The 247,585-nt window shown below is 36.7% G+C and overlaps 4 protein-coding genes across 9 annotated transcripts; 1 reads left to right on the forward strand and 3 right to left on the reverse strand.

The window, feature by feature from the left end:
• Positions 1–8,580: 8,580 nt before the first annotated feature.
• On the reverse strand, positions 8,581–127,450 carry PARG (poly(ADP-ribose) glycohydrolase). The gene is made up of 18 exons (XM_074233141.1): positions 127,121–127,450; positions 126,098–126,161; positions 122,511–123,494; positions 119,820–120,003; positions 118,655–118,777; positions 118,418–118,501; positions 106,734–106,808; positions 83,176–83,268; positions 79,319–79,476; positions 64,435–64,514; positions 58,739–58,799; positions 52,561–52,636; positions 45,667–45,814; positions 35,700–35,778; positions 34,062–34,170; positions 25,050–25,155; positions 14,017–14,145; positions 8,581–13,075 (listed from the first exon to the last, which is right to left on the reverse strand). Exons 1-18 carry the CDS (start codon positions 127,326–127,328, stop codon positions 12,909–12,911), a joined length of 2,928 nt encoding a protein of 975 aa, XP_074089242.1. The 5' UTR covers positions 127,329–127,450; the 3' UTR covers positions 8,581–12,908.
• A 262-nt stretch (positions 127,451–127,712) lies between these two features.
• Positions 127,713–150,930, forward strand: LOC141521041 (mitochondrial import inner membrane translocase subunit Tim23). The gene is made up of 7 exons (XM_074233147.1): positions 127,713–127,941; positions 130,059–130,117; positions 132,935–133,028; positions 133,280–133,364; positions 134,724–134,782; positions 136,079–136,189; positions 149,533–150,930. Exons 1-7 carry the CDS (start codon positions 127,830–127,832, stop codon positions 149,646–149,648), a joined length of 636 nt encoding a protein of 211 aa, XP_074089248.1. The 5' UTR covers positions 127,713–127,829; the 3' UTR covers positions 149,649–150,930.
• NCOA4 (nuclear receptor coactivator 4) lies at positions 150,351–171,317 on the reverse strand. 5 transcript variants are annotated; one of them, XM_074233142.1, is made up of 11 exons: positions 171,234–171,317; positions 164,793–164,846; positions 159,421–159,563; positions 158,306–158,446; positions 157,872–157,960; positions 157,481–157,589; positions 156,245–156,334; positions 155,112–155,255; positions 153,634–154,635; positions 152,916–153,056; positions 150,351–151,857 (listed from the first exon to the last, which is right to left on the reverse strand). In XM_074233142.1, the coding sequence occupies exons 3-11, from the start codon at positions 159,547–159,549 to the stop codon at positions 151,852–151,854; spliced, it is 1,851 nt and encodes a 616-aa protein (XP_074089243.1). In that variant the 5' UTR covers positions 159,550–159,563; positions 164,793–164,846; positions 171,234–171,317; the 3' UTR covers positions 150,351–151,851. The 5 variants fall into 5 exon arrangements, with proteins under 5 accessions (XP_074089243.1, XP_074089246.1, XP_074089244.1 ...); XM_074233145.1 differs by lacking the exon at positions 171,234–171,317 and adding an exon at positions 171,211–171,233; XM_074233143.1 differs by lacking the exon at positions 171,234–171,317 and adding an exon at positions 165,188–165,286.
• Positions 171,318–172,844: 1,527 nt separating this feature from the next.
• On the reverse strand, positions 172,845–219,147 carry GPRIN2 (G protein regulated inducer of neurite outgrowth 2). 2 transcript variants are annotated; one of them, XM_074233150.1, is made up of 3 exons: positions 219,086–219,147; positions 202,046–202,184; positions 172,845–200,849 (listed from the first exon to the last, which is right to left on the reverse strand). In XM_074233150.1, exon 3 carries the CDS (start codon positions 200,830–200,832, stop codon positions 199,195–199,197), a length of 1,638 nt encoding a protein of 545 aa, XP_074089251.1. In that variant the 5' UTR covers positions 200,833–200,849; positions 202,046–202,184; positions 219,086–219,147; the 3' UTR covers positions 172,845–199,194. The 2 variants fall into 2 exon arrangements, with proteins under 2 accessions (XP_074089251.1, XP_074089249.1); XM_074233148.1 differs by having other exon boundaries at positions 172,845–200,879.
• Positions 219,148–247,585: the final 28,438 nt, after the last annotated feature.

A 247,585-nucleotide genomic window follows, 5' to 3' on the forward strand; every position in this document is an offset into this window, starting at 1 on the left:
GCCAATATAGAAATATTTTGCATTATCTTCACATATAAAATTCATATCAATTTACTTCTCAAGCAGCAGATGGAAGAAAAAGAATTTAGAACTCAAATGTTTTTAGTCATTCAAAAATTTACATGGTATTGAGAAAAAAATAAAAGAGAAAAAAAGTGTTGCACAGCCCAAGGACAAGCACAGATCCCTGGAGTTCTCTGGAGAAGCAGTTTGCTGAAGCTAGTTAGTATCAGTTTGTGAGAGCCTTTTGTGAGATTTTCTGTGTTAGTATTTATACCTCCAAAATTGTCAAATACTACAAATCTAGATTTGATTAATGGTTCTGTTGATTGTCTAGATTTAAGAAAGTAACCCAAAACAAAATAAAATTGTTTAAAAAGTTCTATGCATACTTTTTTTTTCTTTCAAAGAGCTGGTTGTTAACTACCCAACAGCATGCTCACACCTTAAGACCTCCTACCACGATGACATTGAATTTTTTTTTAGGTTTTTTTTTGCAAGGCAAACGTGGTTAAGTGGCTTGCCCAAGGCCACACAGCTAGGTAATTATTAAGTGTCTGAGACCGGATTTGAACCCAGATACTCCTGACTCCAAGGCCGGTGCTTTATCCACTATGCCACCTAGCCACCCCCATGATGACATTGAATTTTTAACAATTATTCTTTAAGTCTGACCATCAAATCAATTCTAAATCTATCTAGTTACAATATCAGGCAGTTTTACATCTCTTCTCCAAAAGAACAATGAGATACTTTATCAAATATTTTGCTCAAATCTAGGCAGCCCTTATTCAAAGCATTCAACCTCATAAGTAGTTCACTATTCCTGTCAAAAAAGGGAATGAATTTGGTCTGGTATGACCTATTGATGATGAAGCCCTGCTGAAGTCATCACCATCCTTCATAAATATTCATTATTCAACTCTTTAATCATCCATTCTAAAATGTTCCCAAGAATCAAAGTCAAGCTTCTTGCATGAGTTTGCAGACTGTACTTTCCTTTCTTGAAAATTGGGACTTTGAGATCCCTCTCTGGTTACACACTATATCCCCTGTTTTTTAGGATCTTTGAAATATCACTGACAGTAACCCAGCCATAGCACCTAAGAATGGGTTCACCTGTGCTAGGAGGCTTGCCATCAACAAGATGGCTAGATGCCTTCTTACTTATCTCCTAACTTGTCTTGGGAATCAATTCAATGTTAATAATTTCTGCAAACATCATCCTCCTTGGCAAAGAGAAGCAAAATAAAAATTGAGCAGCACTACTTTCTTTCAATGATTCTCATAACCTCTAACCATCCCAATAAAAAGTACTATCCCTTCTTTGATCTTTTGAGCCTAAACCAATCCCTTTCTTTTGTCTTCAAATCCCTTAAGCATCCTCAGATTATTCTGAATTTTAGCACTGCTGAAACTGTTGACAGGACAATACCATGTTCTTAAATTCATCCTATTACCTGACCTTGCTTCTATCTTCAGTGTCTTAAAATAAGTTTGTTGGTGAAATGATAATAATAGCAGCAATGGCAATAATAATAGCAAATGTTTATATGGTTCTTATAGTTTGAAAAGTACTTTTTTATATGTGAGCTGCTTTGACTGCTATACCTGTAAGGTAGGTACTATTATTCCACTTTTACAATTGAGGAAATTGAGAGTGAGAAAGATTAAGTGACTTTCCCAGGATCACAAAGCTAATAAATAAATGTCTGAAGCCAAATTGAATTCAGGTCTTCCTGTGACTCCAAGTCCAACACTCAATTTCTAATTTTCCATCATAAAAATTAGATCCTTTTGTGTCTTCAGAAGTCATTCTTGAGCATTTCCTATGCTTCTTAGGTATTTTTTTCTTTCTAGGACTTCAGACCATGGTATCCAAGTTTTGAAATCTGCTTTCTCAAAATCTAGATGGTCTCTAAGGTTCCATGGGGTCCTAAGCAAGAAATTAATAAATAGATGTTTTTGAAATGCTTTGACTGATCTTAGAACTAATTTATAGAACTGCAAATGGTACTATTTGTAGAAATTAAATAATGTAGGTGTATGCCATAGAATATTTAATTTTTATAATTTCAATATTATCAAATCAAATATTTACTGAGTTATGTTCAACAAAACAATGGTAAGGTCTGATAAAGGATACAAAGAAATATAGGTTTCGGCATTTATACTCAAGAACCTTAAAATCTAGTTGTGATAATCCAAAGGGTTCAAACACTTATTTATTTTTAAATTTTCTGAAACCTTGGGGTAGTTAGGTGGTACAATGGAGAGAACACTAGTCCTGAAGTCAGGATGGACCTGATTTTAAATCCAGACTCCAACATCCACTAATTGTGTGACCCGGAGCAAATTACTTAACCTCTACTGCTTTAAAAAAAAGAACTGAGTTTCAAATTATCTCCCTCCCTTAAGGAGACTTAAGGCAAGCAATTTGATATAGATTTATATGAGCAGTTTCACAAAATATTCCCATATTAGCTATGTTGCAAAAGAAAACCCAGACCAAAAGAAAAGTATGCTTTGAACTTCACTTAGCCCTCAGAGATCAAGACCTTTGGAAACAGATAGAGAACGCTTAACCCGAGATCGAAGGGATAATAGGTATTATAACTGGAATTTGAACTCAGATCCTCTAACTCCATGTGCTTTCACACGTTTGGTCAGGGTGGTCTTCCAAACATCTCCCAAACAAGTCATGTTTATTTGACCACCTGGTACTATTTTCATGTTCCTTCTTATCCCAAAGATCCTTCCCTCAGCCTATCTAACCATTCCCTTCCACTTTCTACTTTTTTTGGTGATGGTGGAGGCAATTGAGGCTAAGAGACTTGCTCAGGTTTGCACAACTAAGTGACTGAGGCTGGGTTTAAATTAAGCTTTTCCCATGCCACTGTGCCACCTAGCTACTCCTTCCCATATATATTATATATATATACATACATATACATATACATACATACATATATATATTCAAGACTCAACTTGAATTCGATTTTCTCCAAAGATTTTCCTGACTGCTCTGGCATTTACTGACCTCTCACCCCTTTGAATGCTTACAGAATATCATCTACATCACATCAGTCAGCTCAGTTTTGTGTCAGTGCAAGCTTCCTATCACAGGTTTTCTAGGCAATTGTTGTGGGGTTTTGTTTTGTTCTATTTGACAGAACCTATGATTTCATTGTCATAGGGAACTGTGGTAGAGGAGGGAATTGTTTTTGCAATTTGGACTGACAATGGCTCAGCAATTTACAGTAAAAGTTGCTTGGAGACCCTGAGACTTACTGAGGTCATACAGCCAGTTTGTGGCAGAGTTTGGACTTAAAATCAAATCTTTATGTCTCCAAGTCGAGCAAAGAGGATGGCTCACTCTCTTCTCTGTACTAAGAGGCTAGTACACAGTAGGTATTCCATAAATTCTTACCGGCTGATTTTCCACTATCTTTGGACAGCTGCTGACTGAAGGTTTGTGTTCCCAGAATCCCTATAAGAATCTCAAAATCACCTGTTTCTTCCTTACCTAAAATAAACTGTTATGCTTTTCTGCCTTCCCCAGAGACTTTTCCTTTTCCTCACTTAAGACAGCAGCTGGGGCAAACATGTGTCATTTGCCAACTTTAGCTTTCAATGGAAGAACCGGTCCCAGGCAGCACTCTTAATGAAAAATTAATGAAAGGGTGAGCTCTTATACTGGCTACTGTAGTCTCTGAACCATAACATTTCATTCTTCAACAAAGGTCACTCCGATGCAAGGAGGCCACCAGCCTGTCTTCCACTGATCTCAACCAACTGCCTTTGGAGCTGTCCCCGGGTAGCAGCTGTTAAAGATTCTTTTGATGTAGGCTGCACTGGAGAAAAAGAAGGGTGCTTTTAAGGTGTTACACAAACACTAAATATGCAAAGCAGGAAGCTTACACTAGTAATGTTTCCTAAGAAATTTTACACCATTATTTTATCAATCAAAATTTTGGGAGAGGAAGCAAAGTTTTCTTTTGCATTACAAAAACATAAACCTTAGGATTTGCAGAATTAATAATAACAAAGAGGAGTCCTAGCATGTGGAGAGATTAAAAGGTCATGGAGTTCCATTAAATTCAATAAAGTTTAAGCACCTGCTACTTGCCAGTCCCTGCGGTAGGTCTATGAGGTATACAAAGACCAAAAATGAAAGTGCCTGCCTTCAGAGAGTTTGTTTTCTGCTAGAGGGTAACCACTTGAATATTAATATATACACATTATATGTATGTATAATATACACAAAATAAATTCAAAGATTTTTCTGAAACCATCTTGTCATTTCTTATAACACAATAGCATTCCATCACAATCACTACAATTCCCATTGATGAACATCCCATCAATTGCCAATTCTTTGCCACCACAAATAGCTGCTTACAAATATTTTTGTACTTGTACATCCTTTTCCTTTTTCTTTGATCTCCTTGTGATAAAGACCTACGAGTAGTATTATTAGGGTCAAAGGGAGGCAGTTTAATCCCCTTTGGGGCACAGTTCCAAATTGTTCCCCAGAAGGGATCAGTTCACAATACCATTACCAATGCATTAGTGTCCCAATTTTTCCACTTCCTCTTCAATATTTATCATTTTCCTTTTCTGCCATATTAGCTAATCTGATAAGTGTGAGGTAATACTTCAGAGTTGCTTTAATTTCCATTCCTCTAATTCAATAGTATTTTTCATATGACTAGATATATTTGACAATTTTTATCAATGACTGGTGAAGACATGGTTAGTAAACATCTAATTTACAGGGACACCACACCAACCTGGGAGGGATAAGACATCCAAAACATCCAACACAATCCGACAGCATCCAAAACAATCAACATTGGGCTGAATCTAATAAGATGAATTTTAATGGTGACCAATTAAGAAATTATTGTATTAGTCCAGATAAGAAATGATAAAAGACCTGATGAGATGGTAGTCACAGAATTAGAAAGATGGGATGCAAAAGATGATTTAAGTGTAAAATCAACAAAAGAGCATTTTGATTCAAATACCACTTATTACCTCTATAGGCCTTTGGCCCATTATCTTGGGCAAGTTATTTAACTTTTCTGGTCCTAGGTTTTCTCATTTGTAAAATATGAGAGTAAGAGTAAATGGCTTCAGGGCGGCCCTGGAGTCAGGAGTACCTGGGTTCAAATCCAGTCTCAGACACTTAATAATTACCTAGCTGTGTGGCCTTGGGCAAGCCACTTTAACCCCATTGCCTTGCAAAAACAAAAAAAAACAAAAACAAGAGTAAATGGCTTCTAAGGATCCTTCCAATTCTACATCTAGGATCCTATGAAGCTCTGACAACTGATTAGATATAGAAGGTGAGGGAGTTGAGAGAGACTCCCAATTGTGAACCTGGATAACTCAGGATGTTATTCTATTTTGTGCATGTTGAGTTTGAGGCCTGTGGAGCAACCAGGTGATGTCCAGCAGATAGTTGTAAATGTCAGACTGAGATTCAGAAGTCAGCTGGACATGTACATTTGGATGTAACCTCCATGGAAATAACTGAACCTTCTGGAGATGAGAAATCAAGTATCCAGGCAAGAGAGATAGTCATATAGGTAAGAAAATAACCAGAAGACAATATTGTGACAAAAATTTGAGGAGAGATTAATCAGGAGAAATAAGTAGCAGGCAGTGTTGTCAGATACTCCAGAGTGGTCGAGGATAAGGACTCAGAAGGAAGTCACTGGATTTAACATTGAGAAATCACTGACAACCCAGAGAGCAATTTTCTTTTTTCTTTTTGAAAGGGAAGGGGGTTAAATGACTTGCCCAAAGTCACACAACTAGGTAATTATTTAAATGTCTAAAGCCAGATTTGAACTTGGGTCCTCCTGATGCCAGGGCCAGTGCTCTATCCACTGCATTGCCTATCTGACCCCCAGGGAGCAATTTTAATTAAATGGGTTGATCAGAAGAAGCCTGATTGCATACAGGGTAAAGAAATGAGTGAGGTGAATGAGGAGGGCGGAGCCAAGATGGCGACAAGAAGGGATCAAGTCTTAGGCACTCTCTGATAAAACTTCGAAACTAAGGACCCTAACTAAACTTTTGAGACAGAACCCATAAAGGGACCCAGTGAGGCAGTTCTCCTACTCAAGGTAACCTGGAAAAGAGCAGAAAGGCTCTGCTCCCCAGGGTCAGAGGGGTGGCCCACAAGAGCAAAAGAACTTCAGCCTCCTGGAGGCAGCCCCAGGGCAGTGGGAGCCGAAGTGGGGGAGTCTCCTGAGCTGCACCCCGGGGAGCACCAGGCACAAAGTTGGGGAACAGTGGGGGACCTCTGCCAGAGCAAGCACGTGGAGCCCAGCCCTCAGGGCACACAGGGAGCAGCTTGGTCTTTCGGCAGCCCAGATCAGGAACAGAAGCAAGCTGAGCCCGTAAGCAGGAGCCTCCAGGGCATGAGCCCATTGAGCTGAGGGGAATGAAGAGAGACTGCAGAGCTCTGTCCTCTGCCTCTGGAACAGGACTCTGGGGCTCTGACCACATTCAGATCCTGATCGCACCCCACAGAACAACAGGGCCCCCCCCACCTCAGCCCCGTGGCAGAGACGGGGGTGCATATGGTCATTCACAGACCAGGAGGGAGGACAGAGCCTCACACACTGAGACCCTTGTGGGAGTGCCCAAAAGCTCAGGAAGCACTCCCAAACCAGGCCCAGGATGGGAAAATGAGCAAGCAGAGAAACAAGAGGAAGACCATTGAGAAATATTTTGCATATGAGCCCAAGAAGGATCAAAACACTCAGTCTGAAGATGAAGAAGCACAAGCTCCTGCATCTAAAGACTCCAAGAAAAACAGAAATTGGGCTCAGGCTATGACAGAGCTCAAAAAAGACTTTGAAAATCAAATGAGGGAGTTGGAAGAAAAACTTGGAAAAGAAAGGAGAGAGATGCAGGAAAAATATGAAAATGAAGTCAGCAGCTTAGTCAAGGAAATCCAAAAAAATGCTGAAGAAAATAGCATGCTAAAAACCAGCTTAGGTGGAATGGATACAACAGTTCAAAAAGTTATTGAGGAGAAGAATGCTTTAAAAAGTAAAATTGGCCAGATGGAAAAAGAGATAAGAAAACTCTCTGAGGAGAACAAATCCTTCAGACAAAGAATAGAATTCAGGGAGATTGATGAATTTACCAGAAATCAGGAATCAATACTTCAAAACCAAAAGAATGAAAAATTAGAAGAAAATGTGAAATATCTCATTGAAAAAGAAATGAGTGAAGTCAAGGCCAATCTTTTCTAGAAGTTTGGCTATGAAGGAAATAAAGGAAAATAGAGATGAGGATGTCTAGTGCTGTTTGTGGGTGGCAGGGAAACAGCGATTGAAGATTAGAGAGTGGATGAATGTGGTGACTTCCTCTCCCCACCCCCCCACCCCAGATGGGATTAAGGGTACAAATAGGAGACAAGACCCTGTACTGAGATGGAGTGTTTTTCAGGTGTGGGGAACAGTAGTCAGTGGAAAGATGGGAAATAGAGACCTTGCATGAGGAATATTAAGGTCAATTTAAGTGGACATAAAGAGTAGTAAGAAGACTAATGTATAATAAGGATAGAATGGTCAGATTATGGGGGAGAATTTGTTTAGTTCTTTGGTATTTAGCCTGAAGATAAAAGGAACCAGTGGAATTTGAGTAACATGATCAGACCTGCACTTGAAGGAAATCTCTTAGGAGGATGGATTAAAGAGATGAAGCAGGGAGGTCAAAAAAGAAGCTACTTGAATAGTTATCAAGTGAGATGTGATGAAGGCTAGAATTCGGGTAAAAGCCACAGGCAGAAAAGGACTTTCTTGAAACTGTTGTGAGGGTAAAAAAGAGGACTGGACAACTGATTAGCTGTGTAGGGAGAGTATGAAGTTGAACCACAGGATACTAAATTATTACACTCAAGAGTAGTAGCAGCTGTCTTCCAGGACTCAATTTGGAGCTGATGTCAATCAAGCAGAAAAAGTGGTAGAAGGTTTGTTCCTGTGCTAGGCTTAGTTCCCTGGCAAAGGAGCAATAATGGGGGAAGCAAAGGGCATAGCTCTTAGGAGGAGAAATTGGACAAGTTGGGCATACACAATAAGTCATCACCAAAATACTGAGCAGTAGGTTCCATGGGTTGCCACACAATATTGCAACACACCAGCTGAGAACTCTGAAATAAGATAAGGTAAAAATCATAAATCTTATATGCGCAAGGACAGAGCAAAAATAATTTTCTGGATATCAAAAGCAAATCTACAATTAATTTTATACAAATGTCTCAATAAAATGTCTCAGAACATAAGACATCTGAATCTTATAAGTCCTAGCCTAGGAAACTGAAAAAAGGGAATTCCTATCTTAACTATTAACATGAGTTTCAACTATATCTGAACTATAGAATTAGACATGTTACAGGATTGAAGTCTTCTATGGTCCATTCTTTATGTCAGGTGATTTAGTCTTCAAAATCAATGGCCAAATAAATATAAGAGACATTTTCAGTTTTAAGATCAAACATACAAAAATGGCTTCAATAAGCCTAACCTGAAAAGTTAATAGTTACCCCAAGCTATTTTATTCATAAATATTTCTACTTAGGCCCTTTGGCTGAGGTCTACAGACAGCTTGTCTGAATTGTTTTATTTTTTAAATCCTTCTTCCCTCAAATCCTCTTCTATGACTAGTGGATGAAGCTCAGGAAAATCAAAGAGTGAAAGCATTCCCACAGACAAATGTTGGAATTTAAATGACACCTTTCCAATTCAAGAAATATACAGGACTTCAATTCAACCTTTTTTTTTAAGTCTCTTAATTTGACAGGTAATTTTTTTCTTTTGATGTTTCTTCAGTGATCAAGCAGAGCATTCTTACACAATATCTGATGATAAACCCCATACAACCTATATATCCAGATTTCTGCCCTCCCACACCCACAACTTCAAACTTTAATCAAAAAATTAAGTAGTAAAAATGAGATCAGAATGTCTTTATTGTCTTCCTATAAAAATCATGTAAACATTAGCATTAGACACTTCCCATTCTCAAAACAAAAATGATTATGATGCTTTAAGCAGGAATTTAGAAAAAATTTCCAGAAAAAAATGATTTGTCAAATGGATACAAATATAGATCTAGCTGTTATTGTTGGTAAACTGTTAGTCTTTATGGCTTGACAAATACTGAAATAAAGAGTGGGAGAACCAAGAAAACTGGCACTTAGAATAGATGATGCCAAAAGTTTCTGTGCAATTTTAAGCTATGAATTCTATTCATCGCTTCCTGTGACAATTAAGTACAACATAAAGTAATTCATCTTGCTAGCATAGTGCCTGGCCATGGCAGGCACTTCCTTAATGGTTGTTTACTATTGGCTAAATTCCTGCCTTCCAGACTAGTTCTTTTTCCTTCCACTTAGCTGAAAGGTGAAAAATGCATAAATATCTTTGATATGGGAGAAAATTCTGATTCCTTACATTACGAAGATTTGAGGTGGCTGGAGGCCTGTGAGCTGGCCAATACTAACCAGCAGCTGGGAGGGGCGAGGGGGAGGGCCTGGAGGGCTGTACCCACAGCTTGCTCTCAAGTCAATCTCCTTTATTTCCCCCATTGGCTTTCTTAGGTCTGGTCTGTAACATTTGCCACTTTCCAAGGTGTAAATGCACACACTGAACATTTAACAAACAGCTCTGGCACATTCCTCCCTACATAAGGCTACAGAGAGTGCTAGAGAGAAGGGAGGAAAAGATGGGAATTAAGTGCATGTTAATTTTCTCCAAAAAGTAAAATTGGTGAGAAATGGATGAGTCAGAAAGAATTCCTGTCAAGGTTCTTTTCTTTTCCAAACCACTAATCTGGCGTTGTGCTGCTGAAATCATCTCAATGATGAAGGCTTATTCCCTTTAAGATGTCTGAACTAATCCTATCCATGCTCATTCATGAATAATAATCAGTCAGGCACTTAGTGAAGAACGTGAATATTATTTTTGCACTTTGATTCAAATTTAGTTTTCCTTCTCCCTCTTGCCATCCCCTCATATCAGAAATATATTTGTGATATACTACAGAATTCTGAATGGTTATAAAGTAAGACACCTCTTTATTCTCATACAGAAAAAAAAACAGCAGACACCATTAAATGACAATGAAAACCATTAGCTTTAGTTTAAGTAAATAAAAGGACAATAAATATCTCACAGTTGAGACAGCAATTTTTCCTCCTCTGATTATTGAATACTCCAGTGAAAAGAGAAAACATTATTAGCTCAGGTACTATTCTGGATGAAGAATAACAAAGGTCTCAGTATCTCAATCTGGTCTGAATAGCCTAGAGGCCATTAAGGAAAAAACTGATCTAATGATGATGGCTCTCTCTTTCCCATGCTATCTAAATGTACTATTCTTATTACACTTGAGAAAAAGGAACTAACTTGGAAGGAAGAGATGACACTACTATTTCCCTAGCTCAGCACCAAGAAATAGTGAAATGAGGGCTCATTTGGAAGACCATCAAATCCAGGAACATTCAGTTGGGTTTGTGAACTTCTATACTGTATTATGTACTGAAGTCCCCTTTGATTTGAAGACAAGTCTACTTGTCATTGATATAGAGATAAGAAAAAAAATTTAACTATGATTACTAGGCCAAGGTCCTAAGTGGGCTGGAAATGAAGGTGGAAGATTCTAACAACTTAGCCCTAGGCTAAGTTAAAGTTAAAATGAACAGTATCTCAGGCTGTTGTGATAAAAGCTACAGCCAAACATATGTGTACCAACAAATGCAAAATATCATCATACTGATGGCTAATGTTAAATTGGCTCCATGAAAATACTCCTCCAGATGAAAGATTACATAGGGGCAGAGTTCAAGAAAACCGAACTACCCAGCCAGGAAATAGACCTAGAGTTGCTTCAGTGAGGAATCTATTGATATAATGGCAATAATTTGAAACCTTATGAGGAGGACTGGTTAAAATAATAGATTATTACTCAAAAAATAAAATTAGTTATTATGTGGGGTAGATATATAAAAATAAATCCAGGCTTTAGCTAATGAGCCAACTATTTTTAACCACATTTTTGGTCCATATTTGTGATTTCATCAGCATGGGAAACTCCTGGTATGAAAATCTCCTTTACTGATGCAGATTAGGAACTCATCTGTAAATCTTACAGTCTTAGAGACTTGCCTGGGGATCCTAATAGGGGAAATGGTACAATATCAGCACAACAAAAATCTAGTAGAACAGCAGTCCTAATGAAATAGTCAAAGAAGGGAGAGTCACAGACTGAGATAAGTATATATGGGCCTGTCCTGAGCTCTGCCACTACTTTGCTAAGTGATTTTCAGCAAAATACAGAACTTCAACAAGCCTTGTCTTGTCTCTCCAGCTCTAAAGTGAATGTTTAACTAAATCAGATCTAAGTTCTTTCAGGTTCTAACATTTGCGGTCCATAAATGCTTTCAAATATCACTTGACCTTGACAACACTTCCTACTAATTGACCACAAACCAGTTTTTACAGTCTGGTTATGTTCCAGAACTTCCTTGAAAACCTGGTCACATATTTTTCAGCTTAAATTGTGGATGTTATAACAAGTCACTAATATAATTCTTCTCTCCAATTTCCTGAAGAGTAGTAGCTTTTCACAGGTAGTTTCCAGTTGTATGTCATCTACCTATAGCTAAGAAAAAGAAGACAGTCCCTGATAAAACCCAAGCCTAGTAATTTTCTGTCACTCCAGTTTCATTTACCTTTTGTGGACACAAAATAAGCATACTGGAGTCTATGAAGAAAATAAAGCTATGAGAGAGAGAATAGCTTCTATATGATATGTCACTGATAATCTATTAACAATACATTCCCAAAATACCAGAGTGATTTCAATAAAGATAAATTAGCTTGAAGTCCTAGTTCCCACTTCTTGCTATATACACTTCTTCACCCACCACTAACTGCATATATTGATCCTAGTTTTTTAAAAGCTTCAATGCATTCAAATCTATATTTGTTTTACACAGACCTCTTTTGTATTTTCCTCCATCTTTGTAGGATTTCAAAAATATTATAAAGTAAAATGTATTTTTAAAAGGACATGAAATATATTTAAAAATAAAATTTAGAAAAGGACAGACAAGTTGATGTAGGTGGTACTTTACATCAAAATGTTTAAAAATAATGATTTTTATATTGAAGACATTTAAACTCAGGACATTTTTACTGTGCTACATGTGTGAAAATGTATACATGTATATTTGTGTCAATATCCATATATGTGTGTGTGCATACACACATATACAAATATGTATATACACATATATAAAAATGTTGAGGTGTAGGGGTGTGTGTGCGCACGCGTGTGTAAAATTAGAATGATACTCTTTATTTTCAAAAACTCAAATAATGCAACCACATTAACTTTGAGTTTGAGATGAAAAGAGAAAGTAGTATTTGTGAGCATGGTCAATAAAAAACAACTACAAGGCTTTTAAACAGAACACCTGGATACTCACTTAGCTACAGAGGCAATTTGTGTGATTTATAGGCATCAGACAAGAAAACTGAAGAATTAAGAATAACCTTTTACAGGTTTCTGGCAAGAAATTTGATGAACTGTGGAGACTATAGAATATGGATTGAAATATGCTGATGAATAAGAACAATAAAATAAAATTATACTTAACAATACTGATTCTAAATCAAGATGGAAGTGGTTTAAACAGACAACCTGAAAAATCTTCTCTCTCCAAAATGAGACAGCATACTGGATTACAAATGCAAGATTATATACACAATTACATTAAGTTAAGCCAGTTCATATATTACACCCAGCAATTCAAACAGCATACTGGAAGAACAGGGAAGATGGGGAAGAAAGGATCCACAATGACTGAGGAGTTCCATTTATTCCAATCCACGGAATCCTGTCCTTTTCCCATTGTGGTCGGTGGTATCTGCATAGGAGTCAATGATACTGTAAATGAAAGGATAAAGCTTAACATCTGGTCCTGAGCTTGAACAGCTTTTGCATTCTTCATTGTAATACCGGAGCAGCAGCTTATAAACTTGCCCTAGAAAATAAAGAGTCAGACTATTTAACATAAAAAACCTACAAAAGTACCCCTACAGTCTTATGAAAATCAAAACATAACATTCTACAATTTGGTTCTAAGAAATACATCTTTTCCACATGCTTGCAAAATAATCTTACATAAAATAAAATGTTTTAAAAACTCTTTTGTCTTTACCTCATAACCTCAAGTGTTCAGGTACAAAATAATGGAAACATAGCAAGTGTGATAATGTTTTGTCCTTCATTCTCAAAGAAGACTACAACATCAGGGAGGAGATGCCATGACAAGCACATGAATGGGAGTACAGTGAGGAGGGGCTGTGCTAAGTCAGCAGCCTCACTTTCTCCTCTAGAGCCATCTGGATCCAGTAGCCACATGTGGGTCAGGATGACTAGAGATGGCCCTGGATGTGAGGCAGTCAGGGTGAAGTGACTTGCCCAAGGTCACACAGCTAGTAAGTATCAATTACCAAGGTGGGATTCGAACTCCCATCCTCCTGATTCCAAGGCCAGTGTTTTATTCACTGTGCCACCTAGCTGTGTGATATCCCTGTGTGAAAACCACCTAACCATCTGTAAACAATGAACGTTTTGCTATACCTAATAAACAGGACTCAGAGGATATCTACCTATCTACATTTAGCTAAACTGTTCCCTTTTTCTATTAGTTTTAACAAACATAAACGAGGGAATGAATAGTGCCATCAAATTCAAGGCATTTTAACAAGAATTAGTCATACTATGTTTATTCAATGTCTTAAGTTGTAGAGACAGTTATACTGGCAAACTGAAACACTGCAACCAAAACCAGAAATTTCATACTTACTCTTGCTTTTGACTTTCTTTCCCAAATAAATTCTTTCCCTTCCTACCTGTGACATTCAACTAGGTTTAGTGAACATTTCTTCTAAAGAAGAGATGAGATTACCATGTACTTACCAACTGTCTGTCCTCTTTCAGTAAGAAAGGTGTGCATGCTATAAATATCTCTCATCAATTCTGAATCCCCAAAGGTGAAATAAGCCACATCTCGCTCAGCTGCAGCTGCTGCCAGTATCTGTATTAAGGCTTAATAAGCAAAGAGGAAACGATACCAATCACAAATCCACAGTATGTTAATACATACCAATGTATCTCTCACTTTTTAAAACCAGTTATATTACATATAGCTAGTAAGCAACAATACTAGCTTAAAGTCTTACTGCACAAATCATTTGAAATTATGAATTGTGCTGAGTGAAAAAAAATTTCTCAATGCTGTAATTGTTCACATATATTTTTTTTTTAAGAACACAAAAATAATGTAGTGATCATTGAACCCAGAATCAGGCAATACCTAAGCCTGAAGCCTGTTTCCTATATTTCTCAGCTATGTGACCCTGGGCAAGTCATTTAAACCGAGCCTCAGTTTCCTAATCTGTAAAATGAGGATAGTCAATTCACTATAAAAATGTATTTACAGGGTGGCTAGGTGGCATAGTGGATAAAGCACCGGCCTTGGAGTCAGGAGAAGCTGGGTTCAAATCTGGCCTCAGACACTTAATAATTACCTAGCTGTGTGGCCTTGGGCAAGCCACTTAACCCAATTTGCCTTGCAAAAAAAAAAACCCTAAAAAAATGTATTTACCTTCTAGGGCTAATGGGAAGATCAAGCAAGCAAATATTCAATGCTATGGAAATGTCTTACTATCATTCATTATTAAGAATATGTCATGGTAAGAAGCAACAACAAAAAATAAAAGGGTGCACTTCATTACACAATCCAGAAGCTAAAACAACTGTCGTATTGCCTGAATTACGTTATTCTCAAAGACAGATGACATTTTACATTAAACTTAGCCACTGGTCTTTCAATGACAATAAAACTGGATTTTCCTAGCTAATGGATTTAGTGAAGAGGTACTGATAAAACTCAATAGACAAGTAAATCAATGAAACTTGTATTCCCATTTTTAAAAATTAAAAAACTTTATTGATAATTTTTTTATATTGCAAATATTTTCCATCTGCTCCCTCAAGATTAAACCCTCTTGTGCCAAAGAAACCAATTAATCAAAAAATATCCAATAAAGGAACATGTCCGACAATATCTAGACTGGTTTTCTACTGTGAAGGAGGTAGCATATTTCACTATCTATTCTTTAGGCGCTTCTTTGTTTTTTTTTTTTTCATTACTCACATTTCAACTTTCATTACTCACATTTCAACATTTCATTACTCACATTCAAACTTTCAACTCACATTTTAGTCAACTCTTCGTTTAACTTGCCATAAATATTGTGAATATTGTTCTCTTGGTCCCACTTAATTTTTACTCTGTATCATGCTAACTTTTCTAGAACCAAGATCCTTTACAAAGCTAAACTCAAAAAAGACTAATTAAAAACCCTCTTGCACTTTATTGAAAGTAGAAGTGATTCAAGGGGTATCTGAAGACTGTGCCAAAAGAACACAAGTTCTGACTGTAGAAGGACTGTGAGCCTCAACCAGCCAAGAATTTGCTTAGATAATTTCAAAGAAGTTTCATTATCAACAAACTGACAGGAAGGGGAAGAGCTTTTTCAGCTGTAGCAATTCACCAAGACATTAGCTAAGATCAATAGAGGAAGCATGTCCACCAATAAAACCACTGATTCCTCAAATAACAAAGTCACTTAAAAACATTGAACATGTTCACATTACAGGTTGTCATGCTAGACACATCTTTGTCCTCAGGAAAGGGAAAAGAAATTTATATAACAAATAGGTTAAATAAGAGTTAAAACAGTTTTAAAAACATCTAAGAGACAGAATCCAATTCAATATACCCTAGGTCAAGCAAGAACCTGACATTTCATCATGATTACAGTTCTAAATACTATCGAAGGATATAGTCAATTTCATCAATTAACATTTCTCAAGTATCTGTGCCGGGTGCCATAACTGGAATTCATTAATCTCCTAAGTGTTGGAGTAATTTATCTCAAGAGAGATGATGTTTTAATTAAAACTACTTAACCAACTTACCTATTAAAGCTTCAGTAAACCCATTTTTAAAGGTGCCAAATTAAGCTATTCTACATATTAAAACTGAAGTTAATGAATCTCTAGTGCTTGCAAACATGGCATATTATTTATTACCTTTAAGTGAGAATGTGAAAACTTGACTATATATGTCATTAATAAATAAAAGACCTTTATAGATTCAGCTATCCAAGTTAGAAACAATTTTGAATTTCCAATTTTATAAGAGTATAGATTTAGAGCTTGGAATGAGAAATCATCATGCCTTTTTTCCCCTTTTTAAACATATGAGGAAATTGAAATTACAGAGAGAAGGGACTTGCACAAGGTAACACAGGTAGGAAGTGACAAAGCTGGAACTGAACTCAGACCTTCAAAATTATGATCTTTTCTACTGTGTATTTCATGTTGATTCTCAATGTGTAATTCAGGAAAATAAGGAACTATCAAGAATATAAACAGGTTAAGACTAACTGTTGTTCATTTCTATCCAGGTATAGCTCTAAAAATAATTTATAATAATTTATACAGCACCCTCATCTATGACAAAATGATTATATACATCATCTCATTTGACCTTTACAACAACCCTATGAGGAAGTGAAATAAAGTGCTGGACTTGGAGGCAGAAAGACTTTAATTCAAATCTTAACTTAACCCTGGAAAGTAATTTCTCTCAGTTTCAGTTTCCTCATCTGTAAAATGAGGACAATACTAGTATATACTTCATAGAGTCGTGTGATCAAATGAGATATGTAAAATACTCTATGTCTTCAAAGTGCTGTAAAAATGTCAGCTAAAGTTAATCCAAGTATCATTCTCACTTGACAGGAAAAAAAAATGAGGTTTATACTAACAATTTCTATTTATATATTACTTTAAGGTTTACAAAGAACTTGTCTCACAGTGTCTGAGATATCTGCTGCAAGTATTATCTGTATTTTTGTTCTACAGATGAGGAAAGTGAGGCTCAGAGAGATTATATGCTACAGCTAATATTTGGACTACGGTATTCTAATGTTAAACCTACTACCATCCTCCACCAAGAGACCTTAACAGGATAGTTCTGCACTGTGGGTCCTTATAGAAACCCAACTTAAGGGAACCTGAAGTGGCTGGGGTTCTAAGAACTAATTGAATTTTAGAAGAAAATGACAAGGATAAGGCTAAATAAAAAAATAAAAAAATAAACACACACAAACACACACACAAAAATATAAAATGCTAACCCACTCATGTGGGTACTAAACTGGAAATTTAAATCAAACATATTAAAACTCTCCCATCAATCATTTTCAAGCTTTAAAACAACTTTACTCCCCTGAATATATAAAAAAGGTAAAAATATGAAAATGACATGAGATTTTCAGAAAGAAAATTGTTCCAAAAGTTTAATTATAATAACTTAATAATAATAGTTTAAAGAGTACTTTAAAATACAATAATGTCCCTCAGGCTTTCAATATCTAAAAAAAATAAAATAAAATAAAGTAAAAATTCTCCACAGCTCTCAAGAATTCTGTCTGGACATTTAAATGATCTCTTTTGCTTCTCTGGTTGGAAAAGAAAATGAATCTTCAATATAGCAAAGGGCTTGTGGTGTGTGGACTGGGTCCAAGAAACAATATAAAAGCATCAGATTCTAACTTCAAGCATGTCTAAATGCCAAAGGAATTATTTAATTCAAACTACAGGGAGTTGGGTTTTAATTTTCTTCTTGGCAGAAATTTTGATCTGTAAAAAAAAAAACAAACAAACAAGTATACATGACTAATTAAAAACCACTTAGTCTCTTTTTTGCAATGAATGCACTTAAAGATGAATGAAACAATAAAGGGAAGCAGATCAAAACAAGTCTCTGCTTTAGGAATATCAACATTTAGTCATTGATACAGAAAGTTAACTATATCATACACTAATTTTATAATGGTATGATTATTTAAATGATCCATATGCATACACCAGGGATATAAAAAAAATGCCCTTGAAAGTTCTCAAAGATTGATTTTTAGTTTAGTCTTTTCTCATATCTCACTTTCTGTGACCTCTCTAACCTTTTTAGGATTGATGTGGATGGATAAATAGGAGAATGGATGGATGGAGACAGACAGACACACAGACACAGACAAAGACACACACACGGATATAGGCATATACATAAACAACATACCTGAATATATATATATTTTAAATACATATATATGAAAAATAATTTTTCCTCTGTTCCACTTTAATCTCTTACCTTTTTGACTAGTGCTTTTTTAATTCTACTTTTATTCCTCCCTCAATTATTTTCTGATGCTCTCAAGGTTCAGTCAGTCCTTAATTCTCTACACATTTCTTTGTACATTCACTTCCCTGCACATAGTATTCTCTCTTATAGCATCCAACTCCCTTCTCTATGAAGGCAACTCCCAAATCTAGACCCTAAGATCCCATACAAAAAATAGATTACATACCTCTAACCGTAGAATGGGCATTCTATAATTTCTATAAACTTAACATGTTTAAAATTAAACTCAATTTCTCTGATCAGACAAATGTCACTACCCCATGAACATGTAATGCTTACTTCTCACAAATGTGATTTGGCTTACAATGTTCTCTTGAGCCCACCTAGCTTGCTCTCTAACAGTTATTACCATATGTAATACATACCTACCCCCCGCCTGAGATTAAGCTAGTTGTGCGCAAGGCTCATGTCTTGCTATGATTTTTGACTCCTGGTGTCACTTTACTCCAGCTGTAGTCCTTTTTGTATGATAGGCCAAGAATACTTATAAATGTTTTTCTTATTTGAATAAAATGAACAAAAATATGACAATATTTGGAAGGACTACACAAACATGATTGCTCTACCTATAGAGTGAAAAGAGGCTGTGTTTAGAATCAGGGCTCTAAATTTTAATCTGGTCTCTGCAACTATAATTTGTATGACGTTGGGTAAGCCCTTTAATCATTCAGGGTCTCAGGTTACTCATCTATAAATTAAGAGGGTAGGCCTAAATAGTCTCTAAGATTCAAGTTCTAAATCCTAAAATAAGGAATTGTCAGTTACTTCTGAATCCCAGGCTATCCTCCGGAACAACTTCTAGTCAAAATTTGGGGCTCTCTGCAATAGAGAATACCATCTGTATCCAGAGAAAGAACTGTGGAGTTTGAACAAAGACCAAGGACAATTACCTTAAATTTAGAAAAAAAAACTGATATCTTACTTTCTGATCTTGCTATCTCTTATATATGTTTCTTCCTTAAGGATATGATTTCTCTCTCATCACATTCAGTTTGGAACAATGTATACCATGGAAACAATGTAAAGACTGACAAATTGCCTTGGGGGGGCGGGGGGAGGGAAGTAAGATCAGGGGAAAAATAGTGAAATTCAAATAAAATCTTTAAAAAAAAAAACAACTTCTAGTCAAGAGCTTCTCCTACCAGTTCTAAAAGTCTATAATAAAATATGTGAAAATATGACTGAAAATACACCAAAAACTTTTGGTGCTACTTCATGGTGGGAATTAGCTCTGCCACAGGTTGTCTCACAAGACAAAGGCACCATAACTCTCAAAGAAAATCCAGAATATATCAAGCTTAGAGAATACATTCTTCTCTACTTTCTGGTTTCCCTGGCCATGTAATCGTTACCACATACTAATCTGGGATCACAGATAAGGGAGAGGAGTAAAACGAACTTTTAAAATATTCAATTTTTGGCATTCATTTATGGTTCTTCAACAAACAGTTGAAAGTTGTTTTTTTTAACTCAAATAATTTTTATTCTCTCTCTACCTGCTTACTTATATTTCATTTGTTTTCAAAAAAGGGATTCTGTAACACCTGAGTCTACAATTTCCTAGGCTGCTAGGAGGATACTCAATGTGATAGAATCAAACCTGGGTTATATATTTTCCTCTTCAGTATGTAATTTACTATTAGTTTTAGTGTGATCGAGTCCAAAAGAACAATATGCCACCTTTCTCAGTAATCAAACTCTCCTGTATCTTGACACATTATTTGAGAAGAATGATTGAAATTGGAGGAGCTACTTTTGGTTGCTATGTGTTTCTTTTTAAAATTGTTTTGTGTTCTACCATAAAAAAAATTTATATTATAATAAACTTCCAACCTTCTTCCTGTCCCTCCAATCCAAAAGTAAACTTTTTAAAGACTCCAATAATATCACATCCCCAAAACCTAATTTTCCCATTAATTTTCACCAATATCAGTCAGAATAAATATTTGTTACTGTAAATGCATCCCTTGTACAAAAAGATATAGATATGTTTTAACTATATTAATATGCAAAATACCAAACTGCCACCAAGAGGTACTAAAATAAAACAGCTCAGTTCTAGAGATCCCTTGATACTGAAGAATCTGATTTCTTTAATTTAATTATCTCAAGACAAGTGGTTTCCATAGGTCAGAACAATACTGATTATAAATAACACGTTTTTAAAGGTAACATGTGAATGATTTTCACAAATATCCATGAACTCATAACCTTTAGGGAATATAAGTAGTCCAAATACAATCAGCTGCTGACTACTGAAAGTAGGATCAAATGAACAGTAATCAATTCACATTTAAAAGAATATTCTAACTTATCAAACTATGATTCTAAATAAATCCTTATTATCCTAATCAGCAGTTTTCTTACGGTTTAAAAAAAAATCCAAGAAATTGATTCTTCAGTAGATTTCAAGATATGCTCTCCTAAAATGGGTATAACTGTCTAGAAGTAATAAACTGTGGCTAATTATGGTCCCCTGGGATAAAGTTACCTGAATGCTTCTAAACAGATTATTGAAACCCAATTTTTTCAATATAAATGTGTCAAAATCTGATTAAAGGAAGGTTCAGGTGTATGTATATGTGTATATCTACACACACACACACACACACAGCTTCTTCACTGTGAAGTGGTAGGAGAGCCATGTCACTTAGAGTGAACTTCTTTAATATATCTAAAGATCTACAATTTTATCAGTGTGAGTACTCTTTTACAATACTTGCTGCTGCTTGATAATCTTTATTTCCAAAAAGCTTTATAAGATAGTATGGCCTAAAAATAGCATCTGTCAGTGGCCAGTTTTATGGTGAAGAACTTCTCCAAAGACAGGTAGATACGAGGTGTCATTTGATGAGCCCATGTTCAAAGCCTATCCTGGACATGCCAACACTTATCTGCCACCAATTTGTCCTTCAAGGGCCCAAAGCAACATCCACTCTAGGACAAGGTACTAGAGAAGGACATGAGTGAAGGACTTTGTGGAATGATGTGACCAATGGCAGAAAGGAGAGAAATTGTAAAAGCAAAATATGTCAATCTATGAATAAATATTTATTGGGGACTTAGTACCATACTAGGTATTGTGGCAAATTAAAAGAAAAACAAATATAAAACATAATTCCTACTGAAGGGGAGAGAACATTAACATCCACATGGGAAAAATAACACAAAATTCTATTAATGTTCTGAATCATGTGGTACAGACTCTAAATCCATTAAGAATTCATAGACAGGAAAGACCAACAAGGACTGGAAGTTGAGTTAAGGTTCATGGAGGAGGAAAAACCTCAGGTTGCCTTGGAGAGCAGATAAAATATAGATAGGCACAGGAAATAGCCGAGGGCATGCCAGGCAAGGGGAACATAACAGAAGATATATAGTCAGGAATAAGCATGGAACATTTATGGGACAGTGAGTCCCATATACTATGGAACAAGGTATGTACTACAGAGAGAGAGAGAGAGAGAGAGAGAGAGAGAGGACGAGGACATGAGGGTAAGGATTAAAAATTAAGACCAAAGAGGTTAAATTAGACAGACAAATAGTAGGTAGCACATTGTTTGCAAAGAATTTTCCATAAAAAGGAGCATTGGCCCTGGAGATAGGAGGTTCTGAGTTCAAATTCAGCCTCAGACAATAATTACCTAGTTATGTGATCTAGGGCAAGTCACTTGCCTTGCAAAAAAAGATGAAAGAAGTATTAAGGAAAATCAATCTGACTCTACCAAAGGAGAACTTAGGGGGACAAAAGACAACTAAAAGCTTATTTACTACACTGATAAAAGTCTTAATTAGTATCGTAGAAGGAAAGAAGAGGAAAGGATGGGTATAAGGAACACTGAGAAAGCAATTAGCTAGTGATGAATGGCTACATATAAAAGATTAAGGAGATGAATATGTGAAAAGTTTCAATCTGATTTATAAGGTAGTTATGATAACAAAATTTAGTTCTGAATTGAGACATTAACTGATTTTTTTGAAGGTTATATACAGTGGAGAATAGCAATTAAGAATGAGATCTTATGCAGACATATAAAAAATTCTTGAGGTGACAATCAAATATGGCCAGGAGCGTGCAGATCTGGATTTGGGGATTGATGACATAAGCCTGGTCATCCATTTTACTTAGTGCAAAACAGGAAAAAAGTGGGTGTCATAAAATCAATAAGCTCAGAGTAGAAAATAGACTCCCTAAAATAATCTCAGAAGATAAAGAATGAATCAGATAGACTGAAAATCAGGAACTGCATTTTTCACTTTCAAAAGATAAACAAAATTACTATATGTTTTTAAAATATTGTTGAATTTTAAAAATTATCTGTTAATACAAAAATACAATTAAACTTGGCAGGATCCCAGAATTTGAAGATGACACCAAAATGACTAAAGGATACACAGATCATTCAAACAGTTTGTGGTCAAAATAAACAAAGGTAAATCTCACTATAATCAATAAAACAAATGACTAAATAATAACACTATTCCCACTTCCTGGCAGATAGTCCACATTGCAATGATTTTTTTCTAACAAATAGCCTACTTCAAAAAATACTTTCACTACTGTTCATCCTTTGAAGGATAACTTAAAAAGGTATCCAAGTTACTAAGATTTTTCACCCCTTCTGTTTCCCATATATATAATCAAACAGTTTCTCACAGAATCTCAAAGTCTAGCACTTAAAAGGGGTCTGGCCTCAAAAGCTAGCCTGTCCATCACAAGCTTAAACAAATTCATTTTACATTACACCTGGGAAGATATCACCCAGCTTTGAACATCTGGGTAGGGGAAATCCCCCTCCCTTTCCCAGCAGCCCAATCTACTTTGGGACAACTGAAACTATCAGAAGTTGCTTCTGACATCAAGTTGAAATGTGCAACCTCCACATGTGCTCCTAGTTCTGCAGTCAGAGGGATTCAGAACAAATGCAATGCTGCTGCAATGCATCCTCAAGAGAGTGAGCAGGAAAAAAAAATGGAAATGTTTAACCTGGAGAAGAGAAAGCTTAGTGTGCCAAGGGAACAGATAAGTCTTCTAAGCAAAAATGGCCTTTATCAACATGGTGAGGAGACCACTGAGAAAGGGCTGCCTTCTTCTCATATGACCATGAGAATAAGATGTATTAAAGGATTAGGTAAGACAATTTTCATCTTATCTGGGATCACAAATAGCTTGGATAACTCCAATGATGAAGTAGGGAGGCAAGGAGGACCAGAATGAATGAAGGTCTGGAAAGAACAAAGTTACAAGGTGTAACTTTGGTATAGGAGAGAGCTCTGTATTTGAAATCAGGAAGACTTGAGTCAAGATGGCAGGGCGAGGGCAGGAATTCCCAAAAAAGCTGTGAAGTCAGGAAGACTTGATTCAAGATAGATGTGACCATAGACTAGTCACTTAGGCTCTTCTCAGCCTAAGTTTCCTTATTCAGTATCTGAAAAGGTTGTAATGAAATTGAAACGGATTATATGTATATTATAATGAATACATAATATATTAATAAGCTATTGTATATAGCCCCCTGTCAACTTTAAAATGTTATATAACAGCTATTGTTGTTATTATTATTTTGTCATGTGAAGTATACAAAGATATGGAAGAACTAAAAGGTTCAGATCAAATAAAGGAATCTCAGAATTCTGGGTCTTCTAGTCCAGAACATTCTGAATGATGATATGTGTAACAATTCTAAGATATGGATGAAAGGGGGGGGGGGTGAGTAAAAGTCAGGAACTTAGCTTGGTGTACAGAACCATTCTGGTTTGTTAAAGGGTAACTGACTAATCAGGTGAATAGGGTTCTATCTGTATAACAAAAATCTGGTCACCTGAAGGATTATATAATAAAAGAAATTATTCTTGCACTACCAAAGAATTGACTATTTAAAAGATTATGCTAAAGGACAGAGCTAACATACACATGTATGTAATGCAATACTCCTACTCAACAGCTTACTTTTCTCAGTCTTTCTGTCTTAATGAAGGCCAGTAGAGAAATACAAATATCAAAGTCTGACTCACTGTACTTTCTTGAGCAAGTCATATTTTCTTACTCAGTTGGTTTTGTGTACCATAAACCTGTGAATAATCCAATTTTCTTTAAAAGAAGAGATACTCTATGATTTCTAAAGACTTCAAAATTCTAACAAAGTAGTAATCAATAATGATTTTAAAAGACTGAGTCTAAGTATACCTCACACATTTCTTGGCAAGAAAGTGACAGAATAGAAGTACAGAATGAAACACACACTTTTATACATGGTCAATGTATTGACTTGCTTTGCTTTGACTATACTTATTTGCCACAGAGAAAGCTTCTAGATACATTTTTGGATTTTTTTTAGGTGATGAATTAATGGGTAATGATGGAAATATAAAATAAAAAGGGGGAGGGGGTGATCACCATTAAAGATTAAAAAACACTCAGAAGAAAAACAAAATGAAATTACAACAGGGTACAAAAAGGAAATTTTGTTATTAATGTTAAAGTTACTATAGATTATTTTTAAAAACTTTAGAATGTTTTTTCATATAAAATCTTTGTATTTTGAAGTATTCTTTGATAATATCTAAATTCATAATTAAAAAAGGAGATATTGTAGGAATGAATTAACTTCTGACCCAAACAACATATACATATACACACATATATATATTATATCATTCTTTTCTTTTCACTCACCTTTTAATCTAGCATCACCCCCAAAAGCACCACACCCCCAGTTTCCTGTAGCTACTGCTGAAAGATTCTCAGAAGAAACTCCAGGTCGGAAGAAACCACAGTAAGCCTATAAGAAAACAAGAATTATGCAATATGTGAGTACAAGTATTCTGATATAATGCTTTTGTAATGCTAAAGCCATGCTTCTGGGGTTTTTTAACTTATTCCTTTTCTGAGAAAGTTAGAAAATATAGTTCAAAGTAGAAATTCACTGAAATACACTAAGAATAAAAATACAAGCTTATTCTTAGTTATACTTAGTTATACTTCAGATTCTGTCACCAACTTGCCTTCATAAAAAGCAAAGCAAATCCTTGAATCATTAAGAACTAAATTTCTTATGCTGAAACAAAAAAAATAGAAATGATTTGTAAATTCTACCAGTTATTATAAATAATTGTAATTGTAATTATAAATTCTACCAGTAAGAGTTAATAAGATAGATCTATAAAATGTCTTAAGCATCTAGATACTGAAGAATACAGTGTGCTGGGCCTTAAATGAAGAAGCTTCATCAGGTCACCTAATTCTGTCTGCTTCAGTTTCCTCACTTGTAAAATGAGCTACAGAAGTAAATGGCAAACCACTCCAATATTTTTGCCAAGAAAACCCTAAATGGGGTCACAAAGAGTCAGATAGGACTGAAACGACTGTATAAAATATAAATTACCTTTACTTATTAGAAAGATACTTGCTAGAAATCCTTTAAGAGGTCCGTGTTTCTCAAAGATGAGGCTCACTACTATACCTCTCCACAGGAGTTAAGCACCCAGTCAAATATGAAGGTGTGTGTTTAAGAAATGCACAATCTGAAATGCTTTAAATCACATTTGATTAGAGAAATTCAAATTAAACAACTCTGAAGTACCACTTCACATCTATCAAATTGGCTAATATCACAAAAAAAGGAAAATGATTAGTGTTGGAAAAGATGTGGGAAAACTGGGACACTAATACATAGTTAGTAGAGTTGTGAACTGATCCAACCAATCTGTAAGAACAATTTGAAACTATGCTCAAATGGCAACCAAACAGTGCATACCCTTTGATTCAGCAATATCACTATTGGATCTATATCCCAAAGAGACCATTAAAAAGGGAAAAGAACCCACATGTGCAAAAATATTTATAGCAGCTCTTCTTGTGGTGGCAAAATATTGGAAATTGATAGGATGTCCATCAATTGAGGAATGGTTGAACAAGATATGAATGTAATGAAGTACTATTGGGCAATAAGAAATAATGAACAGGCAGATATCAGAAAAACCTGGAAAGACCTGTAGGAACTGATGTGAAGTGAAATGAGCAGAATCAGAAAACACTGTATACAGGATCCGAAACAATATGTAATGATCATTTACGAATGATTCAGTTCATCTCAGCCACACGATGATTAAAGAAAGGTAAAAAGGACTCACAAAGCAAAATGTTAACTATGTTTAGATAAAGAACTGATGGACTCAATGCAGATTAAAGTATATCTTTTTTTACTTTATTCTCTTTCTTAAATTTTTCCTTTTTATCTGGTGGTTCTTTTGCAACTGTGATTAACATGGAAATATGTGTTAATGATAACACATTTATAACCTATATCAAACTGCCTACCATTTTCAGAGGTGGGGAGAGGAGGAAGAAGAGAGAAAAAACTTGGAACCAAACATCTTGTAAAAATAAATAATAAAAATTGTTTTTACATGTAATGAGGAAAAAATAAAATTCTATTAAAAAAGAGAAATATACACTCTGAGTGGTTTATTAAAAAATTCTGATTAACAACAATAATAACTTGCATTCAAATAGTGCTTTTAGTTTTACAAAGAGCTTTCCTCACAATAGCCTAGCAAGTTAGATGGTATAATTATTACTCCCATTTTATAGGTTAAATATTGAGGTTAAATAATTGCTACATCCTGGATTCAATTCCCCTGGAGCTCCCTGAATCTGGCATTGTTCTGAGAGAGAAGATTGATAATTTTCCATGAGGTATATTAACATGGACAGTATTATTGAAATGGAATTACCTTTTAAGGTACCTTCTGATGTTATATATCAATGTTAATGTAATAACATTAGGAAAGAATAATATAAACTGTAAATGCTTGCTAAGCATTAACAGTATTATATTAGCAGAGTACAGTGGAGTTATCTGTTAGGCCTCAGAATTTTCAATTTCTACATCTTTATTCTCAGAATAGTTGAATTTTCTGCCTCCTGGCATAAGTACTTTCTAATACCATCAGACAATATTGAAAGGCTTAATGTTATAGTCAAGGAAATCTGCTCTAGGTTCTCTCCAAAGCCAAATAAAGTCTAAAATATAGGCTTCTGTACAACAGTAAATGAAGGAAGGAAAATGATCTGTGACAAATGTTCACAAGGAAAAATCAAGGATAAAGAAAGATGCTTCTACAAAATCCACATATAGAAAAGTAGTAAATCATTCAGTGAAGTTTTTGCAAAGGTATAAAAATTTATTTAACACATTGTCTGGAGTGGATTAATAAAACTGTTCTTTCTACCCCCTTCTGGGCTATAAATTTTGGCAGATATTAATTATAATTTGGTGTGACACCATTATTCAATGCTTGCAGTACAGAGCTTACACAAGAGTCCACAAATTACCTGCTCCATCAGATGTATGGGGATTCAGAAAATCTCTCTCAGATAACAAATATCAGAAAGCTCAATGTTAAACAGGTTGCTGAGAAATAACAACCCCTGCCATTATGCCAAAAGGATGAACAGCAAACTTTTCCCACAAAGCAATAAGCAGTTTTCTGTCAAGTCACAGATAAGACACTCAGTCTTCACTCTTTTCAATTTTCTTTTCATATATATATATATATATATATATTTGATGAGTGTTTTTAAAAATGTTTAGCCTTTTTAAGTCTTTCCCTATCTTAAATGGGTTCTCTAAACCGTCTAAATATCTTACTGGACCTGTGTTTAAAAACGATTGTGTGAAACCAAGCATAAAAATGAAGAACGTATATATCAAATCTGGCCTCAGACACTTATTACCTAGCTGTGTGACCTTGGACAAGTCATTTAACACCACTGCCTTGCCAAAAAAAAAAAAACCCTAAAACCTCTCCCAAAAAATTGAGAGTGTATAAAACTTTAATTATTTAGGCATAATTAAATTTATTAAAGTCACAACACCAAACTATTACTGAAAATATTTAAGTTGTAACAATCTACAAAGACTGAACTAATAAACAGAATTTAGAGTTATAAGCAAGTAAAAATTCCAAAATGAATCAGGCATGATTCAGCTGTATATGGAATCCTTACTGTATTTCACATTAATCAGTCATCAGGCATGCAGATCATGTAAATTGACTATTTGTAACAAAACTTTTATAGTCAAATAAAATCTGTCTCAATGAATTGAGAAAAAACCTTTAGACTTATAGCTCATGGGGTCCCATAACTCTTTTCCCCAGCATTGATGGCTGAAACATTCTTGGAATCACTGGCTGAAGTAATCCAAACCAGGTCAATATGCACATGGAGATCCCCAATCACACTAAGCTTAGGGAAGATAAGTATCTTTTCTCTGTAACAATAATCACTTCTCCTCAGTGAAAAATGAAGACTAAACAGTCTCCAGAAAAGAAACAGCAAACAGAGCTGTGACTAACTTCTATGTATAGCAAAGAAGGAAGCTAATAGGGAAAGCCCTCCTAGGGTCAGGATCACATACTTTCCTTCTCACTTGTCCACAAAGGGGGGATTAAACTGAGTGGTATGACTTAAGTCAATTATTTATTCAAGCTAGTAAGTCAATACCCAAAGATAGTTAACCTAACCTTTCTTAACCAGAATAGTGAATGCCTTTTTAGTTATCATTTAACATCTACTTGAGTTACACTAGAGAATTGAATTTTGATAGCATGAGGAAAGCATGAGGATAAGGCACTATCCAGTAGATCAGGGAGCAGAGTCAGGGGACTTTAGATATCCACAGAGCATTTACTTGAGCTGACCAAACAGGGGGTCACAAGTCCTAAAAAAAAGCAAAAAAACAAAGGTAGGAAGAGGAAAAGTGACACAGAAAAGGAAAAGAAAGCAACATATAAAGTCAAGTTCAAATCTGAAGTAGAAATAAGATAAAAAGAGACAGGAAAAAAAGAAAAGTTACAAAAGGAAAGAGAAAAAGAAAGTGAACATGGAGAACAGAACGTAAGGTATAAAAAAAGCTAAAAAAACTGAGGTATTAAACTGTACAGACTCCAGGATTATGCTCCACAGAAGACATGTGGAAGAATATATTTTATGTCAGATTTAGCCTTCAAAGTCCATACTTTAGCAAAAGTTTTGGTCTTTCCAACCACTTCAGGAGCTTATATAGTTATCTTTAGATAAAAAAAATTTTCTTAAAAAAAATCTTCTAAATTTTTGGTAACAATTGCATTAATGCCATAAACAGTAGTAACATTTGATTTCCTTTTTAGTATTACCTAATACAATTTCCTTGTTGAATTTAAATTAACAAATAATATTAACTATCTAATTACAATATATGCTAATTAACATTAGTATTAACACTAATTTCTTCAGGTTTTAACATCTTTTGAATTTTTGGTACAGGACACTTAGATAAGGAGACTACTCTAGCAAAGCTGGTTAGCCATCTTTTCTGCAATTTACTGTCACAGAATTTCCTTGAACAGTGGTGTCAAACACAAATAGAAAGGGATCACTTAAAACATACAGAAGGATCCCTGTGGCAGTACACTGACTCAAAAAAACAACATATCAATAATTATCTTTGCTTCATCGTATTTTTATTTTTTAATATTTATTAATGTTAAATATTTATTTAACTATTTCACAATTTCATGTTTTCATTGGTATCAGGTTGTACTCAATAGTGTAACAGTAGCTTGTGGGTCATATGTTTAGCCTAGACTCCTGAGAGGTTAAATGACTGGTCAAGGGTCATATGATCAAAATTTGTTGGAGGTAAGATTTGAACCTGGTGACCAGCTCTCTGTACACTATGCAATCTTGAAATAAAAATTACAAGGTTTTTTTTTAAAATTGACTGTATTTGGGAATAAAAAATTTCTATAACTGATGTCTTGACCTAATACTTCTGAAAACGAAAGAGACAAAAATATTGAAGACCATTATCAGGGATTAAACTTTAGGTTCTTTAGAAGAACCAGCAGCCAGTTTTGAACTGTTTGTGTTCAAATACTGTCTCAATACCAATTTCTTTCCATGTTGTATACTGGCTAAATCTACCAACTCCACAAATAACAGAAAATGATGGGGGATTCTTATGGTGATCAAGTGGATGGTCCCCTCTACATGAGCTAATTGACAGAAGGTTATGGGGATGATCACAAGTGAACATTTGTTAAGCTCAATGAACCACTGACTGGTTCATTCTTCATAGAGACAGCAGTTTACAGTTTTGCATGGTATAGTTATATATCATTCTAATCACAATACTCTTAGATTTCTATACCACCGACCAATGACAGTATTAAGTACTATTTAAAGGTTTTAGTTCAACAAAAAGCGATATTCCCCCTTTCAACTAGCAAATCAAAATGTGGTTCCAATAGGACAGAAGAAACCTGGATAGAAATACGACTCTGTTAGGAAATAACAAAGCACTTCACCACATTTACCTTTCAATTATTTCTCACTGAGTAATTGAGAATAGCAAAAAGATACCCAGAGTCCCACAACTCATATTATGATTTTGTAAAAACTGATTTTAAACCAGTCTATCATAAATGCAGCTCTCCCATTCATATTAAGTTAATTTTCTTCTGTTTAAAAGAACTAAAATTGTACAAAAGTCATCTCTGAAATGATTGAGTACAGATTTCTCCTTTAAAGTTATATTTGCATAATTTAATGATATGTGAAATCTATTCAATTCAGAATTGTCTTCATATGTGCTCAGCTGGATCATATAAACCTCCTGGATACTATCAATGAGCAATAGAAAATTCATCCACCTATCTTAATTTTAAAGAAATGCAGTTTTTATAGATGACAGACTACTTTGGGCTAATCCAAGAAGCACAAAGGTATATGGTTTGGTTTTCTAGTTAATCTGTCACTGAAATTTAATAAATAAGTTCACTGCCTCTTTTTTTTTTTACCATCAGTGATAAAATGCAAAGGAATGCTCCTTTGGTAAAAAAATTTTAGGTTAAATTGGGGTTGGTAAGATCTATAGCATTTGTGCAAAAAAAAAAAAAAAAGACTTAAAATGGTATTTCTTTTCCTCATAAGAACACAATTCCTCATATTCAAAAAACTGTAAATTGCTTTCTGTGGGGGTTGGGGAGGGGAAATAAGATGGGGGGGCATAAACCTCAAAATAAATAAATAAATAATGGAAAGTGTAAAAAAAAAAAAACCTGTGTAATTCTTTCAAAGATTCCAAACTGCTCCCGAATACACACAAAAACATCTTTTTAACATCAACACATGCCTGGTTGCTATTCAAAGACTGTGATTCCAAATAGAAATGGAAATGCGTGTATCTGGTCTGCAATTTATTATCAGTGATGATTTGTCTGTCAAAGACATTAACAAGGAAATGTATAATTGAAAAAGGATTTAAGTTAGAAGGGTAACAAGAGTGAAGAAGAGTATATAACCTGTGTGCTTCATTCACAAAATGTTAAGAGACCAAAAGGAGGATTCCAGCTGCTAAATATAAATAGATCTTCTATGGAGATTTTTGGGAAGACATGGACAAAAATGTAAGAGTATGAGAAACTTGGAATGCGCAGCAGTAGAAGGAGTAGTTATCTCAGAGAGAGTACAGATTTACTTAAGTATATGAAAATATAACCAATGGGTCAAGAATACAGTTAAATTTTCTTTAGCAAGTGTGTCACAAGTCCAAAATTCATAAACTAGTCTAGATAAATAAAATTTATTTTATACCCATAAACAAAGAAGATTCAGGAATATTTTAAAGATGTAATCATAGTTATACCAATTTTATATCTATTTTCCCTTTAAAATACTTTCCCTCCAAGTGCACCTTTTCCACAAAAAAACTAGTCTTTATGATTATGTGCCTTTCAAATCTGAGCATTTAATAAACAGTGCTTAGTTATAATTTAAAATATGTGTCCCTTATCTGTACTTCTGGACTGACTACAAATTGTTACTTAGAAGCTGCTCAAGACAAAGACTGTCTTAAACTAAAAAGAATTCTTCCCACTATATAATTAAAATTATATTTATGGTCCATGGTTATTATGCTGAATTCATGATTACACTGATATTTCTGGCTGATGGCTGTATTAGCATCTATTAAGCAAATTCTAGAAACATAATAAGTGGATACTTTATACTGTTCAAAGATAGAATTATTTGGACAATAAAAAGTAAAGAAAAGATTCACATGATTAATTCTCAGGAATTTCTTACATGTTAAGACTGACATCTGTCTAACAGGCTCAGGTTTAAAAGGAAGAGAACCAGGAAATATATGATGCTATATAAAAAAATTATAGAATTTAACCTATGTTGTACTATTTTCAGTGAGGAATTTTTGCAGGAGTGAAAGCTATCTAGCCTTTTAACTTTGAAAACAAAAACAAGTATGCATATTCATTTTCAATATTTTTGGACAGAAGGATGTTTTGAGAGTTAGTCCTTTTGAAAATTCTAAACATTAAAAAGAAAGTAAAACTTTAATAGGTATGGAAGTTTTGTAGTTTAGAATAAAAGGAGTTTTATATATATATAGTATAGACTCAGGACTAAGTTCTAGATTAATGTGGATAATCTAGCCAATATCTCCAAATCCCTTCAACATTGTAAATGGATTAAAAGTCTTCTTGATTTTTTAAAAATCAATTTGGCAGCTAATGTTATTGGAGCCAGTGTCTACTCAGTACAAGCTCAGATAAAATGTTCTTGAGATAAAAGCCAGAGAGGAGAGGATGTTGATATATCTTCTCTTGAATATATCCTCCAAGATGAATTTGTGACATCCTTTCAGAGAAATAGATTAGCCTGGTCATAGTCACAAAAGTTGGCCTGGAGAAACTAATCATATTAGTAGCCAAGCTAAATAAAGCTTCATGTCTTGGTATCTTATTCATTTTATGTAACAATATTTATCTACTAAGAAGAAAAAAAATAGCTTGTAAAATTGGGTCAAACTGTGGGTACCAAACAAACTTATCTCTAAGAAGCCAGTACAATACAGAGAAAAAGAGAACAGGTGCTTGGTAATATCAGAAATCGGGTGGTACTTGGTATCTTAGTTTACAATGAAAAGTGTGAAAATGGGTGGCTAGGTGGCGCAGTGGATAGAGCACCGGCTCTGGAATCAGGAGTATCTGGGTTCAAATCCAGCCTCAGACACTTAATAATTACCTAGCTGTGTGGCCTTGGGCAAGCCACTTAACCCCATTTGCCTTACAAAAATCTGAAAAAAAAAAAAAAAAAGTGTGAAAATTTCTGATACATTTCATGCTTATGTCAACAACAAAAAAATGACTATAGGGGCAGGATAAGTTGTAGTAAAACATCATGTTTACTAAAATGCCAACTTATAGAAACATTAAATAACCTATCTAATCTATCATACAATAATACTGGCTTTATTTTTCCTTTTAAAAATACACATTTTAGAGAAAATGTCAAAGAAGGTTTGGAATAACCATTCAGGGGCAGATTAATTTATTTCAATGTGAATTAAAAACTGCCTGACTTTCCACATATATACACACAGACATGGGCATAATACCAAGCAAAAGCCTATCTGGCAAGTTCCAATTTTAATCACACAATTACAAAATGGAAAGTACATTCTGTACTTCTGTACAAGCTGACACCACCATTAAATCAGGAGGTCTGTTGGCAGGCTTGTTGACATTGCAAGAATTCCCGGAAAGCATTAACTGCAGCATTAATAAAAGAGCACTAAGTAGATGGCGCCTCCCTGGTGATTTAAGAAATAAGGTTACTGGCCTTGTTCAGCTCCCGCTTGATTTTCTCAGGCACAAACTGATCGAGGTAGCGTCTGAAATGAAGCGCATCAATAGCCACAATCTCCGTGCAGCGCCTCTGCCAGTCATCCCTAGAGTGAGGAGAAAAAGAAACAGAGACAACACACATCATGATTTAGGCTGCACAGGACGGAGACAGGATTTTTCTTCAAATGTACAAGCAATTATTTTTTCTCCCTCTCACAACTCCCCCTTTAAAAAATTAAAACCCTGGTAACAGACAAGCAGAATAAAGTAAAACAAACTTGACCATTGGTCAGTAAAGACTCGGTCATTATTAACTCTTCTCTTATACTAAGTTAATTCTTAGGGTTCTTTGTAGTAGCCTTTCAGTTACTGGATTTGTAATATTACCACCTATTGCAAAGAAGATTACTCTAAGAATACAAGTATTATATAAATCCAAATGATTCAGTATATTTTATCTCATGCATTTATTTACCATATTGATAATAAAAAACAATTTTCTAAACAGATGGTAGCAATACAGATACCAATATTGTACATATCAAGACAAGAAGGAACTAGTTAAGAAATTATTGTTACAATCTAATAGATATATATTTTACATATCATATACATTAGATATATATTTAGCCATGACAAAGGAGCTGAATTTGGAATCAGAAGAACAGGGTTTAAATCCCTTTCAGGTCTATTGCAAATATATGACCACAGGCAAATCACATAATCCTTTGGGATCTTACTACCTAGCTGTGTAAAGCAAATGGGATTAAATGGCATCTAAGATCCTTTCTAGTTTCAAGCCCTATGACTCTATTTCTCATACTGGATGTAAGTTCCTTGGTTTGTAATTACATCACAATGTAATTATGTAAATGATAATACAATTTTATAAAACTACATATAATAAAATTGAGGTGGTACAAATGTATATACAAGGACCCAACTCAAGACACTATATCATGAATAAGTCCAAGGCTCACCTGGGCAATATTTGATTTAATTATCAATGCTACCACACTGATATTTCTTTCACAAATAAAAAAAATGATGCAGGCAATTCCATCAATTATACATAAAATCTAACTCCAATAAAATGGCATAAAGTATCCAATTTTTCAACACTGATTTTGAGAGAGAATGAATAAAAACAAGTCCACTGGGACTTGATTATCAAATGGTATGTGATCTGGGGCAAATAATTCTCAGTATTCTCCATATAGAAATATGAACTGAGAAATAGTTTCACAAGAGAGTTATGATGTTTAACAAGCTGGCAAAGCAACTTGATTTTAAAGAACATCTCTTCAACAGTTTTAGGAATCTGAGAGTGACAGGACAGGTATTTAATTATACTCAGATATTTATATTTCTTCTGTTCCAATAAGAATAATAAGAATTACTCAAGATCTTTGTTTAATTTATTATCTTTTCAGTTTTTCCTTTCCTTCATTGGAGGATGAGACATTATGTTTTTATATCCAAGCTGAAATATGAAAGATTAAAACATTTGGATATACAATTAAAGCAGCCTAAGAGGCTGGGAATGCCATAGGAAAAGTTTCATATTTATTTCCTTCATATTCCATCAACAATACAACCACACACAGAGCAAGAAATGTAGAGTAAAACTTACATTTCACTTTTATCATCATGGCTTCGGGCCCAACGGTATGTTTCTGCATAGCCTATGTATTCACTGTACTGTTCAGTACCTGAAATGATTAATTTGTTATTATACTTCCACATGATTTTCTAACACCTGCTCTTCCTATTCTTAAGGAAATTTGGTTACTAAACTTCCTTCTTCCTGAATATTTTTAGTAAAAGCAAATTTTAAGAGAAAACCCCTTTTTATAGACACTCCTCTTTACCCTTAAAGACAAATATAAAGAAAAAAACAAAAACACCAAAACATTTCTGCTTATATGACTTATATAAAGGGTACAAATTACATTACTATTCAACTAAGATAAAAACTCACTGTCTTTCAACTCCTTCCTTTTGAGAAAAAATTTCAAGACATTCTTTTAAGTAGGTATATTTCTGCTACTCTACTAATTGTAAACCTGTAGACTTGAAAAATAAGAAATTTTATACAAATACGTACTTTGCTAAGAAAAGCTAAATAATTGATTCTGGGAGTTGTCTTATCAGTAGGCAAAGTACTTTAAGAAGCTTTTGAAAGGCTAAGAATTCAACACATGAGGAAAGAGGATTGGAAAAACACATGAGAGTACAAATTAACATTCACTGAATTAGAACTATCCTAAACCTCCCTACAATAATATATTGATAAATAACTAACTTGGATTGGAGATGGAGCCACAAATATATTTCTATTTAACAAAAAAAAAAAAATTATATTGCTTGTCATAGTGCCTCTGGGGAAGACAAAAAATCACTAAAATTTTCAGGATAAAAATTAGAATGTACTATAGTCAACACCTGAGAAAAACTGAAAACTCAAAGCAAGAGAGTCATTTTGACAAAGTATTTTCCTATGCTTTATATTTCTTTTTTAAAATAGAAAAGAAATAAAGGCAACAATTAAGAAGGGTAAAGATATTTGAGCCCAACTGGCTTGATCTTATGCCCACATACATACCAGTTAAAAAAGAGTAAATCTCCCACATGCCAGGATACTTTTATTAAATTATTGCTCACATGAACCTAAAAAGCTGAAAGAGGTCCCTTTTCATTTGGAGAATCAAGGTGCAATAAGAAGAAATATTTATGGTGAAGACATTTTTTAAAGACGTAATAATCATTTTATTCAACAGGAACCAAAAAAAGGAACAAATTAAAAAAGAAAGAACTAAAAAAGATAATTCTGACATGTTAATAATCACTGGTTCCAAGATAAAGACCAGGTTAACTCAACATTTGTTTGATTAGAATTCATTGATATGCCTTTCAAAATATAGGGTAACTAAGGGTAAGTTAATAGAATGGTTGCTGTAATAATCAAGGTCACAGAACCAAATCTGAACTTGTTATCTCAGAGTTCTCAGTCAGTAAAGAACACTGCTTCATAGAGAACTTGTATTTTAGGTCATGCAAAGAGAGCATGACAAATCCTCATGCTCCTGATCAAAAAAAAAAAAAGACCTGGACTTCCAGCCAAGATGGTGGAGAGAAGACAGGCACTGCATTAAGAGCACCCTGTGTCCCCTCAAAAATAACATGAAAGAAACCTCTTAACAGAAACTCAATCAACAAAACAGAAAAAGAAGCTAGGAGAAGAACACCTACAATAAGGTCAGTCTCAGGGGACCATGGGTGAACTGGGAGAGGAGACCAGAGGATCAGTGCAGGGACAGCAATGGGGTGGTGGTGGGGGAACACCAATGTTAGCCTCAGAGACTTTGGTAAGAGATGTTATCCTTAGAGATTTTGGTGAGAGGCAGGTTGAGAATCAAGTTTACAACTTTAGCTGGGAGTCTTTGACCAGGGGGAGGGGAGGTCTGCAGCCTGGAAATCTTTCAGCTCCATGGGGGACCCGAACTCCATACTTTTGGAGCATTCTTCCAGTAACAAACAGTAGCCACCTCAACCCCCCCCCCATTCCCCTCAAGCACAGGTGTGGACTAAGGAGTCCACTCAGCTGAAAGGGAGATTGGCTTCCAGCCCATTGTTCAAGGTCAACTCAGACCCTGCTGCCCCTCCTCCCTCCCTCCAGGAATGGGAGAGGGCTCCAATCACTCCAGAGAAAGCAACCATTGTCCACTACTGGCTGGCCATTGGAATTACTAAGCCAAGTGAACAAAGCCTCTAGGATCTTCAAAAGCAAACTTCTGAGAGCCAGCCAACACAAGATCCTAGAAAAATGAAGAAAAACCAGTGAAAAAGTAGACCCAATTGAGAAATACTTACAAGAACCTGATTTTAACCCAGAAAGATCTAGCACTTCTGAGGAGAATATGAATTGATCTCCAGCCCAGAAACACTTCCTTGAAGAAATCAGGAAGGAGTTTAAAAAAATCAATTGGAAAAATTGGTAAAAGAAACCGAAGAGAAAATTAACATTTTGCAACAAGAAAACAAAACATTAGAAAATACAATTAGACAAATACAAAAAAGAAAATAATTCTCTCAAATCCTCAATTGGGCAAATGCAAAAAGAAAATAATTCTCTCAAATCATCAATTGGGCAAATGGAAAACTCCTTCAGAAATAGAATTGACTGATTGGAAAAGGAGTTGCAAAAGGTAAATGAAGAAAATTTTTCACTAAAAAAAAAAGAATAGAATCTGTGGAAACTAATGACTTCATGAGACAACAAGATTCTGTTTAACAAAACAAAAAGATTGAAAAAATAGAAGAAAATATAAAATACCTCATCAGCAAAATCAATGACCTTGAGAACGGATCCAGAAAGGGACAACCTGAGAATTACAGGACTTCCTGAAAACGTTGAAGAGAAAAAAGCCTGGACTTAATATTACAGGATTTAGTAATGGAAAACTGCCCTGATATCATGGAACCAGAGGGCAAAACAGTTACTGAAAGAATACATCGATTCCCTCCAGAAAGAGATCCTAAAATGAAAACACCAAGAAATGTTGTGGCACAATTCCAGAACTATCAGATAAAAGAAAAAATCCTGCAAGTGGCCAATAAGAAACAATTTAAATACCAAGGAGTCACAGTAAGGATTACGAAGGACCTGACTGCATCAACATAGGGATTGAAGGGCTTGGAATGAGATATTCTGAAGAGTAAGGGGGCTTGGAATGCAGCCAAGAATCTACTATCTGGCAAAGCCAAGCCTTCTGTGGAGGGGAAAATATGGACATTTAATGAACTGGGAGACTTCCAACATTTCCTGATGAAAAGACCAGAGCTAAATAAAAAATTTGAACATCAAACAGGAGGCTCAAGAAACACATGAAAAGGTTAAAAAAAAAGTTAACGAGGAAAAAAAACTGTTATCTGGTAAGATGAAACAAACAAGCTAAATCCCTACCTTAGAGAAAGACTCTAATAACTCTCAAGAATTGTAACTCTATTAGAGAGAATATACTTAGCCAGAAGTGATGGACACTCACAGCTTTTCTGTAACTCAGAATGATTTAAAAACAATACCTCCTTTAAAGGGGGGACAGTAAGGAGATGGCAGGATGCAGGAGAATGAATGGGGTTAATCTCATTACATCAAAGAGGTACAGAGGTGACTATGTGGCGCAGTGGATAGAGCACCGGCCCTGGAGTCAGGAGTATCTAAGTTCAAATCTGGCTTCAGACATTTAATAATTACTTAGCTGTATGGCCTCAAACAAGTCACTTAACCCTATTGCCTTGCAGCCTTGCAAAAACCTAAAAAATTAAAATTAAAAAAAAAAGAGGTACAAAAGACCTATTGTAATAGAGAGGAAGAAAGGAGGAAGTGAGAACCTCCTGAATCTTTATCTCATCAGACTTGGCTTAAAGTTAACTTACATCCAGTTAAGTTAAGAAACTTATCTTACCTTTCAAGTATTAAAAGGAGAGGGGAGGGGAGGAATGGGAAGGGGAGAAAAAGGGGAACTAACAGAAGGAAGGGAAGGAGCAAGGGGAAAGGGGGAAAGAAAGGAGGGGGTTGATATAGGAGGGCAAACACAGTGAAGATGTCAGTATTCAGAAACAAAATACTGGGGAATATGGATAAAAGGAAAAAAGGGGAAAAATACAAACAGGGAAGATAACATGGAGGACAATAAAGAGTTAGGAATTATAGTTAATTATTATATATTATATAATATATAATTATAGTTAGTAATTATAACTTTGAATGTGCAAATAGCAAATAAGCAAATAGCAGAGAAGATTAAAAACCAGAATTCTACAATATGCTTCTTACAAGAAACTTATTTGAATCAGAGAGAAACAGAATAAAAGTAAAAGGTTGGAGCAAAATATATTTTGCTTCAGCTGAAGTGAAAAAAGCAGGGGGGAGCAATCCTTATCTCAGACAAAGCAGCTGCAAAAATAGATGCCATTAAAAGAGATAAGGAAGGACTCTAAATTGTCCTAAAAGGTACCATAGACAATAAAGTAATTTCAATACTAAATTTACACATCCAATGGTATAGCATCCAAAATCTTAAGAGAAGTTGAAAGAGCTACAGGAAGACATAGAATGCAAAACTCTACTAGTGGAAATGGCTTAACAAACTATGGTATATGCATGTCATGGAACACTATTGTTCTATTTGAAACCAGGAGAGATGGTTATTTAGGGAAGCATGGAAGGATTTGCATGAACTGATGCTGAGGGAGATGAGCAGAACCAGAAGAACATTGTATACCCTCACAGCAACATGGGAGTGATGATCAACCTTGATGGACTTGCTCATTCCATCAGTGCAACAATCAGGTACAATTTTGGGCTGTCTGCAATGGAGAATACCATCTGTATCCAGAGAAAGAATTGTGGAGCTTAAACAAAGACCAATATTACCTTTAATTTAGGGAAAAAACCCATTATCTTCTTATATAATTTTGCTATCTCTTACACTTTATTTTTCTTCCTTAAGGATAAGATTTCTCTCTCATACCATGGAAACAATGCAAAGACTAACAGACTTCATTCTGTGAGGAGTGGGGGGGGGGGAGAAGCAAGAATGTGGGGGAAAATTGTAAAACTCAAAATAAATGCTTGTTGGATTGGAAAAAAAAGAGATACATTAGAAGAGACTTAAGAGTCAAAAAGAGTTAAAGGAACTGTACCATGGAGAAAAGAAGATGTAAGATTTTTAAGATTTTTTTTCTGAATTAACAGCATTATTTAAAATAAAATTCACTCTGCACTCTTCTGTGCTTCCAATTTCTCCAAATTTATTAGTAAAAAGTTTAAGCAGCAGAAGGTATTTGTCTTTATGTGGTTCTGAAAAATAAATTTCATTGTCCAATTAAGAATCAGGAACCAAAGGTGAAAAAAATTCTGGGACATTGTTCCATATTTTAAATCAATACTGTTGCCTGCAATGGAAAACACTTTCTAGTCAGAATTTCAGTGAAAATTGATACTTGCCAAATTCTTAAATATTAAAAATATGGTGTAAATCTAAAGCACTACAAATGATTGTTTCTGTTGTCTCATGTTAGGATCTAATTTCATTTTTTTCTTATTGAGGGAAACAATGTTAGATTTATTTCCCAGTGATGTGAGAAATCAAAATATGAACACATTAATTTTTTCTAAATAAATTAAATTCTTTAACTCCCTAAATTAAGCACCTTTAAATTATGTATATTGTCCACTGCATACTAGATGCTCTGAAGGTGCTTAAAATTCAAATTAATTGATGTTTAGTAAAGTAGGCTAAAAATGTGTGAGTCAAAGCCAAGGCAAGAAAGAGGTTTGAATGACCTTGCTCACTCTGTTTTCTCTAAGGCTTGCTTAAATAAGGAAGAAACATTGCAGCTAACAAAACAAGCTTTTTTTCCCCTATGAATCTTAGAAATAAGGAATTATATACCATGAGTAATTTATTTCCATGGAGTGCACAGGAATTCTTAAACTTTAAGGAATAAGTATTCTCATTTCCTATTATGACAGAGAATAGAACTTTTAAATAAAATCAGAAGAAAAAATAATGTACTAAGAAATGCAAAAAAATCCAAAAATACACTTCCTTCTTTGATAAAATATTTTATGTGAAAACTACTAATTTTTAAGAGTTGAGAATAATGATGAAATTCATGTTGGTAATAAAGATTGTTCTCTTGATTTTAAATCAGGATTTTAAGATAAGGTTAGAAAATACTGCCCCAAAATCATAAGAAAATTGAGGGATTTGGGCCTCAAAACTTTTGGTTTGTTCTGACTTAATCAACTGGCTATTTGACTACTTAGTTTTGACTTAGATCAATTGGCTATTTGACATTGCCAATATTTTGGAAATAAGCTGATATAAAAGAAACATTATACAAATGTTCATGGAACAACAAAGTGAAATATTTTCAAATGAACAAAGTTCCACTTTGATTATTATTAAAATCATCATATTTTTGTATGTAAGTGTGGGGTTCTGAGAGAGAAAGGGGAGGAGAAAGTGAAAAGAAAAGGAAGAGAGAAGGAGGGAGAAAAGAAAAGGGAGGAAGAAGAGAAAGAAAAACCCTTTTGTTATTAATTTAATAAAAAGAATGTGTGTAGAAGTAATAATATTAATGACATTCAGAAAAGCAGTAAGTACTTCTATATTCAGGCAGTTTCTCTGGCAGTTTTATTGAAATAGTATGGAATTTTGTGCTTTCTGGGGCAGTCTAAGGTACCAGCCTGCAATCAGTCCCTTAAGTGATCCGTACCTATTGCTCCCCCTACTCCTCATCACAGAAAAATGTTAAGTTTTACCCATTTTCCCTAAATCAATGTTTTCTTAACCCTTATTTCTCATAACTATCCTGAGAAGAAAACACAGCAAATAATAATTCCTAAATCAGTGTTTTCTTAACCCTTATTTCTCGTAAGTATCCTGAGAAGAAAACACAGCAAAAAAAAGAGAAACATACAGACACTATAAAAAAAAAATCCTTAGTATCTCTGAACATTCACCTCACCTCTTTGTAAAAGGATAATATTATCTGGATGAAAGCACGTGCCTGTTTGCATGACCTGTTTCATATTCATTAAAAAGCCTGATGCTAACCAGATGCTCCACAACCATGTCAAATTTAATTTATTTCCAATTTCTCAGACTCTTCCACAAATTCAAGCAGCATAGTCACAGCCATTAGCCCATTGAGTCAAGATACATCATTGAAGGAATGTAATTGATCAGGCAGATAGATTATGGCACATGGCTAAAACTCCCCTAAGCAGCGAGGTGGCAGAAAGCCAGGGATCAAATACAGATGATGAAATGGCCATTTCCATTAAGGGAACATCACATCACAGATATTAATTAGGCGGCACTATAATAAAGTAAAGTGGATTTAAAAAAATGTGCTGCATAAAAAAGTCACCCTGGCATGTCCTTAGCTAACAATGCCAACATCTCAGAAGCTAAGCATGTTAGCAGTTCTACAAACTTTACTCCTCGTTTGTTAAATCCACAAGTAAAACATAATACTCCCCAGATAGCACTTTCAGTATAAAGAAGGGTGGTCAAGTTCAACTCATCTTCAAAATGTGGGAAAATTTTTAATTATTTCTTACCCTTGACAAAATTATTACTGGAAGATACTCTCTGTCATTCTAAGATTTTTGTTACATACCTATGTCAAATGAAATGATAAAGAAAAATTTAAGCTATATGTCTGCACATAAATAGTTAACATTTTGCTAACAAACTCATTAATGTGCAAATATACCCTTTTGTTCCTCTACAGAAATCTTTTCTTCTAATGCCTCAGTTATGGCCTGGAGGTAATGCTATATTTTAACAGTTTGCAGGCTCTGATAGTCCTACAAAACTAGGGATCTGAAGATGTACTATAAGCCTAAGCATTCAAGCCACTTTTAGAGAGACATCAACAAAAGGCTGGCTGCAAGGTAATGAACTTTTCAGCTATAGCCATTCACAAAAACTATCTAAGGGGTAAAAGGGGCTTCAAGTGAGTGACAAGAACAAAAATCATAGATTCTTAAAAAGATAGATTCAACTTCCACAGTAATTAAAACCTGAAAAACTTTGGTCTACAATTAAAATCCCTGAATAATGAAAGGCCATAATAACGCAAACATCCATGAAATGAAAAGATTAATATACCCTACTTCTTTTTAAAAATAATTGACACAAAAAAGTTTTCTACTCGCTAAAGGTTTCAGGTAGGCAGATCTTTACATTTCTTGTAACAGAATGTACTAGAAATTTAAAGTATTTAGTCATTCAATGAATAAACATCAACTTCTTGATTTTCTAATTTTCTCTTCCTTCACACTTTCCTCCTTCTTTACAATTTACAGAAAGATAGATGTCCATATTATTCCAAGAAAATGGCCACTAAGCCTAGTGGGCAGCCCAAATATGGATAAGAAGTGGATGACAAAGTTTATTAAACCTAAGTAAACTTTCATCCTCCTCACCTCTTTAATCCCAAACAAAAAACTTTGATAAAGCTATTTCAAGACATTATCTGTTACAAGACAAGACCTTACCAAAGTAGAAATAATCACTAGAGAAGAAAGAGGTCCAGGAAAAACAATGCAATTTCTAAGAACAGAATACCCTGAAGTTGGCCCCACTGACATTTCTGTCCAGTCTTAGGAAAATCACTTCATTTCTCTTTGCTTTCCATGCTATAGGGTACAATAGTGATCTACTAAAAAGATTTCACAGGAAGAAATCATTTAAGAAATTATTTTGCTGTGGTTATCAAAATGATTTGGGGTACCTAAGGGCAAAATCCTTTGGACAACAGGTGATTTTTAGGTGACAAAAAAAGAAAAAATTTAGAGAAGGACAAACTAACTCCCCTGAGGGTTAACACATGATCTAAGGTACAATATGATTTTGGGAGAACCAACTGTCAATATAAAATGTCCAAAGCCAGTCCTCTAAAGAGTACAGGATTGGCTTTGCTATAGTCCTTGTTTCATCTTTGGAAACAGCTCCATTCATGCTCACTGAAATTCTCCAGGGAATGGGCTGTCTCTGTTGTGTTTAATGGAAGTAACAATATTTTTTCCCTCAGACAATTGCTAAATCTAATCTGATAAAATGGGATGGATTCCAGAAGAAATTGGAAAACTGCTTTTGTAGAAAATAAAAGTATCAACTAATGATGACTGATTATGGCTTTTTACTTGAAGACTGTTTTTTTACAATATTCTTCAGTAAAAGGCTTAAAATAGCTAGGGTGGATAGTTAGATGTCTCTTAGGGAACTCTAATAAATGACTTATAGGTCTTGTCAGCTAGCAGTTGCTCACTTTTTAGCTGATAATTCACTCCCCCCCCAATTCTATGATATATTGACCATCTCCTTTGAAAAGGGGTTTAAATGGATAATAAATTATTACAAATCACAGTATTAGATCATTTTTAACCTCTGACCTAAAAACATAAACCTAGCAAAATGTTTTAGACTCCATAATTAAACAAATACAAACTATATTATTATGCTTTTTTTCTTTAAGAAAAGATAAATACCTGAGTTTGGCAATGAGAGGAAAAAAACCAAAAATATAACTGACCTATTACTTGTGTCTCTTGATATACCATATAAAATTGTTTGAATTTTTTTTAAATGTTATAATTTTTACACATCATCTTTTAATATCACTTTGGATTAGTTACAAAATTAACATTCACAGACTGGACTGTCAAACCTCTAAATATGTTACCCATTTCTTACAAGTGCATCAGACAATTTATAAATAGCTTATTACTAATTCTCAAATCCAAAATCCACAAATGTAAACTATGTTATACCACATATATGGAAAAGTTCAGAAAACAGTTAACTGAAATAATTTATTCAAACTCTGAAGTAAAGATCATAACAATTTTCAGAGTTCAAAAGTCTGAGGCTATGAATAAAGGATAGATAAGCCTCATGTCAATGTCAGAGAGCAGTTACAACCTTGACTTTTATCTCTATTGTTTGTAACAGGTCTTCATGAAAACGGAAAAACATAACATAAAGACTTTGCAGAGTATGTGTATGAGCACTAACCTGTGATGATAAGACATTCATTGTGATCCAGCACCTCTGTGATGAGTCGTGATACAATCAATTCAGGGTTGATTAAAAATCTGATTTCTTCCTGTACCAGCCCTGCACTGGTTACACCCCCTCCAACAAATCGATTAGCAAAATCCACCTATTAGGAATAATGCAGCTAGTTTTATATGCATTTAAAGGCCTCAAAATTCACATCAATAAAACAAACTGCTTCTAAGGACCAATCCTCATCCTCCCTAAAAAATAAAAAATTTTCAAACCATAAACTTAACCATGGAGGAAATATTGCAAAAAGTAACAAATGAGGAAGGTTTTTCTGAAGATTTAAATAAGAATATTCTTTTTCACTGTGATTAGCTAACTTACTTGTTCAGTTTTCAGGATACCTAATCATTATAGAGCAGAAAACTAAGTTAAAATTTGTCTGTAATACAGGCTCTATTATAAGTCTCTATTTGGGCACCAGGAACACTATACAGAGTGGTATTTTAATTGCAAAATTTTATTTCTGTAGGAAGTAAATATAGGTATTTGTAATTTTATCTCCATATTTTCCTCAATATTCATATATATATATGTATGTATTTTACATGATTTTCACAAATTATAGCTTTTTGTATCAAACACAGCAATCAAATGTCTCATTGTCTTACAGCACTTTTAACTTAGTGACTGTTCTTCATTCTGTACAAAAATCTTATAAGAATTTTTGCCTTGCTTAAAGTTAACTTAAGATACCAAGGTTTGAATGAATATTACAAACCCTTAACTACCTCCGACCTAGAAAGAACCAAGAAGTCATTTATTGTCAAAACAAAAACCAAATGCATTATTTTTTAAGGTAGTTCATGGCTAGGGGCGGCTAGGTGGCACAACAGATAAAGCACCAGCTCTGGAGTAAGCAGTACCTGGGTTCAAATCCAGTCTCAGACACTTAATAATTACCTAGCTGTGTGGCCTTGGGCAAGCCACTTAACTCCATTTGCCTTGCAAAAAAAAAAACCCTAAAAAAAAAAGGTAGTTCATGACTCTTTTATGGGAATAATGCTCAAAAACCATAAACAAGCTTGAATTATGTCCTATTTCAAATTAAATAAAAAAATCCTAGTTGTTAATAGTATCCATATGATAATAATAGCTGGTATTTATACAGTGCTTTAAAGTTCACAAAGGGCTATATAAGTATCTCATTTTATCCTCCCAACAACCCTAGGAGGAAGGTATTATCATCATCATCATCATTGCTGCCATCATCATTATTATCTTCATCATCATTTCAACCTAACTTCAGATATAAGGTATAATTTATTTTTGCTTTTTCTATTCTAATGAGCAATTTAAAATAAAATTAGAATTTTAAGGTTTTTAAAAAATAACTACAAATCTATTTTCAGTAGAAAAAAGGTTGTGAAGGAACAAACCAATGGGGCAACTGAGGAATGGTAAAACCACAGCCTTCTACGCTAAAGGGAGCATTAGAAAAGGGAATACTGAAAAATAACCACATCCTAAACTCTTGAAATTAGACATTCTAATTTCCTAACACACACATACACACACACACACACACACACACACACAATTCATGGATTCATATTAGAATTTTTCCTCTAATGCTTTATATCAAGTCAATGCTGAAAGGAAGATAAGTATTTTGCATTTATTGAATCTCCTCTTAAATATAAATTTGTAACAATCAACAAATGTTTATGGTTCAATTATAAGATGTATAAGATGCCAGCTTTTCTCTACATGGTTAATAGTCTATGACAATGATTATCTGGTGGGGATTAAATTTTGCTTTAAATAGAATAAGGTACAGGACTGTCAGAAAAAGAAGTTTGCAACCAGTTGAATATATTTTGGTACAAATTGATGAAAAAAATTTATGATATGCACAGATCTTTTTTTGAATAAAAAGACAATCCAATTTTGCATAGAAATCACCACACTCAACACAAGAGGTCCGATTTTTTTCTTGAAATAATTTTTAAGATACTTTCAACTACTTATAAAAGCTATTTTAATAAATTTGAGACTCCTCTAATTCAAAAATATGTACAGCACAAGAAAACAATATGAATACTTCCATATGGTTAAGTGAACTATTTTCCAAGTCACTCTTGTCACTTTTCAGATGGCTAATTACAACTTAAGAAACAGAAAGGAGTGACAATTGTGCTAAGAGAGTTTGCTGTTATTGTCATTCAACTAAATGAAATTTATACAATATACAAGATTTGCACCACTGTTTTCCTCCAATGTGGTAAGGAGAGCTGTAGTAGAAGCAATTAGGCCAATCTTTTAATCTACCTTCATTTCATCTCAGGGTCACACATGAGCTCCAAAGACTCATTCATCTTTAATAAATTCCAAGGAAAATGGAAAAATCCCAACCCCCAAATGTTAAATAATTCCTCTTTGAATTGTATTGCAATAAAAGGTCAGCATACCTGGGGTGCTAGTTTGCAGTTGCTTCATTTATTTCAAGTGGCATGCCTACCAAAGGAACCTCATATCATGAATATAATCTAATTCTTTTCTTTCATCTCTTTATTACCACTCAGATCAGGACCTCTCCAGGTCATACACAAAGATCTGTTCTGATCTATTTATCAGAATCTTGACCCTCTAATTGAACATCTCCAACTTTTGAATCTCTTGCCTCACTGCCCTACAGCAACTCATTCCTTTCCAAACTCCTTCTGGACTTTCCCTTTATCAAGGTTGTCACTTCTCTCATGCTGTATTAACCATAGATAGAGGAAGTTGCTGCTCTCTGCTGCCCAAGTCCACTACACAGTAATGCTATCCAACCTCACCTCCATCTTCACCATTACCCATTAATGCTTCTTCCCTCCCCAAATGACTTGCTTTTGCTTCTCACAGCATTTATTTCAAACTTAGCTCTTCATGACACCTATATTACCCTTTCAGCAGAAGACATCATCTCAGCTTTACTGAAGAAAACTGAAGCTTGTCTTCTCCTAGAAGTCACAGTTCTAAGCACCCCAGTATCCTCCTCCTCGTCTTCTTTGTTCCAGTCTCAGATGAGGGAGCCCTAGCCCTTGCCAGTGCCAACTTCTCTACTTATGACTTTGATCTCATCCTAAGAATATATACTTTAATCATACCCTCTTTAATTTTCATCCTCTCTATATCCATTGGTTCCTTTCCTGTTGCCTTTAAATGTCCAGATCTCCCCATCCTTAAAATACTTTCCCTAGTCCTTCAAAAGCGATCATACAACAACTTCCTTTCAGAGTATCAGCTATTTATACTTACTGCATTCACTCTCACCTTCCACTCACTCCCCAACTTAATGAAATCTAGCTTCCAACCTCACCACTTCACAGAAACTGCTCTAAAATAACCATTATTCTCTTTACTGCTACATTAAATGATCCTTTCTTTGTCTGCATCCTTCTTGACTTGTCTGAAGCATTTAACATTACTGACCATTCTCTCCTCTAAATTCTCTTCCCTGGGATTTCATGACTCTGTTTTGTTGTGGTTCTCTTTCAATCTGTCAGAAAAATTCTTCTCAGTCTCCTTTACAAGCTCATGATCCATGTTCCACACCTGATGTGAGATGGCTCTTTAGGGCTCCATCCTGGGTTCTCCTCTTAGACAATCTTGGAAATCTTATCAGTTCCTGTGGATCCAATTGTCAGCTCTTTGCAGTAGCCTAAAAATCAATAAAACTAGTCCTCCTCCTAAGCTCCAGTTCTACACTCCCAACTACCTACTGCATATTTTACCTGCATATCCCAAAAGTATCTCAAACTCAAAAAACAAAAACAAATTAAAAAATAACTGAATTCACTATTATCAACCTCAATTAATTTTTTCTTCCTAATTTTTCTGTTTAGGGGCACTATCAATCTTCCACTCACTCAAGATTTGTAAATCCTAAATTAACTAAGAGGCAACACAATGCAGTGGATTGTCATGGAGAACACAAGACAAGTCCGAAAGATCTAGGTTCAAATCCCATCTCAGACCTGTGTCAAATCACTTGATCACTCTGTGTCCGTTTTCTCATCTGTAAAGTGAAAGAGTTGAACTTGAGAGTCTAAGGTCGCTTCCAGTTCTACATCTATGATCCTGTGATCCTCAACTCTTGTCTCGCTAACCCCCTTCTCCATATGCAATTCATCACCTCACCTGGTTCAGCCTAACTGGTAAGTATCTCTCATATCATTCCCCTTCCTCTTGCTCCTGTCACAACCATTCCCCACTCAATTCCTTATCACTTCTCTCCTCAGGTTCTCAGTTTTTCCCTTCTCTAATGCCAATCTCTACCCAGTTACAGATGGATATTCCAAAGCACAGATCTAATCATGTTACTCTCCTACTCAAGATTTGATGGCTCCTCACAACTTTTAGGATTGAACAAAAAGCTCCTCTACACAACCCTAAAAGTTCTTCGCGATCTGGCTTCAGCTTACCTTTCCAAAGGTGCTCACATATGAATGCTACCCATCCCCCCCATTCTATGCGCCTATCACACTGGCCTCCTAGCTGCTTCCCAACACTCCATTCTATCTCCTTGCTGTGCCCCAAGCTTGGAATTTAATTGTGGATCCAATTGTCACCTATTTCATTACCCTCTATATCCATTGGTTTCTCCCCTGTTGCCTTTAAATGTCTCCAGATCTCCCTTATCCTTAAAATATCTACCCTTTCAAAAGCAATCGTATTATAGCTTCTTCCTTTCAGCTACCTCTGCTTATTGCATTCACTCCCACCTTCTACTCACTCCCCAACTTAATGAAATCTGGCTTCCAACCTTACCACTTGACAGAAACTCAGCTCCACCAATTATAATCCTTTGCTCCAGGCAAGATGTCTTTCTTGACTCCCCCACTGTTGGTCCATCTTTCCCAATCACTCTGGATTTCATTTGTATATATTTTTAGATCTTATCTGGGAACATGGAGAATGCAGCCTTTGATATCATGCAAGCTCCTTGAGGAAATGGACCATCTGGGGAAGCTAGGTGACTCAGTGGATAGAGCACCTGCCCTGGAGTCAGGAGTATCTGAGTTCAAAGCCAACCTGAAATATTTAATAATTACCTAGCTGTATGGCCTTGGGCAAGTCACTTAACCCCATTGCCTTGCCAGAAAAAAAAAGACAGGAGGGGAGGGGAGGGGAGGGGAGGGGAGGGGAGGGGAGAGGAGAGGAGAGGAGGGGAGAGGAGAGGAGAGGAGGGGAGGGGAGAGGAGAGGGGAGGGGAGGGGAGGAGAGGAGAAAAGAAAGGAAAAGAAAATGAACCATCTCCTGTTTATTTTGGAATGCCCAGCACAAGTATAGTGCCTAACACTCGGCAGGCCCTTCATAAAAGCTTGCCAGTTCATTACAACTTGAAAAAAAGGATAGAAAAGGTTGATGTTGTGGACAAGTAATGATGAGCACCAGCTTAGCATCAATAATTAAAGCTGGCATGTCAAGAAAAGAAGATGAGATATGTGGTCAAACATATTTAAAAAAGAATTCTCAAATAATAGTTCAGATAGCTAGGTGTTACAATGCTTAGAGCATTGAACCTATAATCAGGGAAGAGCTGAGTTAAAATTCAGACAAGTCACTTCCTAGCTTTGTGACAGTGTGGGACCCTGGTGGCTTCCTTTTCTTCATTGGTAAAATGGGATAAGAAAAGTACCTCACTATCATGACTGGTGAAAATCAAATGAATCATACCTGTAAAGTGTTTAGCACAAAGTAAGTCTATGATGATAATGATTATTAACTGCTGGTTGAGCAAAATACAAAGAAAAAGTGATTAAAAAGTGAACATGTTTTCCCTCCTTATAGTATATTAATTTTAATTAATTCTAAAAGGCCATTTTTAAATAACCAGTCTCATCATATTAACTAGAAAAAGAACACAAAAGGGGACCTTTAATAAAGCCATTAAATTATGCTCAAATATCAACCTCCATTAGTCCTTTACATTAGTCTGACAGAAGATCACTGTAAAGCTGTGCTCACTCCCTAGTTTCTTTCCTAAAACCAAGCACTCACCAAGTATCTAAGAGCATGGATTCTTGCTTGAGTAGGATTTGAACTAACAGGCCTCTGAAGGCCTTTTTAATTTGGAGATTCTGTGATGATGTGATTGTACATTCTACGGATGTGGAGAATAGAAGCCAAAATACACACTCATCTCTCAACTGTGAGACTGTAAAAATGAAAAGTTCGCTGATATCATAAAAATGATAACCTACATGGAGCATTTTGAATTGCAATTTTCCTTTCCCAAAGTTAAGACAATAATACAGAGGAAAGGAATATGAATAATTACCATGAAATAAAACTAAATCAATGTCTTTAAAAAAAAAGAAAAAAGACAACAACAAGAAAAGTATGCTCCCTGTTCAAAATAAAACAACTGCTAGATATGGGAGAGGTCCCCCTTATCAATCTGTTTTAGTTGACTGGCTCTCAGACCAAAACAAAGCCGTCCTCAGATGAGGAGCATCTCAATCTGGACAACAGCTGAGGCAGAACAACTATGGAGAAAAACGAAGAAGAGCTTGGTGACAACTTGTCAAGATTATACCCTTGAAACATGGTCCCCTGCTGTCAGTCTACACTCATCGTCTGTCTGCACTGAGAGGCAGAGGCTACCCAGATCTCAGGCTTTCTGTCAAAGGCTTTTCTGAATAGGCACTGAGGAGAAACACAGAGGGTGATCTGGCCAGTATCAGCATTACAAAGGCTGTCAAAATGACTCATTTTGTTGTTTTATTCAGTCATTATGCTTCACAAACTGAAAATCAACTCAGGGTATACAAAAAAGAGGGCAAAATTCCTTCATTCGCTGTAGATCGCCAAAAGATAGGAACCAAAATTCCGTTTCTGTTATTATTCACCTACCTGTAGCATGCCTTGTCCATTTCCTTCTATGGTACCTTCATAAGTTACGTGTAACCGAGTTAATTTTTTTTCACACCTACAATTAAAAAGATTTTTCCTTTAAATCTGTAGAAGAATTTTTCACTATATGCAAAGGCTCTACTACCATGTTTTTGTCTTTTTTTTCTCCTTTTTAAAACAAGTCAAATGGTATGTGTGGAGAGATTCAATAAAGCCCACATGATTTTCTCAGTGGTTCAATTTTCATTTGTTTGCTAATTATATTTTTCTTTTTGTTGAAAATGTAGGCCACAGAAATACTGATCTACTTTATTCCTTTATTCATAAGGTTGCTAAATTGACTTACTGCCTTTAAGTCATCCAGAAAACATAATCATTCTCCCCTTTCATAAAGAACAGTCACTGACATGTTTACCTAGGCTGTATTTAAATTAAAACCAAAGAACGTTTGAATTCTGTCACATGCTAATATTATTTTCTTTTTTCCATTTCTTCGGGAAACTATATGAATTATGTTAAAAAGAAGTAGACTATCTTAGCATAGGATATTAAGAAAACCAATGTAGTGAAATGATTAAGGAAGGCATGGTATAGTAAAAAGAGTACAAGAATCCCAGATCTAGAGCTGTACGGACCTTAGACACTATCTAGTCCACTTGCCCAAAGTCACACAAGTAGTGAGCATCAGAAACAGGACTTGAGTTCATTTGCCCCGGTTCCAGAGCCATGCCCTCTCCAATATATCTTGCTACCTCACAGGAGTCAGAAAACACAAACCCATATCTCTACTATACTACTTACTACATATAGAATCTTTACCTCTTGAGACTCTGATTTTCTCATCTACAAAATGAGAAGATTAAACTAAATTATCTCTAAGTATCTCTCCAGTTTTAAATCTTTTCAGTCCTACCTATCATTCAAAGTTCAATTGAAATGCTAAGACCTCCACAAAGGTTCTCCCAATTCAAGTAATGACTTGACCCTCACCCCAGGCTGTGTTGATATTTAACAATCAGCTCTCCCCAAATTAAGAAAAAAAAATTGCATAAATAATACTTTTAAGATGAATATGCATTAACATTCTCTATTACTTTATCTGTCTATACAATCAACAAAACAATAAATCAAGCTAATATGTAACATTTGTCGATTTCTGAGGTGTAAATGTTCACACTGAAATTTTTTTTTAGTTTTTTTGCAATGCAATGGGGTTAAGTGACTTGCCCAAGGTCACACAGCTAGGCAAATATTAAGTGTCTAAGGCCAGATTTGAGCTCAGGTCCTCCTGACTCCAGGGCCAGTGCTCTATCCACTGCACCACCTAGCTGCCCCACACTGAAAATTTAACAAGATACTCTTATGAGCTGGGATGAGCTGGTTCTGGTACACGTCTAATTACCTAACTTTTTTCCTGGCCTCATTTATGTACTTACCAAGTATTATTTTATACTACAGCTTTATATATCATAGTCCCAAACTACACTGTAAGCTCCATCCATAATGATAGAATCTATCTTAACTAAGCCTCAAATTTGTCTCAGACTCAAACAATGTCTGGCATAGCAAGTCCATGAGAAAGTCCATACCTGATGATTTGACTCGCTGAATGAAGTTCTTTATTTCTTTTTTTTTTAAGGTTTTTGCAAGGCAAATGGGGTTAAGTGGCTTGCCCAAGGCCACACAGCTAGGTAATTATTAAGTGTCTGAGACTGGATTTGAACCCAGGTACTCCTGACTCCAAGGCCAGTGCTTTATCCAATACACCACCTAGCCGCCCCTGAAGTTCTTTATTTCTTGAAAAATGTTGAAAATGACTGCATTTTCAAAGTCATGGAGAAAACTATAGGAGCAGAGCAGACAAACATTACTGTTTCATCTTTGGTTTCAATGAGTATCAAATATATTACAAAACAGCCTCCATTCAGTCGCCCAACCCCTTATAATACACAATGGGCACACAAGGCGAAGAAATATCATGAGGTCATATTCTTCAACTTCATCCTTTATCACTCTATTTTTCCAACCATTTTCTGCTAAGAAAGCTGTCACTGAAGAGATCAGACAGCATGATCCAGAAAAATTAACTCCAGTTTTAAAGTCAGATATCTTGGAATATTAATTTCAGTTGGATTACCAATTTTCAAAAGCTGGGGTTAATAAACCTCCAAACTGTGATGTTGATGAATATAATATGGGATAGTGGAAAGAGTTGGATTTGGAGTCTGAGAATCTAGATTGAAATTCTAGCTCTTACATTTCACCACCCATTCTCCTAAAATTTCAAGGCTTCAGTTTTTTCACCTATAAAATAAGAGGGCTGGATCGGAGAATTCCCAGGTTTCCTTGGGAATTCCAAACCCATAATCCTAAATTTGTTTGGGGGCCCTGACAATCTAGCAGCACCTCTCTCCTCACTTGATCCTGTCAATCTTGATTCAGCATACTGAGAAGTCTTTTAATCTCTCTATGTCTTATTATAAATTGGATACAGTTACCAAAAAAAAAGTTTGCATATCAAGTTTTAAGGGGAAGTTAGGTGACACAGTGGATAGAGTGCCTACCCTGGAGCCAGAAGGACCTAAGTTCAAATCCAGCCTCAGGCACTTAATACTTACCTAGCTGTGTGACTTTGGGAAAGTCACTTAACCTCCCCAAAGTCTTGCAAAAAAACAAATACATACATATATACATGTGTGTATATATGTATGTATGTATGTATGTATGTATGTATGTATACCAAGTTAAAATCTACTATTATGAAGTGCAGAGAGAGTCTATTAGTCCAGAAGGAAATCATACAAGATTTGTCCACTGGCAACTGAGTGAACATGCTCTCATAGGAAAAGTTTCTAGTGTTGGCATCAGAATTATGTGAGCTAGTCTAACTGGCATGTCTTTCTCTCCTCTCCTCTCCTACCACAAGGTAGTGAGAAGAGGAGACAGTGGACTGGTTGGGCCTCTTCATATTTCAGTATTAACTGGGTGACAGGACAGTCAAATTACTTAATAGCAGCAGGAGCTATCCCTTGTCCCTAATTAGTCTGTGCTAATTTATTATTTCTTAATAAGTCTCTAGCTTTATACTAAGCAAAAATATTATCTAACAAACATTTAATTTCAAAAAAGTCTTATTTTTCTTTAAGCTATCCTCAGCTGAGGATGAGGAATAGAATAATTTAGACATATAAATAAAAATTATATCTATCTACCTTTATTAATTTATACACATGTATATAAATATGAATGATGTACAATATTCACTGATTTATGTAATCTTTACAATGAGTAATAAAAAATCATCACCATGACTTGATATCTGAGACTTCACCTCAAACCAAAATGTCAAACATTTATCGAGCATTGAGACCTTGTAAAGTTCACAGAACTATCAGTGATATAATAGTTCTCACACTTCAACTCTACAATTCTCTTTAACCTAGTTTTGGAAATGAAATGCATAGACATTTCAAAAAACAAATGGATACTCATGCCATGTCATTTCAATTACACTAGTACTATACAGGAAACAGTCTACTGCACCTACAATTAGCTATTTTAATAGCTTAGCACAGTGCCTGGCACTTCCCACATGTTTGCTGACAGACTTATTGACTATTTTCCTTATCTGAGAGATGAAAATCCAGGTTCCCATGATCAGAGAAGCACAAGCAGACTTGAAGGAATCTCAGAAGTCACTTAGTTCAATCCCTTCATTTTCCAAATGAAAAAAATTGAGATTCAAAGGAAGTTAAAGGACACTTTCATCATCTCAATGATGAAGCATGAGCCAGCACAAAGATTTGAACTTGGATCCTCGGAGTTCTGCCTCAGGCTCTCTGTACCACACCCCAACCACTCTTAAAAAATAACTCCACTGTAACCTATAATAGTAGCGATCTCACTTCTGTAAATGACACTTTAGATATGTCCCTGATAAATACTGAATATCAGAGAAAGTGAAGGTTCTCAGACAGCTGCATCACCTCAGGATGTCTAGTCAGAGAAAGCTGGGGTTTGAGCCCAGAGCTGTCATCAACCCTGCAAAGACCCTTACACAGACAAACAGTCCATATTATATAGAACCCAGGGAGAAAGGTACTATTATCTCTAGTTTGTAGATGAAGAAACGCTACCTTTTTTTTTTCTCCATGTCTTTATGGTTACAATTATATCAGTTAAAAAATCTGTTTCTTTTCTCTTATTATGTTATCATGTGCCTAGAGACACAAAGTCAATGTGCTGGACTGACTTCCAAGTCCATCTCTCCTAACATAGTGGGTTGGGATTGCCCAGTGTTCCAGGTACATGCAGCTCCTAGAGCCGCACAAAGCCTCTGAGAGGACTGCATAAAAAGAGACTCCTAACCCCTAGTTCTTCAGGTGCCCCCTTCTAATGCAGGTGGTCTCAAGCAACTGCCATGAGAAGTAATCCCCTTTCACCATACAATTCCAAGCAATATTAATGAGGGTAATTCCAGTCAATGTTGAAGAGCTAATTTTACAATTACCTCAATTAATATCAAGAAGTAGAAATGAATATATAAACCAAAAGCATTAGCACAGACATAATAGTGATAGCTATAACCCGATAATACTTTTGAGTTTAATGTCTACAGAATTTTACAAACTACAGACATTAAGTTAGCAACAGTTAGGGATGATCTTTAGCATTAATGAAATTTTTTTTTAAATTTGGTTTAGTCAAAGCTCCATGTGTTTGTGTATGTACATATGTGTATATAGAATAACACTATATTTTGAAGTATTTCTTATTTTAAATGATTCTACTCTCCATTGAACCTTAGCACTTATGCAGCACAGCCCCTTAATCACCCTTAACATCATTCAGAATTTTAAGTACAAATTTGTTCCCAAAAAAGGACTAAAATTTAACAAGTGGGAGATGTCACAGGGTATTATTTGCTGGTCAAAAGAAAAAAAAAGAATTATTACTCTCCAACAATGGAATATATTGTTTAATGAGAAAAGGAGCTCAGTGTGTTTGAGGTATTCAAATATAGGCATGATAGTTACAAAGTCAAAATAAGTTCTTTCTCTTCCTCTCCATCCTCCCATCCCAAGATTGTAAGCTCCTTAAAGGAAGTGATGACTTTTTAACTGTTTTTATATTCTGAGTATCTAAAGATGCTCAATAAATGCTTCTTAAATTGAAATCTTAAAAAATAGTGGGTGTAAGACTAAAGTGATAAACTTCCAAATGTAAGATTCCTTAACTGAATTAACACATTATTCTACTAGGCAATTTGGGACGATCAAATGAGTCAGACTGATCACTACGTTTAGGGATCTTACAATCTAGTTCTGGAAACAACATTATATATTTGTAAATATATATAAAGCAAAGCTAAATGACCTAAATACAAGATAGCACCAAAGAGTTATAAATACTTAGAGGAAGATATCACTTCTAATTAGAGAATTATGGAAAACTTCAGAAGAAAGTACCTAAGCCAGACCTTAAAGAAAAGAGGTAGGAATCTGAAGAGAAGGAAGGAAGAGTTTATATTCCAATTGGAGATAATCACATGAGCAAAGTTAGAAAAATATTAAATTATAAGGTATTTTCAGGAATGGTGAACAATCTAGATTAGCTGTATATAAAGAAGAATTTTAAGAGAAGTTGAGAAAGGAAAGTTAGGACCAGACAATGGAAGATCTTGAATACAAGACCGAATAATCAAATGCTGTTCTATAGGACTATATCTACCTATCCATAGATAGATATAGATATATATATACACATATATAATACTCACACACATACACATATGCATACACAGAATGTACTATATTCTATAGGAAATGGCAAGTCAAGCTACTTTAGCAAGGAAATGATATGATCAAAGTTCTGCTTTAGGAAGAAAGATCTGAGAATAGTGTCGGGGATAGAATAGTAGGTAGAAACAGCAATATCAGGACATGATTGCAATAGTTCAGGAAAGAGGCAATAAGGTATAAATTTGAGTAGTGGCAATAGAAATTGTTAGGAGGCAAATGATTCCTCCACTGTCAGAAACCGAAATACAAATATGGATGGGGAGGAGTGGTGGTAAAACGATGTTGTAGCTATAAAACTATACAATTCTATGACAAGAAATTTTTTAGTTCATGTGCTAAATGGTGATGCTATTGAAAAACATAGGTAATATCTTTACCTTTCCCAATCTGGAAAATCTTGAAGACTCTGTCTTGTAAATGTCACCAAGCCAGTAGGTTCTACAAAAACAACAGAAGAAAAGGTACACATATAAACATACTACAAGATTCAACTTTAAAAAGTTTGTTCTTCAGATCATGAGTAGGTACAAAAATGAATATGGATATGACTAGGGAAGCCAAAAACATATATAAATATATAGAAAAATAACACTTGCTCTTCCCTTTAAAATATTCTCATTTTTTTGATGACTGCAAATTTTTTTTAAATTTTCATGCATTTTTACATACACATTTCCAAGTTACAAAATTTCCCTCCACCCTTCCTTCCATCACCCCCCCCCAGTAGGGAACAGTAAGGTTAGCAAAATATTCTCATTTTGAAACCCTTGTTTTCTACAAATATCTACAAAAATAATATATAAAATAATTGACCTATCCATAAAATAAAACAAAGAAATCCTTACAATGGGGTCTGGTAACTAATGTTATCCATATTTTTAAATTAAATTGTTACAGTTTTTAAAAGAATGCTTTTGAGGTCAAGGAAGATAAATCAAAGGTTAAAATATATTCAGTCCTAATAGTTGAATAGGAATGATAGATAATACATATCAAGAGGTTTGTTAGAACAAAGAAAAAGGATATATCCTTAGGGATCCAACAACTTCACAGGGAAGGAAAAAAGAAACATTACTAATTCAATAAATGCTATTTTACAGTGATGGTCCTTTTGGTTTTAAGAAGTCATTTCTGAAAAAAAAAATCAAGTGACAACCACACATATATAATCTCTAAAGGTAATTAAGTTGATTCAAAGAGTAGAATGAATAAGTACAACCATTTCTAGTTATTTTCCACTTAATTTTTTTTAAAAAAACTTTTATACAAGTAAACATATCAGAAACGATTAACTACAATAGAGGAAAAGTTCTCAATAAATTAGGCTTGCTAATTATTTCATTCCTTGGAAGCTTTTTCATTTTAAAAATTCTCAATCATAAGCAACAATATCTCAATAATCACACATTGAAGTTGTGTTGGAAAATAAGAGACTATAAAAATGTATCTTTAGAAACAAACACTGTCATTCCTTTTTTGAATGAATGGATAAACTTTAAATATTTATATATACAAAGAGGAAAGTAGGTAATCAAATTGTTCAATTCCTTGGATAAACTGCCTTTTTAGATACTAAATTTCTTCCCTGTCATTTAAAGGACAGATAAAAAATAATGAGTTGTAAAGACAAAGAGGAAAGAGACAAAGAGAAACTCACAGTTGCATATAAACTGGCAGAAAAGACAAGTAGGACCAAAGAAAGTTAGGAAGAATGGGTCTTTGAACAAAGTCACTGATGAAAGAACCAATAGAGACCATGTAGTATCAAGCTCATACAAAACACACAATTTTCTTTAAGGAATATAATATTTCATTTTTTCAATTATTCCAATTAAAAAAATTACTAGATTATAAATTTGTAAATCTTACACAACATTAGAACTACAATGAAAAAATAATCTTTGATATTTAGAAGGTACTTCTGGATCTTTTCATATCTTAGGTTCATCAGTGAAAGACAATAAACATTCAGTGTGTACAGTAGCGAATTTTAATTCTACTCTGCCAACTACTGACTATGGGACCTTAAAAAAGTTACAATCTTTTTGAACTCAACTTTCTTTTTTTTTTTTAAGGTTTTTGCAAGGCAAATGGGGTTAAATGGCTTGCCCAAGGCCACACAGCTAGGCAATTATTAAGTGTTTGAGACTGGATTTGAACCTAGGTACTCCTGACTCCAGGGCCAGTGCTTTATGCGCCACCTAGCTAACCCTGAACTCAACTTTCTTATTTGTAAAATAGGCACAGCATCAGCTCTACCTTCCCAAGGTAGCTTATGTGAGGATCAAATAAAATACTTATGAAAAAAACAATTACCATGTTTTTATTTTTCAACTATTTCAGTCAAGTCCAATTCTTTATGAACCTATTTGGATTTTTCTTGGCAAAAACACTGGAATGGTTTGCCATTTCCTTCTCCAGCTCATTTTACAGATGAGGAACTGAGGCAAACAGGGTTAATGTGACTTGTTAAGGATCACACAACTCAGTATCCGAGCCTGATTTGAACTCACAAAGATGCAACTTCCTGCCTTCACTGCACCACCTAGCTATCCTTCAAATACTATAAATGCTATAAAAATGTAGGAAAACATTATGTATGTAGCTATCCAAATTACCTTTAACAAAGAACTCTACTTGAGAGGAAAAAAATGTAAAAGTGTTGATTTAAAAAGTATTAATATTGTTGCCTGATTAGTAGATTACAATACAAAATTTTGTTCCAAACTGCTCTATATACTATATACTCTTCCTACTCTCATCACCTTGCTTTCTGCTTATGGCTACGTGTCATTAAGAACAGTGTTTCAGACTACAGTTTCAAGATGTAACAAATGGAGAATAAAAGTTCTAAGAATTAAACATCTAATTCTGAAATCTATAAATTTCTAAGGATGAAATTAGTTCCATGATAAATTTTGAATAGTAGAAACAAGCTAGCTGGTGGAATTCATTTTTAAAAGATTTTACATTTGATTGTCCCAGAAAAAAATTTTAGTGCTTTCCCAAATTAATCGAAATGTTAAAAATGTTACCTTTTAAAAAGACCATAATTTACTCCATTTCCCTAAATTTAGAATTGTTTAGTTATAGGAACAGGGTTTATTTTACTCAGATTTAGAAAAGCAGAAAAAATTACCCATTTTCTCAAACAAATGAAAGAAAGGACTGAATCTTTGCAGTGATATGGAGGATCCCCAGGAGAAGAAGCTGTCTCTACTAAGGCAGGTCAGTACCTTCCCTGCAATTTACAGTCTCAGATTCCTAGAACACTTGACTAGTTAAAAGAATTCATCTGGGGTCACACAACCAGTCTGTGGTCAGAGATGGGATTTTTTTTAAAATTCAATATTTTATTTTCAGGTGTTAATTTCTCTTTTTTTACCTGCCCCTTTCAAATGAGAAAACAAGAAAAACAAAACCTATTACAAAAATTTCTAGTCAAATAAATCATGCCTCTATTAGCCATGTCCAAAACAAAAATGAAACACAAGCCCCAATTTGCACTCAGTACATCATTATTTGGATGTGGGTAACATGTTTTATCATAAGTCCTCTCGAATTGTGGTTGATCACTATGTTGCTCAGAATTTCTGAGTCTTTTGGAGTTGAATGCTGTTTTGTTATTGTATAAACTGTTCTCTTGATTTTGCTCACTTCCCTTTGTATCAGTTCATACAGATCTTCCCAGATTTTCCTGAAGCCATCCAATTCATAATTTATTACAGGACAATGGTATTACATTAAATTCATAATACAATAATTTTTTCAGCCATTAGTCAATTGATGGGTACTCTCTTGGTTTCCAATTCTTTGCTAATACAAAAAAGAAAGTTGATATGAATATTTTTGTACTTATGAATTCTTAACCTCATTCATAACGGAAAAGACTTTTCTAATACAAGGATTAAAATTTTACTTAATTCTGTCATCTATCACAGTCAGATATCTCTTACTATTGATTTCATTCATTGACAATGACAAATCCAAAAATACCTGTCAAAGTAGCTTACAGATTTCAGTGCAATCATATAGATGCTATCATTAATTCCTTCAGGAAACAAGTGAATAATCTGTCTTGGCAGTATATGCAAGGCATTAAATATAAAACACCCACAACAAGACTACTACAAACTAAAAGAAGGATAATTTAACAATGTGGCTTCAAAATGACCCAATGAAATGATAAACCTATGCACAGGCCTTATGTAGCATATCCATAATGAAACGCTTTACTTTTCTCAATCAGCCAGGTTACCCTTAAGAGAAACCTGATGACCAACAGTTAAGCAGTCAACCTCAAAATTTCTCATAAGAAATCACCACAATTGATTTTATCACCAATCTCTAGTTATCATTATGAAAATCTAGAAAATTACCACTTTAAGTGGTCCAACTATGGGTTCACACACTCCTAAAGTGATCTTTTTTGAAAGCAAAAAGACATCAACAAAGTGTACATTAAAAAATTATACCAAAATACCATATTAACCACATGCCCAAAGACAACAAAAATTGACCAATTTGGGGGGAAACTTATTTTTCCTAAAAGTAAATAAATAATATCTTGCCATCCTAAAATGTAAGCACCAGGACTATAAGGCAGTAGAGAAGTCAAACTTGGAAACAGAAGAAAGAAGGGAAATCTATTAAAAATCCAAAACATTTAAATTTCTCAGTGTCTTAATATCAATCCTAAATAGTCAAAAAACTATACCATTAACACTAATTCTCCAAAATCAGCAATTTTCTAGAATACTCTCTTCACATCTAGTCTCACAGACCTTTTATGAGACAAGAACACTTTTCAGTCATTACCCCACAATGCCTATTTTCTGGACTTACCCTCATATCTTCAGACACCTCTATCCCAGGAAGGACCCATCCATATTAAGTGTAATTTCTGTGTTACATCACTGATAGGGAGACGCTACTAATGTGCATTAGGAAAAACCTTGCCACCTCTCTCTTCTTCTCTTGTCTGCCCTTACAAGTGTTTGTAGTCAAACAGAAGATATTTCCTCACTTTCCTTTAGGGCCCTTGATGTCCTAGAATTGTTCTCATCCTTATTCTCATCTAGTTGGCATTTATATCACGGATCTTGTAAGCACATTAGCCCTGCAAATAGGTGTTTATGTTCACCTACTCTTCCCTCATTACTCTCCTTCCCTCGCCTAAGTTTGGGTTAGATTCAGTTTGTTTGAGGACTCTAAGCTAGAAGGGCTAACTTTCTCCTATAATCAGACCAATGAAAAATCTCCTCATCTTTATCCTATTTGGGTAACTGACAATATTTAGAATTTTAGAATTTTTGCAGCTATGAAAGAGACTTAGTAAAGATATTCTTTCCATAACCATTATCCTTCTCTTGCTCTAAGTCTGGCCACATTGCCAAGTCTGGAAAGTCCATGACACAGTTAAGTTACCAAAAGTCATGCAAAAATTTCAATCTATGACAATGAATTCTCAAGACCTAGGGAGGCAGCTTCCAGGACCAGTTCTTGAAGCATCTCCCTACAAATGAAAGACCCAAAGAGCAAGACAAAGGCCAAGATCTTTAAGCAGGAGAACCCTAAGAATAACTCCTAATATTCTCCAATTAAATCCTTCCTTTTGCCAATTTGGGGACTTGGAAAGGGAAAAGTTTTGAGAATTGCAGATCTAGGTCTGAAATGCAGTCAATTGTTGAAAATTTGAAAGCAGAATTGGGAATTTGAAAGAATTTACTTTATCTTGCAGTCTTAGATCAGACGTCTATATGCATAGGCTCTTCCATCTGGTGTGGGGGCCAATGAGGAAAACAAGTGAGATTTAAACTGCCATTATATACCATACTGTGATCTTAGATAAGTCAGAGATGGGGGAAAGAATAGCATATATTCAGAGCAAAATGGATTATGAACAAATAAAAACCCACAAAGGTAAAAACAAAATTATTGTTTCAATTAAAGTTGGAATTTTTTACTTTTGTTTTTTTCTTTTTATATTAAAATATCCTCAAAAGTCAGTTCTCCACCTGAATTCACTAATCCCTTTCACTGAAAAGGCCATGCAAGAACAAAATGGATTTACTTTTCTCTGTGACTTTTCTAAAATAGCAGAAGAGGGTTTTAAGCTTCTCAGGCTTCCTCGTTGATCTTCCTTCAAACAATCTGAAAGATAACAAAAAGAACCCTAGATTAAAATTACTTGAATGGTGAAGGCAATACTAAATTTATCATCTAAATAACTGATAAGAGAAAAACCTTCACATGGACCTCTTTACCCTCTTCTAGAGCAAAATTTGCAAACTACTTTGTTCCAAGTAGTAACTAGAAAATCTGGACATCAACTACAACCTGAGTATATGGAAAAAATGGTTAGGTTACAAAGTAGTTTCTCTCAATTGTTTATCTCAAAGGCAACATGCTTTAAATAAAACTTCACACGTACCTCCCCAGAGTCAATTAAGGGCACTAGATATCATCATGAATGACAATTTTTTCCAACTACTGACCTATAAAAGGCAAGCTATGTTTATATTTCTTAATACCATGAGTCTTTCAAACTGATCGGAACAAATGGTCTCTCCATACTTTGCAATTAAATTGTCTTGAGCCAAAATGTTCACATCTGGATTTTTTTTTAATGTGACAAGTTAATAGTGTCTTGAACTACATTGCTTTTGTTAATTAAGCAAACACATTTTTTTATGTGGTAACCAAAACATATCGTAGCATCCAGCTTCCATCAACCTGGACTTGTACTACTTAATTTGGTTTCCTTCAAAATGACATGGCATTGTTACTGCTAATACATAATGCAATTTGTCCAGAGGAAATAACAGCGGGAGCTTTTGGAAGCAATATGCCCTGAGTATACAGTTCACTAAGTGATGTCTAATACAGGAATGGCCTTTTGGGCTTAAGACCATGGTTTTCAAAAACATTTTTAAAATATCCTAGAATCACTGGTAATAAAACTGATGTAATGGCATCCATTTGCTTCCATATTGGGCATCCTGGATTAAAATCAGAAATGCTCCAGGTAAAGTCTATTTTCTAGGGCTGAAATAAGTTATTTTTCATGGTTAAAAAAGTAGACTTATATAATTTCAAAAGAAATAAGACAATTAAATAAAGAAATCCTATTGAGCCAACAGAATGAATTAGGACAGGGGAAAAGAAAGAGGAAGAAGGGAAGAGAATGATGAAGCTTTCCTACATAATTGTATGGCCAATTGTAAAACTGAGAAAATAGTTCATGTGAATATCTAACTAAACATTAATCAAGAAAAATATAACAAATTTAGTGAATAAAGTCTTATTTTTAAAATTCAGAGATTAAGCCATCTTGGATGTCCTTTTTATTTAAAGAATTTAACTTTTTCAAAAAGGCATTCTGTGGTAATTTAACTGACTTAAAACAATTAATTCTTCTAAAATTCTCAACTGTTTTATCTATTTTGAGAAAATGGTTGATGTTTAAAGAGGTTATTTTAATTCATGAATTTGAATTTGATTTCTCAGCCCATAACATTTTTTTATTTTGCAAGGCAATGGGTTAAGTGTCTTGCCCAAGGCCACACAGCTAGGTAATTATTAAGTGTCTGGGGCCAAATTTGAACTCAGGTACTACTGATTCCAGAGCCGGTGCTCTATCCACTGTGCCACCTAGCTGCCCCTAACTCATAACATTTTAATAGATGACAAAAAAGTAAAGGAACAGCATAATAGTTTAACTGAATATCTACAAAGTGAATAGTAATAAATTGAATGGTTATATCAGGACTTATTCTATAATCCCTTTTTCCTATACAGCAGGATAAAACAGGTCAATTTAATTTTTCCTCACCAAAGGAATTGAGGATACAATCAGAGAGGGAAAAACAGCTATGAAACAGAATAAACCACTACCCTCCAAAACTTTCAAATTTTTCTTCAAAACAGTCAATTCAGGGGTGGCTAGATGGCACAGTGGATAGAGCACCGGCTCTGGAGTCAGGAGGACCTGAGTTCAAATCCAACCTCAGACACTTAATTATTACCTAGCTGTGTGGCCTTGGGCAAGTCACTTAACCACATTGCCTTGCAAAAACAAAAAAAATAAATAAAAATAAAAAATAAGTCAATTCATAAGTATTAATTTTTTTAAAAAAACCCATGTTCTCCAAATGGGCTTAGTATTTTCTATGTTCACAAAAACAAATTAAGTATTTCAGGAGGCTCTAAGGTAATAAATGCATCACAGTGGTGATAAAGAATCGACTGGCAGTTACTTTCATCTTTTGCAAATTATGGGCACTATTTGTTTTGCAAATCTACTCCTGATTGATATGTTAGAGTTTTCAATTTATCTGCTTCTTGGTTTTCCTAAGTCTAATTTCAAGCTGAGACCTAACTTATTCTTCATTTTCTTCTCTTCCTGACTGGCCAATAACATTTCCTCTGCCCATCTATCCATAGGAAGAATTGTAGAATCATAATTTTAGAGGTGGAAGCAATCTTAGATGCCATCAATTCCAATTCCTTCATTTAAAAGATGAGGAAAGTGAGGCAGGAAGGGGTTAAGAGACTTGCTCAGGATGCCAGAGCTATTAAGCATCTGAAGTAGAATTTGAACTCAGATCGTCATAACTTCAAGTCCAGTACTGATTGAAAAATTCAGTTTATTTTATTTATGGTCCTTCATTTTCAAAGAAGACCACAACATCAGGGAGATGATGCCATGACAAACATGTGAGCTGGCTTTGAATGAGGGGGGTTGTGGTAAGTAACCAACCTCACTTTCTCCTCCAGGGTCATCTGGGTCCAGTGGCTAGATATTAATCCTATATGTGAGGCAATCAGGGTGAACTGACTTGCCCAAGGTCACACAGTAAAAGTCAAGTATCTGAGGCTAGATTCAAACTCCAGTCCTGATTCTAAGGCCAGTGCTCTATCCACTGCACAACTTAGTTGCAAATTGTAGAATGTTGCTGTGGAATATATCCTGCTTATCTATTTAAAGCTAATACTTAATGAAGCTAATCATAAAAAAAGAACAAAAAACAAAGAGTTAACTTATCTTACAATAATATAATTTTATACTTTCAGTAATTTCCCGAGTTTGGGTTCTTTCCTTTTTTTTTCTTTTTCTTTTCTTTTTTTTTAAGGTTTATGCAAGGCAAATAGGGTTAAGTGGCTTGCTCAAGGCCACACAGCTAGGTAATTATTAAGTGCCTGAGGTCGCATTTGAACTCCTGACTCCAGAGCACTATCCACTGCACCACCTAGCCACCCCTTGGGTTCTTTCTTTTCCCAAGGAATGGGTACCACTTTAAGTAATATTCTTTGAAGCAGAAAGCCTCAGCACAGAGGCACATATCCAAAGACAATGAAAGTCCCTTTACACTACTAAGTCAATTTGGAAGATAGGACTAATGGTTAACTATTGGTTACGGGGCAATATTCATTCCATAAGCAGTTACTAAGCACCTACTGTGTTTAGCAGTAAGAATACATATTTAGTAAAATAACCTCTAAAGGAGCTTATTTAAGCATATGAATAGGAAAAATTCATCATGCAACTTCACTTTTCTAACAGAAGAAGCTTATTCTAAGTAAATTATCTTTATTCTAAAAGGAAGAGGTGGAACAAGGGTCACGTCCCTATTAATTGGTACTATCCTCCAGACACAGGGACACTCACGGTGAACAACGCAATTCCCTCAGAGGAATATATAAAGTTAATGAAATATGATTCTTGGCCCCAAATCATACATTAAAAGTTAAGAATTCATTCCATTAAAGTGTATTGTAAATCAAGTACAAGTACAACCACCTCCCTTTCAAGTGGAAGTAATTAATAAAATTCAACTTTAAACTTTCAGCCAGGAAGTCACTCTTTCTCTTCTAAGATGTTCTGTCAAATGACTGGCCAAGACTTCAATCTAAAACAGTGACTGAGAGATGTAAAAGTCACCCAGGGCAGAACTCTGCAGCAACCCACAATTTATCTTTGCCCTTCTGGGTTCCAAGCAATCTTAGCAACATCAATGCTAATCAAATTGGAAGCCTTTCTATGGATGTTTACGAATTCTGGGACAAAAAAAAGGCAGGCAGAAGAGAAGGTCAGGGATATTTAACATAACGAAGCAGGACGTAAGAGCACTATAATAAATAAAAGGAAGACTTATTCAATTTATTGACTTCAATCCTTAACCACATACTCTTACTGCTTTATTTGATTCAGATAACTATATCCCAGGTTACTCATCTCCCAGTGGATAATGGAAGGAAAAATCTTTTATGTGCCACATAAATTTAATTATAAGTGGTATAAGCCAAAAAACAGATGTAAATAGAAATATATTATATCCAACAGGTATAACAGGTACTTCAACAATACACAACTACAGATATTCAAGATCACCAATCTAATCTCTCAATAGGTGATCAAAAATAAAATAGGGGGAAAATCTATATTGAATCTGTCATAATATTAAATCTCTAATTTCAGCTTTCATTAGTTACTTGAAAATTGGAAAGATTTGCTTTTCAGAAGATCACAGATTTAGAGCTGGAAAATTTAAAGGCCACTGAGTCTAATTCCCTCAATTTTATTTAATCATTAATGAAACTGAGGCCGAGAAAGATTAAGTGATTCCTCTAGTATTACACATTCAATAGAGACCTGAGGCAGGATCTGAATCCAGCTATTTATTTCTCTATTCAGTGCTCAACTCATAACACACTGTCTCTGTTCTTCTTGGACTATGTTAGCATATTTTTACATTTGAACAATCAGGCTTACCAAGAGTATAAGAAAAAACAAAAAGTAGAGATACTAAGAAAGTGTATTTTTTTCTGAAGTAATCTCCTAGAGGAATGCAGTATGAAAATCAGTCTACAGCATTATTCAGAACAGAATTCATTTAAGATAATTTACTTTCTTCTTTAAAAAAAAAAAGTCAGATCAAAGCAAGAGTCATACTCTTTAAAAACCCTAGCTACACTTCCATAAATTTTCATTCTAGTAAGTTTTAGTCAGTTTAGTTCAGCTACCTCTTTCAAGATCTTTTTGAACTCAGGTATTCATTTGACCTTTTATCATCTAATTAGGCTCAAAATAAAATAAACCATACATCAAAGCCTCTCCACATTTCTAAATCTTTGGCATGAAAATTTGAGAAAAATTGAGACCACCACACTTGTTTTCAGTGAATATCAAAGAGGAAAAATGTCTTTAACAATTACTGTTACAAACTGGTCATCAATCAAAAGGAAAGTAAGTAGTTATCCTGGCTCCTTCCCCCAAAGCATACTTTAAATATCCTCAGTTAACATGCCATGCTGATTAGCAGATTGTTTATACACAAATCAGGGACTAGACATGTCCCAGCAAAAACAAATGCTCTTTAAAAGACGGTATTTTCATTCTACTAATTCATATTCCCATCATTAAGAAATTCTCCTAAAACCTTCCAATTGAACCTTATGTCTTAAAATAAATTCAAAGGCACAATTAGAATGTCCAATTAAAAAGATAAAGAGTACATTACAAAATATAGATCCCACATATCTTAAAAAAATCTTAAACACTCTGAAAAGAGGTATCATAATATTGCAGCAGTTTTCTGGACAAGGGGATTGCCAAATGTTGCAGTTCATTGTGAAGGAAAGGTCCCTCTCCTTTCTCTGTAACAGTGATGCCAAGCAGAAAATTGCACTCACTGATGGCACTTCTATTCACCATAAGTCACTGCATGTTTTTAGTTATGATACATGTTTAAAGCAAAATTGATAGAAAACAAAAGAAAAGAAAACCCAATAATTGTGAGGACAATATTAGAGGTAGAGGAAAATGCAAACCTATGCAAATGTGAGAATATAAAACAATCCAATAAAACAAAAAAGTGACAGGATAAGAAAAGAAAAACCAACAACCTGTTGCTTACAAGAAACACATTTAAAAAACAAAGACATACACAAAATAAAACCAAGGGGATTGAATTTTTTTTTACTATGCATCAAGTGAAGCCAAAAAAAACAAACAAACCAGGAGTTGCAATTAAGCTATCTGAGAAAGCAAGAGAAAAACATTCAAAAAAAATTTAAAAAGGGATAAAAGGAAACAATATTATGTTGAAAGAAGGCACAGACAACAAACTGATATTAGTAATAAACTTGTATATACCAAATATCTTAGCATACAAATTCATGAAGGTAATACTAGAACTGCAGGAAGACTCAAACAGTAACACTTTAGTGACAGAAGACTTCATTATCATTCTTTTAATTTTGGATAAATCTAATAGAATGATAAACAAAAAGGAAAATATGGAAATGAAAAAACTTAGGGAAAAAGGAGTTAAGATTTATAATACTGTCTAAATGGCATAAAAAAGAAAAAATATATATGAATATCTAGACCTATCTATATATGTAATGGGAACACACACACACACACACACACAACACATATAATGTACCTCATGGAACTTTTATAAAAATTAACCACGTAGAAGGCAGCTAGGTAGAGCAGTGGATAGAGCACTGGTCCTGGAATCAGGAGGACTTGAGTTCAAATCTGGTCTCAGACACTTAATAATTGCCTGGATGTATGACCTTAGGCAAGTCATTTGACACCATTGCCTTGCAAAAAACCAATAATAATAATAATAATAATAATGATAATAATAATAATTTTTAAAAAAATTTACCAAGTACCAGAGCACAGAGATACTGCAAGTAAAAATAAAAATGTAGAAACAGTTATATTTGTATAGATCATAAAGCAGGGGTTAGGAACCTCCAGCCTGGCTGTATTTGTCTGGTGGTGTTAAAGCAACTGCAGTCCAGACGCAAAATTCAATAAATCTAGAGTTTTTAAGAGTGAATTAATTATGGGGCGGCTAGGTAGCGTAGTGGATAAAGCACCAGCCCTGGAGTCAGGAGTACCTGGGTTCAAATCTGGTCTCAGACACTTAGTAATTACCTAGCTGTGTGGCCTTGGGCAAGCCACTTAACCCCACTTTGCTTGCAAAAAAAAAAAAGAGTGAATTAATTAAATGTTTGACTAAACTTAACCTGCAAATGATGTTATAAATATCCAAAGGGCCCTTGGCAGAAAAGAAGATCCTCATTCCTGCCATAAAGCAATAAAGAGAGTAACTGGTTCAGGGAGAACAAAAAATAAAAATGATATAAAACCAAATGGAGATTTAAAATCCTAAATAATGAGTGGGTCAAAGAACAAAGAACACATGTTGCATTTCATTGTGAAGAAAAGGTCCCTCTTCTTTATCTGCAGAGTCAAAATTATAATGATGAAACATGTCAAATTTCTAGGATGCAGATAAAACAGTACACAGGGAGAAATTATATTCTTATAAACATACTCAGCAAGATCAAAAAATGGCGGATTAATGAATTGAATATGCATTTTGAAAATTAGAAAGCCAATTAATAAATCTAAGAAAAGCAAAAAAAGAAGAAATATTAAAAATTAGGAGGGAAATAAATAAATTGGAAAAAATAAATCCATAGAAATGAAAAGACCAATAAAACTAATAAACTCTCAGAGCAGTTAGCTAGTGAAGAGGATAGAATGCCAAGGAAGGCTCCTATTCATGATTTCAAACCTAGACTCAGACACTTATTAACTGTGTTACCCTGGACAAGTCACTTAACCCTGTTTGGCTCTGTTCCTCATCTGTAAGGAAGCAGCAAATCATTCCAATATTTTTGCCAAGAAAAACTGAAATGGGGTCACAAACAGTCAGGATGCTGCTGAAAATCGACTCAACAAAAGCAACAGCAAATTCTAATTAAAAAAGAAAAGAAGAGCAAATCAAATCAGTAAAAGAGCAAGTAAGGAAGATGAAAACACCATAAAACTAGAAAAAATAAAAATAATCAGAATTTTTTTGTACAATTATAAACTTTAAAAAAAAACACAAAATATAGCAGTAGCATCAAAAATATAATATCCTAACTATCAGAAGACAAGGTAGATATCTTAAGTGAACTGATATTGGAAAAGAAAACAAATCTAGGTACAAAGAAACTACCAAAGGAGGAAAAAAAAAATCTTCTGGACCTTAGAGATCCACAGGAAAATTCAAATTTTTAAAGAATCCTTTTACAAGACACTTAAACCAGAAAAAGATAAAGCACAGAAAATTATATGACAATGTGATTAATGAACAATGACTAAAATATTAAACAAAATACCACCAAACAGACTATAGCAATTTATTCAAGAATTCATTTCTTGGGGCAGCTAAGTGGCGCAGTGGATAAAGCACCAGCCCTGGAGTCAGGAGTACCTGGGTTCAAATCTGGTCTCAAACACTTAATAATTACCTAGCTGTGTGGCCTTGGGCAAGCCACTTAAACCCATTTGCCGTGCAAAAAAAAAAAATTCATTTCTTATAAGCAAGTGGGATTTAGACCAGGGATGCAATATGGTGCAACATCAGGAAAACAGACAATGTAATTAATTCTATTAAAAAACAAAATCATGTATCTAAAACCAAAAGCAAGCATCAAAGGCAATAGGCATGCACAAGAACCTTTTCTAATAAACACAGTAGTAAAGCAAATATTTGATATACTTCTAGAAATGTTAGCAACAGCAGTAAGATGAAAAAATTAAAGGCAAAAAGAGAGATAAAGGAGATAAAACTACTCCTATTTGCTGATATGATGGTTTACTTGGGAAATTCTTGGAAATTAGCAAGACTCACTGAGACAATACCTTCAGCAAAGTTGCAGGCTACAAAATATATCCCCCCAAAATCAACAGCATTTCTACATAACAATAAAACACAAGAAGCAATAATATAAAGGAAAATCCCATTCCAAATTATTAAAAAATGCCTAAAATATATGAGAATTAACCTGCCAAAGCACAAAAAAGACAGAGATCAAATTATAAAGTATAAAGAAAAATATAAATGACTGGAAGTATATTTATAATTCATGGCTAGGTCAATATGATAAAAATGACAAGATCATCAAATTTCCTTGTTACCTTTAATGCTATATGCAGCAAATTACTAAGGTGATATGGTACTTCATGGAACTTGATGAAATAAAAAAAATTCATTTAGAAAAAAACATTTAAAATATTATAAAAAGAAGTAGGGATAGGGCAGCTAGGCGGTGCAGTGGATAAAGCACCAACCCTGGAGTCAGGAGGACCTGAGTTCAAATCCGGATTCAGACACTTAATAATTACCTAGCTGTGTGACCTTGGGCAAGTCACTTAAACCCATTGTCTTGGGGGGGGCCAAAAAAGAAGTAGGGATAAAAGGGGAATAGAATTTCTAGACTTCAAAACATATCATAAAAGCAACAATAATGTAAACCATTTCATATTAGTTTTAAAAAATAGATTCATCAATGGAACAAACTAGACAAGAAAGAATTAGAAATAATCAGAACTCAATAACCCAGGAGTATGATAAAGTAGAAAACATAAATTACCTAGGAAAAAAACTCCTATCTGATTAAAAAAACTGCTGGGAAAACTGTAAAGTATTCTGGTAGAAATTAAGCTTAGACCAAATCCTTACATTGTATTATACAATGCATTGTAAGCAAATACACAATCTTAATATTATATTCTAAAAAATTAGAAATGGAAAAAATAATAAATTTACTGTTATTAATAAGAGATGTATTCTTAACCAAACAAGAGACAGAGGAAATTACAAAAGATGAAACAGTAAATTTTGATCACTTGAAACTGAAAAGCTTCTGCACAAAGGAAATTACTTACCAGGATAAGAGAAGTAGCAGAATGGAAGGGGAAGGGGGGGAGAGAATCTTTGTATCAAATTTCTCTAAGAATTTGTCAAAAAAAAAACACATGTTGGTTGAGTTATGAAATGATTGGTACAGTAATTATATTGTTAGTTAAGTTGCAAGACGGCATAATTAGTTTGAAAAATAAGTTGGAATTCTGATTTATGGAAATATGTGCATACCCTCTGAATAAGAGGGTACAGTGATTCTATGACATAATAATTGTCTTCAAGTACTCAAAGGGACCTGACAAAAATAACTTTAGTCATGTTACTAAATTCAATAAGGTCTTTTCATAGGTCTCATTCTTCTCTATTTTTCTGCAGCAGGTGATATCAATGACCAATTGTTCCAGAGTACCCATTCCTCTTTGGAAGATTGTGCCATGGTTCTTTTCTTATCTGTCAGAACAATTGTTCCCAGTTTTCTCCCTCAACAAGATCATCATTAATATTCTCCCAACTGCTTTACATTAGTCTGTCCGAGAGTTCTCACCAAGGCCTTCTTGGGATTCATCAGCTCAACTATCACCTAAACTGAAAAATTCCAAATCTGCTTAGCAGGCCTCCCTCTCTAGGATTTCCAGTACATCTCTGCTTGATTACTCAAATTCAACATGTGGAAATGGATTTCATTATCTTTCTTCTAAACCTATCTTTTCCAAAAATTCCCTATTTCTATGAAGAGTACCACATTCTTGAAAGTCAAAGATATTTTCAACCCAGTCTTCCCTCCAGAATTACTCACTGCTACTCCATATACGTTTTTATTTTTTTAGGGTTTTTTTTTTTGCAAGGCAGTGGGGTTAAGTGGCTTGCCCAAGGCCACACAGCTAGGTAATTATTAAGTGTCTGAGACCAGATCTGAACTCAGGTACTCCTGACTCCAAGGCCAGTGCTCTAGCCACCCCTACCACTCCATATGCAACCAATTGCCCAAATCTTGTCAAATCTATCCCCTCAAAATCCCTCATTATCAATCCCCTTCTTTCCACTCATACCAATAACACCCTAATCTATGCCATCCTTCATCACTTCTCATATTAATTTTTTATATCATCCTCTTAAGTGTCTTCTTGAATCCAGTGTCTTCTCTTTTCAATCTCCACACAACTACCAAACTATTCTTCCTAAAATGCAGGTCTGACTAGATCTCTTACCTGCTCAAGAAACTTTCATGGCTCCCCATTTTCTTTAAAAGCTTTAAAAAATACTTTAAAATCTAATTAGTACATTTTCCACCCTCTAGTTGACTATATATTACTCATTCATACAACATTCCATTTCCAACCTGCCTGGTATAAGTTGTCCCTCACACCTAAAATGTTCTTCTTTCTTACCTTACCTCTGGGAAACCCTAGTTCTTTACATAGACAAGATCAAATACCATCTCCTTTAAAAGATCTTCTCTGACTCATCCAGTTGTTAGTGCCTTCCTACACACAAATCACAGTATATTTATTTTGTACATAATATCTATGTTTACTTATTGATGAACATGGCATAACCCTTCATATAAACCCCTTGAGTAAGGGGCTTAATCTCTGAATTCCTAGTACCTAGCAAAGCAGTTGTCCTTTAATACATACTAATTGATTGATTGTTTAGAAAGAATCTCAGAAACCACCCAATCCAAACTATCTCTGAACAAGAATCTGAACAAGAACTTACAAATAGCCAATAATAGATAGATAGTTTTTGAACTTTTACCTAAAACTTCCAATAATGGGAAGTTATTATCTTCTAAAGTAATTCATTCCACCTTGAGTCATTCAACCTGCTCCCCAAATAGTAGCAATATTGTGATTTTGTTTCTTTGCAATTTTCATCTATTACCCCTAGTTCTGCATCCAGGACTAAAGAGAATAAGTTAAATCCATTTTCCATATGAGAAATTTCAAATTCTTGAAGACATCTATCATGCAGAACTGCAGTGGATAGAGCAATCAACTTGAGGTCAGGAAGACCAGAGTTCCAATCCAGTCTCAGATATTAGCTTTGTGAAGTAGGCAATTTTTAAATCTCTCTGCCCCGGTTTCCTCATTTGTAAAATAGGGATAATAAAAGCACTTATCTCCTATTGTTCTTGTGAGGCTAAAATGAGAGCACTTAAAATGTGCCCTGCAAAACTTACTACTTATCATGTTCCTTCTAAGCATTCTCTTCCCCAGGCAAAACAAATCTCAAATGGCAAAATCTCAAGGCTTTTTATCATGCTGGCTGCTTTCCAGCTGGTCAACATTCTTCTCAAAATAGGAAAAGAAAAGAAAACAAAACATTCCACAATTCAACACGTGGTTGGACACAAAGAGAGTATGGTAGGATTATTGTCTCCTTCGTCCTAGGCATTATTCTTTTCCTTATTCTGGTCTATATCGCATTAGAATTTTTTTGGTTAACCAAAAATCCCTGTTGACTTCTAAATAAGCTTTCCAATAAAATGCTAAGGCATTTTTTCAGACAAATTCTGAAGTGAATTTTTGAACCTACATAGAAAACCTTCCATTTGTCTCTATTCAAATTCATCTTATTAGACTAAGGTCAAGGTTCTAGTCAGTTAATCTTTCTGATCCCCCAATTTTTTTTTTAGGTTTTTACAAGGCAAATAGGGTTAAGTGGCTTGCCCAAGGCCACACAGCTAGGTAATTATTAAGTGTCTGAGGCCGGATTTGAACTCAGGTACTCCTGACTCCAGGGCCAGTGCTCTATCCACTGCACTACCTAGTTGCCCCGATCCCCCAGTTTTATCATCTAGTATGTCAGCTTTTCCTTCTAGTCTTGTATCCTGTGCAAATTGAATAAACATGTCAAGTATGCTTTTATCCATTTCAGTAATAAAAAATAATAATGCAAGTCAAATATAATAGAGTCGTGTGACTCTCCAACAGTGACAGTCTCCAAATGAATATCTAATAATTATTTGTTGGTTTTGTTGTTGTTCAGTCATTTTACTTATGTATGATTCTTTCTGACCCCATTTTGGATTTTCTTAGCAAAGACACTTAAGTAGCTGGCCATTTCCTTTCCAGTTCATTTTACAGATGAGAAAACTGAGGCCAACAGGGTTAAGTCACTTGCCCTGGATCACACAGTTATTAAGTATCTAAAGTCAGATTTCAACTCAGGAGGAAGTCTTCCTTGGCATCTATGGCAAGTATATACTATGGCATCTAGCCATAGTATATTTTATAAACTGCCTTTACAAATGTTATCTCCTTTTAACCTGACAGTGGCTTAATGTATTCAATATTACTGTTGTTCAACTATTGGTTGGGTCTACCCATTAAACCAGGTCTGAATCCAGATCCTCTGACTCCAAATATAGTATTATTTCATTTAGATTACTATTGCTTCTTAAAATAACTTCAAAGTTTATAAAGTATTTTACATATATTTATATACATTTGAGTCTCATCCCCCAGTGAGATTAAGTACTATGACATTATCATTTTCATTTTACAGATAATGAAGTTGAGGGAAGAGAAGGTAAGTGACTTTCAAGATATGACCAAGGTTTTCTTGACTCCAAGTGACTCAATAAAGTGCTTACTTAACATCAAGTCCTGTGCTAAGCACAAGGGGCTACAAAAAAGAAAAAAACATAGTCCCTGTTCTCAAAGAGCTCACATTTTAATCTAGTGTAGACAAATACTGTTCATACAAACACTGATACCACTAATAAAAAACCCTACATAAAAATTTAAGTAGCTCAATTCTAGAAATGATAGTTACAAATGCTTATTTTATAAATTGGTTTTTCCTAATAACACTAATGAAAATTTAGTAGGTCAACTGAAATATTTCTGAATCTAAAAGCATTTTTACAAATCAAAATAGAGCTATTTCCACTTCCAGTTTATAGGTAAGCAAAGGAGAGCAGCATAACATTACTACCAGATAACTATAAGCTACTAATGTATTCAAAGTACCTGTTGTCATAAGGACTCAAACTATGCCAAGCAATATATTTGGGAAGCAAAAAAAAAAAAAAAAGAACCATAAATCATATGTTCTTGACCTTTTGGATAAAGTGTCTTTGGTTAGATAAAATAGATCGATGGCCTTGTCAAATCATGGTAGGAAAACACAGACAATCTTTTATTAACTAATATACAGAATATGTCATTATGTTTTAGTACTTTGAACTGTTCCTTTTCCCATTTTGTTCTAAACCTTTCTGATAGCAGATCTAAAATTATTTGATTTTAGAGGAGCTTAAGCTTATAATTCATACATTATAAAATTAAAGTAAATGAAAGCACAATGAGAGAAAAAAATGTTTTGAGTTGTTATAGAAGTTACTTTCATAATATTAATTAAATAAAATCAGTTGAGAAAATTTTGGCAAGACTTTGCCTCAGAGTAAAAATAAATCCTACATCTTTGCTTTTAAGGGAAATATGTTATCTAGCACCATCCACAACAGGTTAAGAACAAAATTTCTGTATTAGTATTTTTTCTAGGACCTTAAACAGATTTGTACATCAATTTCTCCCTAAGTGAAATCATACAGAAAATATTGCACACTAAATGGCTAAGAAAATTAATGAGTTACAATATCTAAGTTTAGAACTATGAATCCTGAAACACATTTATTTGATGGGGGAATAGAGATGATTGAGATAATAGGAGAAGTACAGATGAAGTGCTCTGTGAATTGATAGTGGTTTACTAAATAAGTTCCAATTTTTTTTAAGATACTCAACTGATTTAGGGCATTTCAGAAACACTATTTGAAGTTTTGAAGCAATAACACCATTTTGTGAGTAAACTTTTTTATTTATAAAATATTCCTATGTCTTCCAAAAGCTAAACTTTTGAAGTGTCCAAAAAAAAGAATAATTAACTACAAAGTCAACTTCTATCTCAGTATTCTGTTCTTAAAAATTACATATAAGTTATGACTATAAAGCAATTAAGATTTCTGAAGGCTATTCATAGCACCATTTTGTTTCATACTCAAGCTCTGAAACAATGACCAGTCTTGCTCTTTAACACACACTTTCAGAACTTAATTTCTAAACTATTCTAATATAGTCTATATTTACTCCATAATTTTTAAAAATCAAATGAATTTGTATTCAGTCACTAGAAGCCTAAAAGTATAAATTCTGGGGTTTGAACAGGATGTCCCTTCCAGCCCTTTCGGTGTTTTCATTAAATAGACTTACTTAGGAAACATACCTGTTGAAGTTAATGTCTGGGTAACTAGAATACTCAGATTTCATCTTAGCATTTCGGCGTGGAAACGTGCAAAAGAAAGCATTAGCTAAAAGACTAGCAATTTGCTCTTGTGACATTGTGATGGAGTGATTCATCTTCTGTTTTAGTAGAGGTATTGGCTGGCACAGCAAACAAAAACACACAAAAGAGAAGAGCGATAATTAGTTTAGCAATATCAGAAACAGGAGTATAAAATTACATTTGCTAAATTAGGGTAGGACTAATTTAAGGCCACTCCTGGGTTCTTAAATCAGCAACATCATTAAAATCTAGGACTATTTATCCTAGAAGACTGAAAAAATGTTCTCATTTGATGGATTGCAGATTTCTAATCAAGAACAATTAAGAGTGGAGAACACAAAACACTACTTATCAGAGAAAAACAAGACTGGTAAAGCAATAAAGATGAAACACAGTATTACACATATCATTTAAAAATCAAAGCTAAAGACTAAAAACAAAAAAGGCAGTACTGAGGTTAACAATTATAGTTTTGGTCTTGTGCTCACTTGGGTTAAAAAAACAGATTCAGAAATTTTCTAATATTTAAATCTATAAGATAAAATTATTATAATGTGAGAAAATATCTCAGCCATAATATTATTTTCTAACACCAAACTAAACTACCATTTATTAAATATGTCCCTTTACTCCACGTATGTAGTTTCTTATTACATGGCTTCCCTTCCAAAGAGAATTTTTAACCAAGAATTGAAAAGAATAGAAAATACCATCTTTTGCAATTTGTGATCAAGTGGAATGTTCCTAAAAAGAGTATAGTATCTTCAAAGATGGCACAATGGCCAAAATGCCAAGTTAGGAGGCAAAAAACCTGGGATAGAGTTCCAACTCTATCACTATGTGACTAGAGGCAAATTATTAAAGTTCCTAGATTTAGTTACCTTAACTGTAAAGTGTACCTACCCTAATTATCTTATATGGTCAATGTAAAAACTGAGATAATGGCACTATAATTATATGTAAATGGGAGATAAATGTCAGAAACACAGAAGTAGGGCATTTTTCACAGCGAAATCTCATATCTAAAATGTTTTTCCAACTGAGCCAAAAATCATTATACTGAACACACTTTTGCAGTATACTCCATAATAGTCAAACATTTTACTGTTCATTTTTATAGCACTTTAAATATTTTTAAAACAGTAAATGTTTCTTAGAATGAAATTTTAAAGATAGAATATCCAAAAGTAAATTTTGAATTATCCAACACTTTACTTATATATCTTATTTATATATATATTTATACATCTTATTTATATATTTATTATGTATGTACATGTAATATATATACATGCATATTCATATATATATATATATATATATATATATATATAGGCTAAAATTATCTTATGTAGAGCAGCTCACAATACTATTTTGTGCAGCTCCCAGCAGATTAAAAAGTACCAGGGAAATATTTAATAAAATAAATGAAAATACAATAAAACATAGATAAAATTAATATGTGGTTATGGTCTGTAGGGATCCTTATGTTTGGCTCAGTGGCCATAGTTTGCATTTGATACCCCTGGTATAGAAATAAGACTGCTAATATGGCTGTATGGTGAGTCCCCTATAATGTCTGCCATATATCACACATAAAGGAGATACTACAAAAGTACTAAATAATTCTCATGGAACATACAGATCTAAATCAATAACTAAAATCACATCTGAGGGGAAAAAAGAAAAAATGAAAACTTCAATGTCAAAATAAACAGTTTTCTTTTCAAACCATAGGAAAAAATATCTGCATAATCAAAAACTGTTAGAAGGAAAAAACTAGTCAAATCTCACTGCTTAAATGTTACAGAGAAAATTAAAATTAAACCAAAAGGTTAAAATATATTTTATCAATACATTTTTAATCTCCCTTCCTAATAATCATCTTTTCTAATAGGAGTGAAATTTCTATTGATCTCTAAAATATAAACCCCATCTTATAGTTTCTCAATATGTTATAAAGTCAAATCTCATTTTGGAAAATACACCCAAGACTCTCCCTTCACTAATTTAGAATTTATCTAGATTTTCATTAAAAATTTTTTTTCTTAGTTCCCAAACCTTAGAGAAAGATAAGAAATAAGTTTTTAAATGGCTACCTTTTTCCCTTAATAAACTACATTTACTTTATAGGAAATATTACTTTATTCTAGATTCAAGGTAAAATACCCCCACTAATCTTAGCATGGAGAGTCCATGAATTTCATAGTGTATGTACCTAGTGAAATTTTTTAAATGTATATACTAAAAATAAAAATGAATCACAAAGTTTAAAAATGTGATGACGATTAACCTGGACCATACAAGTTCCTCCAAAAATTTCTACCTAAGAGCAAAGAATATTATGTTCATTTTTTTCAAATTCTTTTTGTTTTTTTCTTTCTCATGGTTTTTTTTTCCCCTTTAGTTTTAATTCCTCTATCACATGACTAATAACTGCCATGGGGAGGAGGGACGGAAAGTAGGAAAATGTGGAACACAAAAGTTTGCAAAAGGATATAGAAATATAAAATATTAGAAAACAACCTTTGCGTGCAATTAGAAAAAAAAGAAAAAAATTTAAGAAAAGATTTCTTCTATACCTTGATTTTTCCAATTTCTTTCCTTCTGAATTTAGCTTAAAGCACCATAATATAATTAATATTTAACATTTAATGAGACTACATAATTTTTTTGGCAGGAAACATTTTGGGAAAAGAACTTGGGGCTATGTTCCTCACTCTGTACAGTAGAAATTAACTTGAGATATTTTTCTCAATTTCCCAATTGATAATGCCTATGGAATAACAAAATAAATCTCAATTTTGATTGGATGCCAAGAAATCATAAATTTCACCTTAGTTTTTAACCAGGCACCTTCCCTTAGGATATAAAATTAACTTGTCTTAGGGTCAATTTCAATATTATTATGCAAAATAAAGAAACATTTTTTTTACTTGAGAAATTGATACTATAAAGTATTATCTTTTCAATGATACAATGTATATCCTCAGCTTTGTGTGATGCTGAATAACAGTCCCCTAAAACATATAATACCTTTACTGAAAGATGTTTACATGGAAAAAGAAAACACTTTAAAAAGTATACATCAATAAAAACAAGGACATTGGAAAATTGTAAATAGCATAATAAACTCCTATAATATCAAATTATATTCTAAATAAACTATATATTTAGCATAAAATTATGCCATTTCATATTGTAGTTTTCTTCTGACTTAATATCAAATATGCTTATTTAGCTGGTAAGAGAACAAAAAGCAAACAAAAGTAAACTCACTTCAAAATCCCCTTAACTAATAATTCTATAAAGCTCAGACAGGATGAGATGAGAGAGGGAAAAACAAAAGAAGAAAATTAAACATATTGATCTGCAAGACAAACAGGAGGACTCACATCAATCATCTTTCAAAGTAGTAAAACATCAGAATCAAGCCAGAAAACCTGTTAAGAGGTATTAGGAGTCAGGATGCTACTCAATACCACTGTTTTATGTTGTTTGTTTAAGGTATTTTAACAGTCAAATGTTTTGGGAAAAAGTCCAGTCATATGGTAACTGTGTTAAAAAAAAACAAATTTAGAGATTAATCCTCTGAGTAAACAGGTTTCTAAGAACTTAAAGCTCAAAAACTATATATTTTCTTATCTATTATTGATTGTAAACAAAAACAATGATTATCATCTTTGCAAGAAACATTTTCTCCACTCCCCTTTTGACCTTATAGGAAATTAATTCATCTATAGGAAAAGAATCTGTAAGGAATTCCAAGCCTAGATTAACAGCCTGTCTCTACTTACCTGAGTGCAGATATCTGGCAGACAAAGGGCTAGCTTCACCATATCAGGTAAGATGGACTGACATAAATGCTGGGCCTCAGCTTCTTCCAGGACCTACAGACCAACAAGAGACTTTACAGTTAGGATCACCCCAAATTTGAAGGATGACTTTCTCCTTTTCTAGATAGATCAAACTTTTCATTACTCTTTGAGCTTTGTCTGTTATGCTCTACACTCAAGGAAGAGAAAGAATGTTTCTAGGCATCTTTTGCTCTATAACTGACAAGCTGTACATTGATCCTCACACCAATCCTGCAGAGTAGGTGTTATTAGGATCTCAATTTGACCACTGAGAAAAACAAAGCAAAGAGAAGGAAAATGAGGTGGCCACAGGGTCCCTTCATGACCCCAAGCTTATCTAGCACAGTCCCCACAAGCACTCTGGGATATGCCCTCTCAGCATCCCCATCGCTGACAGTGGACTTTCTTTCACACATACCCAGTATGGTCTACTTTAACAATACTCATCTCTTCTATATATTCTGTCCACTCTGCTCAGTCCAGTACAAGTCCACTTTCTGTGTGACTACTGCAATGAACTCCTGGAAACAATATCCTCCACAGTGCATACTCTCAGAGGTTATGTAGTATTGATTTGAAGAGCTCAAGGAAAGGGAACCCCAAAAGCTCCCAAGAGAACTCACCCCCATTTTGGGCAGCTCTTGTTTTACTGATTTTTTTTTTTGAAATTTCAATCTGTTGATTCCCAACTATTTACAAACATAGTCCAAGATAAGGGGCAAAAAGTCAGTTATCAAGCAGTAGTGAAGTGGTAGAGGAGAATACAGATAAATACCAGGCTCTCAGCAAATGTCTGGATAGGTGTAGATAGAGCTGTGTGTATGGAGTAGGAAAGTAGGTACAATGAGTATAAATAAAATAATTGTAAAAAAATAAAATAAAACTTCAGTGGACCTTTTGCTTAGGATTTGATTTTAAGCCACTGATTTCTCCAACATCAAAATGCCAGAAAAATTTAAGATGGGGGGGATGAGTTTTATATTTTTCATTATATTATCAGGTCTACAGTAGCGCTTTTTTTTTTTTAGGTTTTTGGCAAGGCAAATGGGGTTAAGTGGCTTGCCCAAGGCCACACAAGTAGTGCTTTTCACATAGCAGATGCTTGATAAATGTAGGTGAAATACTGGTTCAATGGAAATTCTTGTGGGCAGGAAAAAAATGGTCCTTGCTATAAAAAACTCGACTTAAGAGACATACTTTTTTTTTTAAAGTTTTGTCTTTATGCACTTAAAAATAAAGGAAAAGGGAAGCAAGTATGTGGTGCAGTGGATAGAGCACCGGCCCTGGAGTCAGAAGGACCTGAGTTCAAATCCAGCCTCAGACACTTAATAATTACCTAGCTATGTGGCCTTGGGCAAGCCACTTAACCCCATTTGCCTTGCAAAATCCTAAAAAAAATTTAAAAAATTAAAAGTAAAGGAAAAGTCTCCATCTCAAATTTTTCTGATAGGAATTTGGTGATATGACATATAAACAATTAATGGATAAGTACATGTGCATATATGCATGTGTATACACACACACACTCACACAAACTCACAATAATCAAAAGCCATTCCCAATAGGTAAGTGTCTAAAGATGTGAAGAAACAATTCTCAAAAAATCTGCAAATTATAAATATATGAAAGAATAGATTCAAAAGAGTAATAATAAAAGAAATGCAAAGCAAAACAATCCAAGGTTTCACTTTGCACCCTTATATTGGCAAGGATGACAAAAATGTAAGAATTGGCAAGGCTGACAAAAATGTAAGAATTATCAATAAAGGAAGAGAATCGTGGAAAGATCGACCCACTGCTCTGTGGCTAGTGGAACAATGAATGAGTATAACTATCTTGGGAAGTAATTTGGATTTATGTAAATGTGACTGACTGGTAATTCTACAAGGTTTATACTCTAAGGAGGTCAGTGATAAGAAGTCCCTCATATATACCAAAATATTTACAGCAGCACTTTTTGTGACAGCAAAATAAATGCCCATTGATTAGGGAATGGCTAAACAAATTGTGGTCAATAAATATAATGGAATATTATCATGGTAAAAAAAAGATGAATATGTTGAATATAGAGAAAGATGAAAAGATCTACATGAACTGATGCAAAGTGAAGTAAAGAGAGACAATAAACCAATATACACAATTTCTATAATTTTGTAAACACAAAGAAACACAAAGAAAACTCAAAAGTCAAGCTACAAAACTGTAAAGAACAAGCAAAATTCAAAAGAAGAATCATGAGAAGGTACTCCCCATCCCATTCCTTTGCAGAGCTGAGAGGTCTACAAGTTTAGAATATGATACAAATTTACAGGGTTTTTTCAATATACTGATCAGTTACAATGATTTTTTGTTCTTTTTTGTCTTTAAAAAGTATTGAAGAGATTCCTCTAGGAGTAAGAGGGAGTCTGAGGGAAATTATGATGAGGTAAGAATAAAACATCAATAAAAACCTTAAATAAATAATAATTTTTATTAAGTATATTCAAACATTTTCAACCTCAAGACATTTCACCTTAGGAGTCAAACAAACTGTGAATTTCTTTCACTTTTCTCTTTTGGGTACCTTTCCTTGTCTTTTCCAATTAACACATGAGTAACTTTCCAATTGACACATGAGTAGTTGTGGCCTTGCTTTTGCAGGCCGTCATGAGCTATACAATATTACTTATCTAAGTGACACATTATAGCACTGGGCTCTTTCAGGGTCATCAATCCTTCAACTATTTATTAAATCCACATTAAAAAAAGTAAACAATAATCACAAAACACTCCTCTCTGGAAACAGGATGACAGCCAGTAAATAAATACTCAACTAATGTTTAAGGTGGAAGTAATTATCTTTAAAATGCTAATCAAACCTTCTCTCCTGACCTAACAGAAGCAGCTTCCTTCAACTCCTAAATATTAAAAAAAATTATTTTTAAATCCATATGTGGCTGTGTAAAAAACTAAAAGTAAAGTATTTCACAAATTGCAGTAGGAAGCTACTTTGGGGACAAAGATCCAATTAGTGTTACAAGAAAATGAGAATTTATTTACAAAGATAGGCTTCAGCAAGTACATCCAAAAGTGATGATCTAAAATACTGTCATTATAAACTAGTTTTAAAAGGATAACCTGAATAACAAGTTAAATTACATGCATAGGATAAAATTGGGAAGCTACAATGAAACATGATAAAAACTCAAGCAAAGGAACAAAAAGCAAATCATAATAAAAAGCTAGAGAGTACACTATAAACTGATATTTACAGTAACTCTTTGTTTTCTAAATTCAACTTACTTTACACTAGTCCTAAATCATCAAATGACCGGTCCACTTTTAGAGATTAAAGACAAGAGGCATAGAAAGAATGTTTCTTTCAGACTTAGTATACTTGATTCCTAATCATATTATACTAGGGCCATTTTGCCTATTTTCCCTCCTAAAATATTACAGAAGTTAACTTAGAAGAGATGCCTTAAAGAAAAAAAAATGCCACCAAACTATTCAGTCTTTCTATTTCTTCCAACACAATCATAACTAATCTGGCATGATGTTAAGCTACCAGTTATAGACACTTCACATATAGTAGAGATTCAATCTTTCCTTAGCAGAAGGAAGAAATGGACAAATTCACAAAATACCCTTTTTAAAAATTTGTCTAAAATATTAATACTGCCTAAACATTATTCCTTCTTTCCTAGAATTTTTATTTAATGAACTCAGTTAACTGAAATAATTATGTAAATTATGTATCAAGTATTGAAATCATATTCATAAGTCAAATCTATTGTTGGCAAAAACCAGGAAAGCAATATCATTTCAGTTTTAACTGGTAAAATTCTGAATTTTCTCTAAATTAAAGGAGCCTCATATTTAAGTCAATTCAAATAATTATAATTAACTATCCATTTAAACTAAATAATATTCATCTAATCTAAAATAGTTCTATCATAAATTTCTGTCAAAAAAGTGTGACTACTGGGAAATGAAAAGAAAATTAAATTACAGAGGGAAGAAACTATAGAATATTTTGCAGGGAAAAATATTTGGAGAGGATTAATATTTCTGACATTTATCAAATGAGGGCTGACACTTTAAAGAATAGAAAACAGTAGCTTCCATGAAAATAAATTCATATGCCCAAAGGGCAATAAAAATATGCATACCCTTTGATCCAGCTATGCCACTACTGGGTCTATACTCTGAAGAGAACATGAAAAAGGGTAAAAACATCGCTTATACAAAAATATTCATAGCAGCTCTTTGTGGTAGCAAAGAACTGGAATTGAGTGAATGTCCATCAATTGGGGAATGGCTGAACAAATTGTGGTATATGTACGTTACAGAACACTATTAGAAACCAGGAGGGATGAATTTCAGAGAAGCCTGGAAAAAAAACTGCATGAATTGATACTGACCAAGATGAGCAGAAGCAGAAAACATTGTACACCCTAACAGCAACATGGGAGTGATGATCAAACTTAATGGACTTGCTCATTCCATCAGTTCAATAATCAGAGACAATTTTAGGGTATCTGCAATGAAGAATACCATCTGTATCCAGAGAAAGAATTGTGGAGTTTAAAAAAGACCAAAGACTATCACCTTCAATTTAAAAAAAAAGTTGTCTTATATACTACATAATTTTGCTATCTCTAATATTTCATTTTTTTCTCAAGAATATGATTTTTCTCTCAATACATTCAATTTTGATCAATGTATACCACAGAAACAATGTCAAATTGCCTTCAGTGGGGGTAAGGGAGAGAGAAGGATGGGGGAAAATTGTAAAATTCAAAGTATTACAAAAAATGATAGTAGAAACTACTATTGTATAATTGGAAAACAAATAAAACATTTATTAAAAAAAGAAAAAACAAAAAGATTACCTTCAATTTTTAAAAAAGTTGTCATATGTACTAAATAATTTTGCTATCTTTAATATTTTATTTCTCAAGGAGTTGTTTTGTTTTTCTGTCAATACAATCAATTTTGATCAAGGCATAGCATGGTAACAAAATACAAAAAAAGAAAACAAATTCATTTTGTTTAATTTTTTGAAAGTTCATGCAAGTTTTTGACAATCCAACCCTAGCATGATCTCTCAGGTATATCAACAATAAGGTTTACAACTTATTTTAAAATGTTTGCTTTAATTGTCTAAGGAATTTTCAACAAAAAGCTGAGAGGAAAAAATATTGGTTTTCATATTTTTTAATGCTAATGTAAGGAATGAAGAATTGAGTAATTATTCAGAGATCTAAAAGAAAATTTTCTGGATTTTTTTCATATTATATCTCCTTTAAGAAGGAAGTAGGGAATGAAGATGCAATGGGAATCTGTCATAAACAGATTCAGTATCTGTGAAAAGACAACACTGATGACATACTGGGAAAAGGCTATACTACTAAATTATAGCAGTTTCTCTTTCTTCTTCAAATAACTTTTTTTAAAATTTTCTTAAAAGATTTTTTTTTTTTTAGGATTTTGAAGGCAAATGGGGTTAAGTGGCTTGCCCAAGGACACACAGCTAGGTAATTATTAAGTGTCTGAGGCTAGATTTGAACCCAGGTACTCCTGACTGCAGGGCAAGTACTCTATCCACTACACCACCTAGCCACCCTGATTTTATTTATTTTGAGTTTTACAATTTTCCCTCTAATCTTACTTCCCCTCCCGGCCACCACCCCCAAAGAAGGCAATTTGCCAAACTTTACATTGTTTCCATAGTATACATTGATCCAAATTGAATTTGATGAGAAATCACATCATTAAGGAAGAAACATAAAGTATAAGAGACAGCAAGATCAGACAGAAAGATATCAGTTTTTTTCCCCTAAATTAAAAGTTAATAGTCCTTGGTCTTTGTTCAAACTCCACAATTCTTTCTCTGGATACAGATGGTATTCTCTACTGCAGACAGCCCGAAATTGTCCCTGATTGTTGCACTGGTGGAATGAGTGAGTCCAACAAGGTTGATCATTACCTCCATGTTGCTATTAGGGTGTACAGTGTTTTTCTGGTTCTGCTCATCTCACTCAGTATCAGTTCATGCAAATCCCTCCAGGGTTCCCTGAATCCCCATTCCTCCTGGTTTCTTAACGATAGTGTTCCATGACATACATATACCAGAGCTTGCTAAGTCACTCCCTAATTGAAGGATATTTACTTGATTTCCAATTCTTTGCCACCACAAACAGGGCTGTTTTGAATATTTTTGTACAAGTGATATTTTTACCCCTTTTCATCATCTCTTCAGGGTATATACCCAGTAGTGGTATTGGAGGATCAAAGGGTATGCACATTTTTGTTACTTCTTCAAATAACTCTTAAGAATATTTCCATAAATTCTCACAAGATGAGAAAAATTGATCAAAATGGTAATGGATAAACAGAAATAAGAGATATACACAAATTTTAAAATACATACCCTTGTTTTTATGTGAATGAAATAGAGAAATCTTTATTCTTAAACACTGTTAACCTACATCTTTTAAAAAAAAAACTTTGGGGCAGATAAGTAGCACAGTGGATAGAGCACCAGTCCTGGAGTCAGAAGTATCTGAGTTCAAATCCGGCCTCAGACACTTAATAATTACCTAGCTGTGTGGCTGTGGGCAAGCCAATTAACCCCACTACCTTGCAAAAAAAAAAAAAAAAACCTTTTCATACACAATATCCTTTGATTGCCACCACTGCATTCACACAATTAGCAATGGGTCTGTTATTATTCCTCATCTCCTTCAGAGGGCAACACAAGAAGCAACAGACAAGAGCCACCTCTCTTAAAAAACAGAAAAAAGTTAAATTACTAGTCTGGGGAGCAGCTAGGTGGCAAAGTCAATAGAGCACCAGCCCTGGAGTCAGGAGCACCTGAGTTCAAATTTGGTCTCAGACCCTTAATAATTACCTAGCTATGTGACCTTGGGCAAGTCACTTAAGCCCACTGACTTGCAAACACAAAAAAAATTACTTGTCCAGGGCAAAACCAATGCAAGTCAGAGGCAGAACTTGAACTCCATCTTCCTAAAACTGTTCCCTAACCACTACAACCATACTTCCCCCTTATCATTTCTTAGATATGCTTAACAAATACAAAAACAGTCATTATAATAAGGAGGCCAAAAAATTCTAGAATCTGCTGCAGATAGTTAATAATCTCTTGGCAAACCAGAGGGGCATGGCAGTCAATGAAAGTACAGGCTTAATGTACAAAGTAATCAATAAAGCATGGCAAAGTATAACTGAAAAAAGAAGAAAATAATATTTCACAGAGCAAAGACAAGTAAAAGAAAATAAGTTTTTATAAAATTTAGCACAAGAGCCAGAATGAAGGACTTAGAGATGGAGACCTTAGAAGTCATAGAATACAATCCCTTCATTTTACTAATAAGAAAGTTGAACAAAGTTACTTGCTCAAAGTCAAGATCAAAAGTTGAATTATGATTTATTTTAAGCTATGATGATACTGGAGCTATAACATTTGATTTTTCACCTAATGTACTGTGTGAGAAAATGTCAATATCACTTAATATGTTTAAGTCAGGAAGAATAGCTAGACATACCCAAACATATATTAAAGGTTACACAATTTTAAATGTATTCAAAGTTCTATTTTTAAGATATATCAAAAGAAAATGATCACTGATCATGCTTTATAGATTTTTTAAAATGGCATCTAAGGGGAGGCAGAGCCAAGATGGTGGCATGAAGGTAGCATTTTCCAGGAACTCCAACCCCTTAAACCTCCAAAAAACAAAGGAAGGCTCTAGTCAAAATTTAGAGGGGCAGAACCCACAGAAAGACTGAGTGACACATTTTCCCATTTCAAGATAACTTAGAAGTTCCATGGGAAAGGTGTGTTTCACCAAGACCAGGGGTTGGGGAAAAAAGCCAGGGTGCAGGGCAGCACAGGGCAGTGCGGCCCCACCCCAGCCCAGCCAAGCCAAGCCCAGCCCAACCCAGAGATCACCAGCAGTAGCTTGAAGGGGAGTGAGAGAACTCTGCTCCACCAGAATGAGTGTGGAGTGAGGAGCACAAGCTGCAGAACCTGCAGTGAGAATCTGGAGAAAGCAGCCTGTACCCCCAGAGATGGTAAGGGAAATCTGCAGAGATTTCTCTACTCTCCCTGGGGTAGGACTCTGCTGTTTGCCTACACTCAGATACTGCAGTTTGGGCTTCCATACTAAATAACCAAGCTGGACCCCCCCCCCTTATAGCCCCAGGGCAGAGAGAAGTACTAGGGCCATCTAGATATCAAAGCACAGGCAAGAGATAATAAGACCTTGGAGGAATACAGGTCCCAGTGGGGTGTCCCAAAAGAAAAAAATCACAAAGCCTTGGAAGTGCTGTAAATTACTCGGGTTGAGGAAATGAGTAAACAACATAAAAAGAAGAATCTGACCATAGAGAATTACTTTAGTCCCATGGAAGATCAAAACACATACTCAGATGATGACAAAAATCGAAGCTTCTGTATCCAAAACCTCCAAGAGAAATACAAAATGGGCTGCTCAGACAATGGATGAGCTCAAAAAAGAGTTTGAAAAGCAATTAAAGGGGGCAGCTAGGTGGCGCAGTGGATAAAGCACCAGCCCTGGACTCAGGAATACCTGGGTTCAAATCCAACCTCAAACACTTAATAATTACCTAGCCATGTGGCCTTGGGCAAGCCACTTAACCCCACTGCCTTGAAAAAAAATCTAAAAAAAAAAAGAAAGAAAAGAATATGATTTCTCTCTCATCAAATTGAATTTGTATCAATGTATACAATGGAAACAATATAAAGACTGGCAAAATGCCTTTTGTGGGGGTGGGGTGGGGGAGGGAGGTAAGAATAGGGGAAAAATTGTAAAACTTAAAATAAATAAAATCTTTATAATTCAAAAAATGGCATCTAAGAAGCTATCAGCAAATATTAATCAGCTTTCCTATATCTCTGAATATTTGAGAATTGTCAATTCATAAACCTAGGATATACTCAATGGAAACAAACAAATAAAGGATAAGAGATCCTGTTTATCTTAGAAGAAAAAAATGAATCTTGATGGCTCTACCCTCACAAAAAGTTCCTTCCAATTATGCTTTAAAATTATCAGATTCATCACAGATACAACTACAGAGATAACTTAGATATCAAGTTAAGCATAAAATCAGAAATTGTTTGCAAGTACTTGTTAACTATCTCCTATGTTTAAAGGAGATTACAATAAATACATTTAAAAATGTATACAGCAGGGGCAGCTAGGTGGCACAGTGGATAGAGCACTGTCCCTGGAGTCAGGAGTACCTGAGTTCAAATCCGACCTCAGACACTTAATAATTACCTGGCTGTGTAGCCTTGGGCAAGCCACTTAACCCCATTTACTTTGCAAAAACCTAAAAAAAAATGCATACAGCATAAATAGAAAATTAATAAATCAAAATATATACAAAGTAGTTAAATAAAAGGTAGTATGGGAAGAAAGATTACTAAAGCTACTTTTATAATGTCAAGAAAGATGTCACACATAAAGCAACGGAATTGCTTATTCCATGCCAAGGTACTCCAAATACTCCTTATTCATAGATGACATAATTTTAATTAACGTCAAGCCCTGGATAAAGCAAAGCCTCCATACTGTGAAATACACAAAAAAGTTTTTAAAAAAATTCTTACAATTACCTACAGTGAAAAAGTAAAGTCAAATCAATTACCCACAAGCATACACTGTGAAAAAATCTTCACTGTCCTGACTTTGTATGACAAACTGTAGGACAGGAAGATTGTCCATAAAACTAATCTATCAATAAGTATTTTAGAAGATATATCACAGGGGCGGCTAGGTGGCACAGTGGATAAAGCACCGGCCCTGGAGTCAGGAGTACCTGAGTTCAAATCTGGCCTCAGACACTTACTTACCTAGCTGTGTGGCCTTGGGCAAGCCACTTAACCCCATTTGCCTTACCAAAAAAAAAAGATATATCACAAAGAAGAATTATTTTCCTGAAACAAGAATACAATCTGCAGACTATTAGTTAGTGAACTTGACTTGAATGCGTAGCAACATGCCAGACCATATAAAGTGATGGTTAGTAAACATCTAGAAGAAGTGACCACAAAGACCTACATAGTCTCATCAAAAATACGTTATACAGAGCAGGTAGGAGCTTTTATAGATGAAGCACAGTAGAGAGCTGAATTTGAAGATATAATATATGATAAAAATGGAGTCAATGGCTAAAAGGGAAATGTACTAGGAGTAAGAGGAAGGAGAGGTGAAATAGGCTAAGATATTTCATATAATATATATATATATGTACATATATATATATATTGCAATGATATGGAAGGGGGGAAGGTGAGGGGGAATGAGGGAACCTTCATTCTCATCAGAAATGGCTCAGAGAGAAAACAGCATATACATTCAACAGAGTATAGACATCTAGAGTAAAAAGGAGAGAAGGGAGACAGGGGGAGGGGGGATATGGGTGAGAGAGGAGAGGGTAGATCACAGGAGAGAATAATCAGATATAATGCATTATCTTTTTTACTTCTTGCAAGGTGTTGGGATTGGGTGAGCTGTCCAGGGCCACGGGGCTGGATACTTGCTAGGTCTCTGGAGTGGTATGTAAGCTTGGGGACTCTTGGCCCCAGGGCTGGTGCTCTATTTGCTGTGCCACTCAGCTAGCTACCCTAGAGCATATTTTAGAAGAGGGAGAGGGTGAAAGGAGAGAGAAAATATAATATGTGATGGCAGAGAGGAAAGGATGGAAGGGAATTACAATCAGCAACAACTGTGGAAAAATATACAAGTAACTTCTGTGACTTATGATCCACCTTTTGGGGTTTTTTTTTTAGGGGTTGGCACCTTCTTTATGACGTTCCAAGCAGTAGCAGAAAGCACTATAGTTACATGACACAGCCAGAACCAGTTTGTATCAAAGGTGATAATTTTCCTATACATATCCTTTACAGACAAATGGCTATTTTAGTCAGATGAATCCAGGAACTCTGATGCAGAAACTTCTTCCTTTGAATTTTTCTTTCTCCACCAATGACTAAGAGCAGAAGCAAGGAAAAAGCTTCAAACTCATACATCCTAAGCTCTCACTGTCAAGGACAATAAAGAAGAATGAAAAAAAGAAAGGGAAGCATTAAAAAAACCATTCCTCTTTTTTGCCTAACTCTAGGCAGCCACCATACATCCAAAACTAGGAGGAATAAGAAACAATGCTCTTCCATACTTCCCCATTCCATCCTTACACATCTTCTTTCAATATTCCATAACTCCTTACTTAGACCATGGAATCTACAATTAAACCCATGGATTTAATGAGTCAAAGTTATATTGAGGGGAAGGTTACAAAATGCTGCATGTCAATGTTTTTGTGTGTGCCACACACTTTCAGAATATCATAGTTCAATAGAGCAAAGTATGGTATACATTATGTAGCAATCAAAAAGAGCTATGGCAATCTTGGTCTGCATAAAGAGAGACAACTTCTGAAATAAGGAGGTGAAAGATCCACTGTATTTTATCCTGGAAGAATGATACAATGAAGAATTAGGTTTGGTTCTGGAAAAATAATTTAGAAAAGGCACTGATAAACTGTAGAGCATTTTGGAGGAGGGTGACATGATGAAAGCTCTCAAACTGAGGGAACCTAAAGTATTTATCCTAGAGAAGACTTAGGAGGGACATAATAGCTATCTTCAAGCATTTGAAGAGCTATCATGTGGAAGGGGCATTAAACTTGTTCTGATTTTTTAGCCCTAGAAGCCAGAATATGGTACAAAAGATAAAAGTTTCAAAGATAAAAATTTAAGCTTGATATTGAAAAAAATCTTTTTAACAATTAGAGGAATCTCAAAGAATGAGCCCCCTTGGGAAATAGTGGCTTCCCCATTGTTGGATTTAAAGTAAAAGTTAACCATTTGTGAAGTATATCAGAAAGGAACTCTGGTTTCAGAATGTAATGAATTAGATAAACTATTCTTACAACTCAAATTCTATGATTCTGATTTGTGAAGTTGAATAGCTTTTTCTTTGCTTGTTTTTGTGAGACAGTCTGGTAATAACCATTTATAACATTTTGTATATAGATTTATATGAAAATGTGTTCAAAATTCCAAAAGGGGAGCTTAAAAATGATCTCTGAGATGTCGGCTTATAAATTAAAAATTAAAGACTTCTGTTCTGCTTCAAATTGCATTTTTTTTCCAGTTTTTGCAAGGCAAATGGAGTTAAGTGGCTTGCCCAAGGCCACACAGCTAGGTAATTATGGAGTGTCTGAGGCTGGATTTGAACTCAGGTACTCCTGACTCCAGGGCCAGTGCTCTATCCACTGCACCACCTAGCCGCCCCAAAGTTGCAATTATTAAAAGAGCTTTTGTCAAGATATCTGGAGATACCCTGTCTTCCAGACCTAAAGCTCAACAAACAGGCTGTGCCCTGAGCTCAGTATAACTATAATCTTTGTATTATAGATAATCTCAACCTCTGGATGATCTTAGTCCTAGCAAAATCCCAGAACTGTTTCACACCAGAATCTCTGAGCCTGAACAAGTCCTGCTATGAATCAAGTCTGTCATACAGTCAGGGTTGCAGCTCATTGCTCAGCCATGGGTATAACCAGAGAGAGCTCCCCATACTGCCTCTGACCCCCTCCCACTGGGGGTGGAGCTCCAGGATGAGTCCTTCACAAGAGGTTTGCCTCACTCAGAAATTAATTAAATTTCTGATTGATTGATCCCTGACTCTCCTGTCTCTAGCCCCCTCTGTTCAGTTCTGGCCATTCCCAGGACAGAGACTGTTTTAGTCTGGTTGACACTTTCTACCAAGTCAATTTGAAAATTAATTACACAGTTTTCCATTAAACAGTCTGCTTTATGTGCCTGCACTTTAACTCCTACAATTTCTAAACAAATTATTCCTGTTGAAACAATTCTCCTTCTAGTTCCCCACATATACAATTCCCAATGACATACCTTTGACCTGCTTTGTTCTTCCCACTCAGAATGGTTTTTCCACTCCTCTCTATCAAATATATCTTCTTTCTCCTTCATTTTTCTCTTTGAAGTTTTCCCTGGTTATCTCCAAATACCCTTCCCTTCTTGCAGCTGCTAATGGTACTTATGCTTTGTTCCACACAACTCACTGGCTTTTGGTTCTAATAGTTCTTTGATGGTTCATATGTTTTGATTGTCCAATTACAATGCAAGCTATTTGAATGCTATCTCATAATTTAATCCTCTTATCATACATAGCATCAAGTACAACATAAGTAACATAAGATAACCACTGCTTTGATATGACTGGTTTTATATTTAATACTATGAGAGAAGCATTAATTTATTCAAGCCACCAGGCTATTATTTATTAACTATGTCAAAATTTTTGATGTACATGGAACTGTCCTAATCACCAGACCAAGCTGTTCTGATATATTTGCCCCAAATGCCTACATTCTAAAAAAAAGGACAATATGGTCTAGACACACACATAAAAGGTACATTATGATAGACATGCAGACATTTAAGCATTCATGCAGCTGCTTAAAAAAAGAAAACCTCCTCCCAAAACAATCGTGTTTTCTAAAAGACCCCTTCTTGAGGTGGAAGAAAAGATAAACAGGCCTTCTTCAAGTTCCCAATCTATCTCTAAAGGATAGGAGCTAACAAATTTAGAAGAAGCTGGATGACAGGGACTGTAAAAAATACAATATGTTAGCCTAGAATCCGAATATCTAAGAAATTAAGATAAAGATAATTCCAAAAGACTCATGATGGAAAATGCGATCCATATCCAGAGAAAGAATTACAAAGTCTGAATGCAGATCAAAGCATACAATTTTCAATTTTTTGCTTTTTTTTCTTTCTCATGAATTTTCCCTTTTGTGGATTGTTCTTAAACACAACATGACAAATGTGGAAATAGGCTTAACATGATTGTACATAAAGAGAGACAGCTTCTGGAATGAGGTCCACTGTATTTTATGCTGGATAAATAAATGATACAATGAAGAATTAAGTTTGGTTCTGGAAAGGGTGCAAAGGAGAGAGGAAAAAAATTTGGAATTCAAAATCTTACAAAAATGAATGTTAATAACTATATTTACAAGTAACTGGAAAGAATATTAAGTGCTAAAAAAAGAGAGTGAATCTTGAGAAATCTTGAAAAAAAGAGAGAGTGGGATAAAAATCAAAATTCTTTTAAAAATTAAGTATAACAAATTGGAAGACAAATATTCAAGACTACTGGATATAATTCAGTCGGGTTTGATTAAGGCATAGTACTTAAATTAACCTTGCCAACAGCCAACTAGCCAACATGACTGATGAATCATGCTATGTGGACTTAACTATTTTAAAATAAGTATTTACTTTCAAAGCAACTTCTCACAGACTACCTATTTAAGTTTAAATTTTATAATTACAAAGTTTTTTAGGTTTTTAAAAGAAAAAATCATTCATCAACTAGTCAACCTAAAATACTACTATAATATTTTTATTAAAATTCACTGGACATCTCTGGAACCACAGTCATTCCACTGTAAAATGTGGTGGTCAGTCTATATGTGCAACTGGATCCTTCAGCAGTCTGGTGAACTCTAGTAACCACTATAAACTGTTGCATATACTCAAAAGTAAAAGAAATGCTAAATTTCAATGGGAGGTTAGTGCAAATAAAAACTTAATTTTTTTCTCATATATGTTTGCAGACCCTCTAAAAATTAACAACAGATAGACTGAAGCCCCCAGGTTAAAAATACCTCAAGGATCTGAATCTAAGATACTAACCTTCAAACTCAAAAATTCTATACTAGAAATTAAGATTTTTCCCAAATGGTTTCATGGCGCCCCCTTGTGGCAAATTCTTGAAGAAAAATGCCAAAAATATTCTAAAACTACAAGTATTACTAAATGAAAAGTAATCAGAGAATTTTAGAGTTAAGGAAGCCTTAATCAACTCATCCAACTCCCCCCATACTCACCATTTATAAAGTAATTGAAGCCTCAAGTAATTTAATGGCAAATGACATGATTGCAAAGCCCTTAAAAGGAAAAGCCAAGTCTCAAAATGTTTCTTGCCTCTCAAGTTAGCACTATACCAAACTACCTTTTTAAAGACATACAGACATACACACAGATACACACACACACATACACATAGTCTCCCATTTCAAGATATATTCAGTAAAAAGTCTTGTAAAACAAGAGAATCTGAATAATTCCCTGAAATTAAATATAACAAGATTTTTACCTTTAGTTTCAGCTGAAAGATTTGATTGTATTTTGCAAACTACACATAGATAGCTGAAAAATGTTCACAAGGCCCCCACTGAAATTCTTTTGGATTTTGTAATCTATACAGAGCTAGCTAGATGTGTCAGGCCTGGAGTAAGGAACACTCATCTTCCTGAGTTCAAATCTGGTTTCTGGGTAACCCTGAACAAAGCACTTAACTTTATTTGACTTAGTTTCCTTAATTTTAAAATGAGCTGGAGAATATGACAAACCACTCCAGTATCTTTGTCAAGAAAACTCCCAAATGGGGTCACAACAGAAGGTCGGGGATGCCTGAAGGATAAGACTCCACCAATGATAACAGGTACAAAGCTCAGACTTCTAACTAATCTTTCTAAGTGTGATGCTGGGCCCAAGAACATGCAGTGAATCATTGGAGTTAAGGGATTTAATAAAATGAAATAGGAAAAGTAAATACAGCCTCTACATGACATCTAACTATAGTCATAAAGTAAATCAGAGTTCTGCTTTGGAATGACAAGTGATTTTGAAAATTCTTAATACCTGGCAGTGTCCAAAATGCTTCTTAAGGCAAAAAATACTTTGTGTTTATCTGTAACAAACAGTAGCCTTCTCTAGTTTGACCTGGGGAGGGAGGCAGTGAAGGAGACAATTTGGAAGTTAAAATGTAACCAAAAAAATTTTTTTTTAATTAACTGGAACTTTAAGGTTTAAAAAACACTTTGTTAATATTATCTCATTTAACTCTTACAAGCACTCTGGCAAATAAGTGCTTTTATTATTCCCATTTTACAGGAGAGGAAACTGAGGCAGCCAAAAATTAAATGATTTGTCATGAGTCACACAGCTACTAAAGGTCTGAGGTCAAATTTGAACTCAGGAGTGTCCTGACTCTAAGCCCAATGTTCTATCCAAAGCACCACCTAGCAGCCTCTAATAACAGTGTGATGTAAGTACCTATTTACAGGTGAATAAACAATCCTGTGAGATAATTATAAATGGAGAAACTACAGCTCAGAGAGATTAGGGACTTGCCTATGTCTCTAATTTTCAGATAAGTACCAGATGTGGGAACTGAACTCAGGTCTTCTTGATTCCATGCCCAGCTTTCTACTCAATTCAAGAAAACTAAAGAGACAAAAAAACTAAAACAGTCCACTGTCACCTTGAAACAGAAATCTATGTGAATAGGTTCCAGTGTTACTACTGTACCACTAAATCCTGAGAAAAGAATGGGTAAAAGAGAAATCAGATTTTTATTGTTGGTAACTAAATGACAAGTACCCTTTCATTATTTTAAGTATGACAAAGATTAATTAATTAGCTGCAACAGGCAACCAGATTTGAAGTTAATTCCTATTTCTTGTTTAAAGAAAATTTGGTAAGGTGTATTAGTATTGCAGAGTCTTTAAAATGTTTATTTGAAAGACCATATTTTAAAAGACATTCTTTTCTTCTTTTCTGTTTTATCTTTCAGGTTGCCAAGTGGCACAGACACCAGTCTAAGATTACTGTGAGGATGGTGCCTGGTACACAGTAGGTATTTAATAAATGGTTGAGTCCTTTCCTCGTGAGGCTCTAATGAGATACTGGAAATAAAAGTGCTCCACAAATGGATGTTACAATGATTATTTTCCTGAAGTCACATAGGGATCCAGCTCAATACAGATTCAAAACTATTCTAAATTTTACAGAAGTTAAATAAATGTATTTGCTTGTTTTAAACAAGGCAGACAGCATGGGAAGACTGAAGTGAAGTGGAATTAGAAAATTTAGACAAATTGTCTCAGACAAGAAAATTAGCAAAAGCAAATATAAAATCATTCATTGTGCTTGAAATGTAGTTGTTTGCACTAGAATGCTGTGCTTGAAAACATGGCATAACAACAACTGTATATCAATGACTAAGAAAATGGATAAGATGGTAAAAGAAGCTGCATCATTAGAGATTCCAAAGTAGACTTACTATCATTTGTTTTTCATAACAGATTTTTAGAAGAATGACTTTCCATCGATTTTTTTGTCCAAATGAGCAAACGAAAAGGTCACTTTGTGTCAACGTTAATTTTACTAGAATCCAGGGGTACCAATTTAAAAATACTTGTTAACATTCATAAACAAGTTCATCATTACAAATGATTTTAAACAAGCTCATTGAGAGGAAGGTAAAAATCTCAAAATAAGAAGTTTTCAGACAATCTTTTCCAAATAAGTCGCTGCAATGATATAAGCTAGTCAATGTTTTAGTAATATCAACTTCTTATTTAAATAATACAATCAAAGATAAAGGACTAGAGAATTTCTAGAAGCAATACATGCTCTTTCATGTTTTCTCACATAGAATAATATACTTTGCTTGGTAAATACTTTGCTTCCCCCCCAAAAAAAAACACACCACTGCCACATATTTATTCTAGTTCTTGGTTTTATAGTTTGTGAATAATCAAGTTGGAAAGGTCTTAAGAAATCCCTTCATTCAACCTTAATTTAGACAGTCCAGGTCTATGAACTCCAAATCTTAGGAATAGAGATTGCTCATCCAATTCCCTCACTCATCCTATAAAAGTGATCTCTATGGAGACGCAATCTGGCAACTGTTCCAGTAGATGCTACAGTAACAACTACTGAGATCCCAGAAATGAAAGTTCTTGCCATCAAAGTCATAGGTATTACAAAATAGTTCAACAAATCAGAGTGATAAAATTTTTATCATTTGAAATGACATTTAAGAAGAACTTTGGGGCTGCTAGGTGGTGCAGTGGATAGAGCACCGGCCCTGGAGTCAGGAGTGCCTGAATTCAAACCCGACCTCAGACACAATAATGACCTAGCTGTGTGGCCTTGGGCAAGCCACTTAACCCCACTGCCTTGCAAAAAAAAAAAAATTTAAAAAAAAGGAAGCACTGTCATCTGCCTTTGCTTCTACACCCAAAGTCCCATGGGACCTTTCCATCTAATTTAGAGAAACAACTTTACTATTAGAGCTCTTTATGAGCAGGGATTGTATTACTTTTCCTTTGGTTCCCCAAACCTTAGAACAACATATTCATTTGTTCCTTCATTCAATCCCCTTGTTACCAAGATGAGGAACATGACATGAACAGTGATAGTCACATAGTCAAAGTGAGTTGTTGCAGAGACTCATGGAGGAGAACCTTGGGCCCAGACATCTAAGCACTCCTTCACCTATACTTTACTGGGTCTTCTTATTTCCCTAGCAGAAACATCAGCACCAGATCTAAGTCTCTGTCTCATTAGGTAAAATGCAAGAATGAAAATTCTTTCCATGTGCTTATTATACTCTTATTTTTTCCTGACAACCATTAATGTTTTACAAAAAATTTGTCATAAAGATCAACTTTATTCTTAAAAGCATTCATGCTGTAAACTTATTTGGAAAATTTAAATAGTTCATTACATTGAAGAATTTTCCATTTAAATTCAATGATATTGTGCTAATATATAAATATAACAAATTATTTATTAAAAACAACAAATTATATTAACTCTAAAGTATAACAACATGTTTATTAAAACAATAGTATTCAAAATATTCCAAATGCACTTAAAATGACATTCTTTCTCTGATATAATGAAAATTTGCTTTGTCTTCCTGTGGAAAACTGCAGTATTAAAAGTATTGATTCATTTAGAATGTAAATTATAGCAAGTGTTTTAGATTTAATTTAATGGAACACTACACGGGAGGGCCATAAAACAAGAATATTCATTCCTAGTGCTTCCAACAGCTGGCAGGGAGGAAGGCTAACATTAGCACTTAAGATGCAAAGAGCACTAAATAAGAGTCACTCCAACTTAGCATCACTTTTGCAGTTTAATTTCAAAAAAATTTTAAAATTACATTTGGGCATGTAAAGTAATTTTATTCTGACAAAATAATTAAATCTATGATTATATTCCTGACTTCCATCCAAATGAGTATATTATAGGAAAAATTTGCTGACCTTAACCTTGGGGATATCATGGATAAATGTGATCAGTAATTATAAATACAAACTAAATTATGAGCAATCAAATAGTTTGGTGTTTTAAAAGGTACAATACTTAAAGAATCCATCATTCAAATCACAAAATAAAATTTTAAAAAAGCTATGTAGAATACTAATCAATACTAAAATTAGATAAAAAGTACCATATGAGATTTGATATTTATCTGAAAATTTCTTTTATCAGTAATAAAAATCACTATGCAATTGTGCAAAATTTGAGAAGAATGAAAAGAGATGTAAACATTCACACTCCAGGAGGTGGATACTCAGACTATTTAGGAACTAACAAAAACTTAAACAATTGTACTCCTCAAACCAAATGTTTTTTCCTTCCAATTCCACTCAGATGAAAATTTTTAAAGACTTTAATCACTATTTGATGCTAAGACATATACAACTGAAAAGGAAAGTTTCTTTTTATAATACCTAACAATAATGTTTCCTTGCGCTGTAAATTTATCCTTAAAGCATCCTGTCCTAAACATCTAAAAATGAATGCAAGATGAAAATTCTAAGTCTTTTCTTATTGTATTTCCTGTCTTTGACATAAAAAAATTCTAATAATTTCTACATTTTTAGGCAGGGCAAAACATCATTATTGACAAAAAAAGTGAAAAATAAGTTAATATGGAATGACCAGGAAATATGTACTTCAAACTCTATAGAAACAATGGCTTTTATCTCCACAAAGTTATAAAATAGCATAAGCATCAAAGTAATTCGCACATCTGCTCTTTGTACTAAACTTGTCAAAACTTCTTGTACAGGGGTGGCTAGGTGGTGCAATGGATAGAGCACCAGCCCTGAAGTCAGGAGTACCTGAGTTCAAATCTGGTTTCAGACACTTAATAATTACCTAGCTGTGTGGCCTTGGGCAAGCCACTTAACCCCATTCACCTTGCAAAAACCTAAACAAACAAACAAAAAAAACTTCTTGTACCTTTACTCTTAGAGGAATGAATCAATCATTTCTGGACAAGGTCACCATACCAAGGAAAAAGGCAACCACGTCTGAGCATTCTTGATTAAGGAGAGAAAATATGATTGCTTTAACTCACAGGAAGGTTTCAGTTATATTTTAATCAGTGGCATGTTTTACTGCCACTTCAGAGTATCAAATTTAATATGATCTTCCCAGAAAAGTAAATCATAATATTCAATTCTGGCCTGAAAGAGAACAAAATGCAAACGGACCATCTGCATTTTTCTTATATTTTGATGATTTTATTAAATATGAAAAAGGAAAAAAGTAATAAAAAATAAAAAACAATAAATCGAAAATCTCAAGGCCAAATGTAATTATCTTGAAATTTTCTGTAGAATCAAAAATAATTGCTTTGTAATAGCAACGTTTAGGGATTTGCTTTGAAAACATATTTCCTTCTCTAATAGTTCAACAGACTGAAAACCTGAATTATGTATTTTATGCCCACCTTTCAGTAACACACATGCCAAAAGCTCAATAAACCAGACCCAAAATTACTGATACTACAAAGATGATAGATTAGTTTGGATTTTACAAGTACTACTATAAAAATGGACCTTGACTTTTGATGGTTAAAGGTCAATTAAGACAATCAAAGCAAGCAGGAGAGATATTAAAATGCATTAATCTGCCAACACCAGGGTGAAAGACAACCAGTAGGAAACCTAGTTATTGTACCCTTGACACAGTCTGACATCTGCCAGGATGCAAGTGATTACAGTATCAACATAGCAGATAAGAAAAAATATTTACTTCAAATGCTTTGAATTATAGCATGACTCTGTGACATTTTCATTCTTCAGTTTGGTATTGCAAAAGTTCAAATTTATATTTAATATCAGTTACAGAGATGCTCAATAATCTTTTCTATAAAATGGTCCACACATTTATGTTAATTTTTAAAATGTTTCATTCAAAATATATTGGCCTAAGTTTCACTCTTAAAAAATCAAAATGAAATCATATAATTACATAGATTAAAACATGAAGATGGACACTGAGTTAGTCCATCAAGTGAATATAATAAGAAGAATAGCACATTTAAGTTATTAAACATAGCACTTTAAGGTTTATAAAGCACTTAGCATTCATTATCAATATTACACAGTACATATAACTCTTAGACAAGAAGTGTAGATGAACAATGACCTAGAACTAGAATTAAATGGAAAAACTGTCCACCATTTTTATGATCCTAAACTGTTTGCTGCCACAAAAGATCATCTTTCTATTCCCTTGATTCTTCCAATGATAGCAATAAGATAATGAATCACAGACCACCATTTCAAAATTAAAATTCCAAGTGTCCTGAAGGGAAATGTTACTTTAAAAAAAAATGTTTGAAAGGAGGCTGAAGTGGAAATCAATATAACTTGCATAATATAGAAAGTACAAAAGACATCAATCCTAAGAAAAATGGTGAGCTAGACAGGTGGCTGGAGTAAAAGATGAGTGGCCCATCTGTGTGCTGTACTCTCAAATATCAAAAGGACCATAGAAAAGTCCCTAGGACATTGGATAGATTCTTTATGAAGGATTTCTAGAAAGATGCAGAAAAAAACCACAAGGGGTATTTTACCTCTAACAGTAAAGAGATCAGTAATCCACTGATGTATCAAAATCTGGCACAGAAAGAAAAAAGCAATATAAATATCTTCAAACTCTTAAGAGAATTTTACTCATTTAAAATTAAGACCTGGGGGGGGGGGGGGGGGCACTAAGTGGTGCAGTGGATAGAGCACCGGCCCTAGAGTCAGGCATACCTGAGTTCAAATCTGGCCTCAGACACTTAATAATTACTTAGCTGTGTGACCTTGAGCAAATCACGTAACTCCACTGCCTTGCAAAAACCAAAAAAATAAATCAAGTTGACCTCATAAAGATTCCAACAATTTCCATTCTGAATCCCTCAGCTTTTCCACTGATAAATATACCTATTCCTAATAAGAAAATGAATGTCATTAAAAGCTGGAAAGCTCTGATAATCCAAAAATGTCACAAGTATTCCTACAGTAGTCACTAGGATACTAATTCTTTCAATATCATCCTCCTCAACAGAAACCTTGACAATCTGATTTGTAAAAGACTCTACGTATGCATTTTGAAAGAAGGAATATAGAATATTATTTCAAAAATTAAAAAAAGTTTATAAGTTGCAAATAATTTCTTAGCCAATAAAAACAATTATGAAAAGAATTCTGAGAGCAAAAACTTTAATTTACTTTAAAATATATTTCCATATTTCTTGCTTTTCATAATATATACCATTATTAAGTATAAATTGTTATAACTAATCCAATTTGTGTCATTTAAAATTGCCTTCTTTGCTTCATTGTAGATTTTTAACTCCTTCTCTCTCTCTGTCTCTCTAATATATATATTATATATATGTATATATGTATTTATTTATTTATTTGTTTGTTTATTTAGATTGGTTCCAAGAGACAAACTGGTAATCCATATAATGACAGCATGGAAAAAATGCTAGTGAATAAAACCAGTAATATATTTTAGGAGAATGAATAAAGTGCTTATTATAATGATTATAATAAGCTCAATATAAATTATCCAAATTTTTAGCATAAGGAAATATCGATCTCCCAATGTATAGTTATAATAAAAACATAATGAATTTGGAGTGAGAAAATTTGGATTCAACCCTATTTATGGGATGCTCTATGGACAAGGCATTGCAATAGCCTGGGTCTCATAATGCAAGGTAGGGCTAGATGATTTGTAAAGTCCCTTTCAGTTCTAAAACCTACAATTTTAGGATGCCAGCATCATCCAAAAGTTCAGAATACATTAGCTGGAAATATAGTGGCTATTTATTAAATGATTGTGGAAAGAACAAATGCATAAAGGAATTAATAAAACTATCGGGGGCAGTTGGGTGGCACAATGGATAGAGCACCAATCCTGGAGTCAGAAGGACCTGAGTTCAAATGTGACCTCAGACACTTAATAACTGCTTAGATATGTGGACAAGTCACTTAACCCCATTGCCTTAAATAAATAAAAAAATAAAATAAAACGATCAGGACTCATGACAGATTAATATTTCTAATAGGCAATCAAAATTACATAAAATTTATCTTAATTTACAGTTATACTAATAAATGAAGAAAATTTGCAGTAGTATGCTAAACTGAGTGAGCAAATAGGTGATTTGATCAACAGGATAGCTGAAAATGATGAAACACAAACAGATGCAAACTGGTTATTTTCAACTGCCTATAATAATTACCATACTACAAACATACTCTACCTTTTCCCAGAAGTCAACCAAAGCTGTAAAGTCCCATTTCTTGGCATAGGCAACATTATATTTCAATATCGCATCCTACAGAAAAAGCATGAACAAAATCTATGTCACTGATTAGAACAGATAATGGTTGGACAATTAACTCAATTATCTCCTAAGACATTATCCATTTGGTGTATTATTACCTAGAAATGTCTTAGTTCTAGACAAATTTCCCCCAACACCTATCATTTGTCATATATCACTGAGTATAGACAGATTAAAATACACATTCATTTTAAAATGAGATGATGACAAATGACAAAAGTTAATCCAACTGGGTTGTGGGGAGAGGACAAAGACAAGAAAATATATAATATATTTAATCTCAATAAATAATTTTTCAAATGCCTAATATTTGGCATTTCCTGTTTAATTTCTGCTATATGACAGAATTTAATCAAGTAATTTTTTTAAATCTGAAGATTTTACCCCATATTCAGCAAACTGGTAAAGAGAAAGGAATAGTCAATGTTGGAAGGGTTGTAGAAAAAAATATAATACCAATGCATTGTTGGTGGAGCTGTGAATTAATACAATTCTAGAAAGCAATTAGGATTTATGCAATAAAATGACAACATGGAGATTCTATGGTTAAGCATATACCCCAAAGAGATCACTAACAAAAAGACCTGAAATCTTTAAGGCAGTTTTAAGGAAAAAGAAAACTGAAAAAGTAGATGCCCATTAATTAGGTAATACATAAATGTAATGGATCATTACATGATTAAAAAAACAATTAATTTAATTAACACAAGGAAACAGAAGACTAACAAACTAATGCCAACTACTATAAGAGGAAACATGAAAACAGTATACATAATGACCATAACATTGTAACAAGAACAATGACCAAAGAACAAGTAAAAATGAATGCTGCAAACTTGTAAAAAATAAAATTTTTTTTAGTGTCCCAAAAAAAGAGCTTTACATCTCTTTACAGAGATGAAGGGACATGGCTTAGGCTAGTAAAAATTTTCAATTTATTAGTTTCATTCATCTTTCCTTAAAATGTTTTAAAAATGAAATATGCCTTCACAAATGGAATTAAAAAAATTAGTTGGGGAGAGGAGAATGGAACAAGGAAATATATAATGTACTCAATATCAATAAATAATTTTTCACATACCTAGTATTTGTTACTTTCTATTCAATTACTATCCTTTGTCAGAGTTCAATCAAGTAATTTGTTATAATTAAGTTTTCACTTCATATCCAGCAAATTTGCAAAGTTAAAAGTTGGGCAAGAAGGGTTACTGGTAGTCAGGCACAGCAGTAGCTATTGGTGGAAATGTGAACTGGTCTAACCATATTGGAAAGTAATGTGAAGGAAAGCTAGGTGGCACAGTGGATAGAGCACCAGGCCTGGAGTCAGGACGACCTGAGTTCAAATTTGACCTCAGACACTTAATAATTGTCTAGCTGTGTGATCATGGGCAAGTCACTTAACTCCATTGCCTTAAATAAATAATTAAAAAAAAAAAAAGAAATGTGAAATTACATTAAGAAAGGGTCAAAAATGTCCACACCCAATGGTCTAAAGATCATATATACCCAGAGCAAAAAAGAAAGATCCCAAATATATCACAATAATTGCAGCAGTACTCTTTATGGCAGCAGAGAATAGGTAGCAAAGTAAATGCCCATCAATTGTGGAATGGATAAATGAAGAAATTTAAACAATAGAACAGAATAATATCACATCAGGTAGAATCCACAGAAGCATGTGTGACTTACATGAACCAAAGCAAAATAAATAAATAGAACCAGGAAATCAACATACACAATAAAATGAAAATGGAAAAGATAAAAACAAAAAGAAACTAAATGTTATTTAATTGTAAGGAACAAGACTGTCTGTGAAAGAGATAAGAAAATGAACTCCTTCCCTTTTTTTCTTTAGATTTTTTTTTTTTGCAAGGCAATGGGATTAAGTGGTTTGCCCAAGGCCACACAGCTAGATAATTATTAAGTGTCTGAGGACAGATTTGAACTCAGGTCCTCCTGACTCCAGGGCTGGTGCTCTATCCACTGTGCCACGTAGCCATCCCTCTCCTTCTTAGCCATCCCTCTCCTTCCCTTCTTTACAAAGTTAAGTTACGAATATGATACAGTGGCTAAGTACTATCAATTCATGTTGGCTAGTTTTGCTGAATTGTTTTCTGTTTCCTCCCTTTTTTTTAATGCTTTGTTATAAGAAATGAGCTTGGCTAGTAGGAGAGAAATAGATTCAGAAATGGTGACCTAAAGAGATTATTTTTTTTGAAATATAGGAGTTGTTGATAGTTTTATGCAGACTATTTTCAGGTCAAAAAAAAATATATACAGTAAGGAGCTTTTCATTTACTTTAAGAATTCCAGCACATTGGATGAATTCCCAATGGCAAATAAAGAAAGACACTGACAACAGTTCCAGATGGTCAAAAAGAATAGCCAGGTTATGATCTGCATGATCTGAAATTACAACTGAATCAGAGATCAAAGTTCTATTTGATACAGATGACTATGCCATCTACTGGTGAATTTATTTAACAACTGAGTTTATGCTAATCTATATAATTTCTATATATATAACTTCCAATTTCCTCCTCGTTAAGTATCTTCTTTTTGATTTTCTACAATTCTGCTACATAATTTTCTTAACAATTTTTGTCAGTAAGTCCTTTTCATAATAGCTAGGGTCTTTGTGTTAATGAATAGGTTATTAGATACATTTCTTTCTATGTTGTATTCCAAATCTGTTCTACTGATCAATCTTTCTGCTTCTTAATCAGCACTAAGTTGTTTAATAACTGCTTTGTGATATAGTTTGAGATCTAACATTAGACCACCTTTGCTCTCATTTCTTTTCACTACAGTTATCCCTTCACATATTGACTTTCCCCATTGAAGTTTTGATATATCATGAGTTGGTATAAGAAATTAAATGGTAATAAGAAGTGAGTTTTGCAGAAGTCACAGGCAACATATGAACAAACAAAAAATTTAGAAATTCATAATTGTATAAAATATATGTATAGTATTACATAATAACATTATTTTATATCTTAATATTATATATAAATTTCTTCCTTAGTGTGAAGGAGGTCAAAAATTTTTATGTGCATTTTCCAGATTATAGAGGTACTATGCCCATAACCCCTGCAATGTAGAAGGGATTAGCTGTATTTCTCTTAAGATGACTGACTTTTCTTCCCCTCTACATGAATTTAATTATTTTTTTCTAGTCCTGTAATCTTTTCACTTTAACTGGCATGATATTGAATAAATTCACCCTATTTTATGTATCAAGACCGTATCTGTCCCATAGAAAGAATATGGTAGGATCCCTTGCTTTTGCTATTTTTGCAAACAACTTAAATAGTATTAGAATTAACTGTTCTTTGAATGCTTGATAGAATTCACTTACAAGTTCATATTTTTTGTTTGTTTTTTCCCCTTTGGAAGTTCATTTATGGCTAAGTTCAATTCCTTGGTTACAAATTTTTCTCCTACCCACAGATTTTATAGGTAATTTCTTCACAGTCTTCTGTTTATGATGTGAGAAATCTTTTTGATCTTGGCCAAATACCGACTTACAACTTGTCATTGTGGAAATGTAAAGCATTAGTCTATATTTAATGCCTTCCATCTTGCCAGACAATATTCTTAGCAGTTTTTTTTTCACCCAATAGTAAGTCTTTATACATTTGCTGGGCTCTTGAATGTTCATCAAATACTATGATATTGCTTCTACATACTAACTCTGTTCCAGTAACCAATTGGATAATTTTGATTACATAAAATTTAAGTTTTTGCACAAAGTATATAAACTTAAGATTAGAAAGGAAACAACTTTTAAAAAATCTGTGTAGTAAGTTTCTCTGATAAAGGTCTCATTTCCAAGATAAGTATTTATTCAAATTTTTAATTTTAAAAAAAGTCACTCTCCAATTAATAGTCTAAAAATAAGAATCTGACAGGAAATGAGGATTATAATCATAAAAAATGCTCAAAATTACTAATAATTAAAGAAATAAAATTAAAGCAATTCTAGGAATCTACTTCAGTGGCAAGGAGGACAAAATGAAAATGATAAATGTTGAAACTATAGGAAAACAGGCATGTAGTTGCTGACTGAGCTAATGATGGGTACAACCATTCTGGAAAGAAATTCTGAATTATCCACAAAAAATTTGTTGCATGTCCTTTAACCCCTTATTCCTCTAGGCATAAATCCAAAAGAGATCAAATAAATTGGAAAAAGTCTGATGTGTATAAAAATATTTATGACAGCTCTTTTTGCTCCTACAAAAAAACTGGAAACCAAACCACAGTCCAACAATTAAAGCATGACTGAAGAAATTGTTATATATAAATGTAATTGAATAAAGACTGTAAGAATGTTATAAGAAATGAGGAAATAAACACTTTTTTTTCCCAAGGCAATGGGGTTAAGTGCCACACAGCTAGATAATTATTAAGTGTCTGAGGCCCCATTTGAACTCAGGTCCTCCTGACTCCGGGGCCAGTGCTCTATCCACTGCGCCACCTAGCTGCCCCGGAAAAAAAGACATTTTGAAAGCAAATGTCTACTCATAATTCCAAAGGCCAGATAATGAGATGTGCTAGGTGCAGAATTGAGACATATACACGCATATACACACAAATATTCCAGTCTGGGGAAATTTGTTTGACTCTGTACATTATTACAATAAATTTGTTTTTTAAGTGGTGGGGGCAGAAAAGAAGAAAAATATATTTAATTATTTAAAAGTAAGGGGGGAAGAGGACAGTTTCTACAGAGGTGAAATGTTGCAGAAACTTTCATTGGGTCACTGTATTAAATTAATTTTACTTTGTTACAAGAGACCTCCTATAGAGTCAGATAATTGGTTAATTCCTAAAACCTACTCACTATTTAGTGAGAAGGAGTATATAGAGATATAGAACACAGGTATGAGTTGAATGTGATAGGATGGTATCTAGAAAAAATTAAGAAGTAAAAAAGAGAAATGCACTGGGGAAAAAGGAAAGGGAGAATAGAATGGGGTAAATTATTTCACTAAAAAGAAATGTTAAAGAGCTTTTACAGTGAAGGGAAACATGGGGGATATAGGTGAGAGTGCTTGAATCTTAGTAGCTAAAAAAAGAAATAACATAACTCAGTTGGATATAAATATTTATCTTATCATACAGAAAATTAAGAAGGGAAGGGGATAAGAGAAGAGGCCTGAGGTGTGTGGACTGATGGAAGGAAAGGCAACTTGCATTAAGTGGTGGCCAGAAGCAAACTACTTTTCTTTTAGGTTTTTGCAAAGCAAACAGGGTTAAGTGGCTTGCCCAAGGCCACACAGCTAGGTAATTATTAAGTGGCTGAGACTGGATTTGAACCCAGGCTCCTGACTCCAGGGCTGGTGCTTAATCCACTACGCCACCTAGCCGCCCCTAGAAAACTACTTTTGAGGGGGACAGCCAGGTGGCACAGTGGATAGAGCACCAGCCCTGGAGTCAAGAGGATCTGAGTTCAAATTTGACCTCAGATACTTAATAATTACCTAGCTGTGTGACCTTGGGCAGGTCACTTAACCCCATTGCCTGGAAAAAACTAAAAAAAAAACTTTTGAAGATGGACAGCATGAAGGAAGACAGTAGGATAAATGAGGGGGATAAAATGGAGGGAAACATACAGTTAATAATTATAACTGTGAAAAAAATATAGCAAGTTTTTCTGATAAAGGACTAATTTCTCAAAAATACAGAGAACTGAATCAAATTTATAAAAATAAGATCCCTTACCCAAATAATAAACAGTCAAAGGATATGAATAGTTTTCAGAGAAAGTAAGCAAAGCTATATATAGTTTTATGAAAAAGTACTCTAGGGCAGCTAGATGACACAGTAGATAGAGTACCAGCCCTGGAATTGGGAGGACCTAAATTCAAATCTGGCGTGACACTTAATGATTACCTAGCTGTGTGACCTTGGGCAAATCACTTTAACCCCACTGCCTTGCAAAACAAACAAAAAAAAAGGTGCTCTAATTCACTAATGATTAGAAAAATGCCAATTAGAACATCTCTAAGAAATTATCCCAAACTTAACAGATTCACTAAGAAGACAGAAAAGGAAAATTTCTTTTTTTTTTTTTGCAAGGCAAATGGGGTTAAGTGGCTTGCCCAAGGCCACACAGCTAGGTAATTATTCAGTGTCTGAAACCGGATTTGAACCCAGGTACTCCTGACTCCAAGACCGGTGCTTTATCCATTATGCCACTTAGCTGCCCCTATAAAGAATTCTATTTTGGTTTGTTTTTTTTTTTTTAGGTTTTTACAAGGCAATGGGAACAGTGCCACCTAGCCACCCCCCAGAAAAGGAAAATTTCAAAAGTTGGAGGGATGTGGAAATAGTGAGACATTATGCATTATTGGTGGAATTGTGAACTAATTCAACTGTTCCTTAGAGCAATGTGAACTATGCCAGAGAGCTATAAAACCATACATACCCTTTCACCCAAAACACCACTATGGGGGGAGGGGGGCAACTAGGTGGCAAAATAGACAAGGCCCCTGAAGTCAGGAGGACATGATTTCAAATCAGGTCTTAGATATCTGACCCTTAATAACTTTAAAATCATGGGCCCACTCAGTTAACCCTAATTGTCTTGGTTCCTGAGACGACTCCATTCATCCCTGATTCATATCTGGCTACTGGACCCAGATGACTCTGGAGGAGATAGCCAAGTTAGTGACTTAGCACAGCACCCCCTCACTCAAATCTAATTTCTGTGCATGTGATGGCATCATTTCACTGATATCATGGTCAACTTCAAGAACATACCTCTTGCTTGACTCTAGACTCAGTGCACTATCCTACTGTGCTACCTAAACAAAATCTTCCTAATTTACCTAAGTGAATCAAAGCATATTATTGAAGGGGCAAGCCACCTACATACACCTTAAAACATAATAATTGTTATTATGCTCAAGAAATTTAATATAAAATTGAAAATGCATTTATGATATAAAAATAATTTTAACATAATGCCCAACACCTCAAAAATTATAATGGTATAAAAATCACGAAGAACAAAATTTCAAAACTGTGCTATGATGAAATGCATTTCTTTACTTTAAGGATCTATAATTTCATCAGTACAGTCACTTACTTTACTAATACAATTTGCAACTTCTCTACAACTTAATAAAAAAGTTGTATTGAGTCTCTATGGTTAAAAAAATTCAAGCTGATTCCAACAGCCTTTCTCTGAACTCAGCTTGTTTGGCCTTCAGACAACATATATACATGTTGTCAGTCCATCATCACTGGTCATGTGCTGAAGTGCTCCCACTCTGAAAGGATCAACCAGTTTGCATTATTTGTACACCCTTCAAGAGAGTCCAACATATTACAAAGCAGGGGAAGGAGACAGCTGGCCCTCAGGCTGTCTAAAACCTGCAAAATTATGTGGACTGGAGCTGCCACAGCAACCTCAGACGGAGCTCACATTAGGGATGAGATATTAAATTTTAAGCTGATAATTTTATATGGCCCACAAATGTTATAAATATCCAAATGGTCCTTGTCAGAAAAGATTACCCACTCCAATCTAAAAGTAAGAGCAATAGAGATTTCAATACTTCAACATATAATCAATTTTAAGATATAAAAACAATATAAAATAATACATTAAGTTGTAAACTGCTTAAAGAAATAGATATTAAAGGCTATTTGGTTAAAAAGCTATGAAAACCAATAAAAAAATCCATGAAAAAGTTTAATTATTTTCTCTCAAAAAAAATTTCATTAGACTTAGGATATTATAATAGTAAAAGTCAAGGGAAGCCTTAGAAGTCAAAGGAATTGGGGTGGCTAGATGGCCCAGTGGACAGAGCACCGGCCTTGGAGTCGGTAGTACCTGAGTTCAAATCCAGCCTCAGACACTTAATAATTACCTAGCTGTGTGGCCTTGGGCAAGCCACTTTAACCCCATTTGCCTTGCAAAAACCTTAAAAAAAAAAAGTCAAAGGAATTAGAATTGGAAGCAAGTTTAGAGTCATCTAGGTTAATCTCCTCATCAATCAATCACTCAATAGCAATTTAGTCCATTTATGGCCAAGTATTGTGTTAAGTTTCCAAGGCTCCAAAGAGGAAAAACTAAAGGTGAATCTGTAGCAGTGTCTACAGGAAGTCATTGCTCATTAGAAAAGAGAGGCACTACTAAGCAGTGGAGGAACCCCAGGGCACAGACACCAAGAAAGAAGACATAGCTAGTTGGCTGAACCAAAGCCCAGGAAAGAGAGGAATGGACTGGAATGACAAGATGGTACCCAGTTTGTATTTTATCCTACAAGTAAGAGGAAGTCGCTGGAATTGTTTAATTAGAGTGATGCTAGGTATGGCTGTATTTAAGGAAAGTTCCTTTGGCAGCTCTGTGAACGATGATTTGAATTGGGAGATAACCTAAATTAGGGAGACCAATTAGGAGCTTATTACAATAGTACATAAGAAGTAATGAGAGTTCAAAACTAAGGTAGTGACTGAATGAAAAGAGAAATGTTGATGAGGTTGAAAGGCCAAGATATAGCAGATATTAAAGGAAACAAGGTCAGAGATGAAATCATTAATCTACTAGCAATATGCAGAGTTGGGATGTGAGGGAGGTCATTGGCTCACAAAAACCTAGTACTCTTTCACCACCACCATAAAGACACTGAGTCTAATTTTCTACTAAATAAATTAATCCCTTCTACTAAGTCTGTGTATTCTCAACCAAGTTCCTATAAAAATAAAGAACTCATTAACTCCACACAGCAGCCTGTTTCATTTTTTAAGTTTTCTTAGAAAACTCTCCCTTAAAAAAGGAAAGGGAGTCCATACATGTTTTCTGGGCCCTCTGGAAAACATGGTGTCATCCCTCTGGCTACATATATGTGCATATACAAGAAAGGTGATATTGTAGATATCAAGGGTATGGGCACAGTTCAGCAAGGAATGCCCCACAAATGTTACCATGGCAAGACTGGACAAATCTATAATGTTACACAGCATGCTGTAGGCATTGTTGTAAACAAACAGGTTAAGGGCAAGATTCTAGCCAAGAGAATTAATGTGCGTATTGAGCATATTAAGCATTCTAAGAGCAGAGATAGCTTCCTGAAGTGAGTAAAGAAAACTGATCAGAAGAAAGAAGCCAAAGAAAAAGGCACTTGGGTTCAACTTAAACATCAGCCTGCTCCACCCAGAGAAGCACACTTTGTGAGAACATATGGCAAGGAACCTGAGCTGTTGGAACCAATCCCCTATGAATTCATGGCATAAATGACTTTAAAAAATAACCAATAAAAGATTTCTTGAATTTTGGGAAAAAAAAACAAAAAACTCTTCCTTAGACTGAGGGGAAATATGTGCCCCTGTAATTGCCAAAGTGATCCTAGTTCCATCCCTGGAGTCCAGTCTTACTTCAATGACAGCTCTTTAAACTATTCAAAGACAATAATTATGTTCTCTTTAAGTGAAACAATCCTAAATTCTTTCAACAGATCTAGAACTTCAAGGAACCTCAATCTAAAATAAATCTGGCATCTTTCTAAAATAATTAGGCTCTCTCTCTGGACACACTTCTTTTGTTAATGTCTTTCTTAAAATGTGATATCCAGAATTGAGCACAAAACTGCAGGCACATCCTATTAAAGAGATCTGGGACTCTCAATTCACACTTATATACAAGACCCCTAGATCCAATAGAGACATTGCCTCAAGAAGCTTATAAACAAAGGTGGTTCAAGGAGGGGAGAGCGATGGGGAAAAAAACTACGATGCAATAAAATTTATGAGTATGAAGAAGTCAAAGCAGTCTGTCCATCTTTATTTATCTTCCTTGCTTTTTAATACTGTTATGTAATGATTAGAAGGATATATATATATACCCTGGGGTAGCTAAGTGGCGCAGTAGATACAGCACCAACCCTGGAGTCAGGAGAACCTGAGTTCAAATCCGGTCTCTTAGCTGTTACTTAACCCTGCTGCTTTGCAAAAATCAAAATCAATTAATTAATTAATTTAACATTTTTAAAGAATTTAAAAAAAAGACCATCACAAAGAAGGAGTGATACATACTAATAATAAAACAATGTTGAGGAATTAAAAACAACAGGGAAACAGAAATTTCTATGACTTCCTTAGAACAATATTAATATGCAGCACAGAGAGAAACCAAGATACTGAATATCCATTTGCTTATGCCTTTTTGGTCAAGTAGAAGGATATTGAGATCAAGAAATATAGGACAAGAATAAGTAAGAAGAAATCCAAGCCCAAAATGGGTGAGATTCTAGTAAGGAAACCCTTAGCTGTTTCTGAAAGGAGTTCAAAGCAATCTGGTTCAGCTGAATTATTCACAGATCACTGTTAGGACTTAAGATATGTGATCCTCTTGCTGCAAGTCTCTCCCTACTCCAATCTATCTTCCCACACAATTGCCAAAGTGATTTTCCTAAAAATATAAATAAATAAATAAATAAGTAAGTAAGTAAAAATTTAAAAAAAGACCATGTCACCCTCCTCCTCAAATAGCTTACAGTTGCTTCCTCTTAGGATAAAACAAAAAGTCTGCTGCTTGGCTTTTAAAGGCCATCCCAACCAGGCACCATTCAACCTTTTCAGTTTCATTCTATGTTAACCACCGCCCTTCTAGCATTTGAGGATCTAACCAACACAGCACTCTAATATCTACCTGTGAGCCTTAGCACTGACCGGCTTCTAGAATACTGTCTCTTCTCAGTTCTTCTCAGTCTCTAGCACCACCGCTTAGGCATCACTTTCTAGATGAAGTCCCTATACTTTGAGCTATTGATGCTTCACACTATATTAAGATTTTTAGGACACCTTGTAGATATACGTGTAGCCTCCCAACAGAACAGAAGCTCCTTGGAGGATGAGAGGGTTTGTGAATTGATTAGCTAAGTTTAAAGAGGCATATCAAGATAAGTCAGTGACCAGATAATTCATTTTTTCCACCACAGAGAGGCATTCACGCACCCTGAAAAAAATCAAAGACCATCCATTAAGGTTGTACAGAGGCATTCACTGGCCCTGAAAAAATACCCCTAAGTATTTTATCAAAAAACTTCACACCAACAAGTCTCTATTACTATGTAAGATGATTAGAGATGAGTTTACTTAAATAGGAGTGACAAAACTAATGCATTGAGTCCTGAAACTAATCTAACCAAAATACAAAATTTTTCTTATATATTTGATGTCTTTGACAATTATTTCCATTATTCATAGAAACTGTCCTTTCAGAGGTAGATTTTTAGATTCATTTAATATCCCTGCTAACTTTAATAATAAAACCATAAAGCATTAAAAACTGGAAGTTAAAAGGTGTGACCTAAGACAAATACTTTAAGTTCCATTTCATTTCTCTCTACCTATGCTTTCCTCTCAAGGTAATTAGGTAATTAAAAAATATAAGAGAGAGAATATCTAGAAAGAAGGAAGAGGCATTTCAGAGAACTTTGGAAATAAGCGATACACTTACAAAAAAGGTATCAAAGAGCAGTGAGAATGTGTAAAGATAAAAGATAGAAAGTAGTCACCAATAACTCCATTAAAGAAAAGAAATATAAAAGAAAAAGAAAGAAAAAAGTATACATTGGATATACCTTCAAGTTTTGAGGACGGTTGAACTTGTTAAGGAGTGCTGTCTGAATGAGTTCCCACCGACTGCCTGCTGTTCGTTCACCATTCTTTTAAGAAAACAGAAAGGGAGATTAAATTTAGAAGGATGGCCAAGTTCCTTTTCATGCTAGTTCTGAAAATGAGTCAGTGAGAGAGAGACAAGAGACTCTTCCTCTCTCTCTTCATAAGCACACCTAAAAAATTTCACTTCCTTTTCTTACCTCATCTTCTACAGGGTACAAATTTTGTTCTGAGCAAGGCATTTTGACATGCTTATTATCCCATAAATCCCTATAATGTGTTGGAAAAGGTTTAGGGACTTCTCCAGCTTTCAAAAGATCTACCTGCAATAAAGAGAATATTCAGAATGCAATGAATACATTTATCTATACTTCACAAAACGACCTAATGAAGAGACTTAACAGAAAATACTAAATAGTACAACTATGGCCTAAGCTCAGCAAAAAAAAAAAAGTAAAAATTAAGTCTTAAAACAATTTAGTATTTTTCAGGGCAGCTAGGTGGCACAGTAGATAGTGCAAAGACTGAGTTCAAATTCAACCTCAGACACTTACTAATTACCTAGCTGTGTGACTTTGGGCAAATCATTTAACTCCCATTGCCTTGCAAAAAAACCTAAAAACAAAAAAGAAATAAAAAGTAAACAATTTAGTATTTTTATATAGAGCTCACACATTTGTGGAGGAAATTGCTTTTAAATAAAAACCACTATAACTACAATGAAGAGATGAATCACAGAATCCTAGAACTAATAGAGTTCTTAGAGGTAATTTAATCCAATGCATGAATTTCCTCCACATCAGTGGTGGTGTCAAAGTCAAACAGAAATGTATACAAGGGAAGGGGCCTTTGTAGATCACACACTGACTCAGAAAACTACAAATTAATATTATCCATGTTCTTGTATTTTTATTTACTTTGTAAAATATTTCCCAATTACATTTTAATCTAATTTAGTGAACTGAATGTTTGACATCACTGCTCTGCAACAAACCTGAAATATACTTATACAGCCTAAAAGTAATATTTCCAATGTGACGGGAAACTCATTAACTGACAAGATGTATACATAGTTTCAGAAATTTCTGAAATTTCTGAAGAGTCATCAACTAAACTAAAAGCTTATCAGCTATGAAAGAGAACAGAAAAGTTAAGTTTGAAGAACATATTCTATGTAATTTGAAAGAACATACATTACATGTATTTCTAACATATTGGGTTGTACTTAACCAGCGACTTCTACACAATCTTACAAAATTGTAACAAGGATCTTAAACATTGGTCCAATTTAACAATGAAGATATGGCTCAAGCTATTTTAATAAGCTCTTCAGAGTTTTCTCCCATAATAGATAAGGTGACACACCCGAACAGTTACTGTATGATTGACAGAGTGTCTCAGATGAGGAAGACGAACTCCACACAAAGGCATTCTTCTCAATTCCTCAAACGGAGTTCCAAGCCATTTCTTATCTGGGGAAACCTGAGGTGGAATGTACTTGGGGATCTTCCTGTCTGGTCTTTGGTGTTTGAATTCACATTGATCTTTTCTAAAATCAAGAAAAACAAATTAACGCAAATTACTTCTAAAAATTCTACAGATGAACAACTTACAACCTGTAGGTACAGAAACAAGTCCCAGAATTTAGAAACCAGATAAAATTTAATCTGTATCAAATAATCATCTGGAAAGATTTTAAAAAATAGTTGATTGCTCACCATTTCAGGGTGGGGAGAAAACAAAAAGTTAAAATTTATTTTTACATTTAACTGAGGAAAAAATAATTTTAAAAGGGGGGGGAGAGTTGAGAATATTTGGCCACTTATTTCCTTCTCCAAATACAGGACAAAAAAGAAAGAAAAGAAGCCCTACTGCTAACACCTCCCTTTTACCTTCATTAATCCCTTTTCTCTCCCCACAAATGTGTGACAAAGCCAAGCTGAAGCCTGTGCTAGAATGAATGTATTGTGAAACTCCACAGCTACCAGCAACAAATAGTGTTGGCTATGCCAAAAATAGTAGGTATCTGGATTATACTGCTACACACTATGCCTACCTGGAACACAAGATTTATTAAGTCTTGACCAAAAGTAGGTCTGCTATTTGGCACAGTAGATAGAACACTATGCCTGAAAACAGGAAGTTTCATTTTCCTGAGTTAAGAATCTGGCCTTAGACACTTATTAGCTGTGTAACCCTGGGCAAGTCACTTCACCCTGTTTGCCTCAGTTTCCTCATGGTAAAAGGAGTTGGAGAAGGAAATGGCATACCATTCCAGCATCTTTGCCAGGAAAAGTACAAATGGAGTCTTATTAAGAGTTGTACATAACTGAGCAAAAAAGACCAAAAAATTGTTGAAATATATCTCATTGTACCATTATACTTCTGTCCATAAGTAAAATGCATGTATTGCACCAAAAACATAAGTTTTACAAAAAGAATTGCTAAATACAAGTAACCTCCTCCTCCCACCAAGAAAGGCAAAATCTGAGTATTTTGTCAAATCATAGTATTATATATTTAAAACTAGAAAGTTTCTTAGAAGTCAATGAGTTCAACCCCATTTTTTTTGTAAATAAGTTAACTGAAGTGGAGAGTAGTTAAAAGACTTGGAGAGGATCATATAGCTAACAAGTGCCTCAGGCTGGATTTGAATTTGGTTTTCCTGACTCCAGGTCCAAGATTCTATCCACTATATTATTGTTAATAGTGTCAAACTCAAATAGAAGTCCAACTGCCCCAAGTCATAACATTTTACCACAACAATGGCTCCAAATACTATCTAATGAGAATTATACACATTGCAAAAAAGTAGTTCAGTGTTTGGGAGGCTCCAAAAGAAAATGTATGCATGTATGTATGTATTTATTTATTTAGGTTTTTGCAAGGCAAATGGAGTTAAGTGGCTTGCCCAAGGCCACACAGCTAGGTAATTACTAAGTGTCTGAGACTGGATTTGAACCCAGGTACACCTGACTCCAGGGCCGGTGCTTTATCCATTGTGCCACCTAGCCACCCCCAAAAGAAAATTTAAGAGAGAAGATTGCCTACCAAACTGAGGGTCTATAGAGCTACAGTGTTGGCCTCATTGTTGTATGCCTGGGAAACAAGGAATCTGAAGTCCTTTCTTGAGCTAAACTGCCAAGCATTCAAAGTCTACTGCAAAGAGTGCAACTCTGATAGATGGGTCACACTGCTCAAATGCCAAACGTACATTTGTCTAAAAGACTATTTATGGAGAACTCACACAAGGCAAGTGCTCACATGGTGATCAGAAGGACACTCTCATGGTCTCTCTGAAGAACTCTGTAATCAATTATGAGCCTGGCACAGGACCACCAAAACATGTCGTGTTCTAGGAGCAAAACGGAATTGCAGTACATCAAAGGAAATATGAGATACGCAAATTTAGAACCATCTCCATTCCAAATGTTCATATGGACTACTTGTGTCTGACTTATTTATGGTTGAGCCTTCTGAAATCGTATTAACCTGATCATCCCTAGTCAGACACACTATACCTTGACCCCAACACGATGATGTCATTTTATTCTTTTTTATTCTTTGAGAATGAAAATCAACAACCAAACAACAAACTAGCCTCCCAGATCTCCTGTGATAACTTCTGCATGAATTTAAGAGCATAGCTTTAAAAACTAAAATACATACTAAGTTAAAAAATACCTAATTTAGTGAAAAGGATTAATTTTTTCAAGCAACATCAGTATTTAAGTCTTTGTAGGACTTTTTAATTTTTAAGTTTATTTTATATTGAAATGTAAGAAAATAATATTGAGAAAAATCTAACATCCAAGATAAAATTAACTTACTATTTTGTTCCTTGATTTATAAGAACTTAAATTTATTGTTCTATATTTAAAAGAGCTAGCCTGGAAACAATTTCTCTGTCTCAACATGACAATTCTGTTTAGTTCTCTTATACAATTAGAAAATGCCCTACATGTAATTCATTCAATCAGTAAGCACTTATTAAATGCTTATATTTCAGACATGGAGTTAAGCTCTAAGGATACAAAGAATGGTAGTAAAGATTACCTTTTGTCCTCTCCTCTAGGTATTCTCATGAAGTGATCTGTTATTTTAGAATCCTTTCTCCCAAGCTGCTTGGGACCTTTGCATTCCACATTCAGGCCAGAGAGAGTAGGGGATCTGGTCTGTAAATGATCCTCTACTGAGGGACTCTCTCCTCTTTCAAACTGAAGGTTCAATCCATTATCTTCACATATCCTAGTAGACTGTTCTTTTTGACATTCAACTTTACTCTCTTCTGCCTGAAATTCAGATGAGTTATTTGCTGCTTTGGAGGAATTACCATCTTCCTGTTCATCAAAATATGGGCTTGTTTCTTCTTCAGCTTCTGAATCCTGACAACTATTCTTAGAATTATCAACATCCATTGGGGACTCTGGTTCACTTTCTTTCTCAAAAGGAGGAGACTCTGCAAGACTTTCTTGTCTACACATCTTCTCAATATTTTTCTGACCAGATAAAATGTCATCACAACCCCCATCTGACAGTGGACTCTCAGGAACAACATCTACCTCTTCCTGTTGCCTATCTTCACTAGCATCATGGACAGGCTGGCAACACTTAGGGGACTGCTGGTTGCCTGGGGCCTCTCTTGATTGTGCATCTTTCATAAGCTGCTTGGAATTTGCCACCTTGACAGGTGTCAATAAGAGCTGCTTATTATCTCTATTTTCTTCACAATCTATGTGAATTTGATCATCACTTTGGGGTGACTGATCCACATTAGCATTTCTAAACTGATCTGCCACAAGAGTTACTTCCTGGGGTTCAGTTTCCAAAAGCTCCATGTGTTTTCCTTCACTTTGCAACTTACAGGTACTAGATGTCAGAGGATTGTTCAAATGTTTTGTACTTTTGTCTAGAGAGGATTTAGCATGGCTCAGCTGTGAAACATTTTCTAACTTCTCCATGTTATGCTGGAAAAAGTTATCTTTCTGTATAGAACTCATCTTAGATCCTGCTGCTACAAGGGTATCTTTACTCTGCAAACTGAAGAGAAAATAACATAAACAAATTAAACTTCTCACACAAAAATAATCAGGTCTTTTTTGACCAAAAAAAGAAGCAACTGTTTACAATTTGCATTTTCAGTCAGAAATTTAAACTCAGCAATCTTTAAATATTCAGCTATATGAAAATGGTTAGACTTGATGATTTAAATACTATTACTACTAGGAAAAACCCTCAAAAATTCAGCATTTTGAATGCTAATAGAGTGCTTTTACCTAATCATCTGCACTTGATGCTTCAGGCATGTTTGATTCTTCTCTCAATTACCAATTCCTAGATTCTCAAGTCCTAACATTCCACACTAATATTACCTTGGCTCAAGACCTATCCTAAATTACTATAAGAGGCTCCCAATTAAGTTTTTCACTTTCAATTTGTCCTGATGGATAACTCAGATTATATCAATTAACTGTTTAAAAATTGACAAAGGCTTCCCATTGTACAATGATTAAAGTGTCTAAACTTCTAACACTCAAAAGACTTTCAACAGCATCCCAAGTCAATCTATATTTCTAATCAAACCTTACATGCTTTTCCTGTACTTTAAGCAATTTGCTCTTCAAAAGTAAGGTTCATATCTTACTAATATTTAATAATTACTTGTTGAATGATGACTATTGCATTCAATAAGTATTTATTGAGCACCTACTATGTGCCTAGCTCTTTACTAGTGACAAAATCAGACTTTAAATACAATGCCCGATTTTAAGGAATTTACAATCTAATTGAGGAAAAACCTGAACAAAATTACTAAAGAAGTTCATAATCCAGTGCTAATTTGCATGGTACAATTTTTTTTAATCAATTTTTTTATTTTATTTATTTAAGGCAATGGGGTTAGGTGACTTGTCCAAGGTCACACCACTGGGTAATTATTAAGTGTTTGAGGCTGGCTTTGAACTCAGGTTCTCCTGACTCCAGGGCCAGTGCTCTATCCCCTGCTCCATCTAGCTGCCCCTACATGGTACAATTAAATAAAAATGTAAGCTGTTTGGGGTAGAGACCATGCTTTACTAATCACTATTATCTTCCACAATGCCCATTATATTCCTCTATATGTTACAATTACTTAATTTTGAACAAATGCATTAGTGATGCAAGTAGACAATAAGGACATGCTCTCTAATGGAGGTGCATAGATATTACAAATTGGTCAAAATAACGAGGTACATTCAACAAGTCATCTCCCTACACATATTCATGCACATAAACAAATGTATATACAAAAATAATCAAAGGAATAAGCTGTCAAATTTAATGGAGTGAACAGCAAGCAGTCAAAGTTGTACAACTGGGCTGGGCTGTACAACTGTCACCTACATAACTATCCATCCAAACCATTCTATCTCACTGCTCTCTAGAAAGTAACTTTAACCCACAAGAATGAATGGCATAGATACATTTCCTATTGGAAAGCTGATTCTGGTCATTTGCCCCAACCAGTTATTACTTGACAAAATGTTGTCAGTTTTGGCACTTGGGACTCACGTAGGAATAAATACAAGGATTGTACTCCCTTTTGTCTAGCTTTTATAACTGGAAGATCTTATGTAGAACTAATCTATCTGAGGGGCGGCTAGGTGGCGCAGTAGATAAAGCACAGGACCAAGGATAGAGGTCTTGTTTTATGATACATGTGCTCAATATATACATTTAACCTCTTTAATGAAATTATTATATATAACAATATGCAATAATAAACAACACATTAACATGTAATAATAATTAATAAACAACTAATGTGGGGCTGGGGGGAGGGGGTTGCAGGTTTTTTCCTTCTACTTCTTCATTCAAAGTCTATTTTTCAAGTCTATATTCAAAGTCTTTTTTTTTTTTAGGTTTTTGCAAGGCAAATGGGGTTAAGTGGCTTGCCCAAGGCCACACAGCTAGGTAATTATTAAGTGTCTGAGACTGGATTTGAACCCAGGTACTCCTGACTCCAAGGCCGGTGCTTTATCCACTACGCCACCTAGCCACCCCTCAAAGTCTAATTTCTTAAGGAGATTTCTGACATTGTCCAAAAATTTATCCCTAAAATCCCACTATCTAGATTGTCAGAGATTGGAAGTGGTCTGGGTAAAAAGAAGTAAAAGTGGCATAATCAAAGTCATGTTCCCTCAGTCCCTCATTAGAATAGGCCCAGTTCTCATTGTCATATTCATTATGTCATTATTTTTTTTGTTTTACTTTTGCAAAGCAGTGGGGCTAAGTGACTTGCCCAAGGTCACACAGTTAGGTAATCATTAAGTGTCTGAGTCCAGATTTGAACTCAGGTCCTCCTGTCTCCCAGGCAGGGAGCCCTATCCACTGGACCACCTAGCTGCCCCTCTGTCATTATTGACCAATCACAGTTGATTTCTACCCATCAATGACACCATTCTTCCAAGGGTATATAAATCTACATAGCCTCTGTGATTCATCTTTGACTTACAAGAGAAAGTCAAATGACCATTTTATTAATTATCTACTAACCATAATATTAATTACCTAGAAAGTCTCTTGAAATTAGTAAATTAGTAAATATGTAAATATCTATTCTTTTAAGCTAAAGTTTACAATAAGAAGCACAAGACAGTTCATACCTTTGTGACCCTGTCTTGAATTCTTTAGTATCCACCCAATTGGTAATTGTCTTTTGTTTGAAAACTAGAAGAAAAAAGTTATACATTAATTTATCTCATAAATGGCCTAAATCATAGTTCATATCAACAGTAAAGACAAATGTGCTTCAAGTATCCAGTGAGAGGAACCTGGAATCAAGAGAAGCCTCAGTTCAAATCCTAAGTTTGACAACAGCAGTTTGATGATAAGTAAGTCATTTAAGCCTTCTAAACCTCAGTTTTGTCATGTGTAAAATGGATATAGTCATAACTGAGTACTTAACAGAATTGTAGAAATCAACTGAGAACATGATAAGCTCTATTCATGGGAATTTGATGATAGATACTGTACTGATATTCAGTATTTTCAGACAGAGATAATTGTTTATTAAGCATCTTGTCATTTGGCCAACAACCCCCCCCAGATAATTTAAGATTTAATTTATCCATTAAACTTTTATAAAGTAGCTACTATAAGCAAAGTGTTGTGTTAAATACGGGAGACTGATCTTGGTTCAAAACTAGAGTATTATTTTTTTTTTAGGTTTTTGCAAGGCAGTGGGGTTAAGCAGCTTGCCCAAGGCCACACAGCTAGGGAACTGTTAAGTGTCCAGGGCCGGTGCTCTACCCACTGAGACACCTAGCCACCCCTGGAGTAACTTAAAAGACAAAAAGAGTACTCTGTATCTAAAGCCAAGAAGGATGTCCTGCTCTCCTCCACATAACAGTGTTTCAGTTTCCCGCTTCCAAGTTCTCAGGCCTGCGGCAACGCCGCTTGCTTCGCCTTGCATCCCGGCCGGTGAGTCGGGGGAGGGCCGCGCGGGACAAGCCACGCGGGGCGGCCTTGGGGGTCTCAGGTGCCCGGGCTTTTCCAGCATGAGTGGCGGGGCGCTGCTGGCCTCCCCACCGCGGGGCCCGAGGCCCCGACTGCTCCCTCCCGAAGGGGAGAACTCTGCGGGCCTTCTGCCTAGGACAAGCATCCAGGCCGACCGGGGGGGCACCCACCTTTGCTGCCCAACTGGCCTCCCGAGTCTCCGCAGCGCGGCCGGGACGCCGCGGGCCCCGGGGCGCCGGCGGGTGCGGACGGGCGGGCTGAGAGCGGCCTCTTCACGGCGCGCTGGCTCGGGGGCTCCGAGGCCGCGGGCGGCGGCGACTCCGGGGCGCCGCGGCGGGCTCGCTTCCTGCAGGGCCTGCGGCCGGGGCCCGCACTCATGCTGGGGTCCCGCGGCGCGCAGCCCCCGGGCCGGCCCGGGCGGAGAGCCTCATTCAGCGGCCCGGAGAGGGGCAGCGGAGGGCGGCGGCGGGCGGCCGGCTCTCCCGCGCCACACCATGCCCGCGGCCTCGCGCCCGCTCCTCCTCCTCCTCCCGCTGCCTCCCTCGCGACCCCGCGCTCCTCCTCCTCCTCCTCCTCCTGCCCCCTCGCCTCCGGAGCACGGCCCCGGCCCCTCCGCAGAAGCAGAGGCTCCGGACGCCTCCACTTTTGCGCCACCGGAAGTACCGCCGTCAAGTGCTTCCGGATTCCGCGTCGTAAAGCGGATGTCGGCCCCTCGAGGTCACCGGGTGCCCCGGAAGGTCGCCGCGTGAAGGAGGCGGCGGCGGCGGCGGCGGCGGCGGCGGCAGGGCCGGTGGAAGCGGCGGCCCCTCCAGCGAGAGGCCGGGCGGCGGCCCGAAGAGGAGACCTCGGGCAGCGGCCGGGAAGGAAGGAGCGGGAGGCATGGAGGGCGGCGGAGGCAACGGCAACAGGAGCCCGGGAGGCCTGGCGGGGTTTTTCGGCGGGAGCGGCGCCGGCATGAGCTACTCGAACGCAGATCTGGCCGGAGTCCCCCGTGAGTGTTGGGCCCGAGGCCCCCGGGCCCGCCGGCGGTGGGGGGCGTCCGACGCTTCCCTGCCCTCGCCCCACGGGGGGAGATGGGGGAGGCGGCGTTGGGAATGGCAGGGAGGCCGAATGGAAGGAGCGCGAAGGGTTCAGGACACCCGGGGGGGCTCTCCCTGATCCCACTGCCCCCCAAATCCCGGGGCGTCGGAGGAGCTTGGGGTCCCTCGCGCCCACCGAGCCCAGCCGGCCGCTATGGGAACACGTGCCGGCCGACTGGAGGCGGGGGGGCCGCGTCCGGCCTCTCCACACCCCGAGGCGAGGAGCATTCAGGCTGCCTCCAGCTCCGTGCCGAAAGCGGTGGAGGAGTTTGGGGGGGCGTTTTGAGGGTCCAAAAGGAGGCTTACGTAAGTGGGGGGTGGAGGCCCCGAATGTGGCCTTTCAGTCGTGTTTCCAGAGAGGTGGTCGGCTATGGGAAAGGGTGACGTTGGACCTGAAGGTGGACTGGGAGAGGGTCTTCACGATCCTGTAATTTAATAACTTGCCCTTCTTCCACACAACCTGCCAGGGGCAGAACCCCATGAAGAAACTGAGGCAAAAGGAAATGCTGTGACTTTACCACAGTATCTCTGACGAGGGTTGGTTCTGGGGAGTGAAAGATCGGGAACTATGCTTGTCTTATTTCCTTGACTTAATTGGATTATGTTTAAGAAAATAAGTTGAACCAAGAACCAGGTTCCTCTAAAGATGGATTTAAGGGCAGCTAGGTGGAGCAATGGATAGAGCACCGACCCCCTGGAGTCAGGAGTACCTGAGTTCAAATCCGGCCTCAGACACTTAATTCCCTAGCTGTGTGGCCGTGGGCAAGCCATTTAACCCTATTTGCCTTGCAAAAACCTAAAAAAACAAAAAAAATAGTCATTCCCTAGCTGCCTGACTTTGGACAAGTCATTTAACCCCACTGCCTTAAGTAAATTTTTAAAAAAGATGGATTTGGGACTAGTGTCCTTTTTTGTGTGTGATCCTAAGAATTTATTGTAACATGATTAATAACTCCTCTTCCAATTTACATTTCTTCCGTCTTTGTTCTAGAATTGTTTCCCCTCCTAAGAAATCCCAAGTCTAATCTCTAACCCAAAAACTAATGAAATTCTGATAACCAAGATTTATAGGGAGGTGATACAAATATATAACACAAAGACTTTTCCTCTTAGCTAGTTCAAAGGATATGCTGTGTTCAAAGGGAAAAAAAATACAAATTGTCACTGGTCAGAAAGAAACATGTTTCAAATCACTAATGGTAAAAAAAATACAAATTGTGACAATTAGGAGATTTTAACTCACACGGTAAGATGTCAAAAGATGACTAGAAATGGAATCTATCAATATTGGGAGCACTTAGGAGAGATAGGCTCCCTGATAGGCTTTTGGTGGAAAGCTACTAATGTATTTCTTTGACCATTGTTTCCACTACTACCCCAAGGAAATAAACAACAAGGATCCAATGTATAACAAACTGTTCTTTAGAGCATTACTTGGAGTAGCAAAATGTGTATGGGATGAACCTGAAAAATTGAAAGAAACACTAGATTTTCATGAACTGATTCTGAGTAAAATGAGCAAAACCAATGTACATAATGAAAAGATAGCTACAAGGCTTTTAATTTTTGAGTAATTGAAAAACCTGATGATTCCAGAGAACAATAATAAGACATACTGCTCAGCTTATATAGCATAGTCAAGAGACAATCGAAGACAGAATGTTCTGTGCATTATCACATTTTGTTATCAGATATTTATGCCTAATAGGTACCTAGAGTAGGATGGGGGAGCATGGTTTGGATTGATAGATTACTCCCAAAAAATAATTGATTTGTAAAGAAAAAAATGTATCAGAACATTTTTTTAGCAACGCAAATGGGGTTAAGTGGCTTGCCCAAGGCCACATCCCTAGGCAATCATTAAGTGTCTGAGACCAGATTTGAATCCGGGTACCCCTGACTCCAATGCCGGTACTTTATCCATTACGCCACCTAGCCACCCCCAATGCCTCTTTTTCACTCAAGAATTGACTTATTTTGTATCTGTTTCATTTTTTCTGTTTAATATAAAATACCTCTTTTCTTCTAGTTACTGGTATGAGTCCTCTGTCTCCATATTTAAATGTGGACCCCAGATATCTTATACAGGTAAGAATAGGTTGAAATATTATATTATCCTAGAATTCTGCCTGATTTTATTATTTTCTCACCTTTAAAAAACCTAGCATGTTGTATTGCAAAGAAAGATCTAGAGTTAAAGGACTTGGGGATGCATCTGGCTGTGCCATTTACTACTTTGCTGGCCTCTGTCAAATTTCTTAATTTCTATGGATCTCAGTTTGATCATCTGCACAGTGAGGTGTGTTTGGAAGAGATAATCTTATTCACCTCTGAATCTGTCCTGTTACAATATAGTCTTGGGATTACACACACACACACACACACACACACACACACACACACAAACACAGACACAGAGTGGCTTATGAGATAGCTGTTCATAAAACAACTGGAATGATAGATTTCATTTATCTGACTGCTGTCTATGAATGAGTTTAAAATTTTAGCCAAGAATTATGGGAATTTTACAAAAAATTCTGAATTCTACAAGAATATAACTATATCCAAAGTGAAATAGGAAATGAAGATTAAATGTGAAACCACTAGACTTTGATAAAGTATATAATAAATTTGCAATGTGATTGTATATGTGTAGCCTATATCGGATTGCTTGCTGTCTTTGGGAGGGAAGAAAAAAAAACTTTGAAACATTTCAAAATCTCACCAAAATGGAAATTGAAAACTATCTTTACATGTAATTGGGGTGGGGGGAGTACTATTAAGTATGTGTCCCATTCTGTATCTTGAGTCCATCACCCATCCCTTAGGACTGCTAGAGTTAATAGTTAATTGATCCCCCTTTTACACGACAAAACTTTTTTTTTTAGTTTTTTTTACCTATGTTGTATGGAATTCTTGTTTAAAAATGTGATATAATTCTCTGCAAGATAATTCCAGATTGTTGAAGGACATTGTTATATAAACTGAGGGAGGTCCAGAGGAAAATAAGTTATTAAAAAAAAAAATCTTTGAGGGGCGGCTAGGTGGCGTAGTGGATAAAGCACCGGCCTTGGAGTCAGGGGTACCCGGGTTCAAATCCGGTATCAGACACTTAATGATTACCTAGCTGTGTGGCCTTGGGCAAGCCACTTAACCCCTTTTGCCTTGGCAAAAAAACTAAAAAAAAAAAATATTTGAGACCATGTCATAAAAAGATAAATTGGAGGAAATTGGGATGTTTAAGCTGAAAAAGAGGGAACAGTAGCTTCCTTCAGGTAGCTACAGATGAAGAGGGATTAGTTGTTTCTATTTGGCAACAGAGACCAGGAAGAAATTGTTGGAAATTGCAGAGAGGCAACTTTAGACTTGATGTCAGAAAAAAAATTAGGAATCCATATGTGAAATGTAATGCCTTGGGAGTGAGTCAAATAGAGGCTCCATGAACTCCTAGATATGTTATAATGAAGATTCCTTATTCTTATGGGTTGAACTAAAAAGCTGTTGAAATCCTATTTGGTTCTGTAACTTGGAAATTCTGTGAACATCATTTTATTTTGTTACAATATCATGATGTCCTCTACTTTGAATTGGATAAGGTTCTTTGATTCTGCACTTAAATGACTTTACATTGAAGGTTTTTAATAGTCTTGGCTCTGCATTTTCAGTTTTAAAACACTGTATAATGTATACATAGGAGTCTCTAAATAAATGTTTGATGAATGAATGAATAAATAAAAGAAAATCTTTGTGTCTTTATATCTTCTGCAACTTCAAATATGGTGTTCTTCATATAATAACTTTTCCTTGTAATTGTTTCTCAGTACTAATAGTCTTCCCTGCCTCTAATAACATTTATTAATAGAAATAATAATAAATTACATTTATGTAGTAGATTTAAGTTTATAGGTCACCTTAAGTAGATTATTTTATTTCATCTTTATAAAAACCATGTAAATCAAGTACTTAAAATTGCTATAATCCCTATTTGAGACAAGAAAATTGAGCTTCAGACAGATTAAATGAATGGCTTAGAACAGTAAGAGTCAGGGAGTTGTGAGAAATGTAGGGTGTTGGTCTTCACAGGGTGTGGAGGGGAACCTTAGGGAATCATTAGAAAGTGGGAATGGCTCGTCCAGTCACAAGACTGGAAGAGTTTTCCTAATCCCATTCCAGGGATACCAAACCCCAATGGTCAAGAGAGACCTAGAGATCTTGACCTAATGCTACTGAGTTTGCCCAATTAGGTAATTGAATATTAACCCACACACCCCCTGTGATGATTGGGGTTCTTTAATATATCATGCCGTGGATGATGTGGGGGGGGATCATATTAGGGGCATATCATGGAATGGATGGACCTTTTAGATTGTAACTCAAACTCTGAGAGCCTATGAACATCCAAGAGGGAGGGAAAAGAGTTTCTGAGGACAATAAATTACCTGACTACTGCCTCACGCCTAGGAGTGAGGTACCCTTATCTTATAAGGTGTATCTTGCAAGGTTCCTGAATAAAATGTACAACTTCTCTCACTCTAAAAAACAAAAAACAAAAAAAAAACAGTAAGAGTCAGCTGTGGGTTTTGAACCCAGATTTCCCCTGATCTTTTCTTCACATTGATTTCACTTTCTTTACTGTTCCACATCTGAACCCTCCTTGTAAACAAGTATCATTAAACAAAACAAATTAAGTATTTTGCTTATTTTGCTTTCCTTCATTCAGGATTCCATGCAATTTAAGTTATCAGAAATCTGATCCCCAAATAAGTGGGATAATTGTGTAGTTAGATTTAGTTTAATTAAAATTTTGTGTTCTTTCAAGATTTCTGATGAAATATCACAAAGGAGTTTGACAATTAGTATATATACAGACATAGAATAAAATTTGGCTTTGTTTTTACCTTTTAGGACACAGATGAATTTATTTTACCCACTGGAGCCAATAAAACACGGGGCAGGTTTGAATTGGCATTTTTTACCATTGGAGGATGCTGTATAACAGGTAGATATACAATTCCATGTTTGATTGCTTTGTATTTTAGGGCAATGAGGTGATTAGGTTAGAAAGGTAATTATAAAGAAAATTTGGTGAATTTTTCTTCTAACAGTACAGTGTAATTTTAAAAGTGATTGCATTTTCTGTAAAAGACATTTATTCAAGCTCATTTTTTTTTTTACTGTTACAAGTTTTGAAGTAGTGGCATTAACTCTGGATTCGTTGTACAGTAATTGTTATTATGGGGTTTTTTTAAGGAGCTGCATTTGGAGCAGTGAATGGTTTGAGGCTAGGATTAAAGGAAACACGAAAGATGTCCTGGTCCAAACCAAGAAATGTACAGTAAGTCTTACTTAAATGCTTAAACTTTGTTCAGATTTTTCTCTTATGTTTATTCAAAACTTCGCTAGGGTTGCTATATAAAAAAAAAATAATTTGTTTTAAATTCAGCCAGCAGAGGGCAGTAAATGACCTAGTTTTGTTAGTACTTGTGTTAAGACCCTGAAACTTCCTGAAGGTCATTTCCTTGAAAGCCATCTTTGCTTTCACAACATGTAACAAGAATGACTCTTTTCTTTTTTATTCAGATATTAATTTAAAGAATTCAGCTTATGTGGGAAAGTCATTTACAATAGTTGCATTCAGAATGAAGGAGGCCTTAAAACAAATTAGAGCAACTTGAAATAATGTCATAATCTTTTATCATTATAATAGAATTTTTACAAAGGTGGTTTTTACAAGCATATATGAGATGAAATTAAAAATGTGAAAGTACTGTTAAAACTTTAAAGTGAAATGTGTTATATTAAAAACAAAATCATATGGAGTAGATTTGTAACCTAACAATTCATAAAATAAGTTTTCTTACATTTCAGCTTTATCACAGTTAATTTTGGTTTTATTTTTTAATATTTTGTCTAAATTTCAGAAATTCACAAATGAAAATGTTATATACATCCAGAGAAAGAACTATGTAGTCTAAATGTAGATTGAAGAAGCATATTGTTTTCTGTGTCTGTGTCTTTTCCCTTTTGTTTTATTTCTTCTTTCACAGCATGACTAATGTGAATATATGTTTCCTTGATTGCACATGTATAACCTGTATCAGATTGCTGTCTTGGGAAGGAGAGAGAAAAATTTGGAACTCAAAATTTTAAAAAAATGAATGTTGAAGACTGTCTTGAAATGTAATATAATAGACTCTCCTTATGATCTGGTTGCCACCTTCACTGTTCTGGTGATTCCTGGTATCAGCAAGCATAAAGGGGAACTGTGCTTCCTTGAGAGTATGCTGAGAAGCCATTTTGACTATTTACCTCAAACTGACTACTCATCTCTTGATCCTACTTTTTAATATAAAAAAAAGTAATCCAATCAAGGTTCTCATAATAATAGGTAATAATTTGTATAAGACAGATTTTAAAAATACAGTTGATTCTTGCTTTAATGACTACGAGTCAAAGACTATGGGTTTTTTTAAAGGGACTTTCTTCAATTCCTGGGTAGACTGAAATGTTTTTGATAGCTGACATAGTTACTATGAATGCCATTGTGAGACCTTCTTTAATAGATATGTCAATTTAGACACTGATTTTAAAAAAGAGAATAGTGAGGATCAAATCCATGTAATTTCACATTTCTAATGGACCTGATATTTGAGTTCTCCAAAATAAGTGATATTTTTTCTCTCTTTCCTAATAGGATTTTGAATATGGTAACCAGGCAAGGGGCACTCTGGGCTAACACTCTGGGCTCTCTGGGTAAGTAGTTTCCTCATTTGAAGTTTAAAAATGACTTTTTTTTTTAGTTTTTTTTTTAGTTTTTTTAGTTTAATAATGCAATTAGAGAAACTAAAATCACAAGTGCTGCATGCTCGAATGTGTGTTCTGTCTTTCTCTCTTCTCTTTGCTTCTCTCTCCCCTTCCACCCCTCACTGTCCCTTTCCTCCCCCCCCCCTCTGTTTTTCTTTATATTTATTTTTTCTGAGAGAAAAGTCAAGAATTGCATAAGGAAAATAATTTTAAATATCACCTTCAGCTCCACTGGTGGTTTACACATTTTCCCTGTGTAAACAGAAAATCAGTCAGTAAACATTTATTAAATGCCTACTGTTCCAGACATTGTTCCAAACACTGGGAATACAAAGAGAAGCTAAAGACAGTCTGTCCTCAAGGACCGTCCAATCCAATAGAAGAGTCAGTATATAAACAAATATGTAGCAAGAAAGCTAAAGACAGGAAAGAATTAAGAGGACAACTCTAGAATTAAGAGGGGTTGGGAAGGGCTTTCTTTCCTGTAAAAGATAGGATTTTAGTCAGGACTTAAGGAAATCAGGGAAATCAACAGAGAGTCTAGGAAAAAAGTGTTCCAGATATGAAGGACAGCTAGTGAAATACCCAGAAACTGAAGAAGGAAATTGAAGTCTTAGCCCCCATTAATAAATAAGTCAGTTCAAACCAAAAAGGTTTGTTATGTTTAAGAAGAGTTCAAGGTCCTATTGTGAGATGTGATACATTAATCAAGCCTTCCCTCTGTGTTTTCCTAGCAGCATGTTCTATTTACCGGATTAGATTGCACTGGCATGTCGCCTACTGACAAGGACTAAACATTATAAGGAAACAGTTCCTTTATAGATTACCAAGAGTTTGACATTTTTAGGTAGGTTGGAGTGAATGATAATGGTGGTTAATCAGTGGTGCTTATGTGCCTATGTGAAAGCCTCAAAATCCTTTGTTTATGGTACCATTACTGAGCTTTTCTGAAAGCATAAAGATAAATCTAGGAATAATTATTAATGAGTAAGAGAGACTACTTAAGGATATAATGTTCAGAGAAGCTTATACAGAAAAGTTAAACAAAAAAAGTGTGAGATTCTTTTACATTAGATAAGAATATTTTAGCTACCTGTTTCAGACCCAAAGAGCTACCTTGTTTCCAGAATCATCCTTTGGACAGAATTAAGAAAAACAAATAAGGCCATCATTAGAGCTTTGAAAGTAAAAAATATATGTGTGATTGCTCTGGTATTTCATTGTTCATTTCCATTCCATTCCCAGCTCTGCTCTATAGCGCATTTGGTGTTGTCATAGAAAAAACAAGAGGTGCAGAAGATGACATCAATACAGTAGCAGCTGGAACCATGACAGGAATGTTGTATAAATGCACAGGTGGGTACTGACTTCACTTTCAGAATTGAGTTTAGAATCATCTGATGTAAAACTGTCTGCAACTTTCAGGAAGCAAATTGTATGGTCATTGTCATAAACTTCAGACTTTAGGCTATTTATGGAACAAAAGAGGATATGATATTCTCATTCCCATGTGATTAGCACAGCTGATTGTTGGTCTCACACTGTTTTTTTCTATCCTTTGCTGGATCTGTGTTCCCATTAGTGGAGTTACTATTCCAGGTCAGATCTAGAGCTGACTTTGTTACAAGCACTGTGGCAAAAGCTCTGCAAATAAGCCAATCCAGTTCCTACCCTCAGGGAGTTTCCCTTTCTATTTAAGAATGCTGAACTGCACTTAAAAGAGAACTGTGCTAGGGGGCAGAGGCAGAAGAGGAGTAGCAAAGTCACAGAGGACAGGTATATTTACAAAATGAGATTCAGGGATAGAATAAGTTTCTAGAAAGTCTAAAAGTCAGCCAGGCATCCTGAAGAGGAATGTAGTAATCTCCAGTGATACTGGTTTCAACACATCAATTAGTCCTTTGAAATACAGTAGTTTTTCTCCACGTTTCTTCAGATAAAGCATTTAGCAGTGCTGGGCCTCTGGAAAAGTCAGCCTACATTATTGTCCTAGATCATGAATAAGAAAGGATAACACACACATTCCAAGACTCCATCATTTATCTCCCATTCTCATTATGCTAGGACTTTGATGCTAGAGGACAAATATTTTGGCTCCACTGACCTTGACAATGAAATTTGCATATTTTTTAAAATTTATAAATTTCACACTTTTCACTTTTGTCCTCTTGATTTCATTCTTTGCCTTGGGATTATTTAACTAATTTGGGTCTGATTCTGTTTTGACTTTGACTGTCATAGCTCTTGACTTGATAAGGAAACTAAGTGTTGTCTCATTAAGGTAGTTTCCTAGTGTGTTTGTTCCTTTGTCCCCTTATCATCATCAGTTTGTTAAGTTACTTGTATTAAGTTTGCTCTTTGGTCTAACTATAAAAGAACTTAAGAATGGCTCCATATCTTTAAGGAAGTGTTTTCTGATCAGTGGGGTGGCTAGGTGGAGCAGTGGAGAGAGCATGGGCCCTGGAGTCAGGAGTACCCAGGTTCAAATCCGGCCTCAGACACTTAATATTATTACCTAGTTGTGTGGCCTTGGGCAAGCCACTTAACCCCATTGCCTTGCAAAAACCAAAAAAAAAAAAAAAAAAAAATCAATTTTAAGTAATATGTCTGACTTAAGAGTTTGGCTGAATTCTTTGACACAAGATTGTGTAGATGTCAGCAGTCCATTAAAGACTCATGTCTACAAAAGTGTTATGGCAAAGGAGACAGGTTTTCTTTCTTTATTCTACTAATCATTTGTCAGCATTAGCTCTGGTGTTAGAAAGTATTTCTTTAATAAATGAAAAGCATTTGCTTCAGATGAGTAATGTTAGTCAACAGGAAAGCACCCATCTAATTCCTAACATACATTATTTTTAGTCTGATTCCTAATGAACATTACTTTTGACTCCAGGGCCGGTGCTATATCCACTGCACCACCTAGCCGCCCCATGAACATTACTTTTAAACTGTTGATACTTGTCACCATTTAGTGCATTTGTGTTTAATGGTCTAATAAATAGATGTATTTTGACTGATCTCATAAGAAATCCAAAGCTATGGCATTCTAATTAAAAGGTAAGACAACCAGAGATCAAAATTGTAGGTTGACTATCAACAGTGGAGTGGAACCAATAGCTTTCACTGATGCTCAGCTCAAGAATTAGACTGTAGGATAATCTTCATTTTTGTTTGTTTTTGTAAGGCACTAGGGCTAAGTGACTTGGCCAAGGTCACACAACTAGGTAAATATTAAGTGTCTGGGAGCAGATTTGAATTTAGGTCCTGCTGACCCCAGGGCCTCTGCTCTAGCCACTGCAGCACCTAGTTACCCCATAATCTACATATTCAACAGTAGATTGTTAACCCTGAAAACCTAATGATAGAACTTTGTCGAACATACTTTTGGGGGAGATATCTAATAGGAAAGAGCTGCCTACTAAAATAATTAAGAAGTGGACTCTTAGCAACCCTTCCATGAAATCACCCAAGAAGTCCAAAAAAGAGGGAAGGAGCTCCTTGGAGTTTTAATGATGGTGGGGAGTGTCTCCAAATACCTCTACACAACCACCATCCCAAGCCCAGGAGAGGATCTGGAGATTTGAGTTGCTGGTCCAAAGTTTCACATCTGTTCAAATATGCTAATTCTTGTGACAGGCTCCTTGAAAAGTTTCTAAGATGTTTGATTTTCCCTTTCTGTCATTTCCTTTGACTGTAGTTATCTCTAACCTGGGCCACAAGGCCAAAATATAATTAAAAAATAACAGATTTATTTTGACATTGGAATTTCAATTAAAAGCCTAATGAAGATTAATTTCAGTTAATACCCTTTTTTGTTTAAAATCTTCTTTCCTTGAGGGAATCATTAAGGTTAGTTTTATTAGTGAGGAGTAAAAAAAAAAAACATTGTTTAAATTAAGAAGGAACTTCAATAATTCATATTTGAGATATTTTTAAACTATTCCATGTAATGCATAGAGCTAGAAGAGATATGAAGACAAGGTTTCTACTCAGAAATCTGTCAGGGTTAGTGATCAAATGTAGATTAACAAATATAATACAACAATGATAAATACTTTGAGATCACATGAGTAAGAAATTGCTTCAACTGGGAAAATCAGGGGAGGCTGTATTACAACAGCTGTATTTGAGGTGGGTCTCTGTGAGGCAAAGGGAAGAAGGGTTGGTCCTTGAGATTAGACCAAGACAGAAGCCAAGAGATGAAAAAGAAAGTGGTGCGTGTCTGTGTGTATGTAAAGTGAAAGAAGACCAGTGTGGAAGGAGGAATGATGTCCAGTGAGTCAAGAGAGTTAGAGTGGACCAAGTTGTAAAGAACATCCGAGCTCAACAGAGGGAATTTATACTTTATACCATAGAAACCTGTCAAAACATAATTAGTAGCCCTTACTGAAAGAAAGATCAAAGCAACCCCCATCCTCAAGGAGCTCACATTCTACTTGGGAAACAAGATGCAAAAATTACAAATGACAAACCAGAACAAAGGGAAGTCACTAGCCTAAGAAGCACTGAGAAAGACTTCCTGCAGGTGGGAGGTGGGATTAAAACTGAAGCAAATTTGAAGATGCCTTGTTGGAACACATCAAGGAAGCTAGTGTCTCTGGATCACATAGCACATAGGGGAAATTGAGGAAAATCACAGGTTATGGAAACTTTAAGAAGCCAAACAGAATTTTGTCTTTGATCTTGGAGGAAACAGAGTCACAGGCACAGGCAGCTCAAGTAACCTGGTCAGATCTGTCCTTTGGATTCCTTTGATAGCTAAATGGGGTATCTAAGTGGAGGGGTTAGAGACATGAGCAGGCCATTCAATCTAGTTCAGGCACTGAGGTATTCTGTACCAAAGTTTTTCCTTCCTCTGTTCAGTGCCTGACTCCTTCCCATGACTGTCTTGTCATACTGGGGACTTGAACGTGGTGGGTGGGTGTGTGTGTGTGTGTGTGTGTGTTGACTTCCTCCAAAACCCTAACATTTTACTTGCCAATTTATTTTCAGTTACCTACTCCTCCACACTACCACATCTATATACAAAGATGGTCATGCACAATGGTTGTAGGTTTTTGAATTCTGAAATTCCCTCATCTGATCACAATTTGTTGCATTCTACTTCCCTTTCTTTTGCAACCCCAAACCTTATTCTTCATCTTTATTGTAACTGCCATTCCCCAACCCCTCAGTTCTTTCCCAGGTCTTTACCCCCATACTAGTTGTACTCCTTCCTTTCCCATCTTGATTCCTTGGCACAAACCATTTCAGCTCCACAGTGGCTTCTTAAGTCCCTTGCCCCATTACTCTGTTAAAGATCTTGACCATCAAATCTGAATCTTGGATTATTCCCACTATTTTCTGTCTTCCCTCTTTACATGCTGCTGAACAAATCTTGAGAAAAATTACAAAACTGAATCCACTACAGATTTGTTACGTAACCTCAGTGTGTGGCCCTCACCTGGCAGAGCAGTCCTGTACATCTCCCTAATGAACCTACCATCCTGTTCACCACAGCACTTATTTCAAACCTTTTAACTCTTCCTCCTACTGCCATGGTCCCTCACCCCCATCTCAGATGAGAACCTTGCCTTTTATTTCACTGAAAAGATTGAGACCCAGCACATTCACTTTAGACCAGTGTATACCATGGAAACAATGTAAAGACTAACAGATTGCCTTCTGAGAGGATGGGGGGAAGTAACCAAGATGGGGGAAATTGTAAAATTCAAAATGAATGAATAAAGATTTTTTAAAAAGAAAAGATTGAGACCATTTTCCGAGAGCTTTCTTTTCTTTAATCCCTTATTACTTAGTTGTAAAATTTATCTTCCTAAAGTGCTCTTCACAACCTAGGCTCCTGGGAGCAGCTAGGTGGTGCAGTGGATAGAGCACTGGCCCTGGAGCCAGGAGGACCTGAGTTCAAATTTGGCCTCAGACACTTAATTACCTGTGTGACCTTAGGCAAGCCACTTAACCCCACTGCCTTGCCAAAAAAACCAACCTGGTCTCCCCCTACCTTACTCCCAGGTAACTCATTAATCAATGACATTGGCCTCCTTGTTTTTTCCTTATACAAGACACCCAATTCTGGCCTTTTTCTTTGACCACTAGCTGTGTGACTGAGCATGTCACATAATACCGACTGCCTTGAATCCAAGACATCTCCAGTCATCCTGATTCATATCAGGCCACTGGACCCAGATGGCTCCAGAAGAAAAAGTGAGGCTGGTGACTTAGCACAGCCCTACTCACCCCTCATTCAATACAATTCACTTGCATGTCATGGCATCACCTCCCTGGTGTCAGGCCTTCTTTAAGAACAAAGGACAAGCATCCCTACCTGACACTTAGCCTGGAATTCTCTCCCTCTTCTCTGCTTCCTGACTCCCCCTTCAAGCCTCACCTAAAATCCTACCTTCTTCATGAAATTTTCTGATTATCCCTTAATACTACTCTAGTACCTTCCCCCAGAGATTGTCTCCAATTAAAGATTGTGTGTATGCATCTTGTTTGTACATGGTTGTCAACCCTTCATGTTATTCTGTAAGCTCCTTGGGAGCAGGGACCCTTTTGTTTTTGTTTTTGCATCCCCAGAACTTAGTAAGCACAACTAAGTGCTTATTGACTGATAGAAAATGGCCCAGAACATATACCCACAGTTCAGTGTCTTGGACAAAGATTCAGCAAAAGAGACTGAAAAATACATAGGTAGGAAAGGAGTCGGGAGAGCAGAGAGATGAGTATGGGGGGAAAAGAAAGTGTTTAACTGTGCTAAAGACTGCAGAAAGATTAAAAGAAAAGATAACAGATTGAGAAAAGGCCATTAGATCTGGCTACATTGGTAACTTTGGAGTAAATAAATGTCAGTTGAATGTTGACGTCAGAAGCCACCTAAAATGAGAGTAAAGAAAGTGGAGGCACCCATTGTAAATAGTCTTCTCAGGAGTCTAGACTCAAGGGAACTATGGGATGATGGACAGATCAAGTGAGGAATTTTTGAGGATGGGGGGGAGACTTGGGCATGTTTGTAGATAGCAGGGAAGTAACCAGCAAACTGAAAAATATTGAAAGATTGGGAATAAATAGCACAATCTACTGGAGAAGATGAGATGGAATGAGGTCACTTGTGAGCCAAGAATCAAGGAGGAAATAATGGGGGGAAGCACCAGAATGATGTGTGATGGGAAGGGAAGAAGTGGGAACTCTTGGTGAATGACCTCAATTTTTTCTGTGAAATAAGTGGCAAAGTTATCTGTTGGTGGGAGAAGAAACCGTGGAAGGTTTGAGGAGGAATGAAAAGGTTTTTTAATAGCTGTTGTGTTGAATAAGATGTTGAGTTAATTAGGGAATTATCAAAGGATTTCCTTGCCACAATAGGATGCGAGTGAGATTACTTAGGGCCTTTGGAGTTGATTGTGTGCAGGATACACGATTGAGGCAGCAATCTAGAGGATGGGGAGTGGGGGGTATGAAGGAGTTGGCCTTGGTAAAGAGAAGGGTCACCTGACAGGGAAAAGCAAAAAGAAGTGGGTGGTGGTGACAACAAGTTTTGAAATCAAGAGATAGGAAAAGCAGCAGCTTGGGTCAGATGGTTAGGGGGAAAGAGAAATGAGAAAATTATTTGTAAAAGTTTATTCAAGTACAGTGAATGCTTGAACTCTTGTGGCGGTAAAAATGGACAAGAGAATTAGTTCAGAAATCTATCAAAGGCTGTGGATGACATTTCTGAAATCTCCTGGATTAAGAAAGATAAGTTTGATGGCAAAGAGAATGGTAGAAAGAAAAGGTATGTGGGAAAAGCAGGATGCTTGAGTGAATGAATGATGAGCTTAGTTTGAGGCATGTTGAGGGAAGGTCCAGTTAGACAGTCACATGGAAATGTCTGGTTTGTGCTTAAATGACTCAGCAACAAAAAAAAAAGCAATGGATCTAATTACTTCTTTCTGATGTGAAGAAATGAACATTTGGAATCATTTTTCCAACTCCCATCTTCCTGGCTCTAGACCTGGAGCTCTATTCACTATGCCACCCTCCCTACCTCTTGAAACCTTAGTTTCCTCAACTGTAAACAAAGAGGTGGGACTAGATGCTTTCTAAGATCATTTTCTGTCCTGACAGTTAATAAATTAAATTCTTAATTACTTAATTACTTTCCTTTGAGGGGCTTTGATTTCATCTTTCAAAGAGAATAGTACTAATGGATCCAGTTCCTTCGTTTAGTGAGGCCTTGTTTCCATAGTTATGCATCTGAGTATCTCAAGTTTCCTGTCTTACAGGATGAAGGGAAAATCGAAAACTGGTGCTTAGTTCTCCTAGGCTTGTTCTTTAATATACTGCGTTCATTATTACACCGATTCAATTCAAATCAGCAAACATTTCTTTAATGTCTACACTTCATGGCATGAAGAAAGCTCTGTTCTACTTGGAGAGAAGATCTTTTACACAGCTAGGCATAGTAAAAGAGAATTGAGAATGGAGAAGAGCAGCACCTGGAAAGGTGAGAGAGCACAAGAGCTGAACCTTGAAGAGAGCATTTGGCAATGCTCATCATAAAAAGGCTGGCCAGTTATTGATGATGAATTGACCTCATTGATTCATGAAATATTCTATAAAGGCAGGGAAGGGTAAACATAGGCTGAAGAAGGAATTTCAGACAAAGTCCCATTTCAGAAAGATCTGATGCCCTGAAACAGGATGAGAGAGTGTAATATAGCCTCCTGGAGCCCATCTAGCTTATAAGAACTTTTCTTCTTTAAATTAACCTTTTCTAATGTTACTGCCTCCTGCTTTGCCTAAAAATGTGTGCACTTGTACTGATTGCTTTATTTTCCTGTTAGAAATTTCATAACTACAAAGTTGAATAATAATGTCTCAGAATAACTGTCTTTGAAGGGGCTTTTTTTAGGGTGGTACAGTGAGTAGAAATCAACTGTTCCTATAATAATGAAAGTCTTACTTCCTTATATAACAAAATATGACTAAAAAAGCCTGTTACCATAGAATACTGTTAATATACCCTTTGGTGAAGTTAGGATCGAAATGATTGAGGATCTTGATGTGAAAATCCAGGTTAAATTGCATATTTGCATTCCTGCCACACTTAACATTCAAGTTCCTATTTATCATTTATTTGAAACTTTCAACACAAATTTAGCTATATAACACATGTAAGATCATTAAGCCAAAAATATGTAGTATAACAAATGTATTGTGAGCCAAAGTAAGCCAGGACCAAATTATCTGTAGGGTCAGTGTTTGAGTTTCTGTGTCCATACTAAAAAAATCACTACCATTTCACACTTTCTTCTACCTAGAGATCATTTGTTGTAAGAAATAGAAAATATATATCCCTAAAATAGGTCATTTTTCCTCTTGGGAGAATGTCTCACATTAGATATATTTTATAAATCTCATTAGCATCTTGACATAAAATATTAAGTTATTTTTAGAAGAGCAAATGTTGTACCTTCTCACCTTTCAAATCTATAGGACATCTTACACAAATATTAGTCATTCCCAAATATAACAAAATTATAATTCTAATGCCATAGAGTAACTTAAAGTTTGAGGTTCAACTTGCCAATTAAAGAGTACAAAACTAGGATTTTATTTATTCTTCGAGAGATTTCCTATACATTGTAAAAATCCTTAACATTTCCAAAAATCTGTTTTGCACATGGGATTGCTGTTTCTCAAGTGATAAAAGCAGCTTAATGAGCTCTCTAAAATGCAAAGTCATTTTATCTCATGTAGCTTAAATAATTTTTCATATTTATTCTGCTTCTAAGAATTTAATTTATTAATTGTCAAGATAGAAAATGACCTTAGAAAGCATCTAGTCCCACCTCTTTGTTTACAGATGAGGAAACTAAGGTTCCAAGAGGTAGGGAGGGTAGCAAGCACAGTGAATAGAGGCCCAGGCCTAGAGCCAGGAAGATCTGAGTTCAGATGAGGCTTCAGATACCTTGGACAAGTCATTTCACTTGTTTGCCTCAGTTTCTTCATTTGTAAAATGGGGGTGATCTTGGCACTTCCCCCTCTCCCCCCACCCTCTGAATTATTGTGAGCATCGAATGAGATAACACCTGACACATTGCCCCAGCATCTAGCTAGATTGTAGCTGCTGTTCCTGGTAAACCTCTTACTATCAAAGTGAAGGTTACAGCCATGAGTTGGCAGCTTTGGGACTCAAACACACCAGTCCTTACTAATCCAATCTTGTTTCACTAGGGTCACTGCCATCTACCTAATGGTGGGGTGTATTGTCAATAACTTCCAATTATTGGTGGGTCTGAAGTGGAAGAAAACAAAAGCATTTGAAGGTGAGGCCCTTAGGGTGAGTGAATGCATACTGTCTGGATCCATGATTCTTTCAGTATCAGGGAAGCTTAGGTGTCCTGGTGGATGGAGCCTCAGCCCTGGAGTCAGGAGGACCTGAGTTCAAATTTGACCTCAGACACTAAAGAATTGCCTATGGGGCAGCTAGGTGATGCAGTGGATAGAGCACCGGCCTTGGAGTCAGGAATACCTGGGTTCAAATCCGACCTCAGACACTTAATAATTACCTAGCCATGTGGCCTTGGGCAAGCCACTTAACCCCATTGCCTTGAAAAATCTATAAAAAAAATTACCTAGCTGTGTGACCTTGGGCAAGTCATTTTAACCCTATTGCCTTCCAAAAAAAACCCCATGATTCTTTCAGTGTGCCTACACTCTCCTCTGTCATAAATCACATTCCCAGTACATCTTAGTAAACTGTCTGAGAGTAGTATGACCAAAGAATTCACCACTATGGTTCCATTTGTGAGACAAATGTTTTACAGTCCAGACTCTTTAAGTTTTCCCAGTTTAGTCAGCCCTGCCAGAGCTTTCATTCCCCTAAATCATTTCACACCCTGAGGAAATGACAGAATAGAATATTGTTGAAAGGAATCAATATACAGACATGTGTGGAAAAATAAGACTCTGTGGAGTTGTAGAAAGACTGATAATATCCATTCTCCAGACCAAACTATAAATAATGTAAGTAATTTAACTAATATGATCTTGTTCATTTGCATCTTTCACAGTGCTGTTTAGCCATGGGAGTGTTGGTAGCAATCTGTTTACCTTAAAACATGCAAAATACCAAGTTGGGTTTCATTATGTGGTTTTGAAAGGGGCTATTGCTATCACTCAAGATTGGTTTGGCTTTAAGTGGTATTATAACCCACTCAACAAGTCTGAACAACCTGCCCTGAAACCTTGGGTGAAATCCTGATGGTTTCACAGTTAGGGCTTCATGTAAAACATTTCTTTACATTCCAGATGGATCCTGTTATTACTTCAAGATGTTCTATTCATTTTTGTGAGAAATAACCTGTCCTACAAAACTAGATTAAAGCACATGCGTACTTTCTGAAAGGGGCAAGAATTAAGAGTGGTTCCATTAACAGACATTTTTTTGAGTTGCATAAGGTTAATGTGGTGTAAAAAGGCAAGAGGAAACATCATTCCTTCCTTGGTGAGATTTGGGTTATTAAAAATCGCAAATTCTGAGAAATGGATAATCTTTGAAATCAAAGCTGACCTTGAGGATATGTTAATATCCAGATTGTTTGCTTAGGGGAGATTGACCTTTGGAGACCTTCCATGTGCAGGTGTTCCATCAAGGCAACTGTAAGATAGATCTAAATGTAGCTTGTTAAAAGTTGCCATTTGAGCTAGGGTGCGTGCATATTGAGACATTTTAACAGCTTCCAAAGGGAAAGTTGCTATTATTTGCCCTACACATCTTGAGAGCACAGGTGATGATGTTGATACCCTGGAGAGCACGAAGATGTTGATACTTTTAAACCAAGTTATTGACTGACTTATTCCTCACTTTAAATGTCTGTGAGTTGTGACACAGGGGAGGGAAACATAGCAATGCTGTCTGCCTCGTGGCCTGTCAAGTTTTCATGGATGGGTTGGTAGCAAGAGTGATGGGCTCCAGGAGTGAAATGATTAAAAAAGCTCAAGCCTGCCTACTTGCAAGCACTTTCCACAAGTTTTCTGGGACTATAGTTTGCATTGTATGTGGCCTATGAAATCTCTCACTACACAATTCATTGTTACCGCCTGCTAGCCTAAATTTTTCTCTTTTATGCTTCTAAAGAAGTAACATTAACTTACCATAAAGTAGCGAGTTTTCCAGAGAATAACATGTCTAAAGAGGAAACTTAAAACTCCTTTAATAGGAGACAAGCCTCAATATTTTACAATCTTCTTGGTTCCCATCTCATATAAGAAGGCACTGAAATACATTTTCCCCCAAATCATTTGCTGAATTTTAGTTGTTGGGTTTTTTTAATTGTTTCCATTCAAGGACCAAGAATAACATCCTTTGGTAACAAAGTCCACTCATACAGACTATAATTACTTTATTATTTGTGCAGATTCTGTTCAAAGTCTTGTGGCCAGACTTAAAGGCTAATCCAGTTTAGCCATGATGGTTAAGGATCAGCGAATTCAGGCTTAGCTTTGAGTAGTTTTCACTGCACAGGTCCCTGCAGATGACTCAGAACTAATGACTAAACTATTCAGTCTAATGACTACTCATTAATCCCATTTCATATGTCTGAATGGCTTTACTTCTGTATTCTTCAGCTTATTGAACCTTTACAAAAATAAGTTAAATTCGCACACATTTCCTGTGACCCTAGCCGTTTTTTATTTGCAGGTCAAAGGTACAGCAAGAAATAAATCTTACTAAATGGCTAAAAGCATTTTAGGGTTGCAGCTGGAATATATGTACAGGATCCTTCAGTGTATATCATTTTTCAGTGGCATTGAGAGGATCATAGCAAATGTGCCCACCACTCTGTAACATAAAGAAAGGGAACAGTTTTTGAGAAGAATGTCTAACAACTTTGAAATTGACTGATCTGCTTCTCCCTTGTATTTTTTCTGGCTCTTACTGGGTGGTAGCCTGATCTATCTGTAAATTTAAAAACTATTGAAAATTGAATGCTATAGCTTCTGCAGAGAGAGATAATGACGAAATGTAAAAGTCTAAGAAGAGCTGAAGCAGGTTTGTTATCACAAGCTAGCAGAACCAGGGCAAATGTCGAAGGGAGTTGTCCTTCCAGTTATCTACTAAATTCAGTTGTCTGTTCAACCCTTCTAGAAAGGAACTGTGTCTGTTTTGAAATATTCCTGCTCAACTACTTAAACACATAAACTGGTTACTATCTAGTATATGGGTTTCTAATAAAATAAGGCCTTAACTAAATCTCAACCTAATCTCTTATGCCTCATGTGTTTGTTGTCTAGCTCAAACACTTCACAGTTACTTTGAAGACATATCTGGAACAAATAATCCCCGCTTATTTAGAGATGTTTAAAAGTACATAGAGAATTTAAACAAAGCTTCTTCTGCTTTCCTCTTCCTGTGGGCTTTCTCATTTTAGCATCTCTTCACCAGGTAATCACTGAACAAAGATAAAATTATATCTTAGAAACTAGCCATATGAAAAAAGTGCTCTAAATCATTAATTAGAGAAATGAAAATTAAAGCAAATATGAGGTTCCACCTCATATCCATATTCAGATTGACAAAATTAACAAAAAAAAGGAAAGTGACATGCCAAAGGGGCAGTGGATAAAACCAGTGTTTGTGGAGCTGCAAAGAAGTCAACCATCCTAGAAAGCAGTGGGAACTAAGTCCCCAAAGTTATGAAACTGTATATGGCCTTTGACTCAGTAATACCACTAATAGGTTGATACCTCAAATCAAAGAAAATGCATGTATAAAAATATTTATAGCAGCCCATTTTTCTGGTGGCAAAGAAATGGAGTAAAAGCAACATTGTAAAGATAACTCCATGAGGCATAAGAATTGTTTTTAAAAACAATTTGTATCAACAATCCAGAAATTCTTGCAACACATCCATGTTGTTTAAGTCATACATATGAATGTATCACAACTGTTCTAAAGAACATTGCTCTGAAAAAAATGAGGGTTTAAGGATCTATAATTTTGTCTAGGAGTGTGTGTGTACTCCTCCTTCTGCCACAAATTACAACCTTAGTTAAATGGCCTTTAAGGGCTCTGCCCACCCATCCCCCATAATCCATTGAACTGTGGCAAACCTATTGAATCTATAAACTTAAGATAACATGCTTAAAACCTTTCAAGTTTCAGGACCTACCTCAAGCTTGAGCTCCACAGGCAAAGCTATTGAGAACTCAGGCATACTTGTGACTTTGGGAATGAGATTTCTCTACAGAGACTGAGAAAATTTTATTGTATGTTTTTCAAATAAAATAACTATTCATAACTTATCTCCCCCATTCCCTTCTAAAAGATTGGCAAAATAAGGCACCTTTAAGCCAGTGACATTCAAGGTGCCTTTTCCTTTGCTTTATGCATTTTGGAGTCTTGTCCTTGTCCTTTTGGAGTGTTTTGCAAGTAGCACAAGATAAAAAGGCCTCTGAAAGTACTGATTGGTTTGTAATCATCAGATTCATATTAGTAAGGTGATAGGGGAAAATGACTTTCCCAAACCTAAGTCTTGAACTTAATATCAACTTTAGTTTCTCTTGACAGTAAACTTTCTCCCTTTATAATGACCAAGCTTGGCTCCCAAGAAAAGATAAGGGACTATGTCCATACTTCCAAATGTGGTTGGTGCTTAACTGTGATTTCATTGTTTGCAAGGCACAGTATTTATATTGGGTTTTTTTTTTCCTAGGTGGTCTTCGTGGAGTAGCAAGAGGCGGTCTGACAGGGCTGACCCTTACTAGCCTGTATGCATTATATAACAACTGGGAGCACATGAAAGGTTCCATGACACAACAGTCACTTTAGAGTTTGTACTGAGAACTGAATGGATAGAAGACACATCAAAAGTTCTTCAAGTTGATTTGTAAAATCAATTTGGGGTAATATTCTGATCTACCTACATTTAGTATGAAAAACAAAAACAGGATCTTTTGTACTGTCATGAAGATCACTGGCACAGTTTACCAGGACTGGCACTTCTTCCAGCCAGTAGTGTTGGAGCCAAAAGCATCTGATGCCTCATTGAGTAGCACAGTCATCATTTTCTCCTTTGAGAACTGCATGTCCACTCTCTACTACCCTTGAACTTTTGAAATAAGACTTGTTCCCAGATTCAGGTCACATAATTGTCATCATATCACAGATTTATTCATTTAATGATTGTGAACTATACTACACTGCTTTATTCCCAATAAAGAGTGTTCTTAGAACCAAAAGTCATGATGTCAGAATAAAGATGCATACCATTTCTGTCTGTCATAACCAAGGCTCATATTTATTTGTAAGTAGTTTAAGTAAAATGATGTTTCATTGGTTCATATGTGGGACCATTTATCAATAAAAAGAACTTAAAAATTTAGGATACATAATTAATCTTCCCTTTGGGGAGCTTCGCTTGAAGAATACAACATTGCTCTTAATTTGTGTTAAGTTTTTGTTTTTGTATGTTTTAATGGGAACGTGCCACAAGATAGGAATAAAACATAGTAAAATAAGACACAAGGCAACTTTTTGGTGGTTATGCTTTTAATGGGGATCGTCAGCAATTGTATAAAATGCATTACTGCAAACAATGTTTTACAGACTCAATAGTATATTGTCAAGAGAAGAATAAATGTGTAACACAGTAAAGTCTACAAAGTTTCTAAGCCTAAAATGTGAAGTTATTTTAAAAGATTTTGAATCAACTGCACCAAACAGCTATCATTAAATTTGTTCTAAATAAGGTTAAATAGAGTCTGTGTAAGACTGTATAACATTTATTTCTAGTGAAGTGGTCCAGAGAACTCTCAAGAAGCTTGTCTAGCTCTAGAGATCCCGTAATCCAGGCCAATACCATTAGAGCTAAGGATTTCCAAAAATCCAAATTCAGAAAGGAAAATGTTATTAAAGTCTGATATAAAGTTTCCTATTGAGAAAGAAGATAAAAACAGCACAAATCTGTTAGTACTAGGACAGTGTTTTTGAGCTTGACTTAGGGACATTTGAGGGAATGTTTTGCAATTTTTTTTATAAATAACTGCCCCAAGGCACAAGTAGTCAAGATGATCTATTAAGATGTTTTATAGGCTTAAAACAAAATTATCCTTGTTAAAGATAGGCATTTCATTTCCTCATAGCTGAAACATAGTTCTCTAGTACTACAATTCAAGATCTTCCTATTACACGGGATACACCAACAATACCTATGGATAATAGTTCAAGTATAAAAGAGCATTTTGTGGCAAGCCAAGAACTGAGCAGTCTTTTCATTCTACTAGTCAATTCATTGACAGTTTGACTACTGTAATACTTTCAGCTTCCAAGAAAAATAATCATTCAGTGAGATGCAGTTGTGTTACAAACTGTCCACAATATACTCTATCTTGACAAATGAATAAAAATACAGGGCATTAAGATAACCAGACAGTCCAATAACCCATAGAGAAGGTTTCAAATTTTTCACAACAGGAAAAAGCTGGAGCAGAGCTAATGAGGATAAAAGCCATTTTACTTTTTTGTTTCTGGACTAGACACTTCGATGTACTGGCAAAGTTATTTTACATATGAAATATAATAGTAAAACTACATACCAGAAAAAGAATCATTGATGACCACTAAGACAATCCAGAGCAAGAAAAATAATTAGACAAAATCTGCAAAAAGGGCAATACTTTTGGTTAAGAGCTGCACTTGGATGTTAAGAAAAAGCAACTTCAATCAGAAATCTCAATATATACTTTCCAAGACAACCCAAATGGCAGATGCAGAGGTCTTTGTAATTGGTAGGCACCCTGACTGAGCACTTAACTAAATGTGTGTATTTTAAATGAGCTCTTCACAAGTGGGCTTTTTTTTAAACTCAGTAATGTTATTGTTTAGTCTCACTAGTTCAAAATCTGGCGGAAAGGAAACGCAATAGTACTAGTTCGACCCAGAAGCACAATGATTCAGAGCAAGCTGCAGTCACTTGGTTCATGGATGTGCGGCGATCAGCAGGATGATGCCTTGGTTTCTAGCGTGTGTTTCCTCATATCTGGTTGGGGGTAAGGGAAAAATAATTCAAATTACTAAAATTTGGCTTCAATGTTACATTTTGCTCCTAGGATAAACAATAAGCAGCATAGCATTTCTGTACATACCCTTTGAACCTTCTTACTAAACTAAAGCCTGGGGAAGATAACTGAATTGCCCAAGATAACACAGCAAAATCTAGAAATAGTCCAAGTCTCTGTTTTTGCAAGAAAATGGGGTTAAGTGACTTAACAAGGTCACATGGCTAGGCAATTACTAAGTGTCTGAGGCTGGCTTTGAACTGAGGTCCTCCTGACTCCAGGAGCCACTGACCCACCTTCACAATGTTTTAAAAAACATTGCCGGATCAGATGACTGCAGAGGATCCCTTCCCACTCTATAAATTAGAAGCCTATGAAACTAATCAGGTTCACATTACCAATTATAACACAGAACTATCTATCGGGCACAGTGGATAGAGCACTGGGCTTGAAGTCACAAAATTCAAATATAATTTCAGACACTAGGTGTGTGACCCTGGGCAAGTCACCTACCCGTTTGCCTCTTTCCTCATCTGTAAAATGAGCTGGAGAAGGAAATGGCAAACCACTCCAATATTGGCCAAGAAAACCCCAAAAAGTATCACAAAGTAATGAACACAACTGAATAACAACCTAGAGGGTAGACTGAGAGGAGGGTTTAGTCTGTTTAAGACCTATTTAGGTCTTAAAAGGATTACCAGATTAAGCCTATGGATAGGTCAAAATCAAATTCAAATCTTTTCTACAAATGTCAGCAAATGGGATTATACCAAATTAAAAATTAAAATACTTGAGTGACTAACTCTCCCGAGTCTATGTACATGAATATGAAAAAATATAAAGTCTGAAAATTCTAATATCTCCCTACCAGTAATTAAACCATCCTGAAAGATCATCTTAATAAAGAATTTGTTAGCTATTTACATGGCAAAAGTGAATGAACATGAGTTTTATAATAATTTATCTTAGTTAATAAATATTTACAGTAAATTGGATCAGTTTACAGTTTTCAGCCATTAATGACAATACTCAGACCTACCTGGACAGGGGTTCGATACAACCACTTGTCTTTATCAACTTTAAGCTGCATGCAGGCAAAAAGATCACAAACTGCTGGCAGGCCATAACGGTCTTGGGGAAAGGCATGTTCTTCATGTAGGGATGAACTAAGAAATGCTTCCTATATAAGTAAGAGAAGTTAATATTCAAGATAAAGAAAAGACTGAAATAAATTCTCAATTACTTGTCCTAATTAGGTAGAGGCCAAATAAATATTTGACCATCCAGCCTTTACCAAGTATCACAATTAAAAAAATGAACTGGCTTTATTTCTCCCACTCATTTTAGACTGTTGAGAGTGCTCATGGAAAGGGAACCTGCAGCCAAATGAGGAAAAGCTATGATAAATAACCCCAAAATCAAAGATAATAGTAGTACATTTACTCTTCCACTGACATTTTGTATGCCACACTTTATTAGTTTGGTATGTGACAGATAAGGAACAAGTCACATACTCTAGATCCTTATGTAATTCAATTCATATGTAGAATGGAAATGATAACATTTGTACAACTTATCTTACAGGTTGCTAGACTTAGAGGGCTTTAGCACTTAAAATGATGTGAAAATTATTAAGACCACTGAAGTATATGAAACACTGACTGTAAAACTGATATAAAAAACAAATTTCTAAATGCATTTCTAAAGCAGTATCTTAGTCCATCTTACCAGTGTTAGTTAATCCAGCCCATGCTTACCTGGGCCTTCTTTCGAAGTAACCACTTATCTTCCCCAAGAGGCTGGCTAGAACTTCCTGTGTTCTTTGAAGGCAATATCCAATCAGCTGCATTAATTGGACAATGCCAAATGGTCATGGGGTTGGGATGAATTTGTTCAGTTGGTGACAACCCCTCCTGATTAGCTTTGTCATCTGGACTGGTTTTTTCCTGTGTTCTTACTTCTTTGGGTTTTGTTTTGATAAGCCAATCTGAGAAGGAACTGTCCAGCAAGACCTTGAGGGGTTCAGGAATTATACAAGGAGTTGGCTTTGGTGTCTTTGCGTGTTCCTCTGCCTCTTCTCTAGAGGGACAAAGCCACATACTCAAGGAGGGTTTCAGCTTCACTGGCTCAGGTTTCAGAACTGGCAGCTGGTCCACTGGAACACCATTTTTATCCCTCCCTTCCTTCTTCAGGAGCCACTTACACAAGGCCTCCTTCTCACATTGGTCTTCACACACACATTCTGAAAAGCTGGTGCAGGGCTCATTGGCTTTGCACACCTCTTCAACTTTAAAAGGCACCTGATGATGCTGAAGAAGCCAACTCTCACTTGATGTGGGGGAAGGAGGTGAGGGCCTCTTCCCTTCCAGGTGCTCATTCAAGCACTTCAGATTTCCCAAATTTTCAATCTCAACACCTTTGGGCTGGTTGCCCTGACAATTACCACAGGAACCAGGCTTGAGAAGCCAATCATTTGCATTAAACTCTTCTCTGAAAGGTTGGAAAAGCTTTGATTTCTCATTTGATTCAAAGTTGCCATTCTCAGGCTCAGGAGAGGTAACCAGCCAATCAGAAAGATCCATTTCTTCTTGCTCAGTGAGATCGAGCTCAGCCCCTTTTTCTATTTCCATAGAGAAAGAGCTGTTACCCTTTGGAGGACTTCTTTTCTCTGAAACATCTTGCTTGTGGAGCCAGTTTTCCAGGCCCTTGAAGTTGCCCCAGATGTTACTGACATTGAGGTTGCAGGTTTGAGAAGGACCCTATCCAAAAAGCATAATGTTAGCATTTCTTGCTATAATTACAATTCTTAGTTTTCTGTACATTATTTAAAAAGATGTTTACTATTAACAGTCACCTCTAAATTAACCGATGGCTGCTGTTCAAAACAGTGTTATGATCAATACTTCAATTAGTATTTAAAGCTTATGTCAACTTTATCACTCTCTACTAACCAAGTTCAAGGAACCTCCAACCTGAAAGTCATTGCCCAAGAAAGGCAACTGAAAACAGCATTCAAAATTCAATAAATCTATGAGGTATTTAGGGATGAATTAATTAAATATATGACCAAATATAGCAGGCTAATTTTTTAATTTTGACCTTTGGCAAAAAAAAAAAAGGCCAGCTACCCCTGCTCTACATAAACAGCTCACCAGTAAATTATTACTCACTCTATTCAGCACAATAGTCATTAAAAAAAAAGTAATCACATACACAAATGTACATATACACGTACCTGGCTACCCATCAAAGTTTGCTTTTTGTTAAGCCAGTCCTGGGGATTGGAGCTGGGCATGTAAGGAGATGGACGGGTTGGGGCAGATTTGCTTCCAAGTAGCCATTCCCGAAGAGGCAAAAAAGTAGGGCGGGATGATGATTTCTGCCAATCAGATGACACTTTGCTTAATTACATTCACCATGTTATTTCCCACTTCATGCCACTCAGCTTGGCCCAGGAAAAAAATGGATCTGAATCTAGGATCTAGACCCAGATTTTCAACACTAGCACATGAGAGGGGAACACAGACTTCCTTGAGCTCCTAATAAAATGAGTTTGGACCAGAGTCTTCCAGTTCTGTGCCCTTACGATAAATACAGCAGGAAAGTAAGTATATCCAGGCTGTGGAAGACTTTAATGCCAAGGTAAGTAATGTGCATTTTATACTAGAAACAAAAGGAAGCCTAAGAAAAAAAAAATTTTTTTAGGTTTTTGCAAGGCAATGGGGTTAAGTGGCTTGCCCAAGACCATACAGCTAGGTAATTATTAAGTGTCTGAGGCCAGATTTGAACTCAGGTACTCCTGACTCCAAGGCTGGTGCTCTATCCACTGTGCCACCTAGCTGCCCCTAAGAAAATTTTTGAGCCTGGGAATGTCATCACAATCACCCCAGCAGTTATCTTTAAGATGAAGACTATTTAAGTTATAATAATCCCAAGCAAGAGGTTATAAAGACCTAAACTAGGAAAGTGACCAAAGAAAAATAATAGGAAAGATGTTTTTGTCTTGGGTATGGAGAGGGACACATATAATCCTCACCACAAACCTGCAAGTGCCATTATTTTACAATGGAGAAAACTAAGGCAAATAGAGGAAATGACCTACCCCATGTACATAGGAGCTAGTAAGTGCCAGAGTCTGTACTTGAACTCAGGCCTTCCTGACTCCTGTGTCCCAGTGCTCCTCTCCCCTGCACACCCCAGGAGACATAGGCACGTGTTTGTGTTGGAAAGAGAGAGCAGAGAGAACCTGAAGGTGATGATGGCCTGGCCTAGGTCACTCATAAGCAAGGGCCAGGTCCTAAGTGGAGGGAATAACTGGCATAACAGAGACCCCACCATGGAGCCAGACACAACCAGCTGCACACTCACCTGCTCCTTCTTGGGAACAGAAGCCCTTCTCTCTCCAAGTGGCCCAGGACTGGGTGAAGCAGGGCAAGTCATCAAGTGTTCAGGAATTTGCTTAAAGGGAAACAGTCATCCTTTTTATCACAGCACAAAATTTCAAATTCAGAAAACTCCTCAAATCCTACAGGGCATCCCCCCATCCTTTTCATTTTGTTTGCTGATTTTGGGTTTTTTTGCATTTGAATATGATTTTCTTTGTGCTTTCATTGGTTCTGATTCTGGTTTTTGTTTAAATGCTTTTAATATATATTGATGTAAGTTTCAGATTCAATTAGCAACTGAAAAAAAAAGAAAGAAAAACTACCAATCTTAAAAGTGAAGAAGACAAACCCAAGGATGATAAAATTAACTGTTTCACTCAAAATGGAAATGAAATACAACATGGATCTAGTCCTAGTCTACTACAAATAGATCTTTGACCTTGAACAAGTCAATTCCCCTCTCTAGATGAACACTTGCTTGTCTCTAAAATGAAAGCAGGGGGTTGCTAGGTGGTGCAGTGAATAGAGCACCGGCCTTGGAGTCAGGAGTACCTGAGTTCAAATCCAACCTCAGACACTTAAAAATTACCTAGCCATGTGGCCTTGGGCAAGCCACTTAACCCTATTGCCTTGAAAAAGTCTAAAAAAAAAAAAGAAATGAAATGAAATGAAATGAAATGAAAACAGGATAAGAATTCTCTTAGGATCCTTTCCCACTTTTAACAATCTAGAAATTTCCAATATGGTACAGGTAAAATTCTCAAAATTAATCAAGCTATACAAAGCCTGCTTCAGCAAGACAAGCTCCCTGTCTACTGGTTACCAAAAACATAAAACCCTCACTCAAATTAGTAGCAAATGCCTCTGTAACAAAATTTATGTCTGACTCTTAATAAATGATTCATTCAGACCATAAATTGAAAAGTGTCATATGAAGAACAAAAATCTAAAAGCTCAACTGCATGAATGACTCTAACAGTACTTTATGAATCTACTTCAATAAGGTAAAAGTGACCCCAAAACTTTTCACTTATTTAGAATTTTATAAATCTAATTAAAAAGGAGCACCAATACCATAGTTGTAAACAATGATTACTAAATTTTCATAAAAACCATCAAACAATAGCTTTAACAAAGCTTATACCATCAGGCACATCAACTATTGAGTTCAGAAACAAATAGCCCAAGTGGTCTTACTACCAACATTAAAGAAACTCACCAAGGTTTTAAGAGAGCCAAATGTAGTGATGGTCTGACGCAGAGAAGTTGTATCAGCCTCAAACAGCAGGACAGTGGAATCTTCAGGTTTGAGGGTCAAGCTACCCAGTCTAAAAGAAACCTTTCTGTTTTAATCACTAAGAACTAAAAATTTTTTCCATAACTCCTAGACCATTCATTTCCACTTCATAAAAAAAAAAAGTTTGTTAACTTTTACTTTAAAAAAAAGTAAAAAGACATAAATATTTAATATACTACTAATAGTTTTATGAAATGTGCTGAGCAGAAAAATCTCAACTAACATAACAAAAAAATTAAAACAATGTAACAATTAAAATTTCTATTTTTTTAACACACACTTAAATAACCAGGGCATTTCAAAGGTTATTTACCTCTCCAGGCACACAGAGACTTGATTGGCTAGATCTTTACTACGGGTACATTCCAACTGGTGAATAAGACAATTGAACTGTCCCAGTAACTATAAGGAAAAGTACAACATAACTTTAATCCTAATGAAAATATATTATATGTCCAAGGTAAAAAGTCATATTAAATTTCAACTGTATTTTAGAACTGTAGTTACATATGCACATATCATGTAAATATATCTTCATATATAAATATAGTACAAAAGGGAAAAGTATAGGCAGTGTACAGCAGTACAAATAATAGACTGAGAGTACTACTGTTTGGGCTTGGGCTCACTGATTCACTTCTATCAGTTTTGGTTTTCCCCATCAAAAAATTAAGAAAACTATCCCCCAGTTCCTTTTCAGTTTTAATAACCTTATGGTTATAAATAATGGTTACGAATCCATCTTACCCAGTAAAGTTGTTGGGCCTGCTGCTGAAGTGTTTCCTCTTTAAGTTGATAGATGAGATCTACCTGCTCATAAAGCCATACCTCACGGCTGCGTAGGCATTCCAGGTGACGGCTTATGCAGCTGTGAATCTGAGCTTTAACCTAAGAGATATTCATGAGTTACATTAGACCTCATACAACAATTTTAGTTCAAAGTGAATTAAATGTAAATACCAGAGAAAAAACCTTTATAATTTAATTTTCCAGCAACAAATCTAGACCTAAAACTTTACTAGTATTTCCTGTAGAAGGTTTAAATTTATATTTACTTTTGCAATATTTTTTAAAAAACAACAAAGTCAATAGCAAATAAGAAGTCAATAATAGGACTCTTACAAGAGTAACACAATCATAAATAATAATTATTATATCTAAGCAATTTTAGACATTATAATTACAATAATCTACAGAATGAATCAGATTTTAACAGTTATCTCTGCCAGTACCCATAGAAAGAGGAGTCATTCATAGTAATAATACCATTTAATCAGACATGCTACTACATGTCAACATCTGATGACAGTTTAAACAAGATTAATGTCAAAATGCCTCAAGAAAAATTATATGAGCAGTGATTCAGAGGTATAAATTGGAAATTTCAAGATAGACAAAAACTAAACACTTTTAGATTATGTTAGTCTACATAAATACTACTATTTTCCAAACATATTTTGCTCTACAACCAAGTGACATTTCAAAATTCTTAGAACTTCAAAATTAACAAATTCTGTCCCTGACCACATAGATCTAAGAGAGACACATTTCAGTAACCTAGATTTCTACAAGAACAGGGGATTATGGTCAGTAGGATGCATTCTTTGACTTGTCTTTTGTTAAGTTCCAAACAATAATGAACTAAATTCTGTAGCAGAAGTGGATTCTAGTTCCCCCCAGAACTGAATCTGTTAAGACATCTAAACAGAAATAAGAGTACAGAAGAGGTAAAAGAAGGGGAAACTAAGTAAATCATATGGGGAACTCTATGACCTAGGGCTTCTTAGTCCCTAACATGATCAACTAACTATACTGTTATCTTAGGCTACAAAGGATGCATTCAGAAACTTCAAACTTCATACTTCTCTCAAGTTGTCTTTAATGTGCTGTTCTGCCCTGAGAACCCCTCCAATGGCCTGCTCCAATTCCTTCCGGGCTTCACAGCATCTGGACAGGGGCTCTTTATTGCTCTGGTCCTGTGATACATTCATGATTGAACCTATTTCTTAAAATTAAAAAAAAAGCATAGTAATAAGGTGAACATTAATTCTTCTTTCTAAATGTATCATTTTAGACACCTCAACTATCAAAAATTTAGTGATTTTTTTCCAGCATTTCCCATCTAACTCTCAAGTTCTATAAATTTTTATTAAACCTCATGTTAATGGACATTTAAGGCAAGTGCAAGCTGTGATTCCTCTGAATCTATTGAGCAATTTCTCTCAAAGTCAAACAAGTTAATTGTTTTTTATGTAATATAATTACATAAATATAATTCTCTCAAATTTCATGTTAATTCTAATGCAATATATTTATGAATTTATGTAGAATCATATATGTGTCCTTATTTTATAAATTCAAACATTTATTAAGTACCTACTAATACTAGATAGGATGCTAGAGACACAAATATGAAGTGACAATCCGTGTCCGTAAGGAGTTTAAAATCTATCAGAATGGATTCAACATGTACCAGAAGCAGCATAATACAATGCAGAGTGTATTAAAGGTAGAAGTAAAAAAAAAAAAAAAATACTTAATAAAGGATACAAAAAGGCAATAAGAAATTGAAATTTTCAAAGTTCAGGTTTAAAAAATGAAATTTAAGTCTGAAACAAATTATAGAAGGTCTTTTTCTTTAAAGTCAGGATAAATTTGTATTTTACCCTAGACACAATAGCAAGAACATAACTGAACTAGAATAAAGCATTGTGAATGGAGAAGAGAGCAAAGGAGTTATTGTGAAGAAGTTTCATGCGCTATCTTTCTGTTGTTTTTTGTATATTACCATAGTTGTCTGCTCATAATTAAGTTCATTAAAAAATTTTTAAATATATTGTGAAAATGAAATAAAAAAAACTTGGCTCTGAGAAGACCAGATTAGAATATCTCAAGGTCCCTTCAAGTTTTAAAATTCTACCAACTAAAAATTCTATGATTCCAAAAAAGCTGTTAGGATGCCTTGAAGGGTTAGCCCAACTGTCATCTTATAAATGAGCTACAAAAATGATTATGTAATCTAGGAAGTCAACTTGTTCCTAACAATACAAGACCACTTTGGGGCCCCAGGAAGTTGAGTTTCTGTCTATGAAACTAGAAGGAATTTTCGAAATTTAAGGAACAGCACAGTATTATCACCATAAAAGCAAATCACTCAAGTTAAATCAACTAAGTTCAGACTCAAATATCACATCTAAAATATACTAATGCAAATCATGTCTATATCTATCTATCTATCTATCTATCTATCTAGTATAGTTGAAATTACTATTTGAACTAGTAAAGCTCAAATTCAATTCAGGTTGCTGGTATGAACCTTAGCTTATAAAGGATCAAGATTTTCATCCAGTCCTGGAAATGGCAAACAAAATATTTAATGTCTCATTTCACTCATTTTTTTCCCACTGTGTTTTATCATGAAGGTGGACATTATTTTTTCTTCATTCCATGTTGGAACCATGTGATCTTGAATTCAAAATGTGGATACTATGAACAGGGTAAAAAAAATAAGAACCAATGTATGTAAAACATTCTTTTATTTATGAAGACTTAAAAATTGGGGACATTTGATTTCATTCAAAGGTCTCAAAAAAATATGGTCTTCAAACAAGCTCTATCTCATTATCTTCATTGTATTCCTCAGTTCAAAGGAATATCCCAAAGTTTGAAAGCCACTTGGGTACAATCTTGAAAAAAAAATACTTAGTTAATTGATTTTTTCAAACAAAGAATATTATTTAAATCTTTTTTTTCTAAAAAGATTTCCTAATCAAAACATCCCTTTTTAGGATGAGTGGTTTTTTGGCCACTCAGTATTCCCAACATATATTGTCTCCCATGTTGGAACGTAAGTTCTTTGAGAGTAAGGACAGTTTTTGCTTTTATATTTTTATCTACAGTACTTCACATGTAGCATTTTTTATTCATTCTAGCAAATGTCCATCAATATATCTTAAAAAATGCCAATTACCAAATACTAGAGGGTATGCTGAGAATACTTTCAATAGATGGAAAAGCTCTTAAAGAAATCTGGACATATTATGAGCAATCCCTTTTATCCCATAGAAAAAATTTCTATTAAGATTGTAATTCTGTAAAAGGTATTAGAAACTGAAATCTGATTTTTCCCCATAAATTTCATAATAAATGCTAACATTCCAGAGCCAGGGTCTAGAGAAGAATAGATCATCAACTTTGTCTTTCTATTCCATATTTACAAATGTGCATCTCTCTACCACTCTTTTAAACTGATTGTTTAATTAGATTTCCCAACCTCCCAGGATGTCCTAGTTCTGTCAGCATCTCTGCAGGTTATAAAGCACACAGAGTACAATTCAACAAGCCCTTCCCGACCCCAACCCCCCAAAAAGAAGCCCTTACTAAGTGCCTACTTCATGTGAGGCACCAGAGGAAGTCCTAGAAAACGAAATATCAAAGAGCAGAGCTCTCATCCTCAAGAGCATACAAGGTAAAGGAGAATATATTGCATGGACCAGAGATCTGACCCATTGAAGAGTGATGTAGTAAAGGGCACAGTGATAACGAGTAAGAGAGAAAGATGCTTCAAGGCAATCTAAGGAAGGAAAGATCACTTTGAGAAAGTCTTCACGAAGAACATGGCTTCAAGACTATGGAAGATTTCACAGGCCCATGAGAAGGGCATGAGCCCTGCTGAAACATAAGGGGAGTCTAAGACAGGAAAACAGGCTTGAATGAGACATAAACATGGAAGGTCCTCAATGCTGGCAGTTAGTTGATGTGTAAATGATGTACTGAAAAGAGAACTGGCAGGAAGACCAGTTAGTCAGCACCATGATATGGGTTAACTAGTCTAATGCTGGTATCAATGGCTATTATGGAGGCAGATGCAAAATGGATTTGATAACTAAACAGAAAGACAAAAGATAAGAAAACTAATTAATACTGTTCACCTTTACATTTTTTCAAAGAACTCCCAAAATAATTACGGCTAACTTAAAATTTAACATTTTATACAACTTCACTTATACTTAGAAGCTAGTGAAAAAAAACACTTATGCACTACAAATCAGGAGTTTTACAATTCTGATCTTTCCTTTGGATATAAAGATTCTGACAATTACTTAAAATATCTTCATGCCCTATAGTTCTCCACCCAGAAGTGAGAATTTTATGAAAAGCACTTGGATAAATTCAATGAAATTGTCCACTTTAGGAAGGAAAAATAACAGATTTACTCTCAATGACATAAAGTTTGTTTGGCTTTTTTCCCCAGGGAAGCTTCCACTTGCAATTCAGTAATAGGATTTCTTTTTGTTTTTTAATAACACATCTAAAAGGAAGTGAAACTCAGTTGACAGAGTGCAAAGATCATTACAGTGTTTTTTGTATTTGTGATGTTTTGGGAAGAACGAGAGACCTAAGTTTTCGTTCCAGCTTTATGATTAACTGGGTCACAAGCCATAAGAACCTACTACCTCATATCAGAGAGAATGATGTTCCAAGTAGCATTTTACTGAATATAAAGTCCATGAGGTTAAGGAGATATGCTGGATCAACAGCACATAACAGGCCACAAAAATAAATGTTTGTTAATTGAGGTGACACCAAACAATGGGGACCAGTGGACATAGCAAAAGCTCAAATACAAAAGACCCTAAAACTATTCAAATGAGATCTTAATATAAAGCCCTTTGTAAATCTTAAAGTGCTAGATAAATGTGAATAATTATTCAAACTGGGGTGACTAGGTGGCACAGTGGAAAGAGAACAGGCCCTGGAATATGGCCTCACTTATCTGTGTGGCCTTGGGGCAAGCCATTTAACCCCATCTGCCTTGCAAAAAAAATTATTATTAATATTATTATTATTATTATTATTATTATTCAAACTGTAGTTTTTTTCCCCAAACCAGTGACAGCTCTGAGTACCAAGGGGCATGGAGTTGTAGAAAAGAGAAACAAGATTTACAAGGAGCAGTTTGGAACTCTGTAGCTGGTTATTTATTTACTTGAGGATAAGGAATTCTATTTCTCTGTAGATGTATGTGGAATATCATTCCTTGATGGACTAATTATTGGCAGGGAGAGATGGGAGTTAAAAACAAATTACACCCTATCAGAGATTCATTTGGACTATAAGACTCCAGAATTAAAATAAAATGACTGTAGAAAGGATTAGCTCTATTGTTCACTTACTCCTTGGTATTAACTTTATTACTAAAGATTTTTAGTCTGATTTTTCACTAGAATTCAATTTTTTTAAACTCTGGTGACATCAAGATTAGAATTATTGGGGAAATCAGAAATTATTTGATACTTACCACTTTAAAATCCTACTACTTTTAAAATCCTTCATTTAATACTGACTAATATCTATAATTTTCCAGGGTTTTCATTCCTCTCATACAGTCTTATCTAAAATTCTTTAGAAAATAGCCCTGCTAATGATGAAATGCTTAGACTGATAAGAATGAAGTTAGAGTGAGATTACAAAACAGGAAACCTAAGAGTGCTTTTTGCTTCAACTCTGCCCCTAATTAAGTCAAAAAGATATTATGTAAGTTATTTATTTACCTGAGGATAGGGAATTCTATTTCTTTACAGGTGAAATGAGAGGATTGGGCTAGAACAGGGGTTCTTTACCTGCATCTATAAACCTCTATTTCAGCAAGCTCCTGAATTTGTGGGGTTTTCTTTTTTTTTAATTATTTTGATAACTGTCAGTCACTTGGTTTATTTTGGTAAGAATAAAAACAAAATTGGTATTTTATATTAGTCATTTAAAAAAATTATTCTAATAAAGGGTTTGTAGGCCTTTGAAAAAAGGTCCATAACAGCAAAAATATTTAGAACCACATTCTTTATTATCTGATATCATATAAAAAAACTTTTGCTCTTTTTCTTAGTCTCATCTATTTTTGCAAGCATTTGAAAACTTTATAGAATAAAGATGTTTTAAAACCTTAATGCAATTGTTCATATAAATATAAATTTGATTTTTCTGATTAAATACTTGGTTAGCAGTACAAATACTTCAGCTGAACAAAGACAAGGGGATCAGTTTTTGAAACCACGGCTGAATTAAGTATTGACTTTTCGAAAAAAGAAGCCGTCTAGATTTCTGGATTCATGTGCAAATGTTCCCATTTCTCAATATTTCTCAAGTTCAAAAATAACAAAAAAATTTAAACAAGTATTTTAGTAGCAAAACTGGAACTAGCAATCATTAGATTTGTTAAAGTGCTTCAATTTACCTTGAAATGGTTCTTTTCAGAGTGAGGCTTTCTTCCTTCCAAACGTTTGATTTTCTGAAAAGAAAAAAAGTGTCACAGTCCATGAAGTGACTGGCGCCCTGCCCTGTCCAGCTCTTTCCGGCCGGCCCCGGCGGCCCCGGCCCCGCGCCGCGCAGTCCGCCCTCGCTCACTCCACTTTCTGGGCTTCGGAGGACACCCTGGGGCAGTCCCGCGGGCTTAGCGCCCCGCCCCGGCCGCCCCGGCCGGGGCCGCCCCGGGGTCTGACAAGCTGCAGCCCGCAGGCTCCGCTCGCCTCCCCCGGCCCCTGCGCCACGTAGTCCCAGTTTCGGGGTGCTTTCGACGCGCCCCCTCGGAAGACCCCCTCGCCCCCGGGCCGCGGGCCGCCGGCCCCGTACCTCCCGGGCTGACGCCGCCGAGCCGGCCGGGCTTGGCTCCGAGGACCCCGGGCAAGCGGACGCGGCGGCGCCGATATATCAGCGGCGGCTGCGGGCGGGCACTTCCCCGGGAGGCGGCCCCGCGCCCCGCCCCTCCCGCCACCTGACTCCTGCGTCACGGCCGCCACTGCCCGGCCCGCAGCGCGCACGTCCGCAGCCGCGCAGGGCCCGGCCCGCGGGGCGCTGCTGGCCGGAGGTCTGCTGGGCGCAGGTCGGCCCGGCCTCCCCCCGCCCGCGCGGCCGCTCCTTTCCCGGGGCTCCCAGGCGGCCCGGCTCGGCCCCGGGGCCCCGGCCCGCTCCAGGCCAGAGATGCCCAGAAACGGATGCAATCTGGGCGGCCACACACACCGGCAGCGACCGGGGCCTGTGCGCACCCCGGACCGCACACAGATGCGCGCTGACACAAAGGCGTGTCACACACACACACACACACACACACACACAACCCTTGTCTAGCTCTATGTCTGAAGTCTGGCCCCACGCGGGTGTCCCTCGTCCAAAGGTCAGACTGGGACCAGCCCCACAACTGAGTGGAGGCAGCACGCGGGATGGATGCATTCCAGGGGCAGCTGGACACTACCCGTTGCTAACAAAGATAATGTGAAAAATGACTTGTATAGATTGATCACAACTGAAAAGATTTTATTACTATTTAGTTAGGAATCTGACCAGCCAAATGCAAGCAATTCACAATTCACACACCTTTAAATTAAATGAATGGAAACAAATCCAGAAAATGTTTCTTCCTGGCTCTTTCCATGCAAAATTCTCTCATACTAGGACTATGGGAATAATGCTTTTTTTCTTGAAAGAAGATTAATGCAAATAAAGATGGTGATTCTGGGATATAACTTCAAATGTGAAAACTATCCATTGTAAAAATTCTCCAAAGGTACTAGACTTTGCTAAAACAGCTAGCAAAGAGTAATAAGGAGCAGAGGATCACTTTGCCTCTATTATCAAACAATACCCGTTCTAAGTTTTCTGAGCACTTTATTAAGACAACAACAAATCAAATACCAGTTAAGCAACAGTCCAATGTCAGACATTTCAAATTCCACTGATTTTAAGATTAGATAAAGAATTGACCCTGTACTTTAAAGGGGATGCCGTGCCTCACCACTTTTAAAGTCACCACTTTAAAATACAGTGGATTATACTGGGTAAACCTGAGTAAAATATCTAATTAGTCAAAAAAAAAGTAACTTAAAATTCATTTAAATTATACAAGTGAAAACAATTTTGTACAAGTGACTAAGCTGTTCATATCCTATGACCCAGTGATCCCAATGGGGGCATATATCTGAAGACAGGGAGTTTACATTTTATATGGCAAATAGCATACATCTATATAAGTATATATAAAATAAAGGCAGATAATGGAGATGGGGGACTACCAACTATTGGGATCAGGACTTGAGCTGAGTCTGAAAGGACTCAGGACTCCAGAGGTAGAAATCAGAAGGGAGAGGGTTCTAGGCAGGGATAGCTTGTGCAAAGGCCCAGACAGAGATGGAAGATGGAATGTTAATATATAAGGACAAATGAAGGCCAATTTGGCTGGACTGAAGAATTAAGAGAAAAGATCTAACATGAAATAAGTCTGTAAAGAGAAGCCAGAACCAAATTGTAAAAGGCTCTAAATTGTCAAAGAGAATTTTTATTTGTTCCTACAAGTAACAGGGAGACATTGGAGCTTGTTGATCAGGGAAATGATATGGTTAGCCCTAATTTTGAAAAAAAAAACACTCTGGCAAGTACGTGGAAGACAGAATGAAGGGGGGGAAAGACTTGAGACAAGGAAACCAATTAAGAAGCTATTAAAATTGCAGGATTCAAAGTGATGGCCCTCTTATCTGGAGGAGAAAAATGTCAGATCTAACTGGAGATGAGTAATCAAGGGGGATGCCAAGGCTTTAAACTTAGGTGACTAGGGATGCATTTGACAGAAATAGGAGTCTGGAGGAAGATAATGATTTTTTAGACATACTGAGTTATATACCATGGCAGAAAAAGAACACAGAGAACATACAGACTGATAAATTATGTGTGGTTTTTATTTTTGGTAACAAAAAGGAATTAACTATTAAAAAAAAGTTTATGATGGCCTAATGAGAGACCCATTAGGTAAAGACAAGCTTCTTTATTAATTCTCTTTTTTTTATTTTTTTGGTTTTTGCAAGATAATGGGATTAAATGACTTGCCTAAAGTCACACAGCTGAACAAATTAAAAATCTGAGGATGAATTTGAACTCAGGTCCTCCTGACTCCAGGGCCAATACTCTATTGACTGCACCACCAAGCTGCCCCTCATTAATTCTCAGTATCTCTAACTGTCCTAAGCTGACCACAAGTAACTTGAAGTTTTGTTACAATTAACAAGTAATAATTAAGTTAAAAATCATAAAATCATAGACTGTCAGAAGTGGAAGGGACCTTACATATCATCTAGCTGAACCTCTTCATTTCATAAATAAAGCTACTGAGACTCAAGAGAATTAAGATAATACTAGTTTAGAGTAAATTACATAGCCAAGTCTAGAACCTACAACTTCCAGTCCATGGGACCAATACTCTTTCCAGTACATTATACTACCATAAATCAAAAATCATTCCAACAAAAACTACTGTACATTAGAGAAAATAATTAGTGTTACCCTAGGTCATTATGTCATCTGATTTCTATAATACACTATTCAAATATTCTTAATAATCCATTCTATGAAGGTAACATGAGTTCTTGACCAGATTTGATAGTTCTTCATAAATTACTTCCAGTGGCTAGGAAGAAGCCTTCTGGTCTATTAATCTACTTTGTTCCCATGTAATGAAATGAAGATTAAAAATTTATTTCAGGAAATCCAATAATTCCTTTCTTTCTGCTTTAAAAATGTGTAACTATGGGTGGGGAATTTTATTTCTCTTACATTTATATGATCATGTGTTTCACACTAATACTATTTCTTCTCTTCTACTATATGATGTCCTTCACTCCCACACACAGCAAATTATGATACATACTTTTCCTTCTTAATCTTTCAAGAAATAAAACCTAGCAGTTCAAATTTCTCACCAAGTCTAGATAACCTTTACTGAAGTTGAAATCCTCTCCAAGAAGTATAGTATCATTGGCTTCATATCTGCCTATTTAATTCAACATTTTTAAGTCCTGACATAATTAAATTTTTTAGAAGAACTACTGGGCAGCTAGATTTCAGTGATAGAGAACCAGACCTGAAGTAGGGAGGACCTGAAATCAAATGTGACCTCATACACTTGATACTTAACAGCTGTGACACTGGACAAGTCATTTAACCCCAGAACTATTGGTTTTAAATTTCTCCTTAACAAATAAAGAAAAATTAACCAAAAAAAAAAAAAAATTAACAAACAAGGAAAAAAAAAAACAAGAACATGGTCTTAGAAAGAATGCAAACAAAACTACAGGAATGTTATCTGACTAGTGGCAAAACTCAGTGCCAGAGATTAACCATTAGCGTTTCTGTGAATTAAAAAAAAATAACAAACAGCGTATTTTCAACCAACAGTCTTACACTTTTAAGTTGTATAGAAACTCCAGTCTATCAACAAAAGTTCTGTGAGCATAAAAACAAAAACAGGCCTGACTTCTAAATTAATTAACCGAAAAAGCCTTAATATATTTAGTAAAAGAAAACATGGCACTATTTATTATTAAAGCACTCATTTAAAAAATCTATTTCCCCCTCCCAATTTTAAATTAGCATAACTTCTAAGAGTTTTTCCCCCATAAAAATAAATTGTCCCTTCAAAATAATAGATTCCTAGCTTAAAATAAAATTCAAAATGTATCCAAGATGAAATCATTAACTGAGTGACTTAGCTTCTTATTGTAACTAGACAATTAAGCAAAAAGTCCTTCATTACAACAACTATTCACCAATTTTAACTGTCACTTAATAGAGTAATAAGTAAAATCAGAAATCTAAAACATTCAAAACTGGGTGGGGCTCAAAATAAATTCTAAACATGAACTCAGCCAATTAGTTTTTAGCAAAAGACATTTCTTAATATTTGACAACTCAGAATAGGCCAGGTTTTAAAGGTGGGCAGACAAATGAAATAAAATGAATTGTTTCAAAATTAATTCTATTATTTACTAGCCCATAAGAGATCTGACTGATTAGATAATTCAAAGACTAATCATGATACTGAAAGATAATCTCCAAAAATAAAAATCAACTTACAATTTAATATTCCAGGAGTGCTATAACTACTAGATATAAATATAATTCCATTCATCAAACATTAATTAAGCATGTGTCGGGTTGTATTATTACAGGAACTTGGAAAGAGACAAAAAAAATTTTAAATGCCTTATAGACTTTATAATTTGTGTTAGGGTGAAGAGTGGGAGGGAGGATCAGGAAAGAATATGATATACTTAATAGCTGGAATAAAAATAAATCATAAATAACTAAGAGCTCAAAATTCTAGGTGAAATTTAAAGAAGTAGAAATCACTTCTAATGAGGGAAAGGTAGAATTTAGGGGAGATTAGGGTCTAAGTGAACAAAAAAGCACCCAGAGGAAAGAGTTTAATTACTTTAAAAGTACAGGAATGTCATGGGATTCACCCAGTTTAATTGAGTGTGTACAAAACTTCTTGGTCCTCTCAGATAAATTCCCCAGAAAGATGGAATAGATGGTGGAAGACCTTGAATGTCAGACTAAACATGGATTTTATTAAGTTGTGAAAGTCTTAGAACAGAAACCTCCCAAGATCAGACCAGTATAAAGCCAATTAATATGCTCAAAAAACCACAATGTTATCTTCACTAGCTCCCCTTTCTAAACCTTTTAGCTTATCTCCGAATTCAAAACACAAACTGTTAATCCTGCTAAATTAGGTTTCTATTTTTAAACTTGTGAAAGAAAAACTATTATGTAATCACCAATAAAAGATTTTCCCACTTTTTTTGTTTTTGTTTTTGCAAGGCAAAGGGATTAAGTGGCTCGCCCAAGGCCACACAGCTAGGTAATTATTTAGTGTCTGAGGTCACATTTGCACTTAGATCCTCCTGACTCCAGGGCTCTATCCAACCTAGCTGCCCGGATTTTCCCATTTTTAAAAAAGGATCCTCCATCAAACATATTCAATACTAGGAACAAGCCTGAACAAACACCGATTTTACTGGTATAGAGAACCCTCAAGTGAGAAAACACTGTAAGTGCAAAGGTGGATTCCTCATCTTTATTCTATTTTTTGTAGTTTTTGCAAGGCAAATAGGGTGAAGTGACTTGCCCAAGGCCACCTTCATCTTTATTTTAGGAGTTTCAGAAGAGCAATGGATGGAACAAAGGCCCGGAGTCAGGAGGACCCGAGTTCAAATCCAACCTCAGACACCGGATACTCGCTGTGAGACTTTACCACTCCCTAGTCAGAAATAAAGGGAATTTTGTAAAAAGAGTCCCGGGGAGCCGCTTAGGGTGTGCGGGCGCACGGCCAGCCCCGGGCGGTAAGTGGGCCTGGAACCCAGACCTTCCCGTTTCAAGGTCTACATTGTAGCGGCTGCAGCGGCAACAGTAGCTGCTGTGGAGAGGAAGGAAGCCCGGCGCGGAGGCCCAGGCCGACCCGGGGCCTGGCCCGGCGGGGGAGCGCGGAGCCCGGCTAGGGGGTGGGGGTCGCCAGGGCCCGCAGGTGAGGGGGCAGAGGAGGGGGGGCGGGGCTGGGGGCACCTCGGACTTTGGGACCCGCCCATGGGGCACAGGGATGAATGCCCCCCCCGGGGCGCCCCTTCCTCTCCCAGGCCCCCCCGGCGGGCGCTCGTGGGCACATGGTGGGGGAGGGGCCGCGGGCAGAGGCGGCTCCGGGGCCCCGCAGGAGGGGCCCGGCCCGACCCGGGCCTCCGAGAGCGCAGCGGGCGGCCCCGGGGCAGGGGGACCCCCGGGGGGCGCGTGTCTGTACGTCTGTCCGCGTGCGCGCCGGGCCGCGCCGCCCTTACCTGGCCGGCCGCGCCGCCCTTACCTGGCCAGCCGCCCCGCCGCCGTGCCCAAGCCCCGGCCGGCCGCAGCTCCGAGAAGCACCACGACTGACAGCGGCCCCGGCGCCAGTCTCGCGAGAGCTCCGCGCCCCCCCCCCCCCCACGCCGCGGCCTCGCTCCCCGGCCCGGCCTTCCACCACTCTCGCGAGATCTCGTCCCGAGCCGGAAAGCAGGTCTCGTCCGCCCCCTGCCGGCGGCCTGCAGAGACGTCCGAGGCGGAGCTCCTCGTCCTTGAGACCTTGAAAGCCCGGCCGGGGCCGGGGCCGGGGCCGGGGCCGGGGCCGGGGCCGGGGCCGGGGCCGGGGCCGGGGCCGGGGCCGGGGCCGGGGCCGGGGCCGGGGCCGGGGCCGGGGCCCTGGAACTAAGGGGGTGCTCGAGAGGGACGGAGCCGCAGCCCTGCGTGACTGTGGCTTTGTTTGTCTGTTGTATTTGCATTGTGTGTGTGTCTTTGTATTTCTGGATCTGGGTCTGTGTTGTGCGTCTGTTGTATTTGTATTGTGTGTATTTATATTTGTGTATTCATGTTGTGTGTATCTTTGTATTTCTGTGTCTGGGTATCAGCGTTTGCGTGTTGTGTCTGTGTGTGTTGTGTATGTCTGTGTGTTGTGTGTCTGTCTGTGTTGCATATCTGTATTTGTGCTGTGTGTGTTGTGTGTGTCTGTATTGTGTATATGTGTTTATGACTGTGTATCTATCTGTGTGTTGTGTTTGTGTGATGTGTGTCTGTGTTGCATATCTGTGGTTTGTGCTGTGTGTGTGTCTGTATTGTGTGTATGCGTTTGTGACTGTGTATCTGTGTTTGTGTATTGTGTGTGTCTGTGTGAACAAAGGCAGGACTCAAATTCCTTTCACATTTAGAGAAACTGAGGCAGGGAGAAGAAAGCTCCCCAGAATCCTGGGGAACTTTGTTGAACTACTAACATCCATCTGCCTGCCCACTTGAAATGACAAAAGGCCTATGGTGCCCATGTTGCCCCCTAGTCCGCAGGGCCTGCAGAGCAGCAGCCAGCGCCTCCCTGGGGCAGAGGCACCTCATCTCTGAAAATGAGACCTAAAAAAACCCTTCTCACTCTGGGGGCTAGAGAAACAAAGTGTGCCCTAAGGGCTTCACCCTCTCCATTATCATTCCTGGAGGTCGGCTGAACACCCAGGCTGAGGAAGGGTCAGATGACCTTGAGATAGTTCAGTCAGGGCTAATGCTTCCTGACCCCATTTGGGATTTTCTTGGCAAAGAAAGTGAAGTGGTTTGCCATTTCCTCCTCTGGCTCATTTTACAGATGAGGAAGCTGGGATAAATAAGGTTGTTTTGTCATTTTTTTTAATCCAGTTCATTTTACAGATAAGGAAACTGAGGCAAAAAGTTAAGTGATTTACCCAGGACCACACAGTTAGGAATTCTGAGGTCAAATAGGGGTTATAAAAATCCGAGTCAGGTTTTCATATGGCAAAGTCATCCCCAAGTGCTCTAACTCTAGTCACCCAATAGCTGAAGCTCCATTCAGTCCCCCTTCCTCTGCCAACACCTTTTTTTTTTTTGGCAGTTGAACCATTTATTTGCAGTTGTTACAGGAAACCCACCCCCCCCCCCCCCAGAGAAGGCAGTCTCTTAGTCTTTACATTGTTTCCATGGTATACATTGATCTAAGTTGAATGTGATGAGAGAGAAATCATATCCTTAAGGAACAAAAATAACATATAAGAGAGCAAAATTACATAATAAGGTAACAGTTTTTTCCCCCCTAAATTGAAGGTAATAGTCTTAGGTCTTTGTTCAAACTCCACAATTCTTGTATTCTCCATTGCAGACAGCCTGAAATTGTCCTTGATTGCTACACTGATGGAATGAGCGAGTCCATCAAGGTTGATCATCACCCCCATGCTGCTGTTAGGGTGTACAATGTTTTTCTGTTCTGCTCATCTCACTCAGCATCAGTTCCTGCAAATCTCTCCAGGCTTCCCTGAATTCCCATCCCTCCTGGTTTCTAATAGAACAATAGTGTTCCATGACATACATATACCACAGTTTGTTAAGCCAGTCCCCCAATTGAAGGACATTCACTTAATTTCCAATTCTTTGCCACCACAAACAGAGCTGCTATGAATATTTTAGCAACTTTCTTTTAACAACTTTCCTTGATTCCCAAAAGTCATAATCCACAAAAATGTCAGATCAAAGCAGAGATAATCATTGTTACACAAGTTAAGAAACTTGGAAGAAGGAAGACATTCCATCAAGTACTTGGTATAATCAGATTTTAGAGCTCAAAGAAAACTTGCTGTTGTAGATGTGTAAACTGATACCAAAAAAACTGAAATTTAAAGTCATGCAATGAATTAGTGGCAGAACCCAGACAAAAATTCCAGAGCTCCTGATTTTCTACCAACAGGTTATACTCCTGTATAGTTACATTCTTTTTGGAGGCATCCCTGTTAAACATTATCGACCTCTAATAACAAATATGGATTCTTACATTTAACTAAAATAGTAATAGCTAACATTTATATAGTGCTTCTCAAGTAGACTATATTGCATTCAAATGTTATCAAATTGGAAATTGTTCAATATTCAATTGAGTGTATTTTTTTGCTGTTGTTTTTACAAGGGAATGGGATTAAAGTGATTTTCTCAACTTCACACAGCTAAGTAATTACTTAGTGTCTAAGGTCAGATTGAACTCAACTCCAGGGCCACTAGTTTATTCACTGCTGCCCCAAGTATATTTTACTTTAAAGTGGATAATAACTTAATGGTTTGGGGAAAAATAGGAAAGACATCTTAAGTTGCCCTTTTCTGTGAAATTTTGGGAACTTTCTATTCTGGCAGGGCTTCTGCCAGATCTTTGCCAGAGCTTCTCAGCCCTTGCCAACTTTGGGTTGTAGAATGCTAAAGCAACTTAATTTTGAGAAACTGGGATCACTCCCAAAGTGGGAAAAGTTACATTTGTTTACAGTAAATTGTGAAAATTATGAAATTATACCTGTTAATAATATATATTGAAGCTACATCTTGGACTCAACTTAGTAACAATAGACTCTATTTTCAAAGATTTAACTTTTGCTTCAAGGTGTAATAGACCATTTTATAGACTATACAGAATTGAAGGCTTACTGTAAATCAGAATTTTTCTGGGGTTTCAATTCTACTATCAGATATTCAATGTATGTGTGAAACTCCAGAATGTGATTACTTTTTTTTTAGGTTTCTTTTTTTTTTATTGTTGTTGTTTTTGAAAGGCAATGGGGTTAAGTGGCTTGCCCAAGGCCACACAGCTAGGTAATTATAAAGTATCTGAGGCCACATTTGAACTCAGGTGCTCCTGACTCCAGGGTGGGTGCTCTATCCACTGGGCCACCTAGCCACCCCTGTGATTACACTTAATCTATAAATGAAGGTTAAACAAGATGTTCTTATGTGTACTCGCTTAACTTTATTGTAACAATAACATAACCCTAAGCTGTGATTAGTAAAAATTTTTAGAGTCAAAATTTCTTGGAACTATAATTTCATATTATTCCTAGTTTTTAATTTCAAGTATGATTGTATAAATTGTCCTTAAACCAATAGAACTATTCAAGGGACTATCACATTACTGCCCAAAGGGAGTTGTGGCAAGTAAAAGTTTTCAAGAGACAAAAGTTTCTGGGTAAATTATAATCAATTTTATCAACCACTAGCTAGCAAGTAGGTTAACAAATGGTCTCTCAATGACCAAAGAGGCCTGACCTGCAAAACCTTCAATTCATATAAAGTATTTGGAAAAGAGGGTGTACCTGGGGGTAGAAATCAACTCTTATTGATTAACAAGTAATAAGAAGAATATTATAATAAAAAAGTGATTTAATGAGGGACTGGAGGATGTGACTGAGATAACTCAATGACTTGGAATCACTCAGTTTTGGTTAAAGAGAATTATCTGCAGACTTATCACCTGTCTGACCACCAGGAGAATCCACATTTTTCCAGATCTGTCTGAGTAAAACACAATGGCCAGAATCCATCAATTCACCTAACTTTATCTTTTGAATAGATCTGAATTCTTTCCCTCAGTATCAGTTCTGCCCTTCAAAGTCTGCCAGAATAACCTACTAGGGCTGATTTCTGAATGAGGAAGTGGAAAAGAGGGGAAACTTGGTCCTATATCAATAATTAATTATTAAATACAAGCGAGAAATAATCATTTGTATCAGAGTACTGATACAAATACTGCTACCAGTAAATGTCTATGTAGGGGAAAAATGAGGAGACAACTTTCCACAGGCAAAGACAGGAACCTCTTAACACATTTTCCCTGTTGTGCTATTTCCTTTCTGAACAGGAAATTTTCCCACTTGATTAATTCTGAACCTGGCTAGGATTCCCTGTGAATAATGTAGAATTTAATAGTATTATTAGTGACTGTTAACTATGATTCTTATACCTGGAATTAAGCAGAAATAGAGTTTATCTCCTATTATGACTTTTGTCAGATTGTTCTGTGCCCTTGAAGGGACATTCTTGATATTGTCATAACCTCCTTTTCTCTTTCAAAGCAAATTTCTTTAATCAGGGTAGGTGAAGAGTACAAGTTTTTTTTTTTTGCCATTACAATACTAAATCTCTTAATGGGATACTAAAATATCTAAATTATTGTAGTAGCATGAAAGTATAGAAAAATCTTACAATTTTTAATCTGAATTTGTGACCAATTCTGTATCTTAAGCAATTATGAGTTCTTAGGTTTACCATCCACTTGCTAAAAGTTATATGTCATTCTTCCAGGATACTATGAGAAACATATAAATAATATGCATGTTCTATGTATTTGTGTGTATCCTCAATGAGAGGGATAGAATAAAGACATAATAGGGTTGGGTTTTTTATTTATTTATTTTTTAATTTTATTAAGGCAATGGGGTTAAGAGTGACTTGCCCAAGGTCACACAGCTAGGCAATTATTATGTCTGAAGTAAAATTTGAACTCAGAGGGCAGCTAGGTGGCACAATGGATAGAGCACCGGCCCGGAATCAGGAGTACCTGAGTTCAAATCTAACCTCAAACATTTAATAATTACCTAGCTGTGTAGCCTTGGGCAAGCTACTTAACCCCATTGCCTTGCAAAAACTTAAAAAAAAATTTGAACTCAAGTCCTCCTGACTCCAAGGCCAGTGATCTACCCACTGCTACACCTAGCTGCCCCTATTTATTTGTTTTTAAATCTAATGAAGGAATAAACTTTAAGGAAGTACCAGGATTAGACTGTTAGAAATCTGAGGCTAGGCTATATTGTCATATATGTGTGTATCACATATACATATATCTGTGTGTATGATTGACTTCCAAATATTTCTAACAGGAAATTCAGACTTTGAGTATGCTTTAGTAATAAGTTCTAAAAAATCAGATTAAGGATTTTACATATAAAAATCCATAAAGTCATCTTTTTTCTATTTTGAAATATCTATTTGATAATAATTAAGGAACAAAGAGCCCATTTTATAAGTCATACCTTCATGAGCTTTTTTTTTAAGATTATTCATTCTGTTGATGGCACTGTTTATATCAGATATAGAGTTGGATAAAGATAGAAAACAAGGACTAGGTAAAAACTGAAATTCTGTGACTTTCCAATGAATTATGCATTCCTAAATTGGTGTTCTTATAGCTCTTTTGTTAATAGGATTAGATTAATAAGATCTAAACTGATTTTTACCTCATGAACTAATTTACTGAAAAGTCAATCTGATTAGAACTTGCCACATTTTACTGTTATATTGAGTCTTTCCACTAGCAGACTTTAGCAGCATCTCAAGTTGCCGGCAATCTGGAGATGATTAAGGAAATATCTCCACAAATCTGCCTTGATGGGGGCAGGGGGGATGCCAGATTTCTGAAAATCATAGATACTTCCAGAGGACTTAGCACTCTTAAAACTAAAGTTATATTGAGTTTCATTATTCACTTTATGGTAACTTTGTTTATTTTATTAATTCTATGTGTTTTGAACTGTTATCTATTCTGTGAACTGCTTATCATTTCTGCTTGAACTGATAGTAATTTGGGAATCAAGGCCCTTGCACTTCAAGGGCGATGGGTCATGATTTATCCACGGTGTTTACACAGAGGTCCATCATGTGAACTCCAGCTGCCTTTCTTGTTTAACTCTTCACTGACAAAAGGGGAAGAAATAGGAGCAACCTTTCTAAACACTTGCAAACTGATTTTATTACCTCTGCCATTTGAACACCTACAGATTGTTGAACAGTCAAAAGCTATGAGTCACAGATATATTTAGGGATGTAGATACCAACTGAGTCATTGGGTAGCAGATTCCAAGACGCCACCAAGGTGGCTTAGGTGAATATGTCATTCCCAGGTTTTTACTTCCATGACTGATCTCGGTCCAGAAGAGGAAGCAACACCTAATTAGGCCCTGGAAGCCGTTAAACTGACAAAGAATTCCAATACCAATCAATAGTCTTTGGCTACTTGGTTTTTTGACTTTGATAATTGGGATTCAACCCCTCATATGTTATCTACCATACATTTGTTATTTACATTTTATACTCTGTTCTGCACCCTTAAGGTTAGGCAAACAGAAGAGTCCAATCTTTACATGAATCTGATTCAAGATGCCAGCCATACCCACACCAACTAATGGATGTGTGCTCATGCCCCTTGTCCTTGGGGGAAGAGATGCCCCTGCTGGGCCTCAGATTAGGCATCCAAGACTTGTGTCTTATTTTGCAATCAATAAGGCTCGTCTATGTACAAAGCAAACCAAATTGGCCATGGGCTGGAACAAAGAGCCTTTTCACTCAATGATTTTTAATTGGGAAATGATCACTAGCCTTTCACAATTCTCACCCACTTGGAGCTTGAGACATATTATCACACCACCTATGTCGTGCTATGAATGAAACAGGACACGAGGTCAGAAAATGGTATTGCAAATGGGCTGTAATTATAGCCTATCCCTGAAATGAAAAATGACAATTCAGGATGGAAAGGGCCTTCTGAGAATTTTTCTTGAGTCAGAAGGCCTTGTACACATGACCAAATTTTTTTTTAGGATAGCCCTACAGGAATTTTATTTCCTGAGTAACACAAAAGGGTTTTACTGGCTCTTCTCAAATGGAATGGGCAGGTGTGGTTTGGGAAGGGAACTTTTGACCTCCAGCCCACAACTACCTGCCTCCTGATATACACTTGTGAAGCAATTCTTCATCCAAGTTTCTGTCCCTTTAGTTAGTGAGACTTGAATGAGCCTTTTCCATCCTATTAGCCATGTATAGGGCTGGTCCTCCTGAAGAAAATGAACAATTTTTTGCAAGTGTTTGTTAAAGAAACCATAGGTGCAGTGGAGGACTTTAATACTGAGTAGGTCTATGACTAAGTGAAGCTTCCCTCACAATTTATCCAAATTTTCCCTCTCTTTGCCTTCTGCCTTCCTTTTATGAGGATACTCTTCTACTCTCTCCCATATGATCCCCTTTAGGTACTGTCTTCCTTAGAATATAAATTCCTTGAGGGTGATACTGGTGCATGGGATTATAACTAAGTGAAATCTCCCTAATGCTTTTAATGACCCTCCCTTTTCCCCAAGGCCATGTCAGCAGGAATTGCAAAGTTTCCACTTCCCCAAGGTCAGGTGGTAACAAAGATAATACAACACTCTTCTGATTGACCCCCAATGTGGAAAGATTCAGAATTATGTCTCTGATAGGGTAAAACTGGATCTGAATAATTATGCAAACAAGGCTTGAAATACTTTGCTTGGTTAACTAAATACTTGAGGAAAGATTGTGAGCCCAGCTATCTAGCCAATAGGTAGTAGGCCAGGGCAATGGGACTGTTTTTGGGACTAGGATAAAAGGGAGTTTGCACACCTACATACTTTGCACTCCACCAAGAACTGTAACTCATGTTATGGAGGTTGTCCCCTCTTCTTGAAGAACAAATAAACCCGTTTTTGTTCTCTAGTCCAGTCTTCTGATTATTCTGTTTAAGGAGAACCAATGCTGTAACACAAGGTTCTGATCCCACACAATCCTAAGGTCCACACACTTGAGCTGTGGTCTTATAAAACTATCTGGCTTGCTGTCAAGGGGAGAGGGAAGGGAAGGGAGAGAGGGAGAAAAATGTGGAACTCAAAAATCTTATGAAAAAATGAATGTTGAAATTTATCTTTGCATATAGTTGTAACATTAAAACTAATTGAAAAAGAAGAAAAAGACCGAGTGAATTTCCTCCTGGCAGGAAGGGGAGGAGTGGGCACCTTTCTAGGTCAGGAATGATACACCTGGGGTTCTAACAACTTTGAAACCATCCATACCCATATGGATTTGGTTCAGAATTCCTGGAATAACTTCTAAGAGGATGGGTAGGATCTCAGGTCCTCCCCTTCTTGGCTTCCAAATCTCATGCTGCAAAGATTAGAATGATACAGTTGTGGACAGAGGAGCCATATAGGTCTAATTGTGTTCTATCAAGATTATTGGGCAAAGTTAAACACTGATGGTAATCTGTCTGAGTGACCTCTTGATCTTTAGATTTTGAGTATTAGACAGCTAGCTAGAAAGAAATGCCACTAAACCCCATCTCCTTCTGTTTGAAATGTGTACTAATTAAGATTGCCTCGCCCTTGTGTAAAGGTTGTTTGCTTTTGACTATAAAATCAGAGTGTGGGTTGAATTCTGGGCAGGCCTTACTTCAACTGCAAGCTAATTCTGTGTGCTAGAAACTTTTTTGATTTATTTCCTGAGTTTGCCTTATTTGACCAGAGGAAGGCCTTGTAAGATTCCTTTTAACAATCCACCCTTTGAACTTGGTAGAAAAAAATCAGATTCTGGTGGCCTGAATCCATGACCTATAGGAGGCAGTCCTGGTGAAGACATTGGGTTTGTTCTCAACTCTGCAGCCAGCAGGCCCAAAGCTGGCTATGCCATGGACTTCCACTTATGCCTTCCCATCTGGCAAAGCAAAGGGGGCCCTGAGTCTCCCCAGAAAACACCAATGAGGAAATTCAATTAGGGGAGTATTGAGTGACCCATTAAGAGGCTAGCTATGCAAGGCACTGTTCTAGTGTATCTTTATGGACTGCTAAGAATGAAGGCTATCTCTTGGGGAGGGGGGAAAGGGCGGAGGGCATTGTGGATATGTGTGTGCAGGACTTAGGGATACAAGGTGGGGTAGCACAGGACAGTAGCACAGGCCAGCAAATCAACTGATATATTCACCACTCTCATACCCCACCGAACAGATGAAAACTTAACATTGAATCCCAAGGGAACAAAAGAGACTTAGGTGATAGTAAGAAAATTTAGGAGCTCATTTATGAAGATTAAACTTTTTTTTTTATTTTTAAAGAACTGGCAAGAGCCCTCCTCTCCCAACTCTTGGAGTTTAATCTACCCATATGTGGCAGAGAGAATTGGGATGTGGTCAGAGAGTACAAAGAACAAGACCCAGAACATATTCAGGTCCCATGGAGTCCTTAGAACAAAATTTAACAATAATATAAGTGAATTTGCATGTTCCCAAAAAAGTTGGACATGGGTTGAATTTTGATATACTAAATCCTGTTTTTTTAGGTTGTTGTTTTTTTTTTGCAAGGCAAACAGGGTTAAGTGGCTTGCCCAAAGCCAGCTAGATAATTATTAAATGTCTGAGGCTGGATTTGAGCTCAGGTACTCCTGACTCCAGAGTTGGTGCTCTATCCACTGTGCCACCACCTAGCCACCCCCACTGAATCCTATTTTAAAAGAAGGAAAAGATGCAATGAAATAAGCAGAACCAAGTGAATGGTTTACATAATCATCACAAAAAAAGTAAATAAGACTGAACATGTCAAAACTCTGATTAATGTAGTGACTACTCAGGACCTCAGGGAAGAATACCTCCTATTTCTTGATAGAGAGATGCTGAAGTATAGATGAAGACTGAAACACCCCTTTCAGGTCTCCCCCCTATGCTCAGGATTTGGAAGAGGTGAAATTGGGTACCGCTAGGAGGTTACCTTCTTACTTGACATGAAGCAAGAGCCCCCTGGAGATGTCTGAAGCCCACACATAACATAGTTGGGCTTACTTTGTCTCCCCAGACCTTTTCCTGCTGACAGCGAGTGAAATCCATGACAGACAGCCGGCTTGATTCAGAACACTAGAAACAGACATGTATTTATGGTAGCCCCATTGATCCCACAGACTGTCTGGCTTTAGAGAGCCCTTTTGAAGAGGCATAAACTCTAAGAACTTCTGAGCAGAGATGAGTTGAGGCAGGAAAAAACCACTCCTATGGATTTAATTACCATCTCTAAGCTGAGCCTTCTCACATCTACATGTCCTACCCCAGTCTCTTTCCTCACCTCCAAACATCTCCAACTCATGTCAGGAAGATAACAGAACGCACCATCTTTTCCCCCTGAATCTTCCCTAAATCTCTACAGGACATTACCATCTTCCCAGTTACCAAGGCTCATAAACTAGGAGTCTTCTTGGACTCCTCCCTATCTCTTATCCCCCATTCTGAGACCTATAAATTTCACCTCTGCAAAATCTCTCTTCTGACATGACCACCAGCAAAGGGGCTGGCCTTCATCACCTCAGACCTGGAGCTGGACTACTGTACTAAAACCACTGGTGGGTCTGTTTCAAGTCTTCCTCATTCCAATCCATTTTCCATTTAGCCACCAAAGTGATTTTCTGAAAATGCAGGACTAATCATGTCATTCCCCCCTCATCTCCTGCTTCTCTTCTATTCAGTAAACTTCCCTAGCTTCCTATTACCTTTTTTATTTAACTTTTTTTTCCGAGGCAATGGGGTTAAGTGGCTTGCCCAAGGCCACACAGCTAGGTAATTTGAATTCAGGTACTCCTGACTCCAGGGCAGGTGCTCTATTTACTGCACCACCTAGCTATCCCTTTCCTATTACCTTTTCAGAAACAAAGACAAAATGCTCTGTTCAGGATTTAAAACCTTTTATAAAGTAGCCCGCATCTACCTTTCCTATATTTTATACCTTACTTCTAGATAGATATTCAGATAGTCTTTGATCAGTGTCATTGACCTCCTGGCTCTTCCAAGAAGACCTTCCATCTCCTGGTTCTGGGCATTTTCTCTGGTTGTTCCTCTTGCCTGAAATGCTCTATTTCCACTTACCTCCCTGGCTTTCTTTAACTCCCAATTAAAATCCCACTTTCTATAGGATAGCCCCTCCCTTTAATTCCAGTACATTCTCTGTAAATTATTTCCTATTTATCTTTTTTTTTTTTTAGGTTTTTGCAAGGCAATGGGGTTAAGTGGCTTGCCCAAGGCCACACAGCTAGGTAATTATTAAGTGTCTGAGACCGGATTTGAACCCAGGTACTCCTGACTTCAGAGCTGGTGCTTTATCAACTACGCCACCTAGCGGCCCCTTAGGGGGAGGCCCTCTTTTTAGGTTTTATGAATGTAAGAAGCAGCTGCCTAGTTGTGAGGGGGGCTGGTAAGTGTCATTCTGCTCTTAAATATCTCTCCAACCTAAGGTCTTGGTTATCTAGAAAATCTACCATGGAAGATTTTTTCAGTTAAGCACTATCTCTTCTATGTTCCTTTTGTTGTTGTTGTTGTTGTTTCTTTGTTTTGCAAGGCAAATGGGGTTAAGTGATTTGCCCAAGGTCACACAGCTAGGTAATTAAGTGTCTGAGGTCAAATTTGAACTCAGGTCCTCCTGAATCCAGGGCTGGTGTCCTACCCACCACCCAGCCACCTCCACATTCCTTTTTTAAAATACAAAACGCCCCTGGGAAAAGCAGTAACTTCACAGAGCTTATAACTTCAAAGGGATTCAAGGAACACTTTCTCTCCAAAATTCAGAGGTCCTAAAAGTGCTTTTCTAGCCTTTTCAGCCAAAAGACTTCTTTCTGTGTGACCATATATGTCATTTAGCTTTCTTATAGGACTCAATTTCACTGCCTGTAAAATGAATGGATCTGATTAGATGATTATAAAGATCTCTTCTGACTAAATCCTGTGATACCTAAACTTCTGGTTTGACTTTATGTCTCCTAATCTAACCTCTCCTGTTCAGGGAAGTAGGGAATCTCTTCACCTCTGCTTCTTCCCTAGTCAACCCCCAGCCCACATGAAAACCCCACCTACCCAGAAAAGCAGTGAGCTGCAGTAAGGACCCAAATGGAATGGATCAGAGACCTCCACAGACATGGACAAATCTGTGGCTCCCTTGGACCCAAGTCTGAGGGTGAGGAGAGGAGAGAGGATGCTCCAACATGTCTGGGTCAGCATAGAACACTATTTTCCTAGGGTATTGAAACATTTTGTATGTCAAAGGTCTATGGTGAACCTACCTCTCCTTGGCCAATAATATCTCACAGGAATATGAAGGTATAGGAGAGAACATAGTTAACATCTGGGGAGAAAAATAGAAGGAGGGAAAAGAAGAAATTAAAAGTACTCTAGGAAAATTTTGAGAAGGTGTGTATCTAAAAGCCAAGTTCCTATAAACTAAATAAACTATTTGTGCATCAAATTCTATCAATTATATGACCTGTGGTACTTTGAAATACTTTACAATACCCCAATATATGCTTTCCAAAAACTAATTGTGATGCTACTTAAATTTTTAAATTTTAAATTTCATTTTATTTTTTTTTTGATACATAAAGAAACCCTACAGTAAGTTCCTTTGTGATGAAAAGTATCCTTTCTTAAACCTAACTTTTAGGTAAATTTGAATTTTCCTCTTCTCAGTTTCCTTAAAGTCATAGTGTTTATCTGTATCCTCATAAAAGGCAGACCAGTGTGGGATTTCAACAGATAACCTAGAAGTTCTTTCTCCAGATGTCAAAATTTTATTGAATCTAAACCCAGAGAGTTAAAGTTCATAGATGTGTCATACAGAACACAAGAAATGCCTATACAGCTGTTTCAAAGTCAGGGAGGCAGCCTGGTCACACTTCAGGTGACCTGCTCAAAACATTACTTATTGATGGGGGAATAGCCCTCTGTCCCTCCCTCCTTGAGGGAGGTACTGACCAGGAAGGGGAGAGAGTTGGGGGGACTAGAAGAAAACGCTTCTTGTGAGTAGTCCCTGAAGTGCCAAAGCCTTATCCCTATCCAAAACCCCTCATGTCCTCTACCCATAACCCTTCCCTGGGGCTAGAGCATTCCAAGGAACAGTCTTACCTATGTAGACATCTGCCAAGGTCTGGCCTCAATGCCCTGGATGATCCTCTCAGCAGAACTGGAGTGGTGGGATGGGGCCACACCACAGTTCTGGGGCCAGTCTGGAAGGAGGAGGGACAGGACAGTGCAGGGGGAACTCCTTCCCCAAAGACACCTCATTGAGGCTCCAAGGAGTGAAGAAACATTTGAGATTACTGCTTAAAGAATAGTGATGGAGTTCAGGATAAAATGGCAAACAGCTCATACAACCAGATAACCAGATTCCCAGCTTCCTCACCTCTCCCTCACCCACAGGCTCCTGGACTGCTTCTTGCCCACAACCTGCAATACCTGTTCCCCACTCCTTAACTCTCACCCCATTTCATCCCTTCTCTTCCATTCCCTGTAGACTGCTATGGAAGTAAAGTCTTTTCTGGTTGTCAGGGATGTTTCTCATCACCCTATAGAGAAGCTAGTGCTGCCCAGGACCTAGCAATAGCTCCATTGTGCTGGAATTGGTCTGGCCAGGCCCCTTAGACTCCCCACTTCAATCACCAACTGTGGGACTCTTAGGCTCAATACCAGCTCAGAAGACCAAGAGCTTCACTCACCCAAGGTCAGGTGCCCAGTGAATGCCACTGCATGGGCTGGTATGAGCAAGGCAAGAAGGAACCACAAAGTTGGGAGATACATGACCAGACAGGGCCTTGTTCTATGGAAAGGATGGGTCAGAGAATTTATATCCTGAGGCCTCTGGTTCCAATGAAATGACTGGAATAATGCAGGATAGATGCCAGCTTGGGCCTGGATGCTTCAGCCTAGGGCCAGCCTCCTCTCACCATGGCAGAGCACACAGGCAGGCAAGCTTTGCCATCAGTAGTTTTGCCCAGAACAAGGTCCAACAGAATAGAAAGTCAACAGCCCAGTCTCTTCCCATCCTATCCACTCCCTCACCAATATATATCCCTTCCTCTTAGAGAGGAATAATTGGAATCTGGCTCCTGCTTCCTTCTGGTATCATTGAATCCTGAGTTGTCTAACATCTTAGCAAAGCTGCCACTATTGAGAAGCAACGGGGTGGGGGGGTGGGGGAGACAATTTATAGAGAATTGGACCTGGAGTCAGACCTGAGTTCAAATCCAACATCAGACACTTGCTATAATCCTGGGTAAGTCAATTCACCTCCATTTGCTCAGTTTCCCCATATGTAAAATAGGGATCATGATAATAGCCCCTACCCCTCAAGATTATTATAAATATAAAATGAAATAATAATAGTAAAACATTAGCACAGTGTGCCTATCACAAGTAAACCCTGGATTATTGTTAGCTGTAGATATGGCTAACACAAATGTTGCTTACTACAATTTATCTTGTCCTGTGATGCATTGCTTGTCTGGTTCAGCTCTACTAGGACCTATTTCAATTTATTATCATGTCTAACATTTACCTAGGGCTCTGTTATCACCGTGATTTTACTGAATATTGTCAGACACTTTTAAAAAATTATATGGCAGGGCAGTCAGGTGGCGCAGTGGATAGAGCACCGGCCCTGGAGTCAGGAGTACCTGGGTTCAAATCTGGTCTCAGACACTTAATAATTACCTAGATGTGTGGCCTTGGGCAAGCCACTTAACCCCATTTGCCTTGCAAAAACTAAAAAAAAAATTATATGGCTATGTTGTTTTTATATCATCTCTATTTTCCCAATGTATGTACCTCCTTCCCTCTCCCAGAGAGCCATTTCATGCACTGGTTATTTTTAAAGTATTTTCACATTAATTAATTTACCTCACTGTAGAGATGTCTCCTTCCCCTACCCCCCCCTTATACCTCATAATTTCATTTGAACTAGATTAAAATGAAATTGGGAAATATTTAACAAAATGAATCAAAATACAATAGAACATAGATAATGTTAATTTGTGGGTCTCTAAGTCAACACGTGGTCCAGCAATGGTCCCTTCCTATTTGACTTTGGTGCTATTGATTTAAATGGTTAGTAGACTGGGACTGGAAATAGTCATTCCATAGGATAATGGAAAAAACATTGAACTAGAGGCAGAAGACCCATGTTCTAGTCTCAGTTCTGTAACTAACTTGCTAAATGACCTTAACTCACTTCTTTCATCTGGGTCTCTGTCTCTTCTAAAACGTTTGAATTAGACCATAGATTTAGGATTGGGAGCTTAAAGGTAACAAAGAAATAGGTGACCTTGGGGTAGACCAGGTGACCCTTCTGGCTTTCTATAAGTAATTCTTTGATGACAAATTCAATTTTCTGTAAGATAGTATGGAATGTGGATCTGGAGGTAAACTAGGGTTCACATTTCACTCCTGTGATCTTGGGCCAGTCACTAAGGCTCTCCCTGAGTCTTAGAATTCTCATCTCCAAAATGGGGATAATACTATCCCTCACATTGTTATTATGAGGAAAATTCTCCATAAATTTTAAAATACTATATATTCTATATTCTGTAATAATAGAAAGAAGTCACTATGGACTTGTTTTCCAACTCTCTGATTCCAAGATGTTCAAAATCACCCAACTATTCAGCAAAATATTTTGAAATAAAACCCATATCTCTTGATTTTGAGCCCTAAGACCTGTTCAAAGCAAATGGAATATCCCATCTACCTCAGTGCAAATCTGTTGAGGGAGATGTGTATGTGTGTGTGTGTGTATGTGTGTATAAGAGAGAGACAGAATCTCCATTTTACAAATAAAGAAACTGAGGCCCAGAGAAAGGTTCTGATTCAGTTACTCCCACCCTAACACAGGAAACTTTGGAAACTGTATCTTGACAGCCCCCCCTCAACTTAGTGATGGGAGACTGGGAGAAGCTTATCCTGTAACCAAAGATATTTTGGGGACCATCCTTCCCCATCACCACCTGATAAGTAGCAACCTAATGCACTGTGTAGCAGGTAGCTATTTACTAGAAAGGATATAAAGAGTCCAGGAAAGCCAGACCTCAAACAAATATGTCTCCTCCAACTGATGCCTGAAATGCTACCATTTAGTAACTCATTAAGTAAGCCTGGAGAGGACAAAGAATACTCCCAAAGGATTGAGGGGAAGGACAATAGAATAAAGGATATGGAAAATAAGCCACCAAAAAGGTACTATTTGTTAAAGAATTAAATTTGGCATTCTGCACCTCAGTATAAAAATAGGAATAATGAATTCCTGGCAAGAGATCTGCTTTTGCTGCATTCCCTGCTTCTAAGAGCCAGGAAGAAGTATTTTCCTAGAGGCTTGAAAACAAAAGGGATTGCTGTTTAAAGGAAGATAAGGGAGAAAAATATCCAGATACAACTGTGAAGCCAGGTACCATTAAAAAGCAAATCCAGAATAGGAAAAATGGGGTAAGTTAAGTGGTACAATAGATAGTCAAGAAGACTCATCTTCCTGAGTTCAAATCTGTTTTAGTCATACCAGTGTGACCACGGACAAGTCATTTTACCCTCTTTACCTCAGTTTTCTCATCTATAAAATGAGCTAGAGAAGAAAATGGCTAACCACGGACAAGTCATTTTACCCTCTTTACCTCAGTTTTCTCATCTATAAAACGAGCTAGAGAAGAAAATGGTAAACCACACTAGGATCTCTGCCAAGAAAACCCCAAAAGGGGTTAGGATGAGCTAAACACACCTGAAAATGATTTAACAACAATTCTGAAGGCTAAGAAAGAAACTAGTTGGTGAAACAGAAATGGCAAGAATATGGGGAATATAGAGAATAAAGTTCAGGCAAATGTATACCCTCAACTTTAGCAAATCAAATTTCACATATCTCAATAGGTTCCTGTGGTCAGAGAGTTTATAAGGGAAATCAGTTCAAGAGGAAAGAAAGGTTCTCAAAAACAGAATTCTGCAGATGCATACAAATTATTCTGATGAGGATGCAAGGGAGGAGGAAGGTCATGTAAAGTCCAGAATAAATGCATATGGAACCAATCCATTAGATCAACATTTTAAGATGTTTACAAAATTTAGAAGAGGAAGTAGGGGAAGCTGGCAAGGAAGAGGCATTTATACATTTGCCAGGCAGGCTAAGTGCTTTGCAAATATCTTATTTGATCTTCACAATAACCCTGCAAAGTAGGTGGCTATTATGCCCATTTTACAGTTGAGGAAACTGAGTAAAGTAGAGGTTGAGAGACTTCCTGATTTCAGGAACTGTGCTATCTATTGGTGCCACCCAATTGCCTTAAATAGGAAACTAAAGATGAATACAAAAAAGTGAATTCTTTTCATTGTGGTTAGTACAAAGCCCAGAATAAACCAATTTCTGGGAAATGTCAGTAACAAAAAAAAAATCTTTTTATGTTATCTTAGGGGGTGAAGTCAGAATTATGAATCCAGATTGGTTGATTTTTTTTTAATTTAGGAACCAAAAAATGGCTTATTTACGTATTTCTGTGGTTAGCAGAAACAGTTGGAAGGGATTGATCTACTAAGCCTTGGGATTAGCAGCAGCACTAACAGGGACCACCAAATTCATGCCTCGGCTGAGAATTTATTTGGAGAAATCATGCTTCCCAAGAGCAGGCTGGCCACCCAATGGGATAATCATCTTTTTTTCCTGACTTTGAAGATAGAGAAATAGTTCTTAGGGAATGGTTACTTAAGATAGGGGAGGTGATAATATCAGACCTCTCTGAGTTTAAGTCACTAGAATCAGAAAAACTTTCATACCTGATTGTAGAAATGCTCTTTGTCAGTAAGACCTAAAGAATCTTGGAATGGAACAAAAACCATAGGGTGATAGATAAGAAAATATCATCCCATTTTCCAAAAAATGGGAAGAAAATTGATGGGCTCCATCATCAAGTTTGACAGATCAGGGGGCTTCACACAAGGCTTGACAATATTGTGGGGTAGCTTGTTAAGGGGATGGTGCAGGAAGAATTTTGGTTTTTTTTTGTTTTTGTTTTTTTTAGGTTTTTGCAAGGCAATGAATGGGGTTAAGTGGCTTGCCCAAGGCCATCATAATTATTAAGTGTCTGAGACCGGATTTGAACCCAGGTACTCCTGACTCCAGGGCCGGTGCTTTCTCCACTGCGCCACCACCTAGCCGCCCCCTGCAGGAAGGATTTTAACCACCCCCCCCCCCAAACTGGGGGTAGAGGGCAGCCAAAACCCGTCATACAATGGGGGTTGGGATATGTGGCACAAGCAGTTGTCAGGTGTCAGATTTACCAAAGATCTCAATAAACTATACATCCAATTCCTTGCTATTTGTCACTCTATATGGAAGATGGGAGGAAAAGACGCACAAGGATAATGCTTTCAATGAAGAATGGTGTAAAAAAAATTTGATTTTGGATCAAAAGACTCAGCTATGCTAAGAAGCAGTTCTGTATTTGGCCACTTAGTGAAAAAGTGCTTTGTTGAATGTGAAAGCCACTTGAAAGCCACTTAGAAGTTTATGAAGACACTTGCTGGTTTGTAAGACCATGGATGTTTTCAGGGATGGGGCTGCCTTCTCTTTCTAAAGTAAGAAGACGGTTGTTAGAATAAAGGCCCCTCAAATATTTTACATGATTGCACATATATAAACAACTTTCGAATGCTTACCAACCTAGGGAAGATGATGAGAGGGGGAAGGAGAGAGGAATAGAATTTGGAATGCAGAAGTTTTAAAAATTTAGCTTTAGAATCCTAGAATTTACTCAAATTGTTGCTAAATGAATCATCTGAGACTTGTGAAATTACTGTAAATGAGATAACATATGAAAGCTCATAAATGTTATTACTGTTATTATTAGTTGAGTTCTCAGACTTGTACTCTGTACAGATGTGAAAAACAAGTAATCCATGTTTTCTGAAGAGGAAAAAAAAGTCAAAAATCACAGAATGATCAAGAATGCAGAGACAAGGGGAAATAATGAACAGATGGAGCCAGACTGACAGGCCTAGAGAAACACACACACAGAGAGAGGGCCAGTCACAGAGAACTTTTTCCAACCAAGTCTCTGCCTTTTAGGCAAAGATTCATTTTTTTTTGCAAGGGAGTGGGGTTAAGTGACTTGCCCAAGGTCACAAGCTAGGTAATTATTATATGTCTGAGATAACATTTGAACTCCTGACTCCAGGGTCGGTGCGCCACCTAGCTTTCCCTAGGCAAAGATTCTTAAAACTATTTTTGTGTCCTGGACATCTTCTCAGAATATTTTTATTAAATATAAAATAAAATACTTGGAGTGGCAAGGGAACCAATTATACTAAATATAGTTTTCAAAATATTTTCTATACACAATTTTACAGACTCCAGGTTAACAATCCTCTGTTCTTATCCCTACTCATTGTTCATATAGGAATAAATCTCAAATGGAACACCTTAGTCCAGGACCTTTTCCATGAAGCAGAGCTCCATTTAAAGTACACAACAGGAAAAAGGATTAAAATTCTAGGCAAAAGGCATAGAGATGAAGTCCTCTTCCTCCTTGGCTACAAGCAGAGGGGTTCCTATTCTCTGACTGGGTTCCAGTGAAGTGGTACATGGTTTTGATGGGAAAACTCAGCCAAGGCATGAAGTTCACTCACCTAGGACCAGTCATGAGAATGATGATCAGATGGGGTGTTTCCAAGTATCCAAAGAAGAAATAATAAGTAACATTAACCCTTAGGGCAGGTATGAGTAAAACTTGCCAGTTCACTCAGAGAATTCTTAACTTGGTTCCACATCTTAAGTATTCTGTTTAGAGGGTCATTCTGCTTGATAGGAGTCTCTGAAGCCTACAGAAAAATTTCCATACCTCTAATATTCCTCTGGGCCTTCAGAACTTGAGTTTCAGGAATGCTAGGTATGGGCAAAGGTAAAAGAGATAGATTATTCTTTGTTCTTTCATAAGTCACTGAGTTTTTTTTGTCCCTGGAAAGAAGTGTTTACACAGTGATGTGTTTCTGCCTCCCATAATGACCCAAATACAAGAGAATTTGAGTTTAAGAAGCAGCATGACTTCCATGTACCAAGGTATCAAATAAGTGACGCTGACAGGTGGTCCGAACCAGATTAAGATGTTGTTTTAAGATGCTGGTGTATGAATTTTAAAAAGTATGATTTTCTAATATGTGGGCTACCAGAATCCCTACATAGTTCAGTGGCCTCTATTTCTATTTGAATTGACCACCATGATAATGGGTTGGATAGTGGAGTGAGAAGCAGGAAGACTTTGTGAAAATTCTTCCTTATTAGTGGTATAACCCTGGGAAAGTCAACCTCCCGGTGCCTCAGTTTCCTTCTCTGCAAATAGAGGGGTTGGAACTTGATGGCTCCTAAAGGCCCTTTTAATTCTAAACCTATCATCAACAATTGGCTCAACAATTGGTTCCTAGAATATATTCCTGGGAAAAGCAAAAAAGAATAAAGGGGGAAAGAGGCAGCTATCATTTATTACACATCAAATTTACACATCAATTTTACACATTTATTACACATCAATTCAAATGTGACCTCTGACTGTAGGGTGTACCCAGGTTGGGAAATCCTAGAGCCCATTATATATCTTGTTTTTTGTTTTTTTGCAAGGCAATAGGGTTAAGTGACTTGCCCAAAGTCACACAGCTAGGTAATTATTAAGTGTCTGAGGCCATTGTCCTGACTCCGGGGCTGGTGCTCTATCCACTTCGCCACCTAGCTGCCCCACCTAGAGCCCATTATAGAAGAAGGGATGTGGAGGGAAAGGGAAAGAGAGAGAGAGCGAATTGAAGAAAATGGTTTGCATTTACATTATTGTGGTCAATGACTTTATGGTGCTTCTGCTTTCTTTGAACAGTATTGGTTCTTATAAATCTTCCTGTACTTTTCTTTTTTTTTTGCAAGGCAAAAGGGATTAAGTGACTTGCCCAAGGCCACACAGCTAGGCAATTATTAAGTGTCTGAGCCTGGATTTGAACTCAAGTCCTCCTGACTCCAGGGCCGGTGCTCTATCCACTGCGCCACCCAGCGGCCCCTGTACTTTTCAAAAATATTCTTTATTTTTGGCATATTTTGAAAAATATTCTTTATTAGAAATGAATGAATGGAGCATTTATTAAGTGCTTGCTATATGGCAAAACACTGTGCTAAGTCCAAGGGGATACAAAAAGTAAAATAAAACAGCTTCTACTCTCAAGGAACTCATTTTGTAATTAAGAAGACAATACAGGGGGGCAGCTAGGTGGCGAAGTGGATAAAGCACCGGCCCTGGAGTCAGGAGTACCTAGGTTCAAATCTGGTCTCAGACACTTAGTAATTATCTAGCTGTGTGGCCTTGGGCAAGCCACTTAACACCACTGCCTTGCAAAAACCTAAAAAAAAAAAAAGACAATACAGGTGGTTTCAATTTCATGTCAGACGGAAAAGACACATGGTCCTTAGCATGAAGCAGAAAAGCAGGAGATATAGAGGTAATGTCTTTTCTTTAATGACATTTCCACTGAAATGGAGTAAAATAAAAATCATTTTCATAGTTTCTTATAGTGCAATAATGCTAGAGAGGCATATGCAGATAAAAATATAGATTATATATATGAATATATGTATATGCATATATATGTGTGTTTCATATAAGGAAAGATGGGACAGTTGGTATTGTCAAAAATATATCCCAAATATGTGTGTGCACATATATACACACATACACAAAAGACATCAGCAAGGCTTAATGGAAATGAGAAAGAAAAAAGAAAAAATTCTGGGTGCTATTTCCTCTTCCCAGCTAAGTTTCTCAGCATAGAAACCTACCTGGTTTCTCAGCATAGGTATTTTTTGATGGGGGGGGGGGGAATGCAAGACAATGGGATTAAATGACTTGCCCAAGATTACACAGCTAAGTAATTACTAAATATCAGAGGTCACATTTGAACTCGGGGTCTTTCTGAGTCCAGGGCTGGTGTTCTGTCCACTGTGACATCTAGCTGTCCCAACAGAGGTATTTTTAATGTGATTTTTACATTCCCTTCAGATAGCTCTCAACATTCCAAATGCTTAGATACTTAGATCCACAAAGAAAAATATCTATTGTGTCATCAGTCTAACTTAGTCCTTATTTCCTATCAATATTGCCTCACATATAGAAAGCACTGAAAAAAATTAATTTTAATTGAAATAGACTTTGCTTCTTGCATCACATATATCACTGGGAACTTCGATGGAGAATGAATGTCTCAACTTAAAGTTCACATAAGGGAAAGAAGAGATTTTTGGCATAATCAGCATGTACCCAAGACTTTAAGAAAGATATTTATTTAAGAGCTGAGGGAAAAGATAAGGAATTACTTCAAGACCAAAGCTTCCAAAAGAGCTCAAGATGAATTAAAGTTCTAAAAAATTAAACTCCTACTATATAATCATGAATAATAACAATAATCAAGAAAGGGGTTAGCCTCTAAAGAAACTAATATGACTTCATAGCAAGTTCACTCAGACCTTTCTATTTTTAAAAGCTATTTTTCTAAAATGTGCTGATGGACAGATGCCAAGGAAGAATAAGTGAGGCTTGTTAAAAAAAAAAAAGTCTAAAGTCCACAAAAGAGACCTTTTATTCAAAAGAAAAACAAGCCTCCAAAAGGAGCAGGTCTTTCTCACACCAACATCCCTTGCGCCAGCGATTTCACTAAGAAGATCCAGACCAAGGATCTAGAGCTTACTCTACTACATGCACTATTTCTTTTCTTCATTGTTCTTGCTCTCAAGAAAGAAGTGTCTCTTTTTTTCCAAAGTAAATCTCTCTACCCATCCTCTTTTTTTAAATAAACTTGATAAAAAAAAATAAATACAAATAACAGAATGAGGAGTCTATGGATTTGTTATGCACAACATGTATTAAAAACATCCATTAAATTTAACACATTCTTGATCCCATCCTCCTCCACTTCCCCTGAGTCCCCACTCCCTCAATTATTACCTCCTCATTTTGTATCTTCAATCTCTCCCTGTCCAAGGACTCCTACCCCTCAGCCTACAATCATATTCAGGTACCCTTCTCCCAAGTCTGAAAAATCCTTCCCCTTCTATTTGGTACTTTACCTAGCTACCTTTGTCTTTTTTCTACTTTCTTTTGCAAATGAGTTTCAGAAAATAATAGTGAGCATTCAGTGCTTTCACCTTCTGTCCATGCTTCGATTCCTTAATAATTTGGCTTCTTACTCCACTTTCTTGAAGGTCTATATGAACCATATGATCAACACTTACAGCCTTTTCTTCAGTCATTCTCCTGCCTGGGCCTATCTGACATCACTTGATCACCTCCTCCTCCTCCTCCTCCTCCTCCTCCTTCTCCTTCTCCTTCCATGATGCTATATTCTTCACTTCTCTGACCATTCTTTCTCTGATTGCTAGCTCCTTTTACTGACTATAAGAAATTCATATGAGGAATTTAGAGAAACATGGGAAGACTTAAATGACCTGATAGAATGAAGGAAACAACTTGCACAAATAACTACAATGTAAATAAAAGCAACACAAAAAAAGATATTTACTCAATAAATGTAATGACCTGTATTGAATAAAGAATCAGGAAATCTGTGGATAGCAAATGGAATATGTGAATAGACATAGTTACTGTACCGGTCAGTTTAGCTTTTTCATTTTCTCTGTTAAAACTGAGGGGTAGGAGAGGAGAAAGGAAAGGCACATTTATTGTGTGTAAACACATAAAGACATTAAAAGTTGGGCAGGATATTAGACTGCCCTAAAGATACTGAAAACTAACTGGAGTACAAATATAATGCCCAGTGGGGAACAGTTGAGATGCGTGTGGGGAACAGATGAGATATTAGTGTATGTGCATCATTAAAGGGATGTTACTTCTTCACATCTGTGCTCTAGTCATACATATTCCCTATTTGGGTGCTTTGGCAACATACATATCCCCAATGGTATATTATTTATATTACTTTTCCCCCTGAGAATATGATTATTTGTGGGAGAGTAAGGTCAAGGTTTATATCTGGAATATTCTGCTGTAGTTGTCATTATTATACCGTTTCATTAAATGCCTTTGCTTTGAACTAAATGTCTACTGCAAGACTAATAAAAGTAAAGACACAGGTGGGTATCTATAAGCTATGTTTTTGAAAGACTGTTGACCTACAAAAGTATCTAAAATCTGGAATAGCTTTCTGCGGGGGGGGGCAAGGAAGGGGGGGGATCATCTTCAGGATAAAGGACCCTTCCAACCGCATAAGCAATGGAATTGGTTGTCTTGCAAAGTAGTGCAGTCCATCAATGGATAGTTTTGTTTTAATTCCTAACCATTTCTCAAAGATACTGTACAGGAGATCTGATATCCCTTCTAAATATAAGATCTGTATAACAAATTATTGGATTAGCCATAACCAAAATAAATTAATAAATAAATAAAATCTCTAGATTGTTCCTTTCCCAGTCTTGTAAGCTTTCTTCCCCCATCTTTCTTCAAGCCCACAGTTTCATTGGTGCAACTGAATTAGGAGGGAACATGGGGGATTTTCCATTTTCTGTCTTCTTGAATTTTTATCTTCAAGAAACCCTCATCTTCTAATTTATGCTTATGTGCCTCGCTGCCCCCAACGATGGGAGATGGCTTTCCCTTTCCTTCCTCCCCCACCTGCTCTCTTCTCTATCAGGGACACAACCCCCATTCTTAAGTATGTGAATAAATACTTGGCAAAGTTTTGAAAGCTGCCTTCTTATTCATATTGATTTAAAAAAAAAACACAATCAAAAGGGAACCCAAAAAGTCATGTTACCAAAAAAAATAATAACAGAGGGACTGGACTAGTGATAAACATTAAACCACAGCAGGTGACAGACTTGTGGCTGATTTAGATAAATTTTCTTGTCCCAATTTAGTCATTAAACCCACATTTGATAACTGAGTTGCTGAACTTAAGTAATTAACTCAGTTAGTTTGAGTTTAAAAGATAATTAGGACAACATTTTGGGCTCAATCCCCATAAGGGCCACTTAACCTTGCACAGAAAAAATAATAATAACCCTTGGTTTCTTGACTAGAGACCAAGATGTTAACACTGGTCAGAGACTGGTACTGTATCCTAAATCCAGTCATAAATTGACAAAATTCCAACCCTAACTATATATATATATATATATAAATTGATCTCTCATCCCAGTCTAGTTCCTTAATACCAATAAAGGACTGAGCTCCTAATCATAGCCAAAGATTGGTCCTCTACCCTTGCCCACAGACTGACTCCCTAACTTTTAATACAGACTGACCTTCCCCCACCCCACCCTCCAACTCACATTTTAAATTCAGCCACAGACTGATATTCTGCAGTCAACTCTGGTCCTAGATAGAGCCCTAATCCTAGTCCAAACCCCCTAAATACAGACTGAACTAGGAGCTAACTCCTATGAGTAAGTTGACCTTTTAGAGTTGACTCCCTAACCCCAGCTATAAACTGAGTCCTGGCCCATAATACAGTCCTGGCCATTGCCTTAGGATGCAGGGCATGGTATAATGAAGAGTGATGGATTTGGAACCAAGAAGACCTCAGTTCAAATCCAACCTCAGACACTTACTGGTTGTTTGGCAAAACGAGAACAGTTGGACCAACTGGCCTATCCAGTCCCTTCCAGCTCTAAATCTGTGCTTCTATAATTTAAAGCTAGCTACGAACTGGTCCCCTCACCCAACACTGAGCATTGATCCCCATCATAGACTAATCCTAACCACTCCCATTTCCAGCCTACCTATAGATTTAGCTCTATCTGACTCTTGGAACACAGACTAACCTCCTTGCTCTAAGATGGAGCCCCCCACCACAGAATGGGCTTGAGTCCTGGCCACGAACTGACCCCCAAGCTCCAGCCATGGAATCAGAAAGAAAATGAGGGCAGCTCAGCACAAGCCTGCATCAACATCTGGAGCTATAATTTAGTAATGTCTTCTTTGTACATCAAGGGCAGCACATTTTTCATGTTGCCACAATATTACATGCATAGCAATACACTAAAATAGCACATAGGGACAAGAACCTTACAGAGAAAAGAGGGGAAAGCATCAGAAGAAGCAATGTGAGCACATTTTATATCACTGGGTGGTATTAGCCCTTTCATTACATTTCATTTTTTGAAAGACAAACACAATGCACACATACACATATATACTCACACATACACAAATCTCAAAACTAAGGCGCTAAGCAGCATGGGTCAGTGCAAAAAGAACACAGATTGGGTTCACTTTGGTACCAGAATACTATGGTGTTTTTTTTCTTAAAAAAAAAAGTCAAGAGCAACCAGGAGAACCCAAGGCTCAGGCTCAGATCTTTCCCCCAAATAAAGGGGAGTGTTGGCATTAGTTTCTCCTTTCGTGCAAACAGAAACTGGCATCTAGCCATACTCCATGATCCACATGGGAAGATCCAGAGAGGCCTTGACATGTGACAAATCCATCCATGTGCTGGGACCATTGGAGATACTTTATAACACATATATTGACTCTTGAGCTCCTCTTGTGAGCATATTAAATAGGACCAGACCCTGCCCCACATTTACCACTGTGGGTCATGCAATATCAAAAAAAACAAACAAACCCCAAACCCCCAAAACTTCTCTGGCACTTCCATCATCATTAAAAAGGCAATAGCTGAGTGCTTTGCATTTTGCTATGCAAAAACATGGGCTATTGGCTGGGAATTTCAAAAAATGATAGGATGATACCTCAGGTCCTTGGACTTGGGAAGGTAAAGGGAGGGGCTGCCCCTTTGAATGTAAGCTGCACTTATACACTACAATTTCTCAAATCATGACAATGTGGTCACATTTGTGAATGGTGGGACCTCCTATGCACCCCAGAACCTTTGTCTCTCTTCCTTTTCCATGAAAACTTTTTCTCAGAAAATGAGTTGATAGACTTATTCATAGCAAGGTGTATGTAGTCACATAAGGCTTAATGTGTGACACTCCTTCTCAAGGAGTATTTGCATTTTAATAGGTGCCAGAGAGCCTTAAGCTAAAGGGGATGGACGATGCTCTAATCATGGAATTATAGGCAGCTAGACAAATATTATGGGGGGCAAAGGTCCTTTTCTGGTGTCCCTGAAAACAAACTAAGTGAATTTACTGATGCCTTTGAAATCAGACATCACTAACTATCCTACCTATTCATAAAGCTAGCTCCAGGCACAGGTCACACATATTACAATTAAATGTTTTCTGAAGCAGGCTTTTCCTTTGGAAACAGTCCACTTTACCTGTAGAGAAGAAATAACCCAGGCCTAACAGAAGTCCCCAAGCAATTTAGTAATTCATTAACTGAGCCATGGAAAGGTAATCACTATCAGCTGGAGGGAGATTATGGGGAGGGCTCACATTTGGTATTGAGGTTTCATGAGACTACAGCATTAGGTCTGAAATGAGGTTAACCAATGTAACACTGAAAAAAAAAGAATGCTTTCAAGCTAAACTTTGAAAATTAGTCCCCAATAAGAAGAGATGCAGGAACTAGACTCCTCCCTTTAAAAACCTAGAAACACTCTTCAGTGCTTATGGCACCTAAATAGATGAGCTGGAGGCTGGCTCCAGCAAGGAAGGCAGAGATGGGTGATGAGTCAACAGGCAGAGATTTTTCAATGGCAGTCAACTGAGTTTCCACCTCTTTCCCCTTTCCTCCTACTTGGGTCTACTGGGAGTCTTGCTAATTAAGTGACTGCGTCAGACACTTCTTATCCACACAGGCTGACATCCCAATCCCAGAGGAGTTTGCAATGATCTTTTTTTTTTCCTGAATAATGCATCTTCTATAGTAGAGGGATACAGCCATCCCCAGAACATCTCAGGGTAGAAAGGAAAGGTCATCTTTTGTTATTCCACAGCTGTACTTGAGTGGACACAGCAGCTAGGACGTCTCAGGGACTGGATCATGGTTCGAAAGGGTCTTCTTTTCCCCTCCTTAATCAGGGTCTCCTCACCACCTGGTTGGGTGCCCTCTTTTGAGGGAACAGTCTGGAACTGTTCAATCTGAATCTCCAGATGTTTCTGAATGGCCAGACCCAGAACCTCTGGATCAACCGAAGCTCCATAGACCTCCCAGGTCATTCCCTCTTCATCCCACCTGACCTCTCGAACTGGAGACTTAGGCTCCTCTCTGCTGACTTCTAAGTTCACCTCTGGGAATACATGAGGGGGCACCTGGTCTTTAAGCGGGGAGGGGCTGGTGGCCACAGCCTTGCAGGCTGTTGATGGAGCTGTTTGTACCTCAGCATCCCTGCAATGTAGAGAAGCCAATGGCCCTAATGCCAAGTCGCCAGTGGAGGTCATGGTCGATACATCTTTGGTCTTGGTGATTGGGTCCGGAGCTGGTTGGTTTACAAGGAGTGTAGAACCTGCTGTGGATTCCTGCTGCGGGCACTTGTTTGGAATATAACAGTGAATGCAACCCGAGGTCTCCTCGGCCAATCTGCGGTATCTAACCAGGTGCTGGTTATGGAGGCCAGATTCACTCACAGATGATACTAGCTTAGGAAATGTCAGAATCTCTGATGTAGCCAGGACATGGCAGCATCCTGGGACACCCATTTCATTCATGGGACACAGCATCCCAGGGCCAACCTGGAGGGCTGGGATAGGCAGGGGGTGGCAGTAGGCAGAATGGGTATCACTTGTCCTCCCAAAGGTTTCTGCTTGTTTAGGGCAATAGGGAGAGGAGGGGGTATGACTGTGCCCAGGAGCCACTGGGGGAATGCTACCTTGGGTCCTACCACCTGGATCTTGAATTAAGCCACTTCTGCAGCTGTCTCCAGGTATCTGGACCTCTACCATAGTGGTAGGTAAGTTAACTACTGCATCTCCACCAGCCTCAGCATCCCGTGAAACCAGATCACCTACATTGTTAGATGAACCTTGAGAGTCAGGGAAAGAAGGCTGGTTGCCTGGGTCCACATTGTCATGGTACCCCATGCCAGACTTCTGCATGAACACACTTCTTGGAATGAGGTTGCTTCTTCCACTTGATGAGGAGCCCAGGGCAGAACAGCTAACACTAGCTTCCATGGGAACACTGAGGCTGAGATGCTTGCAGCCTGAGGCTAAGTCAGAATGGCTTCGTTGTACTGCAACCCCAGGCACCCCAAAACTTGAAGGTGACAGTTCATTCTCCCCCATGGAGTAAACATTTCCAACAGTGCTGCTTTTGGAGCGGAAGACTGAACTCTTCCCTTGCCAGGAGCAAGGGTCCTGGTCTGGGTTCAAGATGTGGCTCCCTGCTTTAAATGTACTCTCCTCTTCTCTTTCCATTGTGACCCCAACATTGCTTTCTCCAGCCAGCTGGCTTGGGTCACTCTCCCCAGAAGGACTCTGGCAGACTGTGCTACTAACACTCTTCCGGAGCTCCTGCCCATTGCCTGGTCTATCACCCAGTAGGCTGGAGGAACTCTTGGAGAAGGGCTGACCTTGGAAAGTCAAGGTGGGGTGGCAATCTGGGTGAGAATCGCTGGTAGCCATGACCAATAGAGGCTTCCCTACAGGAAGAAGAGAGCACTTTCAGAGTCCTGGCAGAAAGTAAATGACAAACAAACATGATTCAGGTTTGCCAGTTCAAAAATTCAATTTTATTCAATTCATTTCAAAAATCTATATTAAATGCCCAATATGATAAGTCCTTTGGAAGAAGTCCAAGATATTTTCTGATTGCTAGGAGCCTACCATTTGGTCAAGGAGGTCCAAAGACCACCAGGATTCAGAAGATCTAGTTCTATTCTGTGCTTGTCATATAAAATTAAGGCAATTCATATAACCCAAACCTTTGTGCAAACTAGAGATAGCAATCATTATCCTACCAATCTCACAAGTTTATTGTGAAGAACAGACAAAATCACTTCAAAGACCTGGAGGATAGCAGAACAGGAGGGCATACAACAGTTACTGTCAAATCTTGTGTGTTTCTTTATTTACCAATGGATATCAATGTCTCCTCATTGAAGGGAGTTTGGATATCACAATGGAAATAGAATTTTAGTCCTAACTCAAATGAAATGTGGATTCACACAAGTCACTGATCTTCAATTTTCTTGTCTATAAATTGAGGATAATGATGATTTCTCGATGGGTCTTTCAAATTTATGAGTCTGAAATGAGATGCATATATGAAAGTACTTTCACAGAAGTAAGAATTATATACTGCAAAGTCAAAGAATCCCTTAGATCTAACAATGGATATGGAAGCCATTTCTCTTGAATTCCACTGGTTCTTCCATTCCCTGAATCTGTTCTCATTCTCTCAGAATTCTTCTCTCAGGGTCATTTCCAGAAGAGAATCATGGTGGTGGTGGTGGTGGTGGGAGGGGGGGGGCAACAGTTGGAGATGAAGAAGGTAGTGTGCCCTTTTGAGATCTGCTTAAAGGAAATTTCATCTTTCTTCCCCTCCTCCCCAATGACAGCTTTTCAAAGGATAGCTGGTTTAAAGTGGGTGGGGACTTGTCAACTGTTGGACTTTAAATAACAAAACCTTCCCATCATCAGGTGGGAGAGTCTAGTGATTTACATTCCTGTTGAGCAAGGATGGGTTTTGGAAAATAAGACTCTCTCTAAATAGACATGATTCTTGCCTTCTAGAAGCTAACCAGCTCAACCCCATTTTTTTGAGTCATTGGTGGGAGATTATAAGATTACTTGCCCTCCAAAGAACTGCCTACGCAAACAAAATCTACTAACTTACCTTCCAGGATTTTTGAAAAAATGCTCAAGTCACCTAGGTTCTCCCTTTTGGTCTCATCTCACTTACTGAGGCAGAAACAGCTCAGGGGAAACTTCAGATTGTCCTCTATAAACATGAGACAAAAAGAGAGCAACACAGCCTGGGAAGAGAAAAAAAGTGAGGGGAAAAAATGAGCCAAGAAATACAAAAATCAACAAAGTAAACAAATAAGTCAAGAAATGAATTAAAATTCAGAGTTTAAAGAGGACAGAATTCACCCAACAGCAAGCCCAGGGCCACCACCATAGTTCCTTTAATAAGTTGGCAATCTAAAAACCAACAAACATTTACTAGATCAGTACCACAAGCCATGTTCTGTGTTGGGTTATGGGGATAAAAAAAAAAAACAAAGAAACAGAGGGAAAGAAAGAAAGGGAGACAGAGAAGGAGGGAAAGAGGGAAGAAGGAAGGAAGGAAGGAAGGAAGGAAGGAAGGAAGGAAGGAAGGAAGGAAGAAGGGAGGGAAGGAAGAGAAAGAGCTGACCTGATGGAGCTTATATTCAATCAGGAGAAACAAAATATACACATATAAAAAAAATCATTATTTTAAAAGTGAGTGCAGGGGAATTGTAGGGAGGAGGAAGATTCAATCAAACAACATTTATTAAGAGTTCCAGACATAATTCTAAGCACTGGAATCTGGAGGCATCAGAAAAGCCTCATAGAGCAAGTACCATTCACTGATGCTAAGCTCTGAAAGGAGTGGAGGAGAGGAGGAAGAACATTCCAGATATGGGGAAAAGCTTGCTTACAGGCACAAGGTGGGAGCTAAAATCTTTACAATTCCCTGCAAAACTTAGTGTAGCTTTACCTTCAATATACCAGTTCAGCTCCTCAAAATTTCCCAGTTAACCTGTAAGGTTCCTATTCTCCCCAGTTTATTTATAATTTCCTGGCTCCCAAATTTATCATACTGCACTGGATCTGGTAATGTCCAATATGTATCTGAAGGCTTCTAAGAATCCTTTGAACACTTTCTAAAGTTTATACCCTCAAACAGGCTGTACTCTTCAGACCAGATTGCTGTGGATAACCTGGACAACAGAGACTTTCCTTTGCAACCTCTCAGGCTGAGAAATCAATAAAATGACTGCTTCTGATAGTACCAAGATGTTCCCAAGCAAACAAAACCAAATACATCTTGAGACATGGAGTATGAGTGGGCTCAGAATTGTTAGGCAAACAGAAAATGGATTAGAACCACTGAATGCAGGATGTTTTTCCCCTCTCTCTAAGCTTCCTTTCAAAGAGCAGTCAAGGGACCACCTACTCCATGAGGTCTTTTCTAATGCCCAAATTGTTAGTAATCTCTCTTCTTCCTAAACTTTTAAATTTGAATATCTTGGAATATATTTTGTATTTCCTTAATCATCAGTAGGAACATAAACCCCTTAAGGGTAGGGATTGTATTAGGTTTTTGTCTTCATATCACCAGGTCTAGGACCATGCCAGGGTACTTATCACTTTTGCTGAATTGAATTTCACTCATTCTACAGAACTGATTTAGCTGAAACTAATTTATCTCCAACAAAATGATTGGCTTATGATTAAAGATAGTGACCTAGTTGATGTTCTACTTAATGGAGCAAGGAAATCCACACCCTTCACTTGGTTCCCTTCCTCCCACAAAAAAAAAAAAAAACCCAAAAAACAACCAGATAATTCTGCCAAGTTTTCAGCAACAGGAGCTAACCAGCTCTCCATGGTCAGTGATAAAAGAGAGGGGTTGTCAAATGTATCTGTGGATCACTTTGATGTCTGATGCTATTGGATCACAACTGCTCTTAGAAATTGTGGACTTCAAATCCACCTGGCTCCACTCCTGCTTTTTTGATTTATTTGTCAACAGGTTTGGGAGTGTTAAGGACTTGGGAGATGTCTACCATTCCTCTAATATCTTCACCCATCTATCTTTCACAAGGTATTCAAATAGATACAACTTAGGAAGCTGCTGTTTGCCAATAGGAAGCCGATGTTTGCTGTTTAAAAAGCCCTTGTTTAAAAAATTCAAAAAACATGTATTAAGGATGAATTATGTGAAGTATAGTGAATTGAAAATATAAAGATGAGACAATATATAGCACCTGCACTCAAGAGTGAACAATCTAAGAGAAGGAAATAATAAACAATAAAAATACAAGGTGGACCAAGAAAACAAAGGGAAAACCTAAAAAAACTACTATGAGACATTTGAGAACGAGTGGATCACTTCCAGATAGAGGACCAGGGGTCAAGGCCATAAGAAGGAAGTGGCACCTTGAAAGAAAGAAGAGAGGGGAGAGGGAAGGCTATTATACTAGGCATAAACAATGACAGATTAGGGAGGGCAGATAAGGAACAGAAATGGTGAAAAATCCTGTCTGGCAAGAATGCAGAATATATGAAGATAAGTATGATAAAGCTTGTAGAGTATGCCAAATGCCAAGATAAGTAGTTTATATTTTATTAGTAAGTAAGGGTGAGCCATGAAAGTTTTTTGTGCTGAAGAATGACCCAATCCAAGTTTCATATGGGTAAAGGAAGGGTAGAAAGATCATATGGGTAAAAGATGGATGGAAATTATCACAACAAAGAGGTAAAAAGGGTCTAAGGTAGTTTTAAGTAGGAAAGAAAGGAGGCCACATAAGAAAGTAAAGACTGGAGCAGCTAGGTGGCACAGTGGATAGAGCACAGGCCCTGGAATCAGCAGAACCTGAGCTCAAATCTGGCCTCAGACACTTAATAATTACCTAACTATGTGGCCTTGGGCAAGCCACTTAACCCCATTGCCTTGCAAAAAACTTAAAAAAAAAAAGAAAGTAAAGACTAGGGGATAGGGGAGGGGGAAGAGCCAGGATGGTGGAATAATGTCAGGGATTCACCTGAGATCTCCCAAATTCTCTGTAAACAACTTTAAAATAACTCCTTGAAATGAATGCTAGAGCAACAGGAGTAACAAAAGAACAGAGTGAAACAATTTTCCAGCTCAAGACAACTTAGAAGGTTGGCAGTAAAGGTTTGTCTCACTGGGGTGAGAATGGAGCACGATCTTCCCCATGACAAGCCTTCACTAGGCCTTGGGGGTAACTGAATTGGCTTCAGTTCTTGATCAAAAGGCAGTGAGGGAGCTGGACAACTAGTCAGAGGGAGATTAAAGGAGATCCTTTGCTGGCATAGGATACAGGACTCTGTTCTGAGTTCTATGTTGTAGTCCCTGGAAAAGGAGGAGCAATGGTACACCACACCTGTGACTGCAGCAGGAGGAGGGACCCTGCCCTATTTCAGGGCAGAATAGAGTGCATGTGGTCCCTCACAGGCCAAAAGAGCACAGATCAAAAAAAGTATCCCCTTGGATCATACCACCTTAGGAGTACTGAAAACTTGCAGACTCCTAGAATTAGTTTTGAAAACAAGCAACACAAGAACCCTGAAGTTTGGAACAGTGTTCCCTTCACCCTGGAAACATACCTTTAGCATAAAGTTAGAAATTAAGAAATAGGCTGGAAAAATGAGCAAACAATAGCAAAAAAGAACCTGACCTTAGTAAAATTACTGCTGAGACAGGAAAATTCAAAACACAAACTCAGAAGATTACATCAAAGAAACCAAAGCCCAAAGAAAACTGTGAATTGTTCTCAAATCCAAAGAAAGAATTCCTGGAAGTACTCACAAAGGCTTTTTAAAATTAAATAAGAGGTAGAGGAAAAGTTGCAGAAAGAAATGAGAAATACAAGAAAATCATGAAAATAATCAAAAGCTTGATAAAAATCCTTAAGAAAAAATATTTTAATAATAGGTCAAATGGTAAAAGATACACAAAAATCCATTGAAGAGAATTCTTTAAAAAATACAATCAGCCAAATGGGAAAAAGGTACAAAAATTCTCTGAATAAAATAACTCCTTAAATAATAGAATTGGACAGGTAGAAGTTATTGGCTCCATATGATATTAAGAAACCACACAACAAAAATTTAAAAAAATAGAAGAAAATATAAAATATTTCAATGAAAGAACAACTGACCTGGAAAATAGATCAAGAAGATATTTAAAAATTATTGGACTACCCAAAGCCATGATCAAAAATAAAAAGCCTAGGCATTATATTTCAAGAAATTATTAAGGAAACCTACCTGATATCTAGAACCAGAGGGTTAAAAAGAAACTGAAAGGTTCACTTAATCCTGAAAGGAACCTTAAAGTGAAAACTCCTAGGAATATATAACCAAATACCCAAACTTCCAGTAATATATAGCCAAATACCCAAACTCCCAGGTCAAGAAGAAATAATTGCAAGCAGCCAGAAAGAAACAATTCAAATATTGTGAAGGTACTGTCAAGATGACACAAGATTTAACTGTTTCTATATTAAAGGATCAGAGGTCTCATAATATAATATTCCAGAGGGCTAAGGAGCTAGGATTACAACCAAGAATCAGCAAATCAGTAAAACTGAGTATAATTCTTGGGGGGGGGGGTGATACTTACTTAAATAAAGGCCTTTCAAGCATTCCTAAAGAAAAGATCACAGCTGAACAAAAAATGTGAGATCCAAATACAAGACTCCAGAGAAGCATAAAAAGGAAAACGGGAAAGAAATCACAAAGAATTCAATGAGGCTAAACTGTTTCCATTTCTAAATAGGATGATGATACTTGTAAATCCTAAGAACTTTATCATTGTTAGGGTAATTAGAAAGAATGGACTTAGAAGGGACCTACTTACCTGTGGTAGGAAAGAAGATGTTGGGATGTACCATTGACAGAAACAGAAATATTAGAAGAACCAAATTAAGATTTGTGGGGAAATACAGAGGAAGACAAGTTCAGCTTTATATATAAGGCTCAAGGCTTAGTTGGAATTTAAGGTTGAATTTAAGGACATCAAAGGAAGGGCATCAAAGTAGAGTTATTCATAAGAGAATTGAAAGTATAGGACTGGGCTTTGGGAAGACATGGGGCATAAAATGTAATATTTTAATGCTTTAAAATACAAATTCAACATTTATTATACCCTCCAGACAAAAGCAACAGATAACTGAAACCATAGAAATGTAGAAAATGGCCAGAGGCGAAATGAGAGATTGGAACTAAGGGTTAAAGCATAGAAATAACAGCATTTCAAGAGTCAAAGAAGAATGAGGAATCTGTAAAAGATGTTTAAATGGAATCATAAAAGAGGTAAAAGAGGAATGAGCATGCTGTAACATTGGAACAGCAAAGACTGAATGTTCTGGAGTCATGAACCTAACATGCTCAAAGTCACCCCCATCCTCAATTACTGAAATTCCCTATTACTCTCAAGGGTGCTGCCATCCCTTCCAGTCACCAGACTGGTAATTTCAGTATCAGCTTCCCCTTCTCATTATACCACCCATCCTTTCTATAATCAAATCTTGTTTCTACCTTCACAACATCTTTCATATATCCCTTTTTCTCTACTCACAGTCACCCACTTGTAAAGACCCACATTAGTTCATGCACAGAATTCTCCAGAAGCCTTCAAACCTGTTTCCCTGCCTAAGTTTCTTACCACTTTAGTCCATCCTCCACGAAGCTGAAAAAGTGATTTTCCTAAAATATAAGCCTGACCATGTCACTCCACCCCCAGTTCAATACATTCTAGTGTCTCCCTTTTACCTCCTAAATCAATTCTAACAGCTTCTGTTAGCATTTAAAACCCTTTCCATCTTTACCCTTTCCATCTTTCCAGTCTTCTTACACCTTACTCCTCTCCCTGTACTCTACAAATCACCTACACTGTATCTGCTATTCTTTACAATATCCTGAATGACTAACTCCCAGCTTCCCTGGCTTGCTGTCAGACAGCTCAAATTTTTACTTTCCTCAACTCCTTCCCTCCCTACTCCCCATTTCCCTTTGAGATTACCTTTCACTTATACTGTATGGTTTATATGTATGTAGTTATTTGTACACCATATTTCCCATCAGAATGGGAGCTCTTCAGGGGCAGAGATCATGTTTTGGCTTTTCTTTGCATCCCAAGAGCTTTAGTATGGTTCCTGACACATAATAAACACATGATAAATGCTTGGTGACTGACTATCAAATCTTGTCTCAAAACAATTCTGTGAGTCAGGACCAATAATTTTTAATCCCTATTTTATAGATGGAAAAATTGAACCTAAGGTCAAATGACTTGTTTTAAGTCACATAGTTCTGAGAGGCAGAATTGGGACTTAAATCTAAGTCCTCTAATATCAAATTCCTTTTCCCACTATGTCATATTACCTTTATGGAATTTAACTCATGCCATCAAAATAAAGGAAATCCCCTTTCCCCTCTAGACTTCATTGAAGAATTTTTAGCTGTTTAAAAATTCTGAACAGAATTTTCAAAATCCACTCTGGGACAAAGTGAAGAATAAACCAAACTCTAGGATATCTGTTGAGGTCAAATTGAAAGGAGGGTATTCCAGGAAGTAAAGCATTGACCATGTTCAAGAGAGCTCAGCTTCTTTTGACTGTTACCTTGCCCAGAGCGGTGGTGGTGGTGGTGGTGGGGTGCTGTGGGAAGACAGAGGAGGTTAGAAAACAGAAAAAAAGAAACTACCTAGAAGCTATTCTTCAGCCATATTGGCCTATTCTATAATTAGCAGAAAAAATGACTAAATAAAAGCAGAAAACCTGCCCCCACTATGATACCCTGCCCTACCAAGCACAAATAATAAAGGTAAAACTAACTAGATGACTTACAGTGGGATGACAATAATTAAGAAGAGCTCACATACAAATCACTTTAGAATACTAAAGCACTTTACACATATATTTTCATTTGGTTGTGAGGCAAATATTATAATTTCCATTTTATGATGAAACTGAGACCTAGATCCAGTTAGTCACAAAGAAATTAAGTCATTTACCTGAAGTCACAAAGTTCATTTTTGGTAAACACCAAAGATAAGAACTCAATAGAATCTAAATTCCTTTAGGGAAAGGAATGTTTTGGTTTTGTCTTTGAGTGACCAGCACACAACCCTACATGGAGCAGAGACTTAATATTTGATGCCTCCTTAAATGATTTCTAGTTCCCTTCTCAAATCATCTCTTCCCCTCTCAGGCTTCCCACATTTTCCTGTTCTCAGCTGAGAACTTTCCCTTTTACTTACTGAAAAATCTAAGGCCTTTCAATTTGAGCTCCTTTTCTCATTCTCACCTCAAAAACCCTTGACACCACCTTCCAGTCTCTCCTATTTTTTCCCCAGCCTTTGACATATAGACTTGGATAGATTCTCTCCTGTCTTCTCCAGCAGATAGCATTCCTCAATTCCTCCTCATATCTTCAAGGTCTCCCTAAAAACTTGACCTTCAACCATGCCCAGGTCTCTCTCATCTTTAAAAAATCTTCACTTAGACCCTACAAATGAAACTGTTCTTTCCAGGAATCAATCATCTCTCAAATGACAGATCAGATTGCCTTTTCTCAGCCCTAATCCTTTTTGAAGTATCTGCTACTTCTGACACTAATTAAAACCCTCACTTTTGAATATTCTCTTCTTTTTGAGTTTTTGTGCCAGTATTTTCTCTAGATTCTCTTACCTATCTGACCACTCTTTCTCAGTCTTTTTTTTTACTGGTCCATCATTCACATTACTTTTCTTAATTATTAGTATTCTCCAAGATTCTGTCCTTAAGTCCTTTTCTTCTTAGTGTCTACATATTTCTTTCTTGGTAACTTCCATCCATTTGAATGATTTAAGAATTTATTCCTCTGCAGATAATTCATGGACACATTGATTCAGTTCTAATTTCTCCCCCAAGAGTCACCACATCACCAATTACCTTCTAGACATTTCAAACTGGATGTCCTAGAGACATCTTAAATTCAACATATCCAAAATCATTATCTTTCCCTTCAAACCCTCCCATTCCAAATTTCTCTTTTTTTGGTTGATGACAACACCATCCTTCAAGTCTACCACATTCATTACATCAGTATTGTCCTTGACTCTTCACTTTCTCTCACCCTACAAATCTAATCAGTTGCCAGATCTACCTCAACTACAACCCTTTATATCTAACCCATTTTCTTTAATCACACCTAACTCTAACACTAATCCAGCTGTCATTTTAGTTCTGGCCCTCATTGCTCTCACCTAAATTAATTCAACATTCCCTTAATTAGTCCCCTTGCCTCAAGTCTCTTCCCATTCACATTGCTGCCAATATAATTTTCTTAAGTGCAATTCTGACCATATGACTCCATTCAACCAACTCCAGTGGCATCCTATTGTCTCTACGATAAATATATATACTCCTCTGTTTAGATTTTAAAGACATTTATGATCTCATCCCAACCTACCTTTACAGCCTAAAAAGGACATTTTTCTCCTTTCCCAGGAATTATACTAAGCATGAGGGGTACAAATCTTCAATTCAGCCAACTTGGTGTTCATGTTTCTCAAATGAAATTCCACCTCCCCCCCTTGGAATATAATTCTTTACCTCAAAATCTTAGGGTCCCTTTCTTCCTTTAAAATATAGCTCAAGGGGCAGCTAGGTGGTGCAGTAGATAGAGCACTGGCACTGGAATCAGGAGGACCTGAGTTCAAATCCAGTCTCAGAACTAGCTGTGTCCTTGGGCAAGTCATTTAACCCCACTGCCTTGCCAAAAAAACTAAAAAACAAAAAGACAAAATAAAATATAGCTCAAGCATCATTTTCTGAAGAAACATTTTCCTGATCACCTTATATTTACTTTCTACACTTTTATTTATTCACTTTGTATTTATGCTATATCTATCTATATATATATATATACTATATATCTGTATATATATGCTATATATAAATTTATCAAATGAGATATTTGCAAAACACTTAGCATAGTACTATATAGCTGGCACTATAAATGCTTCTTTCTCCCTCCCTCCTATATGAATACTTTTTGGTCTTTCATTATAATGTAAGCTTTTTGGCAAGTGGTAATAGTTTCATTCTTTGTACATGTATTTCTAGCATCTAGCATATCTCTTGGTCCACACCAAGAACTTAATTCTTTTAGATTGACTAATACTTGCTAAACTAGGTTGACACTAGGTCTCCAGTAATCCCAATTTGGTATTTGGGATTAAATCAAAGTTCTAGGAGTCACCCTGTCCCAAAGGACAAGCTGCCATGACTTTTTTTTTTTACCAGAAGAGATTAGCCAATAATTAGGATTGACTTTACCTCTTGCCCTGTATCTGAGTTCTGAGTTGGAGTTTCTGACCAACTGGGCAGTATGGTTTTTATACACTTTATAGGGGAAGAAAGTTGTGTTTAAACCTATTAGCATAATGAAAACCTGAAAAAATTCAAGTCAAGGATTTTACACAGGAATTATGTTATAATTTGTGATGGAAAATACTATCTTCACTCAGAGAAGGAACTATGGAGTCTGAACGCAGACCAAAGCATACTGTTTTCAATTTTTTCAATTTTTTTCTCTCATGATTTTTCTCTTTTGTTCTGTTTCTTCTTTCACAATATGACTAATATTAAAATATGATTAACAAAGTTGCACATGTATAATCTATATCAGTTTACTTGCTTTTAAGCAGAGGGGAAAGGGAGGGAGAAAAGTGTGTGGAACTCAAAATCTTAGAAAAAATGAGTATTGGAAACTATCTTTACATGTGATTAAAAACAAAGGGAAAAAATCACATGTTATTTTTGTTTTTTTACGAGGCAAATGGGGTTAAGTGGCTTGCCCAAGGCCACACAGCTAGGTAATTATTAAGTGTCTGAGGCGGGATTTGAACTCAGATACTCCTGACTCCAGGGCTGGTGCTCTATCCACCTAGCCATCTAGCTGCCCTAAAAATCACATTTTAAAAGAGTAAAGAAGAGTTGCCTAGAATTGGAATGGGCTGCTTTCAAGTAGCAGCAGCCTGAGGACCAATTGATCAAGCAGAAGGAGCCTCAAAGTTCACCTACTCTAACTCACTCATAAGCAAAGAGAGACCTAGGAAAGTAAAGTGACTTAGACCCTCTGACTCCAGAGTCAAGGTTCTTTTCCCATACCAAATATCCAGTTAATGGTGGAGGAAATTCAGTTTTGAGTTAAGGATTGGGTTATATTATTCAGGTCTTTCCTGATTCCCCTCCCTGTTAGTTCCTTTCCTCTTAGAGTATTTTATTTTATTTTCAGTTCTGAATTTTCTCTCTTCCTCACCTCCTCCTCTTCCATCCATTGAACGAAAAAAACAAAACCCATTCGGAATATGTAGAATCAAGCAAAATAAATGCTTGCATAAGTCGAGAGAGAGAGAGAGAGAGAGAGAGAGAGAGAGAGAGAGAGAGAGAGTCAGTCGGTCCATCAGCTCTCTATCTGGAGGTGGATAGCATGTGTTCATTATGAGTCTTCTGGAACTATGGTTGATTGGTGTGGTTGATTGATAAATTAGGAATCTGTGATTTTATGGATAATGATCAACTGCTTCCTGAAAGCACTATGAGGACAGGTGCTGTCAAAAGGTAAAATCACTGGACTATCAAGAGACATTCCTTGCTCTTCCAAAAACAGTCCTCTTCAGTACATAAACTGCTAGTTTTGGTTTCCCAGGCAATTTGTAAAGGGTCCATCTCCTTGGGGAATTTAAATGCATTCAGTCAAGTGCATCCCTTGGGTCCTGATATTTCTTTCTCAGTCCCAAGTATTAAGTATAAAATGGATCATCCAAGGGATTTTTAAAAAGCTAAAGGAGGTTAAGGAAATCATCTGAATTAGCCATTTGGCTCAATTATCTCCAGAGAAGGTCCAGACCCTTGATTCTTAAGGGGGCAAAAAAAAAATAAGATAGGTAATATTACTATCTTTTTTTTTTTAGGTTTTTGCAAGGCATAGGAGATTAAGAGGCTTGCCCAAGGCCACACAGCACTATCTTTTTGTAATTTAACTTTCGTTAGTTAACTTTTCAGATGGTTGTGCCCTACTTCCCTAAAAGGTGAGCCCTTTTAAGAACAAGGACAAAGCTTTGTTCATCTTGGTAGCCTCAAGCAGCTGCTAAAAGAATGCTGAGAACATTTTTACAGTTTTTACAGAAAAATGCTGTGGATCTTCAGGAATAAAGGAAAAGACTATCTGTTGGTTTGCCCCAGTCCCTCCTAGGCTATTCATTTGGCCAGTAAGAAAATCCAAAGCAATGAATCTTTGCTCCCTGCTGGGTGAAAAAGTCACTTATATTTGTTGTCTCCTTCCGGAGTATTTTCCTAGCTCCTCTGTCCTTAAGACAAACATCGTAAGGCTCAATAAATATTTGTTGATTGATAACACCTTGCACATAGTAGGCATTAGTAAATGTTTGTTCAATTGAACTGATGATAGTCTACATGGGCAACATGGAAAGCAAGGATGACCCCTTCCATAAATATAGTTCTTTAGGGTGGAAACCTATGGGGAAAAAAAACAACCCTAATCTCATTGAACTAGAAGAGAATCTACTAATATCTCAATTCTTCCTACTGTTTCTCTAATTAAAACATCCAAATTCAGCCTCTCAGAATTGTGCATTATGATTCTGCAGTGTGAGTGGAGGTTATGGAAGAAGTCCTCCTTTCTCAATACTACTGCCCTCCTATTACTCCTCTCTGTTGTGACCCTATCTTATACTTCTCATAAAAATAACAGCTTTTAAAAGCCCCTTTAAATGTATACAAAAGGCTTTATAGTCATTAATACACTTTATCCTCCTAATAGTCCTGTGAAGTAGGTGCTCTTATAACCCTAACCCATTTTACAAAGGAGGAATTAAGAGACTTGTCCAGGGTCACACCACTAATATGTACCCGATGTAGGAATTCCAACTTGACTCCTAGGCTTGGGATCTAGCCATTGCATCACCTATGCAATCTAGTTTTAATGTGATTCTGGGTCAAGCTTCTTTGGCTTCTTATTCCACTCAGCTAAGCCAGTTCTTCTTGGCAACATGGTTCTCAATGGGCCAAATCTTCCATTTTTACTTTGGCAATTAATTACACTTAGCATTTCCTGGGAACAAATAAGTCATTTCTCCTTTTTCTGCTAGTAACAAAACACACGATCTCATACATTCAGCTCCAACATCTCTTCCCCATCAACACCCCTCCCCCAAATTACCCAACCACCCCTTTGATGATTTATGCTATGAAATCAGTGCAGGTTAACCCCTCAATTTTAGTTATCAGCTGGGCTCTCTGGCCACCTGAGAGTCAGTGGATTAAATAAAACACAATGTGGGTCTCACTAACAGGAAAAGAAGATGATCAGAAGTCTAAGCTAGAAGGTGAAGAAGTGCTTAAAACAAAGATATCATGGACAATTCAAAAGTAGTCATCCACTTAGTGAAAATGGGAATTAGTGGCCTTGGGCAAGCTACTTAACCCCATTAGCCTTGCAAAAAAAAAAAAAAAAGAAAAAGAAAATGGGAATTAGGAGTGGAGGCAGGAGTGGTTACCAGAATTTACTAGACTAGAGCAAGAATCATTTCTTCCCAGCTAGTACTGGAGGTGGTAAGTCTCAGGGCAATCCATTTTTTTTCCCCAAAGGAAACTGGGTCCTTTCCACCTTGTTAGTAAGATTGCAAAAGAAGGAATAGACACTGCTCATTGTAAGTATTCTAGTAAGTATTCTAGACCATTCTTATTCAGTTTCCATCATGTGTCACCCAGCCATAAAAGTGACAAGCAAATAAGGTCTCAACCAAGGCATAAGGCTGTCAGCTTTTTTTTTTAATGCTCCCTCACCCTTCCCCAAAATAACTCAGGAAGAGCTCTATTTATATCACCCAAGTGTAAAATGAAAACTGGACCATTTTGGAGCTGAAATCCTGCAAACCCCACAGTCCATACTCTACACCCTAGCATTCTAGAACTTCCCAAATGAAAAGAAAGATGAGATGCTGGAAGAATTCCAAGGCTTTTAACAATCCACTTAATGAAAACTCCCATTAGAATGCATGGCAAGGACTGACACCATTTTAGAGTAGTCATTTGCTGGATGTGCCAAAAAAAGAAGGGGGGTGGGGAATAGAGAATAATTGATCAGTTTGGCCCCTGGACCACAGCACTCATGTCTCAGAAATATATTTCCGAAAGTCCTTGGGGAAATTAAGATTACATCTGCTAGAAAAGGGGTTTTGAGCTTGAGTGCAGCCAATGAGGAATGCTACCTGGTTTCTTTTGCTTAACCCTCTGGTCCCTTTCTTTTTTTAATTTTTTTTATTTTTAAGGGGTTTTTTTGCAAGGCAGATGAGGTTAAGTGACTTGCCCAAGGCCACACAGCTAGGTCATTATCAAGTGTCTGTGACCAGATTTGAGCCCAGGTACTCCTGACTCCAGGTCTGGTGCTTTATCCACTGCGCCACCTAGCCACCCCACTCTGGTCCCTTTCTTAAGCAATTTGGGCCACCCAGACACCAGGGAGACAAGAATGTAACTAGCCATTACAGGAATAGTCTCAGAAGTCCTGAGTTCAAGTTCTGATGCTGACATTTCCTAGCTATAAGTTCTTAAACAAGTCATTTCATTTCTCTGACACTGAGTTCCTTCACTCTTAATTGGGGGGGGTAGACGGGGAGGGAATTGCAATTCCTGTCCTGCTTAATACACAGGAATGCTATGATGAAAATAACCCTCCAAGTGCTATGTAAAAGGGGACAATTACTATATGAGGAGACTATAGACTTGGTCCCAACTCAAAAAGTCAAACAGAGCCCATGAGATTCATCAGGCCCAGGCTTCCCTAACATATACCACTGGAGTGGTTATGAATTAAACTTGTACAGATTGGCCCATAAAGCATTTACCACACAGTAAGCTATATAAATGTTAGCTATATTGGCTATTATAATTATTATTATTATTATTAACCAGAAGCAATAGATGGAAAAGGTTCAGAGGCAAGAATTTCCCATCTCTTATCTCTTTCTTAGAGCCTGGTTTCAAATTTCACTGCTGACACAGACCACCTTATAACTGAGAGAAAATCCATTAACTTCCCTAGACCTCAATTTCCTCATCTACAAAATGAGGGAGTTTGATCAAATGTCCCCTGAGGCTTCTTTCTGCTCCAGAGTCATGATCCTATGATTTTACAGGGAAGCGAATTTGTGCCAGATAGTAGGGGAGACAAAATTTTCCCCAATAATTAAAGCTTCCCTAAAAATAAGATGACTGCCTTGAGAGGCAAGGTGCTCTACTTATTTCACTGGAGAACTTCAAACCACATTAACAGTTAACCCCGTAGGATACAGTGTTTAGTTCCTTGACAAGGACTACTTTTTATTCAATCTTCCTATGCCCAAAATCTAAATAAATTTTTGCCAGATTGGACTGGATTAGAGTGAATTAGTTTATCAGCTCAATTTCCCCTAAGAAGCAGGGGGAGGGGGGCACCCACAGGGAGCCATGGGAACTGGATGAAGTGAAAGGAGGAGGGGTCAGGCAGAGAGTGCTGAAGACAGGCTGAGTTCACAATTTTCCCAAGGCCTGCACTCTCGGGCTTTCCTGCCTAGTCCTCTGACCCTGCTGTACAAACTGTGCCTTTATTTAAAAAATCAAAACAAACAAAACCAATATTAAATCCCAGCCTATAGTAGTGACCGAAAGAAAAAAAAATCCCTGTACTGATCACCCAGGTGGGGAAGAGTGAAATCTCTGTGGAGTTGCAGTTATAACCATGCCAGCCAGGCAACACCTGATCTCATTACTCCAACAGAGCCTCAACCCACCAGGTCATTTTAAATAGATATCTAATTGTATCCATTTCCCTTACCTTGGAAAGGGCCAAGTGAACCCCTTAAATAGCCCACTAGTTGGATGGATTTCTTTCCTCTAAATTGCCACAAATCTAGTCTTTTAAAAATTAGATTTCAATTTTTATCTTGGGGGAAGGAAATTCTATTTATATATCAATGGGATACTGATACCTCTCTGACAATACATTGTCAAGTTGGCAAAGTTCTTTCCCAATCTTTTTCAGGCTGTGACATGTATACATCAGGATGAGCCAAGGAGATTGAGAGAGAGAGAGAGAGAGAGAGAGAATAAAAGGTCTATCAACAAAACCAAGAGTTTGTTTTTTGAGCTGTTCCACATCCCTTGATCCTTTTAAAAAATACAGAATGTTAGTGTTGGAAGGAATCCTATACCTATTCCTCCCTAACCTTTTGTTTTTCTATGTTGAGGAAATGTCACTGGATTGAAAATTAGAAGGTCTAAGTCTGAATCCGGGTTTTTTCTATGTAATCTTGTCCAAGTCAATGTACTTCTCAAAGTCTCAGTTTCCTCTTCCAAAAATTAGTAAACTGGATTTGATGAGATTTAAGGTACTTTCCAGATTGAAATCCTGTAGTTCCACTAAATGGCTACAACCTCTAGATCACACAGTGGCAGAACAAGGGTCTGGAACCCAGGGGCCAAGTCCAGCTGTGTTCTACAAATGACTGGCTGCACCTTCTGGCCCATTTCCCAGGGTTTTGCTTTCTCCCCCAGCTATCATTTTTGGAAATGAAATCTTCATTCAAGATTTAGAGGAGTTTCAAAGACCCAAAGGAATGAAATTGTAATGGTGGACTGCCACTGAGCCATTAATAGGGAGAAAATTAGGGACAGGAGTGCTTTCTGGTCTCCACAAATTATTTAATGATACTCTGCCTTCAGTCAGATTCCTTTCCATTGCCCAACGACATATATAATATACACACACCCAATATCCTCTAGACCAGAGCAATCATTTTCTCCACCCTCTACCCACCAGGTACTAATCTGCAAAGAGAAAGTTAAGACCTAGGAAATGATAATGCATCAAGGGCACCTTTACAGGTGCCCCAAAATGCAATTCATGAAACTAAGAATGGGATCCACGACTTCCTATCAGATGTGCCCACACTCAGGATATTATAAAAACAAAAGTTACATGAAGTCAAAAGTTTTGTGGAAAATCTTACATAAAAGGACTGTTTTCATTCATCACCTTCCCCTACAGATAAGATGAAAAGTGGATTTCAGAGAAACCTGGGCCACAAAAACAGCAAAAGCACAAATTTGAAACACACACACACACACACACACACACACACACACACACTCCAAAATACAACCAACTACCCTGAAATGACACTTTCCTCTGAATTTTCCAACATGAAGATAAGTAGCCATCTCCCTAGACCCTGGAAGGAAAGCTATTTGGGGGGATAAGGGGAGGGGGAGGCTGCCAGAAATCACAGCTCACAAAGCGAAGCCTGAGATTGCAGGAACTTGCCTGCTCTCTCCTGTCACTGTAACAGCTGGCCCCCTCCACCCCCTCCAAGAACCCTCCTTGCCAGCAGAGCCCTGAGGGCCCAGTAGACAAGTCCAGGGACCAGGCAGCAGCTGCTTTCCTTTATGGGGGATTATTATGCTCTGCTGCCACTTCCATATGGAGGGTGGGAGAGGATTGGGGAGAGAAGAAAGGAGAGAAAGAAGCGAGAGGAAGGTTGTCCGAGGGGAAGGCTGCTCCCTGCCCATCTGCAGGGGTCCCAGCGGCACGTGGGCACCCAGACCCGCAGGAATCAGGGCTCACACTTTTACACACGATGTGCCAACGCAAGCCAGGACAGGTTATTCAACGCCGCGCACACGCACGCACACGCACCCCCACATCCACACTCCTGTCACAGCGCCAGTCTCTAGAGACTTGCTTCTTTCAAGGCCTCAGAGAAACGCCGCTCTGGCCAAAGGGGTCCAGGCTGCTCCGTGACACTCCGGCCGGCCCAGGCCGGACAAACACAGCTCACCCCGCTCTCTTAGCCGGGCGGGGGGGCCAGGGCGGTTAAAGGAGGGGACCCAGAACTTCTCCGGCCAGCCTAAGGGGGCGCCGGCTGGGGGGCTGCCCGCTCGCCCCCGGCCCGGGGCAGGAGCCAGTATCCGGGCCGGCCACCGCATCCCTCCCTCCCTCCCGGGTGCGGGGCCGAGGGCGGGGACGCGGAGATGCCGAGGGGGCTGGGGGGGCCCGGCATGCGGGGGGCCCCCCGCCCCTCGCCTGGCCTCGCCTCCTAGCCTCTTACCTGGCCGCCGGCCGGGAGGCGGAGACGGCCGGGGCGGCTCCTCCACAGGTGCCCGGAGGCTGCGGCCGGGCAAGATGGAGCCGGGGCCGGGGGCCCGAGAGGATGGAGGGCGAGCCGGCCCCAGACAGGGCCGCCCGCCGCCGCGCCGCCACCGCCACTCTGCCCTCGGGGACGGAGCTGGGAGGTGGGGCCGGGCCGCCCAGGGAGGAGGGGAAGGGGAGGGGGCAGAGGGGAGGCGAGGGCGGGCAGTCGGGCCCGGGCCGCCCCCCGCCGCCGCCGCACCTGGGGCCCGCCCCTGCCCCGCCCCCGCCCCGCCCCTCCTCCCGCAGCCCGGGCCCCCGGCGCCCCGGGGAGGGTCACTGCGGACTGGCCTCGCCGGCCTCTCGGGGCCTCCTCTGCGGGGGCCCCGTCCTGGCCCTCCCCGCCCCCCATCACCCACTCCCGGCCTTCCAGGCGCGGGGACTCCGCCATCCCCCGGGGAGTAAAACAGCAGCTAAAGCGGGAAAGCGGCACTCCCCGATGGGGCGGGGGCTGCCCACCCGCCGGGGCCCCGGCCGAGGAGACCTCGGGGCTGACCGGGCTTCTCCCTGGCTGCGAGCGGATAGATGAGCAGCAATTAATCAAGCGGTGTTTACCCGGTGGTGCCCGGCCTTCCACCAAGCGCACGGGTGGGTGTGTGCTGCCCAGGCGAAACCCGGGCAGGAAACCTGCCTTACTTATGGAAAACAACAAAGCAAGGCCTCCAGCCCTTCGGGCACGCCCCTCTTTAGGTAAAAAACAAAAATGTAGAAAAGTGATAAAAGATGAAATATGTGCTGGTGGAGGGGAGGGAGGCCCCGCACAGATGGGATCACCAGAGAGATGGTGGGGAATATTTATCCAGCATCTGCTGTTTTCAGTCTTGTCTCTCTTAAAAGCTGCTAGGAGGTAGGGCTGCTTTCTGGATGGGCGTGAGGGGTCATCATTCAGGATACATCAACAAGTATTTCTGAACCGTGTATGTTGTGGTGGCCACTGAGAAGCAGAGAGGATCTGCCTGCCAACAAGAAGAAACAGTTTCCTGAATTCGAGGCTGTTGTTGGGTGAGGACAACGCATAAAGAAAGAAACTAAAAAGGGGCCAGGGGAGAAGGTACTTTCGGAGTAAAGGAGCCAAGGTTCAAAGAATAAAGGAAGAAAGGTCGAGACCAGACTGATCTAGACCTTTCCTTATATGGAGGTTCCTGTAATGAACTCAAGAGTGTGTGTGTGTGGTGGGGGATCCAAAGGGGCAGAGACAGAAGACAGCTGAAGCATAAGCAAATCTAAGACAAAGCTCTGTCCTCAAGGACCTAACATTCTAATAGAAGAAAAAAAAAACCAGGCACAAATATGAAGACATTTGGTAAACATCAAATGAATTCAGAAAACAAGGGCATTAGGAGCAAGAGGGAGGTTTTCATTTGAACTGGTTGGATGTAGAATGTGAACTGAGACTGGAAAGATGACTGGGAACTAGAGAATAAGTGACATTTATACAACTATTTTCCTCACAATTTACTCATCTTATCATCTGTGATAGGGGGGGAAGTGATGGATAAAAACAGCCCTTTTGTGTAAGATTTTCGACAAAACCTTTCTACTTTATGTTACTTTTATTATTGCATCTCAGGAAAGAGTTCCTGAAGGAGAGAACATTGAAGCTGACCCTTGAAGGGAACTAGAGTCCCTGAAGCAAAAGATGAGGCAGGAGAAACATAGAGGTGCAAAATTTTATTATCCCTAATTTAGCAACTATTTTGCAATTTATAGTGTTGTCTCTGGGCACTGTTGTCACTGTGATACACAGCAGCCACTAGAATCAGGTCTTCCTTATTATCTGATAAAGACTGCCACTTCTCTCATCTTCATTTTATAGAAGGGAAATTGAGGTTCAGAGAGAGTAAATGATAGATTCATAGACCTGATTTAAATTGGGATTTTTTGGAGCCAAATTCAGTGCTCTTTCCACTATATTAGACTGCATCAAAAGTTAGAATTCTCACCACAAAGAAGTTATAGTCAATCTGATCATCCTGGGATGTGCTGGTAAATGTTTAACACCTTGCTTTGGAGGGGAAGAGGCTATATAATTTTAAGCTTACCTTGCATTATGAGTATTTTTCCATCATTTTATTAAGTCTGATCAATCAACAGATCAATAAACCAAATGGAGTTGTAGCATTTGTCAGTTTCCAAGGTATAAATGCTCATACTGAAAATTTAAAAATCATATCAGAGGACTCCAAGTATATCTTTGAACACTGGTTCAGGGCTCATCCTCCCTGGATACTGTTACTTTTTCCCCCAGGAGTTGGGTATTGTCTAAATCCTAGGCCTCTTTCCACTCTCAAAAAAGTCCTGATTCCTGTGAGTCTGAGTGTACATGTGCTGATGTGACCCCCCTGGAGATGGACAGGGAGCAGCTTTGGTGGAAGATTGTTGGAAAACCTTCCTCTCCTTTCTTTCCTTTCTTCTCTCCCAAATCCTCTCTAGCCATCCATATGGAAGTGGCAACAGAGCATAATAATCCCCCATAAAGAAAAGCAGCTGCTGCCTGGTCCCTGAAGTTCTCTGCTTGACCCTCAGGGCTTTGCTGACACTGAGGGTTCTTGGGGGGAGGTAATGGGGGAGAACTGGGGGCTGGAGGGGACAGCTGTTACAGAGACAGGGAGAGAGCAGGCAAGGTCCTGCAGTCTCCAGACTTATCTTAGTGAGCTGTGATTTATGGCAGGCCCCCCATCCCCCATCCCCCAAATAGCTTTCCTTCTAGGGTTTAGAGAGATGGCTACTTGCCTTCATATAGAATTTAAAGGAAAGTTCCATTTCAAGGTAGTTGGTTGTATTTTGAGATGTGCACTTCAAATTTCTGTTTTTTTCCTTAACATTTGTGCTATTTTTATGGCACAGGTTTCTCTGAAATCCACTTTTCATCTTATCATCTGTGACTAGGGGGAAGGCGATGGATGAAAACAGCCCTTTTGTGTAAGATTTTCCACAAAACTTTTCACTTCATGTTACTTTTATTTTTGTATCTCAGGAAAGACTTCTCGAAGGAGAGGGTGTTGAAGCCGGCCCTTGAAGGGAACTAGAGAATCCATGAAGCAAAGATGAGGTAGAAGAGGCTTGGAGGTACTGAGTTCCAGTCCCTCACAAACAGCGGGTTGAACATGATGATTCAGCAAAGGAACCTGAGAATAAACCCAGAGGAACCAGGAGACAGCAATGTAACAAAACCCAGGAAGAACTGAGATGGGCTGAAAGGGTCAATAGGTTTGAACACTACTCCATTTTGAAAGAGACTAAAAATTCTAAGAAATAGTTGAGGAGGAAGTATATTCTTGATGTGGGGAACAACTGGTGCAGGAAGTTTGGGTGGAACATAGCATGTGAAAAGAGGAATGATATGAAATGAGGCTGGAAAGAGGCTAGAGTAAGATTAGGTAGAATTTAAATTAGCAAAGGGGTTTGTATTTTATCTTGAAAGCAATAGGGAGGTATGAAAGCTTTTTGAGTAGTGAAGGACTTAGCACAGTGGTGGTTCATGGTAGATACTTAATAAATGTTTATTGACTGAAGTGACCAAGTCAGACCTATGCTTTAGGAATATCAGCCATCCCCAGGATGGGAGGTAGAAGATTAGAGACATGAAGATCAATTATGAAACTATTGAAATAGTTCAAGCAAGACCTGATATGAACTTGAATCAATGATAGGAAGGAGACATATATAAAAGATGTTGTGGAGGTAGAATCAATAAGACTTGTCAGCTGATTGAATATGGTAGGGAATATGGGAAAAGGAAGGTATGAAACTGACTCCAAGGTTTACCCAAGAAGGATTTAAGAAAAATGGCAAGTTTTGAGAGAAAAGATAATGAGTCATAATGGTTGTGTTGATGTTGAATATCTAAGGATAGCCCAGAGGAGTGGTTCAGCATTTGGTGATTTGAAACTATAATTCAGGAAAAGGATGTGTGAATTTTGGAGTCATTCGTATATAAATTAAATTTGATCCCATGAGAGTTAATGGGATCACCTTGGGAAATAGTATAGAGAAACAAGAGGGTCTAGGATGAGGTCTTGGGTGGGGAAGATTATGTATATATAATAAGAGAGATTGAAAAGGAGCAGTGAAATGGTCAGAAACAAGACAGAGCAAAGTCATGAAATTCAAGGGAGGAAAGATTGTACAGAAAAAAGGACAATTGCCAAGTATTGATAAGGGTTGAAGCAGAATGAAGGTAAAGAAAAGGCCCTAGGACTTGGAAGTTAAGAAAGTACCAATAACCTTGTGATCAGTCAGATGTTCCAGTAGAATAGTGGATTTGAAAATCAGACTACAAGGTGTGGAGAAGGAAATGGACACAAATGTATTAAGGGCTCTTTCTATGGTTCTGGCTTAGAAAAGAGAATAGAAGTAATATTGTTTAAGGAGTATCAAGGTCAAAGGAAGCTTTTGGTTTTTTTTTTTAATGAAAGGAGGCAGTAAGAGAAGAGGAAATGTTGTAAGAATTGAGGAAGAAACAAATTAATAAGAATGAAAATGCTGATACCTTCATATCCAGTAACTTCACTACTGGACACCAAAGTGATGAATGACAGAAGGAAATGTCTTACATGTATAAAAATATTTGTAGCCCTTTTAGTGGTAGCAAAAAACTGGAAACAAGATGTGTGCTTTCTGTGCTTACCAGTAAGCCTAGCACAAAGTAGATACTTAATAAATGTTGATTGATTGATTGATTAGGAAATGATTGAACTATTTGTGTTAAGTGTGTAATGAAATATTATTGTGCTCTAAGAAACTCTGAATACACATTGGAGAAACATGGAAAGACTTATATGAATTGGTGTAGAAGAAAGCAGAATCAGAGTAGTATACACAATGATATAATAATGTAAATAAAACCACATCAAAAGACAAGAGAATTCAGCCTAAATGCTTTGATCAGGCTTAGATCCAGGGGACAGATAGTGAAGCATCCCTCCTCTGAGCAAAGAGATAGTGAATCTTTGCTTAAAGACATCCAGTGAACAGGAATTCACTGCTTCTTGTAACAATCTATTACTCCACTTTGATACAGCTCTGATTGTTAGATTTAACTCCTACCCCCTCTTACAAGAAGCCTAAATTTGCCCCCTCAACTTCTACCTATCACTCTTAATTTGCCTTTGGGACCAAATAGAACAAGTTAAATACCCCTACCATGTGATAATCCTTCAAATATCTTCAGATTGGGGGTGGCTAGGTGGCACAGTGGATAGAGCAGTGGCCCTGGAGTCAGGAGTACCTGAGTTCAAATAATAATTACCTAGTAATAATTAATAATTACCTAGCTGTGTGGCTTTGGGAAAGCCACTTAACCCCATTTGCCCTGCAAAAACCTAAAAAAAAATCCCAAATATCTTCAGATTGTTACCATATTCAACTGCAATATTCCCTTCTCCAGATGAAACACTCCCAATTCCTTCAATTTATGACATAAATGAAAAGCTCTCCATCATTCTGGTTGCTTTGCTGTGAATGTTCTGTAGCTTAACTATGACTTTCCTAAATAATAGCTTTCAGAACTATATACAATCTAAATGTATTTTGGTCAAAGCAGAGTTGAGTGAAGTTGCTTCCTTAGTCCTAGACATTATGACTTTTTTTTAAAGTTTTTTTTTTTTTGTAAGGCAAACAGGGTTAAGTGGCTTGCCCAAGGCCATACAGCTAGGTAATTATTAAGTGTCTGAGACCAGATTTGAACCTAGGTACTCCTGACTCCAGGGCCAGTGCTTTATCCACTGCACCACCTAGCCGCCTCTACATTATGTCTTTTTAAAAGACTAAGCTTACATTAGTTTTTGGTGGGGGTTTTATTTACTTGCTATTTTTTTTTTGGCAGCCACGTTGCATTAATGGCTCATGTTGTCTTTGTAGTCCATCAAAAACCCTTAGATCTTCATCACCTCTGCTTAACTGTGCCTCTTCCATCTTGGACTTTTGAAGCATTTTTTCTAACCAAAATGTAAAACTTTACATTTATCTCTTCTATTATCTTGTGTGATTCAGCATAATGTTCTAGCCTGGTAAGATTTTTTGAGTCCTGACTCATTCAGTGAATTGCCTTTCCCTCCCAGCTTTGTGTTATCTATAAATTTGATAAGCATGATATATATATATATATATGTAAATAAATACTTATACACATATATACACATTTTACATACACACACTCACACATATATACATAAGACAATATTGACCAAAATGATCAAAAGCAGAGAACTAAGCAGAGATCTCATGGAAGTCTTCTCATTGAAGACTTTCATATTAACATGGAACCATTACCTTTGGGTTAGGAGATTGACCAGTTTTAATCCTTAATTATGCTATAATCTGACACACACCCTACTATCTCATCTAGCATGAGACAGTGACTAACCTTGACTCTAAAGGTATGATAATGAAACATACCTCCCTTCTTTCCAAAGAAAGGTGGTGTATTAAGGATCTAAAATGAGGCAGGCACATATTATTAGATATTATCACTACTATTGAGTTTTGATTAGCTGTCCTCTGTTGCAGAGGAGGGTTTTTTGGAGAGGAGGAGGGTGTTCTTTGAAAGTGACAACACTTAAAAATAACTCAGAATCAATGAAACATTCTTTTAAAAAGAACATGAGAGAGACTTTGTCAAATACTTTGCTAAAACCTAGACAAACTGTACCTACAACATTTCCCTAAACTACCAGTCTAGTCACTGTTTAAAAAAAAAAGGAAAGAAGGATCAGTTAAGCTGGCATGCCCTGTTTTTGAGGAAACTCTGCTGGCTCTTTGTGATCACCACTTTACAATTTTTTTCTTCTTTTAAAAAATTATGGTCTTGATAAATATGAACAGATATGAATATTTCCTAACATGAACAAAAAATGAGGACTGCATATGACACCATGAATCACTATTATGTACAGCTTGTTTTGGAAAAGGGAGAGCTAACATTTATATGGGTGCTTGGATATTTCAAAATGCTTTAACATATATTATCTCACTTGATTTAGCTCAGTAGTTTCGATGTGGTTCTGCTTATCTCAGGTTTCTTCTTGTGAATTTCCATCAATTCTAGTTTCTACTTTTAAAAATGTTTCATTGATGCTATTTTTTTCTTTTTTGGTTCTACTATCACTCTTCCCCACAGTTCTATACACATCCCCCCTCCCCCATCCCATATTAATATCTCCATTATTAATAAATGTATATGGTTAGCAAAATAAATTTACACATTGACTGTGTCTCAAAATATACATTTCATTCTATACCTACAATCCATCACTTCTCTGATAGGAGCTGGAAAACATGCCATATCAATAATCCTCTAGTCATTTGTTAATTAGAATTCTTAAAACTTACGCAGTTTTTCTCCTTTGCAATAAATGGGGGTGGGCAGCTAGGTGGCACAGTGGATAGAGCACCAGCCCTGGAGTCAGGAGTCAGTAGTACAATAAATGCCATAGTTATATAATTTGTTCTTGCAATTCTTACTTCTCACTACATCAGCTTATACAAATCCTTCTAGGTTGCTCTGAATTTTTCCCTTTCAGTCTTTTCTCATTGTCCAATAATATTCCATTACATTTCTATAACAGTTCATTCAGTCATTCCTCAGTTGATGAGTATCTACTTTGTTTCTACTTTGCTGCAACAACTACAACAAAATGTTTCTCCAAATATTTTTGTGCCTCTGATCTGACGTCTGTCTTTGATCTCATTGGGATACATGTCTTATAGTGATACCATGAGGTCAAAGGATATGCACAGTTTAACCACTTCCTTTTCAAACTATTCACTAATCATCCCTTTAATAATAGTTTCTTGATTTTTGCCAAAACTTGAAGTCAAATTCACTAGTTTCCAATCCAATTAGTAATCCATTTGATTGCTCCCTCTCCTCCTTTAAGGTATCAAGATATTTGCCATTCTCTAGTCCTTCAGTAATTCTTCCATCTGCCATATTTTTTTTTCTGAGAACATTAGCTTTTGCTCAGCAATTGCAATCGCTAGATCTTTCAGTATTAGAGATCTACCTGTCAAGGATAGACAAGCATTCCTTTACATCTCCTTTCTTACCTTGGGCTTCAGTGCACTCAGTCATTTTTTTGGTCCATCCACTGAAGTCTAAAGAGCTTTTCCTTGGCATAAATGAAAACAAATCAAAGAACAGTTGACTATTGTCATTATTCATTATTGTGGATTTTCTCATTCCATTTATCTATCCTTTCAGACTTCTGTGTTCATCCACACTTACTTGACTATGCTTTCAACATTGAAATGTCTTTTTGAAAAAAATTAGCATCTTAGTGCTAAATTGTTTTTTTTAAATTTTATTTATTTAAAGCAATGGAGTTAAGTGACTTCCCACAGGCCACACAGCTAGGCAATTATTAAGTGTCTGAGGGTGGATTTGAACTCAGGTCCTCCTGATTCCAGGACTGGCACTCTATCCACTGCACCACCTAGCTGACCCTGAAATGCCTTTTTAAAAATTTAAGTTGGTTGGTGAATTCTCATGTGTGGCAGGAGCAACATCTACTAATACTGGAAAGTATCTGCTATGTAGGTGAAGTTGTTTTTTCCTAAAAGGGCAATGAAATGTCTTCAAGACTTAATTTGTGCAAGGGATCTCAAAGTTAAATCCCCTTCATCTAAGATATAAAAAACCTAGTACAGTGTCCCAAAGGCACTCCTTGGGCTTGACCATATTTAATAAACTCATTACTGCAGAGTAGGTCACACATACTTGACCAAGTGGAACTAAACTAATGTTTTGAACACGAGGGTATTAGTAGGGAATAAGTAGGCTTTCACAATTGATATTCAATGCTGGACCATTGTGTTTTTCAGTCATGAGACATGAGACAACAAGAAATTTTAAAATAAGGTCAAAAAGACTGAAAAAAATGGAAGAAAATAAAAATAAATAAAAGGCGTTTCCTAGCAAAAACAACTGACCTAGAAAACATATCAAGGGGAAAAAATAAGAATTACTGAACTGTTTGAAGTCATGAACAACAGAAAAAAAAGCCTAGACCTCATATTTCAAGAAATCATAAAATAAAACTTCAGATTTCTTAGAAACATAGACTTTACTAACACATATATACAGATATACACAAAAACTAAATATGCATGTATATGTTTGCATAGTCATTTCAGTTGTGATCAACTTTTTGTGACCCCATTTGAAGTTTTCTTGGCAAAGATACTAGAGTGGTTTGCCATTTCCTTTTGCAGCTCATTTTGCAAATGAGGACAGTGAGGCAAACAGGGTGAAATGACTTGCCCAGGGTCATACAACTAGTAAGTGTCTTAGGTTAGATTCAAACTCAGGTCATGCCGAGTCTAGGCCTAGTGCTCTATCTACTTCATCAACCAAATGATAAATATGTATGTAAATGTATATATACATATGCCTATGTGTATGCATATCCCCATGCACACATTTGTGTGTGTGTGTGTGTGTGTGTGTGTGTGTGTATGTGTATGAACAGAACTGAACAAAAAGAGTAGCTGGGCTGGATTGCCTTTCAAAAATTGTAGAGCACCAGCTTTGGAGTCAGAAGGGTATGAGTTGAAATTTGACCTCAGGTACTTGCTAGCAGAGTGACCCTGAGCAAGTCAATCCAATTGCCCCCCAAACAAACAAAAAAAGGGAATCTGTTAAGTTCTTTTGATGACCTCAAAGTTCCTATAGGAACAAAGGTCCAGCTTTTTAATACTAACATTCTCCCTGTGTTTCTGTATAACAATACTGAGGTCTATTGAGTGGGTGTGAGTGATCTTTGATTTGTAACTAGGGAGGAATTTAACAGAAGAATAGTATTAAAAGATTTCACTGGTCATGTGACAAAGACAAAGGAAAGCTGGTGAACAACCAGGGTGCTGGTATCCTCAGGATGCTAAGAGAAAGTAAGGAAGATATCTGTTGTTGGGTAAATTCTCATATGGCAAATCCATGCATAAGAATCCTATTGGATGGTCAGATATGGATAGGATATTGTCTGAATAATTGGAGAAAATTTATAAATCAGTGAGATGAAAATTCTCTTTATGTATTGCTTCATTAAAGAGCAAGAAGAAGTGGAGGGAAAAATCAGGTCTAAAGAAAACTTGGCAAGACTAATCAAACCAAGCAAAGTCATCCCAAGGACATTTAAAGATGAAACTGGAAGGAGGTCATTAAGCAAAAATAGAAAATATATGTAAAGATTTTTAGAATAAATTCTGTTCATCATTAAAGACATTACATTTGAACTCAAGCATACAAGTCCCAGATTTGCTGTATAAGGAAGTGAAAATAGTACTGAAAATGAATGAATGAATGAATGAATGAATGAAAAAGCATTCAGTAGTCTCTTACTTTGTGTGAAGCACTGTACTAAACAATGGATACAAGTACAAAGAGCAAGACAGTTTCTGCCTTCAAGAAACTTAAATTCTTATAGGGAGAGACCATATATTTAGTAGACTGTAGGACAAATGGTCAAATAGGATGAAGTCAAACAAAGATGGAAAAATCTGTGGATTAGATCAAATATAGGGCAGCTAGGTAGATAAGAGTGTTGAGCCTAGAATCAGGAAAACTCATTTTCCTGAGTTCAAATCTGGCCTTGGACACTTAGTAGCTGTGTGACCCTAGCAAGTCACTTGATCCTTTTTGCCTCCATTTCATCATCTGTAAAATGAGCTGGAGAAGAAAGTGGCAAACCACTCTAGTATCTTGGTAAAGAAAACCTCAAATGGGGTCACAAATAGACAGACATGACTGACACAGCTCAACAACAATGTAGGTGGTGAAGTGTATAGAACACTTTTTTCTAGAGTTAGGAAGATCCGAGTTTAAATGTGTCTTCAGACACTTGCTAACTGTATGACCCTGGTTAAGTCATTTAACCCTGTTTGCCTTAGTTTCCTCATCTGCAAAATGAACTGAAGAAGGAAATGACAAACTATTCCAGTATCTCTGCCAAGAAAGATCCCTATGGAGTTGCACTCGACTAAAACAATTCCACAACAACAAACAGACCAAAAAAAGGGTGTGGGGGAGGGGTTGTACTGGAGGCAAAAACAATTTTGAAGTCAATGAAGAGCTGATTTTCAAGGTATATGAAAGAGAATAGGATACCAAAGATGTGGATGAAAAGTCTTGGATCCCATTATTTAAAAAAAAAAATCCCCAAACTTAGGTACTCAAGAGAAGAGCAATAATCAATAATCCACTTGCTTACTTTCACATTATAAATTTTTTTAAGATCATCTACATACACAATGAGGGTATCTTTGAATAGGACATAAGATGGAATCAGAAAGACCATGACAAGTGACATTCCATAGTAAAGGATTTATTCACAATGTCACAATTGGCTGAAAGGTGTACACAGAGAATACAAAGTCCAACGTTTGTTTCAGTAGATGAAAACAATGACTTCTCTAACCACATGTCCTCTAGGCATATGTCAAAATCACACAGGATAGTTGGGTGACTTTGACTAGGTTATTGAACTTTTAGGGACCTCAGTTTCCTGATATATAAAATGGGTGATGGTGGTGGGATGGGGGTGTTGGACTAGATGTCCTCCATCTAAGTTTTCTCTCAGCTCTAATTCTATGTTCCATGACTTTGAAAACTACAATAGGAATAACTTTGATGACTCTGATCATTAATATAAAATGAGGGGGCAGCTAGGTGGAGCAGTAGATAGAGCACCGGCCCTGGAGTCAGGAGTCCCTGAGTTCAAATCCGACCTCAGACACTTAAGAATTACCTAGCTGTGTGGCCTTGGGCAAGCCATTTAACCCCATTTGCCTTGCAAAAACCTAAAAAAAAATATCAAATGAGGCATAAAAAAGGGAGATGTTTACTCTTCAAACATGTTCACCACTGTCTTGGAGAAGGCATATAACCCACTCCAAGGCTAAAAAAGATTCTCTATAGATTTTGAGGACTTCAAAATGCTATGTGACAGAGACATTGTGTAATTGCATCAGGCTGTAGAACATTTAAATGTCTGAAGCTCTCTGAGCTTTGAAAAGCATGCCACCTCTTCTGTCCTTCAGTATCTTCTGAAGTCTATCCAAGTTCATGTTCATTGCTTTCATGATTTACTATCTAGCCATCTCATTCTCTGCTGTCCCCTTATTTTGCCTTCACCAGGGTTTTTCCCAATAAGTCTGACTTCTCATTATGTGACAAAAAGTATTCAAGCTTCAACTTTAGTATTTGTCCTTCCAGTGAATAGCCTTAATTAATTTTTTTTTTTAGGTTTTTGCAAGGCAATGGGGTTAAGTGGCTTGCTCAAGGCCACACAGCTAGGTAATTCTTAAGTGTCTGAGGTCAGTTTTGAACTCAGGTATGCCTGACTCCAGGGCCGGTGCTCTATCCACTGTACCACCTAGCTGTCCCTAATTAATTACTTTAAAAAATAATTTGATCTCCTTGTTGTCCAAAGGAATCTCAAAAGTCATCTCCAGTACTACAGTTCAAAAACATCAATTCTGTGATACTCAGCTTTCCTTATAGACCAACTCTCACAGCCATACATTGTTATTGGAAAATCAGAGGTTTGACTATCCAGACCTTCGTTGTCAAGATGATGTCTCTTGCTTCTAGCATGTTATCCAGCTAGCTTAGCTTTCCTTCCAAGGATTCTTTTGATTTCATGGCTGCGGTTGCTATCTGCAGTGATCTTTGAACCCAAGAAAATAAAATTGGACACTGCTTCCATTTCTTCTTCCTTTATTTGTCAGAAAGTGATGGGACCAGTTGACAAGATCTTAGTCTTTTGATGATAAGCTTCAAGCCAGCTTTTGCACGGTCTTTTTTCACCCTCATCAAGAGGCTTTTTAATTCTACTTCACTTTCTGCTATACAATGGTATTGTCTGCCTATCTGAAACTGTTGATCTATTTCCTGACTACCTTAATTCTAGTTTTTGGTTTGTCCAACTTGGTATTTATAAGTAAGGTGACAATATAGAGGCTTGTCATACTCATTTTCTAATCTTAAACCAATCAGTTGTTCCATGTTATGTTCTAACTGTTGTTTCTTGGCCTGCATACAGGTTTCTCAGGAGACAAGTAAGATGAGCTAATATTGGATGACAGACTGACAGAATAATATCTGTTTGAATCCAAGGCAAACTATTTAATATCACAGTAATACAAGTCTATGCTCTAACCACTGATGCCAAAAAGACCAAAGCTGATCAATTCCATGAAGACTTACAATATCTTCTAGAAATAATACCTCCTAGAAAAGATATAAAAGAAGATATCACATTCATCAAAGGGGACTGGAATGTTAAAGCAGGAAATTGAAAGATAATTGAAATAACAGACAAGTTTTACCCTAGAGTAGAAAATGAAGCAGGGCAGGGACTAATTGAGTTTTGTCAAGATAACTTGCTGGTCATAGTGCACACATTTTCTCAATAATTCAAAAAAAACAACACTACACATGAAGAACACCAAATGGTCGATATTGAAATAAAATTGAATATATATTTTGTGGTCAGAGGTGGAGATGCTCTTGATAATCAACTACAATAAGACCTGACGCTCTTAGTGGCTTAGATCATGGGCTTCAAAATTAAGAGTTAAACTGAAGAAAGTAGGGAAAAGTATCAGAAAATGTAGGTAGGATTAAGTACTATCTCTTATGAATATGAAGTGGAAGTAATGAATAGATTTAAGAAATTAGATCTGTAGGTAGAGGGTCTAAAGAACCATGGATAGAGGTTGACAATATTGTGCAGGAGGCAGCAACCAAAAACATTCCAGAGAAAAAGAAGAATAAGAAAACAAGATGGCTGTCTGATGAGACTTTACATATAGCTAAGGAAAGAGAAAGGGAAAGGAGAATGGGAAAGATGGATACTCATCTGAATGCAGAATTCTAGAGAATAACAAGGAGAGATCAGAAGGTTTTCTTAAATGAACAATCCAAAGAAATAGAAAAAGACAATAGAATGGGAAAGACAGAACTCTTCAAGACAGAAATGGGCATGATAAAAGACAAAAATGGTATGGACTCAAATAGAAGAGATTCAGAAGATCAAAAGAACTGGAGTTGTTACCAAGAATAGTTTACCTATCAAAGTTGAATATAATCCTGAATGGAAAAAAATTGAATATTCTGACAAACTGAAAGATTTTTTCAGGTGACCAGAAGACCAGAACGGGTTATGAAAAGGTAAAAAGGAGTATTTATTTCATAAAAATTGGGGAGGGAATTTTGGAAAGGCAAACAGATTAAGATTTAGGAAGTTAGGGAGAGAAGGTAAAGGAGAGACTCTTAAAGGACTGGGTAGAATAAGGAGTAGAGGGATAAGGGGAGAACATAAGGTACCCAGGATAGGGTAAAAAGAGACTTTGATGGATAATAGTGAATAAAAAAAATAAGATGGAGAGAAATTCATAAATAGTAATTATGGCTTTGAATGTGAATGAGATGAATTTGCCCTTACTTTGGAAACAGCAGATTAAAAACTAGAATCCAACAATATGTTATTTTACAAGAAATACATTTAAGAATGAGAGATACACACAGAAGTAGAATGGAGGGTTGAAAGTAGATTTTATTATGCTTCAGTTAATGCAAAAATGGCAGGGGGAGAAACTATGATCTTAGACAAATTTATGGTTAAAATGTATTTAATTAAAAGAGATAAAGAGAGTAACAATATTTTCATAAAGGTACTATAGACAATGAAACAATATCAATACTGAACCTATACCCATTAAATACTATAGCATCTAAAATTTTAAAACAAAAGGTAAATGAATTACAAGTGGACAGAGATAGGAGTACTATAATAGTGAGGGACTTTAATCTTCCCCTCTCAGAGCAAGATAAAACTAATTAAAAAATAAGTAAGAGAAGTTAAGAAAGCAAATAGAATTCTAGATAAGCTAGTTAAGATAGATTGGGAGGGAATCAAATGGAGATAGAAAGGAATATTCTGTTTTCAGCAGTTCATGGTACCTTTACAAAGATATTAGTATTATTACAAAAATTTTATAGTTAAAAGCAGAAATATAACAAATATCCTTTTCAGAACACAATGCAATAAAATTTTATTTAACAAAGGACCATGGAAATATGTATTTAAAAACTAATTAGAGATAAAATAACCTAATTTTAAAGAATAAGTTGGTCAAAGAATAAATCATAGAAACAATAATTTCTTTGAAGAGAATGATAATAGTGAGACTATATATCAGAACTTATGGACAGTAGTAGCAGTGATCAGAGGACAAGTTATATCTCTAAATATTTATATCAATAAAATAGAGAATGAGCAGACCAATGAATGGGGTATGATGTTAAAAAAACTAGGGAAAAAAAATTAAAAATAGCTAATTAAACATTAAATTGGAAATCCTAATAATTAACATAAGATTAATAAAACTGAGTATAAAAAAGTCATTGAATTAATGAATAAAACTAGGAGTTGGTTTTATGGAAAAAATAGCAGGGGGCAGCTAGGTGGTACAGAGATAGGGCACCGGCCCTGGAGTCATGAGAACCTGAGTTCAAATCCAACTTTAGACACTTAATAATCACCTAGCTATGTGACCTTAGGCAAGTTACTTAACCCCATTGCCTAGCCAACCCCCCCCAATAGCAAAAAAGGTTGATTAACTTGATTTATAAAATGAGAGGAAAAAAATCAACTCACCAGTATTAAAAATGAAAATGGTGAATATATTCTAATAAAGATGAAATTAAAACAATTATAAGGAATTATTTTGTCCAATTATAATACTAATAAATTTAACAATTTAAGTGAGATGGATGAATATTTACAAAAATATAAATTGCCTAGTTTGGTAAAAGAGGAAATAGATTATCTAAACAGATTTATTTTAGAAACAAAAAATGAACAGGCTTGTTTACTAAGGGAAAAAAGCATCAAGATCAGATTGATTTACATGTGAACTCCATCAAACATTAAAGCTCAACTAATTCCAGTATTAAATGCATTATTTGAAATAGTAGGTAAAGAAAGGATCCTGTCAAAGTCCTTTTATAAAACAAATATGATACTGATACCTAAACCAGGAAAAATAAAAACAAAAAATTATAGAACAATTTCATAAATGAATAGGGATGGAAAAATTCTAAAAACTTTATTAAAAAATTTTTTAATTATGACAATGGAATTAAGTGATTTGCTTAAGGTCACCCAGCTAGGCAATTATTTGAAGTCAGATTTGAACTCAGATCCTCCTCACTCCAGGAGTGGTGCTTTATCCATTGCCCCACCTAACTGCCCCTAAAAATATATCCAAAAGATTATAACAATATATCACAAAGATTATATATCATGACCAAGTGGAATTTATATCAGAAATGTAGGGATGGTTTAACATAAGGAAACTATTAACATTATTAATGATCTCAATATTATTGATATCAATAATAAATGGGAAAATTTCATATGATTATATCAATAGATTAAAAAAAGCTTAAAATAAAGTACAGCTCTCATTTCTATAAAAAATACTTGAAAGTATAGATATTAAAGAATTTTTCCATAAATTGAGAAGAAGCATTTATCTAAAACAATCAATAAGTATTTTATATAATGGGAATTAGCTAGAAGCCTTTCCAGTAAGATCAGATATGAAACAAGTATGGTCACTGTCACCAATATTATTCAGTAGTATTTTGGAAATTCTATTGCTAGGATAAGAATCAGAATAAGGAATGAGGCAATAAAATTATTTCTTTTTGCAAATGACATAATGATATGTTTGAAAAAACTCAAAGACAACTAAAAAGTTAACTAAAACTATTAATACTTTTTGCAAAGGAACAGAATGTAAATTAAATCCATATAAATCATCAGCATTCCTATATATCACAAACAAAACCCAGTAAGAAGAGAGTTTAAAAAAATTATTCATTGAAAATAACTCTAGCATTAAATACATAGAACACCTGCCAAAACAAACCCAAGAACTATATAAATTATTTTAAAATAATTTTAAAATAATTTTATTATTTTAAAATTATTTTTTAAAAAGTTTTTATACAAACAAAATAAAATTTAAATAATTAGAGAAATATCAATTGTTCATGGATAGGTAGAGTCAATATAATAAAAATGACAATTTCACATAAATCAATTATATATTCAATGCCATCCTAATTAAATTATCAGAAAATATTTTATTGCAATTAGAAAGAAATAATAAAAAATTCATTTGGAACAATAAAAAATCAACAATATCAAAGGAAATATATATTTTTAAAATTTTATTTAATTAAAGAAATGGAGTTGAATGACTTTCCCAAGGTCACATAGCTAGGCAATTATTAAGTGTCAGGGGTCAGATTTGAGCTCAGGTCCTCCTGACTCCAGGGTTTGGTGCTTTATCCACTGTACCACTTAGCTGTCCCTTCAAAGGAAATAATTTTTTTAAAATATAAATGAATAAGGTTTAGCCATACCAGATCTTGAACTATTATGAGACATTCAAGACCAAAAATTTCTGGTGTATAAGAAACAGAAAGGTAGCTCAATGGAACAGAATAGACATACAATTTACAGCTGCAAATAAATGTGGAATCTTGTATTTCACAAATTTAAAGATATAAGATTTTGGGATAAGAATACATTCTTTGGTAAAAATTGTTGGAAAAACTGGAAAGCAGTATGGCAGAAATAGGGCAAAGACCAATATCTTATACAATTTAGTAATATAAAGTTAAGCTGGATATGTGACTAAGATATAAAGAAAGATATTACAAGAAAGTTTGAAGAACATGGAACATATTACTTATCATATATATAGATAATTTATGAATAAACAAAAGATAGAAAACAGTAAGATATAAATTCTATACTTTTGAATACACTAAATTAAAAAGGGTTTGTACAAATAAAACAAATGTAGTCAAAATCAGAAGGAAAGCAGAAAATTAGGGGGTTGGAAATTTTATAAGCAGTTTATCAGATAAAGTTCTCATATCTCAAATATATAAAGAATTTTGTGAAATCTGTAAAAATATGAGTCATTCCCCAATTGATAAATAATTAAATGATTTGAACAGACATTTTTATGATGAAGAAATCTAAACAATTTATAGTCATAAAAATGTTCTGAATCATTATTGATTAGAATTATTCAAATTAACCTGTATACCATGGAAACTATGTAAAGACTGGCAAATTGCCTTCTGTGGGGGGGAGGGAAGTAAGATTAGGGCAGAAAATTGTAAAACTCAAAATAAAAAAAATCTTTATAATTCAAATTGAATAACCCTGAGATATGATTTTACACCTTTCAAATTGGTTAAAATGACTGAAGGTAAAAGCAACAAATGTCATAATGAATATGGAAAATTTGGGACCCTAATACAATGTTTAAAAAATGGTGAACTGTTTCAACCATTTTGGAGAACAATTTGGAATTATACCTAAAGAGTTTTAAACTTTGACCCACCAGTACCATCACTAGTTCTGTTTTCCAAAGTGATTAAGGAGAAAGGAAAAGAACCCACATGTTCTAAAGTATTTACAGCAGATTTCTTTGTGTTGTCAAAGAACCAGAAATTGAGGGGATCAATTGGGAAATGACTGAACAAGCTGTGATATATAATTATGATGGAATATTCATGTAGGAAATCATGAGTTGATTGATTTTGTAAAAAAACATGGAAAGATATGCATGAAATATGAAAGAGTAAAATAAGCAGAATCAACTGTGTACACTAACAGCAGCATTGTTTTAAAAACAATTGAGTGGGATCAGCTAGATGGAGCAGTGGATAGAGCACCAGCCTTGGAGTCAGGAGGATCTGAGTACAAATCCAGCCTCAGACACTTAATAATTACCTACCTTTGTGACCTCAGGTAAGTCACTTAAACCCATTGCCTTGCCAAAAAAAAAAAGAATAACTGAGTGAATGAGTGATTTTGAATATTATATTCAAATTGATTACAAAAGACATACGAAGGAAGAATCTAGAAAGAGAAAGAACTGATTAATAGAAGTACATAGAATGATATAGAAACATGTATATATATATATATATATATATATACACACACATACATATATTTGTGTCTAATGCTAACCACCTCTAAAATGGAAGAAGGGGGAAAATTTACACAATAACTTTATTATATATTTAAAAAGAATAGCAAATTGAACATAATAGATTTTGCTGTTTCATGTGCAAGCATCTTTTATCATTATCATCATCATCATTATTGTTATTATACAATATTGTGGAAATGCTTACTTCTTTCCATAAATTAAAAATTAAATAAAAATTAAAGAAGAAAAGGTGACAAGAATATACAGAAGACCTATACAAGAAAGATCACCACTAACCATAATGGTGTGATTTCTGATCTAGAGCCAGACATTCTGCAGAATGAAGTCAAATGTGCCTTAGGAAACATTTGCCAACAATAAGGCTGGTGGAGGTTATGGGATTCTAGCTGAGCTAATTAAAACCTTAAAAGGTGATGTTGTTAAAGTGATCCATTCAATATGCTAGCAAATTTGGAAAACTCAATAGTGGCCACTGAGTTAGAAAAGATCAGTTTATGTCCCAATCCTAAAGAAGAACAATGCCAAAGAATATTCAAATTACCAAACACCCATACTGATTTCACCCCCCTCCCAAAGTTATGCTTAAAATTCTACAAACTAGGCTTCAGCAAAATGTGAACTGAGAATTACCAAGCTAGTTTTTGAAGAGGCAAAGGAACTAGAAACCAAATTGCCAATATTCACTGCATTATGGAGAAAGGATGGGAGTTCTAAAAAAAAATCTACATCTGCTTTATTGACTACACTTAAACCTTTGACTTATGGATCACATCAAAATTGATAAACTTCAGAGCTTGTTTATCAGTACTTTTACCTGAGACTTCACTCATCTTTCTCCTTAAATCTACTCTTCATCCTAATTTCCTTTTTTCTGTTGAGGGCACAACCATCCTTCTAATTACCTAGTTTTATGATCTCCTAAGTATCTTTGACTCTTCCCTCTCTCTAGCTCCTCATAGCTGATTAATTGCCAAGTTATAGAATCATAGAATTTCAGAGCTAGTCTCAGTGGCTAATGACAGTGGACAATGAGCTGAGGTCCAATACTTTACTCAAGGAGGAAAGTGGTCCCATTGTTTTTGGGAAATTGCAGGTGATTTTTCCCTGAAATAAAGATCCGTCTTTTTAATACCAGCATTCCTTTCTCTGTAACTCCAATTACCCAAGAATTCAAATACTGACTACTTAAAGCACAATGGAGGTGAAAATGAACTGACTTTTCCATATGTACAATATGAAGAAGAGAGTCAAAATTGTAAAGTAGGAGGAGGAATGAGAAAAGGTCATTGATTTTATTCAGTTGTGTCCAATTCATTGTGACCCCATTTGGGGTTTTCTTGACAAAAATACTGGAGTGATTTGCCATTTCCTTCTCTGGCTCATTTTATAGATGAGGAAACTGAGGCAAACAAGGTTAAGTGGCTTGCTCAAGGTCATGTAACTCATGTCTGAGGCCAGATTTGAACTAGGGAAGATGAGTCTTCCTGGCATTCTATCCTCTGTATCACCTAGCTGCTCTTTATTGATTTAGTAGTTGAGATCATTGGTTGAGAATGTACTGGACAAATCAATAGAGATGGATAAGAAGTGTTTACTCAGGTAAGAGGTGAACCAGGAAAGAATAGTGTCATGGAAAACTTAGAGAGGAAAGGATTTTCGGGGGGGGGGGGGGAAGTAACCAACAGAATCAAAAGCTATAGAGGTCAAGAAGCATCAGGACTGAAAAATAGCATTTGATTTGGCAGTTAAGATATCATTGGAGAGAGCAGCTTTGGAAACAGCAGCTTTACTTAGATAATAAGGCAGGAAGTCAGAGGAATGAGAGGAAATAGAGATAGACAATGAATATAGATGATGTTTAAATGACTTTAACCAAGAAAGGCAGGCAAATAATGCAGTAGATAGAGTGGCAGGTCTTGAGTTAGCTTGACCTGAGTTCAAATTCAGTTTCAGACATTTACAAGCTTTGTGACCCTGGACGAGTCACTCAACCCTCTTTACCTTGGTTTCCTTATCTGTAGAATGAATTGGAGAAGGAAACGGCAAACCACTTCAGGATCTTTGCCAATAAAATCTCAAATGGGGTCATGAAGAGTCAGATATGACTGAACAACAATATCAAAGAAGAAGAATATAGATACAAAATAGTAACCAATGGGAATGGTAGGATTATTCTAGGGGTTTTAAGGATTAGGGGGACATGGGCATGTGTTTAGGTAGCAGAGAAGCAACTAGTAAAGAGAGATTGAAGCTGAAAGAAGGATTATAGAAGGGTTTGCCTTGGCAAGGAGAAGGATCATCTCTTCACGTGAGACTAGATGTGAAAGAGGAGATAGTAGGGAAAAATATAGGAGTGATATGAGAAGAGAAGAGGGAGTTCCTGTGAATGGTCTTGATTTGTTCAGGGAAATATAAGATAAGATTCTCAGTTGAAAGAATGGGGGAAGGAAAATACATCATAAATTAGTCCCCATGTTGTTCAACTACATCACTCGTGTCTGATTCTTTGTGACCCTATTTGAAATATTCTTGGCAAAGACACTAGAATGGTTTGCCATTTCCTTCTCCAGCTCATTTTACAGTTGAGGAACAGAGACAAATAGAAGTAAGTGACTTGCCCAGGGTAAATCAGCCCCTTATAATTATATTTCCTCCAGCATGGATCCCCTCTCTATTTGATCCAACCCAATCTCTTTTCCTGTCTTTTTTTTTCTTTAATGTCTTTGGTACTTCCTCTGTAAGTCCTTCAGGGACTGGGATGTTAGGGTTCAAGTCTGTTAATTTCATTATTCTTGATGGAGAAAACAGTTTGTTACCATGAATTTTGCAAATCGTTTCCATTTTTCTTCTGTTTCTCTTTTCTGTTTTCATCATCAAATAACCTTGGAAAAATTTCAGTTAGCTAGCTATCTAGCCAAGCTTGTTATGTCACTGTCAAGATTGATATGATTCTAAGGTCATGCAACTAGGCTCCCATATTTAGTCACCATAACAGTCAAATTCAACTTTGTTGAATATCTAGTTGCCCAGCTTGCTGGCACTGTTTACTGTAGAAGTGGAAGGGGACTGCACATTGAGAGATTTAAATTTTTTCACCATTTCATGAGTTTCTATGGGGAAAAAAATTGACACCAAGTGACTGCCTGTGTGATGTATCTATCCATCATTAGCTACGGTGATCCTTGGAGAACAGATTTAGTCTGTTCCCAGGGCCATATTCTCTATCATGTGGAAGACAAATCAAATTTGTTTTGTTTTACTCTACAGTTCAGGACTATAGGAGCAGTGGGTGGGAGTTGCCTAGAGATATGTTTTGGCTCCTTTGTATGGAAAATTTTCCTAATGAATAGAGTTATCCAAGTAGGAGAGCTTCTTTTGGGGGGGGGTGTTAATGGGTTCTCCATCTCCAGAGTCTTAAAACAGAGATGATGGATAATTGCTGGTGGGGCTGTTGTAGCCTATTTACTTAGACATTGGATAGTATAGGAGAGAAAGTATCATACAATGAAAAGGGCAATGAATTTGGAATCAGAGCCATAGACTTTGCCAAACTGTCTTAAAGGTCCATGACTTCCAAAAGGCTAAGAATTCATGGACTTTAATGAGATTTCTTTGTCTCTATCACAAGACAAACACCTACTTCCCTGAACTCTTCTCTTGAACCAGCTTCTCGGTGTCTGTGCCAAAGCTGAGGAGCCCGGAATACCTGGAAATCAGACACAGGTGTTTGTTCTGTAACCCGTTTGTTGCTGGCAAACTGCCTATATCTTACAACTTTGCAGATTCTTCTCCACCTTGGAGTCATGAACCCAAAGGACCTCTCAGGCCAATGTGGAGCATGGGCAGAAGAGGGCGCCTGAACACTGCTGATGTAGCTCCCCTCATCCACCTTTCCCCAATCCCTCCATCAAGAAAACAAGTCTAGAGAGAGACAAGGAGAAGCTAAAAATCATCCCGCTTCCCAGCTGCCCCTCCTTAGAGATAATACAGTCTCCATAGACAGCACATGGCTCAGCCTCAACAACTTTAAATGAAATTTTTTGAATTTATATATTTTCCCAATTACATGTGAAAACAATTAACATTCGTCTTATAAAATTTTAAATTTCAAATTCCCTCCTTCTCCACTCACTCCCTTGAGAAGGCAAGTTTAGATTACATATGTGCAGTGATGGAAAATATATTTCTATATTAGCCATTCAATAGCTTAATCTAAAGAAATAGGGTTTTCTTTTATAGAATGCTTTCTCCTGGAGTTTTTGAATGTACTTCTGTGCTGTTTCTTCTGTTCCTCATCTCTTCATTTGTCTAAGAACATTTGAGAAGTATAAAATACAATTCAAAGACAAATTGTAAGGGTAATAGGTCTATATCTGGACTATCTGACCTTAGATGGGACATATACACACATAATATGTATATGTATGTATATATTATTTATTTTTAGAATTGCCTTTCTTTTCACTGATCTCTAACTGAAATTTAGCATAGTAGGGTCATGTTTAACAACAACAACACTCTTGCCTCTATCATGTATTTTGGGGTATTTTTGTACTTTTATGTATGTTTTGACCTCTTAGACTATAAGTTTCATGAGGAAAAAGAACATATCTTATCTAAACTTTGTATTTCACCTTGCATACCACCCTTAATATGAGCTAAGAAATATTTGTTAAACTGAATTAAAAATTAAATTTTGAGTTAGTTACAATAAGCTTTTCATATGACTATAAGTAGTTTTGATTTCTTCACTGAAAAACTACTATTCAAGTTCTTTGACCATTTATCAATTGGTGAATAATGTTTGTCCTTCAGTCTTGAAGAAGACCACAACATCAGGGAGGTGATGTCATGACAAGCACATAATTAGATTTGAGTAAAGGGGAGCTGTGCTAAGTCACCAGCCTTACTTTCTCTTCCAGAGTCATCTGGGTCCAGCAGCCAGATTCGATTCAGGACAACAGGAGATGGTCCTGGATGTGTGGCAATGAGGTTTAAGTGACTTGCCCAAGGTCATACAGCTAGTAAGTATCAGAGACTAGATTTGAACTCCTGTCCTCCTGATTCCAAGGCCAGTGCTCTATCCAGTACACCATCTAGTCTGCCCTATTCATCAATTGGTGAATGACACATATTTTTTTAGGTTTTTTGCAAGGCAATGGGGTTTAGTGGCTTGCCCAAGGCCACACAGCTAGGTAATTATTAAGTGTCTGAGGTCAGATTTGAACTCAAGTACTCCTGACTCCAGGGCTGGTACTCTATCCACTGTGCCACCTAGCCGCCCCAACACATATTCTTATAAATTTGATAAAATTTTCTATTTATTTGAGATATGTGTCCTTTATCTGAGCCCCCACCCTGGAATTTTCTGCTTTCTTTCTAATAATCTTGGTGACATTAGTTTTATTTGTGTAAAACCTTTTTAATTTAATGTAATCAAAACTATCCATTTTACATCTTGCAATGCTCTCTATCTCTTGTTTATTCATAAAATCGTTTTCCTATTCATAAGGCTGATAGGTAGTATGGTAATATGTTCCATGTTGTTCGACTTTTCTCATGATATCTCCCTTCTTAGATCATGTAAACATTTTGACTTTTCTTGGAAAGTGGTATATCATATTGACTTTATTTTCTCCCTGTTTTCCATTTTTCCCCACAGTTTGTTTTTTAACCACATAGTATGTTCTTATCCCAATGATAGAAGAGGAAAATGACAGATATTGGAGGGGATATGGAAAAATTGAGACTTAATATGCTATTGGTGGAACTGTGAATTGATCCAACAATTTTGGAGAATACTTTGGAATTTTTCTCAAAGAATTATTAAAAAAAAACTATACATACTCTTTGACCCAGTGCTATGAGATCTGTTTCCCAAGATGATGAGGATAAAAGGAAAAGAAACTATATATTCTAAAATATTTGTAGCAGCTCTTCTTGTGGTGGCAAAGAACTGGAAATTAGAATATGCCTATCAAAGGGTAATAACTAAAAAAGTTCTGGTTTATGATCATGATGACAAGAAATGATGAGCTGGTTGATTTTTTTAAAAAATCATGAAGAGACTTGCAGGAAATAAACATGAAGTGAACAGAACCAAGAGAACATTGTATCCAGTAATAGCAAAATTGCTTGAAGAATAATTGTAAACCAACATGACTAATATGGAAATACATTTAACATGATTGTTTAACATGAGGAAAATTTGATATTCAAAACCTTAGAAAAATTAATATTGAAAATTATTTTTACATGTGTTTGGAAAAGAATATCATTAACTAAAAAAAAGAATAATTTCAAGTTATTCTGAAAATCATAAGTATCCAAATCAAGAATAAAGTAACTCTGAAAGATGTTATCTACCTCCAGAGGAAAAAAGTGATAAATATAAGTATTCATAGTATACTTTCTTTTTTAATATATTTTTTTAGTTTTTTGCAAGGCAAATGGGGTTAAGTGGCTTGCGCAAGGCCACACAGCTAGGTAATTATTAAGTGTCTGAGACCGGATTTGAACCCAGGTACTCCTGACTGCAGGACCAGTGCTTTATCCACTGCGCCACCTAGTCGTCCCCATAGTGTACTTTCACATAAATTTATAAATCTGTGACAAATGGTGGCCATTTCTAGTGCACAGAAGAGGAAAGCAGGAAAGAATTTGGAATTTAAAATATAACAAACATAAATTAATTTAATTTAACTTAAAAATAAGTTCTCTCTAGTAAATAATTTAGTCCAATTTTTTTATTTCTAAGCATAAAATTACAGAATTTTAATACTAGAATAATTTTAGTTCCATTTTATAGATAGGAAAACTGAGATCAAAGGAGACTACTACATCTGTCTTCTTTCTGATAAACCACATTGCTTTCATGCCAACTGATGAAAGTGTGGTAGAGAAAAAGTCTGTTTGAACCTGGGAAGAGTTCCCTGCACTTCAGGGTTGCTTGAATTATCTTTGGAAAATATCTTTGGAAACAGAAACTTAAGAAGGGCACTGTGACCTTAGAGGCATTGATGTTAGCCATTAAGTAGATGATGTCATATTGACTGAATAGATGAGGACATGGACAGTGGCACAAATCTTAGATTGAGTGTCTTCTCATATAAAAGTCAATGGGTAGGAGATAAATGCAAAAAAAATTGGGGGTCTGACCTGCTCAGTTAAATTTGGAAGACAGTTCTGAATAGGGAGGATTCTTGTTTATATTAAGCTTCTGATTCTGACTCTCTCATAATCTACAAGAGAAGCTCAGGTGCTTATTGGATTCTTCAGGTTTTAGAGAACCCATATTCTGCACCTGGCCATTTTGATAGCTTCCTTTACTAAGTCACTAGCAAATCTGTCCCTTTCGAGTAGAGCCAAGAAGAGGATATAAATGGTTTATCCAGCAGACTCTCCTCCTACAATCCTATGGAGCTTATGGTTTTGGAGATCTCTCTCCATAAGGACCAGGCTTAGTAGGACTTTTGGCAGGCACCAAGGGTAACCAGATTAAAAATTAGGCTTCTGTAGTTATAAACTCCCTAAAGCAACTGCTTGTATCATATTTGAAAAGAGCTTTCTGACAAATTCTAGACCTTTGTTGAGAATCAATGAATGACTCAGGGTTATAGTGTCACTTTTTATACAGAGGTTCCCACTATGACTCGAGGGTTGCAAGATGGTATCCTCTATAATATGGGTAAAGCACAGGAGATTTCTATTTTTTAATGTAAATGGTATATTCAAGAGCATACTCTCCTGAGCTCCTTAGAGACTGTCATTCATGAATAGGTTGTGATTTTGACAGTCCTAACATCAATTCTTTGAGTCCTCTGCTAGTCCAATGAACCCCCACCTATAAGGACTTGGTTCTTAAGAAAAGTCAGTTTGCCTGGTTCACTGACATCCCTGCCAACTATGGGCAAATGGAACTTGACAGATGGCCATTAATCCAATATTAAGGGATGACTTGAAGGATGTAATTCCTGGCAAATCCTCTCAATGGGCCAAGCTATGAAACTTGAGGAATGGAGCAGATAAAATCTTCCTCTTCACTGATTCATGTTAGTAATTGGAGGTGGGGACAGTGGCTATGGGTCTGAGTGTGGAGATGGCAGGAGTGGACAACTAAAAGATTCTGCCTCTTGGGGTCAGAAGCAATAGAGGCATTTTGCCATGGTTTCCACCACACACATAGATTGTTGGTGGGGCACATTAGTACATATCAGAGACATCAAACACCTTCTGTAAGCTAAACAATCAGACACCCTTAAGAATGGCAGAGATTGGGGTTCATTCTCACTGAAGTTGATATTTATTTAGGATATGGAATTTTGGTTCCAATTGATGTTTCTTTGTCCTTTATCCTTGAAGAAGACCATGACATTATGGAGGTGATGCCATGACAAGTACATGAATTGGATTGGGGGTGGGGATGCTGTGCTAAGTCACAAGTCTAACTTTCTCCCCCAGAGCCATCTGGGTCCAGGGGCCAAATATAAATCAGGATGCCTGGAGATGACTATAAATGTGAGGCAGTCAAGGTTAAGTAACTTGGTCAAGGTCATACAGCTAGTGTCAAGTGGACAGATTTGCACTCTGTCCTCCTACCTCCAAGGCCAGGGCTCTATCAACCGCACCATTTAGCTGCCCCATGAGAGTACACTTTTTTTTTTTTTTTTGCAGGGCAATGGGATTAAGTGGCTTGCTCAAGGCCACACGGCTAGGTAATTATTAAGTGTCTGAGGCTGGAGTTGAACTCAGGTACTCCTGACTCCAGGACCAGTGCTCTATCCACTGCGCCACCTAGCCACCCAAGAGCACACTCTTGAATATATCATTTACATTTAAAAATGGAGGTCTCCTGTGCCCTACACATATTATTAAAGGATACCATCTTGCAACCCCAAATCATAGTGGGAACCTCTGACTAAAGAGTGATAACTGTAATCCTAAATCACCATATCCTTAACCACCATATCCCTTATCAAAGCTCTAACAGAACAAATCCTTTGTCATGGGTCCCCATACATCATTTCCTCTTATCAGGGAACCCATTTTATTTTGAAGCAGATTCAAGATTATACTCACTGCCATCACATTCACTGAGTTTGCCATTTCCTATACCATCATTGATTTTGAGGGTTGGCCAATATATCTCACAGATATATCTGTGATGAACTAGTACTATTCTACGAAGGTGGAGGATTCTCAGCTCCAGTGGTTTATAGGATCTGGCCTTCAGATATATCTGGCCTGATATAGATGGAATACTTTTAGATTCTGATCCATCAATCAACTGATCAGTTCCTTTAGCAATTCTTTACAGTGACCCCTATGCAGCGTTTCATAGACCTCGAGGATTTCCCCCCAAACAGAAGAT

This window comes from Macrotis lagotis, chromosome 4 (assembly GCF_037893015.1).
Source record: "Macrotis lagotis isolate mMagLag1 chromosome 4, bilby.v1.9.chrom.fasta, whole genome shotgun sequence".
NCBI classification, from domain to species: domain Eukaryota; kingdom Metazoa; phylum Chordata; class Mammalia; order Peramelemorphia; family Peramelidae; genus Macrotis; species Macrotis lagotis.

Bases quoted from the DNA above. Each gene is read 5' to 3' on its own strand.
- PARG (XM_074233141.1), bottom strand. From the start codon at position 127,328: ATGAGTGCGGGCCCCGGCCGCAGGCCCTGCAGGAAGCGAGCCCGCCGC. The intron at 83,269-106,733 runs GTAGAGTATGTT...GTTGGTCTGTAG, and splicing joins TGGTTGACTTCTGGGAAAAG to GTCCTGGAAGAAGCTGAGGC. The intron at 25,156-34,061 runs GCCAGTAACCTT...GTTTTCTTATAG, and splicing joins TCAAGCGGGAGCTGAACAAG to GCTTACTGTGGTTTCTTCCG.
- LOC141521041 (XM_074233147.1), top strand. From the start codon at position 127,830: ATGGAGGGCGGCGGAGGCAACGGCAACAGGAGCCCGGGAGGCCTGGCG. The intron at 133,029-133,279 runs GTAGATATACAA...GGTTTTTTTAAG, and splicing joins TGGAGGATGCTGTATAACAG to GAGCTGCATTTGGAGCAGTG. The intron at 134,783-136,078 runs GTAAGTAGTTTC...TTCCATTCCCAG, and splicing joins TAACACTCTGGGCTCTCTGG to CTCTGCTCTATAGCGCATTT.
- NCOA4 (XM_074233142.1), bottom strand. From the start codon at position 159,549: ATGAATGTATCACAGGACCAGAGCAATAAAGAGCCCCTGTCCAGATGC. The intron at 158,447-159,420 runs GTATGAAGTTTG...AATATCTCTTAG, and splicing joins TTAAAGACAACTTGAGAGAA to GTTAAAGCTCAGATTCACAG. The intron at 154,636-155,111 runs GTACGTGTATAT...CTTTTTGGATAG, and splicing joins AAACTTTGATGGGTAGCCAG to GGTCCTTCTCAAACCTGCAA.
- GPRIN2 (XM_074233150.1), bottom strand. From the start codon at position 200,832: ATGGCTACCAGCGATTCTCACCCAGATTGCCACCCCACCTTGACTTTC.